At 40.6% G+C, this 250,708-nt stretch overlaps 2 protein-coding genes and 1 long non-coding RNA gene across 4 annotated transcripts; 1 reads left to right on the top strand and 2 right to left on the bottom strand.

Moving 5' to 3' along the window:
* The first annotated feature begins 42,912 nt into the window (after positions 1–42,912).
* On the top strand, positions 42,913–141,634 carry itpkb (inositol-trisphosphate 3-kinase B). Its single transcript, XM_062972867.1, has 8 exons — positions 42,913–43,294; positions 55,997–58,494; positions 125,409–125,508; positions 126,187–126,400; positions 132,876–133,080; positions 133,596–133,697; positions 136,381–136,452; positions 138,742–141,634. Exons 2-8 carry the CDS (start codon positions 56,155–56,157, stop codon positions 138,955–138,957), a joined length of 3,249 nt encoding a protein of 1,082 aa, XP_062828937.1. The 5' UTR covers positions 42,913–43,294; positions 55,997–56,154; the 3' UTR covers positions 138,958–141,634.
* Positions 47,535–52,173, bottom strand: LOC134296871 (uncharacterized). Its single transcript, XR_010003698.1, has 2 exons — positions 51,156–52,173; positions 47,535–50,181 (listed from the first exon to the last, which is right to left on the bottom strand). It is a non-coding gene; the product is annotated as an uncharacterized LOC134296871 (long non-coding RNA).
* Positions 141,635–174,814: 33,180 nt separating the features above from the next.
* Positions 174,815–249,522, bottom strand: stum (stum, mechanosensory transduction mediator homolog). 2 transcript variants are annotated; one of them, XM_062972854.1, is made up of 4 exons: positions 249,039–249,522; positions 182,992–183,171; positions 178,069–178,110; positions 174,815–175,719 (listed from the first exon to the last, which is right to left on the bottom strand). In XM_062972854.1, the coding sequence occupies exons 1-3, from the start codon at positions 249,235–249,237 to the stop codon at positions 178,091–178,093; spliced, it is 399 nt and encodes a 132-aa protein (XP_062828924.1). In that variant the 5' UTR covers positions 249,238–249,522; the 3' UTR covers positions 174,815–175,719; positions 178,069–178,090. The 2 variants fall into 2 exon arrangements, with proteins under 2 accessions (XP_062828924.1, XP_008124135.1); XM_008125928.3 differs by lacking the exon at positions 178,069–178,110 and having other exon boundaries at positions 249,039–249,520.
* Between the last annotated feature and the right edge of the window lie 1,186 nt (positions 249,523–250,708).

Raw genomic sequence — 250,708 nt, 5'->3', positions numbered from 1 at the left:
TCCATAAAAAATTATGCACTTTTATTTTTAGACAACATTCTTTGTTGTTGTTGTTTTAAAATAGATTGATGTGGCTACCCTACCAGAAATTAATACAATTGAGGCTCCACCCCTATATACATTTCAGAGCAAATCCCCTCTGAACAAACCACGGCAAGAAGCCCCTGTGATAGGTTTGCCTTAGGATCGCTTTGAGGCCCCATCTACACTGCCATATAAAATCCAGATTATCTCTGTTGAACTGGATTATCTGTCAGTGTATACTCTTATAATCTACACTCAGGCCCCTTCTACACTGCCAAATATTCCAGATTATCAAAGCAGGTAATCCACATCTGCTTTGAACTTTATTATACGAGTCTTCACTGGCAGATAATCCAGTTCAAAGCAGATAATGTGGATTATCTACTTTAATAATCTGGATTATTTGGCAGTGTAAAAGAGGCCTGAGTCTGAAAGGCTTTGAAGGCTCACAAAAGCAACATTTTTATATACTCCCCCAGAAATAATTTCCATAAGTGACTTAATACAGAATTGACATATATAAGGTTGCATGGATACCCTGCTATATACTTCTATATTCCATTAAAAAGTTGTAACTAAATCCAGACCTTGCAGCTTCAACCAACATCACTTAACAATCATCTTGAATTTAACCATTCAAAACCTTGCATGTGGCTTTTCAGTTCTAATCAAGATATTATCAGACTGTATTTTTAATTTGTGTTTTGCATCCGAGATAAAAAATTGCATGAATAATATTAATACAATTATTTCTCCCTTCACATCATTGCAACCTAGCCAGTCTCAATTTTGTTTTAAAAAAAGAGCAATCTGGCTCAAGATATTCAAATTAATAATTTAAAATGAAAGAAAAATGTACATCTAATGTATTTTATGGACTGCTCTATTCTATTGTGGGAGTAATATTGAAAATGGAACACTAGGGGGAGGAAGCTTTCTGTTGATTGATATTTGAGGCACAAACAGAAGATAGATTGACAGCTGTTTAGCTTAGTCCAAAATCCACAAAGCAGTGATATGCTCTAATTTTTTCCAGATGTAACACTACAGAGACCTCTTGAGAAATGCTGTAAGAAAGACAGCTTCACTGGATTCCATCAAGATCTAGGCAAATTATCCCATGCAAGGTTATGGGCAGATAATCCCACGGAAGGCTTCTTAATGGAAATTACTTTGCCACTGCTAATGGATTTGAAAGTTTATTGCCTGTATTTCACTACAGTCTGATCCCATCCTCACCTGGCCAAGGGTGGATTTACACTGTATAATTAATGCAGTTTGACACCACTTAACTGCCATGGCTCAATGTTATGCAATCCTGGGAGTTGTAGTTTTACAATGTCTTTAGCCCTCTTTGCCAAATAGACTGGTCTCTCACCAGACTACAAATCTCATAATTCCATAGCATTGAGTCATGGCAGTTAAAGTGGGGTCAAACTGCATTAATTCCACAGTATAGATGCACTCCAAGAAGAGAAATATCATTTACCTGCATTAATATCCCCCTGTCATCTTAACTGACAACAGAAGTAACATCTGAGACAAAATGAAGGTGTTTCACTCTAACACCATCACTTTTCCCCTGTACGATTTTTCATGTCTTTCCTGATGGAGAAGCCAATGAAGCTTCTAAAGCAGGCATGGGAAAACTTCGGCACTCAAGGTGTTTTGGACTTCAACTGTCACAATTCCTAAAAACTTTCTGGCTGTTACGAATTGTGAGAGTTCCGGTCAAAAACACCTGGAGGGCTGAAGTTTGCCCATGCCTGATCTAAAGTTTGCATAATGCATTTTTTTTTCTTTTGCATTTTAGGTTGTCTAATAAAGGTTTTACTGTTTTGTGGATTTTGTTGGATTCGGCTGCCTGGCTAAGATGGTTACCCCTCAATACATCTGCTGTTTAGCCTATCATATTTTGAGCTCTGCTGCTTTAAAGTTCAAACAAAGAGCAGACAAATGTCATGGCCTCGCAGACCAATTCTCAGCTGTATACCCATTGTTTGAATTTGGAAGTTAATCAGTTTAATTGTTCAGAAAACAGTGTTGTAAGTTGGAAGTAGTAAATCTGATCTTACTGCTTTTTGAAACACAAATCTGATCCTGCTGACTGTAGAAAAGGTTTCCTTTTTCCACACAAGTGTCTTTGATTCCTTGGTCACTTTTTATGATGCTTCTGCTGAGATTGCTTTATGTAGAGCTTTAAGGAAAGAAAGAGATGGGTCTGAAACTTGTTAACCTTTTAGATATTTTTTTTCCTAATGGAGCAACCTGAATACCTACAATTGTTTGGGTCGGTGGGTGATACTGGTTGATAGAAAAAGGTCGGCATCTTTGAAGAGATCCTGTTCCAATCTGAAGGTAGCATTTCTAACATGGGTTAGTTATGGAAATGCTTCTTGATTCTTTGATAGCAAATGACCAAACCAAGACAAATCACTTAACAAAGTGAGAGGCACCAATAACATTCTTGGTATAAAAGTTCCTGATATTTTCAGATGGTTGACAGTACCGAAGTATGTTTAAGTTAGAATTACCAAGAAAGTTTCAGAATTTATGATTTTGCTGGATAATAAGAGTTAATACCAGGGAATGTTTTACTAGTGATAGCTCATCTATAAACAATGAGAGATTTGTAATTCTCCTAGATCAGGTAACAGCCTAAAACTATTTCTGAATCTACCACCTATCATTTCGCAGATGGAAATCAGGGCGTACTTGACCAAACAACATCTGTGTGTGTCGAATATGGCAAAAGTTATCAACGAGAGTGCCCTTTTCTGGCCTGTGTGAGTGTGTGTGTGTACATTGCTCATCAAGGAATATTCGGCTCCCAAAATTCCACACCCAGCATGAGTGGGATATTTGGAAAACTGTAGTCTAAGAAAAGAGCTATTCAGAACTCTAGACAAGGGAACCCTAATGGAAAGGAATAACATTCTGTTATGGATCCTCCCATGCTCAAGCAATATGACTTGTCCAGGGGCAGCATGACCTAGGTATGATTTTATTTGGCAGAGAGTTTATTGAGAGGGACATGTTGATTTTGTTTGCAGAGATACACACAGAATATCTGCAAAAGCAAATAATACACATCCCAACAACGTGCTACCCCACAAGAGTGAGGCGCCAAAGAAAGAAGCACTTAAGGTACTTTCAGATTTTGGCCCTCTCTACACAGCTGTATAAAATCCAAATTATCTGCTTTGAACTGAATTATATGGCAATGTAGACTCAGATAGTCCAGTTCAAAGCAGATAATGTGGATTATCTGCCTTGATATTCTGGATTATATGGTAGTGTAGAAGAGCCCTTCAGCTAATTCTCTGCCACCCTCTTCCACAAATTGCTTATGCAGAGCTTTCCAAACATTTCATGTGACACACCTCTTTAGACTGGCATCATTTTGCAAAACAGTAATTTTATTAGCACACCAGAAGTTTAACCAACCTCTTATAAGGGATGCAGACACATGCATAAATTGTCATAATGAAATGTATGGGAAAACAACATATCTCATTTATATTTTAAACAATATATGATTTATTGCTTAGTTTGTATAGAATCATAGGTTTCTCATTAACATTCACACAACACACTTATACACTGCAGCCAACACTAATGTGTCGTGCCAACCCGTTTGGAAAGCTCCATGCTAATCAATCTTCCCACATTTTCTTTCCCTAACATCCTCTTCAAATTCTGATGGTAAACATCAAAGAGCCAGGCTGAACTATAGGACAGTGAAGCCCTTTCCACACAGCCATATAACCCAGAATATCAAGGCAGAAAATCCTACAATATCTGCTTTGAACAGGGTTATCTGAGTTCACATTGCCATATATCCCGGTTCAAAGCAGCTAATGTGGGGGTTTCCACCTTGATATTCTGGATTATATGGCTGTGTAGAAGAGCCCTGAGTTGCACACTTACCCAGGGCACAGGCTTAAGAAGGTCTTAAGATACTGAAGCCAGAATTGTAGAAGATGCGAGAGAACTTGAACTTCCACAAATGACATTGGATCATCAAGTTGGGGAGCCCCAGATGGTGCAATGGATAAAACCCTTGTGCTGGTACGACTGATGACTTGAAGGTTGGGTTGCTGACCTGAAGGTTAGTGATAATGTGTAGGAAAAGTAATTTGCTTTCCCTTTCATTACAACTAGTCAACAGTAATAACTACTTGTTGATGTTGACCCTTCCCTATCTTAAAACACTTCAAAGGTTTCTGCCCTATTTGTTGAGTATTTCCCTGCCTTTCCACGGGGAGAGGCAGGTTAGAAATCAATATTATTACATGTTGAATACCATTTCTCTAAAATGCTTGTGACCACATTGACTTTTTTCCAGATTTTAGAATGCCTATATTTGAATATATGTACATAATGATGTATCCACAGAAACTAGAAACATTTAAACGCACCACAATTAATGATAAAATGTGATAAGCTGCTGACTTGGCAGTGCTCATGATGTTCCTTAAGCACAGCAATATTTATGCCAAAATTAATTTTAAAAAGGTTGGCAGGGAAGATGCCACGTTCTAAAAATCACCTCTTTTGGACTTAACACTAACCAACTATCTTTGGCTATTAGATGAAATATCCTGAGGAATTGTGCTATTAGTAATTCAAGTTCCTGAGAAAGAAATGGTCATACCTATTTATAAGAAGAATACTGTTTTTTATAACAGCCTTTTATGTCTGGGTAGGGAATATTTGGCTCATTAAATGTTTTGGACTTAGCTTCTAGAAGTTTAAATGAAAGGTGTTAAGAAACTGGAATCTGTAGTCTAAAACATTTGGCAAGTTAATTAATCCTTAATCCTGCTTTACAGGATCACAAAGGCTGTAGTTGTTGATTTCACAAATATTATCACAAGGCATAGAGCTGTTACAAACTGACCAGGCACTCAGAGTGGAGATGGCAACCAAAATGAAAATTACAGCTTTTCTATTGATTTGTGATCCAATAAAATGAAAGTTACTCTTTAATCCTACATAGAGGCACCCACAAAATGCTTCAAAATCTCCCATGTTTTCTTTCTGGTTTGGATTGTAGACATAGTCTAGGGAGGTGGGCCATAAATTGTGTAGGTTTGACATCCAATAAGAGGAGAAAGGCAGCTGACATTTCAGGTTTGGGTTGTTGTGGGTTTTTCAGGCTGTATGGCCATGATCCAGTAGCATTCTCTCCTGACATTTCGCCTGCATCTGTGGACAGCATCTTCACATGTTTTGTTCAGAGATCTGTGGAAAATGAGGCAAGTGAACTGTATATATATCTGTGGAGTGTCCAGGGTGGGAGAAAGAACCCTTGTCTGCCTGAAGCATGTGTGAATACTTGCCACAGATGTAGGCGAAACACCAGGAGAGAATGCTACTGGAACATGGCCATGCAGCCGGAAAAAGTCACAGCAACACAGTGATTTCGGCCTGAAAGCCTTCGACAACACATTTCAGGGTTCTCTTCACTATACATGATATCAAGCAAAAATACAATTATGGTACTATTACTGTAATTTGGAGCCACTTGCAATCCCATTTAATACAATGTGGAAGGGTACGGGTGTTAAAGCCCCTTTTAAAGGAATAATTGAGTCTTTATAACAGTTGAAAGGTCCCTACTCCACACAATGCATATCTTGTTGGGGCTTCATATTTGGTTTGGCAGAGTCACGTGGTGCATGTCTTGTGACACCAGAGCATTCCTACAAGCATATTGATTTTTGAAAAAAAACAACCATTAATTCATCTAGCTGTCAGTTCCATGAAACCTGGATTTCTTAGGTGACTGCATCACTTCCTTGGGTTCTATGGGGATATTTATAAATGGACATTGTGAAGGGTTTTAAAATTTTGTTAATTCAAATATTTGTTTAACTAAACATCAATAACAAATATATTTTATACTGAATCCATCACAACATACTCTCCCCTAAAATTCCATGCACCACACAAAGATCCAGGGCAGGATTTTCTTGTAGAAATCTTGGCTTTCAGAAATACTGTAAAAATAATAATAATAATATTTTTTATTTCTTGCCTGCCTCTCGTCGCTGCTCGAGGCGGGTTACAATATTGCTAAAACATATTCATCTAAAAACATTCTTTAAAATAAAATTATGTAAAACATATTTCCACAAATACATATTAAAATACACAAAACAAAGATCAAACATAAGATGCAAGTTTAAAATTATAAGCAACAAAATGTGTGATAGAAAGTTCATGTATGCACCCTATAGATCAGGCATGTGCAAACTTTGGCCCTCCAGGTGTAATGGACTTCAGCTCCCATAATTCCTAACAGCCGGTAGGATGTTAGGAATTGTGGGAGTTGATGTCCAAAACTCCCGGAGGGCCGAAGTTTGCCCATGCCTGCTCTTGACTCCACGAATTTCATAGGGTTTTCCTAGGCAAGGGATACTCAGAGATGGTTTTGTCAGCACTTTCCTCTGAAATACAGCCTACAGCTCCTGAGATTTGTTGGCAGTTTTCTACCCAAATACCAATGAGGTCAGACCCGAGATCCGATGGGATCTGTTGGCTTTAGGATATTTAGGGATAAGTAATAATAATAATAATAATAATAATAATAATAATAATAATAATAACTTTATTTTTATACCCCGCCCCATCTCCCCGAAGGGACTCGGGGCGGCTTACATGGGGCCTTGCCCGATAAAACAATCAAATATCAAAACACAGCAATAAAACAGTTATCCAATAAAAACATCAATTACAGTAAAAACAATCGTTAAAATCAACATAAAACATACAATAGCAACAAAATGAATACAGGCAGTCCCCAAGTTAAAAACATCCAACTGACAAATGACTCATAGTTAAGAACACGGCTGAGACAACAGGAAGTAAGAGAAATATACCCCTCGGAAGGTAAACTTTGGAACTCCCTGCCAAGGGAAACCACCATGCCCTCCTCCCTGCTGTCCTTTTAGAGGCAGGGTAAAACCTTTTTATTCAAACAGACTTTTAAAGATGAAGGTACTTGAGGTCTGGTTGGGGGTGCTTTGAATATGTTTGATAGATATTAACTGAATTTTAAAATACTGTTTGTATTTAATTCAATGGAGCTCCCAGTAGCGCAGCAGATTAAACCGCTGAGCTGCTGAACTTGCTGACTGAAAGGTCAGCAGTTTGAATCTGAGAAGCGGGGAGAGCTCCAGCTGTTAGTCTCAACTTCTGCCAACCTAGTAGTTCAAAAATATGCAAATGTGAGTAGATCAATAGGTATTGCTCCTGTGGGCAGGTAATGGTGCCGGCTTTTCAGCTTAGAAATGAAGATGAGCACTAACCCCCAGAATGGGACACGACTAGACTTAATGTCAAGGGAAAACCTTTAGGGTAAAGGTAAAGGTTTTCCCCTGACGTTAAGTCCAGTCGTGTCCGACTCTGGGGGTTGGTGCTCATCTCCATTTCTAAGCCGAAGAGCCGGCGTTGTCCGTAGACACCTCCAAGGTCATGTGGCCGGTATGACTGCATGGAGCGCCATTACCTTCCTGCCAGAGCGGTACCTATTGATCTACTCACATTTGCATGTTTTCGAACTGCTAGGTTGGCAGAAGCTGGGGCTAACAGCGGGTGCTCATTCCGCTCACCGGATTCAAACCTGCGACCTTTTTGTCTGCAAGTTGAGCAGCTCAGCGTTTTAACACACTGCGCCACTGGAGGACCCAGGGAAAACCTTTACCTATACAGTATTTGTTAGGTAAATTGGATACCAATGCTTTTATGTCAAGTCACTTTGAGTACCCTTTGGGAAGATAAATGGGGTATTATTATTATTATTATTAATAATAATAATAATAATAATAATGAATTCACTTCTGAAAGTGTTATTTATTTATTTATTTATTTCATGTCAAAAGCATTGCATAATAAATAAGTTTAAAAGTGATAAAATAAAGGAATCCTAAAAGTGTTATCACGGGGAAAAGGTGTCTCCACGGAAGCTTTCTCACCAATCCTTGTTTCCACAAAAAGCCAAATTTTTCACAATCTAATTATCACAGGGACAGAAAGTGAGGTGAAATCTTCTGAACAGAAGCACAGACAGCAAAAGCAATACCACAGAAGTGTTAACCCTTCCCTATGCTATCCAAGACTATAATATATATATTTTTGGCTGGAGTTAAGCTTAAAAATGTCCCTATTCTGACTTCAATACAAATACAACTTAAGAATAGACCTACATAACCTATCTTGTTCATAATTTGGGGACTGCCTGTACAAATAATACAAGTCAACTATGAGGAATTTACCCCTTAATTCCTTCCAAAATCCATGCTTTAAAAATCACATTTCCCTATTTGAAGTGACCAGGAGTTACTTCCTATCTTCAGGAAATGAAGTGCCTATCATCTTCAGTTTCTTTTCTTTTTTCTTTCTGAACTAAAGTAGAAAGCTCAGGCCCATTTTTGGGATTTTTCCATCTATTGGGCCAAATCGTTCATTCACAGGAATTAATGAGCATTTCAACTTGATATTATCTAACTGCTGTTTTATTAAATACTTTCCAGGGTGGGGAAGCTGTGACCTTTCAGATGTTGTTGGGACTTGAACATATATCAGCCTCGTCCTTTAAGACCAATTATCAGAGACAATGGGAGTTGGAACAGAAAAGACAACATCTGCAGGGCCACAGCCAGGCTCTAGATTAGGCAAACTGTAGCCTTCCAGATCTTGCTGGACTGCAACTCCCATCATGTTGTATCATTGGCTGTGTTGACCAGAACTGAGAGGAAGTGCGGTTGAACAACAAAGCTGTCCACCTCTGCTTTAGATCAATGATAAACTATAATGACATGCTCTCTCCTACCCTCTCTTTCTAAGGCCCCATCTACACTGCCATATAAAATCCAGATTATCTGCTTTGAACTGGATTATAGGGCAGTGTAGACTCATATAATCCAGTTCAAAGCAGATAATGTGGACAATCTGCTTTGATAATCTGTGATTATGTGACAGTGTTGAAGGGGCCTAGAGACCCATCCAGACAGGCCCATATCCTTTGACCTGTCTGGGTTTTTACCAGAGGCTTCCAATTGACCTGGTAAGATCTGTATCTTAAGGTAGAATGAAAGTTATGGCAGCCAGGTAGGTTTTACTTTATTTTTAGAGGGAAATTGAGGGGCTTTGGGATGAAATGTAGCCACCGCCCCCGCCCCCCCCCGGGAAAGCCTGGGGGACAGGAATCTGTGCCAAAGCAGGCATGGACTTTGGTGCTGACTAGAAGTGCCCCACAAGGAACGGCTTATTTTCAAAACAAATTTAAGTTTTGTTAAATTTTAAAGTGCGAAATTCAGATAGTAAAGCATTTTTCCTACCACTCCCAAGTTTTGAGGGCACTTGCTCCAATAGACATCATTTCATATTTTCTTACTGGAGCCCCCCGGTGGAGTAGTGGGTTAAAGCCTTGTAACTTGAAGGTTGGGTTGCTGACCTGAAGGCTGCCACGTCCGAATCCCACCCGGGGAGAGCGTGGATGAGCTCCCTCTATCAGCTCCAGCTCCATGCGGGGACATGAGAGAAGCCTCCCACAAGGATGGTAAAAACATTAAAACATCCAGGCATTCCCTGGGCAACGTCCTTGCAGACGGCCAATTCTCTCACACCAGAAGCAACTCAGGTTGCTCCTGACACGAAAAAAAAAAATTCTTACTGGCAGAAAGAGCATTTGGTATTTTAATGCTCATTCTACCAGCTGTGAGTGATCTTTTTGCAGTTTGTCACAGTCCTATCTCTGTATCTGATATGATATCAATAAAAACAAAAATGTATAATTTCTGTCAGTTCACCCTTATGCACACCCTAGTTGACCATGTATGGCAGAAATTGAAGTTTTGGAACAGTAACACTGTCTTACGATGTCCCTATTTTAATGTTTACTTGGTGAGATTTGTTCAAAAATTTGCCATTGTTTTTTTTCTAAGGCTGAGAGAATGTCTGTTGCTCAAACTCACCTGGTCGATTTTCATGACTCAGATCGCTTCTACCCTGCCATATAATCCATATTATCAAACCAGATATCTGAGTCTATACTGCTATATAATCCAATTCAAAGCAGTTAATGTGGATTTTATACGGCACTGTAGAAGGTCTCACAGGCTGGATCCGCAGTGCCATATAATCCAGATTCAGAATGCAGATTAACTACTTTGAACTGCATTTTATGAGTCTACATTATCATATAATGCAGTTCAGTGCAGTCAATCTGCATTCAGAAATGGCATGATATGGCAGTGTAAATGGGACCCCAGAGTCCTATTCCGACAATCAAACTATTGTACCATAGTCCAATAAAAATATATCTATTTTGGTGAAAAGGGCAGGTGTCTTCTTAGGGATCAGTAGGAAGGAATTCAATATAAAACAGTACTATAATGCTTTTTTAGAAATCTGTAGTGCAACAACCTTTGGAATCCTATATGCATTTCTGGTCACCACACCTCCAATGGGTATTTAAAATTAGAATCACACAAAAAAGTACAACTAAAATGATAAAGGTGCTGCAGTTACTCCTCTGTTTGAGAAATAATGTTTTAAGACTTTTAATTTAGAAAAAAAAATGAACAAGCAAGGGAGGCGGGAGAGATGATATGATATGAGCGGCAATAAATGGTTTGGATAAAGGAGAGGGAGGGGTTTATTTATTTCTACTTGTATAAAGCCAGAACATTCCAATGAAGCTGAATGGGAAGAGATTTGCAACAGAGAAGAGGAAGTACTTTTTCCATAAAGCATGCAGTCACACGATAGAATTTGCTGCCACAAGACCTAGTGACAAGCTGCCAACTTGGACAGCTTTGAAAAGAGATTAAACAAATTCATGGAGGATATGGTTACAAAATGGCTACTAGCTATAAAATGCTGGCTGTATATTATCTCCAACATCAGAAGTTTCCGAATGCCAGCTTCTGAAGAACATAAGTGGGCGGCTCTTATTAAGCTTCTATTTTGTTTGTGTAAGGACAGAATGTAGGAGTAGATAGGGCTTTAGTTGCTTCTTTTGTTTCCCTCTATAAAACAGAATCCAAATTACCCAGGGGGCAACATTTCATATCATCATTGATGATATTGGGAAACTGTCTCTCATCCTCATCTCTGACCCCGAAAGTACCTGGAAGTCACTCAACCATGCTCTGACGTACAAGAAGCACTACTTGACTATCAAGCAAAAAGTGGGTGCTAGAAATAATATCATACGAAAGATGAATGGCACAACCTGGGGATCACAGCCAGATACAGTGAAGACATCTGCCCTTGTGCTTTACTATTCTGCTGCTGAATACGCATGCCCAGTTTGGGATACATCCCACCATGTTAAAACAGTGGATGTGGCTCTTAATGAGATGTGTTGCATTATCACAGGAGTCTATGCCCAACACTGCTGGAGAAATTATACTGTTTAGCCGGTATTTCAGCACCTAATATCCGCTGGGAAATAGCAGCCAGCTGTTGTCGACCGCACTTTAGGGGATCGGGCCCTTTAGGAGAGACCCGACCCGGTCCTGAGGGAACGGACCTTGGCGAAGCCAAAAGGAGAATATAAGCCGCAATACAACCTGAAGCCTGAAATGAAGAAGGTCCGCCAAAGATGAAGGAAAATCCGCCAAGGAGTTTTTATTGAGCAATTCAGCTGAAAAGGACGCTAATAGCGATCATTCAATCTACTAGCGTAACACATGTTTCAAATAAAGCCATATTTATACAATGTTTCGGTCTGACAGCCCTTTGAATTTCCCGCCCTGCTCCCCCGCCCATCTGATCGTGGATAGGCTGAGAGGTTGAGCGAGGCGGGCTTTCGTTTCCCGCCTTGCTCTGCTGGCCCAATGGGGAGCCGTTTTTTGTCCCCACTCGGGCCAATCAGAGAGGAGGAGGCGGGAGCTATTGAAACAATGAGGTGACCGGACAGGAAATATCAGATTAATCCTGGCCCGGCCGATTTCTAAAGGAATTAATGGCACCCATCAAGGATGTCCGGGGTCCTGTCACGTTCACAGATTTTAGATATGTCTTGGGGTGTCAGACGGGAAGTGAAGAAGGGTGGTGATGAGCCGTCATTGACGGGCTCCACAGGAGGTGCCCTGGCCTGGGATATGACAATGTTTGCCTTGGGGGCGAGTCACCTTTAGGAATCTGGTGACTCAAACCCTATATTGTCCATGCGATCGGAATGAGATTGGGTTAAACTGTGGCAGATTATCCTTTTGTTTTTGGGAAGGGAGGTCTGGGTCATGGGGCTAAGGTTCACGTGGGGGTCATAATATTTCCCATTTGATTTCATGATTTGACAATTATATGGGATAGAATGAAAATTAAAATAAAGTTGGAACATAAACCCTGCTGGGAAGAATACATATTTTCCGGGGATCCCAAAGAGTACAAATACATATAGGCAGATAGATAGATTTCAAGGAAATAAAGGAGAATCCATAAAGGTGGGTGACATTGCATAAAGGGGAATCATGAATGATATAAACAATAGAAAACATTTGATACAACATCTGGGGAGAAGTGGAGTTCTGGCAGCATGATTTCACAATTCATGAAGTTAGCCCAAGGGTTAGAAGTTCATACAACGGCGAGTCATGAGAGTGTCCAAGTACATAGAATATGAAAATTCACAAATACATGAGGGAAAAGAGTTCATAAGGAATTCATAGAAATGGCATGGGGAAGGGGCACATGTGGGTTGCAGTCTTTGGAAGTATAGGATTTCATAAGTCCAGGGGTAGGTCTGGGGAAGAGTGTTCTTCTCCTTCATAAAATCATGAAAGGTATGAATGAAACGCGGAGGGCATCCGTCCGGGCACCCCCTGGCAGCTGCAGAGAGGGTAAGGGTACTTGGAGAACTATGTTTCCCCAGCGAGAGAGCGATCCCCCATCCCTAGTTCACAGAAAGGGGCTAGGGATCTCTTAAACCCATTCCGCGGGGAGAGGAAAGTCCGGGATAAGGCAGCAGTTTAGCTTGGAAGGAGCCGTCGGTCCCGTTTGACAGTCAGCTGTTGAGGTGCCGAAAACTGGACCGATTCCGGTTTCGCTGGTTGTCTTCGAGTCAGGAGCCTTAGAAAGGGTTAGGACTAAAAGAGGAGCGTTCTAGGGGTAATTTTGATAGAGATATGAGCCAATTTATATCGTCCACCATGTTAATCTATGGCGGAGAACCTCAGCCGGAGTTAAAGGGACGCGAGAGAGAGAGAAATTGCAGGCAAAGGAAGGAGTCAGAAAAAGATACAAAATAACCAGATAGAGAGTGTTATTGTTAAAATAAATGCTACTTTTATTGGGGGATTTTGTTACATAGTTCACGGAAGGGGAAAGTGAAATAAAAAAAGATCTCTTAATAATAGTCTGCTGCGGTCCCGTTCCGTTCCTTTGGTGAGCAATCCACGGAACTCTCCGCTGCGTTTTCAAATCAATTTGAAAGCTGGGGTGACGGTCATCATATTCCCCACTCGGTAAGGGCGGGGCGAAGTGGGAGGAGCCCATTTCGCCCCTGCCCTACCGCATAAGCATTATAACCTCTTAACGGCAGCATGGCCATCTGCTGAGAGGGGTTCGAATGGTTCTTTTTGCGACAAATTTGGAACAGAGCGGGCAAATGTGACCAGCAGCAGCCTATTATTAGAAGGAAAAGGACTATAACTAGAAAAGAGGAGAAATCCTTTGCAAAACCGGGCTAGAATTGACAGGGAGGGTTAGAGAAGAAATGAGAATTAGGGTTAGCATTTTCTAGGGTTAGCACGCTGGACAGCTCCCAGTGGGGAAGGAATAGGGAGAGAAAAAAATGAGAGAAAATTAGAACTCACGGCTCCTGATTCAGCACGCTGGACAGCTTCCCAGCGGGGAACCGCGGTGTCGGCTCCTCCGAGCGGGGGGTTGAAGTGAGGGCCGATTTGACAGCTGTCAAAGTGAGCTGTCAAATGTTTGTAGGTCCAAATAGGGGTGTTCCCGTGGTGCTAGAAAGATGGGATTTGGAGGGGTCCTTGGAGGGGGTCTTGTGCTTTGGTCTCTGGCTTTTGGTCTTTCTCCGGGCCTCGGGAGGGTGTGGGTCAGGACAGTTCGCGGGCGGCGGGCCCTGAGGAGGCGTTTTCCGGAACAACACCTTCAGGTCGTCTCCCAGCTCAGCAGTCCACAGGTCTTTGTCTTCCTCACCGCTGGTGGGGGCTGGTTCTGGTTCAGGAGCACTTTTGATGGATCCCGGCATGGATTCCAGCACCTTGCAAGCGATGCAGGAGGTCAGGAGGGCTTCGAGGAGGTTGTGATGCCATCTTCACCAGGCGCCTCCTAGTGTCCACAGCCAGGTCCAGCCCTCCCACCCGGGAGGAGGTCCGAGGGGTAGAGAATGCCTCAAGACAGCAAAGAAAAGAGATCACGTGTCCCATCCCCCTTCCCCTTCCCCCAAGACCCTAAGTGTGGAGGGTTAGTTTTATAAGGAGGAATAAAAGGAGAAAAAAAATGGAAATAAATCATTCATACCTTCTGGGACATCTTCAATACTGAAGGTTCCTCTGGCACCCTCGCAGCCATGTTAGGGCTCCCCACTCGCGCCTGACCCAGCGACCAACAGAGAGGGTCCTGTTCGTGGCTCCATGGGGACGCACCCTTAGCCTCTGCCGCCTCTTCTCAGGTGAGGGGGGTCGCCCTTACCTGCCAGCCTTCTCCTGGTCTCGTGGGGGCGCCCTCTCCTCCCTGCAGTTGAAGGGGGATGTTCTTCTGCTCAGGGTCAGCCTTACGATCGGAGCCAGCTTGTGGGTGGGGGCCTCATCACCGTGATGGCACCCCACTGGTTGCTCTTGCCTTATCTGAGCTGGGTTTCTCAGAGTCCCTTTATAGCCACAGGAGCGGATGATGGTCCTGGTAGTCCAGGTCGGAGTGGGGTGCCTTCCATGTGGGGTGCTAGGATTCCCATTCTACAATTCCCAACGGTCCCTTTTTATACTGAGAGAGTGTTAGTAAAACCCCTAACCCATTGTATACACAGTCATTCAAGAAATGGCAAACAAGAGAGAGAGAGAGAGAGAGAGAGAGAGAGAGAGAGAGAGAGAGAGAGAACAGAAAGGATAGCTCAAGGAGGAAAACCATGAGGAAGAGGAACAAAACTTGGTTCCCCACATTTAAAGGACAGACAAAGCTCCGAAGTCAAGGCAACAAACAAAGAATACTACTCAGAGAACAGGGAAGCCCCAGGCAGGACTCAGCCAGTCTCTGAAGATGGAAGGTTTTCCAAAGATACACAATATCCCCCAGAGAGAAGGGGGGGCTGAGAGGGAGATTCAAAAAAAAGGGGAGGGGTTTTGCAGGGTTGCCCAAAGGGATTGGGTGAAGAAAAAGGAAAAAAGGGAAAGGAGTCTTTGAGGGCACAGGATCCTTTAGTTTGAGCAAATTTCAAGGTGTGACCTGACGATTTGGAAAGAATGCCAGATCAAAGGTCCCACTTACAAATTGTAACCAACAAAAATGCAAATTGACGGTCTAAAAATTTATGTTCCTCTGGGATCTTTGGGGAGTTTCTGGAGTTTTTGGGTAAAGTTTTGAAAGCAAACAGGAAAGAAGAGGGAAAAAGGGAATTGAACTGTGACTCAAAAAAATTCAAAAACAGATAGCTTTTTAAAGGAGGGAGAGAGGGGAAAATGATTCTTTGGAAAACTATTGACCCAATATTCAGGAACAGTGTTTTGGATCGAGTGTGTTTTTAGGATGCGAGGGGAGGGGGCTGGGAGCCCTCCTCCACGTTAGACTGGGCTGTACTCCTTGGAGGGGAATTTCTTGGGGGGGGGGGGATCCCTGAAATAAGGGTTCCCTTGGAAGGCCAATTTGGGAGTCCAGGATCAGTGTAGGACTCAGGGTGAGGAGAGAAGGTGGGGATGGGGATTGGAGGAGGGGGCTGATGGGGTGGGGAGAAGGCAAGCAAATGTGTCCAGAAAATCCTCTGGAGGAGGGGGTAAGGGGAAAAGGGTCTAGGGGGGGAATCTTTGGGGGGTTGTTTTTGGAGCCCAAATCTCTGCATGGGAAGACGTGGACCCCCCTCCCCCCCTCCGATTCTCTCCCTGGCTTAGGGCCATGAACATTGCGGCATAAGCAAGCTGGAACCACCTGCCCTCCCCATGGTGAGTCACCTTAGGTCAACACTCCGAATTCGGCGACTCAAGCGGGGGGGGGGGCAAGCTGTTCCCCCTTCAAGGGCCACGAGGGGCCACTTATGCGCGCTGAGTTAGCCCAACCTGGCCTGCACCATGTTTTTCGATGCAAAGCCCACCCCAATTGGCCAGGATCTTGCCCAATGGAGAATCCCTGGGGATGTCTACTGGGGTGGGACACCCTAGACGTGCTGAACAAACACCCATCCTTGGCTCAGCCCCTGCCCAGTACCTGACAGTTAATGGAGTAACGACTCACCCACCGGCCGGATGCAACTCGTCCTTTCAAGAGTTTCCCTACACCAAGGCTGAATGGCTGGCGTTCGTGGAATCCGCAGGTGCCCCGGGAACACAATCGTTCCCCTACCCCATGATCCTTGAACCTGTAATCTTACAAGCCAGACTGTTCTCACACGCCCCCCGGGTGCCAGATGTTCCCGCGTCTCACCAGGAATTTGTTACCGAGCCCTGATCCGAAGTGCAATACCTCCAGAGCTCCGCCCACCTGGGTCTTAACAACGGGGCCGGTTCCCTTTTATTTTTTTCCAGGGCGTCCCCTGTTTCACGTTGGCGCCTTTCCTTCGAGGAGCTAAAAATCTGCTTCCTCCTATCTGGCTCCTTTGTTCAGTACCCTGAATCAGATCTAGAGAGAGAAAGGGACTGCCAGAGAAATTTGGATGTGAAATGAGGTCAAATTGTTGGTCGGAGGGCCCTCCTTGCAGCCGTTTCTCTCCCCAACCTGTTCCAGAATATCTGGACCAAGGTCGCCGCTTGGAATTTTAGCCTAAAAAAAATTGATTTTTGGAACTTCCAAGCAAGTCCCTTCGTGGTAAAGCCAAATTATGTTGTCGACCGCACTTTAGGGGATCGGGCCCTTTAGGAGAGACCCGACCCGGTCCTGAGGGAACGGACCTTGGCGAAGCCAAAAGGAGAATATAAGCCGCAATACAACCTGAAGCCTGAAATGAAGAAGGTCCGCCAAAGATGAAGGAAAATCCGCCAAGGAGTTTTTATTGAGCAATTCAGCTGAAAAGGACGCTAATAGCGATCATTCAATCTACTAGCGTAACACATGTTTCAAATAAAGCCATATTTATACAATGTTTCGGTCTGACAGCCCTTTGAATTTCCCGCCCTGCTCCCCCGCCCATCTGATCGTGGATAGGCTGAGAGGTTGAGCGAGGCGGGCTTTCGTTTCCCGCCTTGCTCTGCTGGCCCAATGGGGAGCCGTTTTTTGTCCCCACTCGGGCCAATCAGAGAGGAGGAGGCGGGAGCTATTGAAACAATGAGGTGACCGGACAGGAAATATCAGATTAATCCTGGCCCGGCCGATTTCTAAAGGAATTAATGGCACCCATCAAGGATGTCCGGGGTCCTGTCACGTTCACAGATTTTAGATATGTCTTGGGGTGTCAGACGGGAAGTGAAGAAGGGTGGTGATGAGCCGTCATTGACGGGCTCCACAGGAGGTGCCCTGGCCTGGGATATGACAATGTTTGCCTTGGGGGCGAGTCACCTTTAGGAATCTGGTGACTCAAACCCTATATTGTCCATGCGATCGGAATGAGATTGGGTTAAACTGTGGCAGATTATCCTTTTGTTTTTGGGAAGGGAGGTCTGGGTCATGGGGCTAAGGTTCACGTGGGGGTCATAATATTTCCCATTTGATTTCATGATTTGACAATTATATGGGATAGAATGAAAATTAAAATAAAGTTGGAACATAAACCCTGCTGGGAAGAATACATATTTTCCGGGGATCCCAAAGAGTACAAATACATATAGGCAGATAGATAGATTTCAAGGAAATAAAGGAGAATCCATAAAGGTGGGTGACATTGCATAAAGGGGAATCATGAATGATATAAACAATAGAAAACATTTGATACAACATCTGGGGAGAAGTGGAGTTCTGGCAGCATGATTTCACAATTCATGAAGTTAGCCCAAGGGTTAGAAGTTCATACAACGGCGAGTCATGAGAGTGTCCAAGTACATAGAATATGAAAATTCACAAATACATGAGGGAAAAGAGTTCATAAGGAATTCATAGAAATGGCATGGGGAAGGGGCACATGTGGGTTGCAGTCTTTGGAAGTATAGGATTTCATAAGTCCAGGGGTAGGTCTGGGGAAGAGTGTTCTTCTCCTTCATAAAATCATGAAAGGTATGAATGAAACGCGGAGGGCATCCGTCCGGGCACCCCCTGGCAGCTGCAGAGAGGGTAAGGGTACTTGGAGAACTATGTTTCCCCAGCGAGAGAGCGATCCCCCATCCCTAGTTCACAGAAAGGGGCTAGGGATCTCTTAAACCCATTCCGCGGGGAGAGGAAAGTCCGGGATAAGGCAGCAGTTTAGCTTGGAAGGAGCCGTCGGTCCCGTTTGACAGTCAGCTGTTGAGGTGCCGAAAACTGGACCGATTCCGGTTTCGCTGGTTGTCTTCGAGTCAGGAGCCTTAGAAAGGGTTAGGACTAAAAGAGGAGCGTTCTAGGGGTAATTTTGATAGAGATATGAGCCAATTTATATCGTCCACCATGTTAATCTATGGCGGAGAACCTCAGCCGGAGTTAAAGGGACGCGAGAGAGAGAGAAATTGCAGGCAAAGGAAGGAGTCAGAAAAAGATACAAAATAACCAGATAGAGAGTGTTATTGTTAAAATAAATGCTACTTTTATTGGGGGATTTTGTTACATAGTTCACGGAAGGGGAAAGTGAAATAAAAAAAGATCTCTTAATAATAGTCTGCTGCGGTCCCGTTCCGTTCCTTTGGTGAGCAATCCACGGAACTCTCCGCTGCGTTTTCAAATCAATTTGAAAGCTGGGGTGACGGTCATCACAGCAATGAAAGGACCAAGGCATTGACATATCAGGCCCATCCTCTGTTTTGATATAAGCCAGCATCCCAATGAGTTAAATCAAGAAACAGCTTCCTAAGGTCTACAGAGAAACTTGCAGGAACACCTTAACAAGCGAGAGTCCAAAAGTGGCAGGCTAAAACCCGGAACCTCAATCAGTAGCTGATACTGGATGAGAAACTCCCTCCTGGGCACACAGAAGACAGGGCAACTTCGAAGGCTCTGAACAGATTGCGCTCTGGCACCACAAGATGCATAGCCAACCTTAAGAAATGGGACTGTAACGTGGAGTCCACAACATGCAAGTGTGGAGAAGAGCAAACCACAAACCACCGACTACAATGAAGTCTGAGCCGGGCCACATGCACAATGGAGGAACTTATAGCGATACCAGGGGCACTTGAAGTGGCCAGCTTCTGGTCAAAGGAAATTTAGCATAATGCCAAGGTTTTAACTTTGTGGTTTTTTATACATTATTGCTGTATTCTCAATATGTTTCTGACTCGAAAAACAAAAAAAATCCCTGAACCTGTATTATTATTTCATATCAAAAGCATTGTGTAAATTAGTATTAAACTGATAAAAATAGAAGGAGCACAAGTGGCTAAATATCTTTTGAAACCGGCAACAATTCTTAAACAATTCTTCCTCTGTACATGAGGCAGGACATTCTGGACAAGCATACAGATGTGGAGTTGTCTGTTCTGCTCCACAGTTGCACAAGGTGGAGGATTCTCTTAGGTAGTGCCATTTTGTCAGGTTGTTTTTTGATCTGCCCACTCCACTTCTGAGTCTGTTCAGGAACTTCCAAGTTGCCCATTCTTGGTTTGCCACTGGAGGCAGATCCTCGGAGGGGGCCATCCAACTGGCATTTCCTGCTTCCGCTGTCCAGAGGGATACTCTTGCCTTGCTGGGGGAAAGTTAAGAGAAGTGGTAGTTGTCATGAAGCTATGTATAACCTTGTATATGCATGACCCTGTATAAGAGATACTGATGATCGTTCCAGGAAAAACAGTGGATTGCCTAATGTTAAACGGGGCCCTCTTGCCATCAGGCAATATGACACTGTCCAGTCCACCACTGACCACCAGAACAACTATCACTCCCTTTTGTACAGTGTGTCACACAAGCATCTTAGCTTAATTTTTATAAAATTCAATTATATCAATCTGTATTTATATTTAGTATCTATTATATACTGCCAATAACATATACAAAATATGCATACTGTAACTACTAAAAATATAAATTTTTTTGCAATAATTGTAATTGTACCTTTTCCCCCACTTAGTAAAGGTAAAAGTTTCCCCTGACGTTAGGTCCAGTCATGTCTGACTCTGGGGGTTGGTGCTCATCTCCATTTCTAAGCCGAAGAGCCGGCGTTGTCCGTTGACACCTCCAAGGTCATGTGGCCGGCATGACTGCATGGAGCGCCGTTACCTTCCCTCTGGAGTGGTACCTATTAGGAGCCCCGGTGGCGAAGTGTGTTAAAGCACTGAGCTGCTGAACTTGCAGACCGAAAGGTCCCAAGTTCAAATCCCGGGAGAGGAATGAGCTGTTGCTCCAGCTTCTGCCAACCTAGCAGTTCGAAAACATGCCAATTTCCCCCACTTATGTATTTTTAAATGTCATTTATTTCTTATGATAGACAAAGGTGAGCTCTTTTTGTCTCCTTGCAGCCAATATTTTTAGACGCAAACCGTCATTGCTGGTAGTGATGTACCTTTAGTTTGTTTCTGATGCATGACACTCCTAAAGTGAACATGTCACAGGGTTTTTTAGGCTTAAGAGCGTGTGACATACCCAAGGTCATAGTGTAATGCTCAAACCACTACATCACACTGGATCTCACAATGAGAGGTACACAAATGTATTTACATATCTTTGAAAATGTATCCCCTGACATAGATGTACCACCTATGATTATTTCAATCTACCAGATGTGAGGGGGTGAAATTAGATGTCCACAGCTCCCACAGTTCATGCCATGTATTGTGTGCACAATGCATTACTCATTGCTGACTTTACAAGTTGGCTCCCAGCAAGAGTGCAACCTGTACAGTTACAATCTGTCTGAACAGAAGGAATGGCATCTGCCTTTGCTTTCCCTCTTAGGATATAAGGCAAGCAATGGGTGAGTAGGTGGGGTAGAGTGGGGTGCTCCTTGCCGGCTGGGTAATTGTTGTGCCCAGCAAACTGGTAACCAAAGCAACTGCCTCTTGTTTCATCAGAAAAAAGAAGAAAATCTGCCTCCTAAGTGGAAATCAAAAATTATTTTATTGCAGCCAATTCTTTTAGCATAACAAAATATCTCGTTTTGTTTTCCACTTCTGATCAACAGTTCCTTTGGTTTTGTCTGAAAAAGTAATTCTTCCAGGTTCAATACCTTATGTCACCTTTGATCTGATGGAATAAAAAAGGAAGATTGTTATCAAAACAATCTTCCTTTTTTATTCCATCAGATCAAAGGTGACATAAGGTATTGAACCTGGAAGAATTACTTTTTCAGACAAAACCAAAGGAACTTTTTCAGACTCAGAACAAGAAGTGCAGGATAACACTGGCCTTGCAACTTTTGCAGAAATTGTATGTGTATTCTGCCCATCCCATTTTTGTTAAGCACTGAAAGCAGACCCAGAAGCCAAGCATTTTGCTAGGGTTAGCTCATTTTGGAATGAGTTTCCTGGAGACTTAATGTATTTCATAAAATTAATGTTCCTCTGCAAAAATGAAGGCCAAGCAGGTGCAGTTTATATGCTCCCGTAAACTTTTGGCAAAGTCCACTGGTTCTGTATGAGATATTTAGAGAAGAACAGCCTGCATAGCACTAGGTTTTTGGACCATCTACATTTTGAACATAATGTTTACTAAATGCTAGGGAGATAATGCACATTGTCTGTCTTAGCTTTCCCATGTGTTTAGACATGCTTCCAGGTAATTTTGCAGGTATTACATAAGGCCCCCTTGCTGCGACATAATTTCCTCTTTTCACATTTTGTCCTTGAAATCTCAGGAAATGGGAAGTTGCTGATGCAATGACCCTAGTACTGATTCAGCTGGTTTCTGTGGTATAGGGAACTTAGCCATTGCTAAGTTGTTACAAGTAAATGTTTTTCTTCCACTTCTTACTCACAGAGATCCCTGATTTGGCTAACCAAGAAACAAAACTATGGACTTAGTCACACCGATCTGCTGTGCCACAACAGTCATGTTAATGTAGATAATGAAAAGAGTTGAAAATCTAAAAATATTTATCTTTTTGGCTGGAATTACACTTTAAAAACTACCAGTTCTGACTTACATACACATTTAAGAACAAATCTACAGAACCTCAGACTTGGGGACTACCGGTATACGGTATATATGTGGAATTTACTCCCATATAATCATTCTCTCATACATATACAGGCAGTTCTCAATTTACAAACAAGATAGGTTATGTAGGTTTGTTTTTAAGTTGAATTTGTAAGTCGGAATAGGTACATTTTTAAGTGTAACTCCAGATAGATAGGTAGATAGATAGATCTTATCTATTTAACTATCTACAGAAGATTTTACCTTACTTTCTGTACCTGTGATAGTTTCAGTGGGGACACAGTGGAAACAGACCTATGGCTATAGCCTTGAAACCTGCTATTGGACTCAGTTTGCATTATTTCATGCCTTTATCCTATGTTTCAATAAATATCCAGTGGAATAAACTACAATACTTTCTGTTTCATATTTTAAAAACCCCAGGTAGGTCATTTGCTGGCAAGAAAGAAAATTATTTGTTATTATGAATGTTAGAGAATAATCAGAATCACAACAATTAATGAAAATGCAGCACAAAACCCCTCTCTTCCAATTGAAGTAAATCTCATAATTAAAAAGAACATAATACATTTCGGAAAGAATTTAGAGTTAATTCATATACCCTCCCAAATGCCACAAAAGAATGAGGCATTTTGTATAATGCCATGCACTCAAAAAGTCACATGAAACTTGACCAATTCTGCCAGGCATTCACTGAAGTCAACTTGGGTTGTTGTTGTTTTTTTTTTTAATTTGGCTGCTTCGGTGGTTTTTAGGTTTTGTGTACAAGGCATAACAGCATATGATCCTCTTGTGGAAAGGTCATTTAATGAAACAGAAGAAAGCAAGAGCCTGGAAAAAGTAGCTGGCATTTTGTTGGAGAAGCTCTCTCTGCCTTTGAAGATTGCTTCATTTTACAAGCTTTCTTTACACCGATCAAAAAATCTCAAGATGCTCAGTCCTGCCTTCCATATTTCAAACCATACCACCTTTTCAGCAAAATCTTCTTTCCATTAAAGGTTTGGAAAGAAAAGAGTACACGTTGTTCTCTTCCCAATGATCTGTCCAGGACTACATTGCTCTTCCAATGCTCTGTGTGTGTATTTCCCCTCGCTCTCCCACCCTCAAAGGGCAGATCCTGCTAAGCTTTGGATCTTAGGAGGTGTGGGAACATTGCATTTGTTAAATGAAAAGGAGAAAATGTCATCCAGTTGGCAGGACCTGTCCATTTTCCCCTAACAATATCCCCATAAAGTTAAATGTTGAAACTATCTCCAGCTTTCCGCTTATTGCCGCTTCTTTAGTTATTCATCTGTCAGCATTCTGTAGTCCTCCCGTAAAAGGTTGATTTTAACAGTAAATTGCATTCTTTGATTGTGAGTGTATGTTTTAAAGTTCACTCCAGCTTTCCGCAATCTGAGGCTTTCCAGGCAGTGCTGGACTACAGTCCTGTCCAATATTTTTTGTGTGTGGCCAAGGTAGAGAAGTAAATAGCAACTCTGCTTATCATGAAACACAGTACCTGAAACCAGCCAAGTTATTTTGACACAGGAGGAAGAAAATCTCTCCTTCTTATCACTAATAGTGGAAATATAATAGTCAATTAAATATCGGAAAATTTGCTGCCCTTTTATGTAACAATCTACATTTTCTGCATGGGGCAGCTATCCCATTTTGCCTTTATGGTAAATTCAGCCCGTTACAGTGCAACATGTACAAAGATAACCTTTGTACATTTTGGAAAGGTTATCTTTGGGAGGAATGTCTTTTTGAGTCCATAGAGGATTATTAGGGTCATGGATTTTGAGGAGACATGAATAGAGGACGAAAGGGAGAAGCGTGCCAGGAGAAAGGCGCATCAAGCAAAACCTTCTTGTGACCGCCTTCCACCTGGAAACCTATGTCCTCATTGTGACAGACCATCTGGATCCAGAGCAGGACTCCACAGTCATTTACAGACTTATCGCCAAGACTTTACCCTTGGAAGCGGGGTAAAGCGCAAAATGAGCTCAGGCTTGCCAGGGACATTAAAAACAACAAAAAAGGCTTTTTTTCCTTACGTTGGTAGAAAAAGGAAGAAAAAGGAGGCGATAGGGCCTCTGCGAGGAGAAGATGGTGTGATGGCGACAGGGGACAGGGAAAAGGCAGAACTGCTTAATGCCTTCTTTGCCTCAGTCTTCTCACAAAAAGAAAGCCATCTTCAACCTCAGCAACATGAAATGGACGAAGGATTTGGGGAAATCCAACCCCAAATAGGGAAACAAGTTGTCCAGGAACACCTGGCCACTCTAAATGAATTCAAGTCGCCAGGGCCAGATCAGCTACATCCAAGAGTACTGAAGGAACTAGCGGAAGTTATTTCAGAACCACTGGCGATCATATTTGAGAGTTCTTGGAGAACGGGAGAAGTCCCAGCAGATTAGAGGAGGGCAAATGTGGTCCCTATCTTCAAGAAGGGAAAAAAGAACGACCCAAACAATTACCGTTCGGTCAGCCTCACGTCGATACCAGGCAAGATTCTGGAAAAGATCATCAAGGAAGTGGTCTGCAAACACTTAGAAACAGATGCAGTCATTGCTAATAGTCAACACGGATTTACCAAAAACAAGTCATGCCAGACTAATCTGATCTCTTTTTTCGACAGAGTTACGAGTTGGGTCGATACAGGGAATGCTGTGGATGTAACGTACCTGGATTTCAGTAAGGCCTTCGACAAAGTCCCCCACGTCCTTCTGGCAAACAAACTAGTAAAATGTGGGCTAGACAATACTACAGTTAGGTGGATCTGTAATTGGCTAAGCGAACGAACCCAAAGAGTGCTCACCAATGCGTCGTCCTCATCTTGGAAAGAAGTCACGAGTGGAGTGCCGCAGGGCTCCGTCCTGGGCCCGGTTCTGTTCAACATCTTTATTAACGACTTAGACGAAGGGTTAGAAGGCACGATCATCAAGTTTGCAGACGACACCAAACTGGGAGGGATAGCCAACACTCCAGAAGACAGGAGCAGAATTCAAAACGATCTTGACAGACTAGAGAGATGGGCCGAAACTAACAAAATGAAGTTCAACAGTGACAAATGCAGGATACTTCACTTCGGCAGAAAAAATGGAATGCAAAGATACAGAATGGGGGACACCTGGCTAGACAGCAGTACATGTGAAAAAGATCTTGGAGTCCTTGTGGACAACAAGTTAAACATGAGCCAGCAATGTGATGCGGCTGCTAAGAAAGCCAACGGGATTCTGGCCTGCACCAATAGGGGTATAGCGTCTAGATCCAGGGAAGTCCTGCTATCCCTCTATTCTGCCTTGGTCAGACCACACCTGGAATACTGTGTCCAATTTTGGGTACCACAGTTGAAGGGAGATGTTGACAAGCTGGAAAGCGTCCAGAGGAGGGCAACTAAAATGATCAAAGGTCTGGAGAACAAGCCCTATGAGGAGAGGCTTAAAGAACTGGGCGTGTTTAGCCTGCAGAAGAGAAGGCTGAGAGGAGACATGATAGCCATGTACAAATATGTGAGGGGAAGTCATAGGGAGGAGGGAGCAAGCTTGTTTTCTGCTGCCCTGGAGACTAGGGTGCAGAGCAATAGATTCAAACTGCAGGAAAGGAGATTCCACCTGAACATCAGGAAGAACTTTCTCACTGTGAGGGCTGTTCGGCAGTGGAACTCTCTGCCCCGGACTGTGGTGGAGGCTTCTTCTTTGGAGGCTTTTAAGCAGAGACTGGATGGCCATCTGTCGGGGGTGTTTTGAATGAGATTTTCCTGCTTCTTGCAGGGGGTTGGACTAGATGGCCCATGAGGTCTCTTCCAACTCTACTATTCTATGATTCTATGATTCTATGGAAGACAATCATACTTGACCACAAGTGATCACTCATACTAGGATAGTATGGCTAGTCAGCATTGATAATATTGAGAAATAATCCAGTCTGCTATATGTTTGCTTCATAGGTTGCTAGGCATAAAGGAGAACCAGGCCCTCAGACAATTTTCTTTTTCAAAATCTAGGATGCAATTGGGAAGTTATTTCTGGAGAGAGTGACCACCCTTTCTTATTTCACACCCCAACAAGGTAGGAATTCCATGATTTCTATATTTCTGTATTCTTCCATCACACGGGTTTGGAATAGATGGGGGGTATCTTCCAGCTGTAATTGTACACAAATACCACAGACAGTTGTTTCTGCTTCAAGAGTAGCTGGCTACTTCTACAGAAATTAATTGCTTTGAGTTATCTCTCAGCTATGGTGGAAGAGCAGGGTATAAATAAAATAGCACAATACAAAAAGTTAACATGGTGTAGTAGTTTCGGTGTTGGACTACACTCAGAACAGGGTTCAAATTCTCACTCAGCCATGAAAATCCACTGTGTGACCTTGGGCAAGTCATGCTCTTCTATCCTCAGAGGAGGGTAAAGGCAAATTGCTCTGAAAAATGTTGCCATGATAGTGTTGCCATAAATCAGAAACCACATGATGGCACACAATTACAACAACAGTACACTTTTTTCTTCTCTGATTTTAAACTCTACGTGGGGTTGTCTTTGAAGACTGTTCGGAAGCTCTAAGTGGTCCAACAGGCAGCAGGTCTTAATGTTTAAATGTTGCTTATGTCTTATGTTTTATATCTTATGTCTTATGTTGCTTATATCTTAATAATTTTAACTCATAGATTTGTGTTATTGTTTAGATATTATGATTTGGTTTTTACATGTATGTTTGGCATTGAATTTTGCCATTATTATGTTGTAAACTGCTTTGAGTCCTCCCCCCAGAGTGAGAAAAGCAGTATATAAATACAGTAAATAAACAAACAAACTGTTGTCCCGTCATGCTGGTCAGATCCAGACTTCAGATAGCAATTATCAGCTTGACATTTTCCAGGTCTTATTTCATATCTATACATACACAGAGGTGGGAATACAATGGCTATCTAGTCTTCTATCACTGTTTAACATTGGCTAAGACTGATGGGACTTGGAGTCCTAGTAAAATCTGGACTGTCACAGGTTGCCTTAATAACTCCTCCAATCAAAATCTTGTCTAAAATGCCATTACTCAGTCAGCATCTTCCCTTCCAAACTTGCTTTTTAAAAGAATTGAATATAATCCTGCAATTGACGACTGCTTATTTTATTTGGGCCCTGGCTCTTCAGCTTTGGCTAAGGCAATGGATGCTACATCACATATCATTCTTGAACATTTAACTTTTCTCAGTCATTCTGTCTGAATACTGTTTGTGACATTTCTCTCCAACTTAGAAGAACTAGTTAAACCAAATGCTAAGTTTGGGCAATCTGTTTCTGGATTTCCTCATCATATATCATACTCATATCTCTGACTTGTGTTTCAGAGTCTGGAGCATAATTTAGACCCTGGAGAAAGCACACATGTGAGGGTCAGGTTGTACCTTCTTCTGTCAAATTGTACATCGAACTGGAGGATGTCTCTTGTTTAACTGAATTGTCTTATTTTGATGGACTTGTTTTGATTTTCAAAGTGTAATGCTTATGCTCAGATGCTTCCATTAATCATACTCTAAATTATTTTTGCTGGCTCCCATGTTAGTTTACAGCTTTTGCCTCAGTTGTGCATTTTTTATGAAGTATTATGACCATGCCTACTGGTAATTGATATGTTGCTAACACTGGAATGCCAACTCTGTTGCACATATAAGGACTAAATATATTGCCAATGTAAGCTGTTGTAGTTCCACTTCTTACCTAATAATTCTGTAATAACCCTTGTGTATACACACAGCTTCCTATCTAGTTTTATTTAAAAGAAAGCTGAAATATATTTATTAAAAGACCAAAAGGTCCCAGGTTCAAATCCCGGGAGCGGAATGGGCGCCCGCTGTTAGCCCCAACTCCTGCCAACCTAGCTGTTCGAAAACATGCCAATGTGAGTAGATCAATAGGTACCACTCCAGCGGGAAGGTAACGGCGCTCCATGCAGTCATGCTGGAGCGCCAGAGGTGTCTATGGACAATGCCAGCTCTTCGGCTTAGAAATGGAGATGAGCACCAACCCCCAGAGTCGGTCACGACTGGACGTAACGTCAGGGGAAACCTTTACCTTTACTAACTATGTATCTCGAGAAAATAGTTAAGAGTAGAGACATCACACTGGCAATGAAGATCTGCAAAGTTAAAACAATGGTCTTCCCTGTAGCAACCTATGGATGCGAGAGCTGGACCATAAGGAAGGCTGAGCGAAGGAAGATAAACGCTTTTGAACTGTGGTGTTGGAGGAAAATTCTGAGAGTGCCTTGGACTGCAAGAAGATCAAACCAGTCCATACTCCAGGAAACAATGCCCGACTGCTCACTAGAGGGAAGGATATTGAAGGCAAAGATGAAGCACCTCGCCTACATAATGAGAAGACATGAAAGCTTGGAGAAGATAATGATGCTGGGGGAAATGGAAGGAAAGAGGAAGAGGGGCCAACCAAGGGCAAGACAGATGGATATTATCCTTGAAGTGACTGGCTTGGCCTTGAAGGAGCTGGGGGTGGCAAGGCCAACAGAGAGCTCTGCCGTAGGCTGGTCCATGAGGTCATGAAGAATTGGAAGTGATTGAAGGAATAAACAACAGCTAATTATATCTTCTCTTATTGAAAACCTGCTTTCTAAGGCAGCTTGAAGCAATATATACATTAAGCCAAGTTCTAACAATACAAAAATGTTAAACGTCACAATATTTTGAAGGCACTAGATCCCATCTAATCTTGGAAGCAAAGCAGGGTCAGACCTGGTTAGTACTTGGGTACAGGACAGCTAAGGAATACCAGGCGCTATGGGCTACATTCAGAGGAATGCATTGGCAAACTGCCTCTGAAAGTAATGGCAAACTACATTTCATGCCTTAAGAAACCCTACGAAATGTATGGGGTTGCCTGACAGCACATTCACAAATGCACATAATATTTGTATAATCACCACTGTTGTTTTAAAAAAAAACATCAATTTGCACCTGCAAACTTTCATCAGAGGAGCAAATATGGATAAGACACTTTCCTGCCTGTTGTTTTCAGCTCTCCTCTTCCTGCACAATTAACCTTTTCCGCATTTAAGGGGAAAGATGCAGAAGAACAATTTTAAGAAGAACAAAGATGGACAGGAGTATGTATCCCCCTACTGCAGTTCCTCTGACCATTTCAGCAAGCTCCCCAAGTTGCTTTTATCAACATCACCCCCCTAAAGTTCTGTTATACAAGTCTAATTCATAATACCCAATATAGTGCTCAGTTACCAACCTTTAATATTGATACACCATAGATTGCAATTTCCTCCTCTTAATATATGTTATAGTGTATAAATACCACTTGCAGAGGAGGAAAATGCAGCTTAATTTTTTCCAGCTACAGTAAAATATACAACTTTGACCAGAATGTGAATTTCAATAGCTTGTTGTAACATAAGCAGCCAAGAATAACATGAAAACAGCTTTTTAAAGGTATTTAGCCATCAAAACTGGAGACCAGCAGCACCTTAACAGCAGCAGCCCAATTAAAATGCTTGAGATAATTAAAAGACAACTATTAATGAATAAGTGAAAGCCTGGTTAAAAGTCTCTAATGATAATACTTATTGAACTGTAACTGGAACAAATGTAAAACCTGCATGGGAAGAGGTTTTTCTTTTCTTTTTATGCCAGCTACCCTTAAAGCTGAGCTCATGTTGGAGATAAGATCTGGTTTCTTGAATGGCTCCTTTGAAGTTCAGACTAAGGTCCAGAATGGATTTACTTCCCCCTGCTCACATCAATGTCATTAGTAACTGAGTAAAGGCTCAGTTAAAGATATTGTCTTAGGCAAGTAGTGAACACTTCTGATCAGCAACACTACATGAAGCTTCCTCATCATATGCGCCAAGTCCAGGAAAATGCCTAAACTACAAACTTTGTCTGTTAGAGAAAGTGCAGCTCTCTCTATGACTATTTGCAAGCCACTAACTAGAGTAGTTCTTTGCCCACACATAGCCTCTCATGTCTGAATGAAGATCCAGATTTTTCACATTTGCTCAGACTGGATCTCCACTGCTATATAATCCAGTTTCTGAATCCTGGTTATCTGCATTGAACTAGATTATATGAGACTACACTGCCATATAATCCAGGTCAAAGCAGATAATATGGATTCAGAAACTAGATTATATGGCAGTGTAGATGGGGCACTGCTCCCAAACAGCCTCAAAATACTGGTTCAGTGATGCTGGCATATTGGTGACATTTCAGCCCAAACCTCTGGATTACTCCCTCCAGTGGCAGATATTAAAAACGAATGCTTGTTAACAGTTCATAGAATCATAAGAGTTGGAAGAAACCACAAGGGCCATCCAGTTCAACCCCTTGCCATGCAGGAACATACTATCAAAGCACCCCGACAGATGGCCATCCAGCCTCTGCTTAAAAATCCCAGTATATTCCAGTGCCAAACAACTCTTATGTCAGGAAGTTCTTCCTAATGTTTAACTGAAATCTCTTCTCCTGCAATTTGAATCCATTGCTTCATGTCGTAGTGTCCAGAACAGCGAAAACAAACTTGCCCCCTCCCCGATCAATGTGATGTCCTTTCCAATATTTTTTAAAATAAAATTTTATTGCAAACATTTATAGACAATGTGGTTTACAATGAGATGATGAAGATTTGAGAGTGATGATAAGTAAATACATAAAAACAAAACCGTACAGCCCACCCAACCAACCAAACAATTACAGGACCTGAGCAGAGAGAGGGGAAATAGAAGGAAAGAGAGAGGGGGACAGAGAGGGGAAAAAATCTATACTAGAAATAAACATGAATCGAATCCAACAAACAACTTTACATAGTTACAATATTGAAACATAACCGGTAGTCCCCTCTCAGCTTTCTTTTCTCCAAGCTAAACATACCCAGTTACCTAAGCCACTCCTTGTAGGATTTGGTTTCTAAACCTTTGATAATGTTGGTTGCCCTTCTCTGGACACGTTCTAGCTTGTCAATCTTTCTTGATCAGTATTCCAGGTGAGCTCTGACCAAAGCAGAATAAGGCTAACTGTACGTTTGAATAATGTACAGTTGGCCCTCCAAATTTGCAGTTTTAACTTTTGCAGATTTGATGAACATGTTATCTCTGGGTATCTCTAGGTCTTTCAGGGTAACTTTATGATCAAACTCTCACTTTGGAGAATCTAAAGACCCATAGAGATATTTCTCTCATCTTAAAAATAGGGTTTTTAAATTCACAGTTTTCCCACTTTCATAGGGGTTCTCTGCCCCTAATTCTTACAAAAGCAGATGGTCTACTGTATAGACCAAATACAAATGGACTTATAGTGGGGTATTTGGTCACTTTTTATAGAAAGTTACAATTTATGTCAGAATTTCCCCTTTTTTAGTGTTTTTATTTTCCAGTATTTGTTATACATAGTAGAACATGATTGCATTATTGTATGTAACTGAGAACTCTTTTGAATGTAAATGTACTGTCTAATATTCAAATCTCACGAAGGTATGCACAGTTGCACAGTTGTGGGTGTGGGATCAGAGTGAAATGCAAAAGGGTGTTTCGCTATCTTCTCAAGTCTGGTCCTCGGATACATAAAGAATCCATAAATTGTTTGCATTCACTGTGAAGTAAACACTAACCCCATATAGCTCCGCTTCTTAGCAAACATATATTTTCCATGTGCGTGAGTGCAGAACTATGGCCCTGTTCAGGAGTCTGTAACTTCCAATTAGCTGTCTCTGTTTCCCGTGCTTTACAGGGAGGCGCTGAACTTTCTCCCAAGGCTTCATCACTCAAAATTATTGCCTGACATTTAAGGGCCAGTCCTTTGCAATGGAAACCACAGCACATGCAGCAATAATTTAAAATCACAGGCATGCTGGCTTTTGTAATATGTTGCATGGCAATAAGAAGTACTGTATACAGAGCATAAATAAACTGCAGGCTAGCAACCTCCTTTAAGGCTATTTTCATATCTCTAATGCTTTAGCTTTTCAAGATTAATAATAACAACCCAGATGCATCCATTTATTAACATCTGCTCAACATTTCCAAAGCTGTTTTTCCTTTTCACAGAATTGAATGCCTGAAATAAAAAACCTTTCTATAACATATGTGTTCTATTAAATCTTTACCATATCTAATGAACAGAACCTCTGGATATACGTGACTCGGATCTTAAAGTGCATCAAGTTTCTAACTTTTTCCTTTTGTTGCTAAAAGTATAGAACTGGTTCCTCCCAAAGCCCACAATACATCTTTTAAAAAAAGTATAAGCCACTCAGCTCTGAGTGGAAACTTTTGCAGCATTTCCTGTGACTTCCTGCTCAACGCATCCCTAAAAAGGTGCTGTGGATTATCTCAACTATGTCACAAATCATACATCTATTGTGTGTCAGGAAAAAAAAGTTGGGGGAATCGTCCCAAAAAAATAAAGGATGGGGGAGAAGACAATGACCTTGTGTGCTACGTTTAGAGATTAAAATAATAAAACGCCCCTCCTCCTTTTCCTGCCCTTGTTACAACGAACTAAAACAAGTGCAAAGCTGTCCAAGTATGGTTGTGCCGTCATATTCTATTAGAATAAAAGTGCTCAGGTTAAAAAACAGAAACGTTTCCAACCATTCTTAATAGTGAATGTTGAACCACTGATATCCTTTCTATTACATAAATGCATGTAAAACCATGAGTGGAGTAAACTAAAAGCCAGTCTACATAGCATGGTGTTCCTACAATGATTCTACTACACAATGTAATTTTAATAAACAAATAAATATGAATTAAATTTCCACCTCTTCTCTGCCCCCCACATTTGAAATAAAAATATAAGTATCTATTTTAATTCAGCCGTAAACATAATACTTGGATCCAAGTGCCATTGATTTCAGTTGTAACTCCATGAGAGTGGAAAAGAGATACCCTTTGACTCCATCTTCTTCTTGTGAGGAAGGAAGTCATAATGCTGAGTTGTAATGCTGAGCTGTAAGCCATGCTAGAGAGCCCATAGGAGTTTTTAACACCATAATGTTATGTACATCACTGTAAAGCAAAATTAATAGGACTTTAGAATTGCAACCTAACCCAGTCCAGCCCTTACGATGGCCTCATCTATACTACCAGGAAGATAATGCAGTTTAACTGCATTCTGCTTTATATGAATCTACATTGAACATACAATCAAGTTTAAAATTACATTATATGGCAGTGTAGATGGGGTTGATGTTAGCGGATACTAATCTGGATCAAACCTATAGCTATTGCTATAAATTTCTCATACTATCTAAGTTACATTTTCATTTTATCTTCAGCTACTGTAAAGGTTCCTGGCCTGAAACCTGACTAGCTGGACGTGTTCTACACTACAATACATTAGACATAGTTAATTAGCTATTGACAAAGCAACTGTAGCCACATCTGCTCAAAAGTAAAACCTATTGGGTTCAATGGGACATATTCCTAGATAAGTGTATATAAGATTACAGTCATGAGGAGAGGTATGTAAGAAATAAAATTATTATCATTATTAATGGGTTGCTGTAGGTTTTCCTGGCTGTATGGTCGTGCTCCAAAAGCATTCTCTCCTGCCATTTCGCCCACATCTATGGCAGGCATCCTCAGAGGTTGTGAGGTCTGTTGGAAACTAGGTAAGTGTGGAATGTCCAGGGTGGGAAAAAGAACTCTTGTCTGTTGTAGGCAAGTGTGAATGTTGCAACTGGCCAACTTGATTAGCATTGAATGGCCTTGCAGCTTCAAAGCCTGGCTGCTTCCTACCTAGCAGAATCCTTCGTTAGGAAGACATTCCATAGATATATAAACCCTACTTGCCCTAGTTTCCAACAGACCTCACAACTTCTGAGGATGCCTGCCATAGATGCGGGTGAAATGTCAGGAGAGAATGCTTCTGGAATATGGCCATACAGCCTGGAAAACTCACAGCAACCCAGTGATTTCTACCATGAAAGCCTTTGACAACACATCATTATTAATGTTTATGCATTTAAATCAGGCATTGAGAACGTGTGGCTTTTCCGTTATTACTGCACTGCAGCTCTTATCATCCCCCACCAATAGTTATGAAAGCTGTAGCTATGTTGTATGCTGAGAACTAAATACAGTAGAGTCTCACTTATCCAACATAAACGGGCCGGCAGAATGTTGGATAAGCGAATATGTTGGATAATAAGGAGACATTAAGGAAAAGCCTATTAAGCATCAAATTAGGTTATGATTTTACAAATTAAGCACCAAAACATCATGTTATATAACAAATTTGACAGAAAAAGTAGTTCAATATGCAGTAATGCTATGTAGTAATTACTGTATTTACGAATTTAGCACCAAAATATCATGTTGTATTGAAAACATTGACTACAAAAATGTGTTGGATAATCCAGAATGCTGGATAAGCGAGTGTTGGATAAGTGAGACTCTACTGTAAATCTGAACAGCCACACATATAATAATAATAATAATAATAAAATAAAACTTTATTTATACCCCGCCACCATCTCCCCATATATCCATCCTTGACTTAAATGAGCAACTAGAAGATAGACCTGCAGTGCATGACGAACATAAAATGTAACCTGAGGTGGTAAAAATGGCTAAGGGCCAGATGAGACTCTGCTGCATTCAAAGCTTGCTTAGCCTAGACACGCTAGCAATTACAATATTTGGCCTATCTTTGTGCCCAAAATGTTGCTGTGTCTCTGGACTAGATGACACCTGGATAACCGAGCTCCTCCTTCACACCACTCTTTCCATGGCAGTCTTGGCAGCAGAGCTGTACTGCTGGCAGATTGCTCTGTTGGCAAGTCTCTTTGACCAATTCTCCAAAGAACGTTTGTGCATTAGCCTCACAATCTGATGCATCTTTGAATTGGGATAGCACTGGTCATCTGGATCCAAATCTTTGTGACAATCCACATCTAAAAGTATATTCTAGTATTTCATTTCAGTTAATGTATATGTAAATAAAAGCACAAGTTAAAAGGGAAAACTAAGGAGTTAAGGTCCCTGGTGGTGCAGCGAATTAAACCGCTGAGCTGTTGAATTTGCTGACTGAAAGGTTGGCAGTTCGAATCTGGGGAGCGGTTTGAGCTCCCACTGTTAGGCCCAGCTTCTGCCAACCTGTGTTATATCCCAGCCACAGGCTGGCCATGGTCACGTTCAAGATGATGACACTGAAGGGGATTTTGGTTTCCAAGATGAAACAGAAGAGGATTCTGGTTTGGGGATTTTGCAGCACTCTGAGCCTTCTGTTAAAGACATGCAGTTTCACTTTCAGCAAGATGACCTGTTGGCTCCAGAAGAGTCAGATACTGGTCAAGCTGACATTCTTCCTTTGGGAGTTTTTGAGGAGGATTCGGCAGCTATGAGAAATAATGAGGAGGTAACTGGAGAACTAACAAATAATGACAGAGCCGGGGCAACTGAAGACCAGGTGCGAGATAACAGTGACCCTGAGCTGTACAGGGAAGACCGTTTGTCTTGGCGGGGCTCGGAGCTTCGCAGACGCGCTCGCTTGGCGCGCAAAAGTCAACTGTCAAAAGATTCAAGCTGTGGCAAAAGGAACGCCTTCCTGGGATGCTTTTAAAAAGCAGCTTCTTCGGACCATATCTTTGTCAGAGCAATTTCATCGCTTCACCCTTGTGCTGTGCTTTCTGAGGACTACTCTTTGCCCTGGGACTTCCTGCATTCTTGGACCCTGTTTCTTGCCTTTGAAACCTGTACTATAGATCCTGTGGACTAAGACTTTGTGCTCTGAACTTCATGTTTTTGGATTCTATGGATTTAAGATCTTATGTTTTGGATCTCTTGGACTAACTCCCTGCCTCATGGATTATTGCTATTATTTTGCCTTTGAATCATTGGACCTTGCCTCTTGAACTATTGGACTCTTATGCTTTATTGACTTCTTGCTACCTTTGGACATTCCCTTTATATTTGGACTTATCATTGATTGCTTGCTTCATCTATATTGCTTTGCTTTAATAAAGACTTTAAAAGACTATTGTGTATTGACTGGGTATCTTAGCAAGGTGAATTTGGTCTGAGGTGCGACAACCTGGCAGTTCGAAAACATGGAAATGTGAATAGATCAATAGGTACTACTCCGGTGGGAAGGTAACAGCGCTCCATGCAGTCATGCTGGCCACATGATCTTGGAGGTGTCTATGGACAACACCGGCTCTTCGGCTTAGAAATTGAGATGAGCACCAACCCCCAGAGTCGGGCATAACTAGGCTTAATGTCAGGAGAAACCTTTACCTTTATCAAGGAGTTAAAAAGAAGAGTAAGTAATTTTGAATTTACAGAGTAATTCTCTACTGACTCAGAAACAAATTCTGCAGAATTCAGTGGGACTCCTGGACAATTGTTGATAGGATGTAATCCTGGTTTTAGAAGAGTTTGCAAAATTCTTCCTGACCATATCAGGCAATGTAAGATGGCTGCCCTATTCTAGGCAGCTAATTTTGGGTGTAATGAAAGATCACCATTAGTAACTTAACTTATGAAAATGATGTTTTGATTGTTTTGTTATGTATGAGAGAGAAAAGGATCTAGTGAAATGTTCTGCCTCAAGTGGCAAAATAATACAGCAGGCAATGATTTTGTATCATTTGCCTTTGGCAGCACAGTTATTGGGCTGTTCTTGAGTCTCATGCCAATGACAACACTGTCTTGTTCAGTTGTGTCAATGAGCAAGAGGTTACAATGTGGGTGAACCCAGATCCTGCTGTTGCCAATGGAAAGGACAGCTGTGACACCTGAATTTGACAGGTCTGACAATGGCTGACATTTTGAGAAAGAACACCACACTTATTGAGATATCACCATAGGCAAAACTTACTTTGACAACAGTCCAGTAACCATTAAAATAAACAACGCATCAATATAAAGCAGAAGAATACTCTCTATACTTGACCCGGGCATTAAGGGCAAGTTGAAACAAGAAGCTGTCACTGTTCTTCTGTAAAATGCTCAAGACTAGACACTGACAAGTGAGCTCAAAAGGGCAGTCGCTGATCAGGCAGTTTTGGGTGTTACAAATAAGCAATGACAGCGCAAGTGTGAATGATTTGCACTTCCTGTTTTCATGCTGACAGTACTATGTGCTGTCTTTAGGTTGTGCAGGCCTTGTGGTCTGAAGGGCTCTATAGGTCAAAATCACCCTTCCAAATAGAGAAGAAACTAAAAATGGAAATGAAAGAAACATATATTTATCGTGTAACTTTTAAATCATATGCTAACTCCAAGGAGACATTTATTCCTTCTGTCTTCACAACAACAATGTGAAGGAGTTTAGGCTGAAAGATATGAACTGAAACCAAGGCCTCTCGGTGAGCATCAAATATATGAAGGTGGTTCTCACAGGTCTTGCCCTGGCAGTCTAAACATGATGAAATTCAAACCTTTGAAAGCTTACTGGTTTGGACCATAGTTCCCAGAATCCTCTACCAAGTGTATTCTGGCTGGTGCAGTCCAAAATGACAAACTGGTTACACATTAGTTCTTCCAAAATAAATATAAAATGGATTAAAAAAAATAAAATTTCCATGTTTAAACTTCTTTGGTCTCTTATATCCAGCCTCTCTTCTTGCTCCTTTCTTCTAATAATAAATAATAACAATGTAGGTTGGGAAATTCTGGGAGCTGTAGGCCAAATGCAGCTTTTCTGAGGTCTGTTAAGCAGAAGGCACTAGTGTAGATGTAAAAGATGCAATAACATAAATAAAATGTATAGGAAGGGATGAGAAAAATCAATAAATTCCAGTTCTAAGGCTTTTCAGTTCTCTGTAGTTTAAATGGGATGATTATGAGGAGACTATTTTGAAGAAGCAGAAGCCAAGCTGCAGTTAGTTCCAGTTGAGTCGATAAAGTGGTACATGAAGTGTCACTTCTCTCTCTGCAGCAGGTTGCTAACAATGACAACAGTGGTGCCAGGAAAAAAAATGTGGGGTTGTGTATCACAAAATTCATTTTTAGAAAGGGAAAAGTTTGCCTTCCCAAGTTATGTCATTATAACATCAGTAGAGGTAGATCCATTTGGATTGGGTTTAAGACAGCAGTTGCCAAAGTAAATGCCTCACTGAGTGCCTACCAGTCCGTGTATGAAAGTGTGAATGTCCTCTCTCTCTCTCTCTCTCTCTCTCTCTCTCTCTCTCTCTCTCTCTCTCTCTCCCTCCCTCCCTCCCTCCCTCCCTCTCTTAATAACACATTTTGCCCCTTGCTCACCCCAAGCCTGACCACAAACCAGAATGGGCACCAACACTGCACTACAGTTCATTTTGCATTATTTTTCCCACTTTGAGGGGGTGATTATTTGTAACTGTGCATGCAATTCTAGCTTGCTTTTAATTTCCAAATTCTAATTTTATTATAAAGGGATTTCTTTGAGAAAGGCAACTTTTATGTAATCACAGGGAAGACAGGGAGGTGATACGGGGATATAAGAGCAATAGGGAGAGATGGGTAACAAACAAAATTTATTATCAGTAGTAGTACTAGTTGTAGTGACTTTTCTAAGACCAACTTTGGGAAACTCTCTTTCTTGGATCACAGGTTTCCAGGGTGTTTAAGAAGAAGAAGAAAAAACAATAACTTTACTAAACTCTGGAATGCAGAATGCAAGTTAAACTTCCAAGATAGCTAGCATGCTTTATTATCACCTCCTTGTTGCTCTTGTGATTGCATAAAAGCTACATTTTGCAAAAAAATCCCATTATAATAAAATTCTCTGTCCTTCTCCTGGCTCTGCCTATAGTTAAGGCATTATTGAAGATAAACTTTGCTGTGTTTGGATTCAGTGGGGCATAGTGGCTTTAGTGTTGGACTATGGCTGGATCTACACTGCCATATAGTTGAGTTTCAGAATACAGATTAATTGCACTATGGCAGCATAGATTCATATAATCCAGTTCAAATCTGCATTCTGAAACTGCATTACATGGCAGTGTAGATCCAGCCTATGACTCTGGAGACCAGGGCTCATATCACCTACTTGGCCATAAAAACGCAACAGGTAACCTTAGGCAAATCTCACAAACCCCATCTACACTGACATTTAATGCAGATCGAACTGCATTCTATGGTCAGTGTAGACTGATATAATGCAGCTCAATACAGGTACACTATTTGAGTCTACACCATTATTTGAGTCTACACCAGACATGGGCAAACTTTGGCCCTCCACGTGTTTTGTACTTCAACACCCACAACTCTCAACTATTAGGAATTGTGGGAGTTGAAGTCCAAAACACCTGGAGGGCCAAAGTTTGCTCATGCCTGCTCTACACTGACAGTATAAAGCAGTTTGAGCTGCATTAAATGGTCAGTGTAGATGGGACCACACTCTCAGCCCTAGAAAATCACGTTGCCCTAAGTCAAAAATGTCTTAATTGGGCATTAAGCAATAATTGGAAGTCAGCTTCTGTGACTTGACTGGTCTCCCCAGAATCCTCAAAGCATCTTTTGCATTTTTATCTCTCTACAAAATAAAAAGAAGACCTTTTTCTGTTTGAATATTTATTTATTCAAATAGTCATACATTTCTAAGTGTTTGTTGCATACAGTGAAAATTTTTCCAGCTATTAATGTTTATTAATAGTTACAAATAGTTAAAAGCCTGCTCAGGTTTTTAACTATTTGTGTTATTATTGATGTGATTTTACTGTTTTTTATGGATCTGTTTTTACTTGGATGTGTTTTTACTATGACAGTAACCACTTGGGCTTGATCCCATGTAAGCCGCCCCGAGTCTCTTCGATGAGATGGAGATGGGGTATAAAAAAAAGTTATTATTATTATTATTATTATTATTATCATCATTTCTTACATAATACATTTTCTTTAAGGGGTTACTGTCTTCTATTTGAATAGTACATATAAAACTATCTTCGGCTCTCAATTAATATCCACTTCCTCCTTGTCTACAGTTTTATAGGCTCTCCGATGTACATTTTTAGTTTAATTATACTTTTTAAAAAGATGTTGAATTACTGGTTGTCATTCATTAACAAAAGTCTCTAATAATTCTCCTCTCAAGAGTAGTTATTTTATCCATTATTAGCAAATCTGTAATATATTTTTCCCATTCTTCTAAGGGAGGTATCTCTGAGGTTTTCCAATATCTGGCATACACTATTAAAGCTGCCACTGTCATGTAAAACAATTTTCCCCTAATTTCCTTTCTAATTCTTCATCTGGCATGTTCAAAAGCTACAAGTGTTGTATCATTTTAAAGTTTTTGTTTATTTTTTTTTTCAAGATACACATGAATCTGAGTCCAGTAACTTTTTTGCTTTGTTGCATGTCCACCATGTGTGGTTAAATATGCCTTTTTCTTTTCCACATTTCCAACATTTGTTGGTGCAGTTGTACGTCTTTGCTAATCTCTCTGGAGGGAGATACCAACGTGGATGCATTCTGAAGATATTTTCCTTCAGGTTTCAGCATGTTGTGCTTTTACTATTGGGTCATTTTTATCTCTTTTATCTGGTATTTTGAGAAAAACTTATAATATCACAAAGTACTACCACCTCACCCGCCTCATAGAAAGTCTACTACAAAACAGGAGCTTTTTTGTTGAATTCCAGGGCCAGATAAGTAAATGACAAAAAGAGAATGCCTGCCTCAGGGGAGCGTGCTCACTCCATCAATGTTTAACATTGATGTTTAACAAATGATCACCCACTGCCAGAAAGGACAGAAAGATTCATCTATGCTGATGATAGTGCCATCACTGCCCAAGCAGGGAGCTTTGAAATGGTTGAACAGAAGCTCTCTGAAGCTTTACTTACTGCCTATTACAGGGAAAACTAGTTGATTCCTAATCCATCTAAAATACAGACACGTGCTTTTCACCTTAAGAACAGCCAAGCATCTTGAGCTCTGAGGATTACCTAGGAAGGAATCCCACTGGAGCATTGTAGCACACCAAAATACTTGGGAGTTACCCTGGACCATGTTCTGACTTACAAGGACAAGCAAAAATTGGGTGCTAGAAATAATATCATGTGAATGCTGACTGGCACAACCTGGGGATCACAACCAGATACAATAAAGACATCTGCCCTGCACTTTGCTACTCTGCTACTGAATACGCATGCCCAGTGTGGAACATAGTGGATGTGGCTCTTAATGAGACATGCTGCATTATCACAGGATGTCTACACCCCACACCACTGGAGAAATTAAACTGTTTAGCCAATATTGCACAACCTGACATCCGTCGGGAGTAGCAGCCAGCAATGAAAGGACCACGGCAGTGACATCTCCAGCCAGCACGCCAACATCTTAAATAAAGAAATAGTTTTCTAAGATCTACAGAGATACTTGCAGGAACAACTCAGCAAGCGAGAGTTTAAAAGTGGCAGGCTAAAACCCAGAACCCCAATCAGTGGCTGATGCCGGATGAGAGACTCCGTCCTGGGCACACAGATGACTGGACGACTTGGAAGGCGCTGAACAGATTGAGCTCTGGCACCACGAGATGCAGAGCCAATATTTAGAAATGGAGCCACAAAGTGAAGTCCACGACATGAGAGTGTGGAAAAGAGCAAACCACAGACCACCTATAACAATGCACTCTGAGCCCTGGCACATGCACAATGGAGGATCTTCTTATAGCAATAGCAGAGGCACTCCAAGTGACCAGCTACTGGTCAAAGGACATTTAGTATAATGCTAAGTTTTAAAACTATGTGTTTTAAAATACAACTGTACCCTCAGTTCGCTTCTGACACGATAAATCATCTCTTGGCCTATGTTTTGAGCCCATCTAGCCATGGAGTAATTTACTACTTCCTCTTCCCGTGTACCAAGTCAGTAGATATACATATATATATTATATATAGTAAGTCCTTTTGGTTTCTGGAACATTGCCACATCAAACCATGTCTTCATAGTCTGGAAGCCTAAGGTTCTGAGTTGTTCTTTCAATTTCTCCTGCAGCTGTCTATATAGAAGCCAATTGCACTGAGGGCCCATTTGAACCAATCATTCTACAGATTTCATTTCTGTGTTTTCTAAGTCGGTCTGGATCAGTTCCCTGAAGGTCAGTGGTTTTCAAAACATCTGGGGACCACAGGTTGAGAACCACTGATGTAGGTTAACAATTTCCCTTGTAAGATGTTGTCCCTTTTGTAGAGCAAGCTAGAATTGTATACATATTAAAGTTAGGAAGACTTTAAAAAACAAAAGTGCAGTTGCTGTTCCTTGGGATAGTCTTCTTCTTGACCGTTTGCGGAAACCCGTGACAAGCCAAAGCAAGGGATCTCTCGTCCTGCTTTTCTGTGAAAAGGAACTCGGGGTTGTTTGAGTGACTAGGTTTATTTTTTAAAAAAAAGATAACTGTAGCAAAGTTCTACATACAGTCAGAAGCCGCGGGAGGGGGTGGAAAAAGGGGGAGGACGTATCTTTAACCCACAAAGATGGGAGTCGGTTTAGTTCAGAGCTGAAGCTAACAATGGAAACTTTTTCTTCTTCTTCTTCTTTTGGTTAGTGTTTCCCTCCATTGGTCCTGCCAAGCAATAGAAAAGAGTAGAGGGGGGGGGGGGGAAGAAAAAAGAAAGAAAGAAAAGGAACTTGTTCCGCTGAGTTCAACCCCAGACAGGCTCGCAACTTCCTTCCTGCTTTCCGACCCCCTCCCTCCCTCTTTCTCTCCCTCCTCCTTCTCCTGCACATTCAACAAACACAGGCTAGAGGAGGAGGAGGAGGAGGAGGAGGAGGAGGCGGCAGCAGCGGAAAAGGAGCATTCAAACAAGACCAGCCCTGCGGAGACAGCCAGCAAGAAGGACTGCCCTCTGCCTGGAACGGGCAGCAAACTTCTCGTGGACCAAAGGGGTGTGTGAAGAGGATCAGCCTGGATCTGGAGCCTTCCTTCCTTCCCGTGCGTCTTGCGCCGCATTTGTTCCTGGAGAGATGTGACCCCGCACTGCTGCTGCTGCTGCTGCTTCTGGCGCAGGTAAGGCAGGCCAAAGTCCCCCTTTCTTTCTCCGCCCCGTCCGCCTCTCCTCTTGCTTTGCAGGGTCGAGCCCAGGTGCATCTATCTACTCCTTCACTGCCAGGCTCAGTGTTAGGGGATCCTCTTTGGGGAGGCACCACCCCTCTTGGAACCGAAGAGGCCAAAGACCTGATCAATCTCCAACTTTATGCTTCCCTAATCCCTACCCTTGAGCCATGACAGTGAAAGTAGGCTCAACCTGCATTCATTCCGCACTGGAGATCAGGGCTTGCTTCTTCAACTCCTTTCACACTCAAACTCTTTCCACTCTCAACCTATTTCCACTCGAGGAACATTTATTTGACTCCAATCTCCAGGTATATATAAAATCAGTATAAAAGTCAAACATTTCCTGAATATGTTGCATGGCCAGAATCACAGGGTTGTTGTGAGTTTTCCGGACTGTATGACCATATTCCAGAAGCATTTCCTCCTGACGTTTTGCCCACATCTATAGCAGGCATCCTCAGAGGTTATGAGGTATATTGGAAAAACTAAACAAAGGAGATTTATATATCTGTGGAAGGTCCAGGGTGGGAGAAAGAACTCTTGTCTGTTGGAGGCCAGTGTGAATGTTGTAAATAATCACCTTGATTAATTACAACATTAATGGCCATACCAGCTTCATGTCCTGGCTTCTTCCTGTCTGGGGGAATCCTTTGTTTGGAGGTGTTTGCTGCCCCTGATTGATTCGTGTCTGTAATTCTTCTGTTTTCAGAGTGTTGCTCCTTATTTACTGCTCTGATTTTAGAGTTTTTTTTAATACTGGTAGCCAGTTTTGGTCATTTTCATGGTTTCTTCCTTTCTGTTGAAATTGTCCACGTGCTTGTGGATTTCAATGGCATCTGTTTTAGTTCTTCCAATATATCTCGTAACCTCTGAGGATGCCTGCCATAGATGTGGGCGAAACGTCAGGAAATAATGCTTCTGGAACATGGCCATACAGCCCGGAAAACTCACAACAACCCATTTACTAAATAATGAAACCAGCATTTGCACAGCTTGCTAAACAGGCTGATTTTTTCCCCCTTTTTGTTGAGTCCAGCGGAAACATTTTCTATGGAGTCCGCTGTAAACACTGCACAGTTGTTGCGCACAGGTTTGTGCTAATGAGTGGCGTTTAGAAATTTTTACTCTTGCGAAATGTTTCATGACCCCATCTATTGAGCTAAGAGATCTCATTTGAGTTGGGATCCACAGTTTAAGAAGCAGAGACAAAGATACACACACATGCACAGAAACAGAGGCTTTCCCTCTGAGGCATTTTAAAGTAAACTTTGCGTTTCCAAACTGAAACCCAGGCCTGGATTTAAGATACTTAGAGGAAATAAATAAGGGACATAATGTGGCCCACATGATTCCCATTCTGTTGGAGTGCCTTTCTGAAACTTTTGTTAACGCTCTTCAAGTCGAGTTTAACATATGGCAAACCTAGGAAGTTTACACTCCAAGACCTCATCGACAATGAAAAATTGTCACAGTTCGTCACAGCTGTAACTGCCATAACACAATGCTATGGAATCATAAGAGTTGCAGTTTACTGAGGCACCAACACTCTTGGCCAGAGAAGGCTAAAAATCTTGTAAAACTACAACTGTTATGATTTTGTCATAATGAGCCATCACAGGTTTTTTTTGTTTTATTTTAATTGTGTCAGAAGCGACTTGAGAACATACTGCAAGTCGCTTCTAATGTGAGAAAATTAGCCGTCTACAGAGACGTTGTTCAGGAGATGCCTGAATGTGTTACCAAGCTACTGGGAGGCTTCTCTCATGTCCCTGCAAGGTAGAGCTGACAGACGGGAGCTCACTCTGTCTCGTAGATTCGAACCGGCAACCTTTAGGTCAGCAACCCAATCTTTGGTCAACAGTTTAGCCAGCACCCATCGTGCCACCGTGGCTCTGCCATCACAGTTAAAACAATATCAGACTTATAGGACTATATTATTTCTACTGCAGATGCACCCCAAGCCCTGTCCTTAACAGCCCTGCTCAGGTCTTGCAGACAGTTTTTGATTGCGTCTTTCCATCCGGAATGCAATCTTCCTCTTTTCCTATTACCCATCACTTTCCTAAACATTATAGTCTTTTTTTTTCTCATGATGTGGCCAGAACACAATAGCCTCACTTTAGTCACCTTGGTTTCTAGTGTGATGTCAGGCCTGATTTGTTCTAGGTTCCATGTGTTAGTCTTTCTGTCAGTCCACAGTATCTACAGAATTCTCCTCCGACATTTAAAATTAACTGATGTTCATCCTATCAGCGTTCTTCACTGTCCCTTTTTTTAACTCATACATAACATCATCACGATCACTTGGACCATCCTAACTTTAGCAATAAGTGATATAGATACTTATTGCTAACTAAAATGAAAATATGAATTCATCTATCTCTCTGTCTTTCTCTCTATTTCTTTTGCATTTCTGTAGCAGATGTGGTTCTTTTTAAAAACAAGCTTCCTAAACCTTGGTTAAAAGTTCCTGAGATTTTTTTTAACATTCCGTTATTTTGGGTGGTTTTTTAATGTCAGGAGTGACTCAAGAAACTGCAAGTTGCTTCTGGTGTGAGAGAATTTGCCATCTGTAAGGGCATTGCCTAGGGGATGCCCAGATGTTTGATCTGTTACAATCCTGTGGGAGGCTTCTCTCATGTCTCCGTACAGGGAGCTGGAGCTGATAGAAGGAGCTCACCCGCTCTCCCCAGATTCGAACCACCAACCTGGTGGCTGGCAGTCCTGCCGGCACAAAGATTTAATCTATTGCATCACCGGGGACTCCATTTTCGGTGATGAGCAGGATAATAAAAATGACTTAGATAAGTAGTACATGTAAATGTATTTGCACCTATAAAATACTTCCTCTTTTGGAAAAAAAACTTACTTTGAAGACAACCCAAATTTCAGGACTGTATGAACTGGAGAAGTTTTCATTTATGGGTCTTTTGAATAGGACAAAGGGCACCCAGTAACAATATTTTGAAAAATTGCCTGAGGAGCGGCAGTGTCGTTTTCCCTAATGGACCACTGGAGATTTTGCCACTAGGCTTTAGATTGTACATAAAACACACACAGCTATAGCTGGCATGTTTACAAAATATCCAGCATACATTACCTTCCTCCACATTTGGACACACTCAGACTTCCCACTCTCTTTTTAAGGAGACATTCAGGGGTGCTTGGGAAAGATAGTTTTTTAAAAAAATCACTGGTTCTAGAATTTCCCAGCTTTAAAATAAAAAATTGAAAATTTCTCATTCATAGGCAGCTGCTTAACACCAAATAATTAGATCCTGAAACCCATGCCTCTTGCTTGTTAGGTTCAGTAGGCTTTGTGTGGCTATAAAAAGTGTGTGTGTATGCCTTCAAGTCATCTGTTAACCTATAGCTTCCCTATGAACTTCATCTAGTTTTTTTTTTAAGATGAGGAATATTCAGAGGTATTTTTCCAGTTCCTTCCTTTGAAAAAAAGTTTACAGCACCTTTTTTTTTCTTTGGCAGTATCCCATCCAAGTTATAACTGGAGCTGACCTTGCTTCCAAGATCAGACAGGACTTGGTGTTTTTAGAGTAGCAAAAGGTGAATTTCTAGAAAATACGTAAAAATTCAGTATTTAAATGAAGAAATAAATAGAATTGTAGATCTATTCATTTAAAAATAGTCAAATTGTAAGAAGTGTGCATGCATGTGGAACTGCGAATATCAGCACACTTTGTATAATTTACAAACTTATCTTCAAGGCATACAGTTTACTGTGTTTTGAAAACAACAGATAGTAAGAGGGGGATATCAACATGCGTGTACAAAGCAATACTAAGAAATAACTGGTTTAACAGGTATCACCTTGATCTAAAGAGCGGCATAATTCTGTCAAAACTAATGCAAATATGCATGATGATGGAATGATTTCATATTAGGGTTAGCAAAGCAATACTCACCAAACAATATGGCTACAAATTATGGTTTTGCTTCGAGTCCATTCTGACTTCAATTGTGATCTTACAGTGATCTCAGACAAGCTACTTTTAGTCTAAAAATGCTGGAACAACGTGAGCTTTGCCCTGCTTCACTGGGATACAGTTAAGGCAATGAAGTGAGAGCTTCATAAGATACCGTAATATCATTACAGATTCCAGAGAGAGAGAGCGAAAGAAAGAGAGACTCATTAGTTTCTCATAGCAAAAACAATAAAGAGGAATGTGGCATCTTAAAGACTCAAAGATTTATTGTGGTCTCTGTCTCTGTAGGCAGAATACAGTTCCGTTGCATGAAGTGATAATCCCAGGGCCAAATAGAAGATCTGTGATGAACAGAGTGTCCTAGTTTTTTTTTAAATGTTGTAAACAGCCACAAGATCAGAAGGCAATTGGGGCCCCTTTCACACAGCTGAATAAAATCCCACATTTTCTGCTTTGAACTGGAATTTATGGCAGTGTGAACTGAGATTACATAGTTCAAAGGAGATATTGTGGGATTTTCTGCCTTGATATTCTGGGATATAGGGCTCTGTGGAAGGGCCTTGAGATTACAACCATAGTGTTGGGTCACAACAATGTTTCCTTATTTTATGTATGCTCTACCTTTCTTCCAAGACTGGCCCATTTGTACTACAGAATTCCAGTACTATAATATCAATTTAATTCCCATAGTTATGGAATCTCAGAGTTTGTAATTTGATAAACACTGGAGTATTCTGGCTCTGAATTGTAAATGCGCCTCCACAAACTATCAATCTCAGGAACCATGGCAACTAAAGTGGAATAATAGTGTTATAATTCTGAGTGCATATGGACCTGAGATTCAAGGCAGTTCATAGTCTAAATAGCAAATAGACACAACCAAAAATTAAATTGATTTATAACATTAAATCACAGCTAAGTAAATGTATTATATATAAATATAATAATAATATAAATAAAACTTTATAACCCGCCATCATCTCCCAAAAAGGGACTCGGGCAGTTTACATATCGTGCCATAACACATAAATACATAAATATCCATAATAACAACAATTACAGTGTAAATGAACATAAATAACACTTGCAAAAATTACAACAACTTCACTCAAATTAAATAAAACACTCAATAGAACACAGCAATAGCTGCTAATTCAAAATGGGCAATACGATCAGGTATAACCTCCCAGCCACAATGCAAGATAAAAGCATCAGAGTGCCATAGTCGGTATCAATATTGTTTGGTCATCTGGTTAGTAGTTATCCTAGCCATTATCAAAGGCTTGTTTGAAAAGCCAAGTTTTCAACACTTGTATGAAGAGAACAATATTAAAAACAATTTTAAAATACATCAGAGAGAAAAAAAAACCTTAAAAGACCTTTTTCTGTAGCCAGTGAGTTGCCAAAAACCTTTCTGAATAAAAAGATTTAGTCTGCTGGCAGAAAGACATGCGAGATCTATAATTTGGGAGCAGCCACTGAGAAATCCCTCTCCTCTCTCTTGTGTCCTCACCAAAACTCTAAAAACTAGGCAAGCTAACATAGGGAAATATCATGGTAAAAAAAATCATTTTCTGGGGAAACGGGCTGAGATCCCTGAAAACCTTGCCTTTAATAAACAACATTATAATATGCCCGTGGACCAAAAACTTTGAATGTAACACCACACATGACATTCACTATTTTCTTCTTTATTATGCAGTGTTAACAAACACCACTCCTGTCAGTGTTTACGGAAAATGCAAAGAAAATTAAACTTGTTTCCTGTTCTTCAATCACTTTGATTTTGAGTAGGAAAGCAAGTGTAGCAAGAGCTCATTATTTCATTTTAGGTGATCATGAACAGGATCACAGGAATAGGGGTACTGGTTATTTAAAAAAATTGACTATAGAGGAATCATAATCTCAGGCTCTGTATGCTGAATGAGATATTCAGCCAAATGACTCTCTTATAGAAGAAATATTTTGTAACTGGCTAGTCCACTCTTACACGTCAGTCCCCTTCAATTTTATGTAGTTTGCTGTTATCTAAACACGTATGATTTTGGCCTTAGCTGATTCATATATGAGTTACTTTACTCAGATTTCTGCAATCTGTCCAGCAAACATTTCCAAAGAATAGTAAATTATCAAGAAACTTGTTATTGCTGTTGACAGTTCCTTGCATAAAGGTCAGCATAAAAAAGGCATTGATTACTGTAATTTGTGGGAGACCTTTCATATTAGACTTAAAGGCGCTAAATAAACTTTTCTATACTTGAATGAAGAGTCAGTAGCAACAGATGCCACAAGCAGCACAGTATACCCATGTGCATGCATAACATGTATATTCTGGTAAAGGATGCATGCAGCTGAAACTTATGTCAAAAATAAATGCCATTAAATTTGGCAGGACATTCTTACTATATGTGTATACAGGAACTCACTAGAGCTTTTCAAACATTTGAGACATGCATCAGTTCGTGACACAGTTATTCATTTTTACTATCAAATTGAAGGTTGAATCAACCCCATGTAAGAGATACCGACACATACATACATTGTAAGATCAAAATATATATGGTCACAACATATCTCATGTAAGCATTTCAGTTATGTGTTTTAAAAACATACATTTCCAAGATGTTTGTCATTTCTTGTTACGTTCGCATGACACGCCTACACACTGCAGATAACACACTAACATGTTGCAATACACAGTTTGGAAAACCCTGCAGTAAACTGTCCAACAACTTAGATTCAAAAAGCTACAAACCAATTGGGTGAGGTCCATAATATGTACTCCTCTGGATGTTGTTGGACTTCAGTTTCCATTAGCCACAGCCAGTATGGCCAGTGATGATGGTGGGTGGGAGATGGAGACTAGCAATATCTGGAGTGTTACAGGCTCCCCACCTGTTTGCATGAGACAGAGATTCAAATTTAAAAACTGTGAACAAATAAAGTGTAAAATAATAACTTCAAAGTAATACTCTGGAGCTCTGGTTCCTTAGTCTTCCTGTGCTTCCTGTTATGGCTCTCCTTTTCATGTCAAGCATTAGTGCTCCATTGAATTGGCAAGTCTCCCAGTAATCCTTCCTATAACTTCTCAGGTCCTTGCCCAGGTGATGCTGCTATGCCATACTGTTGTTATTCTGTGCTTTCAAGTAAACTCTGATTTATAGCTACTTTGTCCCAGGATTTTCCTAACATTATTTATTATTTATTTGCCATTGCGTTCCTCAAATACAGAGAAATTGGAACTTGCAGAAAGTCCCTCAGTGGGTTTCCATGGCTGAGCAGTGATTTTTTTGCACTGTTATGTCTCAGTGTCCTAATCCGACACCGAAACCACTAAACCATAGCAACTTTCAACATGCCATGTTGTTATCCCCTGTTGCTAAGTTTTTGTTTTCTTCACCTGGTTTTCCTTTCTTAGGGTGGATCTGCAGTGAAGAATTAATTGTAGCTAAATGTACCTTTATATACAAAATATGCATTATGATTTCATCAGAATATTCTTTACAAGTTGTAAATCTGAAAGTATAAAATATAAAATATTAAAATAATACTAAAATATTACTAATATAAAATATTCAAATATTTCAAATATTAAATACTCAAATATTGCAAATACTAAATGCTGAACTTTAAAAAATATTAAATATGTTACTACTTAAAATATTAAATATTTAATATAATTGGAGTGTTTAAACTTTTCCTCTATGTGAAGACTTTTGGGACATAAGAGCCATAGCTCAGTGTTATAGCCTTCTGCCTCACCAAACTGCAACTTCTAGAATTCCATAGCACTGAGTTATGGCAATTAAAGTGGTGTCAAACTGCATTCATTGTATACTGTAGTACCAAAAGCAATTCCATAACCTTACTTTCATTAGCTTCAAAGCTGGACTTCCCATATCAGTCTCTATCCTCTATAATTTTCTTCATACCCAAGTCCTATGCATAAGGCAGTTATCATTATTTTCCACAGGGTCATTGTGATGAATAGAAATTCTCTTTCTTTTATTTTCCTTAGTTTAAATGAGAAGTTTCACAGCCTCCACTTGCAACACTTCATCTTTAATGCAGCATTCCAGGCTATAGACTACTTGTAGGTTGGGATCCTCTGCTTGCTTTGGCCATTCTTATGAGATATTTATGCTGAACATTTTCAAAACCGTTGTTCACAATTTCTCATGTTTTAGGAGTGATTCATAGCACTGAAAACCGGTTATCACTGAGCAGGACAGTTCAGGCCTCCTCTTTCATACTTCTTTATATTCCTTTAAGATAGTCACTACTCCTCCCATATTTATTCATTTCTTCGTGGGCAATTAAAAGATCCTGTTTATAGCACATTTATTCCAATATATGTTTACTCAAGATGGAATTTGTTTGGCTCAATAACCATTTCTTAACTGTATATCCTTGGGTTCATTTCTCTTGTAGAATGAATACAGTTTGACACCATTTGGACTGCCATGGCTCAATACTATGGGGTCATGGGAGTTGCAGTTTTACAATTTCCAGAATCCTCCAGCTAGTAGCACAATTGGCTCTGTATTGTCAAAGGCTTTTGTGGCCGGAATCACTGGGTTGCTGTGAGTTTCTGGGCTGTATGGCCATTTTCCAGATGCATTCTCTCCTGATGTTTTGCCCACATCTATGTCAGCCATCCTCAGGGGTTGTGAGGTGTATTGGAAACTAGGCAAGTAGGGTTTATATATCTATGGAAGGTCTTGTCTGTTGGAGGCAAGTGCGAATGTTGCAATTAATCACCTTGATTAGCAATGAAAAGCCTTGCAGCTTCCTGCCTGGGGGAATCCTTTGTTGGGAGGTATTAGTTGGCCCTGATTGTTTCATTTGGCTCTGCTTTCTGGGGGAATCAGGAAGTTGTGGTTTATAAGTAATGTAATGCTCATGTTTGCAAGCTCTGAACCAGTGTCATTATTGCTAAATGTAACCTAAATATTATGGAACTGTATATAATTTAAATATTGTCATGGGGGGCTGGAAGCAAATGACATGATTGCTCATTGAAGGTTATTGCGAAAGGAGGAGGTGTAAAGGAGATGGTCTTTGTGAGGTTTCCCAGATATAGTTGAATTGCACTTCCTAGCACTGGGTCTGCTTGGAAGTTGTAACCCGACAACCCGAATCCTTGGGTTCATTTCTCTTGTAGAATGAATACAGTTTGACACCACTTTAACTGCCATGGCTCAATGCTATGGAATCATCTGCAAGGTCTTTCCCCTTCTCTGCCTAATAGTGCACTGTAACTTCCCAGCCTCGGTGCTTTAGGATCATGGCAGTTATCGTTTTGCAAAGCCTTTAGCCTTCTTTGCCCAAAAATACTAGGGTCTCACCAAAACTATATACCATATTTTACATTGGTTTTCATGCTTTCAATAGTTGTAATTATTCATTTTAGATAGTACCAAGGTGAATTCATTTTAATGTTTAGTCTTTGAAAGACTATTAATTGTTTATGGCATGGGTTTTACCGCTGTTCAGTGCTTTCATTCTCTTTAAGAGGAAAAAAAGCAGGATATAAATCAATACCTACTGTACAACTAACTCAACCACATAACATTAAGCCATGGACTTCAAATAGTGTGTCAAAATGGGATTAATTTTACAATGTATAATGGACCCTCAGGCCCCATCTACACAGCTTGACACTGTAATAATATAATCAGTGTGGACCATAAAATGCCTTGAACTGTAATTGTATGACTCTACACGGACCATATAATGCAGTTTGAAACTGTATTCTCGGGTCAGTATAGACCATATAATGTATTAAAATTCTATTATATGAACCTATACTAAACATATAATGCAGTTTGAAACTATATGGTCAGTGTAGACCATATGATGCATTGAACTGTATTATATTAATCTACACTGCAGTATAATATAATGCAGTTTGACATTATATGGTTAATGTAGACCATATAATATATTAAAATTATATGAATATACATTCATATAATGTAAGGTATTTTGGCTTTTAATTAATTTATTGGAATCACTGTGTGTGTTTCCACTAATGTTTTATACTGTTTGTTTAATCTGTCTATTTTGTTTTATTTTGTTTTTTCTTATATTGACTTATTATTTATTTTGCATATATTATGAATTGTATTTATTTATGTTGTAAGCTGCCCCAAATCCTTTTGGGAAATAAGGTGGTATATAAATAAAAATGATGATGATGATGATGATTATACTGAATTTATAATGCAGTTTGAAATTATATGGTTCATCTGGACCATATAATATATTAAAATGGAGTCCCCATGGGAGATGGAGCAGTATATAAACAAAGGTTGTTGTTGTTGTTATTATATGAATCTACACTGACCATATAATACAGTTTGAAACTCTATTCTATGGTCAGTGTAGTGTATAATGCATTGAACTGTATGATATGAATTTACACTGAACATGTAATGCAGTTTGAAACTATATGATCAGTGTAGACCACATAATACATTGAACTGTATGATATGAATCTACACTGACCATAAAATTAAGATTGAAATTACATGGTTAGTGTAGACCATATAATATATTAGAATTGTATTATATGAATCTACAGTGAATGTATAATGCAGCTTGAAACTATATGGTCAGTGTGTAAACCGTATAATGCATTGAACTGTATTATATGAATTTACACTGACCACATAATGAACATAGTTTGAAACTGTATTATATGACAGTGAAGATGGGGCCTTAAGTTACTGAGAACAGAAGTGAGACCTGGGCTGTATGGTCATGTTCCATAAGCATTTTCTCCTGACGTTTTGCCCACATCCATGGCAGGCATCCTCAGAGGTTGTGAGGTCTGTTGAAAACTAAGCAAGAGGGGTTTATATATCTGTGGAAAGTCCAGGGTGGGAGAAAGAACTCTTGTCTGTTTGAGGCAAGTGTGAACGTTGCAATTGGCCACCTTCATTAGGATTGAATAGCCTTGCAGTTTCAAAGCTTGGCTGCTTCCTGCCCTGAGAAATCCTTTGTTGGGAGGTGTTAGCTGGCCCTGATTGTTTCTTATCTGGAATTTCCCTGTTTTTGAGTCTTGTTCTTTATTTACTTTCCTGATTTTAGAGATTTTTTTAAAATACCGGTAGCCAGATTTTGTTCATTTTCATGGTTTCCTCTTTTCTGTTGAAATTGTCCACACGCTTGTGGGTTTCAATGGCTTCTCTGTGTAGTCTGACATCGGGGTTGTTAGAGTGGTCCAGCATTTCTGTGTTCTCAAATAATATTCTGTGTCCAGGTTGGTTCATCAAGAGCTCTGCTATGGCTGACTTCTCTGGTTGAATCAGTCTGCAGTGCCTTTCATGATCCTTGATTCCTGTTTGGGCAATGCTGCTGCGTTGGGTGGCCCCTGTGTAGCTTGTCCACAGCTGCACGGTATAGGGTAGACTCCTGCGGAGGTGAGAGGATCCCTCTTTGCAGAACTTAGCAATTTTTGGATTTTCTTAGTGGGTGTGCAGATAGGTTTGTAGGTTGTGTTTCTTCATCAGCCTCCCTATGCGGTCAGGGAAGTCTTTTTTTCCCTGTGTCGGGAGCGACTTGAGAAACTGCAAGTTGCTTCTGGTTTGAGAGAATTGGCCGTCTGCAAGGATATTGCCCAGGGAACGCCCGGATGTTTTGATGTTTTTACCATCCTTGTTCTCTCGTGTCCCGGTATAGAGCTGGAGCTGATAGAGCAGGCATGGGCCAACTCTGGCTGTCCAGGTGTTTTGGACTTCAACTCCCACAATTCCTAACAGCCGGTAGGCTGTTAGGAATTGTGGGAGTTGAAGTCCAAAACACCTGGACGGCCAGAGTTGGCCCATGCCTGTGATAGAGGGAACTCATCCACGCTCTCCCCAGGTTGGATTCGAACCTTCAACCTTCAGGTCAGCAACCCAACCTTCGAGTCAGCAGTCCTGCCGGCACACTGCGCTATCGGGGGCTCCAGGGAAATGCAAATTAGGGTGTAAATTAGAATGATTAACTACATAATTCACGCTGGCTTCCAACTGACAAGAGTTCTTCCCTCACCCTGGACTTCCCACAGACAGGCCTGTAGCGAGGAGTATGTGTGTGTGTTAGGGGTTCAACCCCCCCCCCCCGAAATTTTTCAGATTATTAAAAAAACCCTGGTTTACTCATGAATTTTAACTGGTTAACCAAATCCCCATGCTAAATCTATGAGACGCAAAACATATCTCAAGCAGATATTGATAGGTTTGTAGCGGGGGTGGGGGGTGCTAGGGGTTCAACCCCCCCCCCCGAAATTTTCAAAAAAAACAAAACCCCGAAATTTTTTTCTGGCTACGGCTATAAAAACCTTACTGGCTGAGTTTCTCCATACCTCACAATCTCTGAGGATGCCTGCCATAGATGTGGGCGAAACGTCAGGAGAGAATACTTCTAGAACATGGCCATACAGCCCGGAAAACATAAATCAACCCTGGCTCCAGGGAAGTCGGTAGGCTGTTAGGACTTGCGGGAGTTTGAAGGCTGTTAGGAACGGTGGGCGTTGAAGTCCAAAACACCCGGAGGGGCGAAGTTTGCCCATGCCTGAGTGAGACTGACTGAGACTCAGAGCCACTCTGGCCACGCCTCCCATTCCGAAGTCCCGCCCCTTGGCATCAGCTCTGCCAATCGGGGCTCGCTCGCTTTTTTCCCGCGCTCACTCTGTTCTGCCTGTGTACTCTTCTCTCTGCAGTGTTTTATGGAGCAGCGGGACGGAGGGCCTTGGTGCGCCTCTCTGCTTGCGGGCGATGCTGCCTCGGAGTTGATCGGAGAGAAGGAGGAGAAGGAGGAAGGAGGCGAGGGAAGCGAGGACGGAGCGGAACCTGCGCCCGGGCGGCCGGAGCCCCGACTATGGCCGTGTCCTGCTACGCTCTCAACACTTTGGTGATCATGAAGAGCGGCGAGGAAGAGGAGGACGGGCGCAGCAAGAAGGCGGCGGCGGTGGTGGCGGCGGCGGGGCCCAGCGCGTACTCCCCGCTCAGCAGCAGCAGCACCGGCAGCAGCAGCACGGTCTCGCCCTCCGCCTTCCTCTTCCCCGCGGTGCCCGGCGAGGAGGAGGAGGAGGAGCAGGGGGAGAAGCCCTCGCCGCGGCGCCTGAGCAGCCCCCGCTGGGCCGCCCCGCACAGCCGCTCGCCCTCGCCCTCCCTGCCGCGGGAGCTGCAGCACGTGCAGGTCACGCAGAAAGTGGGGCTCTTCGAGGCGCACATCCAGGCGCAGAGCTCGGCCGGGGCGCCCTTCGTGCTCAGGAGCCCCCGCCCGGAGAGGAGGAGGGCGAGGAGGGGGACGCCCAGCCCCCCCGCCCCAAAGAAGGACCAGGAGGAGGCCAAGAGCCCTGCCTTGAGGGTCTTCAGCGCGGACCAGGGAGGCCAAGCCCAAGCCAGGTCTCCAAGAGGGCCCAGAGACTTGGAGGGCGCCCAGAGGGGCCAGGCGGTGTCTGTCTTGAGGGTGGGCATCCGGGCCCAGGAAGTGAAGTCCCCTGGAGAGCAACAGGGCGCCCAGAGGGTCCAAAGGACTCAGGCCGCAGCAGACGCGAGGCTTGTTGGTGAGATCCAGGCAGGAGAAGGCGAAGCAAGGTCTCCCGGGGGGTCTAGGAGGTTAGAGGGTGCCCAGAGGATCCATGGGGCTCAAACACCACAGCCAGTGAGGGTCAGCACCAAAGACCAGGCAGGTGAAGGTGAGGTGAGGTCTCTGGAAGCCCAGAAAGCACCTACATTGAGCTTCAACTCTGGGGTCCAGGCAGGGGAAGACAAGGTGAGGTTTTCAGGGCAACCCAGGGAGCCAGAGGGAGCCCAGAGGATCCATGTAGCACCTGCAATAAGAATCAGCACTGAGGACCAAGGAGGTGAAGGCAAGATAAGGTTGTCAAGGGAATTCAGAGAACTGGAGGAAACCCAGAGGACCCAAGTAGTGAGAGTGAGCACCAAGGACCAGGCAGAAGAAGGCAAAGCAAGGTCTGGAGAATTCAGAGAATCCAACAGCGCCCAAGAAACTCACATAGCGCCTACATTGAAGGTCTGCACTGGGATCCAGGCACGTAAAGGTGGGGTGAGGTGTCTAGGCGTGCGACAGGGAGCCCAGGAGGAGCAGAGAGTGCCTGCGTTGATGGTTGACACTGGGATCCAGGCAGGGGAAGACAAGGTGAGGTTTTCAGGGCACCCCAGGGAGCTGGAGGGAGCCCATGTAGCACCTGCAATAAGGCTCAGCACAGGGGACCAAGGAGGTGAAGACAAGATGAGGTTGTCAAAGGAGACTAGAAAGCTGGAGGGAGCCCAGAGGATCCAAGGAGCTAACAGTATGCCAGTGGTGAGGGTCAGCACCAGGGACCAGGCAGGTGAAGTTGAAGCAAGGTCTCCTGGGGAGTCTAGAGAGCCCGACAGTGCCCAGGGAACTCTCATAGTATCTACTGGCATCCAGGCAGGTAAAGGTGAGATGAGGTCTCTTGCAGAATCCAAAGAGTTGGATAGTACCCAGAGGGTCCTGGGGGCTCACACGTTGCAGTTGGTGGGGGTCCAGGCAGGGAAATGTGAGGCAGGGAGGTCTAGAGAGCAAGAAGGAGCCCAGAGGGTCCTGGGGACTCAGGAAGTGTCTATGTTGAGGTTCGGCACTGGGATCCAGGCAAGTGAGGAGGTGGCGGCACGTCTTCCAGGAGGGTCGTGCAAAGCTTTGAGCTGCTTGGGTGGCGAGGAAGGGAGGCGCGGCTTTGGCGAAGGGCAGGGCTCCAGTGCCGCTGAAGAGCCCCTTGGAGGCCTGCCTCGCCTCTCCAGGACTGAGGGCACCAGCTGCCCACTCGTTTTGGTGAAGAAACAGCAGCAGCAGGAGACGGCACCGCTTGAGCAGCGCTCTGAACTACCCATGGCTGAAGCCAACGGAGCCAGCCCTGGAGACCCGCTCAGGATGTTGTCAGGAGTGGAGGAGCAGGGGGATCTTCAGCTGGAAGGGGAGAAGTGCTGTGGAGGCGGCAGTGGCAGCATCCCAGCTGTCATTGTGACTGACTTGGGTGCTCAGGAGGAGGAAGAGACTGGAGGAACTCCTCAAAGGACCAACCCTGGTAGGAAACTGTCATCTTCCTCGGCTTCCTCTACTGGCTTCTCCTCTTCCTGGGAAGAATCAGAGGAAGACATCTCTAGTGACCCGGAGCGCTCCTTGGATCAGAATCCAGCCTTCCTACAGACCTTAGAGAAGCCCAGAGTGGTAAGTCTTCAGCTAATGTAACCCTTAGCCAAGCGCAGGAAATGTTATCTGCTCTTTGCCATAGAATCATAGCATTGGAAGGGACCACAAAGGACATCCTGCCATACAGGAACACATAATCAAAGCACTCCCGACAGATGGCCACCCTGCCTCTGATTTAAAAACCTCCAGAGAAGGAGACTCCACCATGCTCCCAGGCAGCATATTCTTACTGTCTTACTGTCAGGAAGTTTTCCCTAGTACTAAGATGGAATCTCTTTTCCTGTAGTTTGAATCCATTGTTCCATTGCTTAGTCTCTGGAACAGCAGAAAACAAGCCTTTCTCAATATGACATCCTTCACATATTTAAACACGGCTAGCAAGTGCCCTCTCAACCTTCTCTTCTCTAAGCTAAACATGCCGCTCCTTTCACAGGCAGTTGGCACTTCCCTGCTTACCCTCTTCACATTTTTGGGCATTAAAATGCCTCTCAATAGCTGTAATTAATTTGGCAAGAAATACCTTCCTCCCCCTTTTATTTTTTAAGTTTGTTGCTTACTTTTTCACTTCATAATCCCTTAACTTTTCCTGTGGCTGGCTTGTCCTGCAGAGCTTCATTTTGTTAACAGTGAAAGGTTATTTATCTGTATTTTTACTCTAAGGTGTCAGGCCCAGGTAAGTCTGTATGACCATGATGTACTAGAAATGTTTAAGGAGTTTGGTGATGGGAAGGACTCAAACATATTAAGGCTAGAGAGCAGAGTTGCAACATCAGTTCTTAACAGGGATTCTTTGAAGGTTCATTGAGGGATGACTGTGAAATGGACCATCTGCCCATCTTGGCTTCTCGCCCTGTGACTCACTGGTGAAATAACGGCATCTTTAGAGAGCATCATACTCTTAGAGGGCACAAAATGAAATAGAGATGACTTATAAAACAATCGTATTGATGTCTGTTTGGAAGTAACTCCAAGTGAAGCCAGTTGGACGTACTCGCAAGTAAGTGTGTACAGGCAGTCCCTGACTTGTGAATGACTCCTAATTAAGAACGGGAGTGAGACAACAGGAAGTGAGAAAAATGTACCCCTCGGAGGGGAAATTCATTCTAGAAAGAGTGATCATGGGAAAAAAGGTATCTCTATTGAATCTTTCTCACTAGTCCTTGTTTCCACAACAAGCCAAAATTTTTCAAAATCCAATGATCACAGGGACAGAAAGTGAGGTGAAATCTTCTGAACAGGGGCACAGACAGCAAAAGAAACACCACAGGGATGTTAACCCTTCCTTATACTATCCAAAAGTGTGTGTGAGAGAAATAGATAGATAGATAGATAGATAGATAGATATTAAGCCCTATGATTGTATGTATGTTTTTGGCAGGGAGTTGGACTGGATGGCCCTTGTGGTCTCCTCCAACTCTATGATTTTATGAAATATGATCAATTAAAAACCATTGATTTAGCTCCAGTTTCCTGGTAGGTGTTTCGATCCCTGTTTCATTGAAGAAATATGCATACTAACTGATTTCTGTAAAACTGAAATCTTAATTTCCAATAAAATAAAGCCTTTATCCAATCCAAAACAGTATATCAAAGCTTTTGGTCAAGGAGCCCGCATGAATTGAAGAATTCTAGCTGCTTAGACAGACAAGAAATATCACTATTTGGCTCTTCTATACATGTGCAAGCAAGTTTTCTGTTTGAAAACTAAAGCTGTAATAATTTTTAGGAACTAAATCCTACTTGTGTACACAGCACTTTTTCTGAATAAATATTAAATAAATTTAACTGTCAATATCTAGACAAGTCCATACAAAATAGTGGCTCTCAGTGAGACGTCAGGTAAGCAAATGTCTGTGCCATTTTTAAGTGTTTGGGAACTTCCGGATATTAGAGAATTTGAAGTGCTCATCATGGACTTTTTTGGAATTTGTAGGTGATCCTAGAGTTAGACAAAATGGTACCTCTTGGGCCACATTGCCAGTGAGGCCCAGAACCTGAATCCTGTATACAATCAAGAGTTATAAACACTAAGCATGATATTGTGTCACCAGTAATTCTCAATATCAGAAATTGCAGAATTCCTTTCAGACTTCTTAAATATATAAAGCCTAAGTTTGTTTAATAATGGTCATTTTGTCATGTTAAGAGACTATAAGAGTCTAAATATCTTAAAAGCATGAGATCCTGCCTGCCTTTGGAAGCTAAGCAGGCTCAGCCCTTGTTAGTGCTTGGTTAGTTGCATTTGGGGAGCAGGGTGAACTCCCGTCTGCCAGCTCCAGCTTCCCATATGGGGATATGAGAGAAGCCTCCCACAGGATGGTAAAACATCAAACATCTGGGCGTCCCCTGGGCAACTTCCTTGCAGACAGCCAATTATCTCACACCAGAAACGACTTGCAGTTTCTTAAGTCACTCCTGACACACAAAAAAGTTGCAAACTATATTCCTTGTTTAAGAAAACCTTGTGAAATTCAAGGGGTTGCCATAAGTTGAAAGATAACTGTTTAAAAGAATGATCATAATTCTTGTAAATTAAAATCTGGTTTAAAATGTTCGAAGGCAGATATAGTAAAAGGGGAAAAGGACACCAAGGAGCACCAATTTTTACTCTTACACACAGTTTGAAGAACTGTTCTACATGCAGTTGTTGTCTGCAAATGCAGATGTGGGAGAAAGGTATTGTTTGCATTCCCTGTGATAATTTCCAAATTCCTGTGGGTCTGTGATCCATAACAGGTGGCTCAACTGCACACAATTAATTCCACATGGATATCCAACTTAAGATAAAGGGCAGAAAGTCATATCACAGCAGGACTAAATAGTTGTGTGAATTTAGAGCAGAGTGAGTTTCAGCTGTTCAAGCTTGTCCTAACCAAATGGGAAAAGATCCTCTTATGTGTCGTCTTAGAGAATGAAAACTTGCCAGCTCACCACACAGTTCTGTTTCATTGCTGAGACCCTTCAGCTGTTACTAATAAAGAATGCTTTACGCTCTTATTCTCAAATAACAAACCAGAAGAAGTGCCAGTCACACTCTGTCTGAATTGGCAGCAACTGTATAAAGATTGTGGTTGTCCGAAAAGTGTTCACACAATTTTATTTTTAAAGTATCTAAAGGGAAGAAAGTAATTGTTTTGACACATGTGTTTGTTTTTCTGCGCTTTAAAGCTATTTCTGACTTATGATGACTCTGAGGCAAACCTATCGGGTTTTCTTGACAATATTTGTTCAAGGGAGGTTTGCCTGTGACTCCCTCTGACACTGTGTGCGTGTATGTATACCTCAGATGAATCTGTTGTTTGTTATTTCTAATTAAAACTTCAAGGAAATACTGAGATTTTCCTGAAACTAGGGTTCTTGAAATGTGTATGCATGCATTAACTGCATCATAGACATATATTTCATCCGTGGTCTTATACATCTGTCGGGAGTGCTTTGATTGTGTATTCCTGCATGTCAAAGGGCTGGATTGGGTGGCTCTTGTGATATTTTCTAACTCAACAATTCTATGATCTCTCATTTTAATAACCTTTTCTCCAAAACGGTGCTTTAAAGTCAACTTTTTATCTGAACACATCTAAAAACAGGTTCTATATTTGTTCTTTACTTTAGTTTTAGCTAAACATATTGCCAATGCTCTTTGAAGGTGCCATGTGACTTGTGATTTTGCTTTAACTGTCCTGAGCTATTGTAATTCTTAGGTTCCCTCCTATTGCTGGGGAAATTGCTATATATATCATATCATTTTTGGTCCTTTGAATTGCTAGGATATTTGAGCAGTGTATGGAGGCTTAATAACCTGTTGTGTGTGGGGATTTTGGGATACCGAGTCATTTGGTAGGGTTTTGTGAATTTAATCCATTGTCTCGACCAGATTGAGCACAAATGATTGCTTATTTACCTTTATTGTCTTCTAATAAATGGCAAAGATTAGCTGCCCTTATTTGTCCAGGCACCATTTTATTATACATAATGAAAACAAGAGAATACTGTATTTTTATTTAATGGCAGTGTGTAGGTTCTCTAGCCTTTATATTCTGAGCGTGGCAGGAAAGTAAAGAGATTAACTGAGCATCTTGCCTATTTGCTGTCTGGCAATGGTCAAACAGACTGATGTCATGGAAATAAAAGATCCCATGTTTGCTCTAGGAAGCAAGGTAGCATGCAAGATTCTTGGTTTTCTTAAGTGGAATCACTGTCAGCTTCTTCCTTGGTCTGTCAGGGAAACAAGGATATATCAATTGACTTTAGTCCTTATTTTGAACAGGCAAGTGGAGGTGTATGTGTGCACAATAAATTGTACCCTTATAAATTGTCGCGTACATATACTGTACACACATTATGAGCTCTCTTAACATATATGTTGTGAAAAGAGCGGACTGCCAATGCATGGCATGAGTCTTGAAACATTTTTGTATATTCTAATGTACGGCACCTCCGCAGGAGTGGAAACACAACTGAGAAATCAGACTAAAATCATCTAATCCTGCCATCCTCTCACCCTCAGATCTTGTTTTTACATCAGCCAGTCCACTCCAGAGACATTTGCTAATCAGCTGTGAATGGCTTGAAAACCAAAAAATTTCAAAATAATGACCCATTTGGGATAAGTTCTAACCTCACTGAAGAAGGCTGAGTGAATATGGAACAGCACAAAGTGAGAGGATGGACCTTGACTTCCCTAAGACCTCTAAGCGTTGGCAGAACTCTCCCCTCTTAACTTTTGTGCTTCCAGTGAAAGGATATTCAAAATGAATTCCATGCACTTAGAAGCCTTCCTGCAATCAGGAACTGATAATGGGGAAGTCTTCCACATGTTTTCATTTGAGTGTGCTGCCTGCCACATCCCTTCACCATAAATGCCTAATGATCCAGTGGAAAGGGTGGAATCAGCAACACACTGGAGCTAGCCAGCACGCATGTTTTTAGACCTTTTATGCATGTTGTACTGACACATACTTAAGATTCGCCTCTAAACAAGGCTTTCTTTTCTTTTTCCTACTCTCGTACCTTCTACTAATTGTGAGGTCTTGGGGATACTGTGTTTATTTCCGAAGAGAACATCCATGCATTTAATTTGCTGTTTTGTCCTTGGAGGACTTTTATGTAACTTTCACATCATGGTCCAATTGTAATCTGATTGTAAGTGTGCTTCAAGTTACTTTATGCGTTTTGATCTCGAAAAGGCTACAGACATGGCAGCATGAAAGAAATTCAAGTTTTGTGTGTGTCCATTTTGTCTCTGAAGTTTATTACCAGTATTTGAAGTACTATCTTCTCCAAATAGGTCTGCTGTTCTGCATTTTTCTTCTGTAAGATCAACATGTCTTTTGACATTTTTGAAAATAATAGTTCTGTACTTTCTAATACAAGAGACCAATATTCTTTCTTTTAATTGTTATGGCATTATGTAGCATATAGATGAATATCTGCAACAGAAGAACACACTTCTGAGTAACTGCAGGCTCATTCTGACCTTTTCCTGAGAACGAAAACTTCATGATAAAGGAACATTCAAGAAACATCTGATTACCTTTTCTGTAGGAAAGATTATGTGTTGGTGTTTCACTACAGTTATTACTTAAAGCTGTTTTGCAATTTACAGTTCCAATAGAGTCCTGGTTAGGCAATGATGTCTCAGCTGAAAGGTGAGGTGAGGTTGATTTTCTTTTCTTTTTACCTGACCAAAAACATTAAACTCTGAAGAAGGTGCAACATGGTTGATATTTTGTGTTATTTTTTGTATGTCTTTGAGATGTAGTTATTCCAATTTTTTAATTACGTAGGTGAGTACATGGGGGATCATTTTGTTGTTGTACATTACTTTTATTGAAGATGACATCAGGGTTACTCATAAAAGAAGTTGGAAGAGATAGACTCTAGCAACTAGAGTCTAGCCCAATGGTTCCCAACCTTTGGGCCTCCTGGTGCTTTGGAAATCCAGAACACATGGAAACCCAAAGGTTGGGAACCACTGGTCTAGCCAGAGCATGGATAAGTTTCTGTTTTTTTTCTGTTTTGAAGTACTTGTAACATGGCCGGTCACTATTCTGGATGTAATAATTATAAAATATTGTATATACATATAATATTCATAATATTATATTGTAATACGATATAATACTAATAATACAATATAATAATATTAATTATATATCATATTTTACATGTAATATTAATAATATTACAATATGTTGATACAGTACAATAAAGTAATTTGTTACCAGTATTGTACTATACTAATATAATATTGTATGTAAATTTAATTTGTAAGCCGCTCTGAGTCCCCTTCGGGGTGAGAAGGGCGGCATATAAATGTAGCAAATAAATAAATAAATAAATAATAGTCAGCTGTATTCAGGATTCAGAGCATAATTACTCTGCTATGGGTTTTTGGAAATCTTGGAACAGAGGAAATGTGGAAGTTTGTGAAATTCGCCAGAGCCCTAAAGCAGAATAATAGTACATGTAACAGTTATTGGAAAAAGGGAGTGTCAATGTGATGAACAGAATCGCAATGAGCTTGACCTCGTTGATCTTAACTGCTCCTAGTCTGGCCAAAGCATGTCAGGAAACATTTGGATTGTACTGCCTCTGTGTTTTACAAATCATGAAGTATATGTTCTGCTTCAAAAAGACATACGAAAAGAGAATGAATTGTGTTGGTGGAGTGTGTACTTTTGTCATTTGAGCTGTCATCAATGTATGATATAGTTGAAGAGTTCTGTGATATTATAAATCGAAAACAATAAATGAGTTATTCAGTATTGAAATCCCTTTGGTTCTTTTGGCCCACCCTGTATGTGAGGATCCCTTGTTTATAGTAACTAATTGAAGTTCCCAGTGTACAAGTTGTTTTGTAAAACTTTTGTGAGGTAGATCAGACTGGCAGATGCCCTAAACTTAATGGTTCTACAGAAGCTGAACTTCTTTAGATAATTTGCAAATTTCTTATGCTGTCCATTTTGCTACATTACTGTATTCAGTTCTCAGACACAATTTTGTCCCTAGATTAACATCTCTGAAAATGTGATGCCTCTTAGAATCGCTGGTATATCTCATTCACTTTTGATGATGGTGATGGTGGCATTGAAATTAGGGTGCATCGTACAATTGATGGCTTCTTATAATTGAAGAAATGTGGTAATATCCAGTAATCCTGTGACTGTGATTTCTGAAAATGTGCTCAATTTTTCCTTGTGCTACTATACTGCTGGGTAGCCCTTTTGGTTTCTTCTAGCTTTATGATTCTATAATTAATCTATATAGAGATTTAGATAATAAGGCTTGAAGTTACAAGATACTAAAATGTCTCCTTATTATACTGAATATTTCTGTGTGCTCAAATTTACGGTCATTCTATGGAGCTGGTTGAAAATACGTTCAGGTCAGACAAAGGAGGTACATTTTCATACAGCACTTCATTTGGATACATGATACAATTCACTATCAAAAGATATCGGGTAATTCGGATTTTTTCAACAATGAGGTGTACACAGAAAACAAGTTCATTGAGTGAGGACTACTAAATATAATGATTACAATATAATGAGAACAGAAACTTTTGATTCTTAGATCGCTAAGTTTAGGATGTCTGATAGAAAGAGGTTGTGACTGAATAGTATCTTGCTTGCCAATGTTGGAGAAAGAATTTTGGATTGCATGAACATGTGATTCAGGAAGTCAGCATTATCCCAGATGTTATGGAATTTGCAGGATGTGATGTTTCTCAAAGACACTCTGTCTCATTTTTTAAACAAAGTTTTTTGCTTTGAAAAGTAGTAGTATTGAGTTATGGATACCTGTTTAAGATTTATGGTGGGCCTAAAACCCTCTCTATCATTCCACAGTATTGCCTAGACTAGACTCACAGACTGAATTTTATTAGGTCCCTTTTATTTGGGTATTTTAATCTGATGATGCTATTTTTATATTGCTGCTGCAGTTCCCCCATCTGTGAAGTTGACTGAATTGTACTTGGTGGTTGATTGATATTATTACTGTTGTATTAACTCTTGTTTTATTGCCTTATTGTGTTTTATCTTTTGTATATTGTGTAATGTATTTTATGCTGTTGTTTTTGTAAACTATGCTGATTGGGCTTTGCCCCATGTGAGCTGCCCCAAGTCCCTGCGGGGAGATGGTGGCGGGGTATAAATAAAGTTTTTATTTATTTATTTATTCATTCATTCATTTATTATCATCATCTGCAATTTGCTACTCACTGGCAAATACTTATATTTTGTGGCTTTTTCTTTGTATTTAATATCTTTATTTAAAAATACCATGTAGAAAATACAGTAGAGTCACTTATCCAACACACACTTATCCAACGTTCTGGATTATCCAACGCATTTTTGTAGTCAATGTTTTCAATACATCATGATATTTTGGTGCTAAATTCGTAAATACAGTAATTACTACATAGCATTACTGCGTATTGAACTACTTTTTCTGTCAAACTTGTTGTCTAACATGATGTTTTGGTGCTTAATTTGTAAAATCATAACCTATTTTGATGTTTAATAGGCTTTTTCTTAATCTCTCCTTATTATCCAACATATTCGCTTATCCAACGTTCTGCTGGCCCATTTATGTTGGATAAGTGAGACTCTACTGTACTGGTTTTGGGTTTTGATATGTTCTTGTACACATGAACACATTAAAAAACTTGTGATTTAGATTTCTGCCCTAAGTGGAACATGGATATTGTTAGATATTTAAATTACAACCCCCAAAATCCTTTAGTCACCATGGTCATCAATTGTGCTCACTGAGAGATCCTGGGAGGAAGCTTTCCTAAGCTTAGAGTCCAATCTCCACTTTCTCTTCTTCATTGTCCTCACTGGAGGAAGAAAATAAATTCCATCTTGTAGTATACAACCAATTATTTTGTCCATCACTAGCATATTCCGAGAATCTGTGGATTATTTCCAGATAATCCACAATTTGACTTACTCCCATTTTCTTTTTAAAAAGAAGAAATTTTCCCGACAGTGAGCATTTCTGTTTTGCAGAAGTAGATGATGACATCCTTTCCTAATAATTTTGTTCATGATGAACTTCAAAGAACCATTGGATCTGCACTTGGTTGTGTGTTGATGGACATAATTTACCCTTTTTTCTGTAGAATGGGGTGTAACTTCATCCATGATTCTTGAGCTGTATTTTATTTTCAAGTGGAGGAACTACTCTTTTCTAATCCCACTGCAATAGTTCTCAGTCCATGGTGACATGAGTAGGATGTTGATCAAGGTGTGTTCTCCACCGTATGAATTCTAGAGAGGAACTTTCTCATGTATCAAAAACAAGTCCCCTAAGGCAAGTATTACAAAGATGAAGGTCTTAGATAAATAAAGCGTAAGGAGTTTCCTGGCCCAATTGTAACAAGATAGGATTTATAAGATTCCAATGTCTTTCCAAAAATGGCACTGGTGTCAATCTCTGAGTACTTAATGCACAGCATGATTCAAAAGTGTCTCCAGAATTTAGTGACTGACAGGCACTTTTGTTAACAAATGTGATTTGTCTCTAAAAACAAAGCCAAGTGTGATCCTCTAGGCTTGTAATTAAAAAATATATAGGCCAGACCCTAGAAAACCTGTTTCTTGTTCAGCTGTCTCCCCAAATATCAAAGCCATTGGTATTGTTGGTGAAAAGATTTTTTTAAAACAAGTTTTTTAATTGTTTAATTGGTTTTAACGATAGCTCCCGTGTTTAATTCTATTTTATGATTTGGGTTTTAATTTACATATTGTATGATTTTTAGTGTTTACCGTTTGAGTCTCATTTTAGAGAGAGGAAGTGGGATAAATATTATTAACATAATACATAAATACTATCACAACTACTAGTAATCATATAATAATAATTCTGCAAGTAGAGTCCCACAGAGTAGCTTTTCTGAGCCAAAAGTACCTGCCTGGATCAATGCAAAAATAACAAAATTTGTGGCAGGAGGTTGGACTAGATGCCCCACGTGGTCTCTTTCAACTCTACTATTCTATGATTCTATGAGAGAGCAGAAACTATTGATTCTCAATGACTGAGTACCTGAGGCATGGATCAGGGTAAAGATACATGTCTCAAAACTGGGTGCAGATAATTTGTACAGTCTTCTGACCAACAGTTTTGTTTGACATGGTTTGGGGTGATTGCATATTTGAAATAGGATATCATAGTTGATTTTGTTTTGTTTTTACTCTTCTTGTTTTATATTGTCTGGATACTTTCCAGCTGAAGTATATACAAAGCTACTACCAGTTGGAGTTGCTGCCATCTTGAAAGAAAAGTTGACAGCTCTTAACTCAAGTTGAATCAGAGAAATGTTCTGTTCTGACCCTTTTCTGCAAAATGCTCTCTGTTAGTAATTGCTAGTAGACTCCAGTTCTACTGTCTTTACTGAGTCTTTCTACCAGTCAACTCCAAAGTCCCACAGTAGCTGCGGAATGTGTCACAAATGGTTAGGCATTCAAAACAGATTGTAAAAGGGAAGGCCTTGATGGAAAATTGGAGGAGGTGGAATGGGAGATGCTGTTGAGCTGTATTGCTTTATTGAGCCCTGTGCTAAGTGCAGGTATTGGCACAGGAGCAGCCTTCACCATTTCTGCTTCTCTTGGCAGCCAAGGAGCACCTCACCCCTTGAGAGCACTGCCCGCTTTGAGTACAAACCTCCATTAACATACACAATGTTTGGAAAGTGTGTGCACGCACTTGCTTGCTTGCTGGCTGTTGACAGGGAATGCTTATTTATTCCGTTGACTGGCAGTGACTGGAAAATAATGCTGAAGAGTGCTTTGTTTATACATGACATCTTTTAGCCAAGCACCACTCAGAACCTTTGTTTTATTTCCTGCAGAGTTCTAAAGCACTATAGGACTACAAAAAAGGACTTCACAATTGATTTCATGTAGCAAAGCTTTTAGCAACTTATCCATACCTTCTGTTGGTGTGGTATTATTTGGGAAATGTGGAAAGTCAGAGAGGTATTATTTTGTGGGAACTAAATATCGCAAAAGGATAATTAATAGTTGGAACTGAGTATATCCTAATGATTGGGACTGGGTCACAGGGAGTCTAGGTCTCTCTCACTAGGAACTAGAATGCGGAGGAAGCGCAGATTGAATTCAGGTTTATCAGTATTCTTATGGGTATATCATGGTTTATATTGCATTTCCTCCTTACTACTCAATATTTCCCATGAGAACATTTCACTTCAGAATATAGGAAGGATATTTTGCACAGCATGTTCAAGCTTCCACCTAACTGGTGCAGTCCTAGGAGAGCTATACCATCCCTGAAGATTTAGATCAGCTCCTGCCTCATTTATTTTTGAACAATACAAAAACAAATGAATAAATAAATACATTTTTAAAAACTAAGACAGTAAACAAAGAGAAGCCGTTAAAAAATATTACTGGAAATGGAATTTTTCAAGTAGTTTCTGGAAGCTCAACAACAAGATAGACTCAAATTAAGCTTCCACATTTGCTGCATAGCTCAACTTAGCTTCTGATTATTCAGTGCAAAATTATGCTGGTGTGCAATTAAAAGAATATGTAAAATGGGACTATAATGCATAGTCTGGAGCAAGGTTAGGTCCTAGCCTGAGCACTATTATTGCTATTGACATCTAAGAGAGCCAGCCTTTGAATATTGAACTGCAATTCGGGGGACTAACGTTTGGATTCCCGCTCAGTCATGGGAAAATCCATTGGGCAAGTAACATTCTCTCAGCCTCAGGAAGACAAAAAGCAAGCTTCCTCTTAACAGATCTTGCACAATAACAACTGTCCTCTAATCTGTTACAAAATTGTATGGTCCTTAAAGTATGTCCTGAGAATGTGGTGCATCCTAGTTTGCATTTTGGAAAAGTAGACATGTTGGTCAGTGTATGTATTTCTAATATGCAGTGATAGATATCCAGAAACAAGTAGTTTTTAAAAAATGATTTCTAAATTTTATTCAGCATTTGAAGTAAAATGTGCTTGGAATTTATTAACAGAAAGAGATCACCAGATATCATTCATAATTGCATCTTATCTTTCAAAATAATTTAAAGTCTAGCTGCTTTTAATTGAATATCTAGGAACTTCAAAAATTAAAGGATATTTGAAATCATTATTTAAAGCTTTGGTGTCAAGAAAAAAGAACAAAAAGCATTGGGCATTTCTTTGTAACATATTCCAGGTTGTTTCCTGTCATGTTCATGTTTAGTGAAAACATTAGCACTGTACTAATCTGTAGTCATTGTGTGGCACTGAAGTTGCATTCTTGATTGTGTTGGCACCTGTACATGATTTCCAATGCCACAGTGGCTAAACTCAGTATTACATAATACTCAAAGTGCATATTTATGTTCCGGTGGCTGAATATGTCTAGTTGTTCTGACTAGTTTTAGATGAATGGATCCCAAACAAGACTCCAAACACCTATGTTTAGAAAGCAGCAATCATTGTGAAGAAATGGAACTCTTTCAGGAAATATCTGTCTGAGCTTGATAGACTTTGCCATCTGTAAAATAAATGTTATTAGGCAAATGTTAACATCTGCGGATGTTAAAAGAAAGTCAAGAATTGCAGTATGCAGGATAAAAAAAAATCAAACTCTAAACATATAATTAATTGTGATGTTGTCTTTGAGTAAAAGAGTGGTAACACCCTCTACATCCTTCCCAGCTAACTCCAGGGATAATTAATTATCTCCTACACCTGGTAGAAAAGTGTAGAGTACTATATTTTACAGAAGTGCATGTACAACTTCTGATCTAAGGTTGAACCTGCAGGATAGACAGAAGTAAACAGAGTGTTTAGGCCTTAGTATTAGCAATCTACAAAACAGTGCCTGCTTTTAGTACATAAGTCAGTCTGTTTACAAACAAGAGTTTTAAAACAGAATAGAAGAGAGTATTATCAATCTGAGATTCCTCATAAATTTCCCCACTTCCATGCTTCCTTGTCCTTGTCTCTGTAGTTTAGTGCTGTGTTTCTGAGGGTATTTGGAAAATACTGAAGCAACTCCAGATTGGAAGGCAACTTTTAATTACCTAATCGAGGTTTTTAAAAGCAATAACAATAAGTATTATTTCAGATGTCCACATATGTAGCCTTTTTAAAAGAAAAGACAGGTGACGAATCAATGTCAACAAGACCATATCTCAATGCATTAGAAAGCCTGCTTTCTTTTTGAGTGGATAGGGTGGTCTTGCAAGTGAGTGGCCTACAACTTATTATTTTCCCAAGTCTTAGAATGTGGGTCTTCTCCATAGGGCAGAAGTGAGCAGGTTTTGGTGCACCCAAATTGGTACAAAACTCAGTCAGAACCCCAACAAACTAGGAAATTATATTGTTTCCTTATGTAATTTCCTGGTTCATTGGCAGAACTGTGTAAGATGTTGAGATGATTTCGCATAATTGTGCCTGAATTCTTTTTACATGTTTTTGGGAGCTTGTAGAAGTTGTGGAGCTTGTAGAGGTTGGCGGCGGCGGCGGCGGGGGGGGGGGGGGGACAAAAGGGATGCCTTACATTGACGCAAGCCACATGTCTGTCTAGTTCTGTATTCTACATTGACTCACACAGGTTCTCTTCGGGTTCTCTGAGCACTACTTGAAGATGTTGGGGATTGACCGTGGTTCCTATTTCATGCAAGGCATGTACACTCTCACCTCCCATTGGGCTTTTTGTAGCGATATTGTGCAAGGCGTTACTGACTGAAGAAAAAAAGGGTAACTATAGCCACCTCTTCAACAAGCACACCTACCAGTGTATTAGGTATCGTTCCCAAATGTATCCTATTGCACTTTTGCTGATATTTAGAGTGGGTGTAGAAATGAGAACTAAATGCAGTGTGTTCTACAGTTTGGAAAAACCCATCCTTATAGCAACTAAGAATAGTATATGAATAACATTTACAAAATGAGAACTAAAGTGAACTTTGCCCATACTATGCTATTATCTAGAGAACGGAGAAGTTATTTTCCTTTTTAAAAAATAAATAAATTAAGTTTTCCTTTAAGCTGGGAAATCGCATTTAAATTAGGTTAGTTCCAGTGACAGCTGGTTCCCGTAAAAGCTAGTGTGACAAAAAGAGATGTTCTCCATAGCCTTATTTTTCTTCATTGAATAACTGCAGCAACCATAAAGTTGTACAAATCACTACACCCCCAGAAAACCAACTTAATAATATTTTTGTGCTGAAGTTGGTATGAAAATCTTGCATTCCTTGATATAAATGTTGCTCAAAGGTAACACACACACACACACATATATATATAGCTGTCCACGATCACAAGAACACACTCCTGATAGTCATAAAGTACGGAGGCGGCGGGAGCTATTTTGTTTAGCACTTTGAGGCTGCAGGAAGGCCTTACCAAAATCTGTAGCTTTCTCTTTTTTGACCTCACTGCTTGTATTTGAATAAACCATAAGTTTATCTGTATCTCCTTATACAGTAGTTTGGAAAACTTGCCTTTTAGGCTACAAGTTCTGAAATTCTGCTGGCATGTGCTACATTTTGTGGACTTTTGGCTTCATCACGCTTTATTCCTCATCCTCCCAAAATTTTACTATATCCTTGTGTTGGTGTTGTCTCGCTTTAAAAATTGTCCTGCAGTCTCAATATTGGTGAAAGGAAATGCAGTAGGAATTCTGTAAAACAAATTTTACTGCATTGTTTTGTTCCCGTGAAATAATTACGTTATTTATAAGAACACAGAGTTATTGAAAACACCCTGCTCTTAGCTTGAGATGGTAGATGCTAGTTGAACTCCTTGAATATTCAGTCATGCTTCTTACCTCCCTGTTCAAATTAATAGCTATTATCAGTAACAGTAGCTGTTGTATATCTGCTGTACTCAATGTAGCTGAGTGATATGCCATTGTGTAGTGTCATGTTGTGCCAACTTTAGAATATGGCAAATATTTACAATTCAGGGACACCCCCCAACCCCAATTTACTTGCACTTAGGTTGGTAGACTTTGGAAGAGTCAAGTATAATGTTCATCATGATATGTGCAATAATGTCAGCATATTTATTTATGTATTCATCGTATCAAAAGTGAAACTGAGGATATAGTTGTAATGTATTTAAAAACGTAAAGTTTTTTTTAAAAAACCTTGGCATTATGCTAAATGTTCTTTGACCAGTAGCTGGCCAGTTGGAGTGCTTCTGGTGTTGCTATAAGAAGGTTCTCCATTGTGCAGGTGGCAGGGTTCAGAGTGCATTGCATTAGGTGGTCTGTGGTTTGCTCTTCTCCACAGTCGTATTTTGTGGACTCCACTTTGTAGCCCAATTTCTTAAGATTGGCTCTGCATCTTGTGGTGCCAGAGTGCAGCTGGTTCAGCACCTTCCATGTTGCCCAGTCTTCTGTGTGCCCAGGCGGGAGGTTCTCATCCGGTCTCAGCCACTGATTGATGTTCCGGGTTTTAACCTCCCACATCTTGACTCTCACTTGCTGTGGTGTTTCTGCGAGTATCTCAGTAAATCTTAGAAAACGGTTTTTTGTTTGGATATAATATAATATCCATAATAACTTAAATTGCTTGTTTCAACAAAATAATCTGTGTTTAAGAAAGCTGCATCTCTGATATGTGCCAGCCAGAGTTGCCAGAAGTTTGTCACTGCCAGAAGTTTTCGTAGACAATAAATAAACTTAACTATGTGACTTCCCTGTTCTTTAAAGAAATACCTGTCATAGCATAGGTTGTGAAATAGTTACTATTAGACACGTTGCCAGGACTCTTTGAATCTACAGAAGTTGGAGGAAGAAATAGGAGGGCTTTGGTTTCCTGGAGATCTGGGAGCTAAAAAGCAAAGTATGCACTCCTTTGGGTATGCTTACGCTGCTAAACTTGCTTAAGTTACAGTACAGTGTTATTGTACCCGTAGGCTACTCACATTAAATGTTTTTTCCAATTTTAGCAACATTCTTTCCAGGCACAACTACATTTGTTTTTATCTTCTCTATGGCAATTGATGACCTCAGTTTGAAAAAGCATAATTCCAATGGATTTCTTGTTATGTATTTCTTCCACAGCTGGAGCGGAATCAAGGCTGTCTAATCCAATGACATATTGTAACTGTTTAATGCTTTCTTTAATAAATCCCAGATTCAAAGAGTCAGGAGCGTTTATGCATCTCAAGTAATAATGTTAAATAGCCTTAATGGTAATAAAGGAACAGCTTGAATAATGATCTTTCTTCCCATCATGGCCGACCAGTAGGAAAACAAACAGGAGAGATAAACGATAAGATAAACAATATAATCCTTTAATAATTTCACATGGAAAATCAAACAGCAACTTGGCATGAGACTGGAAGAAGAAACAATAACCATGACTCTAGAAGGGATTACAAGAAAAGTCTGTAAACATTAAAGGAGGAGATATATATAACTGAGGAAGAGTCTTAAGGATGCTTCCTTAACAAGAGCCCTTTACTGTTGGTAGAACATTGGTTTTCAATAAGTAACTAAAGTTTCTGTTCGCTTAAGAAAGAAAAGGGAAACGATGGGAGAAAATTAGTGATGAAGTATTCCTATCTCTTCTTTGAAAGTGCAAAGCTATTAGAGTCAACTGGAAGGACAACTAGCAGGACCTTCATAAGTAATTCCACTTCTGAGCTCACTATGAGGCAATAAAAAGGGCAGAACATGGAAGCAGAAAGCTGTAAATTAAAGGTGTTGAAGCCCTGAAACGACTCGGTAAAATTTTACCTAGCCACATTGTGAGGACTGGTGAACCAATTATGTGTTAAATTTTAAAAGCAAATGCAGCAAATAAAGTCTGCACAATTCAGGATATACTGAAAGTGCGTAGAATCATATTCATATCTGTTTTAGGATAAGCCTCAGGGTAAGTGCAGCTGGGCTTGTTTCTCAGCTTATTTTTAAAGCTTCAGTCAGAGCTATAGACAAAGGGTTAGGGGTCCCAAAATGCAGATTCTATTTGAGGTGGATTTTGAACTGGCTCCTGTAGATACTGTTTTGGAAAATGTCACATCCATGCAGCTTTCCTGAGATGCATCTAGCTCAGGGGTCCCCAAACTAAGGCCTGCAGGCCGGATATAGCCCTCCAAGGCCATTTACTTATTTATTGTAATTTTTAATGACTGTATTTACTAGAGAGAAGTACTGTCCGGTTTTGTGGCTCAGGGAGGAAAACGATGAAGAGGCACAAAGAAGATCCCAGTGATGAGCCAAACAATGTTTGCTTTCCTGTTTGTTCAATGTTTTTGTAAACTCGGCTTGGCAATATCAGGTAAGCGTTTGGAAAACAAGATGTTGTATTGTTTTCTGAGTGCAATATTATAAAGGCAGATGTAATATCTAAAGAGAGTGCAAAAGACCTAGGACAGATCACAAACAAATCCAAGAACAACATTTTTTAGCTTGTCTTTACATGTTGCTGGGCTGTTTAAAAAAATGTTGTAGTGAGTAAATATGTCCCAAACAGACTTTTTTTAAAAAGCAGGATTGGGAAATCATCTTATTTATTTCCAACATTTGTATCACGCCCTTCTCACCCGAAGGGACTCAGGGCGGCTTACAACAATGGCAACAATTCAATGCCCACATAAAAACAATATCAAACAATACATAAAATCAATTAAGACTAATTAAATACAATATAAAATTGCAATGTATAAATTTAAAACATTTGATCAGATCCGTTCATCCAAAAAACCTTGTGCTGTATCCATAGGTCCATCCGTGTCATCTTTATCATTTATTCCTTGAAAGCCTGGGCACATAGCCATGTTTTTAGGGCTCTTCTGAAGCCCTTGGGACTTGCCGAATATCTTTGGGGAGGAATATCTTCATATTAGTTCTAGTAATACCCTTTATTTCTTATACAACAAAAAACCCACTGACCTTGGAGATAAGTTCCCAGTGTCTCTTTTCATGGGAAATTATAAGGATTTTGCAGAATTCTTGATCTGCAGACTAAACCAACTACAGCAATGATACAGGAAAATCAATGTAATTGTTTTAGAAAAGAAACATTACACTTGACCAATGAGTTAGGGTGGAAATAAAACTTGGTCAGTGGCCATAATGGCTGGCGTATTTCGGGAGCTGTTGCCTTAAAAAAACAGATGTTTTGAAGCTCTGGCTTTGTAAAGCTCTGAGCACAATTCTAGGAATTTACTAATAGGACAGGACGCAGCCAACCTTTGGGAGATCCCAGCAAGAGATAAGGTAAGAAGCCAAATCATACATTAAGTTACTCTGCCTACACTCTACCTGTGCCAGCGTTCTCTTAAAATACTTTGTTCTAGGCCTCGGGCGCTTGCAGTCTAAGAACCGTTATGGTTGTCAGTGCGTATTTAATTTCATATACCATCTCAATTGACGTCAGCAATTTTACCAAGTTCTGCTTGAACATGCTGTCTGGTAATCCAAATATTACTTTCAGGGCACGATTTAATGTCAACTTAAAGTGTTGCCAGTTTTCTGCCCCCATTCCCCAGCCCAATGCATTAAACACCTGGAGAATAAGTAGAAATTCAAAATAAAAAATATTTCCCAGCATGGAAATACATGTCATGCATTTGGACAAAAGAATCAGTGTCTAAGAGCACATCTGTCATAGCTCAATGGTACGGAACTGTGTGAGTTTTATAATGTCTTTAGCTTTATTTGCCAAAAAGTGCTGGTGCCTCATGAAAATACAAACCCCAGGATTTCATAGCATGGAGCCATGGCAGCTGAATTGTAACCAAACTGCATTAATTCTACAGTGTAGATGCACTCTTTAAAGTCTTTGCAAATGGCATTTATTGATAAAATGTATATCTGTCGTTCTATCGATAAATGCTATAAATGGGGCAAACCCTTTTGAGTTTGGTTACTATACCTTGGCCACTTTCCTCATTGCTTACATTTTGATGGATAGTACAGATATGTTTACTTTGCTTTATTTTTTAATAATTAATAAAAAAGGTTTTAGACCTATTAAGTCTGTATGCTCTTCTTTTTAAAGTATTACATTATCATAGACTTATTTTAACCACCTTGGAAACTATTGGCAGAAAAGGTGGAGAAATATAACCTTTAGATTTGGAGTCATTTTACAGGGTCCTATCTTACATAGCGAGATCTCAGCATGCTTACTACCCTTCAGACCTGCAAGCAAACACCTTTAGATTGCAGTACATAATAATAATAACAACAACAACAACAACAACAACAACAACTTTATTTTTATACCCTGCCTCCATCTCCCCAAAGGGACTCGGGGTGGCTTACATGGGGCCAAGCCCAAATAATAACAGTCATTGTAAAAAACATATTGAAGTAAAACAAATCAATAAAACATATCAATAAAACATGAATTGGATAAAAACCAAAAACACGCATAAAAACGACTGGGCCATAAAGTGCATACAGTGAGGAATGTAAACAAAAGTAGTAGGTAACTAAAAGTAGTATGATTCTATGATTCTATGATTCTATGTAACCCAAAACTATTATCATTGATAAGGGGCTAAGGATGAAGTAAACATGGGAACTATTGCCTATTGAAGGGATCATAGAATCATAGAATAGTAGAGTTGGAAGAGACCTCATGGGCCATCTAGTCCAACCCCCTGCCAAGAAGCAGGAAATCGCATTCAAAGCACCCCCGACAGATGGCCATCCAGCCTCTGTTTAAAAGCCTCCAAAGAAGGAGCCTCCACCACGGCCCAGGGGAGAGAGTTCCACTGCCGAACAGCCCTCACAGTGAGGAAGTTCTTCCTGATGTTCAGGTGGAATCTCCTTTCCTGTAGTTTGAAGCCATTGTTCCGTGTCCTAGTCTGCAGGGCAGCAGAAAACAAGCTTGCTCCCTCCTCCCTATGGCTTCCCCTCACATATTTGTACATGGCTATCATGTCTCCTCTCAGCCTTCTCTTCTGCAAGCTAAACATGCCCAGTTCTTTAAGCCTCTCCTCATAGGGCTTGTTCTCCAGACCTTTGATCATTTTAGTTGCCCTCCTCTGGACGCTCTCCAGCTTGTCAACATCTCCCTTCAACTGTGGTGCCCAAAATTGGACACAGTATTCCAGGTGTGGTCTGACCAAGGCAGAGTAGAGGGGGAGCATGACCTCCCTGGATCTAGACGCTATTCCCCTATTGATGCAGGCCAAAATCCCATTGGCTTTCTTAGCAGCCGCATCACATTGCTGGCTCATGTTTAACTTGTTGTCCACAAGGACTCCAAGATCTTTTTCACATGTACTGCTGTCTAGCCAGGTGTCCCCCATTCTGTATCTTTGATTTCCATTTTTTCTGCCGAAATGAAGTATCTTGCATTTGTCCCTGTTGAACTTCATTTTGTTAGTTTCGGCCCATCTCTCTAGTCTGTCAAGAGTAAAGAATAAAGTGCAACAGCTATATTCTTGATCGGCAGAACAAGTCCTAACATGAGGATCATTCACCAAAGAAGAGCCAAGTTTTTAGGGTCTTCCTAAAGATTAGAAACTTGGAAGAGCCAAGTTTTTAGGGTCTTCCTAAAGATTAGAAGGGTAGGGGCTTGCCTAATCTCCCTAGGGAGTGATTTCCAGAGCTGGAGGGCCACCATGGAGAAGGCCCTCTCCCTCGTGCCCACCAATTGTGAAGGTGGTGGGAGCGAGAGGAAGGCCTCCCCCGACGATCGAAGAGACTGGGCAGGCTCATAGGGGGAAATGCGGTCATGAAGGTAGGTGGGTCCCAAACCGTTTAGGGCTTTATAGGGCTTTTTACCTGCACCTTGAATTGGGCTTGGAAAATAAACAGCAGCCAGTGGAGCTCCTTGAATAGGGGGTAGACCACACCCTGTAATTCGCTCCAGTTAATAATCTGGCTGCCAAGCGCTGGACCAGTTGTCGTTTCCGGGCCATCTTCAGGGGCAGCCCCACATAGAAAGCGTTGCAATAATCCAATCTAGAGATAACCAAGGCATGGACCACCATGGCCAGATCCGACTTCACGAGGTACGGTTGCAGCTGGCGCACAAGCCTTAGTTGTGCAAAGGCCCTCCCAGCCATCGCCGACACCTGAGCATCAAGTGTCAGCTCTGAGTCCAGGAGGACTCCCAAGCTGCGGACGTGTGTCTTCAGGGGGAGTGCGACCCCGTCAAGCACAGGTCGCCACCCTATATCCCGGTCAGACGTTTGACTGACCTGGAGGACCCCTGTCTTGTTAGAATTGAGCCTCAGCTTGTTTGCCCTCATCCAGGCCAACACAGCGGCCAGACAATAGTTCAGTATCCGAGGGGCTTCCTTGGATGTTGGTGGAAAAGAGTAGTAGAGTGGGTGTCATCTGTGTAGAGATGGCACCAAACTCCAAAACTCTAGATTACCTCGCCCAGCGATTTCATGTAGATGTTGAAGAGCAAGGGAAACAAAATAGAACCTTGCGGGACCCCACAGGTCAATGGCCAGGGGTCCAAGCAGGTCTCCCCCAGCTTCACCGACTGGGAGCAGCCCTCCAGAAAGGGCTGGAGCCACAGCAAAGCCATGCCCCCAAGGCCCAATCCAGAGAGCCGTCCCAGAAGGATACCATGATTGATGGTATCGAAAGCCGCTGAGATGTCCAAGAGAACCAGCAGGGTCACACTCCCCCTATCCAGCTCTCTGCGTAGGTCAGCCACCAAGGCGACCAAAGACATCTCGGTACTGTACCCAAGGCTGAAGCCAGACTGCAATTGCATGACGCCTTTTATTTCTAGACTAGATCCTAATCTTATATTTTGAGGTTGCTGTTGTTTTTTCCTTTGACCTTTATCAGTGTTTGGCCATGGCAGAAGTTCATATATTATCAAGAGACCCAATTCAACCTGCTCTCTTTGAAGACCATTGCCTTTGAGCCTCAGAAAGTAATCTGAGCTTTCACAGTGATGGCCCAACTCACATGATTATTCGATCATGGGCATTTGGTGTTCTGGACCTACCAGTTCTACTTTTACTGGTAGATCAAGTAATTACAGAAGGTTAATTGGTACTGAGTAATAATATTAAAGAGACATGAGACTTGCTTGGAGTACAACAGTACTACCAGTGGTCATTTTACTGTAGATTGAGCAAGTCATGTGATATCTTATAACCTTAAGTGAACTCATTACCATTTGACCTTTGGTAATTGCTTGATCTTTGCTGAGCTTAACACATTTCGTAAGGAGCTGCCAAACAAAATAATCATATACATATGCAGGACTTGTTTTGGACTTCCAAGTCCTAGGATCTCAAGTCCAAGGAGTGTAAAATAGAGCATACGAATCCAGACTTCTTCTGTTCCATTCTGTCATCCACTACACCGATTCTGCACCACTTTATTGTATCACTCTGTAGGCTGATGTAGAGTAGGATTCATTTCAGTTGATTCTCTTTAATCACTCATAGAACAATTTTCTTGGAAGTAAGTCCCATTATATTGTATAATGGTATAATTTCTTCAAAGTAAGGATTCTCAGGAAGCCAATCTGTTGCAGCTTTTTGGAGAGAAGAATTGTGTATCAATGTCTTTTATAGTGGGTTATGTCTTCTTGAGATATAACCAAAGTATGACAGTCTCAGACTAGTTATCTTGGCTTCTAGGGAAAGTTAAGCATTTGTTTGCTCTAATACCAAATTATTCGTCTTCCTAGTAGACCATACTTCCACTGAATTGATTTTCTTCCTATGAGCTTACTTCACAGTTCAGCTTTCACAACCATGCATGCAAATAGGAGAAATGATGGCATGGGCAATCCTAACACTCAGTGATATATCCTAACACTCCAAGATCTTGTCCTCCCCAGTTCTAGTCTTGTGGATTGCGATTCCCAAGAGTTCTCTGTTCAAAATGGCATGATCTCTGGTGTATTCCAATGTTTGTTTGTTTTTTTTTACTTCTGGAACAGTTTTGTAAGTAGATCTCAAAAGAAAAAAATTAGCAAAATTTTGACTGTTCAACTAGCTTCATTTGCTGTGAAACATTTTTCCAAGGCTGTAGACTGAGGATAATACTGCAAAAAAGAAACAGATAAGAAAGGAAACAAAAATAGATAGGAAAGGGACAAATATGTCCACATCTTCTTCCCTGCCTAACCATGTCCTTTCTCTCATTGGTCTTTAGAGTTGTTAGGTTTTCAAAACAGTAAAAAGTGATAGTCAAATTTCATGACATATCTGGGTTGTCGGTCAGGGAGTAGCCATCAGCATGTTCATATTCTACTCAAATACCCAATGAAAGTATTGATTTAAGCTAACTTAGGCATTTATTTCTTTGTAAAATTAATGCATTGTCCACTGAAAAAAACACATGGTGAACATATTTCCATTTTTGCACTCATAAATACAGGAGTCTTTTTGACATTTTTTTCAGACAAGGATATATCTTATAATAAAGAATACCTGTCAGTTCTATAAAGAAAAAGCTTTCCAACCCACTAGTAAAGGATATTATGCAACTTTTATGCGTTTCACCCAGAGAGATTAAAAATGCAAAAACTACATAAAGAGAAAGGGAGAACTGTGACAGCAGATAACATAGATATAAATAATCCAATTTACTGTCAGTGTTCCCTCACTACTTTGTGGTTCGATTTTTGTGGATTTGCTGTTTTGCGGTTTTTCAATAAACTCTAAAAGGATATTATAAATCATAAAAAATTGCAATTTGCAGCCTAAGGAAGGGAGGAAGGAGAAGCCAAAGGGAGAGAAAGGGAGCCCAAGTGGCAACGGAAGAAGAAATGGGTGATTTATCAACACACGATTGATTAATACTTAAAATAGTGTATAACTACTAAAATAATATATAAATATATAGCATCTCTGCTTCACAGATTTTCACTTATTGCGGGTGGTCCTGGAACCTAACCCCTGCAATAAGTGAGGGAACACTGTAGACATAAAATATGCTCTGTGTTTCTGGATTGGCACAGTTTGTTAACTTGCTACAGTTTGGGTTGTATATGTTCTGAGAATAGCTATGCTTTTCATAGTTCTCAAGTACAGTATTGTCCAACAGCACTGAATTTGCTGTCAAAAAAATTAAGAACAAAAATAAAAACAGACTCTAAGCTATTTCTGACTTCCTAAAAAAAAAGCTTTGAATTGGGATTTGTAATTGCTTCTTTTTCTGGAACAGGAAATAACTTAAGAAACCAAGTGTCATGGTGCTCAGTGGAAAAAAATATTTTAGGACTTTTTGTAACCACATAGTATAATTTATTGAAATTGCTGTTTTTTCAGCAAGCAAAGATCATGTGTATAGGGGTTTTCAGATATTGCAAAAATTTTCTTTATGGACTTTATCACATGAAGCCGCTATTCCATTACAATCATGTTATTGTTGACAGTGGATACATACTGTGTTGAGCACCTTCAGTATCTCACTTCTTTCAATTATCACAGTTGTGCTTATTTGCATATATATGGTCTCTACATCCACAGCATCATAATCCTGCCTTCCTGTGTTACCTGTGATCCTTAATATTCATTATTATTTTTAGTGCAGGTGTGCAATTTCAGTATTCAAAAGCAACCAAAAAAGGAAAATATAAATGGGAAACATAACATAATATAGCAAGCTTGGAATTTAAGAAAAGATGGAGAATCTCATTCCCTGATTGCATTTTACTGCCGACATACTAGCACAGAAGTGGAAGGGACCCATTTCACCAAGGTAGGTATTAGTAATGTTGCAGAATTGGGAGCTATTGATGGGATTTACCAAAAACAAGTCATGCCAGGCTAATCTGATCTCTTTTTTCGATAGAGTTACGAGTTGGGTCGATACAGGGAATGCTGTGGATGTAGCGTACCTGGATTTCAGTAAGGCCTTCGACAAAGTCCCCCATGACCTTCTGGCAAACAAACTAGTAAAATGTGGGCTAGACAAAACTACGGTTAGGTGGATCTGTAATTGGCTAAGCGAACGAACCCAAAGGGTGCTCACCAATGCGTCGTCTTCATCATGGAAAGAAGTGACAAGTGGAGTGCCGCAGGGCTCCGTCCTGGGCCCGGTTCTGTTCAACATCTTTATTAACGACTTAGACGAAGGGTTAGAAGGCACGATCATCAAGTTTGCAGACGACACAAAACTGGGAGGGATAGCTAACACTCCAGAAGACAGGAGCAGAATTCAAAACGATCTTGACAGACTAGAGAGATGGGCCAAAACTAACAAAATGAAGTTCAACAGGGACAAATGCAAGATACTTCACTTCGGCAGAAAAAATGGAAATCAAAGATACAGAATGGGGGACGCCTGGCTTGACAGCAGTGTGTGCGAAAAAGACCTTGGAGTCCTTGTGGACAACAAGTTAAACATGAGCCAACAATGTGATGCGGCTGCTAAAAAAGCCAACGGGATTCTGGCCTGCATCAATAGGGGAATAGCGTCTAGATCCAGGGAAGTTATGCTCCCCCTCTATTCTGCCTTGGTCAGACCACACCTGGAATACTGTGTCCAATTTTGGGCACCACAGTTGAAGGGAGATGTTGACAAGCTGGAAAGCGTCCAGAGGAGGGCGACTAAAATGATTAAGGGTCTGGAGAACAAGCCCTATGAGGAGCGGCTTAAAGAGCTGGGCATGTTTAGCCTGCAGAAGAGAAGGCTGAGAGGAGACATGATAGCCATGTACAAATACATGAGGGGAAGTCATAGGGAGGAGGGAGCAAGCTTGTTTTCTGCTGCCCTGCAGACTAGGACACAGAACAATGGCTTCAAACTACAGGAAAGGAGATTCCACCTGAACATCAGGAAGAACTTCCTCACTGTGAGAGCTGTTCGACAGTGGAACTCTCTCCCCGGGGCCGTGGTGGAGGCTCCTTCCTTGGAGGCTTTTAAGCAGAGGCTGGATGGCCATCTGTCGGGGGTGCTTTGAATGCGATTTCCTGCTTCTTAGCAGGGGGTTGGACTAGATGGCCCATGTGGTCTCTTCCAACTCTACTATTCTATGATTCTATGATTCTATGGTTTTACTCATTAATAGTTAGGGGTGGAAAAATGACTGGGAGGGGAGGCAGACAGGCACTAGGAGACATGGAGCTATGCCAGTTTGCCTGCTGTGCTGGACGGTGGACTCTGGGAGTTGCAGCCAAGCAGAACTTTTACAAGCTCTGCTTTGTTGTCTACTGAATCAGCCTAATGGCTAGTTTTGTGTATGTGCATTGATCCTATGGCAGCCATTGCAAGACTACTGCACAGAGTTTTAGGAAGCTACATTAATTGACAAAAACCAATTTGGGTTCTCATAATTCATTTTCAATTGAGGGAGTAGTTGGTTTAAAGTTGCTTGGTAATGGGAAGAAATCTTCCTTTCCAGTGCTGTCTTGCTTTCTGTGTTTGTAAACAAGAGAGAGCCATGGGAAAGAGCAAAACCTTGTTGTTATTGGGATGGTTTACTGAAGGGTGGAGCGAGGCAACGGTGACTGAGCAGCTGCAACCCATCCATGTAAAGAATCCAAGAAAAATGCTTGCAGAGAGGAAGACTGGGCCAGGAATTCAAGTATAAGGAGGCTATTGAGACTAAGGATTGTAGTGAATTGGGGCGGAGAAAGGCTCTTGGGATTTGACTACCCGTTGCATGGAATACAGTCCTTGGAAAATTTTCTTCGTTTAGAATACCTTGAGGGATTCAAGGAGCTATAGTCCAAAAAAGTAACTTCTCCAAACTTAGATTTAAGGGACAGACTTTCAGATTCTGCACATGATGGTGTTAGGAAAAAGAAGGGCAGACTTTTCATTTCAATGAGAGATTAATACAAACTACCATATGTTGCTGGGATTGTTACTAAATGAAAAAGAATGAATGAATGCTCTTACTGTGATTCTCTTTCCCCAGTACTTGGTGACTGCTGTTGACACCATTGCAGAAATTAGCTTGCAGTTAAGGAAAGAGATGCACCAGCAGTCTCCTCTTTAAAATATCACATTACACAAGTAGGAAGAAACCAGATTAAAACAAGCATCAGTACCAGTCTCCAGATATCTAAAACAGAATCAAATTCTTTTAAATAAAGCTGCTTTTGAAGGGTTCTTCCAACTCTATGATTCTGTGAGGTTAAGCTACTTACAGTATCAGCACATTATCAAAGTTTGGTTTAAAGGAGGGCTTCTGGTGTTTTGTGGTATGTTAGTACTACTTGTACTAACAGTTGGGGAAAGTGAAAAAGAACAAAATATAATCAAAATAAAAGTCTTTTAAGTTTCTGTTCCATCCATGGTATGTGCATATGGGGAGGAGGAGAAAAGATATGCATCTCATGAGCACAAGATTGTAGCCCATGGGAAGGAAATGTGTGGGTGAATTTGATCTGGAGCAAGTGTGCCTCCTTGTTTGGGCCTTCTGAATGTGTGGGTGTACATTTGTGTCTGTGAACTACTGAAGAATCTGAGTGGGGCGTGGAAAAGCCAAAATAAAAGAATAGAAAGAAAAAGAGCAAAAGGTCGAGATCATCCAGGAGCTTTGTACTGTAACTATGCCAATAATTATATTCTGTTGTGTGCAAAAATTGCTTGTTCACAGTTTACATCCATTTCACAGAGGCTTGTGCCAGAGATGTTTTAAAGTATGCTTACATATTTTTGCATTTCCAATTTAGGACTTCGTTGATTATTAGAATATAATTAGAGATTCAGGGGAGTGTAGTCATTGTGTGTTAGGCCCAGTGTCTGGAAACCAAAGGTTCAAATCCCTGCTCGGCCATAGAAACCTACTAAGCAAGCTTTGAGCAAAGGCAAATCCCCCTAACTAAACCTTGCCAAGAAAAATCGCACAGCTCAGAAAGAGACCTTAATCTGAAATACAAAATAGGTATAAGAATGCTTTAAATCAGGCATGGGCAAACTTTGGCCCTCCAGGTGTTTTGGACTTCAACTCCCACAATTCGTAACAGCCTATTGGCTGTTAGGAATTGTGGGAAGTGAAATCCAAAACACCTGGAGGGCCGAAGTTTGCCCATGACTGATTTAAAATTCTTTGTCACACACTGACAGACCTTCATGATCAGTACTGGAAGTCTGGGAGAACCTGGATCTGATTCTGTATGAATTTTGGAATCCACTGTTTGAAGCCTTTTTTTCAAGTCACACCAGTTGGTAATGATTGCACTGTCAGCTTACGTTTCAGTCTACTCTCAAGTATTTTTTCTTCAAACTATTTCTCCTGTCTAGACACTGAACACTATCCCCATCTGGTCCATTCATCTTGTATTTATAGCCTATTTTAAGTAAACACCGTTCTACTAATGTATATGCTATTAAAATCTCTGTTAATTTTCTTTGTGAAGCGCCTGCTTTTCCTTTGACGTTCATGGTAGCATGAAGTGGCGCCATTCTGCATTAATAAGGAATTTCAGTCAAATGCCAGCCGTGAAGATGAGAAATACTTCCAAATAAACTTTACTGTGGCCAAAGATTAGAAAAGCTTTTCACTTTTCTGTGTGCTTTACTTATTGTGCAAGTGGAATATGATTACTTTCAGATCTTGCCAATTCTGTATAATATGCTGTATAATATGCTGGTTCAGCTACGTGTAATATATTATTTGTAATTTAATTCCTTTTCCCCAAGTTACCTCATTCTTTCACTCCTCATTCTTTCTACTTTTAAGAGGTTTCAAACTGGGAAGTAAATAACATGAGATAATTTCTTCACTGCATTTAATATGTTTCAGTGATTCCATGTGAAAGATTATAGGGTTTCCAAATCCCACTTTACAGATTTTCCAAGTAAAATTTGCTGTACTGCCCTTGTTTGTATGAGGATCCTGGGAAACGTTTGTATTACATCTTGCTGGAGAGCTGACATTTCAATCCTACCGATGTTTCCTTACAAATGAGCTTCTACATTAATTAGGACTTAATTCCAAGCAAACTTGCCAGTTGTTAGTAACATCACAATACCTGTGATAGGTAAAGGTAAAGGTTTCCCCCTGACATTAAGTCTTGTCGTGTCCAACTTTGGGGGTTGGTGCTCATCTCAATTTCAAAGCCGAAGAGCTGGCATTGTCTGTAGACACCTCCAAGGTCATGTGGCCAGGATGACTGCATGGAGCACCATTACCTTCCCACTGGGGTGGTACCTATTGATCTCACATTTGCATGTTTTTGAACTGTTCAGTTGGCAGAAGCTGGGGCTAACAGCGGGAGCTCATCCCGCTCCCCGGATTCAAACTGTCAACCTTTCAGTCAGCACGTTCTGCAGCTCAGCAGTTTAATCCGCTGCGCCACTAGGGGTTCGTGTGTTGCCTCATCATTTACTATGCTGCTTAGGCCTGATGAAGGTTGCAGTCCAGCAATATTTGAAGGGTGTATTTCCCCACTCCAGTTTTTATTACCTTTTTTATATCCAGAAACTTCATTGTTATCTGTGAAGAAAATATAGGAAACTGAAGTTCTACAGATCTTTTTCATGTTATACTTGGGTCAATAAAAAAGAAAGTTGCCTCTCTGAAGGACAGTATGCAGGTTGTATACTTATACCTGTCCATTTAGGCCAATACCCCCTCAACTTCAAGACATACAAACTCTTGACAATTTGACAAAAACAATCCAGGCTTGAGAAAAGTCTTACTCCTGCTTTGAAGAAGTAAAAATTCCATTGGTAGAATGGCACACTAGACAAGCAAACATATCAACACTTAGCTCAATGTGATTTTTCAAAAGTTGATCTCAAACAATTAATACATTGCAATTAATATACCCTAGCACTTCCAATAAATAAGAAACTTTATTTGTAAAAACTTATTTAAAATCATGTCATTCATTTCGCCACTTCATAATGGGCTTAGCACAATGAAACTAACTAGAATTACTCCAACCTGAAGCTTAATTGCAGCATATAGGTCAAGTCTGAATAATTGGAAATGTTGATCAAAGAATGGTCACACTAACATGCTACTGAATATTTTGTTTTTGCTTGATGATTTTGACTAATCATCAGTGTGACATTTCACCAAGCTGAATGGAGTGTTGGTAGTAATGAACAATGTGTTTTTCAGAAGCAAGCTAGTTTCAGACTGAGTAACCCAGTATTGAAACAAAACATGGACTGAAATTGCTGTAGGAAAGGCAGCATGGGATTACTTATGAAAAGATCTGAGAGAATGAAAGTGGCATTAAAAGACCATGTGAGTAAAGCATGAGTCAGTAAAATTTACAACTCTAATGCTGTATACAGGTTTCCCATGCCAACAACTGCTCTTTATGTATTGTGGTTTGTTCTTGCTGAAGGTCAGATATTGTTTTCTGATCATCTCTTGAGTACATAGAAGCACAGAGAGCTGTCTTACGCAAGGGTTGACTAATTTCTAATCTAGTCAGTATTGTCTAACTTGACAAGAAAATCTTTCTATGGACTCAGATGGAAATCTTTCCCATTGTTTACAAAGCACATGTCTTCCACTGAACTCCAGACCTCATAGTGGATCTGTCTGTTTGTCATCTATATAGGTAGAGATACAGATATCATTTTCCAATTATCCATTTATTTTCAAGATAGGTTTCTTTATACATCTTTTGTCAGCAACCTCTCCTACAAATGGACCTTACCTTGAATTTGTTTGGAGGTTCTAGCAGGAGAGCACAGCTATCATTTACCTTTGACTGAAGATCAGTACACTCCTACCTGGAATGGCCACCTTATTGTACTGTGACATGGCAGTAAAACCTGTCATCCCACATTATCGGGGTTGGTTTAGCTGATTTATCTAGCCTGGTGTTCCCTTCCTCCCTCACTGCTCCTTATGCATCCTTCCTGAAGCTCTAGTCATGATGTCTAATGATCAGAAATACAGGAATTTTAGTCCAATCCTGTCCCAAAAAACCTTCCTTGCAAGCATTTGCAAAACAGAAGAGCAATCCAGGAAGATCGTGGGGAAAGCTGAGCGCAGCACATGCGCAGCTGAGGGAAGGGAAGCCAGCCTGGTTCAGGACGCAAGCCAGGTGGGAATGTTGGTGGGGGGAGGGGGAGCTTTCCAAACACTTTTATCGCTATGATAACTGCCTAGATTTCAATGGGGACTATGGTGAGAACTGGTATTTGGGTCTGGCTTTCAACTGAATATGGTAAATGTTTTCTTCTATACTTTGTTTATTTTTAATTCCAAAACGTAATGAACTTTCTGGATAACCCTCGTAGTTCTGTGGTTCTGCAGAATGCTAAGAAGAAGAAGAAGAAAAAAGAAATCTCACACTTCGCACAGATCTCAGAAGTAATGAGCACTTTTGTTAGGTGTAACTTCTTACTTGGGGAAAGAGTAATGAAGATGCAATTTTAAGAGCGGTGTAACAAGAGCGAAGTGACTTTACTGTTATATCACAGCTTTTAGTTAGTTGGGAAGTTTAATGAAATATCCCATTCTCTTATTAATCCTAAGGTTTTATTTCCTTGCAAAATAAAAAGAAAACATTGTAGGAGGAATAAGTAGTCTGTGGGATTATTTTCCGCATCAAATCTAGTTTGAGTATAAAGGAAGCAAGTGTCAGGGCCCCAGTGATGCATTGGCCGAAGAATTTCCATAGTTGGTATCCCACGGGAGGTGGTTTCCTTTGACAAAAGAGAAGCCAAGGATGCATAGTGCATTTCCTTTTTCTGGTGGCAGTAAGCCAATCTAAACACGTCAACACAAATAAAACCATAGTTTTTTGTAATTCCTCCTACCAGCAGCAGCAAATGGGTTTCATTTTCATATTTGCATTAGTCTAGAAGCCCTTTGAAGTGACCTGAATTACAAGGGGAAGGCCACTTGCTGACATGGTTAACTGTAAACAAGAGGAGGAAGTGGGGAACGGCATACAGTACATACATGTGCACCTGAAAGAGAACATTGTTTTTCAGTTGCTGACACGGTTTCACTGACTAGTGACTCTTAACACACAACAAACTAGATAGTTGCAGAAGATATGCACGTAGTTGAGGAATAGGAAAATAAATAAATTTCTTCATCGATCCAAGAACTAAATACATGGAGCTAACAAGGACCCCCCTTGCATTCCTTGATTCTGATTCAATGTTTTTATGATCTCTGTATCTAAACCTCCACATACACTTTTTATGCATAATACATACCCTGGGGAAAAATGGGTATGCACATTTCAAATATCTTAATATAGGCTTACAAATTTCTTGTGTATCAGGCCAGGTAACAAACTCAGAACCTTTTTGTATCCTTTTTAAGCCAATGCTATTTTGGGTTTTGAAACTTTATAGTGAATGGAAACAGGAAGGGCAAAGACTGCTTTACTTGAAAACTAGTTTTCTTGAATGCTTCTTATACACTGAAGAAATTTAATCTCATGGAAACCTTTTAAATAGGTTGCTCAATTATTTAACAATGGAAATTATGTTTTTCAAAAAGGTAGAATTCAGGCCATTTCCTTTTCTGATAGCTGATGCAGTTCCTGGAGCAGTAGCTCCCAACCTGTTTGCTGCAGCCCAGCAGTGAGCCACGAGAACAAAAATTCAGTCCGTGAACCCCCTTCCTCTTTATTTATTTTATTTTATTAATTTTATTTTTGCTCCTTTCTACAGAGCTGATCATTGCATTAGATAGACCACATCAGCTCTAGTTTATTAAATATGGTTTTCTGTGGGCGAGCAGATGGCAACTACTGGATGGCATATGTTCTGTATCAGAAACAAGAGCTGATGTGGTCTATCTAATGCAATTTGCTGAATCAGCATCCCAAATAACCAAACTGAATCTAAAGTTGGCCAAAAACTGATTCGTAATCCTTTTGGTACTAATGTTGGGGAGTGGTCCTTGGTCAAAGTGGTCCTTGGTCAAGTGGTCCCTGGTCAAAAAAGGGTTGGGAATCACTGTCCTGGAGAATCCTAGGGACAGAAAATTGACTCCCGGGGCCACCTCAGACTAAGACTTGCTTAGACCAGGCCTGCTAATTTCAATCAGCCAAGGTAGTCATAATTTCCAAGCACAGCTTTGTCTGGTATAAATCAATTAACTGGGCTTCCATAAGTGAGCACGTAAGAGAAACAGAAGAGACTGAGAGGATTGATTATTTTTAGTCTGCTCCTTAGCCTTCCCTTTTGGGGAAGGTAAGACATCAAAGAACGGCAAAATTTGAAAATTACATCAAGAATTACAACAAGAATTGTGACAACAATGTTTAGTTATTTAGGAAACAAACAAAAGACAGCTTGTATCAATACATCTTGGTATTGTTAGTTACCACATTACAGTGTGCAGTAGTATTTATCCTTTATTTGAGGCAAAAAAAAGAGAGATAACACAGAATCTTCATAAGAGCTAAGGGCCACAAAACTAGATTTGGGGCTGAATGTTGCCCCATGTCTACATTTTGTCCATCAATTCAAAACCATCTCCACTTCAATAGCTTTCTGCCATTTTTCTCTAAAAGATTAAACTTCAACAGGTTACTTCTGTTCTGCAATTCAGTACAGAACTGCTCAGCTCTAGTCCTAGTGACACTGACAAAAAAGCTGCTGAGATGCCAGTATAATGTATTTTTTTATGAGCTGGCATCAACACAACTATTGACACACACACACACACACACACACACACACACCCATACCTTCTTATATGGTTAGTCTGAAAGAAGTAAAACTGAGTCTAGACACAGTTTTCTGTTATTTGGGATTTTCTCCTTTCATAAAATAAGGCTGGCTGCACCCATTCTGAGAGATGTCAGATTTGGCTATATGATTTAACTGTATCCTGTTTGGATTGTATATGCTGTATGTGGGGCTGCCTTTGGAAACAGTTTGCAAACTTGAGCAGATCCAAAACGCATTGGCCAGACTTCTGACTGGGACTGGTTATAGGGAACATATTAGTCCTTTGTTGAAACAGCTTTTCACTCTGATTCTGGCCAGAATACGAAGGACTGGTTATAACCTTTAAAGTACTATATTGCTTGAGTCTACATTATCTGAAGATCTTTGGGGGAAGGCACTTCGCAGTGGCTGTTTCCAGGCTTACACAGACTTCCTTACACGAGAAATGTGATTGGCACATGCACTGAGCAGGGTCTATTGTTGGTGGGTGCTTTCAAATTGTTTCCAACTTACAACAACTCTAAGATACGAGTTTTCCTGGGGCTGAGGGCATGGAACTCCCCAAGGTCACCCAATGCGTTTCCATGGCTGACTCAAACTCTTGTCTTCAGAGTCATAGTCTAATGATCAAACTGCTTTTGGAAACCTTGTAAGCAAAGATGTCCAATGGCAGCAAAGATCTAATGATCACAGAAAATACTTTTTGCATTCACTTTTCAGTCTAAGGCTAGGAAAAGATATGAAGGCTGAAAATGAAATGAGAGAGTAAGTTTTTCTCTGTTGCTGACCTGCTTGCACAGTTCTTACGGATAGAGGGAAAATGGATCAGGCTGCACTTTGTTATCATAGGTTGCAGGCGATCATGGGTCTTGTGTCAGGGTGTATATCTAAAATCAATAAATGGCATGATCTATAAACATGCAATAATCAAGATAAAAGTGGTGTAAATGGAAAAACAGCAATCATCCAAGACTTCATCTTGGATGAACGGGCAGACCTGGTGTTCATAACGGAGACCTGGTTGGATGAGGCGGGTGGGGTCAGTCTCACCCAACTTTGTCCTCCCAGGTATGCCGTGCAGCACCAACCAAGATCCGGAGGACGGGGAAGCGGTGTTGCACTGGTCTATAAGGAGTCTATCCCCCTGATCAGGTGCCCCATCCCGCAGTCAACTTTGTTTGAATGTGTCCACCTGAGGGTGAGTGACCGGGACAGATTGGGGATTCTGTTAGTGTACCGCCCACCCCGCTGCACTACAGTCTCCCTACCTGAGCTAGCGGGGGTGGTCTCGGGCCTGGCATTGGAGTCCCAGCGGCCTTTAGTGCTGGGGGACTTCAATGTCCATGCTGAGACCATCCTGACTGGTGCAGCTCAGGACTTCATGGCCTCCATGGCAACCATGGGGCTGTCCCAATTGGTATCTGGTCCCACCCACAGAGCGGGGCACACACTTGACTTGGTTTTCTGCCAGGGATGGGAGGAAGGTGGCGGTGTGGAGGAGCTTACCATCGCTCCTTTGCCATGGACCAACCATCACCTGATCAGGTTTAGGCTGAATGCACCACCTAACCTCCGCAGGGGTGGGGGACCTATTAAAATGGTCCGCCCCCGGAGGCTTATGGATCCAGATGGATTCCTGACGGCTCTTGGGGAGTTTCCCGCCGCCTCGGTTGGTGATCCTGTTGATGCCCTGGTCTCTCTCTGGAATAGGGAGATGACTAGGGCAGTAGACACGATTGCTCCGGAACGTCCCCTCTCGAGTAACTGAGCTAAACCAGCTCCTTGGTTTACTGAGGAGTTGGCAGCGATGAAGCGAAAAAAGAGGGAACAAGAGCGCGTGTGGCGTTCAGAGTGGAACGAATCAGACCGAACACGGCTGTGTCTCTACCTCAGGGCATATGCCGCGGCAATAGATGCTGCAAAGAATGCTTTCTTGGCAGCTAATATTGCGTCTGCAAAGAACCGTCCGGCGGAGCTGTTCCGGGTTGTCAGAGGCTTGTTAAATCCCGTCGCTCAAGACGGGATCCCTGACAACTCGGCAGCCCGCTGCGAAGCATTTGCTCGGTTCTTTGCGGACAAAGTCGCTCTGATCCGCTCCGGCTTTGACACCATATTAACGGCAGTCTCCGAGGATGTAACACGAGCACCTGCTTGTCCTATTTTGATGGATTCTTTTCAATTGGTTCAGCCTGAGGATGTGGACAAGGTGCTTGGAGAGGTGAGGGCTACCACATGCATCCTAGACCCCTGCCCATCCTGGCTGATAAAGGAAGCCAGAGGGGGGTTGGCCGAGTGGGTGAAGGTGGTGGTGAATGCCTCCCTTCAGGAAGGCATTTTTCCAGCGAGCCTCAAATTGGCTGTGATCAAACCGCTGTTGAAGAAGCTATCACTGGACCCCACTCAATTAGAGAACTTTCGGCCTATTTCCAATCTCCCCTTTTTGGGCAAGGTCATGGAACGTGTGGTGGCCGCACAACTCCAGGCATTCTTGGTTGACACTGATTTTCTGGATCCGGCGCAGTCTGGCTTCAGGCCGGGGCATGGTACCGAGACAGCCTTGGTCGCCTTAGTCGATGATCTACGCCAGGAACTGGACAGGGGGAGTGTGTCCCTGCTGGTTCTGCTGGACCTCTCAGCGGCCTTCGATACCGTCGATCACAGTATCCTTCTGGGGCGCCTTACCGGGATGGGGCTTGGAGGTACTGTTCTGCAGTGGCTCCGGTCCTTCCTGGAGGGTCGGTCCCAGATGGTGTCCTTGGGGGACACCTGCTCGGCCCCACAACCATTGACTTGTGGGGTCCCGCAGGGGTCAGTACTGTCCCCCATGTTGTTCAACATAAACATGAAGCCGTTGGGAGAGATCATCCGGAGTTTCGGGGTGAGGTGTCATCTGTACGCAGATGATGTCCAGCTCTGTCACTCCTTCCCACCTGTCACTAAGGAGGCTGTCCAGGTCCTGAACCGGTGTCTGGCCGCTGTGTCGGACTGGATGAGGGCTAACAAATTGAAATTGAATCCAGACAAGACAGAGGTCCTCCTGGTCAGTCATAAGGCTGAACAGGGAATAGGGTTACAGCCTGTGTTGGACGGGGTCACACTCCCCCTGAAGACACAGGTTCGCAGTCTGGGGGTTCTCCTGGACTCATTGCTGAGCCTGGAACCCCAGGTCTCGGCGGTGGCCAGGGGAGCCTTTGCACAACTCAGACTTGTGCGCCAGCTGCGCCCGTTCCTTGGGAGGTCTGACTTGGCCATGGTGGTCCACGCTCTGGTTACAGCTCGTTTGGACTACTGCAACGCGCTCTACGTGGGGCTGCCTTTGAAGACGGCCCGGAAGCTTCAATTAGTACAACGAGCGGCAGCCAGGCTTATAACTGGAGCGGCGTACAGGGAGCACACCACTCCTCTGTTGCGTCAGCTCCACTGGCTGCCAATATGCTACCGAGCCCAATTCAAAGTGCTGGTTTTGGCCTACAAAGCCCTAAACGGTTCCGGTCCAACTTACCTATCCGAACGTATCTCCTCCTATGAGCCCATGAGAACTTTAAGATCGTCTGGGGAGGCCCTGCTCTCGGTCCCACCTGCCTCACAAGTGTGGCTGGTGGGAACGAGGGACAGGGCCTTCTCGGTGGTGGCTCCTCGGCTGTGGAACTCCCTCCCCAGTGACATCCGGCAGGCTCCATCCCTTCTGAATTTCAGAAAAAAGGTAAAGACCTGGCTTTGCGAACAAGCGTTTAATGAATGAATTATGATGGCTTTAACTCGGTCCGGACTAAGGTTTACGTGCAAGGTTTATGTGGACGAATGGATTAAGTATTTTATTATACTGTTTTAAATGTATTTATGGGATTGTTTTAAATTGATTGTTTTATATTGCTATGTTTTATTTTTCTACTGTATTGTGAGCAGCCCTGAGTCCCTTCGGGTGAGAAGGGCGGCATATAAATGATGGAAATAAATAAATAAATACTACAAAATGCATTTTGCACTGTGATAAAGAGTTATTTCCAGTATTTCATTGCACACTATGAACATTATGAAAGAATAGATTGTCCCACATGGCGTGCACATAATGCTAAAATATTGCACAAATAATTCTGTATCGTTCATCTTAATGGATTTTCTATATTAATTAAAAAGAAGAAGCAATGAAAAAATATGAGAGATTATGCTACACAATAAAAAAAACCTAGTCAGGAACCAGTCTGTTGCCCTAGTGAATGGTGATAATGAACTCATGGAGACTGTCTCTGTTTTACTATTACCCTTTGCATTTTGGAGTATTTCTAGATATTTTCTGGATTGTGATGCCCCCTTGTCATTGTTAGTAGTTTCTACATTTTGGAAATTTCCGCGTTTCGTTTTGCAGGGTTTAAAATGTGTTCTTTTTATCTAGAGGGATGTTTTTGATTGTGAGGCGAAGCAATTAACTAAAAGGGACTGGTTGTTACATGGTACAGTATGTGCTGTGAAATAATAGTTTCAACCTGGCCCAGGTTGGGTTGATAGGGCTGACTGAGCAGCAGAAATAATGGGTTGCAGTAGCCAATGGCATTGCAGCAGATCTACGCAACCTCCATGAAAACCTGAATGCACTCTGGCTTGAAGTGTAAAGTTTATAATGCACTCTGTGAACTGCTCCTTGAAGAGCAAAAAGCAGGGTCACGCTATAGTCTTTATAGAAAAGAGAACTTTATGGGTGGGGGCTGCATGGCACTGCCAGAGTCTCGAAGGTGGGACAGCCACAGTGGACAAGAGCAACTCCACAAAGGCATTTTATCCAAGGTAAGGACCCTAACCTCAATTGTTGCTGAAGCCTGAAATAAAGGACATGTAGTAATGATAGGAAAGGGAAGGGTTTGATTACAGCACTCAGATTTAGGGCGGTAATGCCTAAGTATAAGTTCTTCAGGCATCCAAAGCTGCCACTAACTTAAAGAAGATATTTCCATCATTGGGCATTCCTCTGTTCAAGTGTTTTTTCTTGTAGACAGAAACAATAATTACTAAGATAACATGCTTGTAGGCGGGTGACCAGTTCTGATGCAATAAAAGTACTTGTTTGTAGCAAACTTACAGGATTGTTTCAGGTGGATGAATGAAAGATGATTAAGTTAATTTCTATATCACTTCTTATCTGTGTTGAATGATAGTTTACAGCAGTGTGTTCATTTTGGGAAATAAGCAGTAGGGAGGAAAAAAATCCTCCTAGGTTTTAAGCACACAGAAAAGATTGTTTTTGATTTCATATTCATTTAGAGTTAATTCTGTGTTGTAAAGAGTATTTTTTCATGCTGTAGATTTGATATTTTCATCAGATAAAAATATAACCCAGCTGTGAATTTTTGCAGTACTCTGTGAAGAATAGTCCTGGGGCTGATAAAATGCAAGCAATTAGTTATGTTTGCACTTTAGGTATTAGGTAATTGGTGTTAGGGAAATGCTGTCATCTGAATGGCCTGGACTTAACCTTTTGGTTACGAAACCAATCTGGATGTTTTACAATTGAATTTAACTTCGCATTTGTGGTATGCATTTTCTGTAGGTTTAATGGCCTGTTGAAAATGACAACCTCTTGTAAATAAGTGCAGGCAGTCCTCAAGTTACAAACATCAAACTTACACATGACAGGAGTGGGACAACAGGAACTGAGAAAAATCTACCCTTTGGAAGGGAAATTTACTTTTGGAGGAGTTATGGGGGGGAAGTGTCTTTACTGAAGCTCTCAAATCAATCTTTGATTCTACAACAAGCCAATTTTTTAAAAAAATCTAATTGTTACAGGGACAGAAAGTGAGGTGAAATCTTCTGAACAGGGGCACAGGCAGCAAAACAAATGTTATAGGAGTGTAACCCTTCCTTATGCTTTCCAAAAATTTAAAGAAAGTAATTTTGACTGATACACTTTAAAAAACGTACTTGTTCATAACCAAGGAACTACATGCACAACATTTGGTAATTTGAGCAGCCCAGGATTTTGGAAGGTGAAAAATGATATTTTTTCCTTCTTTGTTTAAATTCAAGAAACAGATTGCTCTTTTCTCCCATTAGTTTTAAAAGCATATTTTCTCGTTTCCTGTTGATTTAGTCCGACAATGAGAAATGTGTTGTTGAAATGCACAGGACAAATCCATCAGGCAGAGGCACTGGTGAAGAATGGTGAGAATTGTCACCCCAAACACCTGAAGGGGCCAGACTTCCCCCATTCCTGAATTCTACAGGATAGAATGGTGACATTTTTAGTGGAATAATTGTGCTATAATTGTGTAGTGTGAAAAGGGACCACAGTGTAATTGGTACTGGTTTAGGGGAGCCAGTCACTTAATTTCAAGATAGGCCAATTACAAATGTTCTTTCATCAAAGATCTGTATCAAGCTGGGCATTGGCCCTGCAGGATGAAAACTTAGAGAATTAAAGGACATCAAAGAACCTGAGATTGGGAACCATTCTTTGTAACACTACCTAACAAAGTAGATAAATTAAATCTACTTGAATAAGCTGTTCCTTTATAAAATTTATGAGTCACTTCTTTCATTATCCCGAGTTTTGCAATGGTATGTATGAAGTGGATGTATTTTGGCATATCATTTTCCTGCTGCTAAAGAAGGAGTAAAGACCTCAAAAGATATGCAGTAGGCCAACTCTTAGTCTGCCAGCAGCAAGGAAGCAGCCATTCTAGCCTTCATAGGAAGAGAGTTACAAGATCTAGAAACAGCCATCAAGAATGCCCTATTTTGTACCCTCATTAGCCATATGTTCAAATGTGGTGGAGCTGAAAAGAGGACTTTTGCTGAAGATCTCAGGGACCAATGGACTCATTGGGGAAATGTATGATCTATCAGATTGCTCAGCCATATAAACCCAGTGGGTGAACTTGAGCAGGACACACTCAGTGACAGAGGCAGGCAAAGGCAATCTCTCTCTACATAAAACTTGCCAAGAAACCCCGTCTGCTTTAGGATCATAATAAATCAGAAATGACTTGAATAGCAACAACAACTGAAAGCTATTTACTAGGTTCACAGTGAAACCTGGTTCATTTGTCCTGTGTAGCACACAGAGCTTATGATAAGTTCTTTCTTGAAGCTGCAGTTGGGTATATGTTTCCATAGTAAAGGTGCATAATAAGCTTTTAAAACCTTGCTGACATCTATAAAACAAGGCGATAGTGTTGCTTCTCATGAACTCCCTAGGAGCTGTGGCTATACAAAACAAAACTGTCTGTTCAAGCTTTTTTAAAAAAGAGTCCAAGCTGCAAGTAGCACCCAAGTGTCTGGAGAAGCAGCTTCCAGGACTGCTGTCTGTTGCAATCAGGAATTCAGTTCTTCCCATAACAGCACAAACAGTTGCCAGAATACTGGCAGGAGTCATGCAGTGCTGAGGGGCAGCCATGCTGTAACAACTGGCTCCTGAGCTAGCAAAGCTTAAAGGCAGTAAACATGATGGTAAAATCACCTGTCTTGGAATGGAGAGTGTAAAGAAACCTAAGTAACTGATCCTCAGGCATGGCAGGCAGATATGGCCCAAATTGTTCTTGGCTAGAGTGGCTATAGCAAATGTTTTATTACTAAGAGAATTGAGCTTGACAGTGGAAGCCCCATCATACATCACCCCAATTGACAATTTATCATGACGCTTGGATAAGTGTTGGTTATGTTGTTGTATTTCAGGCTGGCTTCTCAACCTTCATTCAGATCTTGGAAAAGCTAGTTGTTTTGGAACTGTTAGGCATGCTGGGAGTTATAGTCCAAAAAGTAATGTCCTTGAGCTTTGGTTCATATTTATACCAACACAGAATATTCAAGCAAGACCCTACATGCCAGATGAGCACATTAAAGGCCAGTTTGTGATTCGAAGACTAGCAACCAACCTAAATGTGACATGACGTATATATTTTTTTAAAGGAGAGGACCATTATGACAGCAGCCGCTGCAGGGAAGCAACCCTAGTGCTGTGGTAACCTTAGTACTGAAAAAGAAGGAATAAATACTGTCTCTTCACAGATGCGCTTTGCATTCCATAAATATCAATAGGAAGTTCTCTCAAAATGCAAATACAGTAGAGACTTGCTTATCCGACCTTCCGTCATCCATTGTTCAGTATTATCCAACGCAGTCTGCCTTTTAGTATTCAGTGTTATTGTAGTAAGTGTTTTCAATACATTGCAATGTTTTGGCGCTAAATTCGTAAATACAGTAATTACTACATAACGTTACTGTGTATTGAACTGCTTTTTCTTTCGATTTGTTGTAAAACATGATTTTTTGGTGCTTAATTTGTAAAATCATAACATAATTTGACATTTAATAGGCTTTTTCTTAATCCCTCATTATTATACAACATTTTCACTTATCCAATGTTCTGCCGGCCCGTTTATATTGGATAAATGAGACTCTACTGTAGGTTAGTAGGCCATAACCACCTCCCTTCCAGTATCAGATCTCATCTCTTTAATGTTTGTTCCTTTTCAAATGTCATTATTTTTGTTTGGGCAAATGTGCACCAGCAGTCATTCAGCTGCTACCTTTCCAAACCAGACATGAAGAAACAGTTGAGCAGCAGTGAATTGGCTGCTTCACCATTTCCCAAGCTAGGTAGCAGTGAAGTGGTTTGAATGTCAGTGACATCTGGAGGGCTACAGATTCTCCTGCCTTAATCTAACCCTTGTGCAGCATTAATTGCCCCACTCATTGCCTTTTGTTTATAAAGTCTGTCTTGAGACTATAATGGCCAGTCTTAAAATATAATGAAAATGCCCCTTGAACTCTCTAGAATGCATTTGGCAAATTATATATCATAAAGATGATGGTGATGATGGTGATGATGGTGATGATGATGATGATGATGATGATGTGAAGGGTGCAGCCCCCCAAAGCTCAAATTTCCCACAATTGCCCATACTTTCTATACTGTATAAAATGGACTGAAACTCTATCCAGAAAAAGTAAATGCAAGGATTGACCTTTTTTAGTAAGCTGCTAGATTACAAAACTTAGCTTACTTGACTAACTTCACTGTAACTTAATTTTTTAAAGGATAATACACCATTCTTGGTGCACATTGTTATGATAAATGAAACTAAATGAATTCATGCTCTATGTGAATTGGCATTCTTGGCCATTGCTGATCTTAAAAGTCTTACAATCAAAGAACTGTAGAACTGGGAGGGACCGAAAGGGTCATTGAGTACAGTGCCTTGGACTCATTCACTCTTTTGGTCCTTCCCAGCTTTACAATTCAAGGATCCCTGACAGATAGTCAAACATTTCTCTTTAAAGGAGCATCGGTCATTATATAAGGCATTCTGTCCAGCTCTAAAAACTGCTTCAGAATGATTTAAACCCATTTGTTTAGGCCTGAATAACCAAAAAAGCTTTCTTTCTATATGCAGGTGTTGTTTTTTTAATGATTTGCAGATATTTGTTTTGTGACTTAGATGTGCCTACATCTGTGAATGCTAATTAAGCTATTTTGAATGTCTTTCCTGGTCTAACAGTTGCAATTTTTTTTAATGTTGTAGCCTTTGTTATGTTTCTTTCAAATTAACACATTGAATGTGAAGTTCTGAAATAAGCATTGTACCTTCAGTTCCAACACTTGCAGATATATTGGACTGTCTGATTTCCAAAGAAAGCATTGTGATCTGTCATTGTGGTTGAGACCAAGTTCAACTGGTCATGAATCTATCTGACTTGCCCTCAGAAGTATAATTTCTTGGCGTCCATTGTATAGAATTACTAGATCTATGATAGTTTGTATGACTAAAGACTAGTACAGGATCAAGAAGTTAAATTTAAAGTCATATTGCAGTATGGCTGTGAAGTCATTGGTTAATGTTTAAGGAGAGGGCTCAGCTATATCTGAAATACAGGCAGTCCCCATATTAAGTTACGGACACGATAGGTTCTGTAGGTTTGTTCTTAAGATGAATTTTTATGCAAGCCAGAATAAGTACATTTTTTAAAGTACAGTAGAGTTTCACTTATCCAACGTAAATGGGCCGGCAGAACGTTGGAAAAGCGAAAATGTTGAATAAGCGAACGTTGGATAAGCGATAATAAGGAGGGATTAAGGAAAAGCCTATTAATGTTAAATTAGTTACGATTTTACAAATTAAGCACCAAAAACATCATGTTTTACAACAAATCAACAGAAAAAGCAGTCCAAAAGACAGTAACGTTATGTAGTAATTACTGTATTTATGAATTTAGCACCAAAACATTGCAATATATTGAAAACATTGACAAAAAACATCGGCTACTAGCAAATTGACTACAAATATAGACTTGCATAAAATGAACTTACAGTAGAAACATTGTCGGAAATTAAATCCATAAAAAGTTCAATCCTTGCTGCCTAGAGAAACAACTGTGGATTGGGGCGGGAGGCAAACTGCGTCAGATAATCCAGAACGTTGGATAAGTGAATGTTGGATATGTGGGTCTCTACTGTATATATGTGAATGAATTATTTGGATAGCAAAGGGAAGGGTTAACACTCCTATGGTGTTTGTTTTGCTGTCTGTGCCCCTGTTCAGAAGGTTTCATCTCACTTTCTGTCCCTTGATAATTGGATTTTGAAAATGTTGGCTTGCTGTGGTAACAAGGATTAGAAATAAAGCTTCAGTGAAGATGCCTTTTCCCTATGATAACTCTTTCAGGAGTGAATTTCCCATTCCAAACAGTAGATTTATCTCATTTCCTGTTGTCTCAGCTCCTTTTTAAACGATGATTCGTTTGTAAGTCGGATGTTTGTAATTCGAGGACTGCCAGTACTAGATAAGAAGAAACAAATTTATTCTGTGTGTTAAATAAGATGGATAAGAAATGTTTCTGGGAAACCCTCTGCTACTCAGAACAGATATTGCTCTGGAACTGGAATACTAATGATCTCAGTTCTTACGAAGTAACTCCATACGTCCCCATCTTCCTGTATAATATAGAGATGGTACAGGTTGACTATAGAGATGCTGTACGCAGAATACTATAAGCATGACAGTGGCTAACATCCCTCTTCTGTTTCCTGTGGTTTGTTTCCTGACCATTTTAGAATACAGAATTCCAACTCTTTTCCTCTTCACCCTCCTTAAAAATGTCAGACTCCACCCATACTGTGCCTTGCCTTTTTTGGAAACTGAATGGGCAGGAAACAAGTGAGGCGTAAGAATAAGGAGAGGGAATCTGCTCAGTTTGTTTATTTGTATCACAAACTGGTGTTTCTCAGAAATTTCTCATCTTAGCCACTCTTAACCGCACAATTCTGTTGGTGCAGAAAAAGTAGTTTTATGTGTGTGGAAAGATCTGTCATAGCTCAAGTACTTCACAAACCTTTTGGTCATTTTGCTGCATGGTTTTAACAACATGATTTTAAAATTTCCTTTGACTGGAAAGTGATGGACGAGCTCTGAAGCTTATTTTTCCTAAAATATTCAAATTAGGACCTGGGCATTCTAATCTCAGGGGTTTATTATCTGTTTTGTTCTACAATGACTGTTTAAGTAACAGAAGCAGCCCTGGGTTGCAGGTGTGATGAATGTGCACACGTATGTGCCTTCGAATCGGCAGTTGACTTATGAGGACCCATGAATTTCATAAGATTTTCTTAGGCAAGAAATACTCAGAGGTGGTTTTGACAGTTCCTACCTCTGAAACGTAGCCAACTCCACCTGGTATTCATTGGCTGCATCCCATCAAAGTACTAACCAAAGCTGTGTCTGCTGTAGCTTCCAGGATCAGATGGAATCTTGTGCCTTTAGGTTATTACTACCACAAAAATGTTTTGCATGCCCATAAAAACAGACATGTGGCAGCTGGATATTTTAAGTGACTGTGTAAAATAACATATATCCTTGTTTTGTAATAGTTTAGGAATTCTGACTATTTGTCTTCAGATATGTGTATTTACCTATGACTTTTTAGCTCTGTCTCAGTTCCTTATTTCCCTAACCCTGCATGTCTGAAAGTCCCACCAAACTACAGTCCTCTATAGTAGTTCTGGGGATATTGATACATATGATTTCTGCAATTATGGTACCATGTACATACTTGCTATCATTAACCTACATATTAATTTACATCACTTAAAAAATACTGAGCTGTGCAAGAGGTGATTTTAGCTACCTCACGGTGTGCTCATAGAAGTTATGCCACAGAATGAGAAGTGAGAGGCAAATTAAGCATCCCTTTTGTTGAACAGGGTAAGTGTTGAAATCATTCCATATTGCATTATTCAAAAAATATTGCCTATTTCTGCAACATTGTGCCAGATTCAAGATGGTCACTGGCTTGAAAGTGGTCATAGTCAGTAAGACAGGGCCTACAATTGTGACTAAACATATAACTAACTAAAACCTGAGGATTTTCTTCCCTGAAATAAATAAGTCTAAATGTTCTCATTCCTAAATAATATTGCTTACTCCTTAAAAACTATATTGATGAACTCAAATGACTCTTCTCTGTTCAGTGAACATGGATTTCCATATATATATGGCTTTCTGCACTCTGGATATTTTTTTAATACAGAGGGACTTGGTGTTTACACAGGTGGACAAGAAGAACATTCAAAATCTAGGTTTTGCAAAAATACATATGCAAATGCAACGTTGAGTTTCCATCTTCTAAATGTACTATTTTAAACATGGAAGAACTTATTTTCCTCTATAAATCCCGATGACTCACTTATATTTTAAAATCAGTTCATGTATTTAAAACTATGGGGTTATTTTGAAATATACAGTTGCTTAAAATACTATGCATTCTCATTCAGAAGGTCTTCATCCTCATCCCAGATGCATGTAGCTGGTAAGAAAAGGATATTCTGTACAAGTTCAAAGGGACTTGCCATACAGATGGTCCTAAACATATAGTAACTTCCCATTAGTTCAATGAAATCGCTTTCTATTCCACCATCAGACAGGAAGTTGAAAATGTGTAGAAGGAAGATTTGTTCCGCACCAGGATGAGTAGTACCTTTAGGTTGCAGTCTGCAAAACTTCTCCCATCGTTGAATCATGTCCTATTGCTGGACCAGGTGTCACCCATCTTGTATTTGCATCTCATTTCCCTTACATAAATGTACAGCTTTGCATTTATCTCAATTCAGATTTGTTTTGTTAGTTTTGATCCTGCTCTCTATTCTGCCAAAATCAAATTGAATCCTATCTCACTCTTCTAAAGTATGAGTTATTCCTCTTAGTTTGAGGTCATTTGCAAATTGGATGTCTGATATTTTTGAATTCCAAAGCTTTCCTGACTTGCACATAAACAGCAGTTCTAGCTTTAACAGCATTGTGCATGATGCTTAGGTCCAACTGTTTTGCACTCCAGTCTTAGAGAATATAAGTGCAGGCATCCCTCATTTAACAATGCATCTGACAAAGAAGCCCCTTTTCCAAGTCTTTATGCTTTTCCAAGTCCTCTTTTCCTTCTTGTCATCTGTCTGCCTGGGTGTTAGTTTTTTGTTTGGCAATCATCAGCACTGGAAGAATTATCAAGGAGGGCTGGAGAAACACAGACTTCCAGACTTGAGTTGCAGCAATGTAAAAAATACAGTAAAACTTAAACTAGATTCTTTTCTAGCCAATCCTGCAATAGCAGTAGGTTCCTACCTACAACAGGCAAGGTAAAAAGCATCCCTAACTGAGTATGCATGAACTGGAAAACGGAGAGAAGAGTGGAAAACAGATAAGTCTGCCTCACCAGTGCCTCCTACTACGTTAAAGAATCATATGTCTAAGTTTGGCCATCTAAGCAGCAGTCAAAGAAAGGTGGAGGCTGATGAAAGACAAAAAACGACCATGGATGAATTTGGGGGGACCCTTCAATTGGTTTCTTTTATTTTGCAAAAATTCTCTTTTAGTGTTGTATAAAAGTAATGGATTTTAAAAACCTCCACAGACAAGTTCGTCATAAAAGGAAAATAGTAGGTGGTGGGAAAAGATGCTATAGTTTGTAATTGACAGCTGTGGTATCTAACTAGGATTTATTTAGACTTTTTAGCTTTTACTTTAAATCATAGTGTTTTGGGGAGAGATATAAAAAAGCAGAGGCAGCAGAAGGGTTGTGATCTTTTCTCCACTTCCCTCTCAAAGCCTTATATGGGTTTTCATGAATTGTGTCTCCCAAGTTACTGCTCTTCAGAAAAGTTCCATGTAGGTTACAAAGAAGCAACTCTGATGCCTGCTGTCCACAGACTGGGGAGAAGATCCCCATTTTGTAAAAGGCCCACTAAATTTTAAGCAGAGGTGGTTAACAAAAACGTGTTCCAGATGTGTTTGGACTGGACCTTCCGTAATCCTTCATCAATAGCCTTGTTGGCTTGAGTAGCTGAATTGTGGTCCCTTGAGTGTTGAACTGAATGTCTCCCCTCCCTGCTTTAAAGATTTCCCTTTGGGGGAAAAACCCATTGTCTTTGAAATTTAAAAAGCTTAGCAAGGGGCTCCTGTGCCTGCAAATTTCACCCAGTGATGATAAACCAGCATTATAGACATTAGACTCTCTGCTAAACAAATGAGAAGACCAAACAGAACTTCAGATGTGACACTCTGTCTAAAGCCAGAACAGACTAGGAAAAGTACTCTACCTTTGGAAATGATATTTTTCTGCCCACACCTGCAAGCTTTTGAACTTTAATTCTAGCAGGCATTTTTGCATACAAAATATCAGTTTTTTCTTTCATTTAAAAAAATGAATAACGTGGCCACTTCAATTTCCTTGCTACATTTGGGACAGGAGTATTGAAAAAATTCAGCAAATACAAACACCCTTGTGTTGTGCATACACATTGTACTTCGTGTTTTAATTTATGTAATCAAGCTGTTTATGCCCTATAGAACTTATAATCTCTTGCTGATCTCTGGAGGGCCAGCTTGTTGAAGGGACTCCTCCTGTTCAGGCTTGCTGGCCTGACTTGAGGACAATGTAATGGAAAAATGTAGAAATGGGGCCTACCTGTACGTCACACAGTCGCTTAGCAACTGACCACGGTACTGAACTTTTTCTCAATTGGCTGGCTTGCCTTTCAGTTTCCGCAAAGGCTTGGAGCACAAGTCGTGTCCCCCTCCCACCCCACCCCAATTCACTGAGATGCCGAAGAAGAAGAACAGGGAAATACCAGGGCTTCCTGGTGTTGCTGCAGCCTGCTCTGTGCCAACAGAGAAGCACTTTAGGAACCATGCCAAGAATGTAATTGCCTTTCAAACAGGGCAGAAAATGTTCAACAGCTGGTTGTTGGTGTAGGGGGTTAAGCCTCTTCAGGACTGCAGTAGCATTTCCTGTTGCTAAGCTTAACAATGCACATCAAAACAGCGCTGCTGCCTTACAGTTTAGATTGTTTGCAGTAAATCTCTAGTAAGAGGAAGCTGGGAGCAATTGGGGAGTCAGTAGCCTGTACTTTCCTATTTTAGGAAAAAAGAGAAATATCTCCCCTTGCAATATTTTGGCCACAGTGGTATAGTTATTTGACACTGGAAACTTATTAATAGTTTGAAGTCGACTTATCAAACACCATTTCCTTTCATCAGCCACAATCTTTGTATTTATGATGTGCTTCAATTATTTTCAGCCTCACAGTAAATTGTAGGATATCTTTGGATGGTGACTGATGACCAGGATTTCCTGGCTGAACAGGAATTTGAGCATGGTTTCCTTCAAATCTAAATCTGATGCTGCATGTATTACACCAAGGACAAAATGCCATATGCTACATGCTAGAATACTAATACAACTTTATTTATATTCCTGAAGTTTGACTACTGAAGAGACGTTTTGAGTCTTGTTTAGGAGAGGAAAGTGGGGTATAAACAAATATAATTAACATAACAACAACAGGCAGCGGGGGTGGTTAAAGACACAGTAGGCCGTTAATTTGGACTCATCCTATGATTGTATGAAAGGGCCCAGGATTTCACTTGAAATTGCAACTCCTAACCTAATTTCCTTTCACCTCCTCTCTCAAGTAATCAGTGTCTTTATATATTGAACTCTTGGATCCTTTATGCTTCCCTCAGCTCTGGAGTAAAAAAAGTTTCCAAATATCCTATTTCATATGAGAGAAGGGCTTTGGAGAAAGGGCAGAACTTCACTGGAGGCCATTATGGATCCTGTGAGGAGATTGACTGAGACAGACTTTGCCCATATGCCAGAAGTTCTCCCATTCCTGCGTTTCACTATTGTCATAAACCATACAGTTCTCATTGTACTCCTTATCATCCAGAAAACATGAAATACCTTTTTTCATGTTTAAAATATTGCACCAGTACTTCTCTGGGACACTCTCAAGATTTGATATGTTATCTAAGAAGCTTGGTTGCAAGGCCATACATTTCAAAGTAAAACTCACCTTCTATCCCATAGTCTACAATGGATGTAGGTAATTGTAATATATTAGGAGTGGACAGCTTTCATTTCCTAGGGCAAAAGTACTAAAAAGTGAAATCAAACCAAGCTGTAGGTGACTATGTCTACTTCTGGTTTTGAAAAAATGAAAATTATTTTTAATGTTAAACAGTACAAGGAGGCCGTAGCCTACTTAGTAGTGTTATTTCCACTCACTGACTTTTCCAAGAGAGACAGTTTGCTCCTTTTATGGCCAAAAAAGTGGACTGCCTGGGGAGTTTGAAAGAGTAGAATGATGGAGGGAGGGAGAAGCCTTGCATTTTGGATATGGCCCCAAAGTTGCTTTTTGTCTTTTCTCTAATACACATGTGTCAAACTCAAGAACCACAAACCAAATCCAAGCCTACATGTCATTTTATATGGCCCTCCAGATACAAGACTATAACCCCTGTATTCCTCATCATGACTACAGCTGATTGGAGTTGTGATACAGTAGTACCTAGAAGGCTATAGTTTGTTCTATTTAGTCAGGATTATAGGATTTGAAGTTAGATGCAAGACTTGTGGATATGATGTCTGACTTTAAAATGTCATTTAATCTTTTCTCAACTTCACAGCCTGAGTTGCAATCCCCAATATGCTCAGTCTGCATGGTGGATAATCAAACCGATGGGAGATGCCATTCAGTAACATTTGGGGACCCACATGACCCTTCAATCATGTGTAGACTCTCTAACAATACATATGTTACCTTTAATTTCTTTATTTGCACTTTACAGTTCTGAGATCAAATACTACTGTTTTATCTACAGCAATTGCTATATTTTATTGTTTTTACCAGAGGGTACTGTGAATTTATGATGTTGTGTTTGACTGTTTATTGTCTGTGTTTTGTTTTGCACTTGTTCTATTTTGTATGACACGCTAGAGTGTTCTGAGAGCTGCCCTGAGTCCTTCTGGGAGATGGTGGTGGGATATAAATAAAGATTATTATTATTATTATTATTATTATTATTATTATTATTTTAAAAAACATATAGTTGGCCCTCTGCATCTGCAGATTATCCATTCATGGATTCAGCGGCTCTTTGAAGGCAACTGTAAGGTTGATGTGACCCTCAATGAAAATGGTTTTTACACCCCCTTCTCTAGCATGTAGCCACGTGAATGTATCCAGTGATGGATGTGATGATAAAATGCCAGCTAGGTCATCCTTAGTTCTTTGGATGAAGGCCCAAATATAAATGTTGTGCGTGAATAAATAAATGACAGTGGGCACACCCTTCCTACCCTGTTTGGATATATCAGCATTGTTCTTAAAATTTACAAGCATCTGGATGGCTGAGATGTTCTATTATTAATGCTAAAACATTCCACTTTCCTGTTTCCAATAACTATTTCCTCTACGTTAGAAGATAATGTCTTTACCTCACCCAATGACCAGTATACAGTCTTACTAAGGCTGAAAATGCATTCTTCAGCCCAGGCCCTTTTCTCACCAATACCGCTACCTCTCTGACATGCGAACATCTGCCACACAACATTTCAACAGGTGAAAACTGAGAGTTGTGTGGCCAAGCCATATTCAGAGTGTGGTCAGGATGGCAGCAAAAAAAAATTACACAACCATCCACTTGAGGAGTCCCGAATGCACTCCTTCTTCACAGAAGCTTCAGTGGCTGTGAAATGCTCCTTCATACATTTTACCAGCATTTGCAGTTTCCATTCCTGCAGTCTGCAAAACAATAAAACTTCAAATAGCACTTTAAATCATTACAGTGCTGTCCAAACACTCATGTGGCTAATTCCAAATATAAACCACAGGGAATTAAAGAGCCTTGGAAGAAATTAAAAGGTCAGGGCTGTTCAGCAGTACTTAGTTTTAAGGCTCTCTTGTATTTGTTAAAATTAATATAGACATATTTTCTAAAATCAGTTGTGTCGGTAAATACCAAGGAGTGTTTTGGAATTTCTTTTGCTGAGAGAGCGATGGAGAACAGTGATACTCCTTGACTTTTAAAAACATTTTATTTGAAGAGAAATTTTTACAATGCCAACTGACTTTTACAGAGGCGATTACATCAGTTTCATAAGACTTTAGTCTACTGTAAGGTATCAGCCAAAATCATGGAAAAAACTCACTTTAAAGCAGAATAAACTATTAACTGTACAAGGCTGTGCTCTCATCGCTTATAAACAGAGAACCCCTGTTAACAGTATGAATGTCTTCCCAATGGGAATTTGAGAACGTAATCTTTTTGGATAGTTTCACATAGTCAGAAAGGCAGTGAACAATGTGTCCCAGTTGCCACAAATAATCTATTATGAACTCAAGAACATGATATTGGTACAAATTAGAATGTATTGATTTCTGATACCTCGGGTAAGCAAAGCAAAATTTCTTAGTAAATCATAGATGAAAATTGTGCAACTCTCTACCTGTTGTTGGATTACTAATTCCAGCAGTCTAAATTAATGATGAAGAATCTAAATATCTGGAATAGCTGGACGGCCACATGGGAGTATCATCCCACAGTATGTTTTCACATAAGGGTTCGGTACAGGGGTAAATAGTGTCCCAGGATTTTGTGGTGAAATAGAGTATGGACAGCATTGGGCAGAAGGAGGAGGGGCTATGCATGATTTTGTTGCTGTTCTTCTATAATTTCATATTTTATCTCCAAAATTAAAAAGTCATTTTTCCTGTTACTGGTGCAGAAAATTACTTTTATTTGTTTCCTGATTGAGAGGATTCCTTGTTTGTTTGTTATGAATGTGGTTCTTCAACAATGTCCATTCATAGTTTACTTCCACTGGGCAAATAGAAGGAACTCTATATGGTATCCTCTCTCTCAGGCCCCTGCTTCTCACACTAGGTATGCATGGCCTTATTGCAGATGTGTGTTCACACTCGCTCATCAAAGAAAAAATAGGACAGTGAGAATGCAATTGTGTTCTGCCATAAAATGTCTGGTCAATTTGTCTACCTTCTTCTGATTTCTTTCTCTTCCATTCTGAGTATTGGTCCACCTGCATCCCCCTTGCACTAATGCGGAAGCACTATTGAGATCATATGGTTAAAACATTTTTCGTGGGGAAAACAATTTTGCCATTAGTATTTAGCCATTAATAAAAACAGCCTGGAAGGTGCAGGACATGAAAATGTGACAACTTCCGGAACTATTGCTAAAGCTGGATCGGGGCAGGGAAATATTCAGGGGAAGATAGTAGGCTGGCATCACAAGCAGTTCCGAATGTGGGAGATCTAGAGCACTGACCTGTCAAAAGTAATATTAAAGCACTGGTAGCACCATGTTAGTATATACCCCACTTCTTTAGAAAAAACAAGGGGCTGGTATGAAACAGTCGCAATATATCATACACTTTTTGATACAAGGGGGTCTTGTAGCATCTTTGAATTAATCTCAAAGATGGGTTGTTGTATGTCTTTCGGGCTGTGTGGCCATGTTCCAGAAGCATTCTCTCCTGACGTTTCGCCCACATCTATGGCAGGCATCCTCAGAGGTTGTGAGGTATGGATAAACTAAGTCAGGAAAGGAAAGAATATATATCTGTGTAGAGTCCAAGGTGTGGCAAGAGTTCTTTGTCACTGGGAGCCAGCATTAATGTTTCAGTTAATCACCCTAATTGGCACTGGAAATGTTTTGTCCCTTGCCTGGGGGCATCCTTTGTTCAGTCAAGTCCTCATTGTGTTGGTTCCCATCTACTGTTTTGATTTTGGAGTTTTGTAATACTGGTAGCCAGATTTTGTTCATTTTCATGGTTTCTTCCTTTCTGTTGAAGTTGTCCACATGCTTGTGGATTTCAATGGCTTCTCTGTGTAGTCTGACATGATAGTTGTTAGAATGGTCCAGCATTTTTGTGTTCTCAAATAGTATTCTGTGTCCAGGCTGGTTCATCAAATGCTCTGCTATGGCTGATTTCTCTGGTTGAATTAGTCTGCAGTGCCTTTCATGTTCTTTGACTCTTGTTTGGGCGCTGCGTTTGGTGGTCCCTATGTAGACTTGTCCACAGCTGCATGGTATCCGGTAGACTCCTGCAGAAGAGAGAGGATCCCTCTTGTCCTTCGCTGACCGTAGCATTTGTTGGATTTTCTTCGTGGGTCTGTAGATAGTTTGTAGGTTGTGCTTCTTCATCAGCTTCCCTATGCGGTCAGTAGTTCCCTTGATGTATGGTAAGAACACCTTTCCTCTGGGTGGATCTTTGTCTTGACTCTCATGGCTTGTTCTTGGCCTTGCAGCTCTTCTGATGTCTGTGGTGGAGTATCCATTGGCCTGTAGAGCCCAGTTTAGGTGGTTGAGTTCACCTTGGAGGAGGTGAGGTTCGCAGATTCTTTGTGCACGGTCTGTCAGGGCTTTGATTGTGCTCCTTTTTTGACTTGGGTGATGGTTGGAGTTTTTATGAAGGTATCTATCTGTATGTGTAGGTTTTCTGTAGACTGTGTGGCCCAATTGTTGATTGGGTTTGCGGATGACCAGAACATCTAGAAATGGCAGTTTTCCTTCCTTTTCTTTTTCCATGGTGAATTGGATGTTTGGGTGGATGCTGTTAAGATGGTCCAGGAACTTGCTGAGTTCTTCCTCTCCATGGCTCCAAATTGTGAAGGTGTCATCTACGTATCTGAACCAAACAGTTGGCTTTTTTGGTGCTGTTTCTAGGGCCTGTTTTTCAAAGTATTCCATATAGAAATTTGCTACTACTGGGCTGAGAGGGCTCCCCATGGCCACTCCATCCTTCTGTTCATAGAATCCAGTGTCCCACTGAAAGTAGCTAGTGGTGAGGCAATGGTGAAACAGGGCTGTGATGTCTTCTGGGAAGTTTTGTTTGATTAGTGTGAGGGTGTCAGCTACTGGGACTTTGGTAAAAAGGGACACCACATCAAAGCTGATCAGGATGTCCTTGGTGCTTAGATTGAGGTTGCTGATCTTTTCTATAAAGTGTGTAGAGTCCTTGATATAATGTGCAGTGAGCCCAATGTGGGTTTGTAGCTGTGTAGCCAGAAATTTTGCCAGGTTGTAAGTCGGCGATCCAATGGCACTTACAATGGGTCTGAGTGGGATGGAGTCCTTGTGGATTTTGGGGAGTCCGTAAAGCCTGGGTGGGAGGGCTTCTGATTTGCACAGCTGTTGGCGTATGTCAAAGTTAATGGAGGAGTTCTTGATTAGAGTGTTCGTTTTTCTGGTGATTTTGTTAGTGGGGTCTTGTTTCAGTTTCTTGTAAATTGTGGGATCTAGAAGTTGTCTGATTTTTTCTTTGTATTGTTTTGTTTCCATGATTACTGTGGCATTCCCCTTGTCAGCTGGAAGAATGATGATTTCAGGATCTGAGTTGAGATCTTTGATGGCCTGTCTTTCTTTTCTCGTTATGTTGCTGGGGGGGAGTTTTGCATTTCTCAGGATCCTTGCTGTTTCCGGCTTTACGGACTCCCCAAAATCCACAAGGACTCCATCCCACTCAGACCCATTGTAAGTGCCATTGGATCGCCGACTTACAACCTGGCAAAATTTCTGGCTACACAGCTACAAACCCACATTGGGCTCACTGCACATTATATCAAGGACTCTACACACTTTATAGAAAAGATCAGCAACCTCAATCTAAGCACCAAGGACATCCTGATCAGCTTTGATGTGGTGTCCCTTTTTACCAAAGTCCCAGTAGCTGACACCCTCACACTAATCAAACAAAACTTCCCAGAAGACATCACAGCCCTGTTTCACCATTGCCTCACCACTAGCTACTTTCAGTGGGACACTGGATTCTATGAACAGAAGGATGGAGTGGCCATGGGGAGCCCTCTCAGCCCAGTAGTAGCAAATTTCTATATGGAATACTTTGAAAAACAGGCCCTAGAAACAGCACCAAAAAAGCCAACTGTTTGGTTCAGATACGTAGATGACACCTTCACAATTTGGAGCCATGGAGAGGAAGAACTCAGCAAGTTCCTGGACCATCTTAACAGCATCCACCCAAACATCCAATTCACCATGGAAAAAGAAAAGGAAGGAAAACTGCCATTTCTAGATGTTCTGGTCATCCGCAAACCCAATCAACAATTGGGCCACACAGTCTACAGAAAACCTACACATACAGATAGATACCTTCATAAAAACTCCAACCATCACCCAAGTCAAAAAAGGAGCACAATCAAAGCCCTGACAGACCGTGCACAAAGAATCTGCGAACCTCACCTCCTCCAAGGTGAACTCAACCACCTAAACTGGGCTCTACAGGCCAATGGATACTCCACCACAGACATCAGAAGAGCTGCAAGGCCAAGAACAAGCCATGAGAGTCAAGACAAAGATCCACCCAGAGGAAAGGTGTTCTTACCATACATCAAGGGAACTACTGACCGCATAGGGAAGCTGATGAAGAAGCACAACCTACAAACTATCTACAGACCCACGAAGAAAATCCAACAAATGCTACGGTCAGCGAAGGACAAGAGGGATCCTCTCTCTTCTGCAGGAGTCTACCGGATACCATGCAGCTGTGGACAAGTCTACATAGGGACCACCAAACGCAGCGCCCAAACAAGAGTCAAAGAACATGAAAGGCACTGCAGACTAATTCAACCAGAGAAATCAGCCATAGCAGAGCATTTGATGAACCAGCCTGGACACAGAATACTATTTGAGAACACAAAAATGCTGGACCATTCTAACAACTATCATGTCAGACTACACAGAGAAGCCATTGAAATCCACAAGCATGTGGACAACTTCAACAGAAAGGAAGAAACCATGAAAATGAACAAAATCTGGCTACCAGTATTACAAAACTCCAAAATCAAAACAGTAGATGGGAACCAACACAATGAGGACTTGACTGAACAAAGGATGCCCCCAGGCAAGGGACAAAACATTTCCAGTGCCAATTAGGGTGATTAACTGAAACATTAATGCTGGCTCCCAGTGACAAAGAACTCTTGCCACACCTTGGACTCTACACAGATATATATTCTTTCCTTTCCTGACTTAGTTTATCCATACCTCACAACCTCTGAGGATGCCTGCCATAGATGTGGGCGAAACGTCAGGAGAGAATGCTTCTGGAACATGGCCACACAGCCCGAAAGACATACAACAACCCTGTGATTCTGGCCATGAAAGCCTTCGACAACACAATCTCAAAGATGCTACAAACACAGCTATGTTATTGAATACGGTGCACAGGTTGAGTCCATGTATATTTCAGTTAACAAAGCCAATGTGTTATTTAATAGAAAAGTTGATCCTAAGGGAAAAATAGCATGGGAAGAATCGGGCTTTGTTCCTACACCACATTTTGCTGCTAAGTTTGGATGGCCAACGAGGGGGAGGATTAAGTCTTTCTTTTTTTTTAGAGAGAGAGAGCTTAAAGAAGTTGCGGGCTTTATGAATGCTGCAAGTCACACGTTTCCCAATTTTTCTATAGATCTTATTTTTGGAATGATAATACTTGATTTTTCTTTAAAAAACTGAGCTTTAACATCTTGGGCCAAGTGTAAAATAATGTCCTCAGAAAGGGCTGCACATACACAAAGAACATTAGAACAGGAGAACATTTGCCCAAGAACATTTTTTCCATATCATGGCAGAGCTCACATTTTTTTCAAGTAAATCCTGGTTTCTCACCCCCCAAGTTCTGCCACTTTAGCAGTTTCATTTGGGGGACAGTGATCTATTGCTGTTGATGAATTTTGGAACTGAAGGTGCCAAGTCTGGAAGCTGATGTGAATTCGGAGTAAAATGGGTGGAGAAAACCACATGTTTTGGTGTGGCATGGGTTATTTTTTTTGGTTTCAACAAACTGACGGGTTGTATAACACTTGAGTTGATGTCTCTTTGAGGATTGTTCTTTACATGCAACAGCTTTTCAGAGGACTAAACCAGATTTAAGCCTGTGGTTCCAGTAGTAAGCCATTCAACCAGATGCTTTCGCCTGCTAGGACTTGCAAATGGGCATACTTGTCCTTAGTCAGTAAACAAATCTGGGCCTCACTATCACTTGCTGGGACAGGAAAGATATTTGCCTTTTAAAAAATAAAACATTATTCTCCTACACACAAACACACACACACCATTTTCCTGGCTGCCTGTATTGTGAATCTTTAAAAATAGGTAGAAACATTTTTAGGCAAGCATATTCTCTTCTTTAGGACTCTTTTGGATGCTCTTAGAATCTATTGGTCTTGCATAATAGGGTAAGAAGAATGTTCGCACAGCAAACTGCTGATTCCATTATTTAAATGTTATGTTATCTGTGGGGGCCAATAGATGCAGCTTTTTGTCAACACTGACTTTCTTTAAAGGCAAGTCATGGAGAAAAGTGAGGCACGGTGTAAAGTGAGAATATACCTTTGCTTATTTAAACGAAAAAGAAGGGGAAAGGCATATTTTTTTGCCTAGGCAACATACCAAGAGAGTAAAAAAAAATGAAACATGCACTTTTGCTTTTGAGGAAGATCACTGTGTCAATGTTCCCTTGGAGAGCAATGGTAAACCAGCTTTTGGAGTCTTTTCAGCTGCGGTTGACTGATAGTGCTGGTAAAAGATCCTCATAGGCAGAGAACTCCCATCCACATGTTTCTTGGTAGTAATTACCCCCTCTGTAGTAACAGAGCTTGTTAAATTTGTCAGAGACTGGAAGGTGGCATGAAAAAATTTAGGGCAGGAAACTTCAGCGTTATCAGAGTAGCACATCACTGGGGCATTAGTGCTGTTCAAAACACAAAACCCCTCAAATCCCAGGATACGTTTAGATGGAATGCATGTCATAAGCAACTTACACATAAACTCTACACACAGTTAGAAAATGCAGTAGTAATAGGTTTTTCCAAATGTAAGGAATGAGTTTCAGCGACATGTACATGCAGTAAGTATTATATTTGCATTTGCCCCATCCTAAGATATGAGCTGATATGACCTGATGGATTCTATGAATTAATATTGATTCGAACGTAGACTGGCTCTGACTTTGGCTCGAAACTTCCCCTTTTGTAATGGTCACATGGTTTTAATTGTTTTAATTTGATTTGGATACCGGCTTTTGTTCGTGTTTTATGTTTAGTTTTTACTGCTTGTTATATTGTATGTGGCATTTGATTCTGCCATTGTGTAAAACCGCTCTGGGTCCCCCTGGGGGAGAAGAGCAGTATATAAAATAAATAAATAAATAAATAAATAAATATATCACAATGATAACTTCTGATTTAGGAAAAACATTATTTATTTTAGTTGATGTGCAGAATCATTTTATGCAAATGTGTCATAGGTGAGTTCTGCAGGATGTTTCTGCTTCTGTGCATCTCCATAATGGAAAGGGTATGAAAGACTGATGTTAAGAAATCAGTTTTCATTGCAAAAGGACGAAGGAAGAGAGAGAGAGAGAGAGAGAGAGAGAGAGAGAGAGAGAGAGAGAGAGAGCACTTGTCAGCTGTAAAAAGTTTAAAGTTATAAGAAAGAAGCTAAACAAAAAGAGCGCCCTTTTCCTACTAGGGAACTCTTATCAATCCCATCTCACAAACTTGATTATCCAAATAAGACCAGACTACTTCAATATATGCAAACTGTCTTCTTACTGCTGTTCTCAACCAATGGAAAGTATTTTAGATGGAAACTTGATAGCATCTCATTGAATTTGTCACTGTTTTTGACACCCTCTGGGCTCATAGTAACTGACATAAAGTTCAATGGCTCTTGTGTGCAGACCACTGAAAAATCCTTCCCTGTGGCAGCAGCATATGGCAAAATGTCAGGGCTCCTTATCTGTGCATTGCTCAACTGTGCACATGTAGTGGTTGTGTTCCTAAGGAATAGGTGCTGGTTCATCCACTTCACACTCAATTGAGCAGAGAGAAGATAAGAAGTCCTTAAATGTTACAGTTCTGATTGTGATGATGCCATTGGGAAATATTTCTTCATATCCTGCACATGAGAAGGGCACTGTTGGAACAAGAGCTCCTTGCCAAATGAGATTTCCTTGGCATGTGCCATTAGGTGTCTGCCTCAGCCAGGAACATGATCACTCTTAGGATTGGAAAGCCTTGACCAAGCAGGAAGCCTGTTGACAACCTTGTTTGAGAAGCTATCATGATAGTGCTTACTATTCCTGAAGCAGCTTTGCTTCATTTAGCTCTGGCTTTGAAGTATTTCAAGGTTTTCTCTTGCTATAAGAGACTGCTGACCGGCCACGGAGGAAACAAACTCTTGGCTCCAGTACAGTTACTGCTCTGGCAGTCACTCGTATCCTGGGACTGAGTGACTTATGTTTGTGTTTTTAAAGGAGGATTCCTCCTCTGTGCAAGTTGAGTCTTATTGATGTGAAGCCCAAATTCCCTTGGAGACTTCTATTACATCAGTCCCAGCAAAGAGCTGCTTTGAAAAAGAAAAGAAACAAAAGTGTGGGGGAATCCAGCTGTGTTGTCTGCCAACACGGAACAAAAAAGCCAAAGTACAGAGCTCCTGGCATTCTTAGTGGAAACCCTTATGTTGGTAAAGGATGATGCCTTCAGGAACGTTGACAGCAGTTTGGCAAGAGCTGTGGCTTTGCATAAGCAGAGATTTGATAAAGAAGGCTGCCAGCAAAACAGTCTCTGTTTGTCTGGATTTCTGGTCTTCTAATCATTATTCCTGAACATTTACCTTGCGCCTTCAGGTAAAAAATAACCTTCTCTTGGGGTGATTCCACCAAAAATATAGCAGAGTGCTGGAAGCACATTTCATAACCAGCACAAACTTACTTGTGGTGAGCTGGGATAAGCCTCTGTTGCTTAGGATGGCGCAGGATTTCAGAGCCAAAATATAAGTTCAAAAGTATTTATTGAAGTAAAAGAAATACATTCTGGATAGGAAAGTTCTTGGAGCTAACTAACTTTCTAAATCTCATATTCTAAGGAAGGTAAAAGGCAAGATATCAAAGAATGTATGCATGCAGCTACATCTTGCCTGGAGAATGGCAAGACGCTTCCTCACAGGAGGAGACAAAAGACAGAAGAGAAGGAAGACAACCTCTTCTACAAAAAAATCTATTTTGTCTTTGTCTTGCAGAAATTTGGAGGCCAGGGCTCAAATTCCTGGTCAGATGTGGAAACTAACTGGGTGACCTTTGATCATGCTTTTCTGTGTAGCAGAAGATTGGACCGAATGGTTCTGGTAGTCTCTTCCAAGTCTATGATTCTATGATCTTGGGCAACTCAGATTCTCTCAGTCTCAGAGGAAGGCAAGGACAAATCCCTCTCTGAACAAATTTTGCGCAGAAAACCCTCTGATAGGTTCACCTTGGGTCATCATGAGTTGGAAATGACTTGAAGGTCCACAAAAACTTTGAAAATAAAGAAGAGGTAACTAATTGATTAAATAGCCTTAAAATACGTTGAGGCCACACAGGAACACTGGAGAATCTAGTTGCCCTGAAATACAAGGTATATTGAGTTACAAATCCAGATCAACATAGGTTTTATACTTTTAGGTGTTGCATAGGTATAGAACTTTATCAGACATTACTTTGCTTGTCATATTGCTAGAGAAACCACACCTAGTATCTTTTGTTTTGATAAGCCACTTTTGAGGACTTCCCTGACAATAAGACTGATATGGAAAAATATTTCTAAACACAATCTGGTCCACTCCTCCCTTTGAATCACTTTAAAAGGATAATTTAAGGGTGAAAAAAGCACAACTTCAGTATAAGGAGATGTTGGTTTTCTAATTCTGAAACGGCTTACAATATTCCCTTATATGACTTGGGTCTGAAAGGACCATATTCCTTTATTCTAACATGCCTGGAATTTGAAATCTTGATGGTCTTTCTCTCAGCTGCATCATCTTTGGAGATGTGTCTAGTGAAGGTGAACAAAAGAATTTTCTCAATGGCTGTTCTAAGGTTGAAGAGGGGAGAAACACACATACACCAATTATCATTTTGCTAGCAGGGAAATATTTGCTGAAAAGGCAGCATTTACTGGGGAGAAGTTGCTGTATTTTAATTGTTGTATTTTAAATCTGTATTAATGGAAATATATTTGAAAGCATAAGTTGCTTGTATTTACCGTATATACTTGAAGATAAGTCGAGCTTTTCAGCCCCCCCCCCCCTTTTTAGTTGAAAAAGCCTCCCTCGGCTTATAATGGAGTCAAGGTCAAGGCCAGGCAACAGAACCTGGAGGCCATTGCTTGCAATATATGATCTATTTCTCTCTTATCCTCCCTTACCAGTGTATTTTCCAAAGCCTCCCTCACTCTTTACCAAGGGAATGTTTTGAAAAGGGAAATACGCCCTTGCAAGTCAGGAAAAAGAAAAATATCTACCCATTAATCTTATAAAAGGATTTCCCCTGAAATATTTGTTAAACTCTCCTACAGATATATAGGCATTAACCCCCTGCATGCATTTGCAATCCCTATGTACTTCTATCTATCTATCTACCTATCTATATACATTAATTTTATATATGAATTTTCCCCTCATGTTTTTGCAGGTTCTTGCAAATCCTATATACATATAGATCCATATACCTGTATATGTATCCATATATATACATTATTTAACCCATTGATGCCTTGATTAATGTAATTTTATTGCTATCTATTTTTATTTTGAAATTTACCAGTAGCTGCTTCATTTCCCACTCTCGGCTTATACTCGGGTCAATAAGTTATCCCAGTTTTTTGTGGTAAAATTAGGTGCCTCAGCTTATATTTGGGTCGGCTTATACTTCAGTATATACGGTAAATTGTATTTTTAAATTGTCTTCCTTTTGTAAGTTGTTATGAGTTCCATTTTTGGGAAATAGTTTGGATATGAATGCAATCTCTCTCAGCACAGCACTTTATGATTTATGGCATTCTCTTAACTTTTATTGCAGTTTTGACCTTCTTCTAGGTACTACACTGTTAAAAGGGAGAGGTGCAATTAAAACTTGGAACTGAAATAAAATCTTGCTTTGACATTTACATCACTGTCTGCCCCTCTTCCCTGAGATTGAAATTATTTTTGGACCTAAATCCCCAAAATTAAAGAAAAATAATTATAAAAATCTTGCTTTCTAAAAATCATGTTTCAAATACTATTCTGGGTCATGCACGTTTATGGAGAGAGACTTGCCTTTAAAAGATAGACCCACAGTGGCTTTTTAGCCTATGTGTAAATGTCAACACCAAGAGCATAGATCAAAATCTCCATACACAAAACTTTGCAAATTTCTCACAGTCATGCTGGCTAGAGTTGATGGGAGTTGCAGTCCATCAGCATCTGGAAGACTCCATATTCCTGCTGCTGACATAGAGCACACTCTACAACTCTTCAGGCATTGTCCATATGGAGTTTCATTCAGTCTGAGTCAACAGTTTATTGTGAGGGATTAAAGGAGTTGTAGTCCAACCAACATCTAGAGGTGCACAGTTGCTTGCCTTATTTCTCGGAGAATATGTTGGTGTCTCCAAACCAATGGACTAATGCCCACTTGTTTCAAAATGTCTCCAAATGGAATGGCTCCATGTATGAGCAAACGTTGCTGTGTGCTTTCAACGCTTGCCTGGAATTCATCAAAGAAGCTTCTTCCTGGTATTGAGATGAAGTGATGTTAAAAGCTTCACTCAACAAATCGCTGTATTGATTGCAGTTAAGGGCACAGAAGCAAAGGTGTATCTAGATCTTGCTAAAATGTTAGTCTGTGTGTTAAAAGAAGAGATGCCATGATGCGATGTAGGGGAAAATAGTTTTATCACAGAATTCACCTTTTTATTTGTAGCAGTGATGTGGGATTGTTCATGCAGTCTGGCCGACTTTCACATATTATAGCTTCAGGTCACTTTTTCTCCTCACCTCTAATTAAGAAAAAATTATTATGCTTTGAGGAATGTTTTTAAAAGCATATTTTATATGGAGTGGAGGATGTACATTTTATTAGGATATCCAGTTTTATTGTTTCTGTGCAATTTAGTTACTCTGGTCTCTGGAAATTCTTTCATTGTGAACTTGGATTATGATTTCACACTGACCAGAGTCAAAATGCTGTTTTGGTTTTGTGCAGTTAGGCATTTTTGCCTATTGTTTTCTGTTTGCGTCTTGTCTTCCTCGATGGGTTGCCCAGCCTTCTGGCTTAGAGATAAGAAATGCCTCTGCCTTAATTAGCTGTGTGTTCTACTTGAACAATTTGTGGGAAACAATTTTCCTTCAGGAAGAATAGAAGTTTTCCTATGTTTTTAGGAAGAGTTTTTCTGATGCATTTGGCTGAAAGACCTTTAAAAAAAAAACAACGTTCTCACAAGTGTGTCCATTTCCAAAACAAAACAAATACCAAACTTTCCAACACCCCCCCCCCTCCCCAGAATAGGCCCACTGAATTAGTCAACATTTACAAAAATCCTATTGAACCGTTTGGTGCAACTAGCCATTGAACTAGGCCAGTGCTTGCATTCTGCTTCTTCTACAGCAGGGGTCCCCAAACTAAGGCCCGGGGGCCGGATGCGGCCCTCCGAGGTCATTTACCTGGCCCCCGCCCTCAGTTTTATAATATAATATATTGTATATACATATAATATTGATAATAATATTATAATGTAATACAATATAACACTAATAATAATACCATATAATAATATTAATTATATATTCTATATTACGTATAATATTACTAATAATATTACAGTATAGTGGTATAGTTCAATAAAGTAATATATAGCTAATATTGTGCTATGCTAATAATATAATATATTGTATGTACATATAATTTGTAAGCCATTCTGAGTCCCCTTTGGAGTGAGAAGGGTGTGATACAAATGTTGTAAATAAATGCAGAAAATAAATAAATAATAAATAAATAAATACATTTTAGACTTAGGCTCGCCTAAAGTCTGAAATGACTTGAAGGCACACAACAACAACAACAACAACAACAACAACCCTAATTAACTTGACTATCTCATTGGCCAGAAGCAGAAGCACCCTTCCCATTGAAATCCTGATAAATGTATGTTGGTTAAAATTATTTTTATTTTTAAATATTGTATTGTTCTTTCATTGTTCTTGTTGTTGTTGTTTTTTTGCACTACAAATAAGACATGTGCAGTGTGCATCAGAATTTGTTTGTATTTTTTTTTTCTTTTTTTATAATTAATTTTTATTGAGAGGTTTCCGAGCAACTCCATACATTTCTTATAACAAAAATTCTCATTTCTCGATACAATAAAACACATATAAGACAACAAGGGTAACTGAGGTTTTTTTTTCAAATGATAATCCGGCCCCTCAACAGTCTGAAGGATTGTGGACCGGCCCTCGGCTTAAAAAGTTTGGGGACCCCTGTTCTACAGGAATGAGAATGATGTGGCCCTCCAAAGATGATAGAATTGCAGTTCCTAACATCCTTCATATTTGCTATGTTAGCTAGGGATGCTGGGAGCTACAGTTCAACACAATTACTACTTCTGGTGTTGCATTAGAAGAGAAAGAGGTTTTGACACTATTTTGGAAAATGGTATTGACAACCCTTTGGAGATCATAACCTTTTTGAAAAGTTTGATCTTTCAGAGAAGAGCCAAAAACCCATTTGAGTAGAATCTTCTCATATGGAATACAACCAAATATAATATGCAAGGCAATGTCTTCAATTATTAGACTGAACCTATTGTCTCTGATCCTTTAGAAAAACAGAGTGCAAAAAAGTAGAGTTTCAGAAGTGTTTTTCGGTTGCCGAAAAATATATCTATTTTCCCATAAAACAACTAGTTTTTTTATCACGCACTCAAGAGACAAAAATAAAGTAGGCTTTGGTAAAATAACATATTTGGCTTACTCACAACTTCATGTGTTCAGCATAAAACAGGTACATAGCTTATTAGGCCAGTTTCAGATATGGTTCAGATAATCTCTGTGCCGATTACACAGGCCATCTTTCTTACAAACATCAAGCAAATGTTTGCTCTTAGCAGTCCAAAGTTTAAGAAGAATCTAAAATGGAGTCTGAGGTCTGAGCAGTCTCAGATCAGATCATGTGGTCTGCAGCCCCTCCCACAACTTCTCCGTAAACATAGAGCTAAAGAAGCTGCATACCAGAACATACATACAAAACAGTAAGCAAACAGAATCATAGATTAACAAATTACTAGAGAAGGCTTGAAGAGGGTTGTAATTTCCAACAGACACCCAAGCTGTTGGGGAAAGAAATGGGAATTTCAAGTACATTCCCTAGACGCTTGTCATTCTACTGTCTTGGGCACAGCCCACCACAGAGCAGTGTGCATGCACCCAGTCTGGCTGTATCTGGGTTTAGGAATGAAACTAACAGATATTTCCAATTCTTCCAGGTTTTTTTCTGCAAGGATAGGAAAAGATCTAATTACCTGGAACACTTATTGTCCTCCCCCCCCCCCCCAAAAAAAAAAAAAAAGGTTTAAAAGAGCCATTAATAAAAGTTGAAATAGTTCTCAGAATGGCTTTGCTTTGTTTGGTCAATGTGACATTCCTGTAATCAAAACAAATGTCCAAAGCAGATGTCTTCCTCATAAAATCAGAAATAGATTTTTTAAGCCAAGAACATGATGGTAAAAAACAAACCATCCAGAAAATGGAATGGTGCATGAACACAGTATTACCAGAAGGCCTATTGAGTATCTGTTCTATTGAAAACGAAATAATGTATTTATTAGATCACTATTGGATTGCCTTGAATGTCTGGCCAGGGTGAGTTTTAGCTATTTTTTTAGCTTCTCCTATCCTCACTCTGATGAAGTCTGGATTAGTAAGCTTGCCTATTTTAGTAGTCCATTAATTCCCAGGTTTGTTTTTGTTTTAATTTGTTTCATGGGCCACATGACTGTGATATTGGGTTTACCCCCTGTATTATTCTTAAAGTTTGTTGTTCTCTTAACTTGTGCATGCACACAAGCCTGTTTCTCTCTGTGTATACAAGCAAGCCATTTCTGTAGATCTTAACTGGCCAGTCTTACATCAGTTGACTGTTGGGTTATTTAACTGCTGTTTTCGTTAGCCTAGGTGTTTGGACCAGCTTATTCTTACACCAGTATTTCCACTTTCAAATGTATGTGCTCATGAAAGAGATCTGAAAAAGACATAATTCCTCTTCCTTTTTGCTCCCCTTTCTAGAGCAAGTCATGGCGAAAGATCAAGAATATGGTGCACTGGTCTCCCTTTGTTATGTCCTTCAAGAAGAAATATCCTTGGATCCAACTAGCAGGACACGCAGGTGCTGAAGACCAAGTTATGCTCTATTTATCTCAAAGGGGAACTCTACTTAATGAGTCTAGTAAAGGGAAGGTGTTCAGAAAATCTCTTAATAGAGCTAAGATAATTAACTCTGCTAATGTTGATTGCCCTGGAAATAGAGTTACAAATATATGTGGCATTATTTGTCCTGATTCTTCCTATGTACAGAGGCAAATTACGTGACTGATAGATTGATTATATAGAAACCCTGGGGGAAATCAGTGGTGCTTGGGATTGATGACTCAAGGATAGAAAGGTTTGCCTCTCTCTTTTTGCTGGGGTTCAGGTTGGACAGTGTAACAAAGTCTGAATTGGTATCAAAGCTAGTCTTGGCTGTATCCCTTCAAGATTAAAGTTCTATCAGAACTATAAGGAAATGCAGTCCTGCCCAGCTAAGGTGAAAAAATTACTTCTTTGGTCCAGAATCACTCAACCAGCATGGGCTCCCTATTTTTCTTTGCACCATACTTAAAAAAAAAAACTAAAACAGTAACATATTTGTTTTCTTTTAATCATTTTATTATTTGAGGCTTGATAATGCCCAGTGTATATCAATCCAACTTAACTACTCTTAATCATTCTATTTGAAGCAAGGAACAGAGCATTCCAAAAGTATGTAATTTTTTAAATGCCCTTTTTGTGTGCCTGTCTCCCTCAGGTAGCTTCAAAGCTGCAGCTAATGGGAGGATACTGAAAAAGCATTGTGAGTCCGAACAGCGCTGCTTGGACCGCTTGATGAATGATGTTCTCAAGCCTTACGTTCCAGCTTACCATGGAGATATAGTGAAAGATGGGGAACGCTACAATCAGATGGAAGATCTCCTGGCTGATTTTGACTCTCCTTGTGTCATGGACTGCAAGATGGGGGTCAGGTCAGTTTCACTTTGATGGAGCAGGCACAAACTCCACAGCTATCGCCCCAATAATTCCAGGTCAAAGATTTTCAATGTCATGAGATATTTGCATTTGACACTGAATGCATAGTGATTCAACTCCATTGGCTGCTGTAGAGACAGGATGCTTTAATGTGGCACCTTTTGTTTTTTAGTTGATAGTATGATGTAGGAGAAACTGTGTATGATTTGGTGTCAAACGCACGTCTCCCATAATGTCTAATTAGGTGTTATAAGTTGTACATTTTTTTTCTGATTCAACAAAAGTAATTTCCACTCTGTATGCATGTGTGTGTCCTGGCCTGTGATATGCCATTGTATAGCAGCTCTAGGAAACCTGCTGGCACTAAAAAAATCTACATTTCAGTTACATCATCAGTTACAGACAGCACAGTTGTTTGTGTGTGTTTGAAGGTGGCTGAGGTGATATCTCTGAAAAAAAGCAAATGTTTTAATTTCTGGATTAGGGTATTGATTGGATAATTTAAACTCTAGGAAAATAAAACCTTTAATTGCCACTACAGGAGAATAATGCCTTAGCATGGCTTCAGTACCACAATATGTGTAATTATAGAACCATAGAATCCTAGAGTTGGAAGAGACTTCATGGGCCATCCAGTCCAACCCTCTGCCAAGAAGCAGGAAAATCGCATTCAAAGCACCCCAAAAGATGAACATCCAGCCTCTGCTTAAATAGCCTCCAAAGAAGGAGCCTCCAACATACTCTGGGTCAGAGATTTCCACTGCTGAACTGCTCTCACAGTGAGGAAGTTCTTTCTAATGTTCAGGTGGAATCTTCTTTCCTGTAGTTTGAAAAGATTGTTCCATGTCCTAGTCTGCAGGGCAGCAGAAAACAAGCTTGCTCCCTCCTCCCTATGACTTCCCTTCACGTATTTGTACATGGCTATCATGTCTCCTCTCAGCCTTCTCTTCTGCAGGCTAAACATGCCCAGCTCTTTAAGCCGCTCCTCATAGGGCTTGTTCTCCAGACCCTTGATCATTTTAGTCGCCCTCCTCTGGACACTTTCCAGCTTGTCAACATCTCTCTTCAATTGCGGTGCCCAGAATTGGACACAGTATTCCAGGTGTGGTCTGACCAAGGCAGAATAGGGAGGTAGCGTGACTTCTCTGTAGTCTGTAGGGCAGTAACCGAAGTGAGCACTGTGTTGTTTTGTACAAATTACTTAAAATTAGGATGTCCAGGCAAAGTGAAGGAATTTCTGATTCGCTGGGACTATGCTGGCATATCTGTAACCTTTCGTAAGATAAAATGGTAATTATATTATTTGCCTTCTAGTGGCTCTTTAATGTTTCAGTGTTAAAATATACAAAAAAATAGATCTTCTAATTAATCCAAATCCAAATTTAGTTTAAAAGTGGTAGATTATAATAACAGTCTGAAGGTTTTATGCACGCTGTGGAAAAAATGTCCTAAAGGAACCACAAACTTGGGAAAGCAGTACTTGTCATGGCACTCTATATATTGAGTTGTGCTTTCTTCCTCAACCCGCTCTATGAGAATAAAGAAATCTACTGTCTTCTGTCATCGCGAGTTTACTTTTTGTAAGGAAAAAGTCTGTTTGCAATGTTTACCTTGGAATATGCTTGGGGGAAAGCAAAGCAAAGTTCAAATTAACTGCATGAACAAATGGAAAAACAGTCTAAGCTGGGCTGACCAGTACTTTCCCTCTCCAAAAAAGTATATCCTTGTCAGGAAGATAATGGAAGATTATTCCTTCACATTTGCATGACCAAGAAGCAACTTGTAGATTTGCAGTTCTTCAGTGCTGATATGGGAGTCTCTGAGTTGTATAGAGCTTGCTTTCCTATTGAGATTGACCTCAAACAGTAGGAATCCAGCACTTAATGGTACAAAGAATGTTTATTAACTGTCAGTGTGTTAGTATATTCTAGGAAAATGAACTAAGAAGTTTTGTTTGCCAGAATACACCCTGGGTTTTTTAGGCCCAAAAGAGGATTTTCTTTGGGGGCAAGAGTGCATTTTAAATTTAAAAAATAAAAGAAATGGAGGGGTGGATACACTGAGAATCACTGACGTGGCCTTGGGGACTGCATGCGATACATGCATTTGTGCTCCCTCCTTTCCTCCCTGTATATTCCCTGATTAAATAGTGACCATCTGCCTCATGCATCTGTGTGACCTCTGAAAGATGGAACACTCAGCAGGATTAATTCGGTCTTGCAAGTTCATGTTTTATTTGCTAGATCAGCTTAGTGGGCGGTGAAATTGATTAGCTATCGTTGCAGGGAAGTGAAACAGCGTGGTCTTCGGGTTCATGCAATGCATAATTAATATGTTGGGATGAATCACCTAACATGTAGGTTAGATGGCTTTAAAAAGGAGTTAGTAATGTGAAGAGAGGTAAGTCTCTTGTTAGCTTCCCAAACTGATGATGAATAGGACCATGTTTGAGCATTATGACAGTATATCCCTAGATATGACTTCCTTCTCCAAAGTTGTGAACAGGATATTGTAAAGATAGTGTCAATATTCCAAAATCCCCTCCCTGCAAAATCCAAAATCTAAATTGTTTCTGATTCTAAGTATTTTGGATAAACTATACTCAACCTGTATCGGTTTCACCTTCAATCAGAACTCATAAGGAACATATGCCTTTTTTGTGTGTGAAACTGCAGTTTGGCTAAAAACAAGGCACATGGCTCTTTGTGCTCCTTGTTTAAAGTGAAACCATGACTTCTTTTTGCTGGATACAGTGAAACTATGACTTTATTTTGCTAAAACCTGCTGACATTGTGGCAGCATAACCCAGCCGTGCAGTAGAAGGAGGGTGAAGTTCCCAGGAAAAGGCTAATAAGGTTCCTTCGCCAAAGTTTCCTACCCTTGCAGTAGTTGATGTAATGCTTTAAACATTCATTGCTGTGAGATTGTGTGGAACATTAGAATAATAGTTTTCCATTGAACACTCACACTCTTCTTAGTCTGTACCTCAAAGGGAGCAACTGTATGTTTCTTGTTCCAAGAAAGAAACCTGTTTTGAAGCTCTGAAAACACCCATTGCAGGGTTCAGGCTTGTGTTACAGTTTGGGTTTGAATTATTAAAATAGACACATCTGGAGAGAGGGTCAGTGTGGTGTAGTGGTTTGGGTGTTGGAGCAGGACTTTGGAGACCAGGATTTGAATTCCCACTCAACTGTGGACATCCACTGCATTACATTGGGCAAGCCTTGGTTAGCCTCCCAGCATCAGAGAAGAGTGAGGACAGACCATGTGATAGATTCGCCTTAGGGTCCTAATCTAGAGATGACTGAAGGTGCACAAAAGCAAAGGGTTTGGCTCGTGGGTTGTTATGGTGGACAGTATTTTGTTAGACTCCCAGTCTAGTTTGGGACCACATATGGGTCACTCAGGTAGTATCTTTTCCTGTATTTTGGAATACTTTTTGCTTTTATTGGGAGTACCATGCAGGCACGCTTCTTACTGTTAGAAGAGAGAGACATCTAGTGGATAAATTGAGAAAACTGGTTTTAAAAAAGGATTTATGCATTTGTTTAGTCCCTGCTGCCCTTGATCCCAAAGAGCTGCAGAATAGAAGAAGCAGCAGTGTATTTATTTATTTATATTTTATTTATTTGAAACATTTATATTCCGCCTTTCTCACCCCAAAGGGGACTCAGGGTTGAGCACAACATATATACGGCAAACATTCAATGCCAGAACATAAAATAAGCCATAAATATACATACACACTAAAAATCACTTATCTTCACATTAAAACCATTATTTAAGACAATTACAAGTCAGCCGCACCATATCTGGTCAGCAGAGTGACATTTCCTATTGCTGCCATTATTGCATTGCCCCAAAGGCTTGGTCTCACATCCAGGTCTTCACCATCTTTCTAAAGGACAGGAGGGAGGGGCTGATCTAATATCACCACATGCCAAAACATGAAAACGGTTCCTTTGTCCAAATACAGCCAAGCTTAGTAGAATTTCCTGAAATCCCACTAAAATACTATTTTTCAATAAAATAATAAAGACGACAGAAATAAAATATCTCAAACATTTATCCTTCTTTGCGTGATTGAATGCTCTGACAGCAGGGATTCTCAGCATAATTGGTTCTCGAGGCTACTCTGTGGACCTGTAAAGCTTTTAATCCTAGGGTGGGGACAAGGCAATCTTTTAGTTGACTCCAGAACAACTCCAAAAGTCTTGCGCCCCATCTGCTTTTTTAAAAATCCTAACTAAAACTTTTGTTGCTCCAAATGGCACAGACAGCCCTCCAAACCACTCAAAAAAGTCAAAAGTGAACTAAAACCCAAACCAGTGAACCCTCCAGCATATTTAGTCAGATCTGGTTTAGTCTGACTCAGGAGAGCTGTTCTCAATTTTTTAGCTCAGAATTTGACCTGCATTTATTAGATTCCCTGCATTTTGGGACCAAACCAGTTATGAGGTTCTACATCTCTTTGTTTACATAATAAGAAGAGCTAATATTTAAGAAGGTGATTTCTAAAATGGGTCATATTCAGTTGGCTATGCTTTTCTAGCTAGGAAAAAAACAGGTTATTAAAATGGCAAATGAGTGTGATTTTTAATACGTTTGGTAAAATGTGTTGTGTATGACTTTCCAAATTCACTACCTTTGGATTGTGCAAACATAGTAGTTTTGTTTGTTTAATAACTCACCGCAGATATGGTTACAGTTCATCCTGAATCTAATTCAAGTCAAAGCTTTCATAACACATAACCAAATTAATGTTGGAACATCCCAGCCTACTTAGAATAATTCAGCTTCATATAATGGGATTATAATACGAAGAATTCAAATGGAAGAGACAATTGTATGATTAAAATATACTGTACAGAAAGGGGAAATGAATGTAGATAACCGAATTTTTGGTGGAACGTCATGCTTAAAATATGAGTCAAATGGAGTATTTGGAAAAACAGCAATCTGCAGTATCTTAATGAACTATCCCACACTAGTTCTGCTCAGGAGGAGCTCAGAATGTTGAACAGATGGGCCAGATAGGGTCCTGATCACTCATTGTCCATCATGTTCTTTGCAGTGGCAAATGTTGGAACCTGTATAACATTTTCGAATCCTCAGGAGTACTTGGCATACATACATTATTATTCCTGTAAGGCTTACATAAGTCTCATATGTTGTGATTTAAAAAAATACCAGAACTCCTGTGGACCACCAACAATTGTTTATCTTTGTCAATGACAGCATACACTTGCAATCTGCTTACAGTTAAGCTCTGCCTAATGTGTACTGTTTGCTCCTGAGTGTTCTCTCTTACTGAACACTATAAGAAAAACCAAGGTTTGCTTAGTCCAGCATCCCTTTCATACATCTCACTTTGTGGTCTACCAGAAACTGGCTCCATTATCTGCTAGAAATTAGTCCACTTTTAGTTATGATGAGGGCTCCATTCAGATAGACAGTACTTTGTCTAAGTGAGCACATACAAAATCAGAGAGCAGCCACCAAGAAGGCCCTCTCCCTTGCAGTACCAGATGTGCTTAGTAAGACAACTGGACAGTGAGAAAGGCATCCTTTCAAGTTCTTAGAACTCAGGCACTCTCATATAGGAGGATAGAGTCCTTAAAAAAATGTGAACCTAAGCTATATTCTTCTTCTTCCTCAGCTCTGGAGAATGGTACTGTATATCCTGGGTTGTAAATGTCAAATCCTAATTGGTTCTATAACAAAAACATGGGAAAAGTTTGTTAAACTGCAAAAACTTCATTTTTACAGGACATCTTGCCGCACATTTTGCTATAGATTTCAATGACTATCTCATAGAGTCTCAATCAATTCAGCATAGTTTGTGGCAGCCACAAAAACAAAGTTTCTGGAATATAACAACTACTGTACTTTCAAAGTAAATATTGCACAATTAAATAACACTTTCAAACCAGGAACAGAAAATTTTTCAAAATTTTGTTACATAGTGTAATATAATTTCTTCTTTGAGCACACTTATGGAGAATACTGCGTACCATCTCTGTGTGTGGCATTTTAAGTGTAAAAGAACAACAAAACAGTTCCCTTAGATGTGCAACCCAATTTACACATGGCACAAAAGGAAATGGGGATAGCAGTAGGGGAGCAGATTAAATCCAGCAGATACTGACTTGTCTCTCCCTTTGAAGTTGCAGTAGTTGCATTTGGGATGGGAAAAGGGACTTTCCTCTGCTTCTGGGTTTAGACATAATGATCTAATTCCTCAATAGGATTTTGGCCACTACTACTAAAAAATGAAGGGTTATCTTTACTGATACCTCTCTTTTCCTGCATGATGCACACTTCTGTAAAGGTGTCTCACAAAGACTAAAATAGGTATTATAACACATGGATAGGATTCCAGAGGAGGGAAACCTGCCTCCACAGTGACTATGATGGAGTTAATGGATCAGTTTCTGAAGATGGTAATGGTAACCCATATTATCCCCACAGAACCTACTTGGAGGAAGAATTAACAAAGGCAAGAAAGAAGCCAAGTCTGCGAAAGGACATGTACCAGAAAATGATTGAAGTAGATCCTGATGCTCCTACTGAGGAGGAAAACTCTCATCGTGCGGTAACCAAGCCCCGATACATGCAGTGGAGGGAGACCATCAGTTCTACAGCTACCCTGGGGTTCAGAATTGAGGGAATAAAGGTAATGTTATAAAAGAGAGCATTAAAGCCTTACAAGTCACATATCTCTAACTAAAATGTCGAATATTGCACCATGTGTCAAATATTGCACTATGGCAGATGTCTATGAATCTCTGAAGAACACAATGTAAAGAAGTCAAGTCAACTTTATTTATACCCTATCCTATCTCCCTTTGGGGACTCGGAAATGTTAATTCCCCTCAGAGTAAATGAGCTCTCCCACTGGCTCTGTGACACGAGTTCAGCTGAACATGCTTCCAAAATCCAACCCGCTTAGCTAACTGTGTTTTCATGTTTTCATTTAGATGTTGAATGTCCAAAGATCTGTGACATCGCTGGGGGGGGTTCAACATTGTGTTCCTTCTGTCTACCACTGGTTGCTGAGATTGCTAATTAAATTGTGACCATGATGTATCTTTCTCCACTGTTTCTGTTTAATATACAGTGAAACTGTGTTGAAATAAAAGCATTCTTTGGAGTAATAGCCTTGTTTTTTGTCACTGCCTTTTTTTAAAGAAGGAAGATGGCACTGTGAACAGGGATTTCAAGAAGACAAGAACAAAGGAACAAGTCATGGAGGCCTTTAGAGAATTTACTAAAGGAAACTTTAACATTCTGGTAAGTCACTATTACTGACTATTTTCTTTCTTTTTTTTCTCTTTTTTTGCTTATTGGATTATTCAATACGCATACCTTCATAATGTTCTTCCTGTCCAGGGAAGTAATTATGCCCATCCATAAAGTATGCAATGCCTTAGCCAGAGTTTAGAAATATTAACTTCTTGGAGTACAGTTCTTTAAAACCACCAGTAATCCTGGCTTGGGGAATTCTTGGAATTGTCCAAAAAGTGAGATTTCCACATTCATTGCCCTGTAGAGTTTGATTTTAGGAGCAGCCACTACATTTGACATAGAGTTGAAGCTGAGCAGATTTGGTCCTGTAAACCAGGGGTCCCCAAACTAAGGCCCGGGGGCCAGATGCGGCCCATCGAAGCCATTTGTCTGGCCCCCCAAAAGGGGGTTGGGCTAAATGACCCAAGGGGTCTCTTCTTCTCTTCCAACCCTTATTATTATTATTAATAATAATATTGAGGCTGGGTGGCCATCTGTCAGGTGCTTTGCTTGTGCTTTTGGTGCACAAAGGCAGAAGGGGATTGGACTAAATGTCCCAAGGGGTCTCTTCCAACCCTCTTTATTATTATTATTATTTTATTATGTCACAGCAAACAAGATAGATATGCTGGATTTGGTATCACAAAATCACAAGTCGAACACTTCCCAAGTGTCTAGGACTGTGTGATGTATTTTTGGATGATGTGTGCAGATCCCAGTAGGGTGGCCTTTTGCAGTTGGCAGATTGTAATTTATTATTATTATTATTATTATTATTATTATTATTATTATTATTATTATTATTAACATTGAGGCTGAGTGGCCATCTGTCAGGGGTGCTTTGCTTGTGCTTTCGGTGCACAAAGGCAGAAGGGGATTGGACTCAATAGCCCAAAGGGTCTCTTCCAACCCTCTCTTTTATTGTTGTTGTTGTTGTTGTTGTTGTTTTTGTTGTCATTATTATTATTGCTCGGTGGCCAACTATAGTCCGGCCCTCCAACTGTCCGAAGGATCGTGAACTGGCCCCCTGTTTAAAAAGTTTGGGAACCCCTGCTGTAAACTATTTGAATGAAATACTTACCTGGAAATAATATCTATGTTTCTCTGAGGTTTTTGAAAGAAGACCACAGCATAACTGTAAAAATAGTTTAAAAGTTTATATTCTGTGTTTTTATTTAAAATACATGTCTAACATTGCTTGAGTAAAATTTGCAAAGTATTTCAGGAACCTTCTTTTCTCTCTGCCTTGAGAAAACTCAGTCTTAAAAAGCAGCTTATTAATGAATATTGGAATTTTACATTTTGATTACTTCCGCAAGTTGTTCAGATAGTCAGATGAACTTTATTGTAGGTCTCACCACATGTAGTTTCCAAACTTATATATGTTGTATTTTACTCATTCCAAGCCTGCTGGGACAGTTTACAATAGATAGTAAAGTGAAGGAGGGTTACAAACAAAGCTGTTTGCTGTTCGCTGCCAAGTCATTTTGTTAGGTAAATATGTTTGCAGCCCCACCTTTCAGAAGAATCTGAGCAGAAGAGCCTGTCCCGGCCTTGAAATTGTGTGAAGAAACTTTTTTCTCAGTCCAGCGTGGCTGATGAGGCACAAAGAGGGTCTTCTCAGCAGCCACCCCTCGGCTCTAGAACTCCCTTCCTAGAGAATAAGTTAGGCAGACTTTGAGAACGGAGAGTGGCTTTAGGGAAACTTTCTTTTTACATTAATTTTTATTCAGAAATGCAGAAATCCAAACATACAGAAAAAAGAGTTACAGAGATAAAAGAACAGTTTTTCATAATATATAAAACTAAATTACAACAACTAACTGAAATATATCTAAAACAATAATCGTAATCTGTTCAAACTCATACTACTGAACACATACTAAACATATAACAAGAACTAGCCTGCAGGTCTTACACTTGTTGCCTGTTGACTTTTACTTCTTATGTACTGATTCCTTAAAATATCACTACATATCCACTCCTCTATTTTTAATGACACTCTTCTAAATCAGAAAACAAATAGTTTGCCCCCATTTTGTGTAAGAGAAGGATAAATGAGTCCTAGTCTCAAAGTGCCTTTAATGAGGATGGCTTTAATTTTTCTTATATTGCTTTTCCTTAAATTGTGTGCTTTTAAATTCTATTTAGACATGCTTGGTAGGATAGTTCTGTGATAATCTTAATCCTGTGTTAATGGATTCTATTTTAATGTGTGTTTTCACTTTGTTGTTTTTGAATGTGTAAGCCTCATTGAGTGCTTGTTTTTGGAACTCATCATAATAAACATGGAAATGTGGCTTAAACATTCAGTCAGAGGTGGACAACTTGTGGGAGACTATGGCTTTTCTGCATCAGAGAAGGAGGCCCTGGGTGTCAAAATAAGGGGGAGTCAGTCCTGTTCTCGCATTTGTTTTTCCCTGCCGATCTGCTGTCTGCACAAAAGTCTAGCCATGCTCAAGATAGCATGATCACGAGAGCGTGTATGCATAACATGCTGTGATGTGCAGTACAATGGCACTGCTGTGATCTCTGGACTTCACATTTTGTGTACAATGTAATGAAAACACCTTCATCCGAAGCTTTGCTGGGTATGTCCAGAAATGTTCAAAGTCAGTATTTGCTGTAACGTAGAGGAACTCTGGGGTGCTTTCAAAGATCTTAACGAGTTCTTTTCTTACGATTTCAGAACAGTTACCTTAATCGTCTGAAGAGCATCCGTGACACATTGGTTACATCACCATTCTTCGGGAGTCATGAGGTAAAATCAACCACTTTTATTTGATCTTTTTCAAAATTAAGCATGTGTCGAATGAGTATAATAAGTATAGTTTGCCTAAGTATATCAACAGGATTTATTGATTGTCTAAATCAGTGGGTCCCAAACTGCATTCCCTTGAAACTCTGGTGTTCCACAAAAGCATCATAAGGGTCTCACAATTTTATTTTATTTTCAAAAACTGGCAGAGTATGAAGATCTTACTGAAACTTAGTGTTCCTCTGCCTAAAAAATAAAATTTGAATCTCTTTATTTCCAAACCTACTACGTTATACAAAACACCTAGGCAATAAGAAAATGTGAAAGAAGGAAGAACTTTTTGGGTCACAATGCTTAGGAACAGAGTTAGAATTTCACAGGAAAATCAGAGATAGGGTTTTGGTTATAAAGGAGGGAGACGGAACCGCTGGTCTAGATAAGTATGAAAAGTGACATACTCACAGACAAGTTGCAGACATATTCAAGTCAGGTTTCTCTCTTTGCACCAAAATTATTGGGATAGGTTTTTCTCTACTACCTGTTCACACTTACAGGGCATTGTCTCCTTGGATATTCAGCATTGATGCTGGTCATTATTTTAACCACATCATTATTTTAACTGGCCCAAATGATTGTTTTTTCACCAGTTTTGAGACCAGAAGAGGCTGGTGGGTTTCTTGTTAGTGATTCTTGGATCTTTTCTGCATTTTGGGGTATTGTCACACCACACTGTGTCTTCCTTTTGTGGAATCATGGGATCTGCAGTTCAGGGAGGGGCCTTAAAGTTCTCAGCCAGAAAGGTCCTGGGCCTCACTAAACTACAAACCTCAGAATTCAACCGGAGGCAGCCACAGGATTTAAAGTGGGATAGCAACTCTTTAAGGAAGCTACAGAATGTGCATTTTGAATAGTTCCTTTACATTTTAGACAAGCTCAGGGCAGATTCACCATCTCAATTACATAATAATAATAGTAGTAGTAGTAGTAGTAGTAGTAATAATAATAATAATAATAATAATAATAATAATAATAATAATAATAATAATAATAATAATGTCATCTTTATTTGTACCCCACCATCATCTTCCTGAGGGAACCCAGAGTGGCTCACAGAAACACTGTAAATGCCACGTATAAACAACAATACACAAGTACACAAATATATATATAAATATATGGCATAAGTATAAAAACAACGGAGCCCCGGTGGCAAAGTGCGTTAAAGCACTGAGCTGCAGACCGAAAGGTCCCAGGTTCAAGCCCCGGGAGCGGCGGGAGCGGCCACTGTTAGCTCCAGTTCCTGCCAACCTAGCAGTTCGAAAACATGCCAATGTGAGTAGATCAATAGGTACCGCTCCGGCGGGAAGGTAACGACGCTCCATGCAGTCATGCCGGCCACATGACCTTGGAGGTGTCTACGGACAACACCGGCTCTTCGGCTTAGAAATGGAGATGAGCACCAATCCCCAGAATCAGACATGACTGGACTTAACGTCAGGGGAAACCTTTACCTTTTATAAAAACAACAATACACATAAAATCCCAATAAACATTGTAAGAATTACGAAGTTTTCCTAAAATTTAGTAAAACCTGAGAAAAAGCTGGCTATCTGCAATAATAAAGTGCGGAGTGGCACTTTAAAGGGCCCCAGAGCGTAAAACATGAGAATAGTGAGGGGCAGAGGGAGCACAAGCTTGTTTTTTTCTAATTGGCAAAGAAGATAACTTTTTTCTGTTTCTCTGCTTTTGCTTACGTTAATTTCTCCCTGTGGCCATGGGTGCTTGTTTGCATTTCACACTGTGAATACTGAAAGCCACCAAGGTCAGCACTCTGTTGAGCAGTTCCAAATGTGTAAGTTAAACTTGCTGTTCAGTATTCACGGTTACCATCATGCAAGTATTGTCATAATCACAAATGCCTCCCCCAACCTGAGCAGTCAGTAACTTCAATGCATGGCAGAGGTGTTTTCCTGGTGACTGGAGCACTGCAAGATGCCATCTCTTGCTTTCTCCTACCATTTTCACTGTGCGTCGTGACATGAATCCTGCTTCTGATTTTGCACTTTAATTCGCTGACAGAAGGGGACTGGAGATAATTTTTCTGTAATGCCCTGATTGCCAGTAGAACAGATCTCTGTAACTTGACATGACTGCTGGCTGTTAAGATAGATTTGGGAAGGATCAGAAGACTGTAAAAACTTGTGCTTCGGTGATGTCAGATCTCAGCCCATACCTTGAGATAGGCAGGGACAATATATGCTCTTACATCCCTTTTCATCTTTGCTTTTGCAGGTAATTGGGAGTTCCCTTCTCTTCATTCATGACAAGAAAGAACAAGCCAAGGTCTGGATGATTGATTTTGGGAAAACAACGCCGCTTCCAGAGGGACAGGTCCTCCAGCACAACGTGCCCTGGGTAGAAGGCAACAGAGAGGACGGCTACCTCTGGGGGATGGATAACCTCATTGAAATCCTATTTGAATTGTCTCAGAGTGAAGACCTGCGTTAAAGCCAAATGTCCAGCTCTGCCACTACCTGGAAGCCAGCCGCTCCAACTGACTCTTCTGAACTGCACTACAAGACACTTTCCTCCCATCCACCCTCTTCATTCCTGGATTTAAAACTTTAGAAACTTGTTTTATTTAAAGTGTAAATATGCAGTTATGTGCCAGAACAAATGCAGAACATGAAACTCAGTGTAGGCAATGGAAGTGAATAGCAGTACAAAGCTTTTAAGTGTTAGTAGTTAAAGAATTCTGCAAATGGCTACCACAATGAAAGACTTTCATCACTTCCCCCTTAATCAGGTATTTAGCTCTTATATCTTATCTGTGTCAACATTTAATGTTAGGGGTTTTCTGCAGTTTCCACGCCAACTGAGAGATATCCTAGTCTTGCTTGAACAATATTTATCTAATAGTTGCCAGACTGAAGGATAAATTCATTTGTTATTATCTACTGTTCTCTCATCTCCAACGTAAGATTTGGGCCACTCATGCTAAAGCCATGTCCACATAAAGGACACTTTGTGGGGATTTTATATTTGTATGCATTCTTTCTTCCTGGGAATTTCCCACAGAAATGAAGCATTTTATATTTACTAACTTCCTTAAATGTAGGCATCCAGACAATAAGTTTATAGGAATAATTAATATCAGGTCTACTTTTTGATATAGCCAATCATTTTCTTAGCTTATAACTACTGTGCAATACTTGAGTAGTTGTAACAATTGCAAAAAAGAGGCTTTGATGGTGCATTTCATGGTGCATTCATTTAGCTGCTGTGTTTGCCTTGAACTGTTGGGCAGTAGTGTCCCCATCCCTTCTTGCCTTAGACAGAATGATCAATTTCCCAGGCCCAGGTGACTAGACTGGGCAATCCAAAATGCAGCTAAAGTCACTGCACTGTTACAACTCAGTGGTGGCAATTGTATTCATCACCATGCACTAAAAACTATAGCAAGTCTCTGGTGCCACGTGTTGTCATGACATCCATCCTCAGCCTAGAAGAGGCCTACACAACCTGTGGCTCGCCAGGTGTTTTAGACATCAGCTCCCAAAATTTCTGACCACTGGACAAGCTGGCTAGGGTTTCTGGGAGTTGAAGTATCAAACAGCTGGAGGGCCACAGGTTGTGCAGGCCTGGCCTAAAGCTTGGTAAGACCCAGTGTGGAGGGTCTTCTGCCTTCCTGAAGCAACAGGAGGCAAATGAAGGGATGAGGTGGCTGTGATTTTGATGGGGTGGCTGGGCCAATACAGCAACAATGGGCTCTGGAGAGAAGGGCTTAAAACAGGGCCACTAAATCTACATGTTGTCAGTCTGTGCCTCAGTGTGACCATGGAAAGACAATAGTGGAGTGATAAAACTGGTGTAACCATTGTTCAGGTGTCAGCAGTCCAGACTCTTAATACGGCAAACAGTTTCTCAGATGTACTCTCACTTAAACATCCAGGCTCTCAACATGTGACATTAATGAAGCCTAAAAAACAGAATGAGATAGAATTTGAAAGTGGTGAGATGAAAAATTCCAATGTATCTGCAAGAAAGGAGATATGGCTGATTGAGCATTTGTCTCTGAAATTTGTGTCCTCTGTTTTTCTAGCTTTGTAAGGATTTTTTTTGTTTAGGTCTTGCAAAACCATCTGCTTCTCCAGTTGAGAGTTAGGCTGTTTTATAATTTCCTGGAACATTTGAACAAAAGTAGATTGCTTGCATCAGGACTGGCTTCCTAAAAGGTCAGCAACTAACAGAAATGTACAGAGGGAAATGCTAACTTGTGTTATGCATTTTGGAGGGGGGTTTGTGAGTGCTGCAGTAACTTGGGCCAGGAAGATTATGTTGACTGCCTGTTATAAATCTCCTTGAGTACAACTTCGGGCTGACTTCAGGGCACATCCCGTTTGTCTCATTGCTACTATTCTTCCCCATAATTATATTGCCGTGGCTCTTGGAATGAGATGACAGCACAATCTTGCTATAAGAGATTCAAATGTATATGGTGGGAAGATGTCCCTTGAGTCCTCACGCAAGACTTTTGCAAGAATTGAACCCCTTAGTAGTTCCTCCATCCTTCAGATTTTGTATCTGCTGTTGTATATAGTTGCTCCATTCCACTTCTATTCTTCTCATGCTCCCCCTGCTGTTTAATAATAGCCTATGTGTAAGTGCCTTATGGACTAGTTTCTGTTCCATCTGTGTCATGGAAAAGATGGTTTGGATTTTTTTTAAAGTTCTATTTATTGCCATTCCTTTTTTTTTTCAGTTGCCTAGAACACTAAGCCTCAATGCATGGAATCTTTTTAATAATGATATAACATTTTTTAAAAATCTTTCTCTCTACATTTGTGGTGGAGGAAAAGTCCATGAAGCAGCATAAGTTCATGTTATTTTAAAGTTTAATCTAGCTTTTAAATGGCTTCTGTTATATACAGTTTTATTTTTTTAAGCCTGTCTGTTTGTAAAACAAGATTCCTTGTTTTGTGGCTTTTAAAAAGTGAAATATTCCTTCAGGTGTCTTTTCGACCTTTTTGGAGACTGAAACTGTTGCTGTGAGGTCGTTCCCCCCCCCCCCACCTTTTTACACCTGTTTTCCTTGGTAAGTGATGAACTTGCAGAGTTAGAAAACACCACTGATGCACAGTGCCTGTAAGTCAAATATCTCAAAATAAAAGCATATGAGATGGTTGCTTTTGTGATGTCTTGTCAGTTTCCATGATCTTTGCTTTAACCTTAGGCAACCTGAGTTCAAGAATGAAGTGAAACTTGGATATATGAGAAAAAATTAGTCTCAACCCATGGCCAATAGCATCTGCATAGTAGAGCAGAGCTACAATGCAATTCAGCATTAGTTATACAACCCAACATTACTATAAAACATAGTCACCAGTATCCTACTTTGGCTGCTTAGTTACATCTGTGTAAGCATGTAATATCTCTGGCCCCAATCTTCCTCCAACCAGCTGCTAGATCAGGCATGTTTAGGATGTCTATTCGGTTTCCAAATTGTGTATGAGGTCCATCCCACTCCTACCAGTAAGTGAAGCTGCAGCAAGAAATTGCAAGAGGGTTGCTTCTCATTGTGGGAGCTTCAGTGGCTGGAAGGAGACGAAACATCTTCTGTACAGCCCAGTTGGAAGTGAAAGGCCTCCTTCACCCAATCTGGCTGCTGATTCTTAAGGTGGCTTTTATGTAGGACTATAATAAAACTATGTATGTAGTCTTATTGAATACACATCAGTTATGGAAGAAATTTTGAGACAGTGCTGTATTTGACAAAGCTTTTCCCAGAGCTCAAATTCCTGCTCAGCCATGGAAAGCCACTGGGTAACTTTGAGCAAATCAAATCACACATTTTCAGCTTCAGAGACAAGCAGTTAGAAATTTCCTTTGAAGAAATGTTTGCCAAGGAAAACCCAGTGGTAGTTTCACCTTAGGATCGCCTTAAGTCAGAAATAACTTGAAGACACCCAACAACAAAGGGACAACTCTAGATGCAGAAATATGTCATGGGTTTGTTTGAAAATTTTTGGACTTCCTTTGTCCTGGGTCTTTCTGTTCCAATTGTTCCAAGTGCAGCAAAGTGTACAAACTGATCTCTAGACGCTAATATGCCTATATAAGGAAGTACGGGTATGAGGCAAATGCACTTTTCTATCTTTCTATGCCTTTGAAATGCCTGCTTAGAAGCCAGACTCAGTAAAGTGGCATTTGCTGTCAGGTAAGTTCATTGGATTGTATATCTTAATAGCATGGAAGCTTATTGGTAGCAGTGTCACATAAAATTATCCAAAGATGCCCATTGTTCAAAAGTCACCAGTCTGCTGGTCCAATTAGCCCAACAATCTGATATAAAGAGAATTCTAATCATTAAATACCTGTTTGAATACAAATTTATTTTTCTACCAGCAAAAGGAGAGCTGACGGGATGCCAATCCAGCCCCTGGAAGGAATTCCACACCCTAGGAACTAGAGGCTCTTTTTAATGCCATCTCCAGATGGTGTGATGGTGATGGAACCAAGACAATTATATTTTTAAAAGATCTGAAGACTAAAGGAAGATGCAGTTTTTTGTATAGTCTGGATCTAAGTCAGAAAATTAGCTTCTCATAATTTTGGTGTTTTGGCTTAACTGAAGTATGTGGATATGTGCCATTATCTATGAATCTTTGAATTCAGTTAACAAGCTTTCGCTTTGTGTCGTTGAGGATTATTGTGTGTTTTCCGGGCTGTATGGCCATGTTCCAGAAGTATTCTCTCCTGACGTTTCGCCCACATCTATGGCACGCATCCTCAGAGGTTGTGAGGTATATGGAGACACTAAGCAAGGAAGGTTTATATATCTGGAAGTTCCAGGGTTGCTTTTCACATTGAGCTTTCTTTTTTAACTTTGCTACTGCTCATAAAACCAAAGTAATTTCCGCCCTTATGTCTTCACATAGCAGAGTTGTTATGTTACCAGGAGTGGAGAACATATGGCCTTTCACATTTTGGACTACAACTCCCATCTTCTTACTTACACACCTATACTGGCAGTGGAAGTTATTCTAGTTGCAATTCAACAACATGAAGAGTCAAACAGCTCTGTCTACCAAGATACATTTCAGTTCTTTATAATGACTAAATTGTTCTTTTACAGCGTGAAATTAGAAGGGAGAGGAAATAATTAATTTTAAATTTGATGGACCGCCATGGGAATATAAATGGGTCACCCATATGCTGTGCAGGTCAGGTGGAGGAGAAGAAGAAAGTAAGACAGGATATAGTTCAGAAATTTGGGAACTTTTCAATGAGTACTTACAGCCAAAGTACAGACTAAGGTTTTGTAATTCTCCTTTCAGCTACTTCTAACCAAAAATAGATAGAAAAAAATCTCATGTTCACTATCACATATTGGTCATTTTTGCTTTCTCCGGCCACTACTGAGCTCAGATTTGTGATGATAGTGGAACTCCTTGGGCGGATTAATCAATAAATAGGCAGCCTCTTCCTGTGTTGCTCTTCATTCCTGCAACCATCACTGCTGCCCATTTGGTTGCCCTTGTCCTCTAGGTCTAATCCCCACCATGATCCAAAAAGGGAAATAAGACCTCCTCCTCACATATTTGAAGATGGCAGGGTAACAAGCAGCAAATGTGAGAAGAAGAGGCACAGCCAGGGAATCCTAAGGTAAACAAAAACCTCTGCTATTTTGTTGGTGTCAGCAGGTACCTAAAAATGCTAACCCCTGATACTCGCCATGTTCCAGTGTTAAGACCGTATTCTTTTAGCTGACATTTCTGAAAGGAAGATGCTTTGTTGCTGCAAAGAGAAAAGGATAATTGTGCTGCTCTTCTTTTGGTTCTTTGTTGCAAGTCTCCTCATGGCCATGCAGTGTATGACATAACCTTTCAATCGGTATAGGCCGTCCCACGGAAATCCCTCCAAACAAATGCTTCAAGTAAAATAAAGACCTGTAATTTTAATAATGTCACTTTTCTCTGAACCCATTATTATTATTATTATTATTATTGGTAGAATCTTGCCTGATGAAGAAGATAATTGATTTCACATGCTTTTGTTTAGCTGAGTAGTTCCCAATCTGTGCTCCATGGACCTCCAGACTGCGCCAAGAAAGTAAATAAAAATTGAACAAAATTGAAGAATGGGAAACAAAAGTAGAAGCAAAACAAGAAAACTATGAATTATGTTCCAAATGTAAATTTGCCAAATTGAATTTCTTACCTCCTCTAGCAGAGGCTGCTTGGTCATTCTGCTGCCACTAGCTCCAAAATTATTGTTGTGCAAGACCAACAGACGGCGAGGCTAAGCTTGTTGTGCACATAGAAATTGATTCTAAAAAGGGCTCTGCGAGTAAAAAAGTTTGAGAACTACTAGAGCTAAACAAAAGCTTGCAGTGTGCTGTAGAGGCCCGTGATTACTTTTTAATATTTATATTCAGTAAAATAAAGCAAGTGATGCTGATTTTAGCCAAGAGGTGGCACTACCAGCCAGTTGGTTTGCTCAAAACCTACTTCTTTGATATTTCCCTTCCTCCATGATATATAAACACAAATACATATTCTGCATACATGTGTATATAGACATGAATATATATTTGCTCTTTAAAAATGCCCCAAAGAAGTATAATTTCAGATGGCAGTTCTAACTTCTGTATTAAATAAAGAACAATTATTTGTAATGATCAGTGCAGCACACCTAGAAAGATTTGAGAGATGCTAACTGTTTCCTGTCTTGCAATAGTGGATTTGTTGGGGGTGCAGATCTGTAAGTGCTTTGTATTCAGTAATGCTATGTATTTGCTGTTGTGGCACAAATGTAATGCCACATTCCTGCAGTTGACCTTAAGAGCCAGCAGCCTCATCCAGTAATGAATGCTTGGAGCAGAATAATATTTGGGACCTAATAGTTGAGGTCCCATCAGCTGACTTGCTTGCTGTTTGCAGATGGCTGGAAACATCCCACATTGCCTCAATCACTAGCTGAACAGACTTCCATTGCTCACCGTGACTGCTGGCTGTTAAGGTAGGTTGATGTGGAATTTTGTCAATTTTAAGAACGTAAGTTTTACGGACTTTGCTGGCCAAGTGCTTTTCGAAACAAATCCAAAGGGGTTGGGGGGCAGAGCACTTCACCAAGCGAAATTACATCACTAATGATTTCATGGAGCTTTCAAATATGGATCTTCTATTTAGATTGGAGCTGTCACCTGGAGTGAGAAGATTTCAGTCCTTTGTCCCAAACAGGGAGCCTAACAGCTAGTATTTATAAAATGTATGCACAGTAGGAGGAATTCTATATTGTACAGGCAGACCACAATGCTGTGTCCATATTCCTTCCTCACTGTCGGGCAGGTAGAAGGTGCACAGGCAGTGTCTGCCAGCAAATGTTATCCATTCAGGAAGATGACATCAACTCTTCTCTCTGAGCTGCAGAACTTCAGATTGGTATTATCTACATACCTGCTGTTCCTTTCCCCATCAGTAAATACCATGGCTGCGCATTCCAGTTTCCTTTGGGACTTATTGAATACAATTTTCTTCTTCATGGTTCCTGTGAAATTGCACATGTGGTAGTACCTGCACAGTAGATCGGAATCTTCTAGAAAGATTCAGGCTCTAGCTACAGCCCTGCCCACACTCCCCAGGAGGTATATAGGCAAGAGGGAGGGGCTGTAGCTTTAGTTCTTTTCAACCGCAGCCATAGCAGTAGCTAAGGAATCTTTTTCTACTGAACTAGCTTTTATTTATATATATATATATATATATATATATATATATATATATATATATATATATATATGAAATTGGACTGTGTGATTACTCTTTGAAGCATATTCCTTACAACTAATTACTTTAACTGCACTGACCTGGACTATTCTTTGATTACGACACCTTCCCCTGCCCTACTTGGAACCAGAGTGTTCACCAACTACATTTTTATGTATTTTAAACTGTTTTTAACCATCTCCTACTGTTTTACAGTTGATTACTTGATTTTTTAACTTCAAAAAAACTTTTCAGCTAATTTCAGCTCTTAGTCTTTTGAGCAGTGGAAAACAAACTTGCTCCCACTTCAATATGGCATCCTAAATATTGAAATATGGCTATTATGTCCCCTACTAACATTCTTTTCTCTGGGCTAAACAAATCCAGCTCCCTGAGCCACTCCTCATAAGGCTTGGCTTCCAAACCTTTGATCATTTTTGATTGCCCTCCTTGGACACATTCTAGCTTGTCAATATCCTTCTTGAATTACATTGCACAGAACTGGACACAGTATTCCAAATAAGGTCTCATCAAAAGTAGAAAAGAGTTATACTATTACTGCCCTCTATCTGGATACTATTACCTCAAATCCAGATACTATACTCCTATCACCTAGAATCATAATGACTTTTTAAGCTGCCACATCATACTATTGACTCATTTCAGTTTTGTGTCCCAAGTCTCTAATCTGTTAAGACAATTTTTAATTTTGATCCTGTCCTCTGGAGTATTAGCTACCCCTCCCGATTTGCTGTCATCTCCAAATCTAATAAGTATGAGCTCTATTCCATCATCCAAGTTATTGATAAAGATATTGAATAGCAATGGCCTCAGGATAGAATCCTGTGGCACTCCACCAGTCACTTCTCTCCAAGAGAAAATTCATTCAATCAATTCATTCATACCAGTACAATAATCAATACTTCTCCCTAAATCCTACCTTAATGTGAAGTGACCTCATGAACCTATGAGTTTCCAACGTAAAGAAGCATCCAGCCTTCCTCTAGATGTGAGCCAATTTGTGATAAGCAGCTACAATAGAATCTTGTAGGGGATTTGAGAACTCTGATAGAAGAACATACAAATATTATTCTGATCAAAGGAAATAAGTCCCAAATCTTTCTTTGGGGATTGTGATCAAAGAGTATATGCCCTTATGCACAGTAGGCATACAATCTTGCACCAAATACCATTACAAATAATGAATGTCCCTTTTGAGGCCACAAAAATGCTTTTTGAGCTACATTTCTGCACCTGTAGCAACTTCCTAGGTGACAGGTGGTATGCCCTGCACTTTTTTTATATCAGATAGCAATATGAACACCACCCAACAGCAGTCAATGGCAAGAAACTAGATATCACTAGATTATGTTCCTAGGCATGGTAGTGAGTCATATTATAAGACTGAAGATCATATTATGTGAGTTTGTCTTTGTAAAAGGCTGCTCAGTTTGAAGAAACATGATTTAGCTTTTGAAAGGAAGTAATGTGTAATTGAAACAGGTTTAATTCATTTTAGAGGGAAGGAAAATACTACATAGATAACTCGGTTCATTTGCACTAGTTTCCAGCAGGGAAGGAACTAAAAGGAGAAGCATTTGAATGAATTCAATACCCCATCTTACTCCTATTATGTATAGATTCTTATTCTCAACTGAGCACTGTGTACATATTTCTCTTTTAATATCTCTGAAGTATACTTTGTGCAGTCTATGTTTCTCTAAAAGTGAACCTGCACTGTTGCACTCAAGCGGTCTTTCACTGCTATGACTTAGTGCTATAGAAACTTGCAGATTGTAGTTTGGTGAGAAACCAGAACAATTTGGCAGAAAAGGCTAAAGATTTTATAAAACTACAACTCCTATGATTCCATAGCATTGAGCCATGGTATTTCAAGTGGTGTCAAGCTGCATTAATTTTACAGTGTAGATACATCCTAAGTTCGTTTGCTTTCCTGTTGTTGATACATATATAGACACCTAATGCATCTTTCTTCCAAGGAGCTCATAGTGGTAGAACTGACTCTCACGCATCATGTTATCTTTAAAAACCACTTTGTAAGATTAGTTAGGTGGAGATATATGCCAGGAGTTACCCAAACTGCCCTTGGAAATTTCAAACATAGTCTCTCCAGGCTTGGTGAACGCTCTAATCGAAGGACTGGTAGCCTCCAAACCTCCAAGGGATGCCCAACCCTGCAGCTTCTCACCCATATTTTCACACATTTCTCCTATTGATAGGTGACAAAGGAAGACCTCTCCAACTGACATTTCTTCCACTAGCTTATATATAGAGAAAAGCTCCTTTGGTTATTGAAGCCCCAGGCTATTTTGTGCTTTAAATGTCATTAGCGGTGTTTTTCATTCAGATTAGATAACCTTTAAATGATCTGTAGCAGTCTCTTGAAGTTTCCAGACACCACCTAAACTTTGTAAGTAGGGAAAAAATTGGCACGTGTGGAGAAGTGCCAAGCTGTCATGTCTGGGAATATAATTTAGTGGTCTGGAATGCCGACATATTTTAGCATTATTTCCACTCTTGCTGTAAGACCTTGCTGTTGTATCAGAATTTGAGGTTTCAGGAAACATTTTTCTCCTGTAGACCAGCACATTTCTGCCATCAATAATTAGCATCCCAGTGTTTCTGGTGTGGGAATCTATAAGCTCCAGTTGTTTGTTTTTGCAATGGTCCTATTTTGAGATTGTCCTTGGAGTGACGTACACAAGGGTTAAATCAACTTGACCTGACCTACTAAAAGCACAGTGCATCAGCAAATCATGGAAAGGTGAAAGGCAGAAATGGGAAGAAGAAATGTTTCATTGCTCTATGCTGAGCAACAGCCTAGACAAGATTTTAACCTGGGCAGTTGCAACCCTTTAGACTCAAATAGTACTTCTAGTCACTCTCCCTGGATCCTGAAATAAATCTTCTCCGTTCAGCTATGGAAACAGCACAATCTTCAGAGTGGTAACAAAGGATGACACAATAGTGCACCTGTTGATTGTACAGATTGCAGAATTTCTTTAACAGAAAACCAATCCACATTCTATGCATGAAATACCGTATAACCCCTTATCCTCAGAACCATTATATCCAGTTGCATCATTTCAGTTATTCAGTTTGTCCATGGTAAATTATCCATGAATCTACAGTACTCAAAATCTGGGAATATATCTTCCATGGACATGAGGGTTGCACTGTATAAAGAAACGCATGTGTATTTTAGGCATAGGATTATCTGGGTCTCCGTATGTGAATGTGTATAAGGTGAAGATTCGGAGGTATGGGGTTCTTAGAAGACTAGTGAGATGCAGAATTTGGATTGGTATCAGGAAATATTTTGTTCAGGGATCCTATATGGCACATGAACATTCCACAAACCTCCTAAAAGCTCATCTACTGTTAGTTTCAATATTTGACCCACAACAAAAGCATGAAAGATTGTTACACACATAGTTATGGTCTGACATCCTATTGGAAGCTGAAGGCTGGCATAGCTCATTATTTGATCATATTAAAGAGGGGAATAGCCAGGTTCACATCATCATCCTCCAAGACCTCTGGAAGATGTGTTTGTTATTGTGTGCCTGGCTGTAAGGATTTAGCCAGACAATCCTCTGCCCTTCACAATCTGATGAATGGCTATGTTTTGTGGGGAGAGGCAAGAGACAAGCCTTGTGAGGATGCTACAAGAGGCAAGTCGGTTTTAAGAGGAGGGCAACATGGCACAGTTCTGCCTAGATGGAACTTCACATTGTACATCCTGATGAAGATCTTGGTTCTGGTTCACAGGCTGTGAGGTGAGCTATGAAAATCAGCTTTGCATCTCATGAATTCTTGAAGTGAGCTATGCTTTACAGCGAGGAAAGTTGTTGCACTAAAGCGTACTCTTAAATAAACATGCATAAAACTGACTATTACATCTGGTTCTACCCACTTTGATTTGGTTACACTAATGTCGGAATATAAGACACAAAATCCAAATCACCCAAGCCAAGTAAGGTTTTCTCACATTTGCTTTGTGCAGTATATATGCGAAGGCATGGATCAACTATTTTCCCTCATTAATAAAGTACTGTATCATCATCATTATCATCAGGAATCCTGTATGACTAAACACACACACACACACATGCCTAGCAGATTCAAAGTCACTCAGAGGTATATTTTGAACACTTTTTATTTTGGTGTGATAAAGATATTTCCCCAATATGTAAATTTGAATTTTTCAAAAGGACCAGCAGAGCTACCTCTGCATTTGACAATAAGCATTTGCTAATGTTTCAGTCCTAGCAACATGTTTGTTTTCCTGGCTGAAACTCGGGTACATTTTAGTCTATTTTTAAACTGTAGCTCTGACAAGGCGAGACCTTTTGGGGGAGAAACAAAGGAACATACTGAAGCATCCAGGCAAACAAAGCTGAGAGAACAAAGAACGAAAGCCACAAATACAGTCATTAGGTTATAAAGTTGTTTTCCCTCCATATAAGTGCATGCAAAGATATCACAAGATAATATGAGGTTGGAATTTCATAAAACAAAATTACTGTAATTTAGTTTCTTCTAATAAAGACTGCAGTTCGGCAAGTTGAATGAATGACCACCCTCTTTCTTTAATCTTGCTATGATCAACAAAGCACTTTTATAAAAACTGAATCCTTCAAACCTTAACCATGCTATCCCTCCTCATATCTGTCAGATTCCATGATTTCTGGAATACACAACCAGAACAAACAAACAATCGGCAAGACCCAAAGGTTGAGATCTGAATTGTGATCAGCAACTAGATCAGCATGGCTTCCCATACTCTATTCCCAATTGGCGAAAGGCAGAAGACAGCCCCTCTAGTACACCTCAGAACTTAGACAAGTGTATATAGGAAATGGTGTTCCTTCAAATACTGAGGTTCCGAGCCATTGAAGGTTTTTAATGCTGAAACCTAAAACTGTAGGTGCTCAAAGAAGCATCTGACCTACCCCTCCTGTGTTTGTTATGGCATGCCAAATACAGGGGGAATGTCAGACGCCTTATCTCCATGTATACAGCAACATTGGATGATCAAACTAAGCAAACAACTCTGAGGTTGATTGAACAACACAGTTCACATAATATGCAGGGCTCGTATTATATATGGCAAAATGAAGCAGATTCCGGGAAGCCCCACAAAGATTGAGGACCAAGTATCTACACAGCCCAGTTTGCACTTCTTAAGCTGCCTTCAAAAAGGGTTGCCTGATTTACCTGCCTGATTTAGTGACTTCTGACTGGGTAGAACTTGCTGGTGTGGAAAGAAGATTAATTTCCCTGACTAATCTTCAGTTGCTCAGATGCTTTTTCTCCTGGATTAGTCCTCATAGTTGGCCTTTATTTGCACTATTCTTGTCTGAAAAAGTCAACAAATGGTTGAGCCATGGTAAGGCAACTGTTTTCATATAGTGGACAGCTGGCCAAGGAAAACAACAAGCACATCTCATGCCATCCATCACTTGCTTTCCCCAACCCACCCAATAACTACATTGGATTATAATTCTCACCATCTCCAGATGACATGACATCCTAACCTGATGTTATCTGAAACACAGAACACTAAACTCAATCTAAAGCAATATGAAAAATTGCTGCTTTTAGGCAAGACCTCACATCTTCAAAATCTTCCACCAAAAAGGTTCCAGACATGTCATTAGGGGGCATTCTGGGATCTGTAGTTCTTTAAAAAGACCACTTTTCCAAGTTGTAAAAAAACCTCCTACTTCCTCAAGTTTTTACAGCTGTTACTTCAATCAACAAATTTTCTTAAATAGCTATTTGTGAGCAGTAGAACATCTGAAGCAGCACATTGCAGAATGCTGCAACAGCTATTCCCATGGTAAGAAAAACAGCATGATTCAATGAATTTGCTTTCATCATGTGGCAGCTCCTCCCCCAGAAATCCTGATGATCCTCTCTTTTGAGAGGAAAGAATGATATTAATTAGCTTGCTGTACCATTGCTTTATTTTATTTGAATACAGGCTTCTGCATGGATATACATTGCACAACATAATATTTTTGCTCGTTTGAGAATGAACATGGACTATTTCCAGTCCCACAAGTGTCAAATTAAGTTTTTTATGTTTAAAATCACATACATGTGGTCCCTTTCACATCCTTATAGGAAGGATTGTGTAGTCTAAGTTCTATTTAAAGATGAAGAATGAGAAGGGAGAGCAAAGAGCATAACCCATTGATAGGTTACAAATGAAACAAATGAAGCAGGTATGTTATCAAAAATCAGATGGTCAAATTATGAATTATGGTCCATGGCTTTTCCATTTGTCCTGTAGTAACCTTTCATGAATTTCCCCATGAATGTTGCCCCTCTGTATCTCAGACCCCAGGGTGTAATCTCATAACTATCATAATCCCTCACAATGCCCCAAGGAGACTCAGAGGACCCAAAAATGAATTTGCACAAGAGCCTCTGGGTCTTTTCCTGTTTCTCCCTGATATGATCTGATTTATTTCTGGGAATGTTTCCTTCTTTCTACCACCAAATTGGACCCCCTCCTGGGGTTCCCACTGAAATGGGGAACATCCTAAGCACCCTTTTGTTTTTCTGGACTAGCATCCATTTTATTAACCAGAGCTGAGATATCAAGACTCTTTTCAGCCCATTATTGCTTGCGTCATCACATTCTTTTCTGGTCACACTCCACTTGTAAACAGACACAATGTTCAAAATAATCAGACAGTTTATTGAACTTTCCCACCACGGCAGGGACCAACCAGTGATGACGTTGCACAGATCTCTGGACCAACCAGGAAGAAAATCCTAGCTGGACACTCTATTTAAAAAAGAATTATTGAGAATTTACTTGTATACATGTTATTAAAAACAAAAAAGAAGTAGGAAAGGAAGGTAAATAGAAAGGATAGATAAGGGTAGAGATTAGAGGTTATAGGAGAAGGGAAATGGGATGAGAAAGGATTGGAAGCTGGGAGGGATTTGCCTTCAATGAGGACAAAATGGTTGAGGAAGGGAATCTGGGGAAAGAGAATAAAGAGGGAAATAGGGAAGGATAGAGAGGGGAGGTATTTTGTCGTCTTCCAGTCTTCTTCATGGTTAATTTATAATCATTAGCCTCTTATTTTTCAGCTAATATGCTTCTCCTTTTCGTTCTTCATCATTAAGACTGTCTTCTTTGTTAATTCTTTGTGTAAGATGAATTATAATAACATTACCTTTTTCTCTAAATTCACATAGTCTTTAAATAATTTCCAATTTCCAATCTGTTATTTTCTTTGGTTTCTCTTGATTCTTTGTTAGAAGTTGTGTTAATTTATCCATATCCATAATTTTCATTCTTTTAACCAGCAAGGCAGTCTATAACCAGCAATGCTATAAATAAAATGTATGTTCGCAATTGTGATATGTCAGTTTTCTGGTCATTGAGAATAAAGCCTCTGATTTTGCCTTCAACCTGTCTGTGTCTCATCTAGCCTTCTGGAAAGCTTGACATGCTGGGCTCAGAACCTGCAGTTCTTGCAGAAATGATCTCATATAATAAGTTACCTGGTCACATTCATGTCTCACTTTAATTTCCATTTAAAATTGTAGCAGTTATTTCTGAATTACAGTATTGTAATTATGAATTATGTTTGTATTTTGAATTACAATTATATTTTCAATTATAATTGTAATAATTATTTGTGTGTATTTGCAGATAAATCAGCAGTTACATTTTTAATCTGTGTTCCTTTTGTCCTCTTGTTGTATTATTCCTTCCCTTAATACAGAAGGATACATAGCTCACGGTCCTACAGTCACACCTTGACAGAACTCGAAAAGGCTAGTTTTTATTACAACATACAAACCTCCCTAACCAAGGGGATTCAGGTAATTTATTCAGCTGTACTACCTGGTTGTTCTGATTCTCAAAGAATCTGCAGGTTGGATAACTTTATCGACTAACTCAGCCTTCAAGTATGGGTCCTTTGTTTTTGTTTTCTTCTCTATCCTGAAGATACCAATTTGGCTTTCACCCTAAAATACCACCCTCCTCTTTTCCTGGCTTTTATGGCCTCATGGCCTAAGTCTTAATATTAGTCCCAAGAACAGCAAACTTATTGAATCAATGGGATTTACTTGTATGTTGACCCAACATTAAATAAATTAATACAATAGGTCTAGTCTTTTTGGACCTAACCAATAAGATTTACTGTCTCACCTTCCTTCCCACACTCTCCCTCTCTCATGATTCTAATTCATATGAACTCCACAGCCTTTCCCCAGTCTATTTTCGCTCTATATTTTAGAGAAAGCAAAACATAGCCACAGAAACCAAACCCAGTCTTCTGATCCAAAACGGCTGAAAGCTCATCAGACAAAAATACCAGTTATTACACAGAACTCCTTTGTGAGATTGAACAAATACAAATGTATGCCGTATTATACTAATGAAATAGAATTGTGGTCTATTTGCTTGTTGGCATAGGGATAGCCAAATTATACCATTTGAAAACAGTTGTTTACAAACTATCCTAGCCAATTCACTGAATTCTTGAAAATTGTGAGACAAAACTGTAAAAATAATACTGCTTTAAGTACATCTTATGATGGAAATAAATTGGGGATTAAAAGAATGTTCATAATCATTCATTCCTAGGTGGAAAATTGAAAAATTATTTTCCTGACAAAACATTGTCAGAAAGAATAGACCTGCCCAAATTTTGTATTGTGTTCTGAAATATTGAGGAGGAATTATTCTTTGGAGAAATCCATGGCTTTTTGCACACACACACACACACACACACACACACACACACACACACACACATTTATTTCCTGGCAGAAAATATATTTCTTGTATATAAAACATTTGCTTCCTGTGCCTGAAACCTGTTTTCCATGCAAAGGGAATTTGTTTGGTTTGGAACTTCCCCCATATGTTATTCTTGATGAAATAATTCCTTGGGAACACTTTAGGTCGTTCTAAAATGTGGAGAATACTATGGAGGAATAATAATTTCTTCCTTCAGTAAGAAGATTAATACAATTATTTGTCCTCACACATGAGGATATTTACATTTTAATGTTGTTTAACATAACACTTCCTTTGTCATGTGTACTGATTACACGTTAATTAATAAATTCTCAGTCCTATTTTTACAATGACCACACAGAAATTCTAGATAACAGCTAAGGCGGTGGTGGAGCTTCCCATGATTCCATAGTATTAAGTCATGGCAGCTAAAGTAGTGTCAAGGTGCACTAATTCTACAGCATAGATCCACCCTGGGTGAAACATGGAGGAGTGCTATCTTGTTGATCTTTTTAGATTTCTCAGAGACTTTGAAACCACCAGTAACAGTATTTTACTGGACTAGTTTTGTCAGATTAAAGTAAGAGTCATTGTGTCATGGTGGATTCACTTCAATCTATATCTATGGTTAGTTCCAAACAATAGGGGTTCCCTGTTTAGTCTCATGGTCATTGAATTATGGGTTACAGCAGGGTTTCATTGCGGTCCCCATGCAATAATAATAATAATTTATAATAATTTTATTCTTATATCCCGCCCCATCTCCCCGAAGGGACTCGGGGCGGCTTACATGGGGCCAAGCCCAGTCAACAAAGTTACTGCGTAAAGTCATTAGGAATTTTTCAGAGGGATACCTTGATATTCAATTTTATTTCTCCATCTGGTCAAGAGTTGGCTGGAGTTGTGCAGGTGGTCAGTGTCTGGATGTTGCAATGGATTGAATGAGGAGTAGCGGTTTGAGGCTAAATCTTGATATTTCAAAGACTTTGTGGATCTAGAAACCAGGTGAGCAGCTTGCTCTACGTAGGGCTGCATTTCCCTGAAATGATAAATCTGTAGCTCTCATGTATTCCCAGAGCCATCTTTGCACTGGATATAGACTCTGGCTCAGAGCATTTGCCATAAACTTTGACTGATCTGCCAGCTACTGACGCTTCTGAACAGGGATACTTAGCCACAATAGTGCACACTGGCTAATTTCCCTAGTTAGAAGTTGGACAACCATCTTCATACAACTGACATTGAAGATGACTCAGAAGCTACAGCTAGCGCACAATAAAGTAACAAGATTGCCAGGCAACATGTCATATAAATAAAACATAACACCAATATTAAAGGAGCTGAATTGCCTGCCAGTTCACTGATCTGATAAATGGCTTGATATCTCAATACTTGAAGAAACACCTTTTCCAATATATATTTCCTGAGAACTAGATCTGATGGAGGCTTGTTCTTTTTCAAAAATGGAGATGCCAGGATTAGCTGCCTTCTGTATCATGATGTCTGTTCCTTCAGTGAACTTTAATCCTTCTCTATATACAGCAGAGTCTAAAGGTGCTGGATCTATAAATGCTCCATTTTGTTCCCTGAGTCAGAAAACCCAAAATGATACTTTCTTTTAGTATGCAAACTAAACTAATGATAAACAATAAGTTACCCTTTAATGGCAGTCCCCTTCCTGCCGAACACTTGCCAGAACCTCAATATCTGAATCTCTTCCCTGCTCCTCAGAACAAAAAGGAGGAAGGTTGCTTTCAAAAGTATGTGATTATATATTTTCTTCATGTTTATATATTTTGAAAACATTTGAATGGCATATCATGCTAAATGACATCACTAGGGCATGCCCCCTATGATAAGATTCCTCAAGCATCAACCACAGCTGGCCTGAGATGGCCCTTATTTAGCAACTAACACATTTTACAGATAGCAAGCCCCACTCTTAGTTTTAAAAATGCTGCTTTGTATAGTTGCTTCTTTACTGATTTACATGCTAATGTTCTATATTTTCCTTTCACTGCATATTTGTCCATGGTTTGAACCTCCAATGTTTACACAGAAGAGTTTAGAAGAGAAGCAGTCTGCCTTAACACTGTTTAAAATAAAATTCACACACTTCTAGCTTCATCTGAAGCAAGAAAATAACAAATGGACCTGACTGGATGCCAACAGGAGGAATGTCAGTGGGCTAAGGCACTAGGGTTGGTTGAATGGTTTGATGTCAGAGCCATATGAACCCTGAAATTCTGGAATGCCCCCAGTTGCTGCCACTGAAGGATTTGAGAGCAAAGTACACATTAAGTGTCAAGGGGGACACAAGGAGAGTTGAAATTTAAAAAAAAAAAAAAAACAGCTCATGACCAGAAAACTAACAGATGCTTTTGTGGACTGGAAAGCATTTAATGAAGATTTTGCCACATACTTGGCCACACACATACCAGTCCTACATTACTATAACTACTGGCTCACATGGGAAATATGGGATATCAGCTGATTTTCATGTAGCACAACTTGCCTAGAATAATTCATAAAAACACATGGCAGACATGCAAGCTTATCTTTGGGCAAACAGCAGCCAAGATCAGACACAAGAAAACCTTACTCCACAAAGTGCTCTCTTCTGGATTCTGTCATTTTATGTCATTTTTCCCTGCCTACCATGGTTTTCCAGTCCTGCCTACCAATAAACCATCATTATGTTGTGGCCAGTGTTTACTGCTCTGTTCTTGTTCCTACACCCTGGGAGGATGAGGAAATCCCACCGAAATACAGCATATTGTGCAGAGACAAAACTGTAGGATAAAAGGAAGGCATCTGATTTTCAGTTGATCCATAAAGGAGACTGAGAGAAAGAAAGGGTGAGAGAAAATTGTTTTCAGGAGGTTCTACAGACCCAAATGTTTTCTAATACCATAGGCCTTGCAAACAGTTACTCAATAAGAGAATAAGGGCTTCATCACAAAGACCAGGTGAAGAGTCCGACTTCGGCAAGAAAAGAGAGAGGTCCCACGAGCAGCTCCCTCTCGATGATGCTACTCACATCACACATGGGAAGTGTCACCCTCCTGTAGAGCATATGTGCTGGCTCCATAGAAGCCAACACAGCACGGGAAGCCTCCCATGTTGTGGGGAAAGTATCCAACAATGCTTCCACCCTAGTTGGGGATGGGATCTCCACCGGAAGTCATACAACATTGTGTGACGGCCAGCTTAGGGCTCCATCCAGAAGGCAGGGTGGAAACGTCCCAGGATGCTGATTTAGGTAAGTGTGATGAGGTTGCAAGCCTCAATAAGCTTTTATAAACAGCTAAAATTATAATTCCAGGGTAGTTAGTTAGTGACATGGTTATAATTCTAAAGAGGAACTCAGCTCCAGAATTTAAAATAGTTGTTTTCTGAATACTATGAGCCACTAAACTGTAATAGAAAATAACTTCTGATTTTGCCAGCTTTGTTCTCAACATTCCCAACAAAACATGTGGGAGGAAGAATAAGAATAAGGACCAGCACAGATCAGCAGATCAATGTTACTCCACCACCCTTTAACAAGGCCAGGGCTCTGTAATTAAAAAATTAGGAGTGCAACTGTTTGTCAATAAATTACAATTGTAATATCTTTGTAAAGATTGTAAAGAAATGACAATATCTTTAACTCAATATTTGCAATTAGTCATTTCCAAGCTCTGTGAAAAACAATAGCTCTGAACCAGTTGGTAGTCTGTCTATCTATCTATCTATCTATCTATCTATCTATCTATCTATCTATCTATCTATCATCTATCTCCTGAGAATGAATGAATGAATGAAAATATATATATATATATATATATATATATATATACACACACACACACACACACACACACACACACACACACACACACACACACATACTTTTCAGGTTGAAGCTTGAAAGAAGTAGTTGCAACAACACATTACCAGATTCAAAAGTAGTGAATAGTGTTGTTGGAAACCTGGAAGAAACTCACTGCGGGTAATAAATGAACTAAGAGAAATGAAGCCTCCAATACTGTGTAGGAAAAATAATAGAAGCTGTGTCACATTCAGTTTATTAATATTGTTCAAAAGAGTGTGCCTTTGTAAAATTGCAGTAAGATCTTTTTTCCAATGCTCTTTTTCAAAAACATTTCCCCATGACATTTCAAAACAAACCTTCTGTTTGGTTTCAAAACAAGAAAGAGGCAAAAAGCCAGATTTGGTATAGATTTTACAGGACGCAGCAATAGGAGATTTTACAAGGAAGCTGGGAATTAGCATAAATATACTTGTTTACTAAAATTAGGCACTGCTTTCATCATCATTCACAGTACATTGAGTTTCTTCTGTTTGGAGGGAAGGGAAAAAAGTCCCTGGGGGATATCAGCCACAAATACAAAACATGTAATTTCGTTTTTTTGAACAAGATTTTCAGGCAGTGAAATATGGGTAATCAGAGGCCATCTCAATTCTTTATAGGACTAACTTACCCCTTCCTCACCATGTTTCACTTTTAGTAGCTCATTTTCTTGCTGTTATTTATTGGTTTGTTTTGTAATAATGCCTTGAATTTTTCCTGGGGTTGGAAGAACTACATTGTTGGACACAATTATTATGCTGGCTGTGGATACATTCTTTCCAGTATCTACAGCCAGCATTTTTTATCATAACAGAAGTGACTTGAGAACAAAGGGCAAGTCGCTTCTGGTCTGAGAAAATTGGCCATGTTAGCATATGTTAGCAGAGAGGCATCTCTCATGTCTCCGCATGCTAGAGCTGACAGACAGGACCTCACCCTATCTTGCGGATTCACGCCGGCAACCTTCAGTTCAGCAACCCAACCTTCAGGTCAGCAGTTCAGATGGCACAAGGTTTTAACCCACTGTGCCACCACGGCTCACAGCCAGCATAGCCATTGTTGATGTAGGATCCTATAGTTACAAACAACGGCTTCCCAATTCTGGTCATTTTTTTAAAAAAATGATGGTATGCAGTTCAGTTTTCTTTTAAGAAAAGCAAATATATGTATGTTTATATTGATTGTGCTAGGTTCCCCTTAGGGTTGCTGTAAGTCAGAAGCAACTTGAAAGCACACTACATTTAGATCCCATTTAGATCCCAGTTTGTCTCCATTGAGTGTCATCTCCATGATTCTAACCTAATTCTAAACATCTCTATTTGACAATGCAGTTTTGGGGTCATCAAGATTATTCTAGTGCTTTTTAATTTGCTAGAACAGATATTGGCAGAAGATGTGGTAGACACTTGGGTGACTGGATTTCACACTTCAAGTTATTTCACAACAACAAAGGAGTCTTTGGTGACTACAAAGATTGGAGTGGATGATGTACATTTAACATGTTGTTGTGAAATGGTATTCCCTCAAGTGGCCAAACGCATCTGTTTCTAACAGCAAAATGTTTTTCTCACCCATGTATTTTGTATTTAATTTGCTTTGATTTGTGATTGTAAGATCACAAGTATGGGGTTGATTTTGTTGAATGATGTATCTCTTAGGGAAGAAGGCCAGTCCAACAGTCAGTGAACAGTCAGGGTTTCTGATAGATGAAATCACCCAAAAGCAATGAAAGGTAAGGTAATAGTAAATGTAACAAAGAATCCCAAAAGTTACTTTTTGAACAGTGCAATGTGTAAAGATACTACTTTTTAATTTCTAAAAATACTATTATGAACAAAAATAAAATAAAGTAATTTTGTAAACTCTTGTCTGGGTTTTTCCCGTTTATAAATGTTTATCATATTACTAGACCACTCTAATACTGAAATATGTTCTGAAGACTGGTGAATATTTCATTCCAGAAATGAGACATTTGAAAATCTGTTCTTCCAAATGGCAGGCAAAAAAGGGAGATGTGACAAAAGACATGGTGATGTATCAAAATTCTGGAAATTGGATTCTGCTTGTTTTCTATACTTTGGAGACAAAACGTTAGGCAGAGCAGGGCGGGGCCGAGGCCATATGGGACAGAGCCTTTGTGTAGAAGATTTTCATTGTCAGACTTTTATTTGAAGGAAGGGATACAGACAGGGGCAAGAAGAAATTAATATCTATTGAAATATTCCTTTTACTATTATTTTCAAATGTGCATTTTATATTTACATTGGTGCAATTTTGTGAATACGTTTATTTTTACCTGTAATGCACAAAGTGGAGAATAATAATAATAATAATAATAATAATAATAATAATAATAATACTTTATTTTTTGTATCCTGCCACCATCTCCCCGAAGGGACTCAGGGCGTCTAACATGGGGCCAAGCTCAGAAAAGACAAAGTATAGACAAGTTAAAATATAAAGCAAAACAATAAAATAACAAGCAGTATAAAATCAAAAACAAATTCAAGCATAGTTATATATAAATACATAAAACAAGATAAAAAGTTTTAAAACCATATCAGTTTCACCACCAAAGGTACAAAGGAATAAAAGGGGGTCAAAGTAAAGTGCGTAACAAGTAGAATTTTCCATAAAGTTCCTGGCCGAGTGTTCCAAGGTTTCCAAGATAACGTTAGGGGTAGGATGGGGTGGGTCCAGAGATAAAGTGCAGAATAGCAGCATGGTTGACAAGGGGTCTGTAGTGTCTTGTTTAATTGAAAGCTCGCTGAAAGAACCATGTCTTAAGTTGTTTAATAAAAGCAGACAGGGTTGGGGTCAACCTAATCTCCCTGGGGAGGGAATCCCAGAGTCGAGAGGCCACCACAGAGAAGGCTCTCTCCCTCGTCCCCACCAACCAAACCTGTGATAATGGAGGGAATGAGAGGAGAGCCTCCCCAGAAGATCGAAGAGATTGTGTGGGCTCATAGGGGGAAAGGTGATCACGAAGGTAGGCGGGTCCCAAACCATGCAGGGCTTTGTAGGTGATTATCTGCACCTTGAATTGGGACCGGAAGGTGAACGGCAGCCAATGGAGCGCCTTAAACAAGGGGCTGGACCTTTCCCTGTAAGTTGCTCCAGTTAGCAGTCTGGCTGCCGATCGTTGGACTAGTTGTAATTTCCGGGCCGTCTTCAAGGGCAGCCCCACGTAGAGTGCGTTGCAATAATCCATTCTGGAGGTAACTAAGGCGTGGACCACCATGGCCAAGTCAGACTTATAATATAATAATAATAATTTTATTTTTATACCCACCCCATCTCTCCAAAAGGACTCAGGGCGGCTTACATGGGGCCAAGCCCAGGCAAAACAGACAATGTAAAAACTCAACAATAAAACAAATCAATCAACAATAAAACAAATCATAAAACAAATGAGGTCACATACAATAAACATACTTTGATAAAATCCTGGGTTAGCTCCTAAAAAGAACTGGGCCAAAGAAAGAAAATGTAAGTAGTGTCAGATACAATCAGAGAGAGGTAGATACCAGAACTATTGTCCCATTAAAATGCTGGAGAAGACGTACACAAGGAAACTATGGCCAGCTAAAGGAATAAAGTGCAATAAAGTTAAAAAAGGCAACAGATCAATCCTTTGCTATGGAAATCAGTCGCCAAGTTTTCAGGCTCTTCCGAAAAACAAGTAGATATGGCACCGAACTCCAACAGTCCAGATATTTAACAAATTGTACAAAGCTGTAGATCTTTTACATTATACAACCCACTGATGTTTCCCCTCCTTACTACAAAAACAAAAGAAGAATAAATATCACATAGCAATCAAATTGGCAATTTATGGCATTTGTTCAGGACAAGACCATAAAGATGTTAGTAATATCTATAAACTAGGAAGTGCTTAACAAATATCACTTTAGCTCGAAGGAGCTCTCCTGCTGTTTGAGACATGATAACGTATCTAAAGCTAGAAATCTTGCCATTGCCAAGAGGAATTGGTAAACAAATTTCAGCCTAGAATGGGTAAAGAGGTACCACAGAAGCAGTCAGCTATTCAAAATTATTTCAGGACTCTAGGCTAGATGAGCTGCATCCAAGGATATTAAAATAACCTGCACTTGTAATATCAGAGCCAATGTTGATAATCTTTGATAATTTTGGGGGAAATAAGGTTTCTGAAGACTGGTGGGGGATTAATGTTGTCTTCATCTTCAATAATGGGTAGAAAGGAAAGCAACTATCAACCAGTCAGTTTGACGTCAATACTAGGAAAGGTTGTAGAACAGATGATTAGACAGTCTGTGCACACATAGATTTTTCAAAAGCAAGTTATGCCAGATGAATTTGATCTTTTTATTATCATGTTACAAGATCAAGAAATGCTATGAATATTGTTTATCTTGATTTTAGTATGGCATCTGGCAAGGATCTCCAAGGCACTTTTAAAAGCAAGCTGGCAAAATATGGACTACACCGTACTGTCGGTAGTTGGGTTTGTAACAAGTTGAGAGACTGAACCCAAAGATTCGCTCTTCATTCTGGACAAAAGTGATTAATGGTTACCACAGCATTTTGTCCTGGGTCAAATAATGTTGAAAGTCTTCTTAAATTACTTTGATAACAGAATACACTGGAGTCGATTGAATGCTTCTCACATTTGTGGATGACCTTAATTTGGAGGGGATAGCAAAGACCCAGAGGACAGGATCAGAATTCAACAGATTGGAGATCTGGCCAAAACTTTTTAAAAGATGCACAAATACAGTGTTCCCTCACTTATTGCGGGGGTTAGGTTCCAGGACCACCCGCAATAAGTGTAAATCCGCAAAGTAGGGACACTATATTTATTTTAATATTTATACATTATTTTAGTAGTTATGCAATATTTTAAGTCTTTATCAACCAATTGTGTGTTGATAAATCGCCTGCTTGGGCTCCTTTTCTCTCCCTTTGGCTTCTCCTTCCTCCCTTCCTTAGACTGTAAATTGTAATTTTTTATGATTTATAATAGTCTTTTAGAGTTTATTGAAAAACCGCGAAACAGCAAATCCGCAAAAAGTGAACCGCAAAGTAGTGAGGGAACACTGTATAGGATGAGTGGCATCTTGCTTGAAAATGATACATATGGAAAGGATCTAAGGGTCTTGGTAGATCACAAACTAAATATGAGGAAATAGTATGATCCTTGGGCCAAAATTTCTCTGACTAAAAATTCAAAAGGGAAAATGTAAGAAGCCCTGCTCTAGAGCACAAATACCATGTAATAGTCGCACTCTGATTTTTGTGGTGGCAAAATTGGTATTTTATTGTTTTTCACATAACAGTTGCACCCTTCATTCACTCACACACGCATTTGTCCCCTTTCCAGCTTTGTTTTGCATACAGAAGATCCTTGGTTCAATCTCAAGTATCTCCAAAGAGCTGCGTGCCAGTGTGGACAATTCTGAGCAGGATGGTCCAATAGTTTGAATCAAGATAAAGCAACTTTCTTTGAACTCTGACTAGCAGGGATTCACAAATATTATGGACAAAGATATTTCTCAGAAAGTGGTACTATTCTTGGAAGTGACTGAATTTGGCATTTTTTAAATACAAAGCATATTCTCCTACTAGACCATTGGTTCTCAACCTGTGGGTCCCCAGATGTTTTGGCCTTCAACTCCCAGAAATCCTAACAGCTGGTAAACTGGCTGGGATTTCTGGGAGTTGTAGGCCAAAACACCCGGGGACCCACAGGTTGAGAACCACTGTACTAGGCTATGGTCTTTTGGAAGAGGCCATACTGAGCCAGCCTAGTTGGCACATGCGACTCCCATCTGGGTAAGGATTACTGTAGTTATTTATATATTTTTATAACTACAGCAATACAATTAACACATGTTTACATGAATGTAGTTAATAAGCACTGTATAATTATGAAATGCTGTGACTCATCAGCATTTACTCTTTCAAAATTAAATCTCTACTGCAAATTTTCATTATCAACACATGAAGTTCAGAAATTGAAGAGTATGCAATCCTTCTCCCCTCCATAGCTTGAGTTGTATTCAGCACTGAGAGAAAGCAAAGCTTATTTCTGATGAAGTTGAAATAATCACTTGTGAGGAATCTTAGATAACAAAGGATAACAAAGAATAATTAATTTTGGCTTAATGTGACTCTCCTTCCATTGAAAAGGTACACAAAACAAGTGCAACAATTACAATATTTGTCAGGGGGCAAGACTGTACTGAACAAAAAAAAACACAAATCCACGTGAGAACCCCCTTGGAAAGTTTAGACACATCAAGCCATCAAATAGCATCAGTACAATCACAGCTATATTTATTATTTATAAAGTGGGTAAAGTTAAATAAAAATGATATATATAGAGGGGGGATGAATCTACCACATCAATTTACATGAATTATATGTATATAATTATTTATATGTATAAACATATTCACTTGAATTATTATTATTTTAATGTTGAAAGCATAGGGAATAGACCAGATAAGGCATTGCTACTAAACTTTCATAAAGTTACAGAAATCCAAGAAAATTGATTTGGTGGTTCCTGATCAAATGATTCTTTAAAAAAATTAAACTAGTGAAATTTCTCAATGTTGAATTGTACATCCATAATGACTGCAGAAAAACAGCATACCTCCATTAAAATCCCTTCATCGGAATTTCTAGTTAAACTGACATTATTATTTGATGTGTAAATTAAGCACCATGAAAAGTAAGCTGTTAAAGTTTGCATGTTTTCTTCATATAGATAAATTGGAATCTGTAATACATTGTTCTATTTATTTTAATATTTTCTTGTTCAGCAAGTGGAAACAAGTACCGTATATACTCAAGTATAAGCCGAGCATTTCAACTCTTTCTAGGGGTTGAAAAGCCCCTCTCGGTTTATATTCAAGCGAGGGTCCTGGCTGGCTTATATTTGGGCCAGCTTATACTCAAGTATATAAGCAATCAGAGTTGGGCAGTCTTATCTTATTAAAGTCTTATTATTATCTTAAATTACAGATTGTAAATATTAAAAAACATTTAACCTACTGATGCCTCAAATAATGTAATTTTATTGGTATCTATTTTTATTTTTGAAATTTACCGGTAGCTGCTGCATTTCCCATCCTCAGCTTATACGCCAATCAATACATTTTCCAATTTTGTGGTAAAACTAGGTGCCTCAGCTTATATTCAGGTCAGCTTATACTCAAGTATATATATACTTATAATACTGCCTGTATAGCATCCCTTCCTTGACAGTGAATAATCTCCAAGGAAAAAGAATCCATTATCTCTCTTAAGTCAGGTTTGCAAATAGCCACTCACTTTGTTACCTGGAACAAGTAAGGAACAACTTCTGCAAGGTAAACTGAGAAGGAAGTTTCACTAATTTCCAGAGCTGGGCTTTGAAGCTGTTTTTATATTGAAACTTACCCATTTGCTTTCCAAAGTAGTTGTCCAAGATGATCTGAAGCCATGCATTGGCACAATACCAATACCAAGAACATCTGACACCAGCATTGTGGAACCATGTTTGTAAAAACAAACAAAATATTTAGAAGTTTAATACAGGAGAGAGAGAAATTTAAAGAATAAGTCTTTACTGGCTTCGACTTGGTCTGGAATAAGGTTTTTGTACAAGGTCTGGTGGATGAATGGCATAAGCACTTTGCACTATTTTAAATTTTGTATATTGTATATTATAATTGTTTTAACTGTTTTAATGTTTATTTTATTGTACTATGGTGTATCGGCATAAATTGCCAGTCAGTAAGCCGCCCTGAGTCCCCTCGGGTGAGAAGGGCGGGATAGAAATGATAGAAATGAATAAATAAATTGCAATTACAACAGGCCGTAGCATCTTTGGCTGTTCTTTATCACGCGACTTTGCTCCTTTCCCACCACTGGAGGTGATGGGGAGACCCTTGGAAGGCATTTCTTTTACAAAATAAGGTCATCAACAAATTATTTGCATTTGGAAAAAAAGCATCAGGAAAGGAAACACATCATATGATAAGTCTTGCTATAATTGCAACTTCTCTGCCTCGTGTGATAAAATTTCATTATAATTTGCTGATCTAAAAAGTTAATAATTCCCCCCCCCCCCCCAAAAAAAAAAACACACCATATTCCTAGGGGAACATTTCTCCAGTGAAAACCTCACTGCCAAGAAGCCTGTCCTCCATGCTCAAGTAGATCTTCCCAAACTAAAATAATAATTGACAAGTAATAGAACTGGAGTCTGAAGCAATACCAGCTTGTATGAGCTAAGACAAGGACAGAAAACTGTGAGTCTCCAATTGAACTTCAACTCTCATAAAATCTCAGAGTTGTTGACAGCTGTAAGTCTCTAATGTCTGGAGGGATACTGTTGCCCATCTGTGGGACTTAAACTAACAAAGGGACTCATCCAGCAGAAGCCCCTCTGAGGCCTACTGGACTCCAGTTCCTGGAAGAAGCACTGAACAAGAATTGTGGACTTACTGGAATGTTTGTGTATACATAATGAGGTATCTTGGATTTGGGACCCAAGTCTAAACATGAAATTCATTTATGTTTCATATATAAACATAACTTGAAGGTAAATGTATACATTTTTATCATGAAAATAATTGTGTACATTGAATTTTAAAATAGCAAATCTCAAACATCCACATTGACAGTTCTGGAGTATTTCAGATTTCCAAATAAGGAATGCTCAATTTATACCATGCTGGCTCTGAAACCTAACTATTTTATCTATTTAAACCTCTTTGCCCTATTAAAGATTCATTACTCCATTTCATATCTTTTCTAAATATTTCACGGACATTCTTCATTCTGAACCATATTAAATATTTGGAAGTGCTTTATGGCCCCTCTTACTTAAATTTTCCAAATCAGAGATTCTCAGTTCCCCCAACGAATCCCTATATGGTTAGTTTTCATTCAAAGTATCATTCAATGTATAGTAATCCCAAAATTTATCATGCTTACCAACTTCCCAGTGAAAGGACTATCCAGTTTCAGAGAACTGAAGAAAGTTACTGGTATTTCCCAAGGCTTGACTTTTTGGAGGGTTCTATTGTAACTCAATTAAAAAAGTATTTTGAAAAAGAAAAGTGGAGAATTTTTTTAAAGAGAGAAAATATAACTATCGGAGACTTTCCGATTAATAAAGCAAATATTGTTATTATTTGTTCAGTCACTTATGACTCTTCATGACCTCATGGGCCAATCCACACCAGAGCTCCCTGCTGGCCTTGCCATCCCCAGCTCCTTCAAGGTCAAGCCAGTCACTTCAAGGAGACCATCCATCCACCTTGCCCTTGGTCGGCCCCTCTTTCTTTTTCCTTCCATTTCCCCCAGCATCATTCTCTTCTCCAAGCTTTCCTGTCTTCTCATTATGTGCCCAAAGTACTTCATCTTTGCCTCTAATATCCTTCCCTCCAGTGAGCAGTCAGGCATTATTTCCTGGACTGGTTGGATCTTCTTGCGGTCCACGGCACTCTCAGGATTTTCTTCCAACACCACAGTTCAAATGCACCTTCCTTCACTCAGTCTTCCTTATGGTCCAGCTCTTGCATCCATAGGTTACTACGGGGAATACCATTGCTTTAACTATGTGGATCTTCGTTGCCAGTGTGATGACTCTACTTAATAATATTAATATTGATTAAGATTAATATTGATAGAAAAATAGCCTGGTTTCTATGAAGCAGGTTTATATGCTTCTACTGGATTAGATGGACCTACTGCCTGACCCAGAAAAGGTTTATTCTGTAATTTGATAAAAGGCATTATAATGATAGACTTTAATAAATATATTTGTAGGTACTAATGGAGTTCATATAATGAACCACCAAATCACGTTGATTGGCTTCCAAAGACTTACCGGAGAACTAGAATGAACACTGGCATTAAACATACCTTCTTGAATTATTTAGAGAAGTGGGCAGTAGTGTATTAATATTCTCGCCTTGAGCATAGACACAAAAAAGGAAAAGATGGCATTTATAGATTTCTTGTCTAAAGGAGATGCCGCAATAGAACAGCATTCAAAAAGCATCCCCCCCATACAGTGAAACTTGAACTTTGCCAACTAAGATCTTTCCTTTTATTTGAAAGTGGAGTACCTTCAATCACTGATTTCTTCTATCCATCAGTTCCAAACACTCAGCTAACATCCCCTTAAACTCTTTTCAAGCATTCCTGATTAGAGTATTGTACACAGGTCTCAGCTATGTGAATGTATGATGCTTTCTATGCATCAAGAGTGACTTTCAGAAGTTTTTCTAGTGGTTCAAATCATGTACAGACCCTTCAAGGTAGCGACAGCTCTTTAATTTGAGAAGTCACCTTCTGTATGAAAGTCAATCTTTACTTACTTCATTCTTGCATGTTGTTCTATATTGGGCAAGATTATTAGCATTTTCTGTGCTTCTATCCTTTTTTTCGTCTGCATATAGAATGAAATTAATTTGTACAAAACATTTTTGAACAGAAAACAACATTTTGGTGCTGAAAAATGCACTTTGAGCAAAATATGTAATTTTCAGCACCAAAAATGGATTTTTTCTGCATTTTTCTATTAATACTTCCCCCCCCCCCCAAGAAAAAAACCCCCATTGGTCCTGAAATTGAATATGTTACGGGGATTTATTATTTTTCTTGACAATGTATCTAAGGTTGCATCTACACAGTATGACTTTATTCACAGAGTGTATAAAAAGAAATGTGTGAGAATAAGGTGTGAAAATGTGTGACAGTAAGGTGGGGCTCTATCATCCCTTGTTTTTGTGTTCCAGCACCTAGTAATAATTTAACCGGAGTCTCAATACAGCTATTTTAGAATTATCCTAAAATTATTCTGCTTGGGTCATTCACCTGCATAGGAGCCACAGTGGTGCAATGGGTTAAACCTTTGTGCCAGTTGGACTGCTGACCTGAAGGTTGCCGGTTCAGATCAGCGAGATGTGGTGAGCTCCTGTCTGTTAGCTCTAGCTTGCTAGGACGTGAGAAAGGCCTCCCAGCAGGATGGTAACACATCCAGGCGTCCCCTGGGCAACGTCTCTGTAGATGGCCAATTTTCTAACACCAGAAGCAACTTGCAATATGTTCTCAAGTTGCTTCTGACATGATTAAAAAATTCACTTGCATCAATTGATAATTAAATACGGTCTCAACCAGTATATAAATAGACTTATTCCTAGCATCAACTTTGAAAAGTACTAATAGTCCTTTAGTAAGATTACGCAACCAGTATTCAAAAAGTGACAGGGCTATTACTTTTAGGAACTATAAAGGAAATCTCACTCTAGTCTGTTTCTTTTTCATTTCTAGGATATTATTCAAATAGGGCCATCGCTAATTAAAATGGATTGGACACTCAAATTCAGTCTGACAGGCAAAATCCAACATGCATTTGCTTAAATTGTCCCATAGACTCTCAGCTCCTTTTGTGCTTCAATCAAGCTGTTGAATTAATACAATCAGTTTTTAAAAGAAAACTCAATACAATAAAACAATCACATTTGCATGCAAATTATATGTCCCCAACTCCATTTGTACTGTGTAAGATGCTATCTTTGCCGACGCTGCTGAAGCAACAAAAGCAGCCAACACACAAGCATAATTAAAAAGATGGAGTCTAGGAAGACACAAGGCAATCCTTAAGAGTTTTAGATTTCCATAGCAACTGTCCTCTGACTAACACTGCTTGCTCTTGCTAGCACACGCATGACGTGATCGAAGGAGCTCCTCGAAAACCCTCAGAAGGCAGGCACGCTCTGTACTTCTGTGCCACTTGGGTCATCCCAGAAGTTGTACTTTCAGCACCAAACAGCAATGAAAACAATTTGTAGCTAAAAGTTCCTGGGTTACCACTCCCATCAGCCCTAGCCTGCATAACCAATTGTGAAAAATGATGGGAGTTACAATCCATTTGTCCATTCTGAACTACCGTATTTATCCGAATCCGGCAAGCCAAGGTAACTTGTGGCAAATTGGGAGGCCCTTTACCGCATTACGCAAATCTAATGCACATCCCAATTTTGGCAGGGCCATTTAGCCAAAAAAGGTGCACATTAAGGTAAATGCTGTAATATACTCAACAAGACAGCAACCTGGGACATTATGCCTCCAGTAACAGCATGCTTGCTTCTTGTGTGTTCTTAAACCAAAAATCTGACCAGCTAAACACGTTGATTTCAAAATACGTGCAGTTAATATGGTGAGCATGGTATGGTCTGCTGGCCACTTAGCACCACGAGAGCTCAAATTTTCAGCCCAGAAAGCCCTCTGAAGCTCTCAGACTACTACAAAAACTTAATATGGTATGATTTTTTATTGCATTCTCAGCACCACCAAAGCTGGGTCAAAATTGCAGCAATATTCAATATGCAGAAGTTTTGCTGCCCAACTCCCCCATCCTCAGAAAAATATGCTCCAATCCTCGCACAACTGCATTCGTATCAATAGTTTCTCAGGTTCTGGCGATGGCCAGGAGAGCTTTTGCACAATTAAAACTGGTGCGCCAGTTGTGCCCATACCTTAGGAAGTCTGACTTGGCTACAGTAGTCCATGCTCTGTTTACATCACAAATAGATTACTGCAACACACTCTATGTGGGGTTGCCTTTGAAGACTGTTTGGAAGCTTCAACTGGTCCAACGGGCAGCAGCCAGATTGCTAACCGGAGGTGTGTACAGGGAGCATACAACGCCCCCCCCCCCCCCCCCGGCCCCGTTGCGCCAGCTCCACTGGCTGCTAGTCTGCTACTGAGCACAATTCAAAGTGCTGGCTTTACCCTATAAAGCCCTAAATGGTTTTGGCCCAGCTTACCTGTTCGAATGTATCTCTCTCTATGAACCATCTCGGAGTCTAAGATCATCCAGGGAGGCACTGATCTTGGTCCTGCCTTCATCGCACGCATGATTGGCGGGGACGAGAGACAGGGCCTTCTCGGTGGTGGCCCTTCGGCTGTGGAACTCCCTCCCCAGGGAGAGTAGATCAGCCCCCTCCCTCCTGACCTTCCATAAAAAAGTGAAGACATGACTTTTTGACCATGCCTTTGGAGATCTGCACATAATAGATATGAAAGATATGCAACTGATGACTAGCAAAGCCCACACTATGCTTATGAACCATGTGAATTACTCTGTTTGTATTGAGTTAAATGCTTTCCATTGTTTTAATGGTATCTTATTATTCTAATTTAAATGGTTGTTTTATTGTACACTGTTTTTAAAGGCATTGAAATGTTGCCCATGTTGTAAAGCCGCCTTGAGTCCCCTCTGGGGTTGAGAAAGGTGGGGTAGAAGTGTCGTAAATAAATAAATAAATAAATAAATAGTTCCTTGCACCCTGGTGTTCAAAGATTAAAAGCACCTAGATTCTAAAAACAATACTCTGCAAGGGAACACAGTCATTAGTTTTTTTTTTGGGGGGGGGGGGAATAAAACTTGAAGACAATGGAGGAAGTACCAGGTCTGGTTAAAAGCATGATCATTTCGCACCTCAAACAAGCACCCTCAAACGGTGGCCCTCCAGCTGTTTTTGCCTCTGATTCCCAGAAGCCCTAGTCAGCTTGTTCAATGGTCAGGAATTCTGAGGGTTGGGGCACAAACAGCTGGAGGGCCAGAGTTTGAGGGTGCCTGACCTAAACGGTGGCATCTGTGTTGTCCTTTTGCATATACTATGTAGGCTTCTGGAAATTGGGATTGCTTTAATTCTAAAAAGTTTGCTTGTGTTCTGTTTTCAGTACTTTGTTTTTCTGTTTTTGTGTGCTTCTCCAAAATACTTTTTTAAAAAAGAATCCACCACATTAGAAATCTCTAAGGGGGCAAGCAGCCAACTAATTTTCTCTTCCAGGACGGCTCTAAGAATTGGAAGATGCTATTTTTAAATTTACATCTTACTCGGTAGTATAACTCTTGTTCACTAGTACAGTAGTTCTTGCTGCTTATTTGATCCTCATCAGGAATAAAAATCCATATCACCCCTATTATGGAAATGCTATCACATGGATTAGTTGAAAATAATTGTTCCGGGAGAGTTTATCTTTGCTTCCTTTTTGAGAACAAGATAGCTTCTTGACTATGGCCACCCCATGGGTTTCCATGGCCAAACAAGGTTTGAATCCTGGTCTCCAGATTTCTAGTCCAGTGCTCATGAGTTTCGTTCTCCATTGCCAACAGGAAACCAATAAACAGAACACCACCTACAAAGACTATTTCAGCTTGTTTCTGCTAACTCTCCATCTGTAGCAAATGCCTGGGTTTTATGTCATCTGCAGACAAATGTTGGAATAAGTGCTGATTAGATGGGTCTGCAGTAGTTGCCAAGGGAGTGCATGCTGTTAGAAGGGAAGATTGAAGCATTTCCATCGTGGCTAAAGTTGGTTACCTGGCAAAGATTTTTGGCTGAGCAAGCAGTGAAGGTGTACAAAGGATCTCTGACAAAGTTTTCCAGCCACTGCAATACCAGAACATGCTATTCAACTGCTCTATTAGCTGTACAACTTTTAAAAAAGATCATACCAAAACACTGAGAAATTGCAAAAGGTCAACATTTAAAAGGAGGAATATACATTTCTTTACAAAATTATTTCAAGCTACAGGACCAAACAGTGGACCCGAATGATGATACCTATCACGTTATTTCTCTGGAGAGACACCCCAACCAGTGCACCACATTGGATCTTCTCCACTTATCTTAACATATACCAGATCACGCTACTACGGTATGCGTAGGGAAGTAGGGAATAAAAAGAGTATTTCAGAGTTTCATATTTCAAGAATGTATAATCACCAGGGCCCCTTAATTTTGCATCTGCGTAGGAATTCAAATTCTCATTTCATACCTACCTATGAAGTGCTGCCATTTGGGGATGTTAATTATTTTTCAAGCCTCAATGATCTATGTTTTCCTATGGCTTGATTGCCAAATCAGAGCATTATTTGGTCCATTAGGCTCTACTTACCCAATCATGACCAGCTCACCAAATATTTTGGAATTGAATGAAACAACCCTCTAAATAAGTGACTTTTAAAAAGCATTAAGGCCAGTATTGTTTAGTGCATAATGAATAACATCTTGTATATATTCAGCAAAGTTTACATTTCTATGCCATCTTCCTGGAAACAAATTGTTTTAAAATAACTGGTTGTACTGCCACCGATTCAGATCTTGCCCAGTTAGCATGAAAGGACACTGCAAAAGTTTTCTTAGAAACATAACCGGCGTAACTCTCTTTTTACACCCACGAAGTAAAGGAAAGACAAGGACAACTGGGTGCTTTTCTTCATAATCCTCAGTACTATTTAAGGAAAAAGATTCAAGAGCACCTAGCAATCAAACCCATTCCATTGTTATTCTAAAATGTGGGCGATTTTGTTCTTAAAAAACATGCACAGAAATGTAAAAGAACATACTCCAAATATCGCTGATCCTAAAGTGAATTAATATGTATATACATACTGCTTTAAAAATAGCAAGGGCACAATCCAACCAAATGAGAATATAGTACTTTAAAATTTGCATGAATTCTACTGGGAAAGCTGCACACATATTTAAATCTTTTTTACAAGAACCAGTGGGATTAGAAAGCTTTTATAGCCTTGGCTGAATTCTTTCCTTTTCATTCAGGCCATATTTAATGTGGTTGAATGAAGATAGCATCCTTTAAGGTGTGTTTTCTCAGCATTCCCTTGTTCAGATGGCTACCCTGGTTGAAAGAGTGAGTTTTTCAGGTTCTTCCATAAACTGGAGCAGGACCCAGTTGGCCATCAGTTTAGCACAAGATGTCCCCTTACGATGGAGCATACCCATTTTGGATTAAGAGAAGCTACTAAATGAATGTTAAGATGCAGGATAGATTTCCTTGATTTGACCCTTGGCCTTATGTACACACACCCTGGGAATATTGATTCATTGTGTTTCCAGCTAAGCATGTAGGCATATAAGCTAGGAATGTAGACAAGAGGTCACAGCTTTACTGCATACAGGCTACAAAATACAATCTGTTGTATATACACATTTCCAAAAGTACAGTAACATTTAGCAGCACACTTTGTTCAGAAGCTTCAGTGGGAAATCTTCCTTTCCCCACTCTTCATGAACTACAACAAAACTGAAGCCCCCTTATTATAATCTTTTAAAACTTTCCCCTTACATTCCCACCCCTAAAAGCATAGAGTGATTATGCATCTTGGCAAGAACCAGCTTCTTGTTTGCAAGCAAGCGACATATCAAAATTTCTTTTCAGCATTCAGAAGGCTGGGAGATGACAGAGAAAGAACATATAAAGAGCTGAACCTAAATAACCTTAACAAAGACAAAGGATATATGAAAACAGCAAGCAAAATCTCATGATGGCTACAGAAATCCAATTGTCAAAGATTACTGTTAAAAACCACACATACAAAACACACAGAGCAAGGAAGGCCACATTTGAAGCCTTCTCTTCTGCACCCAGAAAATAGTCAAATATTGTCTCTTGGGAAACATGTTATCCCATCAAAGTGTTTACATCTTGTACACATATCTATAAATATTTTCTCTCCTCCTTTGCTATTCACAGTAGGGCTGTTTTCTCAGCAAGTCACAAAGGAGTGAAATGTTTCTGAGTGTTCCCCACCCCGTGGGTGGAGAAAACAGCAACATCTCTAACTAGCAGGTCCCCTTCTGCTGATGTCTGCTCCAGCACCATCCTCCTCGATGCCCGTCTAGCCAATGGCTTCCTCCCGCTTTTGAAATGGCTTGCCCATCAGGCCAAGGGGGTGGCTGCGCCAGTCCAAAAATTCATCTGCCAAAGTGTAGTTGGCTGCCAGAGTGATCAGTGAAGGTCATTCTCTGCTGCTCGGCATCTCCGTTCCGCTGAGTAGAAAGGAAGATACAGGGAAAAGAAGGAAACAAACAGGAAGTTATCTTTATGCTCTACTGGTGCCAAAACAGCATCATAGGACAACATGTACTCTTTGTGTCCTACAAGAGTGGGAAGAGGAAATGCAGCACAGTATTTTGTTCCAAGTACCCAAGTCAAAAATATCTTATGAGATCCAGAGCTTAAAAGAGTTCTTATGTTGGAATATATTCTCCATAATCCTCCAGCCAGCTTGGCCAGTCTAGGGTTCTAGTAACTTTAGTTCAAAAAGCAATATTTCCAAGGTCTTCTCTCAGAACCCTGGAAGACCTTAGGGAGGTAGGTGGGTGAGATTGAGATGGTAAATTCAAGTAGAATTATGCATACTCTACAACTGTATAAATGCTAGTGATAACATATGATGATGATGATGATGATGATGATGATGATGATAATCATCCTCATCATCATCCTCCTCCTCCTCCTCTTCTTTATTTTAACCCACCCTCTCTCCCCTAAGGGACTCATGGCAGTTTCCAAAGGCTGAAAAAATGGCAAACATTCAATGCCATGTGCAATAACACAATAAAACATTAAAACAGACAGTTAAAAATAAACAAATTAAACACTTTGGCTAAAACATATAAATCAGTCAAGTATCATAAATAACACACTGAACAGCTAAAATATGTATAAAAATATAAAATATATAGCTCTTCAATAAGTTAGGGTATTAACCAAATCTGTGAATAATAAAATCATAAATGTTAAACTAATAAATATAGAAGTGTGGCTGTATTGTTTACAACATTACTGTAAGACCATGTATGTAAGACCACTTACTAAGACATTAGAAGCAAGTCAAAAATCCCTATATATATATATTCATAAAAGAATTTTAGTTAAAAATCAACCTAAGAAACCTTAGTTGGCTTATCCATGAATCAATGGAAGTATCTTAACTCTGGGTTGTTGTATGTCTTTTGGGCTGTGTGGCCATGTTCCAGAAGTATTCTCTCCTGACGTTTCGCCCACATCTATGGCAGGCATCCTCAGAGGTTGTGAGGTATGGATAAACTAAGTAAGGAAAGGAAAGAATATATATCTGTGGAGAGTCCAGGGTGTGGCAAGAGTCCTTTGTCACTGGGAAGCCAGCATTAATGTTTCAGTTAATCACCCTAATTAGCATTGGAAATGTTTTTGTCTCTTGCCTGGGGGCATCCTTTGTTCACTCATTAGCCCTCAGAGTGTTGGTTCCCATCTACTGTTTTGATTTTAGAGTTTTGTAATACTGGTAGCCAGTTTTTGTTCATTTTCATGGTTTCCTCCTTTCTGTTGAAGTTGTCCACATTACTTAGTTTATCCATACCTCACAACCTCTGAGGATGCCTGCCATAGATGTGGGCGAAACGTCAGGAGAGAATACTTCTGGAACATGGCCACACAGCCCGAAAGACATACAACAACCCTGTGATCCCGGCTATGAAAGCCTTCGACAACATATCTTAACTCTTATCACAAAAGAAGCCACCTCACTTTCCCAAGAGCAAAAAAATTCTGGACAAATTTACATGGAGATATTGGAACTATTTTAAAAATTAAAATTCCACTAAAACCAGATTTTTTAAAAATTGGAATTGTTAAACAAACAAGTATTAAAACAACAGGAAATGATTTTTCTTTACATGATGACAGCAGCTAGAATTGAATATGCAAAATTATGGAAACAGCAAAATACACCAGCATCAGAATTTTGGCTCCAAAACCTGCTCTCCATTTATACGTGAGGTTGATTTATAAATAAGTACATAGATTACACTAGAAGTTATTTTTAAAGTAACAACAATTAACCAACCTGAGAAAATGTTAGGTTGCTGAACATTTGTTGCTCTGAAGCTGCTTCTACATTTTGATCTCAGCTTCCTGCTCTGCATAGGAGATACACTGATCAGCTTCAGCAGGTTTTATGGCTTATTCTGGAATTTCTGGTCATTTTTTTTTACTGTTCTGGCTGGATGTGTATTGCAGTGCACATTGGGGTCACCATATGCTTTGTGGGCACCCTGACCTCAAGATGGCTTCAAACTGCATTATAATACATGTGTAAAAGGGCCTTCAGACTATGTTTTTAGAAGGAAACAACCAAATACATTTGGATTGCCATCAGGAAGAAAATATAACTAAATTCAACTGCATTTCATAAGCTGAGTATGGAAGCAAGATTTCAAAGCAAAATTCTGTTTACAGATTGACGCAAACATGTAGATCATGCAACCCCAGATTGCTGAAACATATTTTCTTAGAAAAAGCAACATTAAGATTTTCATCAGAGAAGAGTAAAGGGAATTGAGAAAAAAACATACCTTGTGAAACTGTGTTGATGATTTAGAAAACATGAAAGAAACATGAAAAGAGAAAAGGAAAGACACAACTATCAGAAGTATTCAAAGCACAACAGTAATCGGGAGTCGAAAACTATGTAAGTGAAGTGAAGTGGTAGGTAAGTAATAGAGTAGCACCTCTCGAGTTAAAGAATGCGTAAGTAAAAGTGAAGGCATTTTTCCAAATTTATTAAATTATATCACAATTTTTGAAATACCTTTTTTTCTAAATTCTTAAATTGTACATATATAAATTTAGACCTCATAGCATTTAGAGCTTCTTTATGTCCTTCTGTTGTCCTTCAGATGTGTTGGACTATAGATCTCACAATTCCTCATCAATAAATTACAATCAAATGCACAGAAGATGTGGCAAAAAAGGTTTCCCCCTGACATTAAGTCTAGTTGTGTCTGACTCTGGGGGTTGGTGCCCATGTCCATTTCTAAGTCGAAGAGCCAGCGTTGTCCACAGACACCTCCAAGTTCTTGTGGCCGGCATGACTGCATGGAGCGCCGTTAACTTCTATAAACCTCTATTAACAGAACTAAATTTGTGAATGTAGCCTAATCCAGTGCAACTGTGGACACTGAGTATAATCAAAGGGGACTTGTGCAAAAATAAATCACTCTTAAAGGCATTACAAGATTCAAGGTTGGACAATGTTATATATCTGGGGCCATTCCAAGAACATGGGTGACTTACATTTTCAGGGTTCATTTAGAAAGGTGATAAATAAGCAACCAATAGCATAAGACACTGCAGCACACAACTTTTTAAAATGTCTGAACACATTTTCAGCCCTGAAATTTGGATATATCTTAATGACTTGAACCCTGTGCAGCTTATTATCCAACTAACACAAAATCTCTCTATCTCACTCTCTTTCTGGACACTGTTCCATTTGTCGCTTTTCAGAAATGATATGGTAGAGCTAGAAATGCTTTTAGATTACATCAACCACAACAGGAAATTGGAGCACTTCCAGTATATCAGAAGTGAATACTGTTTGGGATTTTTTTAGTTTAGAAAAATGATGAGTAAGTGGGAACTGATAAAGGCTAATGCAATTATGCTATTGAGCCACGGTACTGCCCCCCTGAAAGATTTATAGTTCACCGAAAGACATTAAGCAAATAATATAATTTGTTCTTTTTATTAAAATCTTTTCCAGACATCCAAAGCTTTAGAGCAATGGTTCTCAACCTGTGAGTCCTCAGATGTTTTGGTCTTCAACTCCCAAAAATCCTAACAGCTGTTAAACTGGATGGAATTTCTGGGAATTATAAGCCAAAATACCTCTGGACCCACAGATTGAGAACCACTGCTTTAGAGGTTCCAGAACGGGCTTAGCAACAGCTATACCCTGCAAACACTATCAATTCTAACCCTTTAATAAAATGTATCAATTTAATGATTTTGGTGTAATTTGTATCTTTCTTATACTGTGTACTGTATCAATTCTTTATATAGAATGTATAAGCATTTTTCAAAATATATGTATCAAAATATAACTTGAAGGCAGCCACTTCTCTATGACCCTATTTGCATAATTCCTTCAGAAAGAGGATCATGGTCAAGATCCCTCCAGCCATTTCCCAAGCCAGATAACTATCAGACCCATTGTGTATCTATGTAGATAGATGATTTTTTCCAATGAAATAAGCACAGGATGTTTGTCCATTTAACTTGAGGCGGAGAGTCTGCTGCTCCTGTGGAAGAGAGGGTTTAGGAGATGTGTATTCATTAGCTTCCTATGCTGGCAGCCAAGTCTTTTGTTGTCTAAGATCAGCACCTTTATCTTTTGGGTAATGCACCTTTGTCTCACACAGAATTGGACACTTGAGTTAATCAGAGACACATCTACATTTCCACACCACTGATTCCTCATGAACTGTGCCATCTCAGGGCGCATCTCTGCAATGGATTGGTTCCTTGAACTAGCTAATCCCCAGATGCTGTTCTTCCTGCCCTGGAAAACTTCTGTGGGCTGTGATGTCAGGGGAACCCCTGGACAATCCAGCCGCAGATCCTAGCCTGCCTCTTTTTCATCCAATTAGGGGAAGGAGTGGAAACTGTATAAGATGTCTTGTATTTCTCTGTGAATGCGTGTTTGTACCTTTTGAATCAAATTGCTTGTGTTTGCATTCTTTTTGGCTGAATTGTAATAAACCTTTTTAGCTTATCTTCAACCTGGTGTGTTTTTATTTCCTGAATGATCTGGTTTAACAGATGCTCACCTGGCACAGACCTTTCTAACTGTGGACCTAGCTAAAATCACTACAGTATTATTATACATGGTGTAGAGAAAGTGGATAGGGAAATTTCTTCTCTCATAGTAAAACCTGTAGTAATACTTTTACTGGGCCAAACAAAAAGTGTAAAATACAAATCACAAGCTTTTAAAGCTTTTTGGGCCTTTTCCAAGGGTTTAATTCTACAACACCAGCTACAGCAACCTGATTTCTTCTCAATTGATAAATTTTGCATGTTTTAAAAATTCCTCCCTTTCCCCTTTTTTCATGCAGACCACATATGTATACAATGTACAAAAGATATAAATAGTGCTTGTTATTATGTTTATTTTACTGTACTAAGCTTCTGTCTTATTTCAAACAACTCAGATCACTTCACTGGTCAAGATAATAAATTCACACAAAAGGTTACTGCTTCAGAGCCAGTTAGAAAAACAAGAACTTAGTGCACTATGAAGTGCTTTGCTGGTGCCTTTATGCATTCGAACATTAACTGCAATATTCATCTTTCTCGCCAAGTAGTGCTGCAGATACTATTCTTGATTGCATTTCTTTATTGACTAACCTGAAAGTAAATCCCACTAAACTCAATGGGAGAGACATAAGTGAAGATATAACAAGATTTTGCTGTTAAGTAGTCTAGTGTGAAGCTTACAGAGAGGGTTGACGTCTTCATTAATAAACTGGAAGCAACCTTCACATTTAAACTGTCCCATTTACTTTGTTATTACAGGTTGACTATCCCTTATCTGAAATGCTTTGGGCCAGAAGGGTTTGGAATTTTGGATTTTTTAAGGTTTTGGAATACATGTATATGTCTATGCATATATATTGAGATATTTTCAAACTGGGCCCAAATCTAAACATAAAATTCATGTATGCTTCAAATACACCTTAAATACATAGCCCAAATGTAATGTTATAAAATATTTTGAGCATGAAACAAAGTTTGTGTACATTGAACCATCAAAAAGCAAAGTTGTCACTACCATATGTCTGTTACCCTGAGGGCAATTTTGTATTTTTGAGTACTTTGGATTTCAGAATTCCAGGTAAGGGGAATTTTCTTTGAAAGCAGAGACATTGTTAGTGTCACGGGCCTTCTGGCTGACTCTATCATAATGTGTGTTTGGCTGGATTTATTCAGAGGAGGCTTACCACTGCTTTCCCCTAAAGTTGAGGAACCATGACTTGCCCAAGGTCATCCAGTGGATTTCTATGGTCGAGTGGGGATTCTAGTCCTGCTCTTCCAGAGTCCCAGGGGACATCTACACTGTAGAAGTAAAACCGTCTGACACAACTTTAACCGCCATGGCTCAATGCCATGGAATCCTGAGATTTGTAGTTTAGAGAACTCTTCAGCAGAGAAAGCTAAAACGTTGTAAACCTGCACTTCTAAAGTAGTGTCAGCTTCATCATTTCTACAGTATAGATACAACCCTTGTCCAACACTCAAATCACATACCACCTGTGTCTTAAAAGGCCCCTTTTCCCTAGTTATCCCCATGATAGAGGTAAAATGGTCCTGTCAGAACAAATAGTTAAAGGGGAAACCAGATAATCCCTTTGTAAGAAATCATAGTTGATTTCTCTCTCTCCAATTCAGTGTCAACATAGGAATACAATCATGAGACCAATAGAACACAAAGTGTTCTATCTTTTTAAGCAGCTATATGAAGTTGCACCCTAGCTGAAGGGCAAAATGGCAGAACTGCATATTCTTTATTAAGAAAAAACAACAGTGTAAGAGAAAGAGAAGCAAATAGTAAACCATCCTGCAAATAAATCCTACCACTACAAAAACTACACACACATACACATCTAGAAAAATTGAGAAAGAGAAAGAGAAAGAGAGAGAGGGGGGGGGGGAGTCTCAAAGTTTCCAGAGTCCAAGTCAGGCTCTATCTACATCGCTCCGAAACATGGCATTTACTGGGTTAAATGGGTGTGTGTGTGTGTGTGTGTGTGACTACATGATGCTAGCAGTAAATCCACACTAATTCACTGCAACGGACGAAAAACACGAGGTAAAAGGGCCCCCTTTTATCCTGATTCAAGCCAGAAAATGCTTGTATTCGCATCACTGTATATCCCTGCACTTGCAAAACACATATGATTTCCTTCCCCCCTCCCCAAATGTGGACTGCTCCAGTGAACGCATGCTTTTAAAAAGCCCAAAAGAGCTGAACAGCTGATTGGACTGTGAAACGGACACACAGCCAATTTAAAGGAAGCATGATGGATGGAAAGCAATTAGAACTATCAGAAACTCTTTATTTTAAACTTTATAATATTAAACAGAGCTTGAACTGGGGAAAAGGAGAAATCCGATAGAAAATTTTCATTTTTTATAAATCTGCTTATATTTATATTAAAATATTTGTGTGTGTGCATAATCGCATATACGGTCTAGCGCACAACGGAGATGCCCCCCATCTTGTTCTGATACAGAGGAAGCCTGTGGGGATGGCAGGGGACTCAATCATGGGATTAACAGGTCTGTGTGTGGACCTGCAGTCAGATCCCGGTATTTTTTTAACCCCCATTTAAAACCTGCATTTTCGTTCTGTCTGGAAGTGTCCTCAGTGTAGCCAATAACCTACTTCCCAGCATCCCTGTAATAACAAGAAAGAAAAAGTATAGCCTACTTACTGGCAAGAATGACCATGTCCATTCCCCAAAATATACTCATGATCCAGCCAACCATCACAATCGCTGTGAGGATCTGAATCAGAGCAGCTGCAATATTCAACCAAAACACACAGCAGACGTGTCTGTCAGGAAGGTCAGTCCGGGCTCCGCACAGCACTGTGAAGGCCGACACAAATGTCCCTGTGGAAAAGAAGATAAAAGGGTCCTCAGAAGAACACAGAGGCTCATACACATGTCACACAAAGCCCAGGTCAGACTAAAGAAACCAGACATACAATTCTTTTGAAATACATGAATATACCATCAGCAACCCATTTGTTTTTGTTTTTTAAGTTTTGCAGGTGCTTTCAACCTATTTTAAAAGCATGTGAAAAGAGATTATGGTTCACAGGATCCTAGGGCTGCAGGAAAAATCCCATCAATTTAGCTTTTGTTCTTTCATGGCACATCCATCCTTACCATCACTCACACAGATTAGCTTTCATACTCCTGCACACTGCTATGAATATTCTCATATGAACAGAAATACACAAGAAAGAAAGCAGGGGCAAATCCTAATCCTGTTTCATCTTCCCCTGTCCTTCTTTGAAAAAAGGAACACGCACACCTTTCAGATGATAAGATAGGTTTGGTTTTGCTTTGGGTTCTTATTTACTTAGGTGATACTTCATTGTCCGAGTATGATGGCCTTCCAAGTGCAGTGTCTTGGCGGTGGGTACGTAGGTGACTGTGGAGTCCTATTCTTGACCCAAATGTTCTTCCAGTGAGGACATCGGTTTCCAGGTGGAAAGCAGCACCTTCCTCTTGGCACGTTTCTCCCTTAAGCCCTCCATTTGTGCCTCTTCGAATTCTGCAGCACAGCTGGTCACAGCTGACCTCCAGCTAGAGCGCTCAATGGCCATGGCTTCCCAGTTCTTGATGTCTATGCTATAGTTTTTAAGGCTTTAAGTCCATCTTTAAATCTTTTTTCCTGTCCACCAACATTATGTTTCTCGTTCTTGAATTGGGAGTATAGTAACTGCTTTAGGAGACAGTGATCAGGCATTCGGACATGGCCAGTTCAGCAGAATTGATGGCGTAGGAGCACCACTTCAATGCTGGTGGTCTTTGCTTCTTTCAGCACACTGACATTTGTCCACCTGTCTTCCCATGAGATTTGAAGGATTTTTCAGAGGCAACAATGATGGAATCATTCCAGGAGTTGAGTGTAACGTCTGTAGCCAGTCCAAGTTTTGCAGGCAATAACTTTATAAACAGGCACCTTGGTATCCCTATAGATGTCCCAATCCAATGTTGACTTTTGTGGAGAGATGGCTGCCAAGGTAGCAGAAATGTTCAACATTTTCTAATGTTACACCATTAAGCTGTATTTCTGGCATTGCAGAGGGATTGGCTGGTGCCTGCTTGAAGAGCACTTTGTTTTTCTCAATGTTCAATGAGAGGCCAAGCTTTTCGTATGTTCTGCAAATGTGGGTTCTGCACTGCCATTAGCAGACAGTTTTAATTTTTTTACCATTTCAATTGTTATAATTTGATATATTTATTTCAAAAAACAGACAAACCACCAATATTTTCAGGGTCTGGGGATTATCCTACAGAGAATCAGTTAGAGGAGGGAATACTTTTGAGTGAGCATCATGCACTAGCAGTCTGTGGTTGAATCGGTTAGAAAACACTAGGCTTCTAAGGGGGTTAGGAAAGTTTATAAATATACGGCATCGTCGTCATCATCGTCCAAAAACTAAAATACCAGGAAACACTCTTTAAGTAATAATCACCTTCCTTTTAAAAAAATCAAGTCTATTGCATGTTCAAATGGAATTGCTTTCTAATATTTCTCAAAATATTCCCTGCTTCTTTTCTGCTTCTGCTGCTATTTCCAACTCCCACCTCCTTCTAAAGCCTCTCCAAGTTAAAGAAGCGGTTTTGAAGTACAACAAGAGAGTGGGTGGTAACTGCTGAGGCCATAGAAAGCAACTCTGTATTGAAGTTGGGAGGCAGAAGTGGGGGGGGGGGGGGGAGAGAGAGAGAGAGAAAGTAGAGAATCTCTTTTCAGTGGGAACATTTCTCTGTATCCGTTATCTCCCTGGGATTTATCACTATCAAAGCATGGAATAAGAAGTGGTCCATTTTGCAAGAGTTACGTTCTTGCCTAATGTAACAAGTCTTTTACGAAGCAAGTAGAATATGCCTAGGACTATCTGCAAACATGTCTTCATCATTTCCCCATCTAACAATTGTATCTTATATTGTGTTGTAGAGTTTGGAAACCTCTCTGATGTTGGAAACATCATATTATTGCCCAGGCAAGTCCCAGGGTAGTTTATCATGATAAAGAACAGATGTAAATATTAAAATTAGACACACAGACCATGCAGCATATCTGTATATGCCGAAGAGGCAACATGCAATTTACTTACTGTACACAACATGGATAGTATGGGAAATGGAATAGCATGGAAAAGGAACAAAATGTGACTACCAGTATTAAAAAATCTCTAAAATCAGGACAGTAAACAAAGAACAATATTCAGAAAACAGGGGAATTCCAGACAAGAAACAATCTGTCGGGGAGGCCTTCCTCGTGCTCCTGCCACTGCCACAAGTACTGTTGGTGAGGATGAGAGAGAGGGCCTTCTCAGTGGTGGCTCCCTGGCTCTGGAACTCTCTCCCCAGGGAGGTTAAGCTAGCACCCACTCTGCCCGCCTTCCACGTGGTCTTGAAAACCTGGTTGTTCCAGTGTGCATTTGATGACTGTTATTCTCTGTACATGAATGCCCAGCCTGATAAGGTTATACTTAGCATTTTACCCCCGGCCCTGGTCCTACAGTCCGCTAGGGGCCAGGCTGTGGCGCAGCTGGCTAGTAACCAGCTGCAATAAATCACTACTGACCGAGAGGTCATGAGTTCGAAGCCCGGGTTGGGTTAAGCCCCCGACCATTAAATAGCCCGGTTTGCTGTTGACCTATGCAGCCCTGAAAGACAGTTGCATCTGTCAAGTAGGGAAATTTAGGTATGCTTTATGTGGGGAGGCTAATTTAGCTAATTTACAAAACCATAAAACTGCCAGCAAAACACGAGGAAAGGAATGAGGAAGTACAGCCACTAGTGGACGGTGAAGCAACAGCTCCCCCTGTGGCCGGAATAGTGAAGCTGGAAAAATGTCAAATGCCTCTGTGTCTGTCTATACTGTATGTTGTTTGTCTGTTGACATTGAATGTTTGCCATATGTGTGTTCATTGTAATCTGCCCTGAGTCCCCTTTCAAGGTGAGAAGGGCGGAATATAAATACTGTAAATAAATAAATAAATATTTGCACAAGTCCACACCCAGTCCTCTCCAGTCTGATTATGCCCATTGTAATTCCTGGATATTGGTTGTTGAAGCAGTTTGATATAGTTTTAACACTGTTTTTATACCTTGTTGTTTTTAATGGTGATTGATATATGTTATTATGCTTCCAACTGCACTTTAGTTGGTGAATTTTGTTGTATGCTCTGAGCCTGGTCCCGCTTGTAAGCCGCCCTGAGTTGGAGATGGGGTATAAAAATTAAATAATAATAAATAATAATACTAATAATAACTTTATTTTATTTTTTAAAGTTATTATTATTATTACTATTACTATTAATCAGGGCCAGCTAACACCTCCCAACAAAGGATTCCCTCAGGCAAGAAGCAGCCAGGCTTTGAATCTGCAAGGTCATTAAGGCTAATCAAAGTGATTAATTACAACATTCACACTGGCCTCCAACAGACAAAGAGTTCCTTCTCCCACCCTTGACCTTCCGATATATAAACCTCCCTTGCTTAGTCTTCCAATATACCTCACAACCTCTGAGTGTACCTGCCACAGATGTGGGTTATTTATTTATTTCGTGTCAAAAGCATTGTACAACAAATACATTTCAAATAATGGAAATTAAAAAAAGAAAAAGAAATCACAAGCAACTAAATAGTTTTGGACCAAAAGCGGGCAATAGCAACCGCATTGTCTGTAGCTTTAAACAACTCCTCCTCTGTGCATGAGGCAGGGCATTGTGGGCAAGCATACATATGCGAAGTTGTTTGTTCTGCTCCACAGTCACACAAGGTGGAGGATTCCTCCAGGTAGTGCCACCTTGCCAAGTTGTCTTTAGATCTGCCCACTCCACTTCTGAGTCTGTTCAGGGACTTCCAAGTTGCCCATTCTTGGTTTGCCCTGGGAGGAAGGCCCTCTTGGGGGGCCATCCAGTTAGAATTGCCAGGTTTAGCTGCCCAGAGGGACACCCTTGCTGTTGCTGGAGGAACATCAAGAGGCGTGGTGGTTCTCATGAAGCCCTTCCTTGATTTGAGTCTGGTGGGAGGAGGCTGATAGCCATGCAGTGGGTGGCTTTCACAATGTTCGACCTTTTCTCTCTCACCGTTAGCAGCAACTTCCCGTCGCACGTCAGGAGGGGCAATGCCAGCTAACTTGTAGAGTTTATCAACAGGTGTAGGTTTAAGGCATCCTGTGATGATTCTGCATGTTTCATTCAGTGCTATGTCCACCTGCTTTGCATGGGCAGACTTGTGCCAGACAGGACAGGCATACTCTGCAGTTGAGAAAGACAAGGCCAGGGCTGATGTTCTTATTACTTGTGGATCTGCTCCCCATGCGTGCCAGTCAGTTTCCGCAGGATGTTATTGCGTGCAGCTACTTTGTGCTTGGTGTTCGTGCAGTGTTTCCTGTATGTTAGTGTTCGATCTAAGGTGACACCAAGGTATTTAGGATGGAAACAGTGTTCGAGCTCTTGGCCTTCCCAAGTAACTTTCAGTTTCCTGTTGGCTTCGCGGTTACGTAGGTGGAAAGCACACACTTGTGTCTTGGCAGGGTTAGGCTTCAGGTGGTTCTCTTTGTAGTAGCTGGAGAGATCTTTCAAGGCATTGATGAGTTGCTTTTCAACTGTTTCAAAATCTTTTGCTTGTGTTGTAAGGCCAAGGTCATCAGCATATATAAAGCTCTTTGTGAGTGGTGGTTGTGGCTGATCGTTCGTGAAGATATTAAATAAGGTTGGTGCTAGAACGCTGCCTTGGGGTAAACCATTCTTTTTTACAGATGTGGGTGAAACATCAGGAGAGAATGCTTCTGGAACATGGTCATACAGCCCAGAAAACTCACAGCAACTCAATGATTCTGGCCATGACAACACATGGATAGCATCAAGTTTTGAAATCGACTTTATACAATTAACAGTTTTGATCTGTTCCCTCGTCATTATTTAACACCCTTTCAACAAAGGCTTGCATAGCTTTGGCTGTCATGCATAAGCCGCATGTGCAGCCATCTGATTTACACTAATTCCACTGTCAGGAAGCATACATTTATACCATTAATAGCTATTAGGTAAAAGACAGCCTGCAAGCACGAGCTGTGGAGTATATGTCTAAAAATACTGTACCCTTAAAAAAAAAAGCCAAGCTCTTGAATCTTATCCTTATTTAGATTCTTATTTTACTGTGCATTTCATATAATTTATATAATCTCAAAGTACCCATTTTGAAGTCATGATTTAAATACCCCTCTTCTCAGTAAAAGGTTTTTCAGAGCAGCCCACAATGGTTAGACACAGCAACAGTAAATACAGGGGGGAAAAATCACCAGAGGAGCGAAGTAAATTTTAAGAAATCGTAACAAAGATGCAAAGTAAAAAAACTAATCACTCTGACAGTTCATTGCTATCATCCCACTAGAATACTGTGGTACATCAATGAGACAGAAAGCAGCAATGTTACAAGTATTTACTTAAAAGCAGATACAATATGTCATCGTGAAAAAACAATTCTGTTAACATTTTGCAGGGCTTGACCTTAATAGTATCCCCAAAGATTACTAATTTGCTTAAGCTGAATTTCATCCTGCATTTTTTTAAAAAGTCTGTTGTTGTGTATTTTTTTTTCATATAGTCCAAGAGATCAAGAGGTGATGTGTTTATTTCACAAGATCTATGTGGAGAATTTATCTGCCAGTCTGTTGTCTCATGGCAATTGTATTATTTAAGCCTACAGAAACAAATGATAATGAAACCCTTTGCACCATGCTGGCACTTTGTTGATATGAATTCTAGTGAATTGCACAGCCTCACCTCCTACCAAAATTTGCACTAACCAGTGCATGCACGCTTTCCCCATTTTAATTTTCTTTTCTTATTTTGCCACAGATGTGCAACTGCTGTGCTAATTACATTTCATCTTTTAAAAACTGTTTCTAAGGTTTATTGTTAGGAATTAGAGAGATGGGCCAAAACTCACAAAATGAACTTCAATAGGGACAAATGCAAGATGCTCCACTTAGGCAGAAAAAATGAAATGCAAAGATACAGAATAGAGGACAATGCCTGGCTCGACAGCAGTACGTGTGAAAAAGATCTTGGAGTCCTCGTGGACAACAAGTTAAACATGAGCCTACAATGTGATGCCCCAACTAAAAAAAGCCAATGGGATTTTGGCCTGTAAAAATAGGAATCTAGTGTCTAGATCCAGGGAAGTCATACTACCCCTCTATTCTGCCTTGGTCAGACCACACCTAGAATACCGTGTCCAATTCTGGGCACCACAATGGAAGGGAGATGTTGAAAAGCTGGAATGGGTCCAGAGGAGGGCGACTAAAATGAGTCTGGAGAACAAGCCCTATGAGGAGCGGCTTAAAGAGCTGGGCATGTTTAGCCTGCATAAAAGAAGACTGACATGATGGCCATGTATAATATGTGAGGGGAAATCATAAGGAGGAAGGAGCAAGCTTGTTTTCTGCTGCCCTGGAGACTAGGATGCAGAACAATGGCTTCAAACTACAGGAAAGGAGATTCCACCTGAACATTAGGAAGAACTTCCTCACTGCGAGAGCTGTTCAGCAGTGGAATTCTTTCTGCCCCGGAGTGTGGTGGAGGCTCCCTCTTTGGAAACTTTTAAGTACAGACTGGATGGCCATCTGTCGGGGGTGCTTTGAATGTGATTTTCCTGCTTCTTGGCAGGGGATTGGACTTGATGGCCCACAAAGTCTCTTCCAACTCTATGATTTGATGATTCTAAGCCTGTATCATATGGCCTAAATTCCCTAAAGGCACTAGATCCTGTCTGGCCTTCAAGGCTAAGCTGTATCTGCCCTGTTTAGTAATTGGATGGGAGACTGTAAAGGATACCAGGTGCTATAGACTATATTTCAGAAATAGGAACTGGTAAAACCATCTCCGAGTATTCTTTGCTTAAGAAAACCCTATGAAAGTCATGAGATCATCATACATTGGTAGGTGACTTGAAAATGCACACACACAGAGCTTGTGGCTCACAATAAAGAAGTGCTATTGTATTAAGAAAATGATTGGAATATCCAAGTATGTGCATTTTTATTAGTGAACAAAGCAGACAGGGTGTTTATTTGTAAGGAAATCTATGCATTCTTAAGTAGTAGACTCAAGAGCAGACTTGAATATCTAAACAAAAGTAGCTGTGCTATTAAGAGCATATCGCCAAACTGTCACTTCTAGCATCATTGCCTTTTGAAAAAAATCAATAATGCCAGATAGTGATGTGTGTGTGTTTGTTGCTGTGTGCATCACACACCAAAACATTGAGAGAGGTTATGAGGTCAGTACTTACTGGAATTAGTTCTTCACAGAAGGAGGGATAATGGGAGATCTATGGCATTTTGTAATATTTGAGTTTCTTACAGGAATACAGAGGTAGGACTCCCTACCATCATCAAATAAATCCAGCATTCTTGGACTGAATTATCAGAGAAGTATACTATTAAAGATGCCATCAGCTTTTTGGGGCTTAGAGGAACCCTTTCATCTTAAAATGACAGGTTCTTTTTTTCTTTAAAAAAATCTGTTTGAATATATATTCAGAGCATAGAACTCCCAGAATCTGTATGGTCATGTTGGCTAGGAGATTCTAGGAGTTGTGATAAAAGTTATTTTTTCCATGTTCTGCCCGCCTTATATCATCTTTAGTTTGTGGACGGAAAGGCTGGGTTTCTAAGTGCTATTCACCTGCAAACCACTTTCCCAAACAAGAAACTTCTAGCAATCCCAGTTCTATTAATCCTTTTATTCACACTTAGATTTAAGTTTAAATTCAGCAATTGCTATACTAATTTATCCATACAGCTGAAAGATAATTGCACTTCCCAGCTGCAGATGACTTAATATTAAATTTCCTATGGGAGCCATTCATTTAAATAATCCCTCTAGATGATTTGCACATATTAAAACTGTGCTTTCTAAAGCTATTCATTGTTATACTATTACTTTATTTAAGGACCAGTTGAAGCAGGGAGGAAAACACAGGGACCTGCAAATGCTGTAGGGCTACAATTTTGAACATTCCTTACCACTGCCCAAGGTGGCTAAGGTTGTTAGAGGTGGAGCTCACCGGCATCTTGGAAGGTCACACAATTTCCACCTAACCTAAAACTTTGCAAATAATTTTCAATCTGTAAAGTTTTCTAAAAAAATTCCAGACAGACTAACCAAACCATTATAGCAAGATATAAAGGGTACGGAAATGATACCGAAGTCTAGAAGCACAAACTCCCAGATTCATAAAAACCTACGATATGTTCCCCTTAGGGTTGTCATACATTGGAAACAATTTGAAGGCACACAGCAACCAAAACAAACACCAGTTAAGTGCAACTTGTTAAAGTAGAAGAGCAAGTGATGGCTTGCTACCTCAAGTATCTCCTGAATGAGAGGTTAAACATATCAATTGCAATCTAGTTTCAATCCTGGGACCTCATCAGGAGGAGGTTTTTCTCAGTTTCTACATATTTCAAAGATGGAATCCCACAAATCCCATCAAATGATGCATGACCCGTTCTGTGGGTTGCCCATGGATTCCATCTCCACACTGTATGGAAATGAGTGGATTTGAAGGTCAGGCAGGAATCGACTCCTCTCCCTGCACATAGAAATGCTTAAAAACAGGTATTTTCCCTTAGTATGGGAAGACTTGGATTTGTTCATTTACACTCCATTTTCTGATGTTTCAGTGTGGGCAATCTGCTAATGCCCCACGATTCTCCTTCTGTGATCATTGGTGGTTTAAAGATGGTGTGGGTCCCATTGAAAGAAGTGCTTTAAAAGTGTACTCCCCCCCCCCAAGAGTAGTGGTTCAAAGAGGATGGGGCTGTTCCCTTCAAGAGAAGTGTTTTAAAAGTGTGATGGACTCCTTGAGAGGAGGGATTCAAAGAGGACAGGGCAGATCTCATTGAAAGAAGTAGTTTAAAGGTATGCTAGTCTCCTTGAAATGGGAGTAGACATCGCCAACATCGCCCACCCATGTGATGGAAAATTAAGTGGATGGTTGAGCTAGACTGGGGGAACACCATTGAAGTTGTGTGGAAGACAAGAGGATGCAATCACTCTCGTCAACCCAGGGAGAAGCGCAACAGAGTTCTTGCGGCCCTGAGGAAAGATAGGCCAGATAGCCAACATGACAGACCCCCCTGGTGGGGACGAGGGAGAAGGCCTTTTCGGTAGTGGCCCCCCAGCTCTGGGACTCCCTCCTGAGAGAAATTAGATTAGCCTCCACCTTGGCCACCTTCTGGAAAGACCTAAAAACTTGGTTATTTGACTAATTAGGTTACAACTTGACTGAGTCCTTCTACTTCCACCTTATTCCCAGCCTATGCACTTTATTACTTTCATTATATTTTAACTTTTGTATATTTTAGAGATTTATTCATTTTATTTATTTATTTCCAACATTTATATCCCGCCCTTCTCACCCGAAGGGACTCAGGGTGGCGTACACAATTGGCAACAATTTTGCTGAGCGGGAAGTGACTTTTCAAATGAGGGGGAGGGTATATAAAGGATGGTTGGCCGGAGCCTCCCATTCTTGGCTTTTCTGATGTTTATGTTTCCTGCAGTAAAGTTTCTGGTGATTTCACAGAGAGTCTCGTGTGTTCATTCAGGAGCGGCTGTAGTGAGCTGACACTAAGCCAAGAATACGGACACCATCCCGCTGTAGTGGTGAGGTGCAACATGCAAGTGGAGGATGAAGAGCTCTTGGGCGCAGGAGTAGGAAGGTCGGGAAGGGCCACTCCCGAGCCGGACGCTGAGTTCCACCAGCTGGCGGCCCTGGCGTCATCCACCGCTTATGCCCAGCCGAATGGGGTAACCCAGAGGCGTGGAGTGGTGCAGGGAGACAGCACCGGAGGAGAGGAAGATTTACCTTCCCCAGCCCCACAAAGGATGGTGTTTCTGGAGGAGAGGATGTCGGCGATGGAGACCACCCTGGCAGTAATGTCGAGGGCGATGGAGCGCCTGACGTTTTTGGCGGAGCCAGAGAGAGGAAGGGAACTTCGGGCTGGCTCAATGTGGGACATGAGCGTGGGAAGCAGCCAGGGCTTTGCAGACCTCCCAGCACCGAAGGGAAGGGAAATGCGAAAGGAGCCCGGCGCCCGGCCCAAGACCCAAACAAGCCTGACGCGGGTGGAGGAGAGTGACGACGAAGGGGAAAAGCCTCCAAGAATCCCGGCTACGCTCCCAGCTGAGACCCGGGCATGGCACAGGGCCAAGAAAAACAGCAGTGGGGCCCACTGGTCCGCAAGGGGGCTTGCGACGGGCGGAGGATTGGGGATTGCCGCCACAGGGACCCCTACCGAGACGAGAGGAACTAAGGATCGAGTTTGGGGGAGAGTCCTCTGAACTGGATTTTTTCCTTACCACGGTGAGGGGCTATATGGAGGACAATGCTCACACTTTTAGAACGGAATCCAGCCGGATCCGGGCCATTGGTGCAGTGTTGAAGAGGAGAGCGGCTAGCTGGTACGTTCAGCTGCACGCGCGGCGCGACCCATGTCTGGGGTCAGTCCGACGCTTTATGGGGGCCCTGGAGACCCGTTTCCGAGATCCATTGGAGCAAATCCGGGCGAGGGAGAAGTTGAAGACCGTCTCCCAGGGGCAGAGGTCGGTATCTGAGTATGCGGAGGAATTCCAATGCCTCGCCGAAAAGGTGCCGGAATGGTCTACAGTGACAAAGGTGGAACTCTTCAAAGAGGGGCTCAGGCGGGAGATCCTCTCCTGGGCTGTGCACCGTGATGAGCCTGACACACTGCACGGATGGATTCAGCTGGCGGGGCGCGTCGAGACATCGCTGGCCCAGGCGAGGAGGCACCGAGGAGGGCTACAGCAACGGCCGCAGATGAAAGAGGGGAGCCGGAAGGAGGGATCAACCCCAACCGGGAGGAGAGCGGAGCCGAGAGGGAACGTGAGCGCCAGCAGGAGTGGCTGCTTCGTGTGCGGCCGGTTGGGCCACAGGGCTGCCGAGTGCTGGCAGAGAAAAGGGGAAGGCGGAGGCCCGCCCAAACCAAGAGCCGTGGCAGGAAAACGCGCCGAGGAAGAACCACCGATGAGGCACCATTCGGGGGGGGTTGGTAAGTCAGGACAAAGCTATGATAGTGGTCCCCCATTCAGCTTGAAAATGGCAGCAAACAAGCAACATGCAAAGCGTTTGTGGATTGTGGATGTTCCAGGAACATCATTTCCCCTGAATTAGCCGGGGGATTGGGATGCGAAAGAACGAGCCTAGAATCCTCAATAGCATTTTCGCAGTTGGACGGATCCACAGCATCAGGATCGTTAGCTAGGCACAGTGCCGAAGATGTAAAGTGTAAGATAGGGAGTTGGGAAGGAAAGGTGTCATTTGTGATATCACAAATAGCCAACTATAATGTTATACTAGGCATGCCATGGCTGGGGCAGGCCAACCCGCTAATCAACTGGGAGGATAAGAGCATGATTTTCAGTATGAGTTTGGAAGAAGGGAGCCAGGAAGTCGAGAGGGAGCCGGGAAAAAGGGGGGAGGAAGACTCTATCAGAATAGCAGAACTGGCAGATAAATTACCCCCAGAGTATCGGGATTTTGTGGACGTGTTTGACGAGAAGGAAGCAGACAATTTCCCACCGAAGTGGAGGGTTGAAGTGAAAATAGAGCTAGTCCCAGGAGCAGAGCTTCCCAAGGCAAAGATATACCCGATGTCGGCTAGGGAAAAGGAGGAACTGAGAAAGTACATTGATAAAAACCTAGCGAGGGGTTTCATAGAACCTTCGAATTCCCCTTTAGGGGCACCTGTGTTGTTTAGGCGGAAAAAGGACCAAACGCTGAGGCTCTGCATTGACTACAGAGGCCTGAATGCAATCAGTACTGTAAATAAATACCCTCTACCCTTAGTGAAGGACTTGATCGCCCAGTTATCGGAGGGGCAGATATTCACTAAATTGGATTTAATTGAGGCTTACCATAAATTGCAGATCAACCCAGAGGACAGGTGGAAGACGGCCTTCTCCTGCGCCTTCGGATTATTCAATTATTGTGTGCTCCCATTCGGTTTATGCGGGGGAGGGGCCGCGTTCATGCAATTAATCAACGAAGTGTTGCATCCATTATTGTACAAGGGAGTTTTTATTTTTTTAGATGATATATTGATAATGTCTCGGACCAAGGAGCAACACGTAGAACTAGTCAGGGAAGTCCTACAAAAGTTGAGGGAAGCGAAACTGTATGCGAAACTTGCCAAGTGCGAGTTCAATAAAGACCAGATAGACTTTCTGGGGTATAGGATTTCCTCCCAGGGAGTGGCGATGGACCCTGCGAAGGTGGAAGACGTAAGGGGGTGGGAAGGCCCCAGAACACGGAAGCAGCTGCAATCCTTCCTGGGGTTCGCAAACTTCTATAGAACATTTATCAAGGACTTTGCGTGCCTCACTTTGCCATTAACTGATTTGTTAAAGACTAAAGGCAGGGGAGAAACAGCCAAAGTGAAGGCCCCTGGGGCCAAACTGACCTGGACAATAGAATGCCAGGAAGCTTTCGAAGCCCTAAAAAAGCGTTTTACTGAGGAGCCTGTCCTACAGCACCCTGATATGTCTAAGACCTTTGTAATACATTGCGATGCGTCAGACCGGGCATATGGGGCAGTCCTGCTGCAGAAAGACGAGGGGGGGAACCTGAAGCCATGTGGTTATCTGTCGAAAAAGTTTAGCGATACAGAAAAAAACTGGCCGATTTGGGAGAGGGAAGCCTTAGCGATTCTGAAAGCACTAGAGTGCTGGAGACACTTTCTGGAAGGGAGTGGAATACCGTTTGAGGTTTGGTATGATCATAAAAATTTACAATATCTGAGATCCCCTCGCAAACTATCAGCGAAGCAGATTAGATGGGCCCAATATTTCAGCCGTTTTGATTTCAGACTCAAGTTCTTCCAGGGGAAACACAACATACTCGCTGACGCTCTCTCTCGGATGCCTCAGCACGGGGGAGGAATTCAGGAATCTGAGGGGAGCCTTTTCCTAGATAAGCAATGGGGCCTGGCAGTACTGACTCGAGCACAAGCGGCCAAAGAAAACAAACGCACTGCCATTTCCACGGGGGGAGGAGAAATATGGGAGAAAGAGTTGAAGCGAGCATATGGAATGGACGAATGGTTACAAACAAACAAAGAACAGGGAGAACTGTGTGGGGATTTGGTGTTTGTTAATAAGAAATTGTATATTCCTGAATGTTTGAGACAAGAAATGTTAAGGAAATGCCACGATAACAAGGGTGCAGGTCATCTAGGCCCTACCAGGACTATTAAACTGTTGGCCAAACAATGCTGGTGGCCCGGAATGAGGAAAGATGCCAGGGGGTACGTCACGCAGTGTGAATTATGTGCAGAGGGCAAAACACCACCTGGGAAGCCCCAGGGGCTATTGCAGAAGGTGGTGGAGCCTATGAGGCCATGGGAATGCGTGGCAATGGATTTTGTAGGCGAACTACCCCCCAGCAGAGGCCACAGATACATTTGGACAATATTGGACCTATTCTCAAAACAGGCGCACTTTGTGGCCCTGCCAAAACTCCCCTCGGCGGAAAAGCTTGCGGATTTGTATGTAAAGCATGTATATCGCCTACATGGGTGCCCCGACAAATAATTAGCGACCGGGGAGTCCAATTCACTGCAAAATTTTGGGGAAAATTCTTACAGCTGTTAGGAGCAGAAAGGAACCTGAGCTCGGCCTTTCATCCCGCGACCAACGGGGGGGGGGGGGGGTTGAACGTACCCAACAAACACTGTGCCAATTCTTGAGGATGTACACCAATTATAGACAGGACGATTGGTCGGACCTTCTACCGTTTGCTGAGATGGCATTTAACGGGGCCGTACATTCGGCCACAGGCCGTGCCCCATTCGAAATAGTATACGGACAGGAGGTGGCACCTTTCCCCAGGCTACCCGAGTGGAAGGAAGGAGAGGGCCAGACCGACAAGGAATGGCCGGCTAAAATTAAGCAAGGGTGGCAGAACATGGTGTAGGCATTGCGGGAAACGCAAAAGAAGTACAAGCTCTTTGCAGATCGTAGGCGCCGAGAGGGGGACAAATTGGGCGAAGGAGATCTAGTTTGGCTGAGCACAAAAAACCTGAAATTGGGGTTCCCATCTAAGAAATTGGCTCCACGCTATATAGGGCCGTTCAGGGTGGCGAAAAGAATAAACGAAGTGACCTATCAGCTGAGGCTACCCAAGGACCTAGGAAAGGTACACCCGGTATTCCATTGCAGCCTGTTAAAAAAGTATAAAGGAACTCTGGACAGCGGAGAACAATAGTTGTGTTAAATCTTTTCCTTCCAGGACGAAGGGGAGGAGGACGCCATGTCAGAACCCTGCTACTAGAGCCTGGATGTGGCTCTGAGTTTCAGGGTCACTGACATGGCGTCCTCCTCCCCTTCGTCCTGGAAGGAAAAGATTTAACACAACTGTGTTATCTCTTTCTTTGAGATTTCCTTAAAGAATATGTTATCCTTCCTCCACTCAATTGCCTTATTCCCTGATTCCATCCATTCCAAACCTTCTCCATCCATCATCTTCTCTACTACATATCTTAATTGGTTTGCCTCATAATATTTTTTTATATTCGGAAGGCCCAATCCTCCTTCTTTTTGGGGGTTGTACCAAATTTGTTTGTTTAATCTGTTCTTTTTACCATTATTGCAATATTTGTTTATCATTTGTTGCCAGTTATTTATTTCCTTTTCTGAAATCATTAATGGTATCATTCTGAACAAGAAATTTATTTTGGGTAAGATTTTCATTTTTACTAGGGCTATTCTGCCGAACCATGATAATCGCAGATTATTATAATCCTTTAACTTCCCCTCCATGTGTTTTCTTAATTCTTCTAGATTTTTCCTTTCTATGGATTTTAGATCTTTGGTTATGATTATTCCAAGGTATTTTATATTTTCTTTTACGCTTATTCTCATGTCTTTTATATCCATCTGCTTTTTAAACTCCTCTTCCTCCTGCTTGGTATAATTAAATAACATTGCTTCTGATTTATTCCAATTTATCTTCAATCCAGTTGCCCATTCAAATTCTGTTAAATGTTTCTTAATTATTTCCATTTTCTTCATTATCTCCTTAATTGTTATCAATGTGTCGTCCGCAAATAAGCTAATTTTTCCTAACTTTGTTCCTATGCCTTCTAATTCCTTGTCTTTTCTTATTACATTAGCTAGTAATTCCATTACCATTGCAAATAGTATAGGCGACATAGGACATCCTTGCCTTGTACCTCGTGTTACTTTTATCTCTCCTGTGATTCCATCATTTAGTATTATCTTTGTATAATTATCTGAATACAATTGGCTCATTATATTTTCGAACCTTTTTCCTAATCCAAATTTGTTCATTATTGTTTGAATAGTTGGCCATTCCACACTACAAAGGCTTTAAATATATCTAGTGCTAGAATCCCCGCTTTGTTTTTTCCCCTTGTATTGTTTGTATTTTATTTATTACTCTTCCTATCAGGTTGGACATTTGTCTCCCTTTAACAAACCCACATTGATCTTGTTTTATATTTTTATACATAAAGTTGCTCATTCTGTTGGGAATAATCGCTGTTAAAATTTTTGCATCTTGATTAATTAATGATATTGGTCTGTAAGAACCAGGGTCTGTCAAGTCTTTTTTTGGTTTGGGTAATAGTATTGTTAATGATTGTTTCCATGATCCTGGTATTCGTTCTCCATCCATTATTGCATTGAATAATTCTAATAATTTTGGAGTTATCATTGCCTCAAATGTTTTATAATATTCTGGGCCCAGCCCATCAGGTCCAGGCGCTTTCCCAATTTTTAATTTCCTAATTACTTGTTCTATTTCTTCTTTCTTAATGGGTGCTTCTAATAACTCTCTATCTGTTTCTTCTATTTTTACTGTCCAATTTGTTTCCACATATTTGTGAATTTTATCCTTTGAGCATTTCCCAGCCTGATAGAGTTCTTTATAAAATTCTTCAAATATCTTTAATTTGTCTTTCATTAACCTACAAATTTCCCTTTCAGGGCTAGGGAAAATATACAAAATAAAATAATAATACAGCCTTTTCTGAGAACGCATCAAATGTATTGGCTTGCAATTCCCACCCTGGCCATGCCAGCTAAGGAGGATCGATGTCATCCAGCACATCTGGGGAGACTCCATGTTAGGGAAGGCTGCCAAAAGCAACAGCTGTTCATTTCTTGGGCAAGAAAAAAGAAGCAGTTGCTGTTCCTGTTGTTGCTCTGGCTTCTAATTAACAACTATACTACTTTGCAAATGAAGAAATTATACCTTTGAGAAGAGTAAAGAGGTCAATGAAATGCAAAATGAGACACCTAATTACCAACACAGAGATAGAGTTCCTGTGTGATTCAAGTACTGGCAGTCAGCCAGTTCTCCGCGTTTTTGACCCAATATTATGGTTCCCAATTGATTCCATCTTTGGTTACATTGCTGTTCCAAATGTTCATGCCCAGACTTCCTCTATAGACACCAAGTTCAATGACTAAGCATAAGTGCAAACAGTATTTGAATGAGCTCAGTCACAAAAATAAATGTTCAGGAGAATAGGCAATTTCCCCCCTAAATTGAAAAGGGGGAAAAGTGATCTTTTCTAAGTATCATCATCTGATATTATCCTGATCAAATCATTTGGCTCTGCTGCAGTAGAAATTATTTTCCTGAAACGTGGAAAGGTTAACTTTTACAGGCTGTTCTTCCCAGAATCTCCCAGCCAATGTGACCAGTGAGATTCTGAAACATGTAGACCAAATTAATAACTTTGATGAACTCTGCATTCTTCTGCACATCAAAATATATACAATCCAGATCCAAAGAGTATACTACTGCACACTGATATAATGCAGGATGTCATTTTTGACAACACTGTATGTTTTTTAAAAAATAGTTTCATCCCAATATTCATCCCAATATTATCCATTGTGGTACATCTGGGCAACAGCTCTCAGCTTTTTCCAAAGCAAAAATATGAATAAAGCAAATGCTTTTAAAAATAGTTTCAAGAGAGAGGGTTAATTTTTAGTCTTTTAGAACAGTGGTTCTCAACCTGTGGGTCCCCAGATGTTTTGGCCTTCAACTCCCAGAAATCCTAACAGCTGGTAAACTGGCTCGGATTTCTGAGAGTTGTAGGCCAAAAACATATGGAAACAGGTTGAGAACCATGGCTTTGGAAAAACTTCACTTTGGAAGCCTTTAAAATATCCTTTCAAAGGGATGTGGGCAGGGCCGGCCGGAGAAATTTTTGAATGTGAAGCGGGGGTGCTGAAAAGCGCCCCCGCCACCGGCCCCGCCTCCCGTGCCCTGGCCCCGCCCAGCGTGCCCTGGCCCCGCCTCCCACGCTGCGTGGGAGGCGGGGCCAGGGCGAATAGTGAGGGAGGCGGGGCCAGAGTTGGCCCCGCCCCCCACCCAGCGTGCCCTGGCCCCGCCTCCCACGCAGCATGGGAGGCGGGGCCAGGGCACGCTGGGCGGGGGGGCGGCGCCAGAGTTGGCCCCGCCTCCCACGCTACTCCCGCTCGCCCGTCTGGCCTTTTCTAGCTGGCCAGACTGCAGGGGAGGTCCCTCCAGGCCGCGATCGCTGCAGACCTCCGCTGCAGTCTGGCCAGCTAGAAAAGTCCAGACGGGCGAGCGGGAGTAGCGTGGGAGGCGGAGCCAGCTCTGGCGCCGCTCCCCCCGCCCAGCGTGCCTTGGCCCTGCCTCCCACGCAGCTAGGGACTGACATAAAAAGAAACAAGGTGTGTTTTCTTTGAAACAATATTAATAAAAAGCTGATCTATACAACCAGAGAAATGTCAATAATAGTACTGTTGATATATTTTCAGTAGATAACAGGATACAGTAATAATTTCAACATTTTACTGTGTGAAGAGAATACAGACAATTAGAAACTTGGAGACGAAAAAATGAAACAAAGTAAAAAAAAAAAATACCTGAGCAGATGTGATGGATTCCAGGTGCTCATGCTGAAATAACTTTCCAGAGTTTTGTTTAGTATAAATCTAGATGTTTTTCTTAAAACACGAGCAGTCAAAAGTAAACAAGTAAAGGAATCCTGTACCGATGTCTCCCTTGCTGACCTATTGTCTCTTCCAACATGAGCTTACTTGAATAGTTTTAGAAAGTGTAATTGAAATACTGAAAGTAAATAAAGAAAAACACGAGAACTTATGGCATTTCTACTGAATTCTATGCCATTTAAAAATCAGCCTTTGATACTAGGTTATTCCAAACTCCAGCCAAAATTCAGCAACTCTTCCACCCATGTTTCTAAGCATAATTAAACAAGACAAACAGAATCAGTCAAGAATGTCCAAACATTACAGCTCAAAGGCCTTCTTCCTTACATCTATTTGGACTTGTGTGTTATCTGTTATAACCATTATAACTCATGCTGCAGAACCTTCTCACAAAATGTCAAAACTAAAATACTAACATTATTGATACCTAACGTAACCCCCTTTCCCCATAATAACAACTCACTCCAATGTGTTGCAAAATAATTTTCTATAGGAAGAATCCCTAGAAAGCTACACATGGGAGTGATAAGAGTTACAGTCCCACACTGAAGGATGTCTGTATATGAGAGAATGCTTTTCTGCAATGAATACAGGCCATATTCAAATATACTTTTAAATAGTGGTTGGCACTACAGCACTTTACAAGTGGCTGTTAGAAGCTCCTAAGTACACGGTTAATAGTAAACCATAGCCTGCAATTTCACCCAAAACCAATGAAAAATGATTCAGATAAAATGGCAAAATCATAACCAGTCTCCAAGCATAAAGACAGGGACCTGCATGAACCCAAAGCTTCTGCTTACTAATATCCATAATGCATCTGAGTAGTGGCAGTGCCACAGAGGGCGCTACTACACTGCAGATATAGTGCAGATCAAAGCTGACTGAAGGCTGTGGTGGCCAAAAAATGCACATCACCAGTGCGCACTGCAGTTTGTCTCAAGTGTTATACAGAGGTTTTGAAAAAGTCCCAAGAAATTACAAGTTCAGCCCAAAATGTGCTGCAGTGTATCTCTGAACAGGGGCTAAATCAGCTCCACAAAATAAAGTGCAGTAAAGAATCTCGAAAGGGGCTGCTGAAAAATGCCCCAAGTGTTATGAATAACTTTCAATAACTTTAAAGTATAGGTTCTTTTTATTGCAGTTTCAGTTTGAGAGGTATAGCAGAACTTTTATAGAACAACAAAGAATGACATTTAGACATACAGATTCTATGCAACTACATTGGATTCACAAATAACCGATTACATTGGCTAACAAACAAAGGGGGGTTACATTTTCAGTCAACATCCACACACATGTATTATTTATTATTTATTTATTTACTGCATTTATATACCGCTTTTCTCACCCCTGGGGGACTCAAAGCGGTTTACAACATAATGGCAAAATGCCAACCATACATTAGAAAACATAACAGACTGATCACATCATAAACAATAAAATGAGCAACATCAAGTGTACTTATCAAACAACTCAAAAATAACAAAAATAGAAATTTAAATATATAAATCAAACATTTAGGACATTTTTACTAATAGATCTAATATTAGTAAACAGTTAAAACATTAAACATAAAAAGGCAATTTGCAACAAGCCAACAGGCAGATGTAGTGTCAGTGTTTAAAGTGCTGTCTGAATTAGATTATATTGCACAATTCCACAAGATAAAAAGGGCCAAGTTAAGGTTTGGTTACCATTCCCCTCCCCCACCTGCCTCCTGAATTCCCTCCCCATAGTGTCTAGCCCCAGTCTTTATGCCCTCCCAAAGATTCCCAGATCATCGCAAATAAGGACTCCTCTGGATACTGTTCAGGCAAAGCCCAGGTCTTCATGGGGGGCGGGCAGTGTAAACTGTGATATGAGGTCCTTGGGGAAGTAGGTGGGGGTGTTTTTTCTTGTGATGGTGAGGTGTCTCTATCCATGATGGTAAAAGTTGCTCAGCAAAGCAGGCTCTGGGTCCAGTGATGGTGTTTTTATCTGGTGCTGGCTTCTGGTGGAATAGTACAGCTGTGGGGGCCACGCCCAGTTTGTTTGGTGAAGCTGGCCCCAGGCAGAAGTTCTTAGGTAGAGCTCTCACCCTCTGGCTGCCTCTGTTGCTCAGCATGCATCCATCTTCATGCACACAAATATTACCATATTTTCCCTCCCTCCTTGGAGAAGCACTTGCTTAGGCCAGACCCAGCTTCCACTGCAGCCTGCCACAACACATACTTTAGTTCCAAAATGCCAAAACACCAAAACTCCCAAAAGACCATGACTTCAAAATGCACTCCTTCCTCTTTCCCTAAGAAAAGGAGGCCCCAAAATGTGAACGGAATCCTGCTTTCCCACAGCAGATCTGCCATTCCCAAGTACACCATCTCCATTGAACATGGTGGGTGAACAGCGTCGCTGTCTGTCACAAGTTCTGGACTGTCATAAGGTAACTTATATAGCAATCTTTTGCCGATGTTGTCCCAAAGTTGTAAATGAATGATAGACGTCTTCCATCTTGGAATATCCTCTGTTTCCTGGCTCCAGATGTTGATTCCTCTTGATTGGTGTTAGCAAACACAAGCAGCTCTGCGTTGACTTCCTTGTTAACAGTTTCAAACATTTCTCTTATCACTATCACAGTTCTTAACACAGTTTACCAGGCAGGTCAACTATTTCAGGTCTTATTAGCAGGTTTTAATTACAATTCCTGAGCAGGTAGTTAATGGTTTGCAGGCCTTAGTCTACAGACTAGTGTCTTCAAATTTACTCACTCATTCCATTCATACTCACATATAATAAATTCATATTTCATTTGATCTTGTTACACAAGCGCATGGCTGGACAGCAAAGTGCTAACTGACCCCCCGGAAGGGGTAAGTCATTACTCTGCCACTGTCACTTTTCCTTTCTTAAACCTCGTATACCTTTGGTGCTCCATGCAGTCATGCCAGCCACATGGCCTTGGAGGTGTCTATGGACAACACCAGGTCTTCAGCTTAGAAATGGAGATGAGCATCAACCCCCAGAGTCAGACATGACTAGCCTTAACGTCAGGGGAAAACCTTTACCTTTACCTATGGCCTTTGTTGCACTAATGCAAATCTCTCCTGGAAATTGGAGGGGGGGGGGGGAAGAGAGGTTCAAAGGGGGTTGTTCAATGTGATCAAGTTGTGAACCAGTTCCAGACCTATCAATCTAATGATCCTGCAGTGAAACCTGTTCCTGGTTCCAAGATGGATTATAGTGTCAATATAAAAATGCTCAAAATGGTCCAGCCAGAAATAGTGACATTTCTAGAAATTTCCTCCAAAGTCAGGATCGGATTTTTTTTGCAAAGGTGCCATAAAATATTTTTAGGTGTACTTAAGTTGGTATTTCAGTGTTCTAGTTGTGGATTTTTTTTACCAGAAAGCTCTTTGTATTTTGAGGATTTTTTTTAAAAAAAAACCTTTTGCTTGAGATAAGCTGCTATTCTACTTTGCAGAAGCAACACAAGCCCCAAAACAAGTAGGACCAAGAATGGGCAAATCTACTAATTTCACAAGTTTTAAGTCAAAATATGTCATTTGGAATATTCTGCTTGTTGCAAAATTAGAAAGGGAAAACATGGGTGAAATGGAAAGGAACAAAGGGATGTGTTCTCACATTTTTTTAGCATTTCCTGTTACTAAGAATAAAATAGTTATACACCAAGTTTTTTTCCCTACAACCAGCAGTCCAGCCAGCAGAAACTATTAAATCCACCATGAATTTAGGATAGCAGCTCATTTTTCTAAGCATGTTTCTATCTCTACTTCTACATGAGAGCGATTCCTTTTCAGCAATTCCTCTGTCAGGATTATCAGCCATCTAAACAGCAATATAAACATCTCTTTCTAACAGCTAAACTAACAGCTCAGATGACATGTTATGAGAAATAGCCTATCTTAGCCATCACATTCCAAAATTTCTAACATACTGAAACTCATTCAAAATACTCAATCTCTGTTCTTCTCATGTAAGTTTTAATATGATTGATTTGAATCCTAGGGTGTGAATCCAGTCTTCAAGGGTCCCAAAGAGACCCTCTTTCCCACAAAGCTGTCACTGGGTAGTTCCCAAGCTTTTGTATGTGGCCCCTTATGACTTAGTTATAATTAATGCTAAATTATGTTGACCTTTCTGATTATATCCTCTTTTGATTTGGTCTTGCTTATCACTGTAATAAAAGCCAGAGTGGGGTAGTGGTTGGAGTACTGAACTAGGATCTCAGGAGATGCGAGTCTGGACCTATACTCTGCCATAGAAACTCGCTGGGGGGACCTTTGCCGCAAAATACTCTCATCTTTAAAGAAACACAATAGGAAATCTCATCTGAAAAAATAATTTCAACAAAACCAATAATAGGACCATGGAAGTCAGAATTGGTTTGAAGCCATATAACAATAGCACCATAACGACATGGATCAAACCTTGAGAATCATAATTAGAAGCAGTCAGGTTGACCATGCAACAAAATAAAATGAAATCTACTAAAAAAAAGTGATACATTTTTAGCCAACTGAAATGAAAAAAAAATCTCAAAAAAATCTTACAGGAATTAAAAGCCAATTAGAATGCCCTTGCAAATTAATTTAGTTCCTGTGTTAAAAAAGTTTCTTTTCTTTGCTCTATGGTAATGGGTGTGCACATATGAATGCACATGTTACATGTACTAATAGGCTCCAGCTCAAGGACAGACTTGAATTTGAAAGCAGCTTTTTTTTAAAGCAAGCAAACAATTTGGTGCATATATTATGAAGTTAAAAGTTCAAAACTCAAGCAGTATGTTTTTATCTAGCCCAGCAAAGTGTTTCATGGTTCTTGAAGGCTACCAATTTTATTATGGCATAAACTTTCAAGAATCAGAAATCTATTTTGGGGTCATAGAATATTATTTTCTTCCTTCACATGATATAAAGATATGCATACATGTAAACAGAAGAACCAAAAATATACATATTCAGGGGGCCTCTCCACACAGCCATATAACCCAGAATATCAAGATAGATAATCCACAATATCTGCTTTGAACTGGATTATCTGTGTCCATACTGCCATATAATCCAGTTCAATGTTGATTTTATACAGCTGTGTAGCAGGGGCCAAGGAAACATAATTGGCACTGACTCTGTATTCTTTATGACATCAAATTAATGACTGTATGTACTGTTCTCTGATAGCTGAAATCACTTAAATTAACTGAAAACAATGAGAACTCACTTGCTGAGATCACCCTGATTTCACCATCAATCAAACTAAATAACAAAGCCATATCCAGAGGTGTTATTTGCAGATGCTTTGCAACTGCTCTGTTCAATTCCATTGAAATTTTCCTTCCTTTGCTTGCCAAAAACAAACTGTTCCCATCTTTTATGAAGAAACTCAAAGCCATTGTAAATAAATACACAATTATTATTCCAGATCCATTTCAACGCAGGATTACATTACTTCAAAGAAAAGAAATAAAACATTTTAATTTCCTCTGACCTGTAAATTCTTCCAGTTAATTAGCAATGATATCTGGTTGATCTGTCTAATGGAATGATGAAAACAATGGCCTGAATGGCAGTGGTACCAATTAGAGCCCCTGCGGGTTTTCACGGCCAAGTAGGGATTTGAATCCTGGGTCTCTCCAGGATAGATATGCACAGATGATGCCATCTTTACTTGTAATATCACATTTAATTTAGATTTATGAAGGAACCAACACCCCCCCCCCCCAAAAAAACCCCTATAATTCTTTTACGATCTCAGGATTCTCTGTTATACATACCACATAATCAGGTTTTAAAGCACTTAAGGAAGGAAGGGTCTGGAAAAGAAGAAGGGTATTTTCATCAGCTGCAAAAATGTGCTTAAGGACCCTTCTACAAAGCTGAATAAAATCCCATATTTTATGCTTTGAACTAGAATATATGGCAGTGTGGACTCAGATAATAATAATAATAATAATAATAATAATAATAATAATAATAATAATAATAATAATAATAATACTTTATTTATACCCCACCACCATCTCCCAGAGGGACTTGGGGCGGCTTACAAAATAGCACACAAAGATGCCATACATAAAATACATAATACATAAAATAAAATACATCAACATGAAAACAATAACAACATTACATAAACCAGACATATAAATTGGATAAAACAATTTCTATTAAAATAGAATCAGTTAAAGATCCATGTAATGACCCAGTACAAAACAAATATTGTAGGATTTTATGCCTTGATATTCTGGGTTGTATGGCTGTGTGGAAGGGCCCCCAGACAGGGCCTATATCCCAGGATCTAATCCCAGGTGTTTTGCTTCAAACTGGATTATGTGAGTCCCCACTGCAAGATAATCTGGGATAAACAGAAAACCTGGAATCAGATCCTGGGATATAGGACATGTCTGGAAGGACCCCAAGAGTTCAAACTGAGTGGCCTTCCATACAGCCATAAAACCAAGAATATCAAGGCAGAAAATCCCACAATATCTGCTTTGAACTGGAATATATGGCAGTGTGGACTCGGATAACCCAGTTCAAAGCAGATGTTGTAGAATTTTCTGCCTTGATATTCTGGGTTATATGACCAAGTAGCATTGCTTTACAGAAGCCACGGGTGGCGCAGTGGGTTAAACCCTTGTGCTGGCAGGACTGATGACTTGAAGGTTGGGTTGCTGACTTGAAGATTTCTGGTTCAAATCCACTCGAGGAGAGTGCGGATGAGCTCCCTCTATCAACTCCAGAGGGACCATTGTAAGTACTACTGTTTTCTCTTGATCTCTTGGAATTAGTAAAATTCCTGTATTTTTGTTCTACAAACCTGAGTGGCATGTTATTGTTCTGCGGGTGACTCTGGATCGCAGGCACACGTAAGAGCTTCCATTTATCATCATCAATCCATAATACCCTTTCCATTCCTCTATATTGGAGGACAGGCAGAATAAAACCAATTTCATGAAATAGCACAAAACCCAATATTATGCCCACATGCATGCACTATGAATCGGAATGCACTTGAAGTATGATAGAAACTTACTAAAAATAGCTATCTGCTCAGGTGTATTATCATCAAAACAGTCAGTAAAAATAGAGGGGAAACAATAAGAAGCAAACATTAAAAGAAACACGGGGAGAAAACAATTTCTGTATACATTTGTTTAACAGGAAGCCCAGTCCAGACTACCTTAAAATGAATTATCCATGGCTCAATTTGCATCAGTATATATTACTTGAACTATTCATTGTCATGAAACATAACATTTCCTATTAAGGTTAAAAATACTCCTAGAGAAATAGAAGGCAATGTTCCTTATCTGATTTCTTTTGTTAAAAACCAAAGGCCTACATCAGAAACAGCAAGTCATGTGCTTATTTATGCATTTGATTTGATTTCTTGAAATAATTTCAACTCTAATTGAACAATCAATCAATCAATCAGGAAACAGACAGTTTCTGATGTTCACTATTGTATATGTTCCAAAAAGAAAAAAAGGAATTACCTATAATGGCTATTAGACTGGAATGCACTATATCTATGGAGATTTAGCAAGACCTCTGGCTGCACACCCTGAATGCAAGCAAACCTTAGAAGATCAAAACTGTAATGCAGAAATGATTGCCTCACATGACAGCTAGCAAAATTAAAATGTTACCCAGAGTCTTCACTTCAGCTGAATATTGATTTAATAAAGGTACATGTGATTGGGAAAGGAGTATGGCAGGGCTATATTCTCTCCCCCTTCCTATTCAACTTGTACGCAGAACACATCATGTGACATGGGGGCCTGATGAATCCAAGGCTAGAGTTAAAATTGCTGGAAGAAACATTAACAACCTTAGATACGTAGATGATACACCTTGATGGCTAAAAGCGAGGAAGCGCTGAGGAGCCCTTTAACGAAGGTGAAAGACGAAAGTGCAAAACTGGGTTGCAGTTAAATATCAAGAAAGCCAAGATGATGGCAACTAGAATGACTGATAACTAGAAAACAGAGGGAGAAAATGTGGAAGCAGTGACAGACTTTGCATTTCTAGGTGCGAAGATCACTGCAGACATAGACTACAGCCAGGAATTCAGAAGACATTTGCTTCTTGGGAGGAAATCAATGACCAATCTCGATAAAATAGTGAAGAGTAGAGAAATCAAACTGGCAACAAAGGTCCATATAGTTAAAGCAATGGTACTCCCTGTAGTAACCTATGGATGCGAGAGCTGGACAATAAGGAAGGCTGAGCAAAGGAAGATAGACGGTGTTGGGAGAAAATTCACTGCAAGAAGATCCAACCAGTCCATATTCCAGGAAATAATGCCCAACTGCTCACTGGAGGGAAGGATATTCGAGGCAAAGATGAAGTACTTTGGCCACATCATGAGAAGACAGGAAAGCTTGGAAAAGATCGTGATGCTGGAGAAAATTGAAGGAAAAAGGAAGAGAGGTCGACTAAGGGGAAGATGGATGAATGATATCCTTGAAGGGACTGGCTTGATCTTGAAGGAACTGGGGGCGGCGAAGGCTGACGAGGAGCTCTGGCATGGGCTGGTCCATAAGGTCACAAAAGGTAGGAAACGACTGAACAAATGAACAAAAACATGTGATTGATTCTTTAGAACTACTTCTCATACAAACCTTTATCAAAATATGGGGAAAATGTTTTTCTTCAGCTTACAGGATAAAAATCCAATTTGACCATGGTTGTTTTTCTCCGTTTGCTGTTGCTCAGGTACAACCACTTTTTTGAAGAAGAAAAAAAACAGGCAATCCAGAAGCCTTTTGTGGGTATGAAACAACACATAAATACAATATGAAGGCATCACTGACAGCAAATATGTTCATTCCGAAGACCTGTTGACCATCTGTTGACAGTACTTTCATTGTATATTCCTGCACAACAGGCAGGTAGGAATGGATAGCCCTTGTGGTCTCTTTCAAGTGTGATTCTATGGATGAAAAACTACATCTCATCAGTTTTGTAAACAGGACTGAAGTCATCTGCCTAGCTGAACTGCACAGGAAACTTAGCTTCCCCAGTTTTGTGAGACAAAATGTTTGCTTCAATAAGATTTCCATTGTATCTGTTGAATTTATATCTTGCCCTTCTCCCAAATGGGAGTGAAAGACTGTAGATTTCTCGCCCTACATCCCGCCACATATTTTAGAAACATTCAAGGTCCAAACATTGCTTCTGCTTCAAGTAAAGAACACAGCACATAGCGTTTTAATGCCCATTTCATTTGCACTGGTGTTACATTCTGATATCAGCAGGGTTACCTTTGTGGTATCTCCCCCACCCCCCCCCCCCAAAAAAACTTTTTCACCTCAAAAAAACAAACAAACAAAAACTTGCCTCAAATAGACAAGAATTCTTTCTCCCACCCTGAATATTCCACAGATATATAAACCTCACTTGCCGAGTTCCCAATATACTTCACAACCTCCAAGAATGCTTGCCATAGATGTGGGTGAAACATCTGGAGAGAATGCTTCTGGAGCATGGCAATACAGCCCGGAAAATTTACAACAACCCAGTGATTCCGCATGAAAGCCTTTGACAACATAAAAACATTTTGTTCAAATGTTCAAAATACATTGGAATTAGCAACCAAGTTGCATCCTTTCCTTGGGAAACAATATTAATTTTAACTGGCTATTTATATTGTTTGCATTTTTCTACATCTAAATTCAGAAACTCAGATGATATATCTATTTCATTTCAGCCAGACAAGTAGAGATTAAGTTTGCCACTTCCTGTCTGGTCTGCAAGTCCAACAAAGATTTACAGCAGCATCTGGAAGATGTATCAAGACTTGAGTTTGTAAATATTTCATCCTCGTTAGGTTGCTCCCCAAACCCATTCCACATAATTGTTTATCTTAGCCAATCTTTTATGAATATTTAAAATTATTTGGAAGGTGTTCTGCTTTCCACTGCATACACATGCATCATGTGTCTTGTGGCTCAAACAGCTTTATAGGTTTTGAAATAATACAAAAATCTAGAAAGCTTGTTTTACCAATAATTATAATATGAAGGTGCATCTACATAACAGATTTAATGCAGTTTGACAACCCTTTAACTGCCATAACTCAATGTTATGCTATTCTTTTTTCAAAATGGTGATGCCAGAGATTGACCTCAGTACTTTCTGCATGCAGTGTTTCTCCTGTCTCTGTGTGTTTCACAGGATTTTCTTAAGCAAGGAATACACAGAAGTGACTTTGCCAGTCTCTTTCCTTATGAAATGTAGTTTACCACAACTGGTATTCATTGGCAGTCTCCCATCCAAGTACTAACCAGGGCTAAACCTGGTTATCATCCAAGATCAGACAGGATCAATAATTCCTTTTCCACAAATCGACAGGTCAGGTCTCACTCAGAACTAAAAAGTTACTACAGCTTTGAAAATCTTGTAGTCTGAAAAAACCCAGAATTGAACAGAAGATATTTAGTATGCAAAATATATGTATGCTTTACTTTTTCTTCATTCAATCTCTTTCTCATTATCTTTATTGTTATAACCTCCACTCCTGCCTCACCTTACTTGGGACAGTCTAAAAAATGCAAAATGACCCTTACAATCAGAGGCGGTCCAACCATAAGGTGAAATAGGCATTTGCCTGTGGCGCCATCGTCCCGGGGGCACCATCGTCCTGGGAGGAGGGCACCACTCTCCACCTCCTTCTCTTTTGGGCCTTCCAGCGACCGCGCTGGGCCTTCCGGCTGGCGCAGACCCACCTTTGCACCACGCAAGCCCACTTTTGGGGCCTTCAGAGATTGTGAGGTCTGTAGGAACTTGGAAGCTAGGTATGTGGGGTTTATATATCTGTAGAAGGTCCAGGGTGGGAGAAAGAACTTTTCTTTGAAGCAGGTGTGAATGTTGTAATTAATCACCTTGATTAGCATTTAATGGCCCTGTGGCTTCAAGGCCTGGCTTCTTCTTGCCTGGGACAATCTTTTTTTGGGAGGAGTTAGCTGTCCCTGATTGTTTACTGTCTGGATTTCTTCTGTTTTCAGAGTGTTGTTCTTTATTTATTGTCCTGATTTTAGAGGGTTTTTTTTAATACTGAGGGCTATCTGGGTTATCTAAGTCCACACTGCCCTATATCCCTGTTCAATGTTTAGTGCTAAATTTGCAAATATAGTAATTCCTACATAACATTACCATGTATTGAACTGCTTTTTCTATTGATTTGTTGTAAAACATGATGTTTTGGTGCTTAATTTTTAAAATAATAATGTAATTTGATGTTTTATAGGCTTTTCCTTTATACTTCCTTATTATCCAACATTTTCGCTTATCCAACGCTTTTATTTTTCAGTGATTGGTTTGGGGGGGCGCCAAAATTCTGTTCGCCTACACTTGAAAAATACCTAGGGCAGGCTCTGCTTACAATGTCAAATCATGCCTCTGTATTTCAGTTAACATTTCCAAGCTGCATCTCCATATACTTTCAATAATTCTGAAATGAAGCAAATATGAATGGAACTATAGATTTTGGAGGGAGCCCCGGTGGTGCACCAGGTCAAACTACTGAACTTCCTGACAAAAAGGTCGGCGGTTCGAATCCAGGGAGCAAGGTGAACTGTTAGCCTCAGCTTCTGCCAACCTAGCAGTTCGAAAACATGCAAATGTGAGTAGATCAATATGTACCGCTTTGGTGGGAAGGTAACGGCGCTTCATGCAGTCATGCTGGCCATATGACCTTGGAGGCGTCTACGGACCATGCCGGCTCTTTGGCTTAAAAATGAAGATGAGCACCACCCCCCACAGTCGGAAATAACTAAACTTAATGTCAGGGGGAAACCTTTACCTTATTAATTTTGGGGGTCCTCCTTGTTTTCCATAAAACTGCCTCTGCATGTTGGCCTTTTCCAGTCTCTGCCATGAACACAATTAGTTTGTTGCAAGAACCAGCAAACAATATGAGTTATGAAACCCATGGATGACAACTACAGTTGACAACTGTTATGTTTTGGGACTACAAAATGCACTACTTGAGAGATTCTGGGAACTATAATCCAACACAGGAGACAAACTCCTCAGTGGTTGCTTCTGGGTTGTGGAAGTGACAAAATAAAACAAATAGTATTAGTCAACAAGATCTACATTCTTGAGGACACCACATTTAGATGACTTTAGTCTTGTACCAATCTCCCATGTTGATTTGACAATGGCACATAACCTGCAGTTTTCAATGAGGACAGTTAACAAATGAGAAGCAGCTATTTTATTCAGGGTGGTATCTGTCTGAAACAATTTTCTGATGGCTAATAATCATCATTAATTCTACAAATCTCCATTCATAGGCATATCTTTTCAACTTAATTCCCCATAAGCATTGCAAAGATATCTCTAGAGAGCATTGGAAGATTTCTCTCAATTCTTGATGCCACTCTAGTTCCTCCACCCCTCATCTTCCCACCCTACCCCCAACTGCTTTATTTTTCAGGACAGCTTTTTACAACATTGGCATCATTCGCAGGGTTTATATGTGCACTGTTGCTAGGGAACAAGTCCCAACTGTGCCTTTAAAACCCAGATTTTAAAACTCAGAAGTCAGGAAAATACTGTGCTGTTCTGATAAACTCATTGTGTTTACGTGTGCATGAACAAATTCACCTAAGCTTTATTTTTATTCACACTTAACATATAAGTTTGCACAGCCTTTGCTACCTTCTGGGACTGTCATCTTGTAGCCAACTGTAGGACACTGTGCACTACAAACATGTAACACAGGCATCATTGTCATCACTATAATTAGGAAGACAGAGAGATAAATAATCCCAAACCATGTATTTCCCCTTTAGCTGTACTGGCAAGGGATAGGAAAGATGGAGCCAAAACCATTATTTATGAACTAACTTCCTTTATACAAATCTTTTCCTTTCCTCTTGCAAGGGCTCTCCAATATACCAAAGTAGTAAAATGGAATGACACCCTATTACCTTAGTTATTCTTCTATCAGGGAGGGCAGCTCATTTCATATTAACATTATTTTTTTGTTTTTTAAAAAAGGGAGGCTCAAGCATCCAAGTATGACACTCCCCCCCCCCAACTCACTATTTTATGACAACCTCAATAGATTAATGGTTTTGTTTGTTTCTGTGCACTGCTACAAGCACAGAGTACGCTGGAGTCCATCAAATGATGCAGGGCTACTTCCGGTGTGGCTTCGCTGGGCTCCATGCCAGCAGCATGCCAGAAGCAGAGAGATATGGAGCCCCAAGGAGTCAAGTGACTTCCTAACTCCTCATAGAAGAAGCTGGGGACAGCATGGGAAGAAGCCGGAGACAGCACAGAAATGTCATGGCTTCTCTACCTCCATGCGATGAGGTCCAAAGACAGCCAATATGGAACCACTACACCCTCTTGGTGAAAAACAGCTACTATTAATGGGGATTTCTTGTTCACTAAAGGTAAAGATTTTCCCCTGGCATTAAGTCTAGTCATGTCTGACTCTGGTGGTTGGTGCTCATCGACATGTCTAAGTTGAACTGCCAGCATTGTCCGTAGACACCTCCAAGGTCATGTGGCTAGCATGAATGCATGGGACGCCATTACCTTCCCGCCAGAGCAGTATATATTGATCTACTCACATTTTTTCATGTTATCAAACTGCTAGATTGGCAGAAGCTGGGCCTAACTGTCATGGAGCCAGATCCCAGGGCTGAATTTCCGAGCCCTGGACCTGGCGTCATAACATAAATAACCCTGAAAGCACCTGGCGGGAGAAGATAGTATGAGCCTGGGAACTCAGGGTTGAAAGTGTAAACAATTATAATTGGTATAGTGTGTGGGAATAGTAGTAATGTGATCCAGAGGGTGGGGTTTGATGATGATATTTGCGTGTGGTGTTACGTTGCATCAGAGGTGATAAAAATGGATGTATGTAAACATTAGGTCATTCTCGACTTTTCCAAAGTCATGTATTCTTCAATAAAGATTGGATTTGAGAGCAGCTATCTTTGATCTGCGTTCAGACTGGTCCTTTGAAGTGAGCCTGACATTTAAGTCGAGAATCCCGTTCTCACCCTCCTGCGGATTCGCAGTGAAGTGATAATGAGTGGAGAAGGAGATCAAAGCCCAAATGGAGCAGGGGCCCGGCCGTTGGGAGAAGAGACGTTGCAAGCCGTAGCTTCCTCTACGGGGTACCCCAGGCCGAACGGCGTGACTCAGAGGATACATGGAAGATAATGCACACACATTCCCCTCCGAAGCAAGCATGGTTCGAGCCATCGGCAACACACTAAAGAGAGGAGCTGCCAGCTGGTATGTACAACTACATGCCAGACGCGACCCATGCCTGAGGTCAGTGCCCCGCTTCCTCGCCGCACTAGAAAACCGGTTCAGAGACCGGCTAGAGCAACTGAGGGCTCGAGACCAGCTTAAAGGAATAAAGCAGAGGGACAAAACGGTGCCCGAGTACGCAGAGGAATTCCTCCACCTCGCGGAAAGGGTACCAGAGTGGTCTGAAGTGACCAAAGTGGAGATATTTAAAGAGGGACTACGCCCCGAGGTTTTTAGCTGGGCAGCGCACAGAGATGACCCCGAAACACTCCAGGGCTGGATCCAACTAGCGGGGCGCGTTGAATCCACCCTGGCCCAAGTAAAGCGCTTCAGGGGCAGCGGCGGCCAGCAAAGACCGGTGGCGAGAGGTCGAGGAGAAATGAGGAAGCAAGAAAAGCCCGGAGGGAGGCCGGGGATCCCCTTCAGAGGAGATGACAACAAACCCAAACCGGGATGCTTTGTATGTGGGAAGACGGGCCATCGAGCAGCAGAATGTTGGGCCCGGAAGGGGGAGCCGCCAAAACCCTCAAAGCCCAAGCCAGCAACCGGGAGGCGCGCGGAGGAGGAGGTGCAAGCCCCAAAATCTTCGGAAAGGCTGGTGAGTCGAGACAAACGCATGCTAGTAGTGCCAATTTGCCTATCGGGGCTAGAGAACCGGGCCACCTGCAGGGCATTCGTGGATTGTGGTTGCTCTAGGAACATTATAACTCCGGAACTAGCAGGAGCGCTGAAATGCCAGCAGATGTTGCTTGACTCCCCAATTGCATTTTCACAGCTAGATGGATCAGTTGCGGCTGGGGAAGTATCTACAAAGGAAATACGGGGGGTCCCATGTAAAATACGGGGGGTCCCATGTAAAATAGGCAAATGGGAAGGAAGAATATCCTTTGTGATAGCCCCTATCGCCACATACCACGTAATATTAGGGATACCGTGGCTCGAACAGGCAAATCCTGAAGTAGATTGGAGAGGAAAGAGCCTAGCATTTAAAGAACAACAGACGCAATGGGAGATAAGCAAAATTGCAGGAGAGGAGGACGAGGGAGATGAAGCAGGTGAAATAGACCCACAGCTATTGCCTCCTGAATACAGAGACTTTGTGGATGTTTTCAATCAGAAAGAGGCAAGTAAATTACCTCCCAAGAGGAATATAGAAGTAGAAATTGAAATAACCCCAGGAGCAAACTTACCAAAACCAAAAGTGTATCCCATGTCTGTTCAGGAGAAGGAGGAATTGAGGAAATATATCGATAAGAACCTGGCGCGAGGCTTCATTAAGCCATCCAATTCTCCTCTCGGAGCCCCAGTGTTATTTAGGAGAAAGAAAGACAACTCCCTAAGATTGTGCATTGATTATCGAAATTTAAATGCAATTACTAAGGACAATAAATACCCTATGCCCTTAGTAAAGGATTTAATCACCGTATTGAAGAAAGGGAGCATATTTACTAAACTTGATTTAATTGAAGCATATCATAAATTAAGAATCAAACCTGAGGATACTTGGAAAACTGCATTTTCCTGCGCATTCGGCCATTTTGAATATAAAATTTTGCCATTTGGATTAAAAAATGGCGGGGGTTGCTTTATGCAGCTTATAAATGAAATACTACACCCATTGTTGTACCGAGGGGTATTCATATTCCTTGATGATATCTTGATCGTGAGCGAAGATAAAGAAAAGCACGTGGAATTGGTCCGGGAAGTTTTGCAGAGACTAAGGGAAGCAAAGCTGTACGCAAAACTGTCCAAATGTGAATTTAATAAAACTCAAATCGACTTTCTGGGGTATCGGATATCTCCAGAAGGGTTAGCTATGGATCCGTCTAAAGTATCAGACGTAAAAGAATGGGGAGTACCTCAAACGAGGAGGCAATTGCAATCATTTCTGGGGTTTGCAAATTTTTATAGATCCTTCATAAAAGGCTTCGCGCAAATAACCGCACCCCTTACTGAACTTTTAAAAACAAAAGGAAAAGGGGAGACAGCAAAAGTGAAAGCTCCTGGCGCCAAACTGAGTTGGACGCCAGAATGCCAAAAGGCATTTGAAACCCTAAAAGGATGCTTCACAAAAGAACCCATCCTAAAACACCCCGATATAAGGAGCCCTTTCATAATTCATTGCGATGCTTCAGACTGTGCATACGGGGCAGTACTATTGCAAAAGGATCAAAATGGGAACTTAAAACCTTGTGGATATTTGTCCCGGAAGTTCAGTGAAACTGAAAAATGTTGGCCCATATGGGAAAAGGAGGCATTAGCCATATTAAAAGCCTTAGAATGCTGGCGACACTTCCTCGAAGGAAGCGGAATCCCATTTGAAATTTGGTCTGACCATAAGAACCTCCAGTATTTAAAATCGCCTCGGAAATTGTCCCCCAAACAAATTAGATGGGCACAATACTTCAGCAGGTTCGATTTCCAATTAAAATTTTTCCAAGGGAAGCAGAATGTCTTGGCAGATGCTCTTTCACGCATGCCTCAACACGAAGGCGTAACCACAGCCAAAGAGGGAACAATATTCTCTGATAAACAATGGGGCTTAGTTGTCAGGACAAGAGCGCAAACCCAAAAAGAGAACACTGCTATTGTTGAAATCGACGGGGAAAATAGTTGGGGAAACGAACTGAAACAGTCTTATGAAGGAGATCAGTGGATCGAATCCAACGCAGAAAAGGGGGAGCAGAAGGGGGGATTTTGGTTTGTGAACAAGAAACTGTATATCCCAGCAATATTAAGGATTAAGATTTTGCATCGTTTTCACAATAACCAGAGCGCTGGTCATACAGGAATTACAAAAACAACAAAGGCAATAGCAAAACATTGTTGGTGGCCAGGAATGAGGAAGGACATAAAGAATCATGTTGTTCAATGTGACGATTGTGCCAGAAATAAATCGAGAGGAGGGAAGCCAATGGGATTATTACAAACAGTAGCGGAACCTACCAGACCTTGGGAATGTGTAGCTATGGATTTTGTGGGGGAACTGCCGGTTAGCAAAGGACATCGTTATATTTGGACAGTATTAGACCTGTTTTCTAAACAGGCCCACTTTATAGCACTGACGAAATTACCATCGGCAGAGAAACTAGCTGAATTATACATAAACCATATTTACAAACTTCATGGATGTCCCAGTAGAGTGGTCAGTGACAGAGGAGTTCAATTCACAGCAAAATTTTGGGAAAAATTCTTGGAAATGCTAGGAGCAGAAAGGAGTCTAAGTTCTGCTTTTCACCCCATGACAAACGGGGCAGTAGAACGTACTCAACAGACACTGGGGCAGTTCCTTCGAATGTACTCTAACATGAGACAAAATGACTGGTCTAGGTGGCTGGCTTTTGCGGAACTAGCTTTTAATTCGACTATACATTCAGCAACAAATAAAACTCCCTTTGAAGTAGTTTACGGGTATGAAATACAGCCTTTGCCCCAGTTGCCAAGATGGACAGAGGATGAAGAAACAGGGGCAGGGAAATGGAAAGCTCAAATGCTAGAATGCTGGAGTCAAGTGACTGCATCCTTAAAGGAGGCACATAAAAAGTATAAAACGTTCGCAGACAGAAAAAGAGTGGAAGGCGATAAATTGGGGAAGGGAGATCTAGTGTGGTTAAGTACCCAAAACATCAAATTGGGGCTACCTTCGAGAAAATTGGGCCCCAAATATATTGGACCATTCAGAATACAGGGTGTTATCAATGAAGTAACTTTCCAGTTGGCATTGCCAAAGAGTTTAGGGAAAATACACCCAGTATTCCATCGCAACTTACTGAAAAAGTATATGGGGACTTTGGACAAAATGGACACATAGAGTTATTGTTTGATTTATTTCAGGATTGTGATGAAAGAAGAACCGAAGAGGAGGATGAAGAAAACGAGGGCGCCATGTCATGGAGCCAGATCCCAGGGCTGAATTTCCGAGCCCTGGACCTGGCGTCATAACATAAATAACCCTGAAAGCACCTGGCGGGAGAAGATAGTATGAGCCTGGGAACTCAGGGTTGAAAGTGTAAACAATTATAATTGGTATAGTGTGTGGGAATAGTAGTAATGTGATCCAGAGGGTGGGGTTTGATGATGATATTTGCGTGTGGTGTTACGTTGCATCAGAGGTGATAAAAATGGATGTATGTAAACATTAGGTCATTCTCGACTTTTCCAAAGTCATGTATTCTTCAATAAAGATTGGATTTGAGAGCAGCTATCTTTGATCTGCGTTCAGACTGGTCCTTTGAAGTGAGCCTGACACCTAACAGCGGGAGCTCACCCCGCTACCCAGATTCGAACAGCTGACCTTTCAGCCAGAAAGTTCAGCAGATCAACCTGCTTTAATGACAAATTCCTGGAGGACGACCTTCCAGGAGATAACAGACACACAGCACAGTGCTGCCACTGGTTCTTGTAATGTCCAGGACAGATTGGGTACACCAAGGCCAGTGATCTTGAACAATGAAGAAATAGCAGAATAATAAATCGTACATCTTTTAAAGTATCTGAGAAGTCAACGGCCTTCAAGACATAGCAGCTGTCTGTCCCAAATGGCTTCCAGTCTTTCAGGAATGTGCCTGAAAAAAAACAAGGCTTCAGGTAAAAGAAGCAACCGAGGCAGCTGCATCTTCCACTTCACTTATGAATATATCGCACAAAAAATTGAGAATTGGAAACACCACTTTTCTATCAACATTGATTAAATGTTGTATGTATTTTATACTATACTAGCTGTGCCTGGCCACGCGTTGCTGTGGCGAAACATGGTGGTATGGGAAATAAAGTATTGAGGAATTGGTGGTAGTTAAGGTCAAAGGTAAAGGTTTTCCCCAGACATTAAGTCCAGTTGTGTCTTACTCTGGAGGTTGGTGCTCATCTCCATTTCTAAGCCGAAGAGCCGGCGTTGTCCGTAGACTCCTCCAAAGTCATGTGGGATGACTGCATGGAGCGGCGTTACCTTCCCGCCGGAGCAGTACCTATTGATGCACTCACATTTGCATGTTTTCGAACTTCTGGGTTGGCAGAAGCTGGGGCTAACAGTGGGGGCTCTCTGCTCCCCCAATTCAAACCTGTGGCCTTTCGGTCCAGAAGTTCAGCAGCTCAGCGCTTTAACACGCTGCGCCATCAGGGGATATTATTTCCTAAAGGTTGTGAATATACAATATTTCTGATTGGTTTTTTTTTGTTTGTTGGAGGCAAGTATGAATGCTGCAATTAGGAAAAATGATTAGGATGTAATGGCCTTGCAGCTTTAAAGCCTGGCTGTTTCCTCCTTGAGTGAATTTTTTGTTGGGAGGTGTTAGCTGGCCCTGATTGTTTCCTGTCTGGAATTCCCTTGTTTTCAGAGTGGTATTGTTTGCGATATTTTATGTGCTTCTACTGTCTGTGGCCCTGAGAAAACAGAGGATTTTCCAGACTTTGATGATGGGAATACTTTGTTGGGAGGTGTTAGCTGGCCCTGATTGTTTCCTGTGTGGAATTCCCCTGTTTATTTACTGTCCTGGTTTTAGAGATTATATTGTTCTGCATTATTCTATCCCAGTAATTATTTCATATTAAAGAAGAATCTCACTTATCCAACATTCGCTTATACAATGTTCTGGATTATCCAACGCAGTCTGCCTTTTCATAATCAATGTTTTTGTAGTCAGTGTTTTAAATTCATTGTGATATTTTAGTGGTAAATTTGTAAATACAGTACAGTAGAGTCTCACTTATCCAACATAAACGGGCCGGCAGAACGTTGGATAAGCGAATATGTTGGATAATGAGGAATTAAGGATAACCCTATTAAACATCAAATTAAATTATGATTTTACAAATTAAGCACCAAAACATCATGTTAGACAACAAATTTGTCAGAAAAAGTAGTTCAGTACACAGTAATGCTATATAGTAATTACTGTATTTATGAATTTAGCACCAAAATATCACGATATATTGAAAGCATTGACTACAAAAATGCGTTGGATAATCCAGAACGTTGGATAAGCGAGTGTTGGATAAGTGAGACTCTACTGTAAATACTACATAGCATTACTGCACATGGAACTACTTTTTCTGTCAAATTTGTTGTATAATATGATGTTTTGGTGCTTAATTTGTATAACGATTACCTAATTTGATGTTTAATTGGCTTTTCCTGAATCCCTTCTTATTATCCAACATATTCACTTATCCTGCCGGCCTGTTTACGTTGGATAAGTGAGACTCTACTGTATATTTCTAATCTTATATTATCTGCTCAGAACTGGATTATATGAGGCCCCTTCTTCACAGCTGTATAAAATGCACACTGAAGTGGATTATATGGTAGTGCGGAGTCAAGATAATCCAGTGCAAAGCAGATAATATAAGATTATAAATGGGTAATATAGCTGTGTTGAAGGGCCTTGAGTCTACACTGCCATATAATCCAGTGCAAATTAGATAATCTGTGGAAGAAGCCTAAGTGAGGCCTAAATCTGCCTGTCCCCTAACTGAAACCTGGCTGTCCCTTGGTTGCTAGGCAACCAAGTGGGTAGAGATTAGCCCTCTAAACTGGCAGCAATTGGATAAAAAAAATTATTGCTCTCCCTCTAATTAGGACTTTATTTTTCTTTTCTTTTTGTTGTATCAACCTTGAGGCGTGGATGATGGGTTGTGTTGTCAAATTTTGAGGTTGGGGGGCCTGTACTTTTGTTGTTTTGTGAATTGCCGTGATGCCATCACTCTTTTTTATATATAGATATATATATATATACAATAGAGTCTCACTTATCCAAGCTAAACGGGCCGGCAGAAGCTTGGATAAGTGAATATCTTGGATAATAAGGAGGGATTAAGGAAAAGCCTATTAAACATCAAATTAGGTTATGATTTTACAAATTAAGCACCAAAACATCACGTTATACAACAAATTTGACAGAAAAATTAGTTCAATACGCAGTAATGTTATGTTGTAATTACTGTATTTATGAATTTAGCACCAAAATATCACGATATATTGAAAACATTGACTACAAAAATGGCTTGGATAATCCAGAAGCTTGGATAAGTGAGGCTTGGATAAGTGAGACTCTACTGTACACACACAGACACACACATGCTGTATGTATTTTAAGGCATCTAATAGTTGCCATATGTAAACCACCTTGAGTCCCCACCAGAATAGAGAAAGGTGGAGTAGAAATAAGGGAAATAAATAAATAAATTTGAAGAAACAAAGCCCACTGACAAGGCTGTTTCTTTGTTATCTGTGTTCCATTCTCCCCAAGAAAGGAAGAAGCAGAAATAACTGGTGCAATTATTAACTATACTAGATAACAACAAGGTTGTTCAGGGAAATTCAAACTGTTCTCTGTACTGTACAGCTGGGGATGGTTATGATCAGATGTTGTAAGGTTTAGATTTTAAAGAAGTGGCTTGCACCTTTAAAAGAGGAAGGAAGGTGGAAAGGAAAAAGAAATATGCACCTTTAAGAAATGTAGGCATGAGTTTTAATGGATATAAGCCCACTTCTTTGGATGTTGCACAGTGGTTTGCAGGAACCAATATAGATGTGAGGAAAGCAAATTATGGGCCCCGAACTAAAATTCTAAATTCCTCCTGATTTTTTCTCTAAATGTCTAGCATTTGCAGTGACTCCTAACCTGAGTCAGTATTTAGAAATACAATAGAGAGATATCCAAAGGAAAGGAATAAGGAAGCTTTCCAAAAGAATTCAAAACAAAGCAAATAGGTATGTTCTGGGTGTGAAATGTTTTCAGCATCTTACCTTTTGTAACACGAAAATGTTGGAAACGGAAAGAAAAATTCATATGAGAAAGCAAAATTCTTACATCTTAGAATCCACTTTATGTCTTTTCCTCACTACTATTGATCTCAATAGGACTTGAATATGTTTTCTTCAGAGCAAATGCTCCATGAGGTTTGCACTCAACTACATCTATTTAGCATTATAGCTCCAGTCTTAGTGGTGTACTTAAGAGGAGACCTGTTCTCTGCTGTGACCTTCAGATGCTGTAATATAAAATAATTAGCAACAGCAGAAGCCCACTAATCCACCCACAGGTTTTTCATAGCTAAGGACTGGCAGCTTCTACCCACTACTTAGTGAACCTCCTGCCAGTCATTGGAAAGAGGCCTCATGTTGCTAAGATGCTTTCCCCCTTTTGCACAAATTATTCCACTGAGCATTCAATGTGAACTACCTTAAACAATTATAATTAAACTATGCATTAATTCTACCTGAAAAAAAGAATACATTTTGCAGCACATTATTCTTGGATTTTGAGTCTTTGGAATGCTGTGTTGTGCTGGTTCCAATGGAGCCAGCACAGGACTGCTCTGTGTAAAGGTGGAATACAGAATGTAAAAGAAAAAAGGAATACACCAGATATACACAATACAGATACATCTGTCTACCAAACCCTCTCCCCTCCCCCCACCTGCGAACCACAACTCATGACTGTTGGTGCCTGATGTTTCTCCTTATGTCCTGATTGAAAAAAGCTCCTATAGAATCTTTAAAATCTGTTTCGCACCAAAATGGAACCAGACCCAACAATTTCTGGGAAGAGGGGGGCACTGAAGTTTGTTTGTTTATCAATCAATCCCAAATGCATGGAAAAGCTAGTAGTGCCAATTAATCCGCATTTATGTTCAGTCCAAATCAATTCATAAGTGCAAATTCTATATCCAGTTGAATCCTGAGGCTTTTCTACTTGCTCTGACGGATATAAATGACCATAAAAGACTGTTGCAACTTGCAAAATATGATCACAGCAGCCAGATTGCTCTATGCACAGAAATGGAAGAACTCAACAGCACCAACAAGAGATGGCTGGATGATAAAAACGATGAACAGAGATGGACAAATTAACCTGTTTACTGAAAGAAGAGACAATGGAATTTGTTTTGAAAGACTGGAAACCTTTTGCACGAGGAAGAGAAAGACTTTGAGTTTTGAAGAATAATTTGAGGGATAGGATGGTGGGGTTTGAGAAAGGAGTCGACAATAGGAGGCCTAGAGAGTGAAGCCTATGTTTTGTTTTTTGTTTTTCTTTTGGCCAGGTGAGGATAGATTGGAGGTCATCTACTTTTGTTTTGTTTTGTTTTTCTTTCTCGGCATATTTTGTACTGCTACTCTATATTTCTTTTCTTGATTTGCTTTTTTTGACTTTTCATGTAACGTTTCCAACTTTTTAAAATAGTTATTTTTAAAGTGTATACTCTACACACACATTCCCTTCCAAACTACCTGAATTATTTTTCATGATGGATTTGGCCCTAAACTATATTACAGTCACTGTGTTTGGGTGCTTCTACACTGAGCATATAAGGCAGCCTGAACCCGACATGAGGCTGCTGTAGCCACAAAACATGCACTTCCAATGCATGCTCCAGTGCACATTTAAGGCTGAAGTTCCGTCAAAGAATGCACTCCAGCCGATTCTAGTGTATCCCAGATCCAGAGTGAATCCGGCTCCACAAAATGCAGAATGCATTGTAGATATCCGCCCCTAATGAAATGCAGTAAAGAATACTGCACTAGAAGGGGGCTGCCAAAAATGCCTCAATGGCATATCTGAGCAGCAGGGAGAATTGACCCCCTGGGAGTGGGGTCTGGTACCTAAAAAACTTGCAAAGTGGTTTGAGGTTCCATGATAAATGTAAACACCTCCCTAGCCTCAAATCAAATCTAGTCCTGTCAATCTAATCACCGGTTCTTCACAAACTGATTCAGACCGCATTATAGTGTCAGTACAGAAGCGCCAATCCCTTTAGACAGGTTACATTTAATGACTCGGATCACATACCTGCACTTTTGCAACATAGCATACTTCCCCTTATAATATAGATGTAACAATGTGTATTCCAATTTAACAATATTTTTCAACAGCAGAACATTGTTTCATTTACAGAATGAAACAAAGATGTTTGGTTCCTGTGAAACACAAATTGCTCTCTTGAAGATACACTCATTGTTAAATCAAGTGCTTATTTGGGATTTAAAACCAGAAGGATGAGCAAAGCTGCATTCAAAACAAGTACAGAAAACCAAGTTAATACTAAATCCTACATTTTAAACCAAATGTAAGTTAATGCCTCTTCTAAACTTGAAGGTTTAAATAACTGAAGACTTCGGTTCAGATGGAAGAAGGGAAACTATTCATTCTACTCAGGGCAACTCGAAATATACAGTTGTGCTTTGATTTCTATCTAGTGACCTTCCAAGGGCAATACCAGATACTAGAAGGGACCAAAAGTGCTGTCACTCTTTCATGTCTCATTATCTTGCTAAAGGCAGTTGGTGGACTGTGATGTCAAATCTGGGAAATCTGCTTTGTGATTTGAAATCTGTTCTGGGCTTCAGTCTGGGGTTTCAAAAAAGCATCTGATGTGTGAAAACTAATTCCTGACATAGATTGAGGATACCGGATAGCTCCTTTAAACTTCAGGCTAAAACCTAGAGTAATTTCACTGTCCTGTTGATATCAGATCTACCAGCTGCCACATGTTCTTGCAACATCTAATACAAACAATGCATCAACACAGCTTGGAAATAACATGTTAGAAGCAATGGAGTTACCCACAAAGAGACTTGTTTGGGTAGCAAATGAGTTACATTGCAAAAGTAATTACATTTTTATCAGTGTATCATGTGACCTTTCTAGTTATTTTTCCAAGTCACTTAAAGAGCGCATTTTAGAGACATTTTTTCTAGGCTTAGTTCATTCTCTCATTAATTCTGTTTTTTAAAAAAAGAAAATTACTAAGCAGTACAATTAGTATTATGAAATGAATAATGGCACTGAATTATTACATTAGAAGTAACTAATTACTTTCGATTGCTGCTTTCTGATACCACTAACCCCCATAATGAATCAAACCATTCCTCAATTTGGCCTCCATAGTGTTCATATTTTGAGAGAGGGGATATTCTACCAGATGAGTCTCACTGTTTTGCCAAGAAAGAGGACTCTGGACAGGACTTGGACATTTCCAATTCATTTTCCTGACTATTACCAGTTATTCTAATGAGTTGTTTTTAATGACTCCTTCTGCTTTTATTACAGCTTTATCGTTTTTAGTGTGTGTTTTTATTGTGTTTGCTGGGACCAACCTTGAGTGTGTCTGTGCCAGCACCTGGCCTCATGTTCCTTTTCATTTTCAAAATTTCAAAGTTTGTTTAAATGTTGGATGACGACACTGAGAGATGAAAGTTCAAATCTCCAGTCAGCCGCAAAAACCCACAGGAAAGCCCTGGGCCAGTCATAGTCTTTCAGCATCAGAGGAGGGCAAGGGAACACTCAATGATAGATTCACCTTAAGTCAAAATAAGTACGGTAAAAAATGACTGGAAGGCATACAACACCAATGAACATGTTGTTTATCTGGCATCACTATTTCATATATGCTCGTATATCACTGGAAGCTGGATATCTTTCTGGTTTCAAACTCTTCTGAACTTATTTAAGACTGAACATTTGCACTGATCACACATATTGGGGGGGGGGGGGAGTGTAAGTATATTTTATATCCTTAGCACAGCTGTGTTTATATCCAGACTTATTAACTGTGCAGCTGATTTCACCTATTGTGCGGCAGCAGATTAATTGTCCGGATTAATTTGCAATATGATCTTGTCTGCATGCTAAAGATGTTGCAGACTAGCAGATGAATACAAAAACTCTGCTCTGCTTGCAAATTCTAGACTGCATATTTTATTAATCTTAGGGGGCAGAACTCAAATGTTCTTACAACACTTCCAAATACCTGTGTTTTTCAATACTAGTAAAAATGCCCTGTTGCCTAGAGTATGCAACAGGGTCTTTCCAGTGCTAATGATCAGACTGTGAAACTTTTTCCATGTAGTTGTTCAGTTGGTTCCTTCTCTTTCGAACTTCGAATAAGATGTGAAGGCTTCTTTCAGGGAGGGGCAGACATGATTTGGCTTTTGATTTTGACTTTTTAGTTCATTAAATTATCTCAGGGCTCTTCCACAGAGCCATATATCCCAAAATATCAAGGCAGAAAGTCACACAATATCTGCTTTGAACTGGGTTATCTGAATCCACACTGCCATATATTCCAGTTCAAAGCAGACAATGTAGGATTTTATTCAGCTGTGTGGAAGGGGCCTCAGAGATATATCTTGGGTGTTGCTCTAAATACTTCAGGGAAGCCATTTAGAGGCAAAAAAATTGCTTAAAAATAAACAGTAACATCAGTTCTGTCCGAAATACACTTCGTTTAGCTGTCTACCAGAGAGTATGCGCTTATAGGTGCTCACACAGAGACACAAATGTTTATGGAAATGACATTGTCATGGCAACAAGAAAGGTCTCAGAGGTGTTTTAAAAATAGCAAATTAACAAAATCTTTATATGAAGTCTAAAATCTATTTGTCCATAAATACACTCAAGACCTTTTCCTCCATATAAAAAACAAAGCAGGGTGCCATCTCTATATCTTAAAACATCTGACCCAGAGATTTGATACTGTAAAATAAATCAAAGTATTGAGAACCAACTGCATTAGGAATACTCTGTTCATTATTATTTTAAAATTTTCTTCAATCTTCATCATAACCACAACATATTTAAAAACTGTAGTTTACAATCTGTCGTGCTTATAAAAATGGCATACAAACAATTATACAAATAGACCAGCAAAACATACAGTAGAAGGCATCATATGCTCATAATTTATTCTTGATATCGTTGTCTTAGGCCCTTTCTACACTGTCATATAAAATCCAGATTATCTGCTTTGAACTGGATTATATGGCAGTGTAGACTCATATACCATCCAGTTCAAAGCAGATAATCTGGATTATCTGCTTTGATAATCTGGATTATCTGACAGTGTAGAATGCGGTCTCAGACAAGAACATGTGTAACGGAAGAAAAAGAGGCAGCGGCAGTTTCAGGGATGCTTTCTTTTTTAGATGAAGAGAAAGAAAAAGTAGACTTACTATGAGCAGTAGGGATGAACAATGCATGGGCTATATAGACTGCATTCAAACCTTGAAGGCTTTGAGCCCTCAACAAATGTTTGCCATGTTTCAGGGGCAAACGACACATGCCCGTTTTCCACAGAGAAGGTGGAGGGATTATCCCATAGGCCACCCCTGAAGTAGACAATACATATATTGGCAATTTTGTCTATTTACCTGTACATGCCTTCTGTCGCTTTCCACTTCAAATATTAATAATCTTACTACAAACCCAAACAAACCAAAGATTGTTTTGAGCAAAGGCTCAACTCAAAAGACATTATCAGGTAGAACTGTCTGTTGGTATATCTGAATTATCACGCATGCATTCAGAGGTATAACTGGGAGTGCGGGCAGACTAAAGGAAGGCACTACCTCTCTAAATGATAATTTTGCCTCCTATGAAGTTTTCCTTCAGTTCCCAAATTTCTAGGACTGCAAAGAGACACTGAAAAGCATTCAAATCTAAAACTCATATATTTACTGTGTTTCCTTGGTAACTTTGCTTATCCCCTCCTCTTTTGGATGTCTAAACTATATTTCTAAATGTTCAAAGTGTTTATTTCACTGCAATAATAGCGATTTGTGAACTGAAGAAAGCACACCTGGGGTGGGCGGATACAGGCCAGTTGACTTCTGTAATAGTACACTGAATGAAATAATAGCTCCATAATCACACCCGTAACAAACAAACAAATCCAAAAAATGCAAGCTTGTCTGATATGTCTATGCATTATACTGTACAAACATTTTGTATATGCATACAACATGAATAGAAGCACTGCATGACACAATGTCCAATTCATTAGGGTTGGTTGATAGCAAAAGGATGAAGTTCTGTACAATAACATATGTTGTAGCAGTTCCCTTATTTATTGAAAGCTGATATTTGACAGAATTAATGAATCTTAGTTGCTCACTCAAATCCAGGCCAGTCCAAATAACTTTGATTTAAAACAGGGATACACACACACACACACACACACCTTGCTGCTAAGATATGATCCTTACTCTCCAGTTATATCAAGTTATATCAAGGTGCTTATATCAAGCACTAAACCTTTATTTTATTTATAGCCTGCCTTGCCCCCTAAATGGGACTCAAGGCAGGAAGATGATCATCTGACTAGAATATTGATTGTTTCTCAACCTGGGGGTCGGGACCCCAGGGGGGGTTAGGAATCGGGGTTACCAAAGACCATCAGAAAACACATAGGTATTTGTGCCAAATTTGGTCCAGATCTATAATTGTTTGGGTTCACAGTGCACTGTGAAGGTAGGTGAGATACATCTTCCCTAAATCACTGTTAATTTTTCCCAGATCCTTCCAGTATTTTTGGTTGGTCATGGGGGTTCTGTGTGGGAAGTTTGCTTAATTCTATCGTTGGTGGGGTTCAATGGGCTCTTTGATTGTATGTGAACTATAAATCCCAGCATCTAAAACTCCCAAATGTCCAGGTCTATTTTCCCCAAAATCCACCAGTGTTCACATTGGGGCATATTGAGTATTCATGCCAAGTCTGGTCCAGATCTATCATTGTTTGAGTCCACAGTGCTCTCTGGATGTAGGTAAACTACAACTCCAAAACTCAAGATCAATGCCTACCAAACCCTTCCAGTATTTTCTGTTGGTCATGGGAGTTTTGTGTGCCAAGATTGGTTCAATTCCATTGTTGGTGGGGTTCAGAATGTTCTTTGATTGTAGGTGAACTATACATCCCAGCAACTGCAACTCCCAAATGTCAAGGTCTATTTTCCCCAAACTCCGCCAGTGTTCACATTTCGACAACTTGAGAATTCGTGCTAAGTTTGGTCCAGATCCATCATTGTTTAAGTCGACAGTGCTCTCTGGATGTAGGTGAACTATAAGTCCCAAACCCAAGGTCAATACACTCCAAACACTTCCAGTATTTTCTGTTGGTCATGGGAATTCTGTGTGGCACGTTTGCTTCAATTCCATCGTTGATGAAATTCAGAATGCTCTTTGAGTGTAGGTTAACTATAAATCCCAGCAACTACAACTCCCAAATGACAAAATCAATCCCCCACAACCCCACCAGTATTCAAATTTGGGCGTACGAGGTATTTATGCCAAATTTGGGTCCAGTGAATGAAAATGCTCTCTGCATATCAGATTTTTACATTACCATTCATTACAGTTATGAAGTAGCAATGAAAATAATGTTATGGTTAGGGGTCACCACAACATGAGGAACTGTATTAAGGGGTCGCGGTATGAGGACGGTTGAGGACCACTGATATAGATGATTGTCATGGAACCCAGTTACAGGGCTGAATTACCAAGCCCTGAACTGGGAGTCATAACATAAACAACCCTAGAAGCACCTGGCAGAAGAAGATAGAATATGCCTGGGAACTTGGGGTTGAAAATATAAACAATTATAATTGGTCTAGTGTGTGAAAATGGTAGTAATGTGATATTGGGGGTGGGGATTGATGATGATATTTACGTGTGGTGTTACGTAGTATCAAAGGTGATAAAAATGATTGTATGTAAACATTAGGTCATTCTTGACTTTTCCAAAGTCATGTATTCTTCAATAAAGATTGGATTTGAGAGCAGCTATCTCTGATCTGCGTTCAGACTGATCCTTTGAAGTGAGCAGGACAATTAAGTCAAGAATCCCGTTCTCACCCTCCTGCGAATTCGCAGTGAAGTGATAATGAGTGGAGAAGGAGATCAAAGCCCTGACGGAGCAGAGAGGCCTTTGCTAGGGGCTCGGCCGTTGGCGGAAGAAACGTTGCAAGCCATAGCTTCCTCTACGGGGTACCCCAAGCCGGACGGCGTGACCCAGAGGATTCCCAGAGGAGGAAGAGGCGTTCCGGCGGCGGCAGAAACCAGTTGGGGATCTGGAGGAAGCATGCCGGAGACCGTGGCCCTGCGGTTATCCATCCTGGAAACGAATTTATCCAGGCTGTCGGAAACCGTGGGGAGGTTGGTGCCACTGTTGGAAGAAAATCTCCAGAAGGAACCCACCCGATATGGCACCGAGACAGAGCCACGTAAGGAAGGAGTTTGGAGCCAAAGGGGCCAACGCGCCTCAACGCAGAGCCCCATGGCGGCGAGGAGCGAGGGGGATGAAGAATACTGGCAGGAACTGGAGTTCCGGGACAGAATGGCGCGCGAGGTGGAGCACCAGCACGCTCGGGGAACTCTGAGACCACCGACTCCAATAGAACTTCCTATCCAGCTTCCAACCCCCCGAATGGGCGTCGGGGTGGAAAGACCCCTGGGGCCAGGAATTGGGTCCAGTGGATTAGCAGATGAAGGCGGAGAGGAGCCGGAGACCCAGGAAGGGGAGGAGAATATGCCGTACGGCGAGGAAAGGCGAGATGCGGGGGCTACAGCGAGGCCCGAATTCGGGTGGGTGGAAGGACCGACAGCAGCGGCAGAATTTCGGGAGCCGCGCAGGACGACCGCCGGAGTGGGGCGCGGCGTGTTAAAAGGAGCCGTCCAAGGAAACCCGATGCAACCCTTCCCCATGCCCCCCAGACAGCAGCAGCGGGCCGTAGAATGGATGCAGAGGAGGGAAGATCTCAAACTGGAATACGGAGGGGAATCATCTGAACTGAACTTTTTCCTCATTAGCGTCAGAGGATATATAGAAGACAATGCACACACATTCCCCTCCGAAGCAAGCATGGTTCGGGCCATCGGCAACACGCTAAAGAGAGGAGCGGCCAGCTGGTATGTACAACTACATGCCAGAAGCGACCCGTGCCTGAGGTCAGTGCCCCACTTCCTCGCCGCACTGGAAAACCGATTCCGAGACCGGCTAGAGCAATTGAGGGCTCGAGACCAGCTTAAAGGAATAAAGCAGAGGGACAAAACGGTGCCCGAGTACGCAGAGGAATTCCTCCATCTCGCAGAAAAGGTACCAGAGTGGTCTGAAGTAACCAAAGTGGAAATATTCAAGGAGGGACTACGCCCCGAGGTTTTTAGTTGGGCAGCACATAGAGACGACCCAGAAACACTACGGGGCTGGATACAACTAGCGAGGCGCGTTGAATCCACCCTAGCCCAAGTGAAGCGTTTCAGGGGCGGCGGCGGCCAGCAAAGACCGACGGCGAGAGGTCGAGGAGAAACGAGGAAGCAGGAAAGGCCCGGAGCAAGGCCGGGGATCCCCTTCAAAGGAGATGACAACAAACCCAAACCGGGATGCTTTGTATGTGGGAAGACGGGCCATCGAGCAGCGGAATGTTGGGCCCGGAAGGGGGAGCCGCCAAAACCCTCAAAGCCCAAGCCAGCAGTTGGGAGGCGAGCGGAGGAGGAGATGCGAGCCCCAGAATCTCCGGAAAGGCTGGTGAGTCGAGACAAACGCATGCTAGTAGTGCCGATCTGCCTATCGGGGCTAGAGAATCGGGCCACCTGCAGGGCATTCGTGGATTGCGGTTGTTCTAGGAACATTATAACTCCGGAACTAGCAGAAGCACTGAAATGCCAGCAGACATTTCTTGACTCCCCAATTGCATTTTCGCAGCTAGATGGATCAGTTGCTGCTGGGGAAGTATCTACAAAGGAAATGCAAGGGGTCCCATGTAAAATAGGCAAATGGGAAGGAAGAATATCCTTTGTGATAGCCCCTATTGCCACATACCACGTAATACTAGGGATACCGTGGCTTGAACAGGCAAACCCTGAAGTAGATTGGAGAGGGAAGAGCCTGGCATTTAAAGAACAACAGACGCGATGGGAGATAAGCAAATTAGCAGGAGAGGAGGACGAGGGAGATGAAGCAGGCGAAATAGACCCACAGCTATTGCCACCGGAATACAGAGACTTTGTGGATGTTTTCAATCAGAAAGAGGCGAGTAAATTACCCCCCAAGAGGAATGTAGAAGTAGAAATTGAAATAACCCCAGGAGCAACCTTACCGAAACCAAAAGTATATCCCATGTCTGTTCAGGAGAAGGAGGAATTGAGGAAATATATTGATAAGAACCTGGCCCGAGGCTTTATTAAGCCATCCAATTCTCCTCTAGGAGCCCCAGTGTTATTTAGAAGAAAGAAAGACAACTCCCTAAGACTGTGTATCGACTATAGAAATTTAAATGCAATTACTAAGGACAATAAATACCCTATGCCATTAGTAAAGGATTTAATTACCGTATTGAAGAAGGGGAGTATATTTACTAAACTGGATTTAATTGAAGCGTATCATAAATTAAGGATTAAACCTGAGGATACTTGGAAAACTGCATTTTCCTGCGCATTCGGCCATTTTGAATATAAAATTTTGCCATTTGGATTAAAAAACGGCGGCAGTTGCTTTATGCAGCTTATAAATGAAATACTGCACCCATTATTATATCGAGGGGTATTCATATTTCTTGATGATATCTTGATCGTAACTGAAGATAAAGAAAAGCACGTGGAATTGGTGCGGGAAGTTTTACAGAGACTAAGGGAAGCAAAGCTGTATGCAAAATTATCCAAGTGTGAATTTAATAAAACTCAAATTGACTTTCTGGGATATCGGATATCTCCAGAAGGATTAGCTATGGACCCGGCTAAAGTATCAGACCTAAAAGAATGGGGAGTACCTCAAACAAGGAGGCAATTGCAATCATTTCTGGGGTTTGCAAATTTTTATAGATCCTTTATAAAAGGCTTCGCACAAATAACCGCACCCCTTACTGAACTTTTAAAAACAAAAGGAAAAGGGGAGACAGCAAAAGTGAAAGCTCCTGGCGCCAAACTGAGTTGGACGCCGGAATGCCAAAAGGCATTTGAAACCCTAAAAGGATGCTTCACAGAAGAACCCATCCTGAAACACCCCGATATCAAAAGCCCTTTCATAATCCATTGCGATGCTTCAGATTGTGCATACGGGGCAGTACTATTGCAAAAGGATCAAAATGGGAACTTAAAACCTTGTGGATATTTGTCCCGGAAGTTCAGTGAAACTGAAAAATGCTGGCCCATATGGGAAAAAGAGGCATTAGCAATATTAAAAGCCTTAGAATGCTGGCGACACTTCCTCGAAGGGAGCGGAATCCCATTTGAAATTTGGTCCGACCATAAGAATCTCCAGTATTTAAAATCTCCTCGAAAATTGTCCCCCAAACAAATTAGATGGGCGCAATACTTCAGCAGGTTCGATTTCCAATTAAAGTTTTTCCAAGGGAAGCAAAATGTATTGGCAGATGCTCTTTCACGCATGCCTCAACACGAAAGCCTGGCCGCAGCAAAAGAGGGAACAATATTCTCTGATAAACAATGGGGTTTAGCGGTCAGGACAAGAGCGCAAACACAAAAAGAGAACACTGCTATTATTGAACTCGACGGGGAAAATGATTGGGGAAAAGAACTGAAACAGTCTTATGAGGGAGATCAGTGGATCACATCCAATTCGGAAAAGGGGGAGCAGAAGAGGGGATTTTGGTTCGTGAACAAAAAACTGTATATCCCAGCAATATTAAGGATTAAGATTTTGGAGCGTTTTCACAATAACCAGAGCGCTGGTCATACAGGAATCACAAAAACAACAAAGGCAATAGCAAAACATTGTTGGTGGCCAGGAATGAGGAAGGACATAAAGAATCATGTTGTTCAATGTGATGATTGTGCCAGAAATAAATCAAGAGGAGGGAAGCCAATGGGATTATTACAAACAGTAGTGGAACCTACCAGACCTTGGGAATGTGTAGCTATGGACTTTGTAGGGGAACTGCCGGTCAGCAAAGGACATCGTTATATTTGGACAGTATTAGATTTATTTTCTAAACAGGCCCACTTTATACCACTGACGAAATTACCATCGGCAGAGAAACTAGCTGAATTATACATAAATCATATTTACAAACTTCATGGATGTCCCAGTAGGGTGGTCAGTGACAGAGGAGTTCAATTCACAGCAAAATTTTGGGAAAAATTTTTGGAAATGCTGGGAGCAGAAAGGAGTCTAAGTTCTGCTTTTCACCCCATGACAAACGGAGCAGTGGAACGTACTCAGCAGACACTTGGGCAGTTCCTTCGAATGTATTCTAATATAAGACAAAATGACTGGTCTAAGTGGTTGGCTTTTGCAGAACTAGCTTTTAATTCGACTATACATTCAGCAACAAATAAAACTCCCTTTGAAATAGTTTACGGGTATGAAATACAACCTCTGCCCCAGTTGCCAAAATGGACAGAGAATGAGGAAACAGGGGCAGGGAAATGGAAAAATCAAATGCTAGAATGCTGGGGTCAAGTGACTGCATCCTTAAAGGAAGCACACAAAAAGTATAAAACATTCGCAGACAGAAAAAGGGTGGAAGGCGATAAATTGGAGAAAGGAGATCTAGTATGGTTAAGTACCCAAAACATCAAATTGGGGCTACCTTCAAAAAAATTGGGCCCTAAATATATTGGACCGTTCAGAATACAGAGTGTTATCAACTAGGTGACTTTCCAGTTGGCGTTGCCAAAAAGCTTGGGGAAAATACACCCCGTATTCCATCGAAGCTTACTGAAAAAGTATAGGGGTACTTTGGACAAAATGGACACATAGAATTATTGTTTGGTTTGTTTCAGATTTGTGATGAAAGAAGAACCGAAGAGGAGGACGAAGAAAAGGAGGGCACCATGTCATGGAACCCAGTTACAGGGCTGAATTACCAAGCCCTGAACTGGGAGTCATAACATAAACAACCCTAGAAGCACCTGGCAGAAGAAGATAGAATATGCCTGGGAACTTGGGGTTGAAAATATAAACAATTATAATTGGTCTAGTGTGTGAAAATGGTAGTAATGTGATATTGGGGGTGGGGATTGATGATGATATTTACGTGTGGTGTTACGTAGTATCAAAGGTGATAAAAATGATTGTATGTAAACATTAGGTCATTCTTGACTTTTCCAAAGTCATGTATTCTTCAATAAAGATTGGATTTGAGAGCAGCTATCTCTGATCTGCGTTCAGACTGATCCTTTGAAGTGAGCAGGACAGATGATCATACCATTCCTGCTAATAAAAATTTCTGAGTGCTTTAACTAACTTTAATGTGAGTCCCATCTCTGTTATACCACTACAGTAACTGTAATACAGTCAGCCTTCACCTTGCATGGGGATTAGGGGCACAAGGACACTGCAAGAACGGAAAAGCTTCAACTCTTTTAAGGCTCACCAAACATGTATGCAAAGTTTGCTGCTGCAAAAATCTCTGCTACACTTCCATTGTCTCCACCTCTTAGGATGGGAACACTGCTGCAAAAATACCCCCTAGCGTAGCAGTCAGTCACCTTTCTTCTTGTCATCTCCTTTCCCAGCACATACTTTGGCTGATACCTCCCTTTCACCCATTTCAGCCTTGCTTTCAGACTGCCTTCACCACAGTCCACCTCTTTCCTCCCCATCTCCCCAATCTGCTGCCACTTTCATTTCTCAACTGCCCAAACTTGGCTTTGCTGTGCTATTTCCTCCCCCCCCCCCCCCCCAGAAATAAGGCTGCCAAGGAGGAAACCTTGGACAGTGGGCACGTGCGGAGGGAAAGTCAGAAGGAAAGCCCTTTGGGGGTGGAGACTTGCCACTGAGCCCTCCTTAATAATCCCCCCACCATGGGAAAGCCATAATGACACAAAAACCCTACAATCAGTGTCAAATCAGGGCAAGGAGAGTAATCGGCTGAGAAGTGAAAGTGGCAGCAGAGTGGAAGGCAGCAGAGTTGGCATAGACGCAGCCTAGGAATGAGGTGGACGAAGCCAAGACACTGAGTGAAAGCAGCACTGTTCAGCTTATGTACTCTCCAATAATTGATTAAGCAGGCATACAGCCTCTGGTACTGGAGGGTTTCAATATCCATCCGAACCAGTAGCTTCATCCTCCATGAATTTGTCCCAATTGAAGCTGTTCAAATGGTCAGCCATCACTATTTATTGCTGACCATTGAAAAGCTTTAAATAGGACAAATGGGAGCAGCAGTGGTACAGTGGGTTAAACCTTTATTCTGGCTGAACTGCTGGCCTGAAAGTTGCCGGTTCGAATCTTCCAGACAGGGTGAGCTTTAGTCTGTCAGTTCTAGCTTGAGGGGACATGAGAGAAGCCTCCCAGTAGGATGGTAACACATCTGGGCGTCCCCTGGGCAACGTCTCTGTAGACAGCCAATTCTCTCACACCAGAAGTGACTTGCAGTATGTTCTCAAGTCACTTCTGATACAATTTCAAAAAACTATTTGTGGCAGCAATTTTAAATATGTACTGCATGCTGACGGGTTTTTTTTTAATCTGACCTGAAACTCCAACCGTTCAGTTTTACTACTAATGAGTTCAGTTTCTAATATGCTAAGAGTGTGAGAGAGAAAAGAAGGCACTGTGTGTGTATTAATGCACATTGACTCAGAACCACTCTCGAGAGCCAAAGCTGCTTCCCACACTGACTGGCACAGAGCAGATCTGAAAGGTCTGTCAGCTATGGGGCGAGAGCCAAGTTCTCCAATCTCAGCCCTCATCTTCTGCAAACAACAGAGGGTATGGGCTATTGCAGTGAGCATAACACAAGAGAGATAGAAACATGCCAAACAGGCAAACAACATTTTTCTAACCTGGCCTCAAGCTGCATGGTAGAACAGAAGAACCATCTGTTTTCATTCTTCATTTGACCCAAGCATGCCTAACACATGGGCAGAGTCCTTGGTTTAAGACTACAAAGGATGGTTTGAGTGAAGACCACTCCGTTTTTTCCACTGTTGTGGATTGTAACCTTAACAAAAAAGAGATCCTGGGGTTGTGGTTGATATTTATTGAAAATGTCAACTCAATAGTCAAGATCAAAGAAAGGAACTGAGAAGAAACTGAGGACTGGAAAGTTTCCCAGCAAGAAGAGTTTGGGAGTACATATTAGTCTAAAATACACATATATCTTGTGGGGATTCAGACTTCATGTGTGTGCACATAATGATTCAAAGAGTTACTGGCAGTGATGATTCTAAAAGGCACAAGAAATTCACAAGAAAGATCACCTCTGCCACGAGCTCACTGATATGTGAGCCAATCTGTTTGCTCAGCAAACACTAAGGAAATCATCCAGAACTGACTCTGCCATATATTATTGTTCTAGAAAAAATCCTGAGAAATTTAATTCCTTTTATTTATACAGATATTATGTAAGACAACAGATGCCATATGTGGTCAATGCATGACATTTGTTAAGAGAGCACATGCATTTGCTCTTACACCATTACATGCAGACACATTAAAAAAATGTAAGAGGATGGAGGATAAAGTTGCACTATCACATAGAGACACAAAAACAGTAAAAGGAGGAAGATAAAGTTGAGTTCAAAAGGCGATAATGAATGCTTAACAAAGACCATGTTGATATCCTGTACGTCTCTTCTGTGTTAGGATTCTCTTCTTTTAAGGTGCAAAGACATGTCCATTGTCTTAGAAAAAGGGGGATTTAAAGTTTGCCAAAAAATAAAAGAAAATACTTTAAAAGTCTCATTAAAATAAATGTAGTAACAAACTAATGGCTCATTCAGATGACACAACCACGGTATTAGCAACCACCTCCCATCACTCATCATTTTTCTTGTAATCCTACTCTGCCCAAACCACACATTACCAAACATTTTTCATAATCAACACACAGGTTGCATATTGTTGTGTAAATAAATAAACCATACTTGACTGCTTTTGTTTGACTTCACTGACAAAACAAAGATACAATGATGAGAGTACCTTACTTGATGTCTATGGATTTTAAAAGGTTGGACCACATGCTTTTTAAATGTATGTATGCTATTATATGTTATTATTTTGTTTGAATGATTTTGTTACTAGTTGCAAATTAGTGCTGTATCACTGGTGTTTCTTTTTACCAATTATAGTGACAGAGAAATACAACTCAATGTTTTACATGCACATTTACCTTGACAGGCTATGTGCTGAAATCCATAATCTTTTATTACAGCAAGCCCAAAATCCTGTTCGGATTGAAAGCAAGTATCTAAACAAAGGATTTGTAGGTTCTTAAAACCAAGATCTGGAAAGCAAGCATGGGAATAAAATTGTATTGTTGTAAATGAGGTCTCTTCCAACTCTATGATTCTATTATTCTATGATTCTATTGTTCTAAATCCAAGTTTGTTTCACTGCTGTTTTTTTCACTAGTGAAATTGCTTTAGCCATACATGAACAGTCACATTGCATACAGTCAGATCATATGTTGGGTCTAGTAAAAGCAGGTGAGAAATATGGTCTTGATAATTTTCAATTTTTAGTCACCACAGGCTGAGCCACCCTCACACCAATGACAGGTCAATGCAAACAAGTTCTATTGATCCAAAGATCTACACTAGTAATTGGTAAAGCATTTGGCTCATTGCGTCTCTAATGGTTACAGGTTGTGTTGTCTTAAGCATTTTCATAGCCCCCTTCCTGCATCAGCAGTTATGCAGCTGTACAATGCTAAATATCTCAATACTGATTCAATATTTAATTGACAGAGATTGGAGTCTATAAAAAATAAGGTGTACATATTTAAAGAAGAATGGAAAGTGCAAACTAATGTCAACCCAATGCTTATGCAAATACTGTAATTTCACCAGATGACCATATGATTTGCATAGCTTTCTTAGACAAGTGATACTCATGTGATCTTGCCAGACCATTCCTCTGAAATACAGCCTACAGAACCTTGTATTCCTTGTTAGTCTCCCTTCCAAGTACTAACCAGAGCTGACCTTGCTTAGCTTCTAAGATCTGACTAGATATGGCACCTTGGCTTTCCTCATGCTCTTGTCTCATCCATCTTAACACTGAACTTGTCACCCCATCACTATACTTACAACTTTTACTTCCGTACTGCTATTCATACATACCACCTGCTCATTCATAGCTATAAAGGTCTGTTCCTAGGCACTTCACTCCATGCATCTGATGAAGTAGACTTACTCTGCATAAGTTTATGCTACCAACTTCTGTCTCTCCATCTCAAAGGCGCTACATAATCCTTTTTGCAACAAATGTTTCAATTTGCTGTTTTTCCACAGTGTGGATGTTGCATAAAGGAAAAAAAGCTTGATATATTTCCCCAAAAGCTTTAAGTACTCAAAGTGTGGCATTTCCATAATTCCCTTTAAAAACAAGTGAAAGACATCTAGTGAAGTACAGTACATGATATTTGTTCCTGTTTCAGCATAGGGAGGGTAAATGTGTTTCTACTCCAACAGGCAGAAAATTCCGATGTCACTAAAATGACATTACACTGCGTTTTTTCCCAAGACTAGAAAAATGAAATGGGAAGAAAGTTCAAAGAATGACAAAGTGAGAGAAAACATGCAAAGACTGTTGAGTCAATCTATTTATTTGTAAACATAAAAAATGACAATGATGCTTCATTTCATAAGAGGATTAAAATAAACTACAGAGCAAACAAGAAACAAATCAACGAAAAGAAGAGAATGTATTAAGATAACAGTCCTATTATATCCCTTTTAAAAAATCTAATAGTATTGTAAAGCATAATATTAAGCAAACTAACACAAATTCATTCCCTTATTATCCTTCCCTTCCAGTCATTAATTCTACAACAAAAATAAAAGAATTGTGTAAAATTAATTCTTATTCAGACTTCCCACTCTCATATAAAATATGAATTTAGACGAATAGAATCTATCAAGATAGAATAATCCAAATGATCCACACTAGTCCCCCTTCTTCAAACTGCACTTATTTTGCCATTCTGCTATTACTTCTCTGAAAAACTACTATCTGTGTTTTTATCATTAAAACATAGGGAATTAATATGCCCAGTTTCAGATAGGTGAACTTCAATTAATTCTGTAGGAAGTACATCCAAAGAGCCATTCATATGATTTGGTTGACACAGAAGGGCACGAAGAAGAGACAAGCCATGTTCTCTTACAAAGACACTCGTGAATATTACAATTAATAAAGACACACTCATTTAAGACTGTAACAACTGTATGAATGAAACATTTCTCCATTTCAGATAAAGCAAGCCAATGGCTTATAGTCAGTTCTGAAAATGAAACCTGTCTTCAGGAAATCCACATTAATAAAAACATAGCGTGCAAAGAAAGTGAAATATTTTACTTTGGTCAGATTTCACCTGGAATATTGTGCCCAGTTCCCTATGCCATGGTTTTAAAAGCATGTTAACAAGAACTTGTGCAAAGGCAGATGGAAGAGATGACCAAGAGTCTGGAAATCAAAATCTGTGAAGAACAGTTGCAGGACTTGAGCATACTTAGCCTGAAGAAGAGAGGACCAAAAGGTAATATAATACACTCTCATTCAAATATTTGAAGGGCTTTCACGTGAAATGAAGCAAGCTTTTCTCTTTCTCCTTCACTTTTGAGACTCAATCAGTAGATTCAAATTAAAAGGAGTTTCTAACTTAACATGAAGTAGAATTTCCTAATGACAACAACCGTTTGACAGTGAAGTGGACTAGTTCAGAAAGCACAAAACATTGTGTATGTCTGTGTGAACTATATGAACGCCCCTACTAAAGCAGCTCCACTGGCTGCCGATAAGTTTCCAGTCCCATTTCAAAGTACAGTAGAGTCTCACTTATCCAACATAAACGGGCTAGCAGAATGTTGGATAAGCGAATATGTTGGATAATAAGGAGGGATTAAGGAAAAGCCTATTAAACATCAAATTAGGTTATGATTTTACAAATTAAGCACCAAAACATCATGTTATACAACAAATTTGACAGAAAAAGTAGTTCAATATGCAGTAATGCTATGCAGTAATTACTGTATTTACAAATTTAGCACCAAAATATCACAATATATTGAAATGAGTTGGATAAGCCAGAACATTGGATAAGAGAGTGTTGGATAAGTGAGACTCTACTGTACAGGTTATCACCTATAAAGCCCTATATGGTTCAAGTCCTGCCTACCTATGCAACCACATTTCCCCCATGAACCTGCGTGGACTCCGAGATTGGCCGGGGAGGCCCTCCTCTTGGTCCCACCTCCATCTCAAGTACCATCAACGGGAACGAGGGAAAGAGCCTTCTCGGTGGTGGTCCCTCTGCCCCGGAACGCCCTCTCCAGGGAGATTACACAAGCCTTCACACTGCCCTCTTTCCGTAGGGACCTGAAGACCTGGCTGTTCAAATAAGCTTTTGAGAATGACTAGGCCCCAGTTAAACAAGTTTTTGAGACCGCCTAGACCCCAGTTGCCCAACATAATTTTTATGGAGCCTTGTACTTCATCCTATGCCATTGTCCCATGGCTGTAGTTTGCACTTATCCCTTTCCCTTGCCCTAGTATTACAGCCTGGCTACATTTACCACAGCTAGTTGTTATTGATTGATGTATTGCCGTTTTAAACTGAGTTTTAAGTCATGGTTTTATATGCTTTTTTGTTTTATTCAATTTGTGCTTTTTATTTTAGATGTACTTTTTGTTTTATGTTTTTAGGTACTTTGTGATGGATGTAAGCCGTCCCGAGTCCCTTCGGGAAGATGGTGGCAGGATACAAGAATAAAGTTATTATTGTTATTTTAAGTCAGATGACTCTCTAGCACTATGAGTCTATTTAATACCAATAAAACAAAATAGGTTAGCTTTCCAATGGTTGGTGCAACATCAAATTTGCACATAGGGTGACTTCAGGCCAAGAGTCAAGTGATTATAACAATATTGCACTGTGATTATAGTGCCAGGCTAAGAATGTATAAATTTAAATTCAATTTTTCAAGCCAATAAACCAGTGAGCCAATGAATTTATCTCAGCCTAAGACATCTCATTGAGTTATTTTAAGTATTCAGTGAAACATAGGACACCTTCTAAGCCACCCTCACTTCCTTCAGAAAAAGATAACATAGAAAAAAAAAATCAATGAATGGATAAAATGAAGAGTGAAAATACCTGGACTACAATTAAGAGTACAAGGACTCAATGAGAGAGAAAAGCTAAGATTCGGGTAAGTGTTTCTATTGACAGGCATATTAAAGAACTAATTATTATGGTACACACTAGCAATGTTTGGGAGCCAGATGGAGAAATTACTTTAGAGCAGAGCTTTCCAAACTGTTGTGACATGTTAATGTATCAACTGCCGTGTGTAGATGTGCTGTGTGAATGTAAGGAGAAATCTCTCAGTGAAATAGGCAATATCACTGAACTGTGAAAATTTAAAAATGCTTGATGACAATATGTGAGAGTTTTTATCTAATATTCCACCAAATATTCAAAATCTGTGTTCATCTCACCAACCTCACACATCAAGAAAGTGGTAAGTAATAATTTATTAGTATTATATATCTGTTTTAATTTTTGCACATACTGTATTTACATATTGTTACTTAGAAATGACAAAAAATGGAAATGTATGTTATTATATTACAAATCATATATATTTTAAAATATAAATGAAAGGTTTTCATGAGATATGTTGCATCTCCATACATTTTGTTATTATAATTTATGTATGTGTCTGTATATCTTATAAGAGGTTGGTTTAATCTTCGGTTTTCTAGTAAAATTGAATTACTGTGTTGCGAAATGATGTATGTCTAAAAAAATGTGTCACCAACATGAAATGTTTGGAAAGCTCTGCTTTAGAGACCAAGAAATGTATTATAGTTGGGATGAGGTGGCCCTCTTATTCATAGAATCATAGAATAATAGAGTTGGAAGAGACCTCATAGGCTATCCAGTCCAACCCCCTGCCAAGAAGCAGGAAATCGCATTCAAAGCACCCCCGACAGATGGCCATCCAGCCTCTGCTTAAAAGCCTCCAAAGAAGGAGCCTCCACCACAGTCCGGGGGAGAGAGTTCCACTGCCAAACAGCCCTCACAGTGAGGAAGTTCTTCCTGATGTTCAGGTGGAATCTCCTTTTCTGTAGTTTGAAGCCATTGTTCCGCGTCCTAGTATTGTATTATTATTGTCCTGTTATTATTGTTGTTATTGTTAACTTTATTTATACCCTGCCTTTCTCCCCATGGGGACCCAAGGTGGCTTAGAATCCCACACTTGGGTCATTTTGATGTTTTTCATGTTTTTATTCACCACCCTAAGCATTCCCCCTACAATCTAGGGCAGGCATGGGCAAACTTTCCCCCTCCAGGTGTTTTGGACTTCAATTCCCACAATTCCCAAAAGCTGGTAGGCTGTTAGGAATTGAAGTCCAAAACACCTGGAGGGATGAAATTTGCCCATGCTTGATCTAGGGCTTCTGGAGCTAGCAGTTCAACAACAGCTGGAGAGGCACTTGTATTATGGCACCCACTTTCATGTTTTTGAAAGTCGATCCTACACTGTATTTGTTTCAACCTTTGAGGTGCCCTACACCTCTTTCTTGTTTTAGTTCCTACATCCTAACATGGTTTTGTAGGTGTTGTGTGTTTTTATGCTGTTTTCAATTTATGTTGAAGCAATTGTGGGATTTTCTAGGGCTAAAAGTCTGTAACTCACCCACGATCAAACCAATGGATTTCCATGTCTGAGTGGGGAATCAAATCCTGGTCTCCAGAGTTGTAGTACCATGCTCAAGCATGTGAAGCATGTAAAATTCTACATTCTTAGCCTGGCACTGTAATCACAGTGCAATATTGTCATGTAGTCACTACATCACACTGGCTCTCCTAACATGGCTATCTATCTGAAAATGGTTACAGATATTATTTCCACAGAACACACCTGGAAAGAGTTCTGGCATGGTGTCCCCCCCCCCCCCCAACTTCTGCATTCAAACCTCTGGAGAGTAACCAAGGAGGAAATTATTTGACTTCTCAGTTGGTGTTAAGCCTGAAAAATCTAACAGCATTTCAAGAGACCATCATTCTTTTGCACAGTAGTTTCCTCCAGCAAAAAAGCCGTTTATATGGGTGCAACACCAAAGGAAGTATACCAAAGAGAAAGCATGTCCTTTTGACAGTGTCACACAGAATGCAGTCTAATTGGACGACCACTTACCTTGTTCTCAAAAAGAGTTCTACACAATATTAAACTATGTAAAGAAAAGATGCTTGAAGGAGGAAAAAACAGTGATTCCTGTTGTCTGGTTGCCACTGTTGAAACAACAGCTGCACAAAAGATGGAAAATGCAAGAACTGCAACTTAATGAGTATCAACTCTCACCACATCTTCATGTCAACAAAATTTGCTCCACTTGTGTAGCAAAAAGGGAACATTAATCTTCCAATGGGAACCTTATCTAGGATATTCTCAAAGGTGATTTCTCTCTTTTTTCCCTTTGTTTTTAGCCTCTCTTCAGCTATACAGAACAAATCAATTGCTTCCTTCCTACATAAGACTAAGCTGCTTCCTTTCTTGAAGTAGTACTGTAATACCTTCCCTGCTTGCTTTCACTTCTCATTCAATCTTTGCAGGTATCGGTGAAATAGCAATGCCTTCTTTCATAAGATTTCATCAAACAATGAAGAAAGGGAGAGCAAATAGTCTAAAGCAAATAGTCTAAATTCTGTCGTAAGGGGTGCATAAAATATCTGAAGGGCAAGGGTGTTGGGTATTAAGTGTCAGCCACCACTACAATTCCAAAATTGAAACAAAAGTTGTTTGCACTTCTCCAACAAATACATAAATGCCTCCACAGGAACAAAAGAGAATGGTATGAAAATACACCATTTATTCATTAATCTTTTAACATGACAGAATCACTGAGTTCGAAGATCCCAAAAGGATCATCTGGTCTCAACTCTGACAGCTGAAACAAACAGAGCTAATACCCAAAATTACCAATATGGATTAGATAAAATTCATGGTACGTACTAAAAGAAATCCTGCCAGTAGATTCGGAAATACAAAACAAAGCCCTTCTTCATGATTGTTCAAATTAGTCAACTGGTAGAAAATGATGCCGCAAAAACAAGGTAGATTAGCTATATGATCTAAAGAGAACTGTACCTCCTATGTTCTGAGACAGTATATACCCCTCCCAACTGCAAAGAGCAAGAAATGTTATTGACTTTAGGCATTTTTCACTGACATCCTAGGAGTATTGGATATGATTGGGGAAGATTAGGGTATTAGACTAGCTGGTTGGTTCAACACAACAGTAAATGCATCCATACTGGTGAATTAATGCAGTTTGACACCACTTTCATTGCCATGGCTCAATGTTATGGAATCCTATGAGTTGTCATTTTACAAAGACCTCAGCCTTCTCTGACAAAGAGAGATGGTGCCTCACCAAAATACAACTTCCAGGATGCCATACCATTGAGCCATGGCTCTTAAAGTGGTGTCCAACTGCATTAATTTGACAGTATCTATAGATGCATCCAGAGTTCCTCCTGGGAAGGGGATGCATCTCACAACCTCTGAAGATGCCTGCCATAGATGTGGGTGAAATGTCAGGAGAGAATGCTTCTGGAACATGGCTATACAGCCCGGAAAACTCACAGCAACTTAGTGATTCTAGCCATGAAAGCCTACTACAACACAATATGAAATATTTGTCATTATAAAATTCCTAACCCGGGCATCGCCTGGTTACCTAAGCTTGTGTATGAACAAAAAAAGCTTCAAAGTTATTTCAGAAGGCAATTCCCCTTCTCCCATCTATAGAATTCTGGAAGATGCATTCCGAAAAAGAAACTTTCCTCAACTCTGTGAAAGAAGGGTGAGGGGGGAAAGTGACAGTGGAGGAGGTTAAGCAGCGAAGACAACGGGTGGAGCATCAGCATCAAGAAGGAACCGTTAGTTTGCTCCAGACCAAATCCACTGCCTCCCGGTTTGTGGGCAAACCTCAAGTTCCTGACTGCTTGCTTGCCTTCTGCGGGTGCATCTCCACGGTGGAATGAAGGCAGTTTGATACTGCTATCACTGTAGCACTGTGGAAGCCTAGGGTGTGGAGCTTGGCGAGGCACTGCTACTCTTGGGTTGAGAAGGTTCCAGACCTTGAAAAGTTATCACCCCCAGGATACTTCATAGAATCACAGAATCATAGAGTTGGAAAAGACCTCATGGGCCATCCAGTCCAACCCCGTCAAGAAGCAGGAAAATCACGTTCAAAGCACCCCTGACAGATGGCCATCCTGCTTAAAAGCTTCCAAAGAAGAGCCTCCACCACACCACCAGAGAGTTCCACTGCTGAACAGCTCTCACAGTGAGGAAGTTCTTCCTAATGTTCAGGTGTATTTTGAAGCCATTGTTCCGCATCATAATCTCCAGGGCAGGAGAAAAAAGTAGAATAGAGGTGTCGCATGACTTCCCTGGATCTAGACATGATATTCCTATTTATGCAGACCAAAATCCCTTTTTTTTTTTTTAGCTGCCGCATCACATTGTTGGTTCATGTTTAATTTGTTCCCAAAATCACACTAGAGCAGGCATGGGCAAACTTGGCCCTCCAGGTGTCTTGGACTTCAACTCCCACAATTCCTAACAGCTGGTAGTTTGCCCATACCTGTTCTAGTGTGATGAGGTCCCAAGATATTTTTCACAGGCACTGTTATCCAGACGGCAAGACTGCTGACCAACAGGTCGGCAATTGAACTCTGGGGAGAGCAGGTGAGCTCCTGTCTGTCAGCTCCAGCTCCCCATGCGGGAACATGACTGAAACCTCCCACAGAATGTCTTTTTTTCTGTGCCAGGAGCAACTTGAGAAACTGCAAGTTGCTTCTGGTGTGAGAGAATTGGCCGTTTGCAAGGACATTGCCCAGGGGACGCCTGGATTTTTTTTGATGTTTTTACCATCCTCGTGGAAGGCTTCTCTCATGTCCCTGCATGGAGCTGGAGCTGACAGAGGGAACTCTCTGCGGATTGGATTCCAACCGGCAACCTTCAAGTCAGCAGTCCTGCTGGCAAAAGGGTTTAACACAAAAAAATCAAACATCCGGGCAGGTGCCTAGGCAACATCCTTTCAGACGGCCATTCTCTCTGCTTCATCACACTAGAGCATAAATCCACTTTAAATCTGGTTTCTGCCTCCTGCAGAATTCTGGGATTTGTAGTTTGGTGAGGTCCAGAGCTTGTCTGGCTGAGCTGTTTAAAGGCCCCTCCTTGAAGTGGATTTAAGGTGAAACCAAGCTGTAGTGTGATGAAAACACCAGAAGCGACTTGCAGTTTCTCAAGTCGCTCCTGACACATAAAAAATTAATATTCTGCCTAAGTGGAGTATCTTGCATTTGTCCCTGTTGGAAGTTCATTTGGTTCGTTTCGGCCAGTCATCTCTCCAATCTGTGAAGATCGTTTTGGATTCTGCTCTGCTTTCTGGGATACTGGCTCTCTTTCTTCTTAATTTGGTGTCCTGGGATACTGGCTATCTGCCTCCCAATTTGGTGTCGTCTGTGAAGTGGATGCAAACTTCAGGGCAGTCCAAGGGGCACTCCTTCCTGGGCGGAGGTGCAGCCCACGCCCCACGCACGATCTGCCCCGGACTCGAGGCGTCGCCCTGGCCCCGTCCCCACCCCGCCCGCCTTTGGGGCCCGCGACGGGGTCTGGAGGGCTTGAAGGCCCCCACTTACCTAATCCGGGCACGAAGGTGTTGAGGAAGAGGCAGATGACGGCCACCGGGAAGGGCATGTAGGGGATGGCGGCGCGGAGGGGGCCCTTCTTCTCGCGCACCTGCACCACCACGCCGCCCCCCGAGCCCGAGGTGGGCGCCCGGCCCGAATCCCCCGGCGCCCCCGGGCCCCGCTCGCCCTCCTTGGCGGCAGACTCCATGGCCCGGCAGGGAGAGCGCCAGGGGCTCCGCGATCGTCCCTTTCCCCTTTCCCGAGCCTAGCCTTGCTCTCCCGCTCTCTTGCTCTCCCTTCTCTCCCCTATCGCACTCCCCTCCCTCCTCTCTCTCGCCTTCGGAGTTGGAGCCCCGCGTCTTCCTCCGCCTTGAGGCGAGGCGGCACCCAGCTCCTCTCTCTCTCTCTCTCTCCCTCCTTCCTTCCCTCGGGCTCGCTCTCTTCTCTCTCTCTCTCTCCCGCGCCCCCGACTACGCAGGCGCCCGAAGCCTTGGGGGTCCAGACCCGCCTCGCCCCCTCCCTCCCTCCCTCCCTCCCTCCCTCCCTCCCTCCCTTCCTTCCTTCCTTCCCCGGGAATGTCAGCCCAGGAGCCTCCTCTCCGCCGCCTCCTTCCTCCCCTTGGGAGATTTCACCGCGACTCAAGTTTCCCCTCCCTGGTCAAACAAAACAAAAAGAAAGTTTTTGTATGTATTCCGGGCTGTATGGCCATGTTCCAGAAGTATTCTCTCCTGACGTTTTGCCCACATCTATGGCATCCTCAGAGGTTGCGAGGTATAACCTCAGAGGATGCCTGCCATAGATTTGGGCGAAACGTCAGGAGAGAATACTTCTGGAACATGGACATACAGCCCGGCAGGGCCGTAGCCAGAAAAAAAATTCAGGGGGGTTTTTGAAAATTTCGGGGAGGGGGGGGTGTTGAACCCCAACATACCCTCCCCCCCCCCCCTATAGGCCTGTCAATATCTGCTTGAGATACTGCCTGGAGGGACTCGTAATTTTTTGCGTCTCATAGACTTAGCATAGGGATTTAGTTAACCAGTTAAAATTCATGAGTAAACCAGGGTCTTTTTTTAAATCTGAAAAATTTCGAGGGGGGGGGTTGAACCCCTAACCCCCCACCCCCACCCCTGGCTACAGGCCTGCAGCCCGGAATACATACAACAACCCTGTGATCCCGACACATTGAACATCTCTATGGAGAAAAATTGTTCCAAGACCAAAAAAAGAAAGCTGCTACTACTATCAGCAAAGGACAAGAGGGAGCCTCTAACCCAGGCACGGGCAAACTTCGGCCCTCCAGGTGTTTTGGACTCCAACTCCCACAATTCCTAACAGCCGGTAGGCCGGTCAGCCGTAGCAGAGCACTTGATGAATCAACCTGGACACAGCATATTATTTGAGAACACAGAAATGCTGGACCACTCTAACAACGACCATGTCGAACTACGCAGAGAAACCATTGACATCCACAAGCATGTGGACAATTTCAACAGGAAGGAGGAAATCATGAAAATGAACGAAATCTGGGTACCAGTATTATTATTATTTTAAAAAAAAACAGTAAATAAAGAACAACACTCGGAAAACAGGGGAATTCCAGGCATGAAACAATCAGGACCAGCTAACACCTCCCAACAAAAGATTCCTCCCAGGCAGGAAGCAGCCAGGCTTCGAAGCTG

This window comes from Anolis carolinensis, chromosome 1, assembly GCF_035594765.1.
Source record: "Anolis carolinensis isolate JA03-04 chromosome 1, rAnoCar3.1.pri, whole genome shotgun sequence".
Taxonomy (NCBI): Eukaryota; Metazoa; Chordata; class Lepidosauria; order Squamata; family Dactyloidae; genus Anolis; species Anolis carolinensis.
This window is presented reverse-complemented; position numbering and strand designations above follow the sequence as displayed.

What these genes read in the sequence shown, in the direction of transcription:
- itpkb (XM_062972867.1), top strand. Translation starts at nt 56,155, where the DNA reads ATGGCCGTGTCCTGCTACGCTCTCAACACTTTGGTGATCATGAAGAGC. An exon ending in TCAGAATTGAGGGAATAAAG is followed by an intron (nt 133,081 to 133,595) that starts GTAATGTTATAA and finishes CTTTTTTTAAAG; the next exon opens with AAGGAAGATGGCACTGTGAA. An exon ending in AAGGAAACTTTAACATTCTG is followed by an intron (nt 133,698 to 136,380) that starts GTAAGTCACTAT and finishes TTACGATTTCAG; the next exon opens with AACAGTTACCTTAATCGTCT.
- stum (XM_008125928.3), bottom strand. Translation starts at nt 249,237, where the DNA reads ATGGAGTCTGCCGCCAAGGAGGGCGAGCGGGGCCCGGGGGCGCCGGGG. An exon ending in CACCTTCGTGCCCGGATTAG is followed by an intron (nt 183,172 to 249,038) that starts GTAAGTGGGGGC and finishes TCTTTTCCACAG; the next exon opens with GGACATTTGTGTCGGCCTTC. An exon ending in GGACATGGTCATTCTTGCCA is followed by an intron (nt 175,720 to 182,991) that starts GTAAGTAGGCTA and finishes CTTTCTACTCAG; the next exon opens with CGGAACGGAGATGCCGAGCA.